We start from the raw sequence: 288358 nt of genomic DNA on the forward strand, positions 1-288358 counted from the left end.
CAGTCAGTAGAGCAGTGAGTAGGCCTATGTGAATCACGGAAGGTCAAAACAAAACAAAAAAAAACAGGAAATATTAACTCATTTGTCATTTTTACCTGCCAAAAATCTCATATTTAAACCACGATACTTACATTCACGAAACAAGCATATTTTTTTGGACATTATTTTACGTCTTATGTTAACATCTGCATATCGATGTTGAACTGAAAATATAAACTTTTGTTATAATTATTTAAATTTTTTACAGCGAAAATTTCGGACTATACTATTTTATAGTAAACATTTCATGTTTTTGATTTTTTCCCTCGCTTTCCATAGTTCGCGGTATTATGCAATATTCGGAGACGGTATACGTTCGTTTCGGTATTTAGTTCTAGTTTTTAAACTATCCTTGTGTTGAGGCGCGCAAGGTTCTCGTTTGGGATACGTGGTCTCGGGCGTAAGCGGTCACTGTTGAGATTCTGTAGTTTCATTCTAGCATGCGAATACAGAAATGAGGTTCAAGTTGTAGTCGCATGGATATACAATTGTAGACATGTCAGGTCAAACACCAGGAGACGAGAAGGCCGTTGAAGACATCGTATACAAGTTAAAATCACAGGGATTATTCGATCAACTGAGAAAAGAGTGCCTAAATGATGTTGATACCAAGGTAAGAACACTACAACAACAACAACAGTTTTAACAAAGTTTGGACGGCCTACACAACACATAGTGACATTGTGCACGCAAACACTCCTCATTTATCGTGTTCATTGATCTGCAATAGGAACAAATGAAATGGCTCTTAAAGTGTAGACTGTCGTGTGAATTATCATGCAGTGTAACTTTTCTGTGTATATTCACGTATGAACGGAGTCTACCCGACTATGACATGACGAGGCCTACTGTACCGGTATGACACCTTCCTGTCAAAATAAGCAACATCAGTTGCATAGGAGGAACTGGAAGTGCTGCTACAAAGCTTTGGTATATATGGGAGATGCTGTGTGCTAAATGATACAACGTCTGACCCAAAAGCCCTAAAGTGGGAAGGTCTGTCAGCCACCTGCGGATAGTCGTGTGTTTCCCCTGGGCTCGGCCCGGTTTCCTCCCACCATAATGCTGGCTGCCGTTGTATAAATAAAATATTTATAAAACACCAATCAAATTAATAAATAAATAAAATAACCAAAAAGGCGCGGTGTTTTCCTGTCAGTTTGAGCCACTGTTGTGTTTCAGCAATCCCTAGCTGGAGGAATTACACATTTATTGGACCACAATCAGCTCTGGTTACGAGCATATCAACCATTTCAAGTCCACCATGATGTTGTCAAACTTTAAATAATAAATAGAATATTGCGCAGTAGATAGGTATTACAGCAAAATAATTAAATCCTCCTCTCCATGTCTAGATTTAATTCCTGCCATTTTTTCCTTAGTTGGGAGGTGTAGTCAGTGATGGTCCATAAACTCAAAAACTCATGCAGTGAACACTAAAGAAACACTGTACATACACTGATATCCATGGCTGTTGAACTAGGGAGCCCTTGCCTTCGAAAGTAAACTGTCAAAGTGAAGTGTTAAGCATCACCTGTTTCCTGATTTGTGCAGAAAACAAAGGAACATAATCAAGTCGAGGGGCCATGCATATGTCACCAAAAATAGAATAATCTCCATTATACTTACAGCGGTAAAATAACAGCAAAAGACAAACAGCAGTAGGAATATGTGACCCCTAGAATAGTTCGCCATCTTTGATTCTGGCATGTCCACATTTCTGAACCAAGGGCCAGAAAAAAAAAGGGGGGGGGGGGGGGGGTAAGACAGGTCTTCTAACTGTCCAATTTTATTCTATTTTCACATATATTTATTACTGTAAAAAATGTATATAAAAGCATGTCACATGAAATTCCGTATCTTTATACACGGGTAGAGGATCCCGACTTTCAATTTTGGATTGGCAAGAAGTGCCCTAAGCATTCATTCTGACTTTCGATGATGCGCTGTAAGGATCTGTAATGCCTACAATAAAGGATGAATACCACAGATATTTCTCCTGCAAAAGGTGGAAATATAATCCAGTCTACTCTAAGCGTCTTGTGGGTTATTTCCACTCCTCACTCAAAACATAGTTATACTATTCATCTTTTACTGCGCAGTATTCTCTGTTTACTGCACTTTACCAACATTGTGGGTTGAAACAGGGAAATTATTTGAACCGAGTACTGTACGTTATTTCATTCTATTTTCATCTTCAGCCAGCATACCAGAATCTTCGTCAAAGGGTAGAGTCTTATGTGGCAAGGTTTCTTTCACAACAAACATGGAGCCCAGAGTTAAACAAGAATCAGTTGCGAGACAGCTTACGTCGACAGATAAACCAGTAAGTGATAGATTTGACAGTGGTTTCAGGTACTTTGTGATGTACAGCTTTCCTGCTATTCTGGTAAATAAAGGCAGGCTAATATAGAACAGAAACCACTCTTCCGTTCTGTCTTGTTTTTTCTTTCTGGGAATAAAATCTACTGGCATATGTGTGATATATTTCAGAAGGAATTATTTGATTTTATGGTTGGTTCATTACTTGTTTTAGATCGGGAATGCTGTCAAGTGGGGTGGAAAGAATCATAGAACAAGTTGTGAATCCAAAGATATTTACAATCATCAAACCTAAAATTGATGAAATTGTCTGTAAGCATCTTGGTATTGATCCAGAAGAAAGACAGAGACAACAAGAGGAGCGGAAATCTCGTCAACAGCAGATTCAAAAACAACAATTTCAGCAGCAACAGCAGCAAAGACAGCAGCAGGCCCCAAATGTCAGTGAGCCACAGCCTCTGATGAGTTTGTCAACCTCAGTCACAGGTTTGTTCATTGGATTTCTTATTTGTTTTTTAGGTGACCTGAGCCTCTAGTCTTAGCCAGCAAAGCATTTTCCATTTCTCTTCATCTACACTTTTGCTATAAAAGAATAACAATACGTTTCATTTCCAATTAAATTTACCTGCTTATTTTAGTATTAATATATGTACATGTACAATATTTTTGAGAAGGCACCCAGACATTCCCAAAGTTACTTTGTTCAAAACTTTTAAGGCAACACTTTGAATGCATTGAATACAGTAATAACTGAGAATTGGTGTTGTTTCTGCTCATGTTTAATCAGGCCCAGTCCCTGGATACGACAGCTTGCCTGGAGTAGGAAGCAACATGTATACAGCTTATAGCCCCAGTGCTAACTGGCACAGACCCTTTGGTACCATGCTCAATCCTCATTTAAATTCTAACTATCAGGTAAACCCTCTCTATCCCCAAGGCTATGGCTCTTATGGCATGGCCTCGCCTATGTACCCCTATATCCAACAGGGCTGGGCCATTCCTCCTTTCCCGGGGATGCCTCCAATGTTTCCCCAGCAACCACCTCCCCCTATTCCTCCAGGGACAGGTTCCGAAGGAGTTCCTGCAGTTCCCGCCCCTCAGTTTACAGAACCACCTCCGCCACTACCGACTGAGCCATACTCAGCGGTTGAGCAAATGGAAACGGTTCCTGCCCCACCCCCAGAACCTGAGCCCTCGACCAATGATTTGACACCCCCTGGCATGACCCCAGTCACCTTACCCGTAGCACCCTCAAAGCCTGAAAAAGCAGAAAAGCCTACAACAGAAAAAGTTGACAGTTCAAAGGCAGCAGAGGTGAAAAAAGAGAAGGAGAAACCCAAGAAAACCGAAGCTAAGAGCAAATCTGAAAGTAAGCCAGCAGACGGTACGTACAACATTCTTAAAGATATTCCATTGCCAATCCCTCTTCCTGGGCGGAGTGAATCTGGATATCAACCTGGAAAAGAATCCAAGAAGAAAGCTAATGGAGGAAATGGTACTAGGGCGAAGGACAAACTTGCGTCTGTTTCTCAGGATAAAGGGAAGGAAAAAACAAAGGATTCTGGTGCACAGAAGGACACCAAAGACACTGAGAATAAAACTGAATCTGATAAAAAGGTTACTGAAAAATCAAAAAGTTCCACTTCTGATAGTGTTTCTAAAGGCAAAAATGGTGGCTCTGCCAAAGTTTCCAGACATTCAGGGGAGAAGCATCAAGTGTCACAAACATCAAAACCAACACCTCAACACATTAAACAGTCAAAGGAACAGGATAGACAGAAGGACAGTAAGGACAGTGCAACAAAGGCTGTAGAAAAACCTTCAGGTAAAGATTCTGAGTCAAAAGAAGAGGATTCCAGGAAGGTAGATGTTGTAAAAAGTAGTTTGACTGCTGAAAACCTGGAGAAGCTGTCGGCGACTCAGCAGACCAAACAGTACACGTTCTCGTGGACAAAGGGCGATGAGGTGTCGAGTATCACAGTCAGCTCTGTCCACACCAGTGACTTGTCCTCGTTTGAAGACGACGCAGCTGTGGACTCAGACATGGACAGTGAGGATGTCCTGAGTGATGAGAAGGAGATGTCCGCAGAGAAACCAGAAGATAATGCAGGTATAAAAAGCTGCCTTTAATCACATTTACAGTAGTGTGTGCAGGGTGGTTAGCCTGAAGTTGTTATTTAGTGGTATTAGCTGTGATTTTTCTTAGAGTGTTCTTGTGATGTATTAAAGTGAAGTCTGTTGTAAAGTCGTATTACTCTAATCCTCAACCTTTTTGAATATGAAAGAGCAAATTTCAGTGCAATTTATGCACATTTTTAATATGATTTTGGAGACAAAACTAAATTGATTAAATTGGCCAATATCAGCGCTTCACAAAAAGTATAATTTTTGCAGTCCCACAGTATAATGCCTTCAGGACATGCTTAAATAAGCACCCTGCAAAAATGCGAAAGGGTTGAAGAATTACAGTATCATTTGCTTCATGTTACATCAGGTCAGAGCAATATGAATTTGACACGTTATCCAAGTAAGTCTTTGACTGTACTTTCAACCAAATTTGATAAGATTTCATTACTGCTGAATTGGTTCAAGTCACCTAAATGCATCCTTTATATCTGCCTCCATTATGTTCATTTCATTTGCTCAGTTTATGGGCTTAGTTTATATGAGGGTTGGTGACACAGCTTACTGCGAAAGTTGAATCTGAAAGATGTCTGGATTTCAGTAGAGCTCTCATGATATTATTTAGACATAGTTAGTTTTGGAAGGCTTCATACCATTTACACTGTGTTGTAGATATGATATTTTTAAGGAACACTGCACTGGATGTTCTGTTTTAGTTTCCACAGGAGAGAGTGCTGATGTGAGTGGCAGCCAGTCAGAGTCTGTGGAAGTCACCAGTCCCATGAAGCCGGCCGATGCTCCTGCTCCTGTGGATGTTCAGATTACTACACCCAGACCAAAGAAACTCATCTCACTGATGTATAACTACAGTGATAGTGATGACGATGAAACCAGGGAGGAAAGGAAGGCCAGAATTGTGAGTTCACCCTGGACAGGGAATTTGTGGATTCCCTGCCCTCACTGTCCTTGGAAGCTTCGTGACAGTATGTGGTCAGTGTGCCATTTGCACTCCCTAACACTGATATTAGACCACTCGTCTTCAACCAGTAAGGTGTGCTCACATGGGAAAGTTTGTCAGTGACTTGCCAAAAGCCAGTTGTTTAACCAGTGTTTTCTTCTCGGTTTTTCTCCACCATGAAAATTGACTGTGATAGTGAAAAAGGTATCTTTTTTTTTTGTTTGGCAAAAAAAAAAAATCAGATAGAAGTAATTTTAAAATGTGATTTTATGAAATTTTCTTTTTTATACATTCTATGTACAGGTTAAGTTTTTTTCAGTAAATATTTTCAAGTCATTTGTCCTCAGGCCCGTGAGAAAGAAGAGAGATATGCCAAACGTTTGCAGAGACGAGCAGAACTGGATGCTAAACGGAAAGAGAGAGAAGAGGAGAAAGTGAGAATAAGAGAGGAAAAGAGGAAAGGGAGGCTTTCTGAGTCTGACAAGAAAACTCAATCTGAAGGTAATCCCAGCTGAGGTTCAGTCAACCAATGAACTTCTTGCTCCTTTCTGATTATCATGTGTCTGAAGTTGATTAGTACCGAAGCTTATTTTTGGCAAGCCTTGTTATTTGAAGCTAAATCGAACTGTAATATGCTTTATCCTATGTAGCCCTCAAAATTGCTCAAACTGTATTTCACCAGAAGTTTATCATTTTCCAAGTCACAGTTTGGCTTGATTAAGATTTAGTCATCCATGTTATAGAGTTTGTTGTGAAGTTTAGTTAAAGGAGAAGAAAACTTAAAAACATGACACTATAGGTTGAAAAGAGCACATTTTTGTCTGTGGTGGTGCCTACTGCATAATTTTGCGATTTTTCCTCGCCATACGCGGTAAGCCAGAATACGGCAAAGCTGGCATAAGTCGCTGTCCATCACGTCCTCCATCTTCAACACCCTGTAATTTATGCTGGGGTGTGTTGTCTCTCAGCCAGTGACAAGCTTTAAAACTGCCTGCTTGTTTGTGTAAACTCTGAACCTATGGGCAGCATTCTAGTTTCCCAATAGTCATACGGAAAACAAACTGTACTGTTCGCTACCTTCAGGGAAGAAGAGTTTTACCGGAAATGTACGAACTGCACTTCAGCGGTTTCCAACAGCAATTCACCTCCTAACACAGAAGACTTCAGTACTAGTTCTTAGGCAAAATCGAGTCAGATTTTGACGCTGACTTTATTTGTAATTTATCAACTTGAGGTACATTTTTTGAGAAACTTGAGAATTTTTTTTATGGCATGCACCTGTGAGGAAATGCATACACTTGTCAATGGTATTTCATTGATATTTAAATTTTATTCTCCTTTAATATTGTTATCAGAAAAAATTTAACTGTTGGCATCGATAGTGTCATTTTAAGACTTATAGATGCTTCTGACTGTGCATTTTTACATTCCAAACTTTAGGTGAGATAAAATAATGAAATAGTGTAGTACAAACCCAGTGGCCTGGATTCATACATTCATCATTCTTAAAACTGTCTCCAGTGTGCAGGAAAAATTCAGTACCACGTGTTCTGAAGTTATGAATAGCTAAAACAGCAAGTCAGAGCTGTTTTGTGAATAGAAAGCTACATGTGAAAATGAATATGCCTGTGAAAAGGGTAGTAAAATATATAAAAAAAGCCTAAATTCAGGTTAAAGAAAAAAGTTCCAAAAAAAAATACCATGAAAATTTTTTGAGGCGTAGAAGAATTTTGGACTTCTATGAATTCTGTCACTGTAATGTGCTTGTCCATATTCAGAATCTGAAGGAGCCAAGAATGCCAGCTCTTCTACTGAGCCTCAGAAATCAGAGGAGTCAGAAGACAAACCTGCTGCAACTCCCGCTTCTCCAAAGAAGAAGACCAAGAGGGAGCTCAAGGAGCAACTGAGAGAGCAGAAGGTCATGGAGAAGAAGTTAGCTCTGAGGCGTCAGAGAACCCGTAACCGACGCTATACCTCGGAGGAATTCACGTCCATATTCACAGAGAAACAGCAGCCGTTCTCAAGTCAGAGTTATGCGAATGTCAAGGAGCAGAACGTGGAAGACACCAGTGTGGTGGAGGATGCTGTAGTGGTGGAAGAAACAGTTGTGGTAGAAGAAACCGTTGTGGTGGAGGAGGCAGCTGTAGTGGAGGATGAAGCTCTCGTGGAGGACACAGCAGTTGAGGAGAAGTCGCATGTTGTAGAGAATATAGGTGTGGTACAGGAGACCAGTGTACCCGAGAGCACTGACAAACCAACTGGTGATGTCACCCCTGGGAAAAGCCCCCAGTCCCCCAAGTCCCCAGCCACACCCACGCAGGATGAACCATGTGTGTACCCCGTCCCCGAGAGCACCAGCTCCCTCCCCACAGGAATACCTGTGTACGAAATCACAGCAGCCCCTACAACAACACTCACCATAGGTCAGGTCATTCACGAGACACGTTCTCGAACACGGAAGTTAAGTGATGAGCGGAAGAGTAATGAGACCCATTCCACAGGGAGGCCCGGATCCCCTTTTAGTGACATATCAGAGACTTCCAAACCAGAGTCAGTCGGAGACTCGCAGGAGAGGCGACCAAAGCGCCGGCGGATGGACAGTATCAGCCCAGGGAGTGCAGAGGGCACAACCAGCCGTACCAGAAGGAGCAGTGGTGTTAGTCCATCAGACAGTCACAAGTATGTTCTTATTCTGTTTTATTTGAAGATCTTTGAAAGCACAGCAAACATAGTGTCTTAATATAGGATACAGTTGAGGTGATGCCAAATCACGTTTCCAACGTGACTTTTCTTCAAAAGGATACTATCTAGCCAAAAATATGCAAATCTTGCTCTTAAGTTTGATTTCATGAATTTCATGCCACACTGAATGTAATATGTGTGCAGTGCTACTCATAGGTTAAAATGAAAATAATTGCTCTTCATGAAGGGCCTAATTTTATATGAATTGTATTTAGTGTAAAATCTGATTTTATTGACCATTGCATGTGCAGATCATGCCCTATGGGTTGTTCGTTGGCTACTACTCTGGGGTCAGATTTTTTAACAGTGGGGGATTTAGCAGTCAAGTATCACATGACTTGAACATTATGCAGTTTTACAAAGTGCTCAATCAGGCGAGCTACTGGTATTCTTCGAATGCCTTGTTTATTCTGGCCTACTGAAACTTACAAAGATGATTTAGAAAGCTTTAAATTTGAAGGTTTATTTATTTTTTTCTGGCTATATCCTTGTGCTTAGCCGATGTGTGAACTAAGGGGCAGCCAAAGGGATTAACTCCAGTAAAGATTTCTAAAACTGATATGTGTTTATCTTTACATACATAAAAAAATTAATGAAAAGTGTGGAGTGAAATATTGAGAATAAAAACTCACAAAACTGTGTCTAAATTTAGGAACAAATTGACATGATATGCTTATACAAGTGTTACTGATTCAGAATATATAGTCCTATATATGTTTAACAGTAAGAGACTGGTAATAATTGGTAGAAGTTATGGATGTCACTTTTTTCACCAGGACTAGGTTTAGAGTCCTTAAAAGCTCAGTTTAACTCATTTAATGTGGAACAGGGATAGAAGGATTCAAAATTATTTCAGATGATTAAGAATTAAAACCTCAACTGTAGATAACTACATGTGTATGTCGTCTAAGATCAGCATGGAATCCTCTGTTCCTTGACTGAGGAAAATGTTTGCCTTTTACAACATGTTGAATGGCAGTGTTGTAAATAGTAATTGTTAGTAGTCACTACACAATTCATGTGTATTCCCAAATTGTATCCCACTTGTAGAGGTGCTACAGAAGGGCCTGATGTGCGCACAAGAGGGAAGAGGTATAGTGTTGATGACCTTTACAAACCACGCACCATCCATCGCAGGTCACTGTCACCTCCCCCGTCTCCACCCGCCACTCCTAAGACGCCCACTTCCAGGTATAGTGTTATGCCATCAGCATTTCTTCCGATTGTGTACAGGTATGTGCATGCAAATGTACACATGTACACATCTGTTTAAAAGTGTTTCGTACTGTAATTCTTTTATGTTGTACCGTGTGTATGCCTAACTTCAGATTGATCTGTTGCTGTAGATTTTCTGTCAAACTTTTAATTGATGAAATTTTCAAAAGATGAATATTCAGACTTTTCTTTCCTGAACTGGCTTTCTTTGCCGGAATGACCATTGTCTGTCAGTGAAAAAAAAAAAGAAAAAATTGTTTTGCATGAATAAAATGCTGACCAAAACAAATTGGCATGATTTATAGCCTGCTGTTCTTTTACACAATTTATTATCTCACTGTGTCCTTCAGTTAAAATGATATTGATTTATGTAGTTCTCTTTGTTTCCTTTCATCTGTCTTTATCTGACTGGGTATGTATGTTACTATTGTTGACAGTGGATTTACTCTATTCAGTTCCATTCCATAGGTCATGGCCCCATTTCTTTCCAAACTTCCACTCCTCTTGTGTATCAGTTATCTCCCTTGGTCACAGTTACCTCCTTTCGTGATGCTTAGACCTGTGAAAGGGTGTACTTCGTCACAGACATTACTTAGATCCTTGTATACTGCTTTTCCTATCGATTAGTTTTTAGCTTATTTCTTGGTTGTTCAGACACTGTATAAGAAAGTTCCTCTTGGTACTGTAATTTGTGATAAATTCCTGTCAACTCCAAGCAACTGGTATTATTACAACAAGTGATATACAATAACAAGACCTGACAATTACTTCAACATACACAGCTTCTAAGGTGAAATCTGGACAGAACATTTACATGACATTATACACATTTTTAAAAATTATTGAACTTATCCATCTTTAGTGATCAAGGGAAATGTTAATATGGGTGAAGGATGGTTATTGATGCAGCTACACATATGTTTGTATACATGTACATGCTTGTCCACAAATACACGGCAGCTTTTCAATATTGTGATCTGTTTCATTATCTTACCATGACATCTTTCTTATGAACACTCTGCAGTATACTGTACTTAATAGCATCTTTACAATCTGAAAGAGCTACTGTGCTTCAAATATATACTGCCATGCAAGTCATTGATTATTTGTGGGTAGAGTTTAGTTACTCTCAGAGATTATAGAGGGCATCCGCAGGTATGCTGAGAAGGACAGAGGCTTTTTCTCTGAGACATACTAAATATTGTGTTTGATTTTAACGTTACGACACCAGAATGATTTCCCTTGTAAAGATGTGTGGCGGTTTAGACTTTGGTATGATTTGCCTCAGAGTTGAAACTAATACTGTTTGTGAGGCAGCCATGTTTCTCACCTCTTGGACACAACATTGCAGTCTAGAGATAAATGAGTTTTTATGAAACTACGCAGGGGTTGACTCATTCAGCTTTATAAACTGTGGCTTAATATCAGGAGGTTTGACAGGTTGTTGACAAAGGATGGAGGCTTTCTGGAAGCCCTTCTGATTCCTCCAACCATAAACAATACCATCATTGCGTAGGTCAAAAATTCTGAAGTCCAACGTTGTACACTAATCAAATAAAGAAATAAATTCACTACCAGGGTATATCAGTGTCACTTTTATTCATGTGCACCAATTTTCAGCTTTTTTTGTTTTCTGTTGCTTTTTTCATCTGCTGTAATTATATCAAATTACATATATTTGATATATCTGTCTGATATACCTATGCCTTGCAGTGTGAGAGCTGAACAATGCAATATTGCCAACCAGAAGCTTAAAGGCATAACTACAACAGTCAAATATACTTGAATATAGCCATTCCATTTCCCTTATCCTTTGTTCTATGTCTTTTGACATACCATGTATGCTATCAACCTGGTGGACAAGGTTTGATTTTGCACTTGTTTGTTGTGTAGAGATCTGGGCCTTCATCCCACAGCATTTTGTCTCACTTTCTCTTCCTATCCCCCTAAGGTTTTAATCAAATGTCTGTAACTTACTATGACCCCGTCTGTTTAAGCAGTACTCATCGCCGTTCTCCCCTGTCAGCAGAAAGTTCCGCCTCAGGTCCTGAGAGAAGACTTCACCCCCCGTCCCCACCCCCATTGTCAGCCCCCAACACCTCCAAACGGTAAGCATTTTGAACATACCTACATGTGTTTGATAGTGTTACCTATATAGGTTCATGTAGTAACTTCAGGGAAGGCCAACCTTCTTTCTCCATTATACATAAATAATCCTTTGCAAGGTACATAGTATGTAGTATTTGCACCTTTAGATTGTCCAGACTTGTTGTATTTCACCTAAAGTTTAGCATTTTTCAAGTGACACATTTTGCTTGATTTGGATAGATTCATCCCTCTTATAGGGGCATTTATAAGTTTTTTATTTGATTTTTGATTAATTTCTTATCCGGACATTTAAGTGTTGGCATGAGAAATGTCAGTTTGTGGTTAGCCATAAGCGATACCATTTTGGAAAAGTTCATGCGGAATATTGTGTACTCTATTTGCTGCATTGAATGAGTCTTTAGACGAATTCATTGGAGGCAAGTGGTTGAGGTAATATTTAGAGATACCAACCAATGTTGTAATAGGCTGTTCCGTTTGTATCAACAGTGAGTCTAAACTTTGGGATTCTGTCAAAGACTTTATGAGTTTTGGATAGTCCGTGAGCTCGTCCAGGTTGGGCAGCATGAGGTCTTAATAAATTGAAATCTTCGTCGGTAAGCTCGCTTCTGTTCTTCAAGGCCCTGAGAAAAGCTTGAATGGTATTCAGTTGGGTTAAGGTTGGATTAGGCTGTAGTTGTTTGAATTTGGTCTTGTCAGAAGATAAAGATATGCTGCTTTCATAGTTAGGCTTCATTATTACAGTGCCATTTCCTTTGTCAGGCTTCATTATTACAATGCCATTTCCTTTGTCAGGCTTCATTATTACAATGCCATTTCCTTTGTCAGGTTTCAAAATTCTGTCTTCTGTCATCAATGTCCAAAATATTGTATACAAGGCATTGAGGAGAAAGTGTTACCTTTTCTCTGGGATCTGGGTAGAAGATCTTGTCGCTTAAGTTGTTCCCAGGTGGAGAATTCAACAAAAACAATTTCGTCAGATTCCTTAGGGGTAGTTGCTGGCCCGTCAGATTCCTTAGGGGTAGTTGCTGGCCCGTCAGATTCCTTAGGGGTAGTTGCTAGCCAGTCAGAATTCTTAGTGGTAGTTGCTGGTCTGTGTTTAAGTCCGTACTTCAATATGGCAGTTTCTTCACTGGAACGTTCTTCCCCTGTTAGACTGGTAATGATGTTGTTAGGGTTACGTTTCGCTCCTCGAATACGCCAGTGTTCACAAAGGAGCAGTACTTGTTTATTTTGTTTGTTTAGGTACGATGCTGAGGACCTGTACAAGCCACGACAACCATCGTCACGCTCCTCCAGGTATTTACAGAGGCAAGGGCCCTCCACAGCCCACGAGGAGGTCACGAAGCGTGGCAGGCACACAGGCAAAAAGGGTGACAACTTTGCAAAGGAAGGTGGTAAGAGAGAGCTACCATTTGCCGCTAAGGAGCTGAGTGATGAAGAGTTGGTGGAAGAAGGGCAGGAGAGTGGCGCTGAGGTGGAACGAAAGCGACACAAAAGGCCCATTGCTCTGGTGGACTTCGGTGAGGCAGCTCGCAGAACAGACCGTGGCCCACCTCAGGGGGAGAAATTCAGGGGGCATACATGGTAATCCTGAGGCTCTGTATTGACTCTTTCTTTTTCCACCTCAAAATTTCACTGTACTTTTACTAAAATATATAGAAGGAAATTAACAGAAAATAAAATTGTTTCTGGCTAATAAACAGAATGTACCCCATCTAAAATCATGAACCTATGTCATTATTTGTCTTGATTGCCAAATTTTTTGTCAGTGTTAGTGCAGGCAATCTGACAGGTGAATTTATCCAAAATACGCAGTACTCTCCATGTTTGGTTGAAACAATACACACATTTGTTCTTCAAAATGTTAGCATGGTTTGCTGTTGTTTAAGTAATGAGATCATCTGAGATTGTATTTTCTCTCCTGTGTGTGTAGGGGTAAGGGCCGGCCTAGGATGGACAGGAAAGGCCAGAGGAAGTACTTTGATGCAGGTTGGTCTCTGTCAGATGTGGAGAAAACTGGGTCCAAGTCTCCAGCCTCCAGTCACAGTAGTGGCAGTGGGGGTCATTACTCCTCACGATCAGGCTGGAAGGACTCCTACGACAGTGAACCAGGTCTGCTGCACCGCAGTGGCAGCCACTCACCATCAAAACTTCCACGTAGTTCCATGGATATGGTTGACCGACCACTGTCTCCCAGTGGTCGAGGTACGTCTTCCCCACCTTCTCCAGGAATGAGACGGATGCCCTCTCCTGGGTTGCGACGACCTCCGTCACCAGGTTCACTTCGACCGCCCTCTCCACTGTCTCCAGGTCGAGGAACCCGGCGACCACCATCTCCAACGTGCCAAGGAATGAGGCGACCACCTTCCCCGCCTTCTCCAGGCATAAGACGCCCCCCTTCTCCACCATCACCAGGTGTAAGACGGCCACCTTCACCGCCTTCTCCTGGAGTAAGAAGACCCCCTTCTCCACCCTCACCTAGTATGCGGCGACCACCATCCCCTCCCTCACCAGGCTTAAGACGCTCTGCCTCCCCAGCCTCAGATTTAGGGCCCAGGACGCGAAGACACCGACCTGTTTCCCCTGACTTTGGTCGCAGCCGAAGACCACCCAGCCCCCCACCCGCTCCTCCACCCAGGCGCACCACTAGGAATTCGCTGTACCACCCAGTCATGACAAGCCCCACTAAGGGACGAGGATGGGGGAGCAAGGAGAGGGGCTGGGGGGGTAGGCACCCTCAGACGTCTTCACAGGGAGGCCGCTATTTGAGGAGTCGCTCTCCAACTGGAAGTATCAGGAGGCAGCCCCCAGGACCCCACTCCTCAGGTAGAGGAGGGAAGAGCAGGAGAGACCCCAGTCCCCCACCAGCTAAGCGTCCAAAGCGATGAGTCCATATCACATACAACAAGCCTTGCATGGCTATTCGTAACTGTCCTGTCCAAACAATCCTAATGTTCTGCCTTGTGAAGACTGAGCAATAATTTGTACCATTGAAAGCTTTGAGTTCTCCTTAAGGTATTAAGACTGTTAATGTATAACACATGTTTGGCAAGTCCCACCTTTACAGATCAGGCAACACCAATTTTATTCTTTGTTTTACAGATAAACAAACCAAAAATGGAACCAAAATATGATAAAATTAACTACTTGTTTTGTCTGATCTTGATGTTTTTATACTTTCTTGATTTCCAAGGCCTTCCAATTCATTAATTTCTCACAGATTGTATGGTTTTTCAGTTTTATTTTTATACAGTCCTCCAACATTAAAAAAAAAAAGATTTGATTCTGCACGTAAAACATTAATTTCAATTGGTGTGGCCTGTATGATGACAGCACTTGTGACAGGTCCTGAGGGTGATTTATCATGTTTATTGCATATAACTCTCTTGTTACTGTCATTAACTTGCCAGTATTATCTTGCATTTGCTTGTTAGTTATTGTTTATTTGAGTGTGTAACATGCAGTTTACATATGTTTTATATGTAATGTTCATTCTAAGATGTTTGTGTTTTTTGCAGGCATTACTTTGGCTGTTGATTCCTTGTAAATACATCATTAAATATATAAACTTATAAATGTTGTCAAACATATTAAACTTTCTTCAGTTAAGAACTATGATTTTTTTCAAAACTTTAATTCATTAGTGTTTAATACCAGATTATGGTCTGTTTTATGCAAGGAGGAAAGCAGGGTAAACAGTATATTTTTGACAGTAGATCTGAGATCTGTTTTATTCTTCCCAACTTAGCTTTTAAAAATACAGTGTTAATGGGGAAACTAAGCCGGAAACATAGCCAACTGATCTGAGAGCTGCCTTAGCCCTTAGCTTATGATATGCACACTATATTGGTGGAAGACAAGTTGTCTGCGATGACTGTTAGTTTGAACTTTGTCAGCTGCTTATATGTCACGAAACCTCTGAAACGATGAGGAGAGGGCAACTGAGAAATTCCTTGTCCTGGACCGGGTTTGAACCTGCACTTCTTATTCCTTTAACCATTTGTCCCAAGGCCTGCTCTTGCCAGGTGGTCCTGTGATCAGGGATATCTAAAATACGTATTTATTTGACTGGTGTTTCACACCTCCTATGTCCATGTCCAGGTTTAAGGATGGATGAAACTAGTCAGAGCTTATGGGAAACCATGTTACCTTGCTTCTGAAAAACCTGCCTTTACTTCTTTATTTGATTGGTCTTTTACACTGAACTCAAGAATTATTTATACCACGGCGGCCTACATTGTGGAAAACACCCACGACCATCCACAGACTGCTGGCAGACCTTTCCACCTTCCACTGCAGAGGAAACCAGCATGAGCTTGACTTAAACTCACATCAGCTGCATTGGTGAGGGTCTCCTGGGTGACTGGCATGCATCTACTGATTAAAGACCACAGCCCAAGCCAGTGGGAACTGGATTCCTAAATACGGACAATGATCCAAGCTAGTGATAGATTTACTTATTTCCGTTGGCTCATTGGTCACAAGTGTTGTTCTTGGTGCAGTCATTCAACCTTCTGGCCGTTAACATCACATGCTTGAATCCAGCATCCACTCCTTAACCACTTCACATATGAAGAGAGGGACTTTCAGTGTGAATCCAGCATCCTGGAATCTCTCATTTCTCAACCATTTCACATATGAAGAGAGGGACTTTCAGTGTGAATCCAGCATCCTGGAATCTCTTATTTCTCAACCATTTCACATACAAAGAGAGGGACTGTGTGAATCCAGCATCCTGGAATCTCTCATTTCTCAACCATTTCACATATGAAGAGAGGGACTTTGTGTGAATCCAGCATCCTGGAATCTCTCATTCCTCAACCCTTTCACATATGAAGAGAGGGACTTTGTGTGAATCCAGCATCCTGGAATCTCTCATATCTCCACCATTTCACATATGAAGAGAGGGACTTTCTGTGTGAATCCAACATCCTGGAATCTCTCATTTCTCAACCACTTCGCATATGAAGAGAGGGACTTTCAGTGTGATTTACAAAGCTTTTTAATTAGATTTTGGAGATAAAACTATACTGTTTGGCTTGGCCAATTTCAGGGCTTCACCCAAAGTGTAATTTTATCAGTGTTACATGCAGTCACTGTGAGTTCAAGTCCAACTCATGCTGGCTTCCTCTCCAGCCGTGAGTGGGAAGGTCTGCCAGCAACCCCAGGCTCTGCCCGGTTTCCTCCCACCATAATGCAGGCTGCCGTCGTATAAGTGAAATATTCATGAAAACACAGAATATGCCTGGATAAACATGTTGCAAACTTGTGAAAAGGTTGAAGAATTACAGTAGGCCGGAAATGTTGTTCATTGACTGAAATACACTGGATGAAACTACAGTAAGGAACTGTGTTGATGGATGGCTTGAGTGTAGAATTAACTATCTGGCTTTGACTTGACCAATAACAAACAAAGATAATAGTCTATCCACTTCTTTAATATTGTACTTCATTTGGTCTCCAAAATCACAAACATAATAACAGACACCAGAATAATACTGGTTAATTTGTCATCCAAAACAGCAGCACACACAAATTTCGGTGTTTTGAATAGTTTTTTTTTTTTTTTTACAGCTTTCCATGATGGTAAACACTAGACATTTGACATGGCATTTCTCATGTTTCAAACAATTTCTGGATCTGTGCAACTTCTGTACAATAGCTGTAAGCTCACAGTTCGTTAAAAGGTGTACACAATTCTTTGATTGGGTTACTCAGTTCTTTAAAGGATGTACACTGCTCCTCAATTGACTTACACAGTTCCTTATAGGCTGTATGCAGTTCTATAACTGGTGTAAGTAGTTCTGTAAAGGGACAATGGGCCCTTGAATACTATTTCATTCTCACACTTTTTTTTTTTTTTTTACATTACAAGGGTTTTACGTTCATGTTTTACCTCTGCAAATGTCTCACTTCCTCCGGATTCTGTATTTAGCTGTGCCTTTTTCCCGCTTTCCCCTCAGGTTGACAGCTTTGGGAAGTAAAGATGGGCTATGTATTCGGCAGCCCTGTCCACCAGGAGTATATGCTCTTAGCACTACAGTGAGGCCCTGACCCACTGTCACACTCACAAAGCCTGTGCAAAATAGAAGAACATAATGTGTAAATGAGTTAAAAACAGACACACTCAACAAATGTATCTTGATTTCCTGCAGTATGTATAATATTGACTTAACAGTGAACTCTTATCACAGTAGGACTTATCTATTTATTTATTTGATTGACGTTTAACACCGTGCTCAGAATGTTTCGCTTGTATTATCAAGGCAGTCAGGTTCCTGTTTGAGGAAATGAGTTCAAAACTACCCTTTGCCAGATACATGCACCGGACAAAACTCTTCACTTGGAAAGAAGAAAGACAACACAGAACAAAAACAGCCATAATTTGCTAAATAAGGACAGAATAGCATGAAACGCAAACCTGATCTGTAAATTGTAATGGTGCAGCCACACACTGATTTTCAATTTAATTGACAAACAAATTCAGAAAAAAAGTTTTCAAAAATGTCAACATCCAAAACCTGATAACAACAGCCAGAATATATTTTTTTCCAGTCAAAAATTGGCCAGGCTGACAAACTAAAACTTACTCTGTAACTTGTCATTGTGAAGACATGAACTAAGTTTCAATTCAATTTGAATTTTCAATAAAAAAACTTTAGGACAGGTTCTCTTTTGGAGGGTTGGCCTTGGCTTCAAGGATTTAATAAAACAGCAGTGTTTACCAATGGAGGACAGAATAACATCTGCGGCACTTTCCTTCCAGCCTTGACCCGTCACTTCATATTCCTGACCAATCAGTGATGGGATGCTCATAAGGCCGTCAGCATTTCTCAAAGGGACCTACAATAAGGAAGATTTTCAGCACCCATCAAAAACTTATATGTCTACAGCAAACGCAAGAAATTCAATCCTTTCTGCATAGAACTAATTTATTAAGTTAACGGGGGTTTAAGAACATACTCATGGATATTTCCTTTATATAATGTCAGTCAGGTTTAATCTCATGATGCTATGACACGGACTTTTAAATTAATATTCTGAAGCACGAAATCTGCATATTATTAAGGATAGATAAACACATGATATCCTCTTGGTTGTTGGGTTGAACGGTGCAAATAAATCATAAATCATAAATAAACATACTTTTTTATTTATTTGACTGGTGTTTTACGCCGTACTGGAGTATATTTCACCTATACGATGGCGGCCAGTATTATGGTGGTTGTAAACCGGGCAGAGCTCAGGGGAAACCCAAAACCATCTGCAGATCCGCTGACAGACCTTCCCACGTATGGCCAGAGAGGAAGCCAGTATGAGCTGGACTTGAATTCACACTTACTGCATTGGTGAGAGGCGCCTGGGTCATTACGCTGCGCTGGCGCACTAACCAACTGAGAAATCACCATGTATGTACTTACCCCTAACTGCTTAGTGCCCAAAGCCTGATTGTAGAACTGGTCCGGGTCTTCTGTGTTTGGGTCTATCACATGGACTGGCACACGCTTAGCAGCCAGCACAGTCAAGTAGATCGACTTTAACCCCTGTGTTCAAATAAATACATCAACGGTAATCATCACAATGTCGACTGAGTGTGATATTGTGTACTGACATTTTCTACAGTGTACTAACCACTTCATCATTTGAGAAGTAAATGACAAACATGTGATGCATAAGTCACCACCCACAAAGAGAGCGACCAGGTAGGCCCCAAGAGAAAAAATAACAATTGTGGTGTGGAATTTTGGAGGATCAAACTTCTGAAGCTGTGTTTCCTAGGAACTCGGAGATCTTAGCCAGCTGGTCCATGAACCGAGCAGTATACATTAGATACATGATAATTCATGAATACAGATGTATACCTATATTTATTTATTTATTTCATCGTTGTTTTATCCACTCACATTATGCTGTCAGTTTTATTGACGTGGCAAAAACCAAAGTGCCTGAAGTAGCTTAACTATTGAACTTTTAGCAAGGTTCAGACAAATCTTACTTCTTAAGAAATCAAAACAAGCATGCCATATATCACTCTTCAATGAAAGTTAGGCTGCCAAAATTCTATATGCAGCCTAACGCGTCCAGTTACAAATGCCTCAATAAGAGCAGACGAACCTACCCTATCCAATTATTCATAATAATTGTAACATCCCACAAAAATCTGATGTCAAAATCAAATGGTCCATGTTAAAATATAGGATATGACAAACTGACAGAGGAACTCTAATGTGGAGCTGATTGTCAGAGCTAAAATTTCACTTCTTGACTGAGTAACATACATGTGACTTAATGTTCATTAGTGTTATAACCCATGAGAGGTAACCCTGACACAAATGCTTACCTGTGCATAGTCTATCCTGCTTAATCCAGACACAAACATCACTTGGCCTGGTTTTAACACATATGATCGGGGCTGAAGTCTTGTGGCAGGTAACACTATTGACAGTTCTTCAGGCGTCAAGCGATTAATCACCTAAATCAAATGAGAATGCCATCATTACATGTAGTTAAGTGAGGTGAACATCTGATGAGAAAATGTCATCATTACATGTAATTAAGTGACCTGAATATCTGATGAGAAAATGTCATCATTACATGTAATTAAGTGACCTGAATATCTGATGAGAAAATGTCATCATTACATGAAGTTAAGAGACGTGAACATCTGATAAATATAAAAGTGCAATTTTATATATAAATGTAGGTAAATTAAGGTCATAAAATTTTATTTTTGGTGCTTGCAACTTATATTTTTCCATAGCACCTGACCTTCCAAACAAAGCTCAAAACATTTTTCTTTCATCAATAGATCCCTCCTGATCAGCCAAAATGTGCAGCATTATCAAGGATGAAATTTTATGGAAAATAATTAAATAATTTGAGTGGATGTAGAAACGAATGTTGTTACCTATTTCCTGAAGTATTTGTGGAGTTCTGGCTCACTTGATTAGAGTACATCTATTTCCCTGTGTCATCTACTTTCCCGTTCTTTTATGTATTCCTAACCTTTTTCTAACTGCTTGGGCTTACATCACACTACATTCTATTACATGTGTCCCATACAATCTAACCACTGAGGTTTAGAGCAAAAGGTAAAGCTGGCTAGTTATATCATGGGTAACTCCAAAAACCTGACATCCACGGTCAAGTGCATCAAAAGTTCTATTTCAAATCAATGCAGTCCTTTAATCCAAAAACAACCACTGATCTCACTACAACACATTACAGAGAGCCAGAATAATACTGGATTTACCGGTTACTCTGACATTTTCTCATTCAAACTCTACAGAACTGAACCAGGCTCACCACTTTTTACATCCAACTACAGAGGCAAGTATGTTCAAAACTCAACGATCATCCATCCCTTTCAAAAGCTATTGACACACTCAAGAAAATTACCTACTTATTATATTTAGAACAAATTTTAGTAAAAGATAAAAATTACATTTCTCACCCATTTTTTTTTTTTTTTTTTTCGGAAAAGCAAAGATAGGTACATGCTGTTTATCACACAGTCTAACAAGGTGAGAAAAGAGAATGTGCCCATTCCTGTTACAACTACATGTGTACTGGCCAATAAGAGCAGATCAGATGTCCCAAAAAGTTGAAAAATTAGAACATGAATGAAAAACTTCGCCTCAATGCATGTAGTACTGAAGTCCTGAATTTGGTAATTTATTGTAATTAATATGCACACAGAACATCAGCGATAGAATATCCCGCTCGTGTTATTGTTCCTACACCTCAGCTCATTACATTTTAAGATACCACTCATAACATTTTGTTTAACATTGCTTTCCCTGGTACTGGATGCCAATGCCAACTCCAACGCTGTATAGGTGAGCTAACAAGGTTTACCTGATCAGAGCTAACAAGCCCAGGGGTATCAAACAGCCACCTGCTATTTGTTAATCTTTCCAGATCATCTTCCACGAGCTCCCTGGCTTTCCTCTCGGCTGCTGTCACTGTATACAGATCCTGTCTTGACAAACTTCCCACAGACACATCTCCCTCAGTGGTGAAAGTGTAACTGGGTGGGACGATCAGACACTGGTAATTCAACTCTTCTCCATCGTTCTCATTCTCTTCCTCAACTGGTTGTTCTTTGAAATTTGTCTGGCCTATGGTGCCTAGTGACAAGACATAATCACCAGGTTAAACAAATCAGCATAGTTAGACCTGATGATGACAAGTCACATTGCCCAACAATGAACACAGCATGTAGGTATGTATGCATGGGGTTCTAGGTCTGTGTACATACGAGGTGTCTTCTTGTGGCATGGCCATGCCATAACACGGAAGTATCATCACAAAGACACCAGACACCACACCCACTCCACTTAGTCACATTATACAGAGACCGCGTCAACCAGTCCTGTTTCCTTCCCCTGTCCTCTCAGTGCTGAGCGCCAAGCGAGGCAGCAACAAGTACAATGTACCACTTTCAAAGGCAATGATCATATGACCCGACCCGAGTTTGACATGAGGTCCTCCAAGCTCAAGGCAGATGCTCTAACCATTAGGCCACAGCAGCAGTTCCATGAGCATAGCTATGTGAACACTTCGTCATACTGAAGGTTACAGAGACATCAAAACACAAGAAAATTATACTTATGTGTGGAACAACCTGTCATAATCACAGCACCTCCCCACATTCCTGACATATCTTGTGACATAAAGCTGCAGCCAAGACCAGCAGGAACTGGATTCCAGTCTGGCTCATTGGCAAAGGGCTTGTAAAGTCCTCTTTCAGGGCGGCCTATAAAGCTAACTAACTGACTGACTGTTGTTTAAAGACCATACTGAAGAAGCTTTTGATTATATGTCTGCAGTCAGTTTCTCCTGTGTCATATTTGCACAGATATCCATGCCAAATTATGGTAAAAAATGCTCTTCAACAAATGTAATACAGCACTAACAGCTTTTTGGGGTATAGAGTTCCCACAAAGCAAGGAAATGTACAAATTCCCTGTCCAATGCCAGGGTTGAACTCACATCTTTTGTATTTCATTGAGTGCTATTTTTTGACGGAGCTACATCCCACTAACCACCCTATTAGAGGAATTGGCCAATGAGGGCCAGGTTGTAACAGTGAATGTAACACACTCCGATGATGAAACATTCCATTCTGAATTCTTACCTGTAAGTGGAGCATTTCTCACTATGTTTGGATTCTTTGAAGTGTTAATCAGCTCTCTCTCTTTCTTCCATTTCTCTTTTTTCTCCTTTATCAAGCGTTGTGTTCTCAAGTACAATCTTTCACGAGTTGGAGCTATTATGGGAAACTTTAATAAGTCTATGGTGGTTCCTGCATGAATGGAATTTATGTATACCTCAGTGGAAAAAGTAACAAAATGGGTCTTACTTTAAAAAATCTTATATATCAGCAGTACAAGACTCGTTATTATAGGAGACACATGTGTATTGTATGTTTGCTGTGACTTTGAATGCATCTGCAAATAATGAGCAGCCAAAATACTGTATAGTCAGCTAAATGCATATACATACTTCATCTTTTAATCATGAATAAAATGTATTTTTGAGGCAAATTTAAATTTAACAGGACTGTAGTTAAGTATCAAGAGTCTTTCATCTACATGTACATGTACCTGGTTAAGCTACCATTATTACTTCACAGTTAAATATCCCAGACAATTTCCACCTATCATTGTATTCTTTATATTAACCCAAAGGCAATTTGATATAAATTTGCCACCAAAAATCTTTATAGATGAACATAAACAGTGAAACAAATATTAAGAAAATTACATATTGAAAGTATTAAAAATGCACTATGTTGTTTACCTGGCCATCTGGACACAGTGGCTCTATGAATTACATCTCTCACATGATATTTGCAGTAGTCTGATGAAAGTAGTGCATTGAAAAGTGTGGACTTCCCAGAATTAGTGGATCCCAACAGAAAAACATCTCCTGTAATAAAAAAAAAACAAAAAAAACCATAAAGATCTGTCATCTTTTGATCTTATTTATTTAAGATATACTAAAATCTGACTGATGTTTAATTGCTGTTTTTTATGAATTTTTAACATACTGTTTTTAGCATACATGATTAAATAAATTGTAAACACAAAAGAAAAAATGTTTCTTGGTTACCTTCAGCTGCATGATTAAATTTTTTCAGAAGTTTGTTGACTAACTCCTCAATACCATAGCCAGTTTTAGCACTGACCAGGCTGACATGTTCGATGGTAGAGCCATGGCTACCCAGACCACTCTTCAAACACAAGTCCATCAGAAGCTTATGACAGCGGTGAAGATTTTCACTGGGTACACCAGGCAGAAGATCAACCTTGGTTCCAACAACAAAATACTTTCTCCCCTCCCCAATCAGCTGGGGCAAGCATTTAATCATGCTGTTGGTTATGTCTGTTGTGTCGACTACTAAGACAATTAAGCCTTTCCTGTATCTCAGGCCCGCTATTAACTGAGCATACTCATCTGGAGATGCCCGTACATTTAGACAAAAGTTGTTGTGAGTCATCAGAAAGCATTTCTGACAAAGCATTCGTTTCAACTCTCGCTGTGTTAACGACAAAAATTTTTCCTTGGGCATGTACCCGGGGATGGCAGTGTTTTGACAGTGAAGAGCAGCACCGCATCCAGCACAAGGTATTTCACTGAAGGGAATACTTGGGTCTGCACTTCCATATATACTGTGAACACCCTTCACTTTTCTCATCTTAGACACAACTTTTTTATGGTCATCTAGAGTCAAATCTTCCACAAAGTAACTAGAGTTTGATGGTTCACTTTGAAGCTCCTCTTCATCATCATATCCAGCACTTTCCACAGACTGTTTCGAATAAAAGTCGCTCAGGTCTTTCTTAACATTGTCGTATGCCTCCGACAATGACAGCAACGACTTGTCATTGTTCCCGTCTCTGTTGTTTTTGGGTTTTCCCTCTAAACTATATATATCTTCATGGCCTATTTGCTTTTGGGCAATTATCCTTGCAATTAACGAGGTATTCGCCTCTTGATTGTGTGGAGTATCATGAGTTTCTACATCAGTAACCTTTCTAGTTTTGTAGTGATGATGCTGTCCGTTGTTCCATTTGGGATGATTTTGCCAACAGGCAAGAAATTGTTCAGTGCTGGAAGAATTTCCATGTATCAGGCACCTATAATTCCGTTCAGCTCTGTGAAATACGTCAGAAAATTGTGTTGTTTTGGGGAAATGTCTGAAGACGGTAGCTTTGATACCATTTGATAACAGCATGTTGAATTAAAACCTTGTTGTCAGAAAGCCGTATTCAGAGGTGTCCAAATCACCATCACTGTTTTCGTTTTACGTCGTCTGCCATGTGCACGGAAGTACATAAGTGCGCATCTGCGCTTAGGTCTAACTTCCGCAAACAAACGTCTGATTTTCGTTCTTACTTCAGGATAATTTACCATCATTTCCTGTCCATGGAATGTCCGTCAAAAGATCTAAGGGTAAATAAGTTAAGTACCAGCGGTAGCTGTGGGTGTTTAGTGTGGAAAAGAGATTTGCCTCCAGGACCTTTGTGAATTCTCCACTCTGTTCTTCCGCTAAGCTTGTGAGGCATTAATGAGGGTCTAAATATCGTTAGTTAGATCGGATTTCTGTTTCCCTGCCTCTGTTTTATCTGTAGCATGAGTAAAAAGGGAAATCAAACATGGGTCTTTCACTGTTAGTTTAAGCTAATAAGTTTTCCAATATTGTTCTTCAGCTTAGATTTGGGAAAAATATCTGATTAACAAGTGATATCAAAGGGGGATTTATGCCACTAGTCACAGTGAAAAACAAGTTCTTGTTTTTATTCCCAGTGTGTTTCCTTGTAACCCATGTGATTATGCCTGAACTGTCACTCAAATAGCCCAAATTTAACATACTTATGTAATGCTCAACTTCTATGTAACCCAGATTCACGAGAACAGTTTAGTTAAAATAAAAGCTCGAACACAAATGTAGATTTGGTAGGCACCTAAATAAGATTCCCTAAAACACTCTAAATATAAATATGTCAAGTAGGCAGCGGTAAACCATTATCTTTAAGAATTGCATGTACTCAGACTGTAAAGAGAACATTGGCAAACACCCTTCTGGATGTTCGAATTTCAAATGTGGCTGACACTGGTTTGATCTCGGATTAAGGCAGACTTCTATCTTGATCCCAGGTTCAAAGTTTAAATGGTTGGATTAGTGTTGAAAGATGGTTTACCAGTGCTGGCTTTGACATATGTACATTTCAGGTGTTATAGGAAATCACAATGCTAGTGATGAACAAACGACAAAAACACTTCGTACATAATGGCTTATTCATAAACTTATTAAAGAGAATTCTCCCATCATCAAATGTAGTGGCAAACTGAATGCTAGTGATGAACAAATTGATAAAAAAACCCTTTGTTCACATGCTTATGGAAAAGACTTTTGCCACTACACCTAATGATGGTTTAAGTCTCTTCTTTGTCAAACATAGCCATACTCATATCTTCTTGTAGGAAATCGGTGCATACTAAATGTAAGGTAGGGTTCAACCTTTTACTTTAGTGAATTTGTCCTTGTGGTTAAATAGAACCTGGGCGTTACATAAGTGCGTCCAGCTTAACTTTGGGCTGTATGTTGGTAGTTCTTGTTTTTATTCCCAGTGTGTTTCCTTTTGACCAATGTGACCCATGTGATTATGCCTTTCTGAACTATCACTCAAAGCACATGTTTCATGAATCATACTGACATTGGGTTGGAAATTTGAAACACGTTTTGCACACAATTTGACCCTAGGGCCACTTTGAGACAAATTTATCAAAAAATATATCTCTAGCTGTGTTATAGTATGATGTGCTTCTTGAATTGTGTGGAAGTTGTTCCATTATGTTTTCTGTATGATTCTTTCTAAGGACATCACATATCTCTTTAGAGGACTTGATCTTTAGAGGGCTTGCACAAGATCTACACAATGTCTTTCCAAGTGAATCAACCACCCTCTGTGGTGGCCAAGGTGGCCAAATCAGAAGAGGTGGACACGGGGGGTGGGAAGAAGCAGTCACGAGAAGACTGGAAGAAGATGAAGGAGTTAGAGGAGGCAAGGAAGGCAGGTACTGCCCCAGCCATGCAAGATGAGGAGGGAAAGTAAGTTGTCTTGAGACCTAATCTGTTATTTATCATGAGACCTTGTAAATAAAAATTCGTCTTGATAGTTTCCATTATGGCACAAGTCCATGAACTAAATATGTGCAACTGTCAATAATCGCAGTTAAATAAGATTATGGGGTGGAATCTCTCCGATCAGATCTGTCATGATGGATAATGCATAAAGAGCACACATAGTAATGAGTGATGTATGATGGAGAACTTTTTTCTGTGATGACAGGAATCTTTAAAGTTGTCAAATACATGATGAAAACTGAAGCATTATTTTGTTTGTTACATGTGAAGAGCTCATGTGCACATCTATATTTTATTATTAATGCTTAACATGTCATTGCCATGGATTCTACAGCAACCAAGCAGAAAATGTGACAAACAAAAATGTAAACATTTCTGAAAACTGTAGCAATTCATCTGTTCATTATGTATTTCATCATTAAGTGCATTTGATGGATTTTAATTCTTGTGAACATGGTATTTGCTTTTCTAGAGATATCAACCCCCATATACCTCAGTACATCATGCAGGCTCCGTGGTACTTTGGAGCTTCAGCCCCTACTCTCCGCCATCAGCGACAGCAAGCAGAAAACCTCAAGACATTCACACAGATGGGGGAATGGTACAAGAGAGGTGTGAGGGAGGTGGGCTTATTTCTGTTTACTTCTCGTCGGAGGCCTGTTTTGAGGAGCACTCCTAATTTGTACCTGTAGTGATTGAACAAGCCCCAGATATATTTATCTTAAATAAGATCCATTATTGTATAATAAAGTTGTGCTAAAATGATGTTTTTTGCACTGTAAGGAATAAATGCTGTTATGGCAACAAATAACATGCAGAAACATGTTTGGAGGTCTGTATGTAGAATTCCTAAATTCTTGAATATTGATTTAAACACCAGTTAAACTGTGAGTAAAGAAATATAGTGTTGTCTTAATTCAGTGTTAAGCTGTTTATGTGAGTAGAGAAATAAGTGTTATAAATGATAATCTCATTGTTAATGTTAAAGTTGCTGCAAAGCACCTTAGAATTTCTCACCCAGGCTAGGCTTTGTAATAAATGAATCCATCAATCAATTAATCAGATTCCCATGATGATCCAATGGCCATCCATGAACGAAATCAAGAACAAGTTCAGTTGAAGTTCAAATATATATTGAAGGAAACATTAAATCTTTATACAAGGTGATTTAGGTGCATTGGTACTATGAGATGAATGGCTTAGTTAACCCACAGTTGAGCCATGGGGAGATAGCACACAGAAATTCAGGTATCCTTGTTTAAGGTGTATACATACAATTGCATTCTACTGTAATTCTGTATACATGTAAATGTGGTACTGTATATACAATAATATATATCCCAGGTAAAGTCCAATATAGCATATACAATGTAAGCACCTTTATTGTTATTCTGAGATGTTAATGGGAAGCCATTCTGATTCTATCTGACAAATATACATCTCGGCCAGTATTTATAGGCGTGCAAGGCAAGTTACGTGACAGCGGTCAACCAATGAAGGTTTGGTGCAATCATGACGAACTTGGCAATGCAAGAACTACTTATGTAAACACTGACGAATTTTGGGAATATGAGAAGACATCGGGTGCATCTTCGTGTGGTGCAAAGGGATTTTTTATACTAGGATCAAAGTATCCTGATAACATAGGGTTGCACTTTTTGATTAGCTTCATATTTCCACTCAATAGTACATCAATCCATAGCCACAGAACAGTGTAGTGCTATCAGATACTCTGAGCATCTAATGACACTTCAGTAATTAATACAAGGTTAAATAGTAACTTTGGTTAATATGATGCACACACAGTCAAAAAAGTATTTCAGTGCTGTTGTACACATTAATAAACCTACTTTGATAGGAAGCACTTTATGACCTGTTTAAATGTTCCTGCTATTCGAAGGACCGCGCAACTTTCAAAAGTAGTGTTCCTAAGCAAAGTTATACAAGTAGTACCTAGCTTTATCTGCATGAAATACAATGAAATATGTGCAGACACTAACAACCAAAATTACATTTTATTATTGAGCATAAACAAGAACATTACAACACAGCAAAATGTTAAAAGATGGTTAAAATACTTTATAAGTCTAGTCACATGACTAGCCGGGTTGCCGAAGGCAAACATGTCCACCGCAACATTTACAAAAGGTTTTATATGGATTACTGGTACACAGGGGCAAATCCAGGGGTTAATATGTGTGTCACAGCATTATTTGGATTTCACGTAAGTTCAGTAAGTTATACAGTAAATTCCTTGGCGATATAGGAGTCTATACCTTGCAGCAAAAGGTAAGGAAAAGCACATCATAATAAACACATGTTCAGTACAGGTGATGTCAACATGGGCAGTGAAATAGCTATGCCTGCATGCATTTAGCTACATTTAGCTACATTTGTGGTTCACAACGGCAATATAAAAATACATTTCACCATCCCATCCCAACCTAGAATTATACTTTAGTGTCTTGCGGCCAGTTTATGTTGTTCATCACTGCCTGATGAAGTCTGATTTAATGTTCATTTATAAATTTATTAGTACTCGAGAATATTACGAAGGCGGGCTGCATTATGATAGGAGGAAACCAGACCGACCCCGTATGAAATCCACAGCCTTCCGCAGGTTGCTGGTAAAATTGTACTTAACGTACAGCCACCAAATTCATGAGAGACTCCTAAGTATTGTGCTGCGCTAGCGTGCTAATCACTCCACCACAGATGCCCCTCTCCCCCCCCCCCCCATGAATTAATACATTGCTGAATTTCCTTGAGCATACATGTACATGCATGCACTCATTCTTAAATTCACATGAAGTTGGATCTGTTTTATAATAGCTGATTTTCATGGCTATCTGCCTTTTGGTTTCTAGGGTCAAATTGCTACAAAATACAGAAAGGGTGCCTGTGAAAACTGTGGGTCATTAACACACAAGAAAAAGGACTGTGTGGAGGTAAGTCAAATGTGGAAAACAGGTTGTATATGTGAATTATTTTGATATATAGTAACGTGTGTATGACAATCACTGAGTTTCATAAGTGCAAAAAAAATAAACTTCCGTAACAAGCAATGGAGTGAAGTCCTTACCTTACAATTACCGACCAACATACATGTAAATACAAGTCTGACAGACACGGATGTCAAGGGTTTCTGGATCTTAGTTGTTGATGCTGTGATGCAGTATATACTAAAGTTATACCCATCGCTCAAAATGAAAAGAATAAATGTGACATAATGTTGATAATGAGTAGCATTCATTAATGTTAGCCCCCTTAGCCTCTTCTTTATGTTGTGACTGCTACAGTGGACTCATGGTTAGAGCATCTGCCTTGAAGTCAGGAAACCTGGTATCAAACCTGGGTTGGGTCATAGCAAAGACTTAAAAAGTATTGCTGCCTCGCTTGGTGCACACCACTGAAAGGTTAGAGGATTGGAACAGGACTGGTTGACTGGTGTTAGCATATATACATCAGTGGTGGCAGCACTTTAGCAGCATGGACTTGCCTTCCCACAAGAAGACACAGCGTGTGATATGTGCACACACTTAATGGCTCCTCATTATCATAAGTACGATGTAGAACCCCAAGCATACATACTGTATATGCATTCTCTATTTTGATTTTGATTGGCGTTCTTTGCAGTACTCACTATATTTCACTTATACACTTGCAACCAGCATCATGATGGCAGAGACTCGGGGAAACACACAACCATCTGCGGTTGCTGGCAGACCTTCCCATGTATGACCAGAGGGTAATCCAATATGAGCTGGATTTGAACTCAAAGCGATCACATTGGTGAGAGGCTCCTGGGTCATTGTGCTGCACAAGCAGGTTAACCATTAGGTCACGGAGGTCCCTCTATTCTGCCCCCAATAGCTATTATACTATACATTTGATACATTTCTGGTAGAACCAGATAACTTGAACTAGGGCAAGTGTATTTCATTTACATATCTTTGCAGTTTAAACAATCCTATTATTATTTTTTTTTCTGAATTCTAGCGGCCCAGGAAAGTCGGTGCTAAATACACAGGTGAAAACATTGCCCCCGATGAGTTTCTTCAGCCTAAGTTGGACTTTGATTTTGATGGAAAAAGGGATAGATGGAACGGATATGATCCAGAGCAACATCAAAAAATTATTGAGGACTATGCCAAAATTGAGGAGGTGAGTAAATGCTGTGGTATAATTTGTTGTGCATAGGTGTTTGGTGATAAAGTAATTTGTCTTTTGCTTCCTTCATTTAAGTGGGCCAATATTCGTCTGTCATTTTGTAATGTACAGTGGCATATTTAATAATTATAAGAAATCTTCTGATTTAAAACTGTGGTTGAACCAGGCGAACTCAGCAGACAGTGTTTCGTCATTGGGTAACACCTACAAAGTAAAAGTTTTATGGCATGGCACTTTCCATCTACTACAGGGCAAAGAGCAGATATATTCCTGCATGGTACATTACAGAACTGTACTGCACGGTACCACATTGTTTTCAGTGTGGTCATGGTGTTACTGCACAGCACTGTCTAGCATACAACTTCATTGTACATGTATAGTGCATCCATAGTCTGTATGGTACTAGTGTACTGGCCAAGCAGTACTCAGCAGCCGTCATGCTGTTCTACCGAGTTTTTGGAGCCTTTCTCAGTTCAGAGCTGTCTAGTACCATGAAGTCGCAGCGTATTTTTTAATATGTCAATCTTTCTTCCAGGCTAAGCAGGTACTTAAAGCCCAGAAACTTGAAGAATCCTTCACAGGAGAAACGGACAAAGTAGAAGAGGTATGTGGTAAATCGCGTGTCATGGTTCATTTGGAACCTGTTTATGCCATTCTGAAGCATCTGGTTAATTACCAGGTATGAAAGTGTCTGTATGTTTTAAATGTTAATTGTAATACAAGGTCTGACTTGTGTTCTGTGTTATTCTGTGATGCTGCTTTTGCTGTAAGTATTTTATTTATTAACTCACATTAATTCATCACAGTTTATGTTCTGCATCGTTTTTTACAGTGTTGAGTTTGTGAAAAGTCTTTTGTATTTCTAACACAGAAGCAGACGGGTAAGGACAGTGATGATGAAGATAAATATGCAGAAGATGCTGACATGCCGGGTCAGAAGTTTGAGACCAAACAGAGAATTACGGTGCGAAATTTGAGGATCCGAGAAGATACTGCCAAGGTAATAAAAACATGTGTGCTGTCACAGTTAAGCTTAACTCCGGGATCGTATTAATGTGTATAAATATTTTTACACCATGGAATATAAACATACACCATAGATATATGTAGATGCTGCATTCCTAAGTGATGAAGGTGCTGGATTTATTTCTGCACCAAATTGAGAGAAACTGATAGGAAAAACCCCACATGCATGTGTCTCAAAATAAACTAGATTGTCACCTAAATGAATTGGGGAAGTAAGGAAAGTATCTATTTTAGAATCAAAAGCAGCAATATAGTGATAGTTGTTTATGCTTATAGAGCTCTCATCCCATGGTAATGTGCTACCCTGCCATGACAACTGTGGGGTCTTGTGACATTAAATCTCTGACGGACATTTTTCAAGCACACTGATTGGTGTTTATTTTATATGTTTATATGTATATATATGTATAAGAGTACTATATATTGCAATATATCAACATTTTGCTTCTTTTGACAGTACTTGTACAACTTGGACTTGAACTCAGCTTACTATGACCCAAAGACACGATCAATGAGAGAGAATCCCTTCAGGAATTCAGGGCAGCCTGACAAAGAGTGAGTCACATCTATACTTTCTTAACTTTTCACATCTCAAAATTTATCTGTAAATGCAACATAGATCATGTAATGTTTAATATATTCTGGGATGTTACATAAAATAAATAAATGTAGCCTATAGATTTATGATAGACTGACGAGGTGTAAAGATGTATTATCTTCACTCTTTTCTCTGGAAATGGATTCAAAGATATTAAGTATTTGTTTTGAAAGCATTTTTGTGTTGTTTGTTGCAGATTGGAGTATGCTGGAGATAATTTTGTTCGATCTTCAGGAGATGCAAATAATTTTGCTTTGAGGCAGTGTAAGTTTTAGAACATATTGTTATCTTTGCTGCTGTCAGATGATGTTTCAAAAACATTTTGAAACAATAAAAGAAAAGCATGATGATGGAAATTAACATTAAAATGTTACCATGCCACTGACTTGCTTGAGATTCTAACTCAGTAAGGTTCCAGGGAAGATACAGTGGTTTCCTCTGGGCTCATGAGTAGTTTCCTGCCTATGAAGCATACCTTTGTCATATAAATGAAATATTCATCTGGTGTCTTAAATACTAATCAAGTAAATATATACTATAAAAAAAATGTTATCACTGATCTAAACCGCTGAGGTAAAATGCTAATAAATTCTTATTACTCAATACTGTAATGAAGTAACACACAGCGCTGAGTAATATGAAATATCATAAAACATATCAAACATATGATAATGTTCAAAGTACAGAGGGGGCGAAGGACAGACATCCAGTTACAGGCTGACCCCACCAAAACTGAGCTGCTCTGTCAGGTGTAACAGAGTTTTTTAGGTGTTTGCTAATATCAGTTTTATGTGGTACATGTTGGCAGTGTTTGCCTGGAAGGCGTACAAGAGAGGGACAGACATCCAGTTACAGACTGACCCCACCAAAACTGAGCTGCTCTGTTAGGTGTAACAGAGTTTTTTAGGCGTTTGTTAATATCAATGTTATGTGGTACATGTTGGCATTGTTTGCCTGGGAGGCGTATGAGCAAGGGACAGACATCCAGTTACAGACTGACCCCACCAAATCTGAGCTGCTCTGTCGGGTGTAACAGAGTTTTTTAGGTGTTGGTTAATATCATTGTTATGTGGTACATGTTGGCATTGTTTGTCTGGGAGGCGTATGAGCAAGGGACAGACATCCAGTTACAGGTTGACCCCACCAAAACTGAGCTGCTCTGTCGGGTGTAACAGAGTTTTATAGGTGTTGGTTAATATCATTGTTATGTGGTACATGTTGGCATTGTTTGCCTGGGAGGCGTATGAGCAAGGGACAGACATCCAGTTACAGGTTGACCCCACCAAAACTGAGCTGCTCTGTCGGGTGTAACAGAGTTTTATAGGTGTTGGTTAATATCATTGTTATGTGGTACATGTTGGCATTGTTTGCCTGGGAGGCGTATGAGCAAGGGACAGAAATCCAGTTACAGACTGACCCCACCAAAACTGAGCTGCTCTGTCGGGTGTAACAGAGTTTTATAGGTGTTGGTTAATATCATTGTTATGTGGTACATGTTGGCATTGTTTGCCTGGGAGGCGTATGAGCAAGGGACAGAAATCCAGTTACAGACTGACCCCACCAAAACTGAGCTGCTCTATCGGGTGTAACAGAGTTTTTTAGGTGTTGGTTAATATCAATGTTATGTGGTACATGTTGGCAGTGTTTGCCTGGGAGGCGTACGAGCGAGGGACAGACATCCAGTTACAGGCTGACCCCACCAAAACTGAGTTGCTCTATCAGGAGGTGGAGGACAGGAAAACGACCCAGAAAACCAGTCAGAAGATGGGAATCCTGGACAAGTATGGGGGACAGGAACATCTGGAGGCCCCTCCCAAGGAACTGCTGTTATCCCAAACAGTAAGATTTTATACTTTATCAGTTATATAGTTGAGAAAAGCTTAACTTTAAGTGAAATACAGTAACTCAAGTATTTTGTCTTAGTCTCTTTATGATAAGAGGCTGACTCTACTAGTATCTGTTTTCTTGAGATAAACATTTGCAAATTCACAAATTCCCTCTGCGTAAGGTTCATTTTGTAGCTCTTTCATGGGGTTTGTGAGGTAGGTACCTAACAAAGATTACTCTGAACGCTCCAGTTTCCCCTGAGCACTGGTTTCCTCCACCTTTGCTAAACAGGTTTAGTGGTCGAGGAAACCAGATAAACATGCTTGTGACTGACAAAATGTGTATGTTGCAGGAAGATTATGTGGAGTATTCAAGACATGGTACACTTTTGAAAGGCCAGGAAAAGCCAGTGATTCGCTCCAAATATGAAGAGGATACCTACATCAACAACCACACAGTAATTACCATGGTTACACAACCTCAACTTTGTACCATATTTCTCTTAAGTACAATTAAAGTTCAATTTGTCTAATTTAAACAATCACTTTTAATACCATATCTGTATACTTGTAATACCCATTTGTCAGAAGTTTAAATGTAGACTGCAAGTGTTGTGAAAATCAGAATATTTCGTTATTCAGGGTCAAAGAGAAAAAAAAATTCTGGGTTACCCCATCCAAATGTTTTGTAATGATGGCCTCATAGATTGCATTTCATGTTTGTTTCATTTCATGTTTATTACATTTCATGTTTATTACATATACCAATGAGTATGTCTTGTTTCAGACTGTGTGGGGGTCCTACTGGAAGGATGGGGTCTGGGGATACAAGTGTTGTTACTCCTGTGTGAAGGAGTCCTATTGTACAGGAGAGGCCGGCAAGGAAGCTGCTGAGGTACATGTAGACTGTTAACTGATTTTCTCTGTGACACAGGAAGAAACAGTGTTCTGTGACTCTCATGCTTGTTTATATTATTTGACATTTATCACTCAGTGTGTTGTTTTAAGAGGAAACCAGGTTACGGATGATATTTGATAAAAGCTTCTGTTGCCAAAAGTGAGAAAGGCCAATCATAAGTATCTTCTTGTTAATCTGTCCACAAAGATGGCTTGCACTGCAAGAGGTAGCCACTGGTTAACAATTTGAGTCAAACGAAAAGTGCATCATTGGTTTCACTGTTAAAATATTTGTGAAAAAAACTGGTTTAGTTTTCTGCAAAACAATGCAAATAGTCTAATTTGACTACCTCTGCCCGTGTGTTTGAGTAAATTCCTTTTATATCCTTCGTCTTTGATTGTCCTCAGGCAGGTGTGTTAGCTATTATGAGAGGATCGGGCAGGGAGGAAGATGCTGGGGAGGAGGAACCTGTCAAGTCACTGGTTGAGGTGAGCTCGAGTAAAACCCGTTACTTGATTAATCTGTAAAATGAATAACAAACTAGCTTTTCTAATCCCAGTTTTATGTAGATATTGTTTAAAATATGTAAATTATTAAAATCTTTAGTTAAAATGCCGTAACAAGTTGGTGTTCTGCAAGGAATTTACCCAAATATATTGGTTTGACTATATATATATATATATTTATAACTTGAGTTTTACATTGTGTTGAATTTGATGTCTTTCCCTGTTTGGTGTCATCATTTCATTCATCTGCTTTACTGATTTGAAGAGTGACAATATTCTGGGCTTTCAGTGGCAAATTTGATGAAAAGTCTTTAAACTCCATGGGAAAACAGTTAATACTGCCTGTGTCAGACACATCGTGGCCTGAATTTTGCTGTTGATTTTTCTTTTAATAGAGTAAGTTTCATAAAGTTATACAATTTTTGAAAGTATAAATCTAACTGTTTTTATGGGGCTTACATTTCATTTGTGGTGGATTTATTTATTATTTAGCAACATAAAGAGAAGCTGGAAAAAAAGAAGAAGAAAAAGAAGAAGCACAAGAAAAAGCACAGGAAGTCTGACAGTGATAGTGATTCTGAGGATGAAGATGCGAAGAAGAAAAAGAAGATGAAAGAGGTAAGATTGCTAGTCATCTGATCATATCCCCTGATTATGTGTAACAAATGTGGAGCAAATACTCCTACGAGCCAGACACATCAGTCTGCACCAGTATATACATTGTGAAAAAGGAGTTTAGAAATGGATATAATTCTTCATTCTTTTGTTTGGCTGTCCTTACGAAGACATACAACTATCAAATATGCTGCTCAGAACCTTATATTTCAAATTGTCTCACTTGGAGATTGCTTTAAACAACAATCAAACCAAGTAATTAAAATCTCACGTTGTAGGCTTTGCGCAAAGAAGTAGAAAGTCAGAGACAAGCAGATGAACTGTTGGCAATAGATGAGAGAAAGCGGCCATATAACAGCATGTTTGAGGCCAAGGCTCCTACAGAAGAGGAAATGGAGGCTTTCAGGATGAAGAGGTTGAGGACAGAGGACCCCATGTCTCATTTCTGAGGACAGAAGACCCCATGGCTCATTGCTAAGGACAGAAAACCCCATGGCTCATTTCTGAGGACATGGCCTTGTGTCCTTTTACGGTTACTAATTACAGTCAGTCAGTACATTATTTCTACAGCCTTGATTTGTCTGCTGTCATGCCTTTTGACAACATGCATTATGACTACACTACAGCAGTGACTACTCTGATGCTACAGCCAGCCAGTGACTACTCCAATGCTACAGCCATTGACTACTGTGATCCCACAGCCAGTTGTCGTAGAATAGAGCTGTTGATTTCTTATTTGATGACAAGTCTTATAATAATGTATGGTTTGATGTTACATCTAGTCCTGTTTCTCATGCTGTAGCTAGCGACTGGTCTTGGTGACCTGTCTGAGGTCAATACACTGAAGATACAGATATTGGTCTTTCTGATGTTACATTTACAAGCACACATATCGACTCATTCACGTGAAACAGTGTGAATTCCTTTGAAGTATCTACATGTACATACTGGGTAATTTAGAACATTAAGCTGCCATTTACTATGGTATAACTTGATGGCTATGTTGATGTCACGCAGACACCTCGACATGCTAAAAGAACATAAAATGTATGGTAATTGCAGCTCAAGTGCTGAACGCAATATTTAAATAAGGGGCATTCATCAGTGGTGTGGACAACAAGCCCACTGTGTGGAAGTAATTGGAGGTTGTTCGAAAAATTGCAGTTTTGGAACACTCATTGTGAGGAGTGTGGAAGTGTGGCTGAAAATTACTTTGGTTGAAACCTGGATAGGAGAATGTAGAAGTGGATGTAAAGTGGAACCGTAATAGACCAGAATCTGTATAGATCGTCCTGTCACCAGTGTGAGCGGTTTTCTGAGGAAATATTAGCACATTACAGCATCCTGTAAATATTTGGTCTGTACACTCCACTTGTCAAGTTGAAATCTGATTGTTTGCAAACCATTATGGTAACAATTGTCGAACCTACAACCAGAACCAAACCTATGCTGTGGACAAGAATTAGGAGGGCTTGTCAGGTGAGAAGGCTGACTGCGTAAAGCTCTGTCTATATGAAACATCGAAGGTAAGATACAATGTATATACATTTCCAGAACATGTTATCAGCATAAGAAATCACCTTGATCAATTGTTGTCTATCTGGAATTTTCTGTAGTTGTAACTAGTTTAGGCAAACTGCACGACATTTGTGTACAAAGTAGATGGATTGCCGACGTTTGTGTTTCTTGTGATAAAGTGATAAAATGATTTATACAGATGTAAATAAGTTGTAAATAAACTTTTATGAATATAAAGTAACTTCCATATGTAGCAGGCGTCTCCATCTTCTAATTTGTTTGTGTGGCGAGTGGGCTTTACTAGTGCTCAGTGAGGCACGCTTCCTGTATCGATACTAGGGTGATAGGGCTATTTTGATAATATCCCAAGTTAGCTATGGGAATTCACAAACCAGATAAACTGTATGCTTCCCGGACTTTATTTACCACTAGGGAGGGGGCATGTTGTCGAGTGTTTAAGACTCTTGCTTTTCTATCGTTAGGCCAGAGGTTTATTACAGTTATTGGACAGGGTTTAAAATTTCTTTGCTTCCATCTGGCTTGAAGCATTAGTGACAGCAAGGTTTAAGCTGTTGAGCTGTTAAGTGCTTTCTTTTGCAGTGTTTCTTATTTTGTGTTTTACTCTGTACTCACGAATATTTCACTTAAACGGCGATTGTGGAAGCAAAAAGCCCAGGGGAAACCCGTAGGTTGTTGTCAGCCCTTCCCACTTACAGCTTGAGAGGAAGCCAGTGTGAGCTGGACTTGAACTCACAGCAGCCACATTGGTACAAGGCTCCTGGGTCATTGCGCCATGCTGGCATGCAATCCGCTTCAGCCACGGAGGCCCGTGGTGTTCCATGGAGACATCTTCTGATAATGTTGCAGATGGTCATACATGGATTAGATAACTAGCCTAGATCGGTGGTTTCCACGTTGTACAGACAACAATCACTCCAAACTTAGATCATTGCCTAGCTCCATTAGTGAAGCAGAGTGCAGATTTAGCAATGCACTACCTCATCCGTCTAGTCAGTACTGCTTGGCACATCACTTCATCATAGATCAGTGGAGAAACATGTCATTGGCTGAAGCTGAAATCCAACTGAGAATTAGGAGCTCTCACTGAATCAGATTTCTTTGTCAGATTATATAGATTTGCCGTGTTCAGTTTCATACACTGACCCTTGTTTTAATGATAAACTGGATTTACGTCATAATGAGCATGTGTGCCTCATTACTTGAGGTTAGAGCCCAAATAGTGAGGAGGATAGGCAAGTTCAATCCTCAGCCTAGTCATCAACCCCTTAGGCTTTCTGGTGGGAACCTGTCAAGCGCCTGGCAGGACATAGATACCATGGTACTGATGTCAAACATCGGTTACAGTTTTACATTACATGTAGCACCACCTAATGGATTAGAAAATATGCCATCTCCTCGTTTTCAAATTTAACAGGCAGCAGATACACTACTCTGACCAAAGCTGTAGTAAAATCTGTTGCTTCCTGGTTTTATACGTTGCAACTTTTTGTGTAAGTGTGCTTATAAAGGTGTGATCTCTTACACCAGCATTCTGATTGCGGTCAAGCTAAATAAAGTAGTGTGTTTTGGTCAGACTGCAAACTGAGCTCCGATTCCGCAATACCAGTTTCTAGTCTAGTAAAAAAAATTCCCATTCCAGAGCTTAACTCATCCTAAACCCTGCGATCACAATCAAGGAAAGACCTGACCATTGTACAACATAAATTTGAGAGTATATATGGTTATTTTATTTTCCATATCAAAATAAAGGATACAGATTTGTTGCCATAAATGTTGATAAATACAACACGAAAAAAAAAAAAAGAGGCATCTTATTCTGAAATGTATTCATACTTAATTATTTCATTAATTGAATTTCATCTGAAAAATTAAGCATTGCGTCCGTGTGATGAATCATTTTGTGTGTACCAAATCAACAAGTCATTGGGAAAAAATTTAAAACAAGAAAACAGAAAGATCTTGATCATCAGGTTTCCTTTAACATGACAATGGACTTTAAACAGAACTAGAGAAGTGGATACAGCATAACCCTTGCTGAAACAGCATTCCAACAAACAAGTTTTCATCAAGAGCAATGTATTCAAATGTTAAGATGCGAGACAACAAAAATGCTCTGTTAGACCACCATTGATAGACAAATGCAATAACAAAAAGCAAACCTTGATGTGTATGCAACATGCACCATTGATAATACTTAACTTAAGCATTCAGATTTTCATGTTTCATCAAAATCAAGTCCTTGGCCTTTCAAACTGAATCCATTAATTCAACTTCACCCATAACAAAGGAAATAAAACACAAAACAAAACAAAACCAAAAACAAATACAATTCTAGCTTGTAAATAACCCAATGTGGTAGAAGTCGAAGCTATTTCTTCAATTTCCGCCTTGCTTCATTAAGAAGTTGATCGAAGTCCAGCACAGCAGGTTTTCTCATCATGGAGAAGCTCTCCTCTTCCTCCTCTGCTTGACCATCTGCCAATATACACACAAGATCAGTTACCACAGCAACACACAAGATCAGTTTCCACAGCAACCCTAAAGCTATCATTGCTACAGCCACAGGATATTACAGAGTGTGACTTCAATTACATAATCACAATACAGTATTTGTAGTTGAATTAATGAATCTACCCTAAACCCTCCACTGGGTTGTCACCTGATCTGGATAGGTAATTTAATAATTTTGTTTAGTTTGGATTTTTTTTGATTGGTGCTTAATGGTGTACAAGAATTTTTCACTTATGCGATGGTGGCTGGTAAGTTTGTAAGTGTAGTTACCTAAACACATTTTACTCTTATGAATTTTACTGGTAAATGACATCAAAGTTATACTTTACTGGTTGAATTAGTTGATACTTCAACCATATTCTCTTTGTTTAAAGAACTAACCATTATACTGTGTTCTCAGCTGTTACACATGAACAGACAAGGAAATACACCATGGTTTTCCTATGCATAATAGCAACTCTGATAAAGCATTCTCATAATTTACAGCAAACAAGGGAATGAACTGACCCAGATCAGCATAATCTGTAGAACAAAATTCGCGTCGTCCCCCAAAACACAGGTCAAATGGCTGCTCTCCAGCGATCTTGTTACCATCTAAAAACATAAACAAATCATGTAAACAAACATTTCCAGCTCTTTGTGTCTGCCTGACTCATCTTGGGTCCATACCTATAATCATGTAGCCATGGCACTCCACTATTTTCAATACATGTATCAGACAAAATAGCAGACAGAAACACACGTCATGGCATAAAGCTGCACTGCTTTCACAACACGTTTTTCAAGACTGTTGGTTTAGGACAGTTCCCTAATATGAAGTTAATTTTACTGTTTTACGCATTAGCCAACACTACAAAATGGAATTTTGAAATTTAGAAGTACACATTTTCCATGATTTTAAAATTTTGGGTCAGGCATGTACCGTTGTGAACTCAAATGTGTCTTTCACATAAATATTTCCTCCAATGAAATTCAACTTACTTTCAATAGCAGCATAGGCATCACAAGTGTATGCGTATGTCACAAACCCGTAGTTATCCCTGCAATAAAGTAAACACCAGTCAACAAAATTCCTTTTTTTTTTCTTTTTACAACTGAAAATGAAAGTGCTGTAATTTGTGCATAACTAAATGAATACTGATTTTGACTGATGGACTAACCTGAACTCTTGTCAGCAATACGTGTCTAAAAACTGTACATTTCTTTGAAATCTATCAAAATAAACAAAGCAACAGGCTGGAAAGTTGGAAACGTGGTATAATAACTGCTTCAGAGAACAGATTAAGAGATGGCATAAATATTGGATATTGGTGATAAGATGTTGCAAAAGTATCTTTTATTGAAGTACACATATTTATGGTCTACATCTGGATTTTTTTCTTGAAATGCTCACCCATTCTCCCTGAAATGCACACTGGTTTCTTCAATTTCTCCAAACCTGTCAAATCTGGCTCGTAATTGTTTTCTGGTGAATGTGTCTGGAATCTTGCCTACGTACACAATCCTACGTTCCTCCTATAAACAGACATGAACATAATACATGTGTATGTGCTTGCGTCAAGTTAGGGATCAGGGTCCATTTGTTCAAAAATGTCTTAAGACTTAATACCAGATTTAAATTTAAGCAGAGTCTTCAATTTTGTACTTCGCCCCAAAGTAAGTCCACAACAATATACAAACTATAAACTAAATTTCTGCTGTTATACTTTGACTCTGGACAACTGTATTGGCTGATGAATTTGGCTAAAATTCAAAATATACATACAACTTCATACCAGTATTAGCTTATACAATTTCGAACATTTGTACCCTTACTATTCATTACTTTATGCTGTACTTAATATTTCACTACTAGGGCAGGGTCCAGAATTACAGTGGTAGGAAATCGAGCAGAGCCCAAGGGAGACCCACAACCGTTCACAGGTTGCTGGCAGACCTACCCACGTATGACCAGAGAGATAATGGATGCTAACTGAACACTCACTATCTGTCTCTTTTTCTCCTCTTCTCTCAACTTCTGTCGCTCTTCTTTACGCCTTTCATAAGATGCGTTTCTTCTGTCATGAAAGATTATAAACAGCATTCAGTATTAAGAAACTTTGTTACAGCAGCAACTGTAATAAGCAACAAGTAACACATGTATCACTGACTTGATAGCATTCAATCCTATCTGCAAGGAATCTGCACAACGCTACACATGGGATCCGTAGAAAAACAGGGTGTGTAGCAATAAAACCTGCACAACTGTATGAAACTGTTGCCAGCTAACGTCTTATTCATCTAGTATGCTGTTAATTTTAGGCCGAGTGGTTAGGTTTATGGGTGGAGGAAATAACAATGCTGGTGAGTAGATCAGCACCCTTCACCGGGTACCTGACAATCATCCCGATTTAAAGCTGCAGCTGAACTGATCGTCTATGTTGATCAGGGCCAGACTGGCTATGGCAAGAACCAGCAAAGAGCCTCAGCAAATATACGGCCACAAAGACAATTTAAATACTGTAATTCTCCAACCTTTTCAGATGTTTGCAAGGTGTTTATTCAGAAACACTGTGAGAATACTATCCCAAGTAGACAAAATTATTTTTGTAATGAAGTCCCACAAGTGACTTCCAGTCATGACGATAAGGAGTCATCAGGTATGCATATTAATAGTGTTTTTGTGTGGCAGGGCGATTCATGCCACCCAGGTAAAAAAAAATTGACTTTCCAACATGCAAATATTCACAAATCCAGACACATAAATGATTGTTGCAATTTATCCACTTCCTTGTTCTTTTGTAATTATAAATGGAATCTAATACAGTCAACACATTGGATGCCCTTTTTGTCGTTTTGTCGAGATCACACCGAAGAGCTCAAAATATCAAACATTTGGACACCTGAAAGGGTGTACCACTTTTCCGAAACAGAAGCACAGATGCACTTCAGTACCATCCATATGTTTCTCACTGACCTGGATTTATGCCTGTGTCTGGATGGTGACCTTGAATGGGAGCGTGATGACCCTCTGGAGTACGAGCGAGAATAGTAGCGATCTCGTGAACAACTGCGCGACCTGTCAAGACAATCAAAAAAATGAAAGCAATTGCTTAGTGTTAACAAAACACCAGTTATTCATCCATACTGCATCTTGGGCACATTACATCATGCAATAATCTCAAGGTGTAGCAGGGCAGCAATGCAGTATGTAGAAAATAATTAAAGGCTCTGATTCCAAGCTTCCAAGGCAATATTGTGACTGTGCATTAAGACTAAAATACAACTGAAAATAAAGCTTTCTGGTAGCTTTTACGTGTGTAAAGGAAAGAAAACTGAAAACTAAAATTTAATTAGTAACCCATCAGAATTTTCTGGTTAGCTTTAACACAGCCTGACCAGTTTGGGCACCCAATGTTTTTCGGAACATAAAACAACTCCAGATTTGGCTCTGGGCAGGTACTCTTAATTGTTCCCACACTACAATTCAGAAGGTTGACAGGTGTTATTTTTTCTTGTGCCAACATTTGGACGAGCAGAATTTGGGAATAGGGATTAACATAGATCGTGCCCTGATTACATTATCAGCTTTACCTGGAGCAGTAGGACCAGTCCGAGTCAGAACTAACACTGGAGTACGAGGAGTAAGAGTGGCCACGTTCACGTCTCCTCGGGCGCCTCCTGCTACGTCGGCTCCTACCACGAGAACGTGACCTGTCAAAGGAATTTGGAGAAGATGGATTGGACAATACATTCAGTATGTATATGACGAAGCTTACATGTACTAGGGGCCATTCCAGCTATGGCAATATCCATCAGTAGCTTGTGTTTGATGTGCTGAATCAGCAGTTCAGGGGTCTAGCGAGTTCACGCAATTTTAGGTGAGACAAGGTGGCTCTCTCATTCAGTTTGTGCAAAGTAACAAAGGTAAAAGGCATGATTTTATGTTAGTTGCTAGATTGAATATACATCTTGTATAGTTTTTACTGCTGAATCAGAAGCGCTGTTGGTACCTACCATAAAATCATGTCTTAACCGCGGTACTTTGCACCAGTCCCCACATTATCTCGCCTAAACCTGCATGAACTAGCTAAACTCCTGAAATGACAATTTCGCTTAGAGGATTTGGCTTATATATAAAACTACTGGACCATTATCAAGTTTTGGACAACTATACTGAAAGGTTTTGAAAGGAAGTTATAATTCAATTATACTGCCCATAAGTTCAACATTTATACTACTAATGATCTCCGTATGCCCGTAAGTTCAACATTTATACTACGATTCCTATCAGGCATTATCTCCATATGCCCATAAGTTCAACATTTATACTACCATTGCTATCTGGCATTATCTCCATAGGCCCATAAGTTCTAATGATCTCCGTATGCCCGTAAGTTCAACATTTATACTACGATTCCTATCAGGCATTATCTCCATATGCCCATAAGTTCAACATTTATACTACCATTGCTATCTGGCATTATCTCCATAGGCCCATAAGTTCAACATTTATACTACCATTGCTATCTGGCATTATCTCCATATGCCCATAAGTTTTTTCTTTATGGCACCCTACACTACAACCCTCTTCAAAGTTTGTGACAGTACCACCCTAGGTCTGCCAACCTGTGGACTGTCGTAGGTTTCACCGCTGGCTCTGCCTGGTTTCCTCCCACCATAATGTTGGCCGCCGTCGTTTAAGTGAAGTATTACAGAGTACAGCATAAAACACTAATCAAACAAATAAAGTATCCTGCATAAAGCTTAAACAGCATAACTTTTGGGGCAGGGGGGATGTTGCATAATCAAGACTTTCTTTTAAACAAAGTGCACATTCCAACTGACAATCCTCTGGCTGGAGGTTTTTTAAGATGCATCACATTTTGGAAGCATAATGTTGTATACCCACAGAGTTTGCCACGCAGGAATGCAGATGCATTTTGAGCTATTTTCTCAAATCACTCACTAGCCACTGTAACCGGACAGATGGGATATCTATGTTATCCCACAATAATCAAAATTGTCCACGTTGAGCACCCAACTGTCAATTTTTGGCTAACAGTACGTTTACCTAATCTACAACTAGCTAGACTCTAACAGCAGCTTTCCCTAAGTAAGACAAACCCAACAACTAACCGATATATGCCTATTCAACATCCCTCTATTATTCAACTGTGAAGAAAGTGGTGAACAAAAATGAATTTCAATAAACCAGAGGTAAATATTGTCAGTTATTCTACAAATTGTCCAGGCAGTTCATGAGGTGAGGGTGAATCACTCACCTTGACCTTGAGCTGTGTGACGAGGGGGAGCGAGTGCTACATGCACTCCTTGACCTTGATGAGTGCCGTGAACTGGAGCGTGACCGCGAGATCTCCCGGGACTTGGACTCGTACCTGCTCTCCAGCATCAGCAGTGGGGACTGACTACGACTGCCGGGATTCTCACGGTTCAGATTGTCTCGCAAGCGATCCCACGGGTATTTGGCATTCTCTAGCTTCACAGCCTCCACCATAGACAAGGAGTTAGAGGCAGAGGAACTGTCGTATTTAGTACTATTGATGAAACAATTGTGATAGGCTGGTAATTTGTTGTACACTTCTGAGTGGCTGTGCACAGAAGGTGAAATCTCGCGCTGAATGAAGTCTGTCACTTTCATGCCACAACTTGGTTGATCTTTGTCGTTTTTCTGATCTTTCTTCGGTGGTTTTGTCGGGCGAGACAGATTGCTGATGTAGGAAGGTATCTTGTCGAAGAACTGGCCACTATCCTCTGGGAACTCCACTCTTTCCTCTTTCTTTCGGTAGTTACGATGTCTATGTTTGTATTCTTTATGCGTGATTTTGTGTTTGAGGTTTGTGAACTTTTCCTTGAGCACACCTTTGTTATCTGCTGAACACTTTTTGAATGTCACACTGAACACAGAAGATTCTGGATCGTGCAGCTGAAGAACCTGCTGACTACTGGTGTCAGGAACACTGGATGAAAGCACTACATTTCTGGGAGGATTAACCTCGTTTTCAATTTTCTTTTCTGAGGTATTTGGTGGAGCTGCAGAATGTGGGAAGTTCTGACAATAATCATGGTCTGATATGTCATCATAATAGGAACTACTGACTTCACCATCTGACGAGGAACTGGTTGGTGGCGAGCTTGCCTTCACAGCTGTATCGCTTGGAGGTTGCTGTTCTGCTAAGCTGGACGTTTTGTGGAGTATTTTTTGTAGTTTAGGAGAAGAGCAGTGAACAGGTATGGCTGCAGACTGCCTGCTGCCCCTTCCACATGGAACCCCCATGGGCAGTAATATAGCACCTTTCCTCTTTGTCCCACATTTTAACTTTTCAGAGACGTAGTTTGTAGCTCGAACTAAAACATAAAACAAATTAAATTATTTCTCCAATAGAAATTTTTTTTTTTTTTTGATTGGGGTTTTACGCCGTACTCAAGAATATTTCACTTATACAACGGCGGCCAGCATTATGGTGGGTGGAAACCGGGCAAAGCCCGGGGAAAACCCACGACCATCCGCAGGTTGCTGACAGACCTTCCCAGGTACGGCCGGAGAGGAAGCCAGCATGAGCTGGTCTTGAACTCACAGCGACCGCATTGGTGAGAGGCTTCTGGGTCACTACGCTGTGCTAGCGCGCTAACCGACTGAGCCACGGAGGCCCCCAAAAGAAATTTACACTTTAATGTAACTTGCAATTTCATCCCGTTTGTATGCAACATTTAGATTTTCCCCTCAGGAATTACGGATGACAAAATGATGGAACTATTACATAGCTGTGGATGCATAACAAATTCAAAATGAAAAACCTGATTGCGTTTTAACACCTTACTCCCCTTTTTATTACTGTCAGTTAAGAGTTTTATGGATGGAGAAAACCTGGTTACATAAAACCTCTTCACTTGATAGCTGAAGTAAAGCCACAGCCTTCAAAGCTGAGAGATACATGGTACAAATCTTGAAATACTTACCCTTATGAATCGGGGCAGCTTCCCTCACCGCAGCTTTCCTAAAATCAATAAATGATATTAAAACCAAATATTTTGCCAAGGTGGGGTCCTGCAGTTTTCTGACTAAATTCTGGAACTATTTAGAATATAGTATACACAAATGACACCACAGTCACTATCTCAAAACATTAACAGTAATATACTTGAAATTCCCGTCCCAAAAAAGTGCACTTTAGAAGTAAATAAATGCTACATGTATAAAATATAACTCGTAGTGCTCAAACTCATATTTTCCAGTTGGATATTACCCTACCTGCCACCCGAACTCAAAGTACCTTTTCATCATCAGTAGAACTCTCATAATCGGGTAAATGATTACCTTAGTCATGAGTAAATGATTACTTTAGTCATGAGTAAAGGATTACCTTAGTCATGAGTCAAATTTTATGTCATTTACAGCAATAGATACGCACCTCTCTGGGATCCTTGTAAAGGTGTTTGTCGCACTTGGCTGACTACTGTCTTCTGATGACTGAGAGGCTGGAATGTTAAAATGCTTAGCTAAATTAACATAACAAGTAGACAATTAATTCACGATGCTGGGATACACATGTACAAATTTTAGCTGAACTTTCTTGGCTCTAAACAAGCATATGTGTCTTGCTCTCATGCTCCCTGCTCTGTTAATGGCCCATTCCAAAAGGTGGGATGTCAGAAATTTGACTAACCAAAAAACCAACTTATAATGCCACTTATCATAGGTAATAATGCATGTTTTTGACATAGTGCAAAGAAACATCTGCATTTATGACGGCCTGAACTGTTAGATGTGTTCAGGTTTTCTTACCTTCCTCAAACTGTTCCAGCAGACTACCGACATCATGAGCTTCAATCCCTACAAGATATGCAAATTGATATGAAGCCGATACCATTCAAATGGGAGCACAAAATTATGATCTCTTCACATCCTCTCAGAATAATCATGCCATATTGAGGCCTAATTTGTGAAAGACAGGAATAAGTCTGTAACAGTAGTCTTACAGTTATGTGCAATGTAACCATTAATAAAAAATAGGTCTTTCCCCTCACCCCCCCCCCCCTCATATCTTGCCGTTACATTAAGCAGTGGAATTCAATTGAACAATTACAATCAACTGTAGTTACTGAATATTTTTGTAGGCTTAACTTTTCTATAATACTGTACTTCACTTTTTCAAATGACACATTTTACTCAATTCTGAAGGATCCATTTACCTATTAAGCCACTTTGATAGAGTGAAAATTTGATTAATTTCTTTTCAGAAAAATTTGGCATCAAAAGTATCACTTTAAGAACTGTCATTTTCTGTGCTTCAGAAAGCTTATTTTTACAGGCCAGCTTTTTGGTGAAATATGGTATTCTGTGACTATTCCATGTATAAACATTTTCTTTGATTAAGACAATTTAGCCGCTGTAGTTTTACCCCCATATTACTCAAATGTCATTCCAGGTTTCTTACCAGCAAATTCTAAACTTTCAGTTCCAGTGAGCCTGGATTCAGCATTCTTCAAACCAACATCCATTTCCATGCTAGAACATTTCCAAACTACAATCGAAGAAAACAATGTTCAATTTCTCTGCTTTCCAAATCATTTCAGATGTTAATTCCACATAACAGGGCACATCTAACATCAAGGTCAATTCTTACATTAACTTATAGCATCGGCTTAACTATCAACAGGGACAAAAGCCTGTTTTCCTCCCATGGTAATGTTGACCACTGTTGCGTAAGTGAAATATTCTTAAATGCGGCGTAAAGCACCAATGAAATGAATAAATCGACAGGATCAAGTGCATTACAATGAAACATTATCTCAAGAAAATGCCTACAACACATGGCAGATATACAAGTACATCTATGTTTCTGGTCTTGAGGTACATGTAGCCAAGTCTGGTACAATGTTATAGAGCTAATAAGTGAAAGCTCACCAAGAACAAGAATTAAACAGTTTAAGACTTAAAAGGCATTTCTGTTGAAAACAAGTATGTCCCATAACATGCTTTGAATCAAAATCATATACCTTGACTGGAGGTTTATTTGTATCAATGTCTCTAAAAAAATGGCATGTTCAAGACGCATACACAGCACAAAAATATAAGGATATACCAGTATTAATGTTACAAGCAGGTGAGAGCAGATGTCAAAGCCAAACAATGTTCTCTGGCTTGCAGCAATAATTGCTGTAGCATACTGGAGTGACTAATTTACATATCAATACATACTACCAGGTCATTTACACATATATCAATACATACTACCAGGTCCCTTGATATTAACTGGACATATATACGAAATACAAAACCTGAATTCATATTTGATCCCAAGGAAAATTCTACAGAGACCGTCACATGGTGCTTCAAATAAATGGATTTATTATCAACATTTCATTAATGCAAACCCATGCAAGGGGTTATAAAAATGTTTTAGTACTGAGACTCGTGTGCAAGACCAGGATGGGTAGACCAGTTAAACATCGGTAAATGCAGGGAAATGTCTGAAGTGACAGACTTCGCTGACCTTCCCCAGCCTTGGCTGCCATAGGTCTCTTGTGCTATGAATAACCGTGCCATTTCTAATTCTTCAACCATTTCAACCGCCTCTGCAAGCATTGGGATGTAGACAACTTGCATTGTCTTATAAATCTTGTATCTTTAATGTCACAAAAAAAATCATAGTGTTATTTTAATAAAAATATGCATAAATTCCACTGGAAACAGTGCTTCATGGGGTTGAAAACGAAGATTTACAGTAAGTGTGCAGTAGAGCCAGAAATGCTGTTTAATGATCCTTACACTTTGTCTTATTTTTCACAGCTTTTCTCAAAATGTTATGTTGTTTGTAACTCCATACCGTATAAAGAAAAAGCAGGATTTTAATACAATTATTTTAATTATTTGATTGGTGTAAAATGCCATACTCATATTTTACTAATATGACGGCAGCAAGCATTATGGTAGGAGAAAACTTAGAAGGGCTTGAAAAGTTACCCGTCTGCCTGTGGAGAAATCAAAATTTACCAGTCAGTTGTGACAGGTGAGTACAGGGTTACAAGTGAAATGTCTATTCTTAATTTGGTTCAAGTTTAATGGCAACTTGCTCAGACTTTGTAACAACATGTCAAGTGACTTCACTGCAGAAGGCTAAAACTATTTGCAGCAAAAGTTTGTATCAATACTGTTGTCCTCAAGGTCCACAAAAATGTTAATCAGGTATTTATTGCTAAATCGGAAACACCCAGGGGAGTCAGAACCATGGCTTGCATTCATAGCTGGCTCACTGTTTGTTTTGTCAACTGTTTTAAACTAACAGTACATTAAATTATAAGCACATCTTGAATATGGAGTCAAACAATAAAATAAACATAAACATTCATATCCTGTAATGCATGCATGTTAGATGAATACATTTTTTCTATCTCTATCCCATGCATTCTGGAAATCAGGATAATTCTTTGGATTTTTCTTGATGGCCTCCAATTCCTTAAATTGGTTGGAATTTTGACTTAGAATAGTTTCAATGATTTCTGTGCAAATGGTTGCTGTATTTAGCAAGAAAACTCAAGGGAGATAAATCTAGGCAGTATTAATCATCTAAATTAGACTTGCCTCCCTTGGAATATTTAATCTTTCCCTTTACTCCAATTTTTGTGAGTAAATTTGATTATTAATCTGATTGGTGTTTTAGGCTGTAACTCAAGAATATTTCACTTGCACGACAGCTGCTTGCAATATGGTGGGAGGAAACCAAGCTGAGCCCGGTGGAAAACCACGACCATCTGCGGTTTGCCAACAGACCTTCCGACGTATTCCTGGAGAGGAAGCCAGGATGGGATAAACACACAGCGATCACATTGGTGAGAGGCTCCAGAGATGTGTGCTGGCACACTAACGACCTCAGTCACAGCAGTCCCTTAAACGCAATCCAATAAGGACAGCACCTTCTATGGATTAATAAGTCAGTAGATAGTTTGGTTACTCCACTCAAACATGTATATACTGTGTTACTCCAAGATTTCAAGCAGGTGTGTTGATTTACATCTGAACACTGGATTTATCACGAATAGCAGTCCAAATTTTCCCACTAGAATTTGCAACAGATACTGTGGTAAGCCTGATGGCATAATGCAGTTCTCATCAGAAGTCGCTCCAAGTTCTAGTCAGAAAATCCAGACCACACGAGTAACTGTTCCGGGATGATGGCTTTAGCTGGCTCACCATGATATTTGGGGAGAAGACCCTGGGATTTGAAGAAATAGCCTGGACGACCCTTTTTACTTTTTTATATTTGGAGTTTGGGATAATGCCCAGTGTGAATTGGAATGTAATGGCAGCCTAATTTTTAAGTACGTACGGGTAAGCGGCGTGTACACCGTTAAGGTACTTCCACTTGATACACCGTGAATTACCATTCCACTACAGCAATAACCAGAAGGATAACAGTTATCAGGAACCACATTAATTATCAAAACATCTTCAACCGTTCAACATGTGAGGTACTGATGTTGAGTGAACTTTATCACACACCACGTGCCCACGTGGTCAACACGCCACACACCAAACACGATAAATATCACTTGTAACAGCTTTAACACAACGTAAAGGAAACACATACACACACAATCTAAATCCGTCCAGTCGACAGAAAGACGAAATAACCCATTTGGCAAACTGATAAGAACAAATTCCTTACCATAAGTTCAACTCCTTCTAGAGACAGTGTCTCAGTGATAAGGATGAGTGCTCGTTGACGTCAGCGTGGAATATCGCAAAATCTCGTCAAATGTCGTTCATGTTCCCATGGCAACCGCATCACGAAAGATAGCGAATAAATTAATACGCCGATTGGAACTCTTCCATCTTTAAGGCCTTTATCGCTCACATGTTTCTCTGTTAGATCCATTGGCGCAAGATTGTTGTATTTAGTATTTTTTCTCGAAACGGTTGTAACAGAGGCTTATAATGAGTTACTATATTTCTATGCGAAGTCCATATCCGGTTGGGAAACATGAGTGCTGTTCGGTTGTAAACATTGTCCACTCCTAGGCTTAGAATTTTGTGCAGGGGGAAGTCAAAGGACGCTAATTTGGTCATTGTTTGTATCACGGACCTGATTGTAGTTCACACAGAAGCACCTCAAGGCGATGATGTTGCGCATTTTTATGAATTGCCACAGGCACTTTTGAATGCGAATGTGTGAAGACTACCAGGCGTCAATGTAGTGAGAAGTGTGCATGCTTTCCTAACAGTTAATGTCTAACTCATAGACGTCAAGTTGTATACTTTGCATGTAATCCAGATCGACACACTTCAGCTTAACATGTCACAGCCAATTTCATTAACCTTACCAGCGTTGCCTAGGTATTCTGGTGTTCCGAAACGCTATGAGGAAACAAGGCCAGTCCTTATTCAAGATTTCTCACACAAAAGAATATTAGGTAGGTCTTTCGTGGTTCATCATTGAGATTTATATCTTTAAAGAGCCTTTGTCACTGCACCTATGCCTGGTACCATTTCTAATTTAGGTACAAAGATTTTTACATCCTGAATCCTTTTGCCAAATCAGCTTTTTTCTGAAATTGTAATGTAATTAAACCCATTATGTCTATTGAAGTTTACGCATGCTGTTTCTCTCACCTCTGCTAACAGTTATCACGCTATGATAAATATGTATTAGTCCTTCCAGCATGCTGAAGCCATACCCAAATTAGAAGTTGGAATTAGTTATTTTTTGTTTGTCAAACTAGGCCCTTGGTCATGAAATCCATCGTAAGCTCCATGAAGAAGCAGAAGAAGAAAAGCAAAAAGCAATTCGTACCACAGAGGAGATGGTGTGGCTGGAAGCCAAGGCTGTGGCTGAACAGGACTTACAGCGAGTCCTGGAAGAGGCCAAATTAGAACAGGATCGCGTGGTAAAAAAAATCCATGAAAGCGCAAGGTCATGCAATCAAGGTTTGGTGTATTACTTTAGTTGTAGAGTGTGAAATTACACCCAAATTTTGGAAAATACCTTAGCGTATATAAAAAAGGTTACCTAGTTATAGCACAAAATTCCAAATAGTTTTTGAAATGTGGCCTTATTAACATGGTGCTTGTGTACAGCCTTCCTCACATTTTACACAAAAAAATATACTTTAAATTAGGCATTGCAGCAAAATATTTAAACCCACCTCTTGGTGCCTTTCACCAATGCGGTCGCTGTGAGTTCAAGTCCAGCTCATGCTGGCTTCCTCTCCGGCCGTACGTGGGAAGGTCTTTCAGCAACCTGCCGTTGGTCGTGGGTTTCCCCTGGGCTCTGCCCGGTTTCCACCCGGGCTGGCTGCCGTCGTATAAGTGAAATGTTCTTGAGTACGGCGTAGAACACCAATCAAATAAATAAATAAATCTTGGTGCCTTGATTTAGTTCCTGCCGTTTCTTACTTTGATGGAACATGTAGTGTAGTAAGTGTATGTGCCATAAACTCAAAAGCATGCACTAAACACTAAAGAAACGCTAAACACACAGTGACATCCTTGGTTGTTGAACTAGGGAACACTTCCCTTAGATATTAAACTGTCAAACTGTAGTGTAAAATGACAGAAAAACACAGGGCATAATGGAAATAGAAAAATCAATCGAGGTACAGTGCATATTTTACCAAAAGTGGAATAATCTCCATGACACTTATAACTGTAAATTAAAGACAAGCACCGGTAAGAATATATAACCCCTAAAATTGTTTGCTATCATTGATTCTGGCATACTCTCATGCATATTGCTAAACCAGGAGCTGGAGAAGAAGATGCTGTAAGACAGCTGTTCTAAATGTCCAATTTCATTCTAGTTTCACATACACTTATTACTGTAAACATGTATATAAGATCATGTCACATGAAATTCTGTATCTTTATGCCCGGTTAAAGACTTTCAATTTCGGATTGGCTGGAAGTGCCCTAAACGTTCATTCTGAATTTCGGCGATGCGTGGTAATGATCTGTAATGTCTACTGTAATGTTGTAAGTAACTGACTCACATCGTGTGTCCAATAATGCTGTTCATGTTACATTGTATAACCTTTTAAACACACACACACACACACACACACACACACACACATATATATATATATATATATATATATATATAATGCACATAAATTATCATAAAATGTATGTCATGTATGTATGGCTTTTTCAAAAATTTATTTACAATATGAGTGGAGAACAACTCTGTAATTTCTTTCCTAGTTGGCAAAGATATGTAACTTGATGTGAGAAAACTTTCAAAAGCTGCCTGTGAACAGTTATTGTATAAAAAGGGCAAATTAGGTAGTTTTTTTGACCTGGAGCATAATCAAACACCAAGTACATCCAAAATAAAGCTTTAAAGTGGCCATTCCATATTGTATATGTATGAATGACCTTGTACCTGTATGTAAGTAATGATATTCAGGTAGCAAAGATCTCCTTTATATTTCACCTGACCCGTAGCAGTTCATTGAAAATACAAAATTTAATGAAAACATTAGGCAAAGTGTTAGTATCTCAAAAAGTATTGAGTGTATTACTTTTCTAAGGCCACATTCTGAAAACCTGGATAGGAAAACCTCAGTAGGTGGAATTAGAACAGACCTTTGCTGTGAATGGGAAATTGTAACCATCTTAAATTGACTCCATGACCAAGACATTTCAAGCATTTCAGGATCACTGCAAAAAAAAAAAAAAACATTGTTTTTGGATGATTGAACATGGAATGACCCTGTATGTGTACTTTAAATAGTTTGGTACTTTTTTGTGTTTAAAGCCAGTATCTCAAAGTGAAGCAATCAGCTAAGTGTTACAAGCTGTAGCTATGTGAAACACCAGGTGGTCACACAGAAAATGTGAAAAATGCTGTTTATGTCATTAAAATATAGACTATTAAGTTAAAATGCTTCATACTTACTATTTAAACAGAGGTTGATTTATCTAAGCATAGCACAAAATTGTGCAAAAATAGTGTATAGCAGTCATGTGGGTGTTGCTGTTGCGTTGACTAGTAGTTGTTCTCAATTGATAGCTTTTGACTTCATTATTATTGTTGATTATTTAGATATATTCTCTACATATATTTTCATCGCGACAAACAAAATACTGCCATTAAAACTACACCCCACCGACGTTGCTAACTTGTAAGTTTCTGTATTATCTTTATCTATCACCAAATCCTTGTTATTCTCACATAACCAGTAAGTCAGTTAATGTGAGTTTTGAAATTAATCTTTCTTCATATAGCTGTAATGTAAAAAAAGAATTCTAAAGATACAAGTATTTATTTAATAATATTTATTTCTTATTTTCTTCATTGTAGTATGCCTAAATCATGGTGATTAATCAATTAATACAGAAGAATTTTATTCATGTGTATTCAAATAGTGCTGCATTTTGTAGTAACTGGGAATGTACGCACATACATACATCATTATAACTGAAACAAAGACAGGTTTATTGCTACCTGTGTTTTATGATTGAGATGTTTTGTTGCTCCCTGTATTTCACAATTATAACAATTTAACAAAACAGCAAGAAGCATTGCGTGTGGAGATGGCCATGCAGAAGTCAGCCCTAGAACAGGTGCGCATAGAGCGCGAGGAAGGTGCGAGGAGGATGAAGGAAGTTCTAGCACAAATGGAAGCTGAAATTGTGCAGAAGCGGGAAGAGGCAGTAAAGGCTGCCAGGGAGGAAGAACAGAGGATTGCAGCAAGGGAAATAGCCAGAATCACAAGGTAATCTATTATTTGGTATAAAGGAAGAAATGAAAAACTCATTATGGCTTAAAGCTATTTTGGCAATATTACAGCCATATATTGTGGGGAGATCATCTAAAAAAAAAAGAAGGAATGAATGAAAGAAAAATTATGTACTAATATCACATTGGTAATATTGCAGATATATTATTGGATGAACATCTGTTACTTGGAATTACAGATACTTCACAGGATAGCTATCAAAAGTGCTTCACAGCACTTATAGTACTACACAGCACTTATAGTACTACATCTATTAGTTACAGAAATGAATATCATTTCTTCACATCTTTTGGAGAAAATACCCCTTCAACAGATTTGATCAGTAAAGAAGTGAATATCCTTTCTTCACATGTATAAGAGAAAATATCTCAAATTTTCAACTAATTTGGACCAGTGAACTATTACTTTAGATACAGTTTGTAAACATGATTGACACACAATTTTGAAGACTTATGATGTATAGTTCAAGTGCACATAAATTATAAAAAAAAAAACTTGTGCAGATTAGTTAACATTCTTCAAATATCCCAAGGCATACAATATGTCATTGGTTGCATTTGTTGAAGATTTGCAGTATTTATATATCAATGATATCAGTGGGTGTTATTTCTCCTTTCTAGAATTCACAATGAAGAACTGAAAAGGGTAAAAGACGAGGCGGAGGCAGTCTTAAAGGAGACAAAAGAGGAAATTTCTGAAGTCCAAGAGAAAGCTGTTAAAGAAGCTGTTCAGGAGACAATAAAGCAAGAGAATTTGAAACACACGGCTGATTTGGCTTCTGCTATCGTCAGCTACGATATAGAATTGGCCAAAATGAGAATTGAACTGGACATACAGCTGAATGAGATCAACAGGTTACTGGCAAGAGTGGAGGATAGAGAACGCGCCAAAGAACGAATAAAGGAGGAACTGAAAAGAACCAGACAATCGTTCCAGGATTACATCACACGTGTGGGAAAGTTTACAGAGGGCCACGCTGCCTTTATGCTCAATCCAATGGTCGAAAGTGTTGTGGACTTGTCAGAGTCATAAAAATAGAAAATAACAACCATTGCCAAACACAATTCCAGATAATGCCAACATGAATAGATCTGTGGATCTCATTCAGCTACATATCCAATGAGTGACGTATGTTTGTATGTCTGTCTTAAGTATTTATGTTCAAAAGATTTTATAACTTGTATTTATGTTTGCAAATAGTTTCAAGGAAGAAGAATTTGGAGGGGGGCGGGGAACAGCAGTAAGAGGGTGGGGAGACGTGGGGGAGAGTAGGGACACTGTTTGGGTTAAAGAAAGACCGTCAATCAGAAATAGTGTTAGCTATTAGTGTTCTGATTTAGACAGTCTCAGATAAGTAGATAATACCAGGTTATGTTTTTTTGTAAATTACTTCATGGTTCAGTCATTTTGTTTGTTTTGTATTTGTTTGTCCCATATGTACCATCAGAACATTTTGATACGGAACAGTTTACATTTAGACAACAGTTGGATTGATTTTCCCCACATCCTTTTGTCACTGGTCTTGCCACCTGGAATAATGAATTTTCTATTTTTTTAATCTTGATCAAATTCTACCATATTTTCATATACATGTCCATGTATCCTCTTTTTGATACATGTTATATTGTGATAGTACTAATGATTTTATTATGTTTAGTGTGAGTACCATTAAAAAAAATCATGTATATTAACACTGAAAAACTGTTCTTAGTGCTTTGTTTCCTTTACAGTAATATTTACTGTAATATATTGACTTCATTTAATTCACAGGCTTAAATAGACAAAGGATGCTGTTATAAATATTTATTACCATTGCAAATGTAAATGTTTTAATATTTTGTATCCCACATTTCAGTGAAAGCAAGAGAATAATTCTGGTCTATCTGCAACAGCTGGGTTTCTGTGCAAATTACGTTGTCAAATATTGTTTAGTGGTGATTAAATTCTGCCAGCATATCAATTTTTGGAACCTCAAATCTAGTTATTAAACCAGCTTGCTCCAATCATAAGTTTTGCATGTTGACATGTTTTCACTAGATTTAAATTAGCTTAATTTGCTTGCTTTTCTTTATCTTAGTGGTAATTATAATGACAGGTGCACCTATGCTGTGGACCTTTCCGTGTAGGTATGGCCAATAAGATCAGAAGAAAAGTCACAAAAATTGTTGCATAAAGTTTTGTGAAGGTGGTCTTCTATGCTTTCATACGTGTAATAATATTCTCTTCCGGAACACGAGGAGACCTTGACCAATGAAATCGCCTGTGCAAGTTACTGCTCCTGCCTATTCGGCTTTGGGTGCGAGTCGAAAAGTTTGTGCCAGTTGCCTTGTGAAACTCCAAAATTCTTCCATTAAGGTCAGACCATAACCAAGGTGATCATGTAGTCAATTCCAGCTCAGCTGGATTCCAGTCACAAGATTTTGTCAATTTACTGGTTAAATTCCCTTAGGCTCTCTCTGGTTTTCTCCAATAAATCTGACATAAGTCAGATATGTCAGATACTCATTAGTGCAATGAAAACACCAATCAGATAAATATATGTCCATAACAAGCCGATTAAACACGGTGTAAATGATGGGGAAGGATTGAAAGGACATTACTTTTATAATATTACTACCTATCACAACCAGTTGAGTCACGTCTCAGCCTCTTGTGTAGGCTGAACTTTAAGGTGCCGTATGGATATGCATCATCTGGCCAATTCCTTTCTCATGAAAGGTTTGATTAAGTGAGAAGGTATGAAATTAGGTGACACTTCAAGAGCCCAAACCCCAATTGCAAAGAGACAATACTCTGTATTTGTACATGTCACAATTGGTAGAACGTTTGCTTTGGGAGCAATAGATCCAGGGTCAATCCTAAGTCGAGTCACACCTAAGACCTTAAAAGAAGAAGTTGTAACTTCCTCGCTTGGCATTCAGGGGATAGTGCAACGATTGGTTGACCCATATCAGTATAATGGCTCAGGTGGGCGGCTTACTTGCCTTTGGTAAGGCATCTCAGTGAAGCAGCAGTAGATAAAAGAGCAGTGGAAATCCGTCCTACAACAAGAAGGCACATTACAAGCATTCTAAGGATTCCTTCACTGTCATATGACTGAAAAATTGTTAAGTACAAGGTTAAACCTCAAGCACTCACTCTCTCAATGGTGAAGAATCATTAAAAATTTCCCGGACCTGAATTCAGATGAAAATCGCCACCAAAATTTAACGTATGGCCTAGGAAAACCCATACCTGCATTGCGAAATGGCGTCCATGGCTCAGTGGTGACATACAATGTCAAGGTTTGTCAGGTATTGATGGCTGTTCATTAGGATCATTCAGATTTCCTACTCAGTCAAAATTCTCAATTACAGCTTTAAGCACCAATCAAATGAATAAATACATTAGTTCAAAACCTTGCGAAACACTATATCTGTGACAAAAATGAAACCATTTGCTTTGGTGGACAGATAAAAAGACTTTATTTCTAAAATTATTAAAAAAAATATATATATATATAAACATTAAATTCCTTGCATGAAGAAACAATAACACTGATCACGTGTCATCTGATGTTATGAATTTAGGCTGCACTTTTGCAACTTTTCTGTACTCCTTTGCAAACGTTTTTGGACACTGCATTTCACACCAGCTGATAGGAACCATGGGTGCACCTTTAAAATAAGACAACCAGTCAGAAAAGTAAATATACATGTACATACAAACAAGTAGTGAAAACTGACAGATAATGTACACTTTAACCGTCTCAGAAAATAAATCATACCATATACAGTGTACATACTGGATTAACAATATTTAGTCTCTCTTTTTCACAGTAGGTAACTGTCAGCAGTTCTATCAGGTACCTCACAAACGTCCATAGTTTAATGCAATCATTCTGGTTTCCTCCACCCATAAAATCTGTGTATGGCGTTAAACACCAATCACAACCATACAATCCAGGCATCTGACTGCATTTTATGTTTTCTTGCAAGAGTACTGTTTACACTTACCTGCTTCACTAGTTGCCACGACAACCCCCAGCTCATTCTCAGCTGTGCTCAGAAGGTAAGAGTAAGCATCTCCTAATGACAACTACGAAAGATTAAGGAACCAATTCATAAGCACTGTGACAAATTTAACATTTAACATACCTGTAGACAGATAGGGAATAGTAACATCATAAGACAGTAAGACTTTAATTATACTCATTATTTCAGGAACATTTTTGATGATTGATGGATAATGTCAATATAGTACTTGATATTTAATAGTTGTTGCTGCAGTTTCAAGAGATCTGGTTTCTTTTGAGTACTATTTTTCAGTATGAACGTAGATTATTATAGTCATTTGCTGTTTAAAAACTAATAATTGGTGACATTTTATACAGTAACATCTGTCGTCTATGACAGCTGCAGTTCCCAAGTGCAAATCCACTAGCATCCACGGATAATACGTGGATGGAATCAGCCTGTGTAGAATCTCTAGTGGAATTTCGGCAGTGTTCAACATTAGTGTGGATAGAGCCTCTGTAGATACTATAGTCTATTTCTTTTACTGAGTTGCGTATATTCAGCTGTTTGTATAGTCAGTCATAGCTGCTACCAAAATTCTCTTATTCAGTGTCACGTAACAAGCCAAGCTCTACACGCTGATATGTTGAACATCCATATTATTACAAAGAAATTCAGTATGAGAAGTATCAGAGTGTAGAAGCACTAGGATCCACGGGGAATAAGCCAGTGTAGAATTTTTTTCAAGGAAGTTTCTGCGGAGTTTTGTTTTATCGTTAGTGTGGAAACAGCCTCTGTAGATACTAGGTAGAAGTATCATGAACCGAGGAGCCTCTGGGGTAATAGGTACACCATAATGATATATAGTGCTGTGTTTTGATGAATTAGAAACACCAACACATCTCTATCATCAGCGTCCTTGGACATAGGGGAAATAAAAATTGTTGTCCATTGCTGAACTGAATATTCTGTCTGGACTTTAATCAATTCATATTTATTTTTCACTAGAATTCATGCTTTTTCTTCAGTCTTGAATTTGGAAGCCAGATTATTTAATCTACTTCAAAAATTATGTAGGGGTGCCTCCACAAGTTTGGTGTAAATATTTACATCACTCCACGGTTTGTACCAAAATTCACAAGGCACTATCAAAAGGTGATTGAGTTCATGAGAACTGGTACTCACCATAGACTTTCAAAGTAAAAAGGAAATATAATCACTCTACACTTGAACAGTGGCAACGATTGGAAGAAATTCCCGCTGCAGTACTTGAATGTTTTATACCATGAACAGAGATTAACATTTCTTCTAGTACACAAAAACAAACTAAGTAAATCAAACATACTTCCATGAGTATCATGTGCATCTTCAAGACACATAATCTACACTGGTTTTATCTGCTAAAGACTTAGCTCAGTTAACACTAAACATGATAAATGTCTTAACTCCTGCCATCCCATCACTCTCACTCCCCTGCTGAAACATTGGTAGCGCTTTGTGTTAAAATACCCTGAAACTTGACCAAATAAACTGCTCATCCTACGACACCAAAGGATACAACTCGACTGATAATAACATCTCCTGGTCTGAAACACTTGTACAGTTCCACCTGAAACAGAGACATAAAGTATTACAAACTAGAACATTATAATACTGACACACTACTGGACTGGTACATTTGTGGGCTGTTAAACTGGTTGACTTTGACAGTTGTACCTTCACACCTATGGACTGTCATACATGTACTTGCACACTGTCATACTGCTGGGCTGTCAAACGACATACTGGTGGACGGTCGTACTGGCACACTGCAAACTGGCACAGGTAGGCTATCTTACTGGAAGACTCATAGTAACAGTGGACTGTGAACTCCATATACAGAAATTGTGCATCACAATTTGGGTGCTCAAACAAGGAAATTTGATGACAATCATAACAAGAGATGATCAATCAAATATAATTGGTTTGTTTTGTATTAAAATTGTTCCAGAAAGGCTATCCTGGCTTGTTTATGTAACAATTCTGTTCTATTTTGCCTACACCATACATTATGTGTGTCAAACCACTTGAGTGCTAAAATGTATTGTATGATCACCAAAGCCTTTATACTGGGTGAGACCCTGGGTGAGATGTTGGGAGAGATCCTAGGTGAGACCCAGGGTGACACAGGTGAGATCCTGGGTAGGCTCTCAAACTTGTCCCACTGACAGATAAGGAAAGCAAATATGTGTACTTGTATATTTATACCAATCCAGGCATATACTGTACTGTATATGGTATTAATCCAAATAACTAGCTGTAATTATCAGTCATCTCTTTGTTGAATGAGAAACTATAAACCCATTTTAGAGGAGTTTGATGTAGTATTCCTTTTGACACAATCATTGCAAAATTGTGTGTGTGTTTAGATGACAGATGCAGCTCTAAGAGCACCACAAGAATCTGCTACAACCCTTATTAAACATCGACTTTATACAGGATGACAAATAATAATGTTTTACCTTGTCCTTTTCTGTGGCACGCACATCCTCCTTCCTGTAACAAACACAGAACAATTTAAACTCTCAATCCAAACAATAATGCCCAGCAACTGAGTTAGTAATGCACATGTTTATGTTTCTATATTATAATGGGTAATTACACTGGTGAGCTAAAAAGCTTAGAGGAAACCACTTGTGGGGCAGAAATAGGTACTTAGGCTACTAGACAAGATACATGTAAATATTACAAAAAAGTGAAAATGTTACAAAACATTATCTCCTGTCCTCAAACAAATTTCATGTTCAGTTTACAGTTAGAACTGTCAAAGTGATGTGCTGCCAAAATCTCCCAGTGACCATAAGGTTATGGTATAAAATACAAACCTGAGAATTCCACGGAATGGTTCTCGTAATGTGGTCCTCTCCACTGCTATAATCAAGCATTTACAGAAACGAGGATTGACACCTGTGACCTAAAACAAACAGGGTAAGTGAAAGTCTTGCAATCAAAGCTTCTGTACCACTCAATGTCCCTGCGTTTAAACTCGAGTTTTAGATGTGAAAAGAAATCACATCTAAACACCCAGGATAAAGCACCAACCTCTGGCAAGTTACAGACAAACAATCCCATTTGTGATGTACAGGTTTGGGGTCAAGTGGTGTTCAATGAAGCAAAGACTGCACTATGCTCATGAGCATGTTTGACTGCTCAATGTCATCAAAGCTTCACAAAGAGAAAAAGCTGTGAAATTCCTGTCTAATGTTTAACGCTGAACCAGCACCTAATGTGCTCTAGTGATCAGAGATAAGCATCTTAATCATGCAAACAAAAAAAAAGAAAAGAAAAAAAACTTGATAACAGAATCAAATCAAAAGTAGGTTCTGATCATTCAGGTCCTTATATACATGCAGACGTACAGTATATCACACAACCAAGAGAGTCATTAGAAGAAACTTAGATAAATCACAATATAGATTGTTACTAACCCTTGCTGTAACAACACTGTCTACTGAAGGTACGATGCTGTTATCAGCGCTCGTCCGCACTTCAATGACTTTCTGAAAAGATAAATTAGGACGTACATATACATGAATACAAACAGTGCAGCCAAAGTTCCCCCAAAACATTTCCATACTTAAACATCCCACGATATTTTCTCAATAAGAGACGAAGTAACTATGCTGACACTGTATCATATAACCACAATGAGCTTGCATCATGTTGATAAGGCGTGTGATCTGATTATGAAGCATAACAAAGAACTCATCTCACATCAACTGGACTCCATGTTAACTCAAGTACTAACCTTTCCATCTCTGCTGTCTGTATTTAGCTGGCCAGCCAGGCTTGAAAATATGAAACCATTTCTCTCATAAGTACCATGTCCGCCTATGTGTCCTTCATCTGATCGGCAAATTCTCTGACCTGTCCAAAGCAAACAGATATCACTATTACCCTGTTACAATCTATCTGCTGAAAATTTTTCACTTATATAACGGTGGTCAGGTTTACGGGTGGAGGAAACCGATGGTTAGTCATTAGTCTAACTAGACGGAACTGGCATGATGTAATAAAAATACAAGACAGTGACATTTATTTCAATGATACGATGGAGTCTGATCTATTTGTATGGTGTTACCTAGTCCATCTGGATGGACTTGGTGTGTTATTTTAAAGTTGTGACATTCATCATAACATGGAGTCCATCATTCTCTCTAGAAACAAAAATCAATGAACTGGTCTCCACAAGGTCCACACTTATGGTACCGAAATTTACCTATAGTCATAAGAACAAATTCTTTTTTATGTCCTTCTCTACTGGATTATAAAGACTAATAGATGCGAGATCCCGTGTTAAAGAATTATTGAAATGCCAGTTTTCGTCAAGCTACAGCTACACATTTTGATATTATGCATCATAATTCCTCTTTGACGTCACGCGCCCGTCTTGGGATCTACAAAAATGTTAGAATGAACTTTCAAAAGAAACAAAAGAAATGATTTGATGACAGTTTGTTGATTACACCAGAAACTTCCAACCTGGTATGCATATAATGGGCGCCGCCATTTTATTTCCAGCGGGCTGTGTCCATAAACAAGAGTGGGTGATTGCCGCATTTAAAAAATGCATTTTTACATTGATTTTTTCCTTATAAAGAGTTTTGTGTTTGTTGGTATCAATAATAAAGGTATCAAATAAAATACATTAAAAGTGACGCAAACACAACTGCCTACTGAAGTGTTTTACGTCTTCTATTTTTACGAACACCTCCATTTCGCACTACATTAATCGACTAATCCAATCTACTTCCTGTTTTGTTTCCCAACGATGGCCAACAGAATAGATTTAGTGGAGGCAAGTTAAACATGTGCACAGTCTTTTGATATGTCACATACATGTCACATGTATACGTTGGCTTGCTGAATACCTCGTACATCACTGGGAATTAACTGGAGATACTTATATCGCTTAAATATATGGAGATTACCGAAGAAACAGGTCCCCTTAACTTCTAAGTTGTTTTCCATATCTATCAAGTCAGTGGTGATCTGCTCTCATCAACTCTTTCACCAGCTTTCCGAACACCTAGTGTACACAGATCACAATAGATATCTACAGGTGTATTGACAAATTACAATGTGCCCGAAAGGACGAATTATCAGGTTAAACGGGCCACTTGAACATGTTTCTTATGATCAGAGACTGAGACAAACTCTGTGGGCTTATCAGTTGGTGTGCTGGGTTGCCAATCTCAAGCACATTAATACAGTGTGTCAACATGTACGCCACCACAACAGAAAAAGCCGTAAACAGCAAACATAGTACAAATAAAAAATCCATTCATGTTTATATCACTACCAGTAGGCAAGGTTTAATTGCAAATGACATCAGCTGAATAATAAGTGGGGGGTGGGGATTATCATGGAATAGTATGGCTGCCATAAAGAAGGTCATGATGACGTCTGTTCTCGCGATACATACAATCCACATGAAACATCGGAAATATACAGACTTAAACATAGCACTTAACTCACGAATGTAAGATTTGAAGTCACAACTCATATGGTGGCAATATTTTATTTTCTAATGCCATGGTTTTTTAAACAGTGCCAAAATTTCAAATTAAAGTTAACAGTATTTCATAGATTTACTACATAGATGTAGTCAATTAGTACTGAACAAGACGTATGCTTGTAATATGTGTAACTTTTTTTATTATCTGGTGCCACTCTTTCAGATACACGCAGGTGGGAGCTATGGATCAGAATTTGAAACAGACAGCGAAAATGAAAGACAGAGGTACATCCAAATGGCTGATCTGATTCAGAATGTCAAGTTGATATTTTGTTCCTTTGAATCATCATGTCTTCAATACAAGCTTTTTTCAGTTCATGCATAAACGGTACTGTTGTTTTGTTTTCATTAAATGAAATAAACGGTTGCAGATTCCCTCTATTTATGACTTCCTTGTAAGTGATTACTTTATTTATCAAAACCTGTTCAATTTTAAGTGCCATGTTTGCTTCTCATAGGTCAAAGAAGGAATCACTGAAGGGTCTTGTATCAAAAAAGAAGAAGACTACAGATGGCGTTGTCAGTAAACATGAACTGGAGAAGGAATACAGCAAGTAAGGCAGTACTGTGCATTTCTTTAGTCAAATAAATTAAGCTGTTGACTGATGATGGTATAGTTTAACTGTAAAACAGTCTCACTTAGTGAAAACCTATGCATGTAGGCTCAATACTATAATGCATTTGAATGAAAACCCATAGTTTGTTATATGCTTGTCATAAGTCAAATTTGAGAATACTTATAATTGCCATTGAATTTTTCAGGGAGGAAGGTAGAACTCACAGGTTCAAGATTTTAAGTCTGGATGCAGTATCCTTTGTTGATGATGGCTCATGCCTCAGTGAAATAACCAGTGCAAATTTGCATAAAGTAAACATCACCTTGTTCTCAGCCTCTTTGTGATTTGACATACATAAGATGTCTAAAATTTAACTGAATAACTGACCAGTTGACAGAATGATAGACAGACAGAGTGATTTCTAGAATGCTTGTTTCATCTCAAAAGCATTTTGCTACTATCCCAAAAGTGTTACAACACAACAGCCCATTCCAATGGGAAACACTTTTCCTGCCACTGCCTGTTATCCTTTTTAACTTTATAGCTTCTGGAAAAATTCCCTTGATAGGAGTATTAGGATCAACTTGATGGCACCTGATGGTGAACATGGATCATGCCCAATTGACATGGGTTTTGCCATGATTTACTTAATGGCCTGTGTCACTCATGTTATTGTTTATGCTTAAGTCAAAGCCTATTAGATAGCGTTAAACACTCAGCTGTATTAATTTGGGAAAATCATATGAAAGCTTATCTGGTTGACAGTAATTCACTCATAACTCATTAGCTAATTACACTTCTGTAATGCAAGATGATTAGTTGATAAAAAATTCCATCTTAAAAGTGTCATTTAGATCAGTTAGATCATTTACTGTCACTTGGTTTGTTTTTCTCTCAAATTACATTATGGCACTTAAGTCCTGAGTAAAATATGAAGTATAATATGGGAAACTTCCACCTTTTGTTTTATTTCAGAGGCAAACAGGCTATATGCTATAAATCGCATACTTACCACCATGTACCAGTATTTCTCTATCCTGCCATGCTTTGTGGAAATCAGCATTTTCTGTGCATCTAAAATTGATATGTAAGCTAGCATGATATACTTGCCAGGGGAGATAACTTATTTTACATCTTGAATGCCTAATATGTTAAAAAATGCCATGCTTAATGAGGTGTGATGGTTAAAGCTGTGCTGAAGTGACTGAACAAACAACTGTTTCCATTTTTTTTTAATTCATTGGGATCTCAATTGTACTTGTGTTGCATATTTAATTCAATTTAAAATACAGAAGATGGTTTCTAGGCACACTTAGGGGGAGATAACTCAAATACCGCTTTCATTACTTTCCATCTATCAATGGTTTTGCTTTACTACCAGGTACATAATTAGCCAAACTGACTACAGCATTGTGTATTGTGCAAGCTGCATTAGAATTAACTATTTTTAATCACTATATGTAAATGTCAATAATCCCATGTAATCCCATTACATTTCAATAATTGAGTTTTTTATAGACCAAATAGAATGTCATATTGCTGTTGAAATATATTTGTTCAAATAACTGCCATTGAGTTTGTTTTCTAGATCAAGACATTTATAGTGTTTTTAATTGAGTCAGTACTTGCTGCATATATTAGAATATATGTTTATATGCTCATAGAATGCAACATGGTTTGTCTTATTCCTTACCTTGTAACAGTTTTCCAGACATAAACAGTTTGTCAACAACTATTTGCTATATTATGGAGGTTCGAGAGAGGACTTCAGAAGAGATAGGTGAGACATTAACATAATATAGCCTCTTCTCTTTGGGCACATGACAAGCACTTTCAACACTAGAACCGGTGCTATATCTCAAATAGGTTGTAATACTGTTAATTAAAATCCACTTTCGAAATGACCTCTACTAGTCTCGCCACACAAAGACATCTACACTTGTTGACAAACTTCTAACAGCAAACATAATTTGGGTGCCACGTGGCCTAGTGGATAGCGTGCAAGTCCGGCCAAATGACACGGGAGCCTCTCACCAATGTGTTCACTATGCGGTTAAGTCCAGTACATGCTGGATTTCTGTGCGGTCATACATAAGAATGTCCTACAGCAACCGGCAGATGGTCGTGGGTTTCCACTGCTCGGTTTTCTCCCACAATAATGCTGGCTGCTATCATATAATTGAAATATTCTTGAATATTGCGTAAAACAATCAAATAAATAAATTAATAAAAAAATAAATCTAGATACAATCAGGATAATTTGATCTATCTTTGTTGGGTTTAGCCGGTAATTGTTTAATTGCCCAACTTCTGACCAGCACATATACTATCCGCGGATTTGGCAGACCAATTTCTTCCTGCTCAGTCTCTATATTTGACTTTTGCTTAACACTACATTCAAGAAGTTTTCATTTTCACGATCCAAGTCAGCTTTATGGGTGGAGGGAACCAATCCACTGGGTAAACCGCCCACGCGTGTGAAGTTACTGTAGAACTTTCTGATGTGTGACGCACAGATGTGCATGCTTTATTGGTGGAAGACAGCTCGTCCTCAACTAACGTATTTGTAATTCTGTGCTAATGGTTCTATAAGTTCAATTATTGTCTTCAATTCCTCATGAACAGAGAGAGTAAGTGAACTAAATGTTCATTGTCCGAGGCAGGGGTTGAACCTGCAGCTCATGTGTTTCATGGTTGATGTCCTGCATGTATGTCCGTGGATGCTTCCATTGGCCCATGCCCAAAGAAAGGCCTTAGAAATCAGCCCGTCACTTGGTGGGTTTAGATGGAGAGAGAGAAAAATTCCTCAGTACGGCTTTAAACCCAAGTGAAATAAATCATTAAATACACTCATCGTCACCAGTGCTGATTGTTATTTTGATGCGCTACCTCTGAATTCTTACTATTCACTTGACTTTCATTTTCCTGACTTGTGATCTCTGTGCTTATATAATGTCAGAAAGAGGATGTTATTACTGGTATAGATAAAACACATGAAACATTATAACCATGGTATATTTTTTTTTGTCTGTAGTTCGGGTGATAAAACAGATTTCGATGTGATACGTGAGAATCATCGTTTTCTTTGGAATGAGGAAGAGGATTCAGAAGACAGTTGGTAAAAACATAAAGTGACAAAGAAATGCTTTATATTAAAGGCTGAGTGATTGAAATTGGAAAATAAGATATGGTAGTGTTGGCCGTCACCACACTGATAGTGGCCGTGTTTGTAATAGGGTCGGTTTTAGCAGGTGAAAGTCATACTGCAAACAAATGACAATTCTCTTCAGTTATTTCTATGTCACGGATACATGCTCTAGCTAAATGTTGTCATGGTTACCTTTACTCAAACACCTTTGTCCTATTCATATTGTCATGTTAGTCTACACTTTAACAAAAAGAATCTTCAACAATAGATGGAGAAACCATAGTGATTTTGTAATGAAATAAAATGAAACTTCATTAAATAGAATAAAAAAAAATTAAAAAAAAAAAAAACGCTTGCGGGATCTTGATTTTTTCCTGACAAGCATTTGGTAGCCAAGTTCTTAAAACTTCAGAAATCAGTTTCCTGTTGACTTTTCATTAAAATTACATTCTGTACATAATGATTGTGTTTTTCTGTAGGGAGAAACGACTGGCAAAGAAGTACTATGATAAATTATTTAAGGAGTATTGCATAGCTGACCTTAGCAGGTATAAAGAAAACAAGGTGAGGCATAGATTAATGTTTGTATGTAATTATGTATTGTTGATGATTTCATAGGTATGTGTCAGAGCAGTGCTCTAACTAGAGGTAATTTGTAACTAAAAAACTAATGCACATGTATTGATGGTGATGTCCAAATTTTGTGTCTGACAAAACCCCATATAGAGTAGGAGCCATGTGTCTGTCATTGAATTCACACTTATTATGATGTAACTATAAATGTAACAATGTTTTAGGTTGGCATGAGATGGAGGACAGAAAAGGAAGTGGTGGACGGAAAAGGTTAGTCTGCTTGACTTTGCAATACAAAGATTGCATCTTAGTATATTTAAGTATCATTCTTTTAGAGAATGAATAAGTGATTGATATGCAGTCAATACCTGCGATGCGCGCTCCTTTCATAAATGCATCCCATGTTCAGCGAGTGAAAGAAGGTCATCTCCAACAAGAAGAACCACAACTCCTCCCTACCAAAACGCTGCTAGGCCCATTTAAATACAGTGAATTGAGCACTTACAACCTGCAGATTACCCCAAATTAAATTTGAATCATTAAGGTGAGTTTTAAAAAAAATACTGTGAATGAAATTGAGTAATAAAATTTGTCTTTTTCAAAATGTGGTGTCTAGATTCTGTTAGATTATGAGTAAGAATTCTGTTAGACCGTGGGTTATAGATCAACACCCAGGCTTCACAGATCTGCTTCACGTGATCATCTGATTTCAGGCCAATTCATCTGTGGTAACAAGAAGTGTTTAGAAACCAGCAGCTTGAGAACGTGGGAGGTCAACTTTGGCTATGTGGAAAATCAGGAGAAGAAAAATGCCCTTGTAAAATTACGTGAGTTAAAAGTAGGCATAGCCACTGTGAGATGTCATAATATCCGGTGTCTCCAGCATGATGCCAGTATTGAAAATATGCTGACTCTGAGGCAAGCCTTCTGTAAGGAGATTGTTGTATATGACCAAATAATGTTACAAGCAATGTTAAACCCCAAACAAACAACAATAAAAATTATTTCAGAACAGAAAATGGTCTCTTAATTCAGCTACATTATGTTTGAAACCATCTTTAAAGTAAAAGAAAGCTAAAATATGAAGATATTATATATATATATATATATATATATATATATATATATATATATAATATATATATATATATACTTTCATTTATTTTTTACATTTTTGTGAAGAGAGTTAAAGCTGTTTAAACCTTTGAATTCTAAGGTGGGCCTTATGGACCATACTATCAGAGTTTAGGAGCTCTGTAGTCACAAGAAGTTTTTCCAACTTTAATCACGACACTGAATGTTGTGATAACTTTTTTAACTGATGAGTGAAAGATTACTGAAATAATGTTCTAAAAAATTCCTCCCTTCTGGTGAACATCAGGAAAAAAGGTGATGTGACGTCAGTTCCTAAATACCGTCAGTATGGCCCATAAAGCCCACCATAGAATTCAAATAAAACACTCTGCGTTTAAACACTCCGAAATAAATCTAAAATAATAAATGAAAGTATTTTTACAGTTTTCACTTGTCTGTATGATGAACCTTACTTCATATTTTAGCTTTTTTTTTTACTTTGAAATTTTTGGCACCTTACTGATGAATTAATAAATAAATGTAGGTAGCAGGATGTGGGTCAGTGGTAAAGTTCACACTTTCTATGAGGTGGCACATGAATTGCTGATTCAATCCCGACCTTGGGCTGAATATTTCTAGATTGCCATTCTCTCATCACAGAGCACTGGTTTTCTCCACACATAAAACTGACTGCCATCATACAGTTAAAAAATTCATAAAGGATTGAGCAAATAATGAAAGAACTCTAAAAGTACTAAGTATTTGCGTATTTTTTCCAGGTCTGTGTCCTGATTGCTCATATAAACTGAACTACCATCACAGGTAAGCAGCGAGTGGTGTGTCCTTTAGCCTCGAGTAACTATCTTTCTTCAGCATTGTTAGAGTTTCAGTGTAAAATTTAGTGAAGTCTTATCAGACCGTTATGGTTTTATCACATTCCATAGTGAATCACACCATTGTAATTCCATTAACTAGAACTAACTTATATCGTAAAATATCTTTATCTTGTATATCAAAATAAAATCCATGTTTGTGAGATGGACTGACCTGAGCGAGTGAGAGGGCAAGTAAAATGGAGAAAGGGACATTATTTTTAGGCAATAAACTGTACTAGAAAAACCAATTTATTGTCATTACTTATGGGACGATTTAAGTGCAAGACTGATTGTCTTATTGTCTTCGTAGAATGATTGATTGATTGACTGAATGTTGTTAAAAAACACACTCTGGAATTGTTCACATTTCACAAGACCAACTTGGCAACTTGTTGATGAACATGCATAATATACAGATTTGTGTGCCATGTTGGTGGATCACAGATCCAGATCTATACCTCTCCTGCTGATAAACTGATGGACCGTTAGCTACTGAGTTAGAGATAGCAGAATTGTCCAGCTTCTCCAGCAGCCAAAATGAAGCAGTGTGGCAGATTTCAGTTGGACAGTTTGAGTGGGAGCACCTGGCATGGAGCATAAATAGCAGTAGCATAAATAAGCAGTGATAGATAACATGTATACCTTGAAAAGCTTCACAAAACATGGTTTTATTGAAAACAGGTGTTGTTATTGAATGGTAAGCCCTGACTTTTTCTCTACAATGTTCGCTGAGGATCTGTGGCTGAACAGTGAAGTTACCTGCGTAATTTCACTCCTTAGCTCTCTATTTATCAGCATGCATCAGTAGGTGGGCTCCAGTACTGTATCTAGTGGAACAAAAGTGGTCTTCAATAGATGTAATACTGTGCAAGTGCAGGAAATAAATAGCGTTTTGTAGTTTTATCTTTGATTTTACTCTTTGACAAGAAAAATGAGAAGAGGCTGTGAAGAAGTGCTTATAATGTTGAAAACCTGCATACATTGAATGGTGTTTTGTTTGAATGCATGAAGTTTTATCATTACTTTGTAGACGAAAAGAGGTAACAAAACAGCCAAAGACAAAGAGAAAATTAGAAGGGGATTCGGAAAAATACTTTAAAAAACCAAGATCAGGTTGGTGAAGTAAATCTGTTTAGTTTGTTGACTGTAACTTAGGATCTGGGTGTGACATTAAAGGTATGAAACTTAGGCTTGGATTCTTTATTATAGGCCATATCATGGCTTGTTTTATTGTGTGGCTTTGTCCATATGCCTGTCTGAACTTTTGGGTATTATCTATATTTGCAGAACCACTTCACTTATGGTCAGAAAAATTTGTTCACTTTTTGTCCGAGCCACTATCACAGAAGCTTATTAAAAAAGGGAAAAACAAATCACACAGCTTTAAAATTTAGCTCTGAGTTATTCCCCTTTTTGTGATACAGCGGTTGTTCATGCTAATGCTGTATGGGAAGACCTTCTTTACTTGAAATAGGACGATCATCAACAAGTCTGGTGTTTGTTTTCTGGTATTATTTCTTTGTTCACTCTGCCATGATGGCTGTATCTTCCATAACTCTTGTTATGTTAAAGGGTGCAAATGTGATTCTAAGAGCTTAAACATTGCAGGAGCAGTGGCTTGTATTTTGAACAGCATCAAGAAGACATCTGAATTACTGGCATTGTTTTGTCAGTGTGAAGACAAGAACACCTGGCTAGTTTTGGTTTGGCAAATCTCTTCATCTGTTATTTGATATTATTTGGGCTCCAACTCGATCATCTTTTTTTGTGGTTTGACACAATGTGGTATCCACTAAATGAGTGAGATACAAAGAGTTTCAGCATTAGAGTGACTTGGATCTGTCATATGAATGTTTTTCTATTGGCAAATGCTTAATGGTTTTTTGGCTTATCAAGCTTCACTTTTATTATTTGTCCAGACATTAATACTGATTACTGCATGCAGTGTCTGTTCTTGTTTCTTTATCAGGCGAGACATTTTAAGCTGACATACTTGTAATACCAGTAAGAAGAAATGCTCTCACAAAAATTCTGCTCTTTGGTATCTTATGGCATTAGGGTGCGTGACTAAATATACCATGTGGCCATGAAAAAAGGCATTCATTTTAGAGATACGTCCAAGGGTCACCGTGGCCCTTGGAATCATTGAAATTCCTTTCATTTGTTGAAAGATTTCCAAGACGATAGTCTTTGAATGTAGATTTACTTGATTTTTTAATATTTCAAAGTACACCAGCCACTAAAATACATGTAGTATACATAAAGTATGTAGAATAAACATGAAGGATTTGTACTAAACTTGAGTGGTCCTTGGAAGCGCTATAAAGTCCTTAAAAGATGTTTTCTTTCATATGTGGTAACCCTATATGTAATATACTAGTATTGTGGGTCCATCTTGCAGAGAGTTCCGGCAGGGAAGAGGATGCTGCTTCCTCATCCACACCTGATGCGAGAGACGCAGGCGAAGCCAGCAGGACACAGCCACAGCAGGATGAAGCCAACATATGGAAAGGGCCAGCTAAAATACAGGAGGACAAATCAAGGTAGGTTTTATCTCAAATCATGTAAATATCATCGCATATGGATTTTTTGTCTCCATGGTCACTATCACAAGCTCCTGTGGCTAATACCTGTCTAAAGTTGAAAAGTTTCATTGCATGAAAGAGGTGTTTCTGTGCTTGTACAGGCATTGAAATACCATGTTTATGTCTTATAGATTGATGTATGTTTACTGATTATAAAGATTATGGTGTAATGATGTGTTTAAATATACCTTGAAATTGTAATGAACCCATCAAAGTCTTGTTGAGTTAATGTTGACTTCCATAAAATAAAGTCTTCATTTGCAAGTTGAAATTTCAATCCAGTCAATAAATTAATTGGTTGTAAATTCCGATGGGTTTAGAGTGGTAAGGTTTTGATGAACGTGATAAAGATACATGTATGGATGGAATTTCCTGATCAATATCTTTGAAATGTTTTGTGTGAATATTACGTTCTGGTAACTTATGCTTGTGTGTTCTGTATTTGTAGAGATGAAGAGTTTGAAGACTATTTTGAGGGTATGTTCTTATAGCTAATGAGCAGACTGATTTTTCCTGGAATCTGTGCTGGCGAGATGTACATTCCCACAACGACAGATTCTTAACTGTGCTGCAGTCCTGCGGAGGTCAGCCGGTAAATTCTTGTATCAAATGGACTATAGGGCGCTTGCTGTGGCCAAGTTGTTAATGTGTTATCCTTTAATTTACTTGGTCATTGAAGAGGTGGGTTCAGGATCATTCTCTGATACAGAACTGTGTTCTCTCCACATTCCGATGTCTTCTTAAAATTTGCAATGATGCCTCCTACATAGCCCATTTCAAAAAACGACTTACAGTAGTACTCTGTGGTCAAATCCCACTACTCCAGAGCATAGCCTGCAACTCTTTGTGGGTAAGGAGTCAGGAGAAAAACATTTATACATGTACATAGAAAAATCCACAGCCTTACAACAAAATACGCATGTTAGATGTTAGACTGCACAAGGCTCATCAACCACATATTGTCGACAAGGCCACAAGGGAGTACTGGTACAATAAATAAGCTGCCAAAGGTCAAGTGGGAACCTGCACTTTGTGTTTCATCATAATAACAGTGCAGTTTGATGTACAGACCAAAAGTTCTCAGGAGAAACCTTCTTTAAGCAGTTGTGAGTCTAGTTGTTCAATACTGTTTTAAGATGTCATACCTGGAATTGATTCCACAAAGACATTTCAGTCAAAATTTTATATACAATCTTAAAGCCTATTTTACTGTTTTTTGAAGCAAAATTTTGTCCAACTCATGGAGTGTTATGCTTAGTGAAATGTATCCAAATTTGAACTTTCAGTTCCAATAACTGAGCGATTGTGAAGATTTAAAATGTTGACTTAGGTCAGAAATGGCTTTATGGAATCAGTCCCAGATTTTGACTTATTTGTACTTAGCCACAAACCATTTGTGTAACTGTGTATTAAAGATTTACCAAATCTGCTGCTGTTATTACCTGCTGGATTTTGATGAAATCTTAAATACATAATCTGAAGTAATACTGGTATTAAACATGTGTTTTAAAAGCAAGGTTAAGTGACAAGGATAGAGATAGTAGGAATTGCTTTCTTAAATTATTAAAAAAATGAATTGTATTAAAGCCGCTGTTGTTACTTCTGGAGGATATTACGGAAACAGAAGTTCTCTGTCGATTCCCATTTTGCCTGGTGTGACGTCTTGCAAGAACACTTGACGTCACCCATCACTGACGTATAGCAACAAATGACGGTGTACTTTCAAACGCGCCTTACTCAGTCATATCAGCTTCATTCATTATCACATACGGAATATTACCACTTCACACCAGGAAAATTTTACGAGAAACTGCCCAAGATTTTGTTTTTGAGGACTGTTCACTTACAGGGGTTATAAATAGCCTTATTCATCGTGAATGATTTGAACCGTGGTTGCTAGCTATATTCCATAGGGTATCCTTCATATCAGTTTAATATTTCCACCTGGCCTCTCTTGGCACTAAAGTAGCACTGTAAAAGATTAAACTACTTACACTAAAAAACTAAAGAACGACAGAGCTGAACAAGGTAAGTTTGAAGTCAAAATGATTTATTACAGGACTTGAAAGGCAGTTCTGATACAGCATTGACTTGAAGAACAATTATGCGTGTAAATATCTGACGTTTTAAATGCACATTGAAAATTAACAGGAAAAATCTCCTAGTGACTTCTGATACCCCTGCCGAGTCAGAGCACTAAATATCAAAACAATTTATCTGTTTACTAATATCACACATACTTGCTTTTTGTGATGATTCTGAAGTAAAAGTATAGAGAAAAAACAATGAACAATAAAATATGTATCAAATGGACAACCATTGAAACTGTAACAGCAGTGGTTAGTTAAAGTTTCCCAGCCTTTGATGATGCTGTTGGTACATTAATACAGTATACTTGATACATGTACACGTTTGATATTCAAATCCGCAGAGCTTCCTTCTGATGAATGGACTATGATAGCTGAGCAACAATCACATTAAAACACCTTTTGGTCCCACCAGTAACATTTACTGCATATACTCTTGAATTCTCTGACTTATATCTACTATGGTATGTTACATTACAATGGAAGTCTCTCCAACTGTATAACTTAAGCCATGACAGGTCAATGCAAATCATTCCCGGCTGTTCAGGAGAAATATATGTGCTGAAGTTGGTACTATACAGGAACAAAGATTCAGAATGCACAAACTGTCACAGAAAAGGACCTGTTTACCCAACATGAAATGAGTAATCTAAAATACCTACTTATTCACAAAAATAATACAAATTTTTGTACAACATACAGATGTGTCTGCCTGCTGAATTTGATAACATCAGTAATAATTTGCCAAATCTGGGAGACTGAACATATTCCAAGCAAATGAAATTTTCCCAGGAAAAGGTTGAAAAGTTTCAGATGATATTCATGTAGCTCAAGAAGAAAATATTTTTTGGAATTCCAGAGCTATATTATTGTAACAGTTTTACCATTTTAAAATACTAATCTGACAACATGATGTAGTAGCAGCAGGATTAGTTCTCTTGTTAGAGTGAATAGTGGTCAAATGGCTTTACATAAAACTGCATCATCCCATATAACCAGTGTCAAAAAATATTGATGTGTATTTGACCCAGGTGTCTCATATATGTATACTACTGAAACGTGCATTTTGTTTTTCATAAGACAAAACTCTGTAAGCAATATGCATCTTGTCAGAACGTACAATATGATTCAGAAATGTCATTTCTGCCTCTTTCTTTGGAAAATAACAGAAAAATTCTTTGTGAATGTGCCAATGCAAGTTTTATCAAGCATTGTTTCTGAACAAATTGCACTGATCTTATATGCTTTCACCATTACTGCAGAAATGACCATTTAATCCACCATCACCGTTTATGCATTATTTATATTTGTCCAAGCATTAACATGCTATATCACTTCTTTTTAAATGCAGGTCTGTTTCACAGATTGTATCGCAAGTACATGTAGATAACAGAAGTGTGTAATACAAACTTCATGTAAACTGTCATCATTCAGGATCTCGTGAAGATCACAAAACTGAGCAGAAGTTACTTGTTGCTTTAACTTTTTCCTCTGACTTTTGTGAAGTTTCTGGTGGCCTCTTATTTTTTGTTGATCGATCCGACTTCTGAAATGGAAAAACAATATCTCATCAATGTGAGGTCTAGTACATGGCTCAGCCAACATTATGTCGCCCCATCGCCATACTTTACTCAATCACCCACTGATAAATATAGCTTGGTTCTCCTTTGCAGGCCTACTTAGGGAATTCCTCACTACATAAATTCTTGAAGCCTGGTTCTCATCCACCATACATCTCATAACGGATGCCAGGCAGTGAATGGTTGAATGTGGTGGGACCAGCAGTTTGGGTGTCCTCATGACTTTGATTCACTGGTGAACCTCTTAAGATGAACCAAGCAGCAAGCAACTAACTCACAGATGGTTTGTCTGTGGTATGACCAAGGGAATACATGTACTTGAATTTCTAAGAAAAGGGATCATTTTTTTTTAGACCATATAGCACTAGCACTAATCTGAGCTGTAAAAAAACATTAATTATTAGAGTATTTTGTCCTGCTTGTTACTGATTATTATCTGCCTTGTACAAACTTGTTATGGTGCCAAATGGGGTTCACAAATCTGATTTGACATAAAAACACGTCACAAAACTAATACAAGCAAATGTTGGACAATATTTTGTGCCACAAAAAGAAGTTTCAGGCTGTTATACCCGCAAGCAATGATGTCATGAGAAGATGGTCATCTTTAGCCAGTGATACACTAATACTGATGGCATTGCAGGAGCATTTGTATACATCTGTGGCATCATAGGAATAATAAAACATTCTATTTATACGGGTTCATGTAAGGCAGGCAATAATTAATAATCAATGGGTAAGACAGACTGGTGGTGGTATGTAACTGGCACATGGATAATGATGCAGAAGTTTGAACTTCTCTCACTTATGATAGGAGTTTGTAACAGCAATAACAGTTAGTGCAATGCACCATATATATAGCACAGCAAAACATGTATGCACCCAACAAACAATGTTCAGGTTTTTCAGGCCTTACAAAGAGAAAAAAAGAACACACACAAGAAAAACATTTATGTGTACCTGATCATTTTTGTCTGTTTTTCCATTCTGTTTTAAGGACTGCCTACGTGTTACTTCTGCCTGTTCATAGTCTGTTGAAACATTTACATTCTCATTATAATAAAAAATGCACCAGTATAAATCTTGCGCAACTCAGATATTTAGATGTGACTTTAATACGTCTGCATTTCAATGAATTCCTTTATATTTAATCTTAAAAACACACCCACAGGCTTTAAAACATATTATAAATAGATATCTTTCTTAGATTGCCTTTTTCATTACACTTACTGCATGAAGGTGCTCAGTTTAAGTGAAGAAAATAGTAGCAAATATATAATTATAAAATAAATGTAACTTCACAAAAAAAAAAGCCAAACTAAAAACACAAGTTAGTTCAAGAGACAATTTATTGAAACAAAACAACTCAATTAGAATGAATGGTTTTAAAGTCATCTGCAATCTGTCATTATTGATACCCAAATAAATGCACAAAAACTTGAGCATGTATTAAATTAGTATATATTAGCATGCGATAGCTTGCTTGTACATGAAAATAAAAACACCTGCTTGTTAGTATAACATTTTGAACGCCCTTTTTTTTGCCTGCCGTATTGTTTAATGGGTGCATGTGAAGTAATATTCCATTATAACCCATACACCTAGAGAATGAGACTAAAATGAATGCATTAAATAAAAATTTATTAAAACTGAACTGATAATATTGGCCAGCAAGAATGAATGTCACAGGGAGGCATAATAAAAAAGAAACTTTATAACATTTTAAGAAAGACTTCTGCTGCGCAACATTTGCAAATTGTCGACTGCTCATAGAATTACCACGAGATCTGTAGTATGGACTAGAAGCAGGCAGCCACACATTTTGAGTAAGATGTTGTGAAATGGAGAACATGCTAATTGTATGAACCAGGGCCCGGTTTCACAAAGCATTCTTAACACTGTGTTCATTTAACTACCTTGGCAACCAATACTGTAGGCATTACGTCGTCATGGCAGTTCGTAACATTAAGAGAGCTTCGTGAAGCTGGGCACAGATATTTACTACAAATCACAGTGTATAAAAACTCAATTTCTGGACACTTCCATGTATATTGAAAAAAGTTAGTTCCCTGGTATTATAATAAGATAACATAAACAGTACAGTCTGACACTTAATGGAATAAACATTTCAGGAAAAGAAACTGTTCTGAATGTGACAGTTGTACCTTAAACTTTTCTCAGTTAATGGTAAATGACTTAAAATATTGTCCATCTCTGTCATTCACTTAGCCTGTTCCTGATAATTCTACAGACATTAGTAAAAGGTATTTTAATGTTTGTTTTGAAGTTAGGATTATATTTCCTACTAGGAAAATATGAATTTCAGCACCAAATGTAACATTCTGACATTCATTTGCCTCTAAATGCACTTTATGAAGGTGAAATTTTAGGTCATTTACCACACTACATTAATTTCCTTAAAAGAAATTTCACTTTATTTCTCAAAGGTGTTGTGTCACCTATATGTTTTTTGTAAATACTAAAGGTCTTCAAGATCACAAGAAAATAACAGTAAAAACATAATTCTAAGACGGTGAACTTTAAAGGAATAAACTGTGCATTTTACTTCATTTCAGTGGGCATTGTTCAGAGTCGTCACATACCCTGTGTGCTCTGTAAAAGCTTTCGTTCATGTTCATCAGCCAATTTTTGCCAATTTGTTCTATTATCACTGCATCCATCATACAATGGTTTTAAATTTTCTGATACCACGGAAAACATCTGTTCCAACAGAGATAAAGAATATAAAAATACATACAAGTCAAGTAAATATCTGCATTATTGCACAATATCCCACTGTTTCATCCACTGGCAGGATGGCTGATGACAGTAAACAACAAGAACTATAAAGAACAGACAACAGCAATGCATTAGTAATAAATCAACAAGCGTAACTGCAGAACACAAAATTATTTAGAACACTCAACCCTTTTCAACTTTATCAGCCAATTCTTGCCAGCATCTCCTGTTGTATAGTACACCATCATATAATGGTTTAAGCCCTGGCCATAAGTCTGCAAACATCTGGTAAATAAAACAACAATAAATGTTCATTGTAAATTAAATTTCTTTTGTTCATTTATGTGATTAGTATTTACTGCGTTGTGCTAAGAATTTTCACTCATATGATGAAAGTCAAGTTTCATAAATTTCCATTCATAAACTTCCTCTTCATACAAGTTACACAGTGATCATCTTGGCACCCGTACGGGACCCAATGATCATCTTGTCAAGTGTTCACCAATTTCCTTAAACAAGGTTCATCATGCTGTTTTCTTCTCTGGCTCTTTGTGGAAAGATTTGCCAGTAACCTGCAGATGATTGTGAGTTTTCCCGGGGCTTGGCGTGGTGTCCTCCCACTACAATGCTGGCCGCCTTCATGTAAGTGAAATTAGGCTATAAAATATGCAAATTAATGTGAGGATAGAGGGGGCCCCCCATAGCCGAGTTGGTTAGCATATCAGCGATGGTGCATTGATCCAGGAGCCTCTCACCAAGTCCTAGGCCCACTTTCACAAAACTTTGTGAATCAATTTTTTTGTAGCTTTTCTCATAAATGATTAATGTTACCTTATGGCACTATAACCTAGACAGCGTCTTTTGAAAGTGGGTTAGGTTATACCGATCCTCTCCAGCCCTACATGGAAAGTTCTGCAAGCAACCTATGAATGGCCACTGGTTTTTCCGCCCGCCATCGTATTAGTGAAATATTCTTAAGAAAGGCTTAAAACATCGAGCAAATAAATGAATAAATGTAAGGATAGACCTGATTGAATAACTCTGCAAAAGTTCAGGAATTTCCTGTGAATAAGCTCAGGGATATAGTTTTCACAAATTGTTGAACAAATTAAACAAATCAATATACTATTCAAGGCAAAATATGCTAATTCATGCAAGAAGAGACCTATATGATTCTCCAGATAATGCCAGCAAATGATCAGGAATTGTGAATAGGTTATATTTAAAATCTCTGATCAATCCATCAAGTTTCAGTTGAGATATCACGTGGAAATATTTCAACAAATGCCTGTTTTACAAAGTAGTCGTATTCTTTGCCTTGAGTAACTTCACTGACAGTATATCTTGAGATATGTCATCATGATAAATGCATTTGATATGGTGTTGTGACAGCCTTGTAAAACTGGTCCCTGGATAAAAACAAATCCCAAGCAAGGTGTATCATGACGAGAAGATTTCATGATGAAATGAAAACTTTCAATAGCTGCACAATCATACCAGGCAAATGAGCCAACAGACAAAAAAGTTGCATTCAGGCAGGGAAGAAACAGTCCGAAGCAAAGTTTCATGACAAGATACCCATGTGCCAACTTTGGAGCCAAACTTCATGAGGAACCCAAACATCAAATGGAGAGTCAAACAAGCTAAAAACAGTATACCCCAGTAATAAATAAAAAAACTACCAGTACTGATCGACCTCCCAAGAAAATCTCAGAAAAATTGTGTAAACAAGGATGGAATATGCTAATATGAGTTTGGGGTTCCTTCGTGGCCGAGGCAGTTAGCGTGCCAGCACACTGACACAGGAGCATCTCACCAATGCGGATATTGTGAAATCATGCTGGCTTCCTCCCACCACAATATTGGTTGCCGTTGTGTAAGTGAAATATTCTTGAGTATGGCATAAAACACTAATCAAATAAATAAATAATAATTTGGATTTGTGTATAACTTACTGCACAGGGCATGACAAATACACATAGTTACTAGTACCTGATAAACTGGAATACAGATGGCATCTATGAAGCCAACCTGCATTTTCGGTAATTCATCTTTTTTATTCCTGTCCATCATTGCCTGAAAGAGAATATAAATTGACTGACATCATTCTGATACAAGAAAAGAACTTCCCATAAAGATTTCAGAAGGCAATTATCTTGTAACTCTTATGTGTATATAACATGTTTGGTAAAATGTTTTATAAGCGACCACACAAACAGATTTGTCTGTTGTCTGCTGTTCAGAAACACTAATTTCTCAAGACAATTCACCATTAGAATGAGGAGAGGTTTGTAATATATTAGTGTTTAAATTCAATCAAAAATTGTGAGAAATTGTATATAACTTAACCAAGGACTCTTTCTCTATCTTAGCAAAATGTTGCTCTGATGATGTTAATTAGGAACTGTGAGGTGTCTTTCTACAGTATAGCATCAACATTTTTCAAGATTCAGTTGAAGAAATGAGTGTTTTTATATAGATAGAAAACTGGAGAAGGATTATCTTTATGGTTAAACATAGTGCTAGGATTAGTGCACATTAGGGTTGTACTGTAGTGTACTACGCTGTACATGTATCAGTATGCCTCAATGTTCTGTAATATGCACAGTGGTATGTATAATTAGGTCTGCAAGCTGATGTACAGACTAATGAAAGCTGAAGGGGGCTGATTACTTTCTCCTGACGTCTTTTGTGCAGGCAAACGTTTCCAAAACATGCACTATCAAATGGCACCTATGGTATTAAACACATTGCAGAACAAATTCCTCATGATATTACTGTTATGTAAGAGCCTTCAATGAAATATTTAACTTGAGATGATCATTTAACAGTACAAATTAACTCACAATTGGCTGCTGCTTCAGCTTCTCCTTTTCGATGTCACCTTGTTCAAAGAATTCCCCTGCGACCAGGTGTGCAATTTTCTTTTGAATTTCCCAAGGTTTACAGATAGCAGCAACATCACATGCTGTCATCATCATAGCCCTGAAAAATGCAAATTTATACATATAAATACTGCTTGTCCGTCATCCCTTAAACCACATGACTGGAATGAATGTGAGTATTTCAAAGTGCAGCATTTGCAGAATTTGGTTTCAGTATATGACACGACATGACATAACACAATGTAATGATGTTCTACTGGTGCAGGTTGTTCTAAATACTTGTAATCACCAAAAGCAGGGGATCGGCCCCAGAGAAGTACAATAAGAAAGTGCCAATTTCAGAATCCAAGCCCAACTCTGTAAATTTCCAAATTAAAGCATCAACCAAAATTACATGGCCACAGAACAGATGCTTGCTTAGTAATAACTGGCCAAAAATGCACTCTCAATCAAAACGCCTATTTTTTGTAGAAATGAGGCACTGGTTTTTTAATTTACTGGATGTATGAAGATTGCCATCAACCAGAAAAATATTTTACTGAAAGTTTCACACATGTATTTTTACGTGCTGTCAAAGGCCCTTTTTGGTTAATGTTTGTCTTTATATGCAAGATATAAACTTTATAATGTGGTTAGTTTTGTTATATTTTGGCAAGATTAAAATCTGTACTTCTGCCCAAGTCGAGAAGGCAACCTCCATAGTGTAGTGAATAATTTAAATGATTGTGGAGAAAAAGCAGTATTGTGTGAAACAGTTCAAATTATGGTGGCTGCATCATTTTTTTTCTTTGGAAACATATTTTTGAGTGAGTAAAAATACAGGCCAAATTGTAATATAGAAGTGTTGCCATGAATTAAATCGAGAATTTTCATGCTACTACGTAACATGCAGCAACTATTAACTTGTGACACTTACGTATAATATAATTCAGCCTGAAAGTTGCATTTGCTATATATATTTTTTTGACTGCACAATGCTCAAGAATTTTTCACCAAGTTACACTTGTGTATCTGATGTGGACAAGTTATTGTATAATTTCTTTCAAGTTCATATGTGCCCCTACCTTAACATTACACTTCAGTCTTCAAAACCTTAATATTGAACTTAAAAAATAATTCATAAGTTGTAGTTTACTTGTCAAATTTGTTGAGGATTCATGATATGCATGGATGGTACTAAGGCATTTATTAGTTTTTAGAAAATTACCATTATCTTATACACTGATCCATGTTACATTTCACGGACTGGTAAAGCAATAGGTAAACACAAAGGTAAATCACTCTGTTGGAGTGGAGAAAGTCATAAATGAAAACCACATGCAGCTGTGGAGTAATATCTGAAATTAGTCAATATCCTGTGTAACAAAGACTGTACGTATTGTCATATTATCCAAATAACTGCAGGTCAGGTTTATCATATTAACTGTTCGGAAGAAAATAAAATCACACAAAAGCCCTGAAGATCAGAAATTTATTATTTAGTAAATATTATTAATGGCTATATATGCCAGGTAAAAGTTCCCTTCAGTCATAATGCAAAATATAACCCATGACCCATGATTCAAATGTACCAAGCATGTAGCATGTACCTATTAACTCTTGTGTGATTGAAGTTCATACTATCTTCAGTTCTCTTTTGCACATACTTACTTCAATAGATCCTTGTGCTCAGTATTTTTGAAGTCTGTTTCACCCTTATCTATGAGTTGTTTAAAGCTGCCTCTTTTCCTGTGAAGTATCATGTAAAAGAACAACACCTACAGAACCTTGTAAAATGCACGCATTAATGTACTACACTTATGAATGAATATTTGAGCAACATCTTTAAAACAGTTACATGTACTAAATTATTAAATGATGTGTCAAAATAAAGCACAAATTAAACATCGACCAGAAGAAATACCATTATCCAAGATAAAAAAGCTTTCTGGAAGTACTGTGACACAATACCCTACTAGTTAAGGCAGTCAAAATAATAGCTGTAAATGTCAAACCCCTCACAAAACCAAAAAGGCCATAATTTGTTTGAAAAGGGATGAAACTTTTAAAATTTGAACATGGTCTGTAAACTGTGATAATGAAGATAAGTATCAAGTTTCATTTCAATGTGATGAACCATTCTGAGAAAAAGTCCACAAAAGTGATTCATGACAGACTGACAGACCATGAGATGTAAATCTACATTCCTTTCCCAAGAAGACTAACAAGTAGATAGAGTGCTCCAAACACAATTGGCCATTTGAAAATGTGTTACATTACTCTTTGGCTATATGAAGTCATACATTTTTCTCTTACTTGAAGTATAGTGCAAGATCTGTAGACAAAATGGCATGCTCTAACATCTGAATGACTTTGCGATAGTCTTCAGGACCCAGTGAGGCAAAGATGTTATTGCCCTGAAATTAAAGAAAATATATTTTGATTTAAGTCATAAGTACTCCCTGCAGGCAATTTTTTCTTTAATAATACCTATAACAACAAAATCTGCCAGTGGTTTCTTTAAAGTTTCAGGCATATCCCTGAAGATGACTTGATTAATTTGAATTTCAGAAAACTAGTTTTCAACACTGGAGAATGTGAATCAGCTTTATTTACCAGTGCCAATTATCTCATTGATATATATTCACCAGTCACACACATGTACCTTACAAGTACAGCCATTACTATTTCACATCTCTGGCCATAAATACCTTAAGTCACAGTGATCTGTTGCCATATCATTAGTAAACAAGAGTTCCGGTGAACACAATGTACTCCTCAACAAATCCATTTGTTTGAAATGTATAAAAGAATATCAACAGCCTTGTGGTGAGTATAACCCCTGAGGGGAATCTTCATGGGTGTTGATGATGGGTGTGGACAAATGTGTCCACCACAAAAGAAAACTTTATATGGAAAACAGTTGCAGCCAGGACACAAAATCATTTCTTTTTATATAGTATACATAGAGAAATCTGGTAGCCATGACTACAGTGGAAATGGACAAATGTGAGTCACGACACACTGTCATTTGTGTATGTATTTATCCTCCAAAAATCAAAACTCTACACAGAAAACAGTTGGATTTATAGCCCATACATGATATCATATGTATCTCTAAAGTATATATAACGCAAAATAGCTACCTGGTAAGCATGGCAACTGTGCAAATGTACAAATGTGAGTCTTAGCATATTGTCTTCTGTGTATGTATGTATCCACCAAAAATTAAAACACACAGAGAACTGTTGGAGTTATAGCCCAGACACGAATATGGACGGACAGACAGATGGACAAAATCACTATAACATAATATACTCCGCCTATTGGCACATAAAAATGGGACACCTATAATCCAACATTGAAATCACATAGAATATGACTGTTTATCAAGATTGTCACACATGTGATGTGCCTTAAAATTTGCAAAAGCAACTCTGTAGAGGAGAACTGACATTTAATATATTGTTGTTGCTATAATGCAGATTAGCATTATAGATACCTAGATGTATAAGCAGTTATTACTTACACAAGACATGTCACGATTCATAAATGTTTAAAACTGACCTTCTGAACATACTGTGCATTTATAAGACTTAGTTTCAAGGCATAAACATATAATGCAAGGGACTGAAAATTCAACTGGATTGTTTCTTTGCAACTAATTTCTGCTTGAATATGCTGACCTCACTGTTCAGGATCATAATGCAATGGTCAAAGTGATGGTGCTCCATTGTGGATGTTCCGTACAACATAGCCAGAGGGGAATCACTCCTGAAAAACACATAGGAATTCTTCTCGTCAGATATTTACAGCTACATTTATGTTATGTTAAATCAACATGAAGTCAGCCACACATATCACATAAAAATTATTTTAAATTTCAGTTAGGTTTTGACAACTGAGATGATGGAATTCAACAATGACAATCATTATGGTACTGGTGGTCAATTTACAATGTAGAAACTCTTATGACTTTGGAAATCACTGGCACTGAAAGCATTACATGATACTTTGGCTGTGACATCTACTGATTCATGAGTTCTTGATTGTAAATTGGACATTTTATGATGGATACACGTAAGACAATGATGCAATACATCAGATTTTGAGCCTATTTTAAGCGTTAAACTGAAGAATTTTGGTCAAAGTAAATAATAATACGTTTATGTGGAAATAAGAGTAACAGAGATTCATAAAGCAAATTTCTTCTCAACATCAGCAGGAAAGAACGTGCTCCAAATGAAAATGCCCTTTTTCTGTTTGGTACATTTCTTGATGTCTACAGCCAACTAATGTTGAACCTCCTAAAGATAACACTGTGCCCACAAAGAAACTTTGAAAACAAAAATAACTGTAGGAAAAACAATAGGCTTTGGTTTGATAACGGTGCAACATACTTTAAGACTCCAGGGCATAGGCCTTTTGGGTAACATTTATTAAGGAATGTGAATGTGTAGATGTATGCCTAGACTGTCTGATCAAAAAAAAAAACAAGAATTCAGTGATAATAAAGTATTTACTAACGCATATGGTTTGTTGGATAGGACAACTAAACACAAACATTTTCTTTGGATTAATAGTCATTTGTACATTTAGTCATCATAGAGTTTTTGTCACTTCAGAATTAATCTTTTAAACTGAAAAGGCTATGCTCTATCAGAATTATACAAATCTTTTATTAATAAAGTAGCTTTGCATGCTGTAGGCATAAATATAAATATCTGAACATGAATAAGGTTAGAAAATCGAGTCTATTCTGCTTTACAATAATGTGAAGCCATCAGCACTCAAAACTAATACACCGTTTTAACACTCACGCATAAGATCAATCACAATAGGCTTTGCTGCACATTGTGTGTTCTACAGATTAGTTATCTATGATCAATATTTCTGTGATGTCACAAGTGATGATATGAATGCTTTCACTGAAAACAGAATAAAGAGGATGCATCCATTTTGTACAAACTTGCATACATAGCAATGCTCATCAATTGTCATGCATATGGGTTGAACTGGAACTTTTCTCTGTTCATTTTCTCAAGCTGCTTTTCTGCTATTAGAGGAAAGGTACAGAATGTCCATTCTGAACTGAAACCTTATGATTATTATCCAGTATAATTTCTTTAAATTATTAGTGATTATGGCACATCTTCTGCTCATGTTCAGAAAAATAAATGATTACTTTGTTTGGAATGCGTTGTTCGTTCCTCTGTGATCCAAGTCATGACAGAGGCAGGCAACCAACAAAGTAAATGTTTCCAGACGGTCCATTAGTTTAACTATTCCCCCGACCTGGAAGAAAAGTTGAATTATATCTTGACTGGAAAATATTACTTTCATTTAAAATCCATGTTTTCAAAAAGCATTCAACGTAAAATCCAGCACATTTTGTAAGTTTCTGAATATAATCTACAGATAGCCACACACTAGTGTTTTCTGTTTGCCAGTTCAGAAAGACTGCAAGAAGTTTATTTTTTCAAATATAGTTTCAGAAGTAAGAATGAGTTTCACTCAAAATCGTGTATCAGTGTATGACCTGAAATATCTCGTGCTGATGTTCTAATTTGATAAGCTTTATTATATAGTCAGGGCAATACATGGACTGGTATGATCATTGTGTTATTGTAAACACAACATGCTACTGAGCTAGATTGCCTTAGTTTTGACCTCAGTCACCTGTGCCTTTAACTATAATCTGGTTGTGTTTTAAAAAGATCTCTTCCTGATTAAACTAACGCCTTACGCACATGTACCTAACGAGGTGCGATGGCTCATCTAAGTTTTGCCAGATTTCCTCCATCAATAAAGTTGGTTGCATTATATACATGTGCTGCAGAAATTTTTCTGATGAATCAAACAAGTAATTAATTCAAAGTGTAGAATACACTGTTGCCGACCCATTTATGTGTACTTACCAACAACATACAGAACATTGTTTGTGTCACATTGAACGCATGTCGCCAGTTGTGGTATGTCACAGGGCGGTAGTTCTTTTTAACACTACATATCCACCTGACCAATACCTGAGGAGAAGAAAGATATGTTAACCCATAGTTTTTATATATTACAGTATAGCAATTCACATGGCCAAAGTCACATATTTCTTTTTTTACCTTGTGTGAGTACTCACTATAATATAGTTAACTTAACATTTTCCTGCAACCCAGGAAATCGAAGCAGTTCAGTCAACCAAGGAACAATGATTTATTTATTTGACTGGTGTTTTACACCATAACCAAGAATATTTCACTTACGACTGATGACAGAGGCAAGCATTAATGTGGGAAATTGATAAACAATTAAATGACCCTACTGGGACAATAATTCTTTGTCAAGTGTACATTTAAGCTTTAGCACACGGTATGTTACCTTCCAAATTTAATGAAACAAGTGTCCTCAAAAACAGCATGTGCTGGGTAATTTATAGTAGCTTTGGGATATTAAACTCTGGTTTGTAAAGTTAACTTAAACTAAAAATTAAGAGACTGAAGATTTCCTTTCCTAATTTTTAAATGTTTCAAATTTGATGATACATGTATAACATTACTACGTGTAGTATTCAAGTAAGGATAATAATATTCTCATTTGTTCTAGTGGTTTTAAATGTGTGTTTGTTGCCATGTCCAGAATCCTTTCAATGAAGCCATAGATCATAAACCCACAATATTAATGTACCGTAGGGTTACTAATCCATTAAAGGTACTTACATTTGTGGGAACTCTGAATTCTGATATCACACCAGAGTCCATAAACATTCTCATTGTTGCTTTAATGGTGTCATCATCAGACAGGGGAAAGTCGTCAAATGAGTACTCCAAAAGATGATAATCCTTTGATGACGGTATGGAGGATGACTGTCAAAAATTGTGAGTGGGAAAGAATGTAAATGTCCATTTGTGCTCTATAGGTCAAGGCTTTAAGTTTTAGTCACCTGTATGGTGCAGTTGTCATCATTGAAGATCATGATCTACATGTACATAGCTCTACCTTTGATAACACCTTGGTACTATTTAATTAATCTGCGCGCTACAATTTCCGCAGCCTAATCTTTATTCCTTATCAGCCTTCGTTTTGAAGTCCACATGTCACAAGAGAATAAAATGGCTGTAACTTAGACCTGGGACTAATATGTATATAACAGTCCGAGCTTAGACAGACAGCCCAAAACCCTTTAGGCAAATATGTGATCTTACTGTTCAGATAACAGCAAACTTCAACACCGTGAGTAAATTTATCAACTTTGTACATTTGCAAGTTAAATGAATGGAAAATTGAAGTTTTGAAACCGTGTCATTTTTGACATGGGGTAACTGAGATGTGCCCACCCTAATTCCTCAACTTTTAGCACATGAAAGAGCAATTTTCAGTACAATTTATGCACATTTTTGCTTTGACTTTGAAGACCAAATGACATCCCAGTTTCCGGGCTTCACAAAAAGTATATTTTTTTCAGTCAACACAGAATAATGCCTTCACAATATGAAGAAACACCTTGCAAACAGGCGAAAAGGCTGTAGAATTACAATAAACTAGAATCTGCTACCACCAGTCATCCACCTTCGTTTCAAATGTCTATTCAGAGTGATCATTTGTAGCATCATAACAATGCAATAAAACAGCACTGTGTGAAAAAAAAAAAATACAACAGATTCTGTATATACAGTTGACTATGAAAAGTAGTGCATTTTTCCATATATGCATGTAATCCAATGAAACCAGCCTTACCACAAATTTTCCAATATTCTCATTTTGAGCTGAAGCATGGAATGACAACACTTCCAAAGCCACCTTCTGTTTTGCCATCAGTTTACATGCATTTTCATACATGGTACAGTTATGAATACCCAAGCCACAGAAAATAGAGAATGCCTGTGGATAAAAAAACAAGATTTTATCAGCTAAAGTTACCAATATAGCTTATCCAATTCTGCAAATATAATACTTGTTTTTTTCTCTACAATCTTTGTGAGCTCACCGATTTTCAAGAGTTTCTCCATATTCTTTGTGACATATATACATATATACACATTTGAATACCACAGTCAAGTGTAAATAGGTACAGTAAATAAAAAAATTAACTTGTGAAACTTCTTCTTGCATGTAACAAACTGTTCCGAGGATATACCTTTTGTTCTTTCCTTTATTATGTTGCCATTATCAGCTTGAGTGTGTGCTCATAGAACTAATTAGTACACAAGCACTAGAGCATTACAGAAGATAATGGTGCTCTACTGGACTCAAAGTGTAGCCTGCTCGAGAGTTCCACATTAAAAACTGTCCAAGAAAATAGTCTGATTCATTTTTTTTTCAAAAGTTAAGAGTATTTAAAATATTTCATCATAATGTGGCCTGTTTATCCATACTACGGTCTAGTGACGTCACAAGGCATTTTTGTTTTCTAATTTTACACAGTTTGTGACGTTGATCAGCACCGTTCAGAATTCATGTTACTACATATACATGTATTTAAAATGTACAAATCAGTTAATGACATGACATTCTACCTATTACATGACAACCATTTGTATTTAAATATAAAAGGAAAATGTACGACATTATAGAGGCATATTCCCTAGATCACTGGGAGACACTGCACAGTAACAATATAGATTTGTTCATATTCTTTGTAATTTATTTATTTGATTGGTGTTTTACGCCCTACTCAAGAATATTTCACTTGTACCACGGTGGACAGCATTATGGTGGGAGGAAGCTGGGCAGAGCCCGGGACGAACCCATGACCATCCGCAGGCTGCTGACAGACCAACAGAGAAGAAACCAGCATGAGCTGGACTGGAACTCACAGTGACTGCAAGGGTGAGAGGCTCATAGGTCATTGCACCGCGTTGGCGTGTTAACCACCTCGGCCAAAGAGGCCCCTGTTTGTAATGACCAGATGTATACAACACACTACATGTATTTTGCTACAACAACTTTTCATTAAAGAGCTACTTTGGTGTCAAAACATCTGTGTCTTAAAAGCAAGGTGAATTGATAGAGACTGGGATAGTCTGAATTGCTTTCCTAAATTGTGAAAATACTGCAGTAAAATTAAAACCGATAGTGTATGTTTCGTCAGAGTATACGGAAACAAAATATTTTGTTCCCGTATACTTTGTCCCTTCCACTTTGCCTGGTGTGTACGTCACCCACGAACACATGGCATCATCAATGCTGATGTATAATCCACAAATGACGCTGCCCTTTGAAACGCTTTTGACGTCATCCCAGAATAAATGCCTTACTCAACGTCACATCTGCCTGATTCGACGTCGTACAGGGAATATTATCATGTCACATCAGTAAAAATTTTACACACACTGCCGAAGATTTTGTTTTTCAAGGAATCATCACTTATATGGGTTAAATAGTGTTATTCATCAAAATCCTATTGAACCATAGTGTTATGCTTACTCCGTAGGATTTCTTTCATATCACTGTAATATTTCTACGCAATTTGTATTGTAACCAGAGTAGCACTTTAAGTTATCAATTATTCAGACACCATTTTCATACAACAAATCATGATCCAACTAACAAAGAGTTTGATCAATACCTCAATGATATTAACATCATTTTCATTAAATGGTGTTCCATTCTGCTTGTTGATCAGTTGCGTCACTCCTATAATCCTTTTCTCACTGTTAAAAATGGGTGTGCACAAAATACTTCGGGTTTGGAATCCACTTTCTTCAACAAACTGAAAGGAGAAACACACTGGAAGTTGAAATACCATTTTGTTTTTGTGACAAAAAGACGTATGGAGTAGCTCATATTACATAAATCATGAAGTGGCAGTTTTAGAGTAACCGCTGCCACTTTTTATCTCACCCTGCCTTCTTACCCATATAAAGAAATTTACTACACTTCAAACAATTCTATGAACAATTCTAACGCTGGTGAATAATTCTCTGACAGTACAATATGACATACATGCAATATTTATGAACTGATCCAGAGGGCACACAGCATTTATAACTTTGCAACACCTTGTAAATAATGTTGGCACAGCTTGTTATAAGCTCGCACTGTAAACTGTCAAAGTCATGTACCAGAAGTATTTGCATTTAGTATTTGTTATTAAAAAGAAAGTTACATATCGATACGTTCATAACTGCTGTATTTTCAGTACAGTTGTATTTTTAAATGTTTTCTATTTACTGAAACAATACAGCTTTAACCGATATGTAATGTATATAATGAGTTCAAGATAATGGGGTACCAGCAGATTTTCCTCTCACAAAAGGTGGCGCTAGTGTGAATTATGATATGCACGTCACAAGTCTATTGCTGAGCAACGTAAAACATGTTATGACCTGCGTTTTGTTATGTGATGTATTTGCTCTACCCATTGTGACATCGCGCTGTTGATGCTGCAGTGGAATGTCCAGCATCATTGAAATGACATAATATGTCCCACTTCAAACTGCTACCGGTATCCCATTCGCTGGGCACATAAGTGCTCATGCAGTTAGTATAAAGGTAATTGTGAGCTGCTCCAAGACTGGAGATTATACAAATTATTTTTCTAGCTTAAAGTGGATGAATATTGGTTTACAAAACTTATCTTTCCTTGTCTGATATGATGATCACGCATGTAATGATTAAGGTCTAGTCTTACACAGCAGCTGTACTATACAAATGCTGTAAAAACATATGTATTAACAAACATATACATGCATGCCCTTTTCCAAACCTGTCATCAGATTCCAACGTAGCAGTTGTAATTTACAATTTATTTATTTATTTATTTGATTGGTGTTTTACGCCGTACTCAAGAATATTTCACTTATACCACAGCGGCCAGCATTATGGTGGGAGGAAACTGAGCAGAGCCCGATGGAAACCCACGACCATCTGCAGGTTGTTGGCAAACCTTCCCACTTACGACCGGAGAGGAAGCCAGCATGAGCTTGTAATTTACAACAAATATTAAAGACATACATGTTTGTATTAACAAACATTATACTCACAGGTCCTTTTCCAAACCTATCATCGGATTCTAAGTCTTCAATGTTTACAAACTGAAATTGAAAGTAGAAAAGGCAGTGACAACGATTGCATTTTCACATAATTCAAAAGAGATTCTACGAGAGAGGGATCAGATGCTGTTGGTGTTGGTGTCACGACTGGTTAAAGTTTTTGGACAATCACAGGGTTGAAGTGGCCACCCATAGTGCACAGATACTTGCCAATCATGAGTAGCCATTTGCATATTAAAGACCAAGGAAGCTTTTACCTCATAGCTCAACATTTTGCTCAGCTACTCAGAGGGTTGCAATTGACTCTCATAGCACAAGGATGGTCCTTATTGACTTAATGGCAATATCTTACAACTATATAATTACAGGATAATATTTGTGTATGACAGAGTCAATCATTCTACATTTTTTAGGGCTTAGATTTATTAAATCTATTTATTTGATTGGTGTTCTATGCCATACTCAAGAATATTTCACTTATACGATGGCGACCAGCCTTATGGCGAGAGGAAACTGGGCAGAGCCTGAGGGAAACCCACGACCATCCACAGGTTGCTGGTAGACCTTCCCGCATACAGCTGGAGAAGACGCTAGCATGAGCTGGACTTGAACTCACAGCAACCACATTGTTGAGAGGCTCCTGGGTCATTACGGTGCGCTAGCGCACTAACCATCTGAGCCACTGAGTACCCTTTTGGTTGCAAGGTTAATATTTGAATGTATCACATGACTTGAACATTATGTAGTATTACAAACTGCTCAATCAGGCGAACTATCGGTATTCTCCGAATGCCTTCTTTCAAGTTATAACACACTAACAGATTGGATCCCGCCAGTGCTATATGCCAACAGCTTAAGTTTTCACTGATGTTATAATGACTGCAAAAACAAATGCTTAGGCTATCACTGTATTTTTTTAATAACATGAACCTTCATTTGTAATCGTACTACATATAGAGGCTTACTGTTCCTTTGCGGACCACAAACTTAGCAATCTCCACATTTTTGGCCTTTGCTATCTCTGCAGAGCTGAAAGGTAAACAGGCCATCTATTAAAAAATTTATACAATGTTTGAGGCTGATAAACGGTAAAATGCCTAATTACTTAACTTCAACACTTTCAGATTTGGAGTTGGACGGGGAGAAACACCAGGAATCTCCATAGTAAATGTAAAACATTGGATCTGTAAAGCAATGGGTCTAACTAATCAGAAGTAAAAAAACAAGTTCAATTTTGACACAACTGCATCATAAAGAGAGACCTGGGTTCCATCCCACAACGAAGAAACCTTGATATTCACAAACACAATATATTTATTAGCCTGATTGCTGCATAACACTACACTCACAAATTTGTCGCTAATATAATGATGGTCAGTTTTATGGGTGGAAGAAACCAGTGTTCAGGGTGAACCACCCACCTTGGACAAGATTCTGACAAACCATCCCTCACGTACATACATGCACACCATACTGGTGGAAGACCATTGGTCTTAAATAAGCATGAAGTGAAGAGATGTCCATACAAGCATTGTTGGCTACTTATTGTTGCACGCAAGGCCTCAAAATTAGTGAGAGAGAGAGGAATGTACAAATTCCCAAGGCTGAATTTGACCTCGTGGGTCATGTCTATTGAAAATGCACTTGTATAACCACTAGACCACGGCCTGCTCCCCACGGCTGATGTTTTATGTATTAATAATATCACTAGTACCCTTACCTTTGTACGTGAATGCTGCCTTTTTCCTTAGCAAAGAGATCAAAACCCTTCACAAAGCACACTTCCTGTGAATTGAAATCGAGGTAAAATGGTAAGATGCATATATATGTTTGTTATGGTTGACTGGAAGTCACTTTGAGTTACAATCTGCAACAATCTGAAATAAAACAGCACCACAGGTTCCTACCTGGTCAACCTAAAATTTTCAAATCGGTAGCCTACAGGTACTACCTAGCTTAGCACTGAGCATAAGAGGAATATACCTGTATGTGAGCCGAGAACAAGGCGGCCCTATATAATATGTATAATATGACCAAATGAGATGTCATGTCTGGTATCTTAGGCATGGTATTCCAGTGAAGAAGCACTATAAATATACACCCATGGGGTTCAACCTGCTAAAAGGAGAAACCATTGTGATATGACCGAAACATTACTGACAGCAATGTAACCCAATTAAACAAATCTAACAATGAAAGAACATTAAACTTTAACACATGAGTGCAGACGGTGGATTCTATGACTAGTGACATTTCTGAGTAATGTTATGGATACTGATCAGAACAATAACAAGATCCTGGATGTTACAATAGAATTATTTACTATTTAGTACAGGTGTAGTGAATTATAGTGTATCATAATGTACTACACCCACATACAGCATCAGTTTTTAAAGGATTTCACTGACTCATATAAATGTACAACCAAAAATGTGTATTAATCACCTTTTCAATTTCTCTGTTTTCTTGATGTTCTTTCTCTGGTGTTTCAATCTGTAAAAGAATATCAGATAAGTAATTATCACCTCTTGCTTTACAATGGATTATTAGTAGAAAACTAAAGGCAAAGAAAACATCAACATGAAGTATGGGTCAGGTGAAAGAGCACAAAACATTGTCTATTGAAATAGTTTGATTTAATTTCAAATGCACTTGACACTTTAGATTCTTCTTTGATAGCCCCAGCCTATCCGGATAACATTTGCATGGTCTATCATGCCCAGCAAGACGTGATTTTTAACGAGACCTCCGGTCCCACCACCTGGCAGGCCACGAGTTACTATATAACCCCTCACCACCCCACAGTTCTTGTCCTTTTATTCTCTATCATGCAGAGGTTGAGACAACGTGTGATGGATAAGAATAAAGTAAGAGATGCATGCCAAAATCATGGAGCAAATGAAACATGTATGAGTCAATGCGCTCGGGACACGTGGTCTTTGTCACAGGACACACAGAAGACAGATCAAGTGGTCTTCTCAGATGTGTCAGATTCTAAAGGATCATATCCCCAGTTCGAAGGGTTTCACGCTGATGGGGTGCCTATCATGTCCATACCTTTGCACAGTGATGATACGCCCAAACATGATAACGGAACCGCTGCGACGAACAAAACTAAAAATAAGCAAAAGTTGCTTACAGGCAAGTCCGGTTTTTGGCTCGCAAGTAAAACAAAGATGAAGGGACCCGAGCTTTGTGTCTTCGGGATAAACTTGTCTTGCTTTTATGATCTGACTCACTCAATGAAAAGATTGACAAATTGCTTGAAGGTGGTGGATTTCCAGCCAGACATGGAGTCCAGGCACCACCGCCACTGGCGGGTATGATCAGTAGGCCAGTCACTGGTAACCCTGGACCTGTGAACCGAGTCGGGGCTTGGCAAACATGCAGAAGTCAAAGGGAATGATTTTTCGCTTGACTTTGACCTAGGCTTTCCTCAGTCGGGGACGGAAGTCGTCCCGTATCAGCGTGAAGACGAACTAATGGATTTTAGTCCACCCGACATTTTTGTCACCAGCAAGGCTAGTGGGCTGCCATTTTCAAACTGTCTAAATTTATAAATGAAGCTAGTTCATGGAAAACGGATGTAACCAGTGTACTAGACGAGTTTCCAGTCCCTTCAAACTGTGAACAGTTTCTTCCACCATAGGTCAATCCAGACATCTAGAATTCACTGGGCTCCATGGTAAAACCAAGAGCCTTATATTTTCAGAAACTCAGGACTAACTCAGCCACATAATAGCTGCAGTACTGAAACTCGCAGAGGAAATGTGCCATTCAAGACCCTCCGTCAATGTGAGGAAGGGTCGTGAGGTTACTTCTGACGCGCTGTCCTTATTATGCCATGTGAACTTCCAAATTTCAGTCTCTCGTAGACAAGCAATTAAACCATACCTGTCCAAAAAATAAGAGTCACTCCTCTCTATTTGACGATAACTTCAAACACCGAGTATCAGAGATAGATAACATTGCCAGAACAAGCAAATGCTTAGAGCTTTACCTATGGCCTCATCAAGGGTAGCAAAGCGGCAGGGTCAGATGGGGCTACAGGCCATACCCTGCAAGGTACAGCGCAGGTCGCCAGTACACAAACGGGACTCACACAGCGATGTACTCAGAGTAAAGCCATGTTGCACGGAAGCAGAGGTAAGACAGTATAGAGCTGCTTCACTGCTCTTTCATTTATCTGTATGGGAAAAGGTTACGAGTAATCCTTGAGTCCTGCAAAATTTCGTGGGTCACTTGACTGAGTTACAAGCACGCCTATATCAGAGCAAGGAGCCAAAACAATTACATTTTCAGTCAAAGGAAAAGATGGCCGAAGATTTCAGGCCTTCTTGATAAAGGCATCATAGAGATGTGCACCTCGTCGCCTGACCAGTTTCTACTATTTTCTTCAGACTGAAAAAGAATGGTAAATTAAGAACTATATTGAATTTAAAGTCATTTAATAAGTTTGTACAATATTTTTACTTCAAAGAGGAAACTTCTGAGGTGACATTAGAACAGCATCGCCATTTCCAGTGCCCTGCAGGGTTTTCACTAAATCCCTTAAACCAGTGTATTCTGCAGTTTGCTCTAATGGTATCCGTTGCGGGTAATAAGGTCATGGCTATAAAGGTTTCCAGGGACTATAATGCGATAATGGACCTGTCAGAGCCAGCCATCCAGGACATTGGTTGGTGGACGACCAACATGACGAGAAATAATAGTACACTTATTCAGAGACCCCCTTGTCGCTGCTAGCTGGGGTGGCTGGTCCGGCAACATGCGACTTAAAGGCCGATGGTCAGTGATGGAATCATCCAAGCCACATAAACAAACTTGAGTTATTAGCCGTTCTGTTTGTACTCGAAGCACTGGGTTCAGAAGAATTTAAGGGTAAACATATCCAAGTAGCTTCTGATAGTATGACCACGTTATATAAATCGCCCGGGTGATACTCAAGCTAACTTTTGCCAGTTACAAATTGGTGTCTTTACTAGCTTTGATCTATGCTCAGCGTGTACAACGCTCAAAGCTCTCAGCCTGTCAGGGATGCACATATCTGCTGATCAGATCTTTTTGATTGATAAGTCGTTAAAAACAATGACTCAAAGGCACCCACCAGGTTTTTTTTAACATTTGCAAGTTTCGAGAGAGAAGCATTTGTGTTGTTCATACACTGCTAATTTATTTACAGCGTACTAATGCCAAATGGAAATGTGACCAGTCGCTACTTTCATTTAAGACTCTACGATCAGTGTCAACGGAAACTATTTCTAAGTGGCTATGTGAAGTCCTTAGGTTATCAGATATTGACACTGATATAGGACGGAAATATGTTGAAGCCATGTTGCAGTAAATATTCATTTAGGGTTTTCCTGAAGCTGAGCTAGTTAATACCAAATTTCCAGCTATGTAACGGTTTTAGATATATGTATTTCCACTGGCTGTTGGGAAAGTAGAGAGCACAATATAACAAAAAGTCTGATAAATGTTGTCGGTTGTCAGTTTGTTAAAGATGCAAATGTTATCCCGATAGGCTGAGGCTATCCAAAAAGAGTTCCCCCTCTCATCCCAGCATCTTGGAAAGATCTGCAGGATGGGAGGGATTCTACGAGATACCGGCCGAAGCCTGGAGAGATAATACCCACCCTATCTAATGTAACGTCAGCCTAGTATCTCCTCACCCATCAGGCTGCAGGTACTGCCAACCGATTTGTGCTGTCGGTTTAAAAAGATAGGAACTGAAGGGTGGCCAAGGGTTTATATAGTACCTGGTGGCCTTGCACCTAGTGGGACCGGAAGTCTCGTTAAAGACTATGGGCATGACAGGCCATGCAAATGTTATCCCTCAAGGCTTCGGCCTGTATCTCGAAGAATCCCTCTCATCCTGCACATCTTTCCAAGATGCTGTGAGGAGAGGGGAATTCTAGGGTGACCTTTTTCTGACTATATTTGGACGAGTGACGTCACATTAGGCTTTTTCACATAACACACACAGACTGTCTAGTTTTCGTCATCAAAAATGCATACACATAAATATCTATGACTATATTCACTGAATGTAACTTGAATGGAACTAGTTGGTTAGCGCGCTAGCGGAATGACCCAGGAGTCTCTCACCAATGTGGTCGCTGTGAGTTCAAGTCCAGCTCATGCTGGCTTCCTCTCCGGCCATACGTGGGAAGGTCTGCCAGCAACCTGCCGATGAACATGGGTTTCCCCCGGGCTCTGCCCGGTTTCTACCCATAATGCTGGCCGCCGTCATAAGAGTGAAATATTCTTGAGTATGGTGTAAAACATCAATCAAATAAACAAATAAATGAATGGAACTATTTCAAGCAAACAATAAGGATGTGACATCACTAATACCCTTTGGGTCATTACAGACCACTGTGAAATTTGATGCTTTAAAACCATTTTACTTGGTTTGAAAAATTCTTAAAAAATAAATCGAACTGTCTTTCATCTGATATACATGTATACTTCATTTTAGTGTTTTTTTTGCTGTTAACTTGTACAATTGTAAACTTTCAAACATACATTTCTTATGAGTAGGTCATGCTGTGGGAAAGAAATGGTTCAAGTCCTATTATATATTATAAAGTAAGATACTAAGCCAGTGTACATGGAGTGTAGTCGGTCATGCTGGGGGAAAGAAATGGTTGAAGTCCCATTATTTATTATAAAGTAAGATACTAAGTGTGCATCACAGCCAGTGTACATGGAGTGTAGTAAGTCATGCTGTGGGAAAGAAATGGTTTAAGTCCTATTATATATTATAAAGTAAAATACTAAGTGTGCATCACAGTCAGTGTACATGGAGTGTAGTAGGTCATGCTGTGGGAAAGAAATGGTTTAAGTCCTATTATATATTTATTTGATTTATTTATTTGATTGGTGTTTTACGCTATACTCAAGAGTATTTCACTTATACGACGGCGGCTAGCATTATGGTGGGTGGAAACCGGGCAAACCCCGGGGGAAACCCACGACCATCCACAGGTTGCTGACAGACCTTCCCACTTACGGCCGGAAAGGAAGACAGCATGAGCTGGACTTGAACTCACAGCGACCACATTGGTGAAAGACTCCTGGGTCATTACGCTGCGCTAGCACGCTAACCAACTGAGCCATGGAGGCCCCTATTATATATTAGTAGGATACTAAGTGTGCATCACAGCCAGTGTACATGAAGACACGCTGAAGGAAGCTGCATCAATATCTAGATAAATGTACATACATGTAAATGACCTGAAAATAGACACACTTTGGACATCGGCAACTTTAAAAAATAGGCACGTGTACACCTCTGCTTAACACAGCCTGGTATAACAAAACTTACTCAGTATTTTCTGCATCTACCATGCTCAAGTAGCCTAGTCTTTATCTTGAGAAACTTTCCACAGTTAATTTAATGAACTTGGCAGGAAAAGTTATGCAGGAGAGATGCTGTCACCACATGATATGCAGGCATGAAGATTTCAGAATTACTGAGAAACGCTTATTCCGTTCTGTGTACTTTTGATCTAGGAAATGGTGGGAAACGTTTTTGCCGTTCCCAACAATTGCTCCTTTGGGAACTGATTTACCTGTAACAATTAATTTAATATTAATGGTTTTTCTTCAAATAAATTTTGATGTCTGGTGTTTTGTGAAGATCATTTACTTTTGTAAAGTAAAACTTAACCCCTCAACCTTTATGTTTAAAATGTGCGAACCGTCACTAGGTGATTGAGGTATCTGGAAGAACGGAGGAGGGCAACTTCCACAGCAGCCTTACACCCGAACGGATGTCAGAAAAATAATTTCATATGAAACAAAATTTTCGGTCAAATACCTTGATTGGCTGATACTTTACCCCTGTCTAGCATGTAATTCTCATTGGCTTGAATGTAGAGGTACACACATGTATTTGTCCTGCAGGTATGACTAATAACCAACAACTTAATAAACAACAGAATAAATCATTTAATACCTTTTGTGTTTCTTTCTTCACTTCTGCTTCCTCATCTTGAAATTTCATCTGTAAATACAAATTTAAAGACATACTGCCCTGAATATGTACAAAAAGAATGTCTAAAGCATTACTGTTTAGCTGTTTAATGATGAGGATGTATTCCTGGATATGCTTCCGCTGATGAGGTATGATTGGACTATGTTTCTTGACAGAGCCAAGCTTAAAAATTAATGAATTAACTGGCCGATTCAAATTGTCTTTCACAGTTGCAGATGACAGACTTTGGTTGCCAAGTGTAATGGTAAAGATCAACATGATTCTCATTCCCTCTATTTCCATGGCTAATTCAGCTGTATTTGTTTCTTGCTAGTGTGCCTTCAACTGTGCACCTGCTGCAATTACACAATCTCTTGTAACTATACCAACTTCTTCCTTCTTGACACAGACAGTGATAAGATTACATCGCTTCACCCTTTGGCGAATAAGACTGCCTTCCAATGAGGTGACCACTTTTACAGCATGTTATTTATTTATTTATTTATTTGATTGGTGTTTTACACCGTACTCAAGAATATTTCACTTATACGACGGCGGCCAGCATTATGGTGGGAGGAAACCAGGCAGAATCTGGGGGAAACCCACGACCATCTGCAGGTTGCTGACAGACCATTCCACTTACGGCAAGAGAGAAAGCCAGCATGAGCTTGACTTGAACTCACAGTGACTGCATTGGTGAGAGGGTCGTTATGCTGCGCTAGCGCGCTAACCAACTAAGCCACGGAGGTCCCTTCAGCATGTTATCAATGTCTTCACACATATCATACACAGACACAGACTCTTAATGGGACTTTATTGTGTACTTTGTTGATGGTACTAGTGTGAAGCACGACTGAACCGTTACGTCAAAAATGAATTATAAAGTGCAACGTCCACAATGTGGATTTTAGGCCAATATCTACAATTTTACAAGGTATGCAGTTTCTACTAATACATCACACAGTCTTTTGTGTGAAAACAGTCATGAAGAGCAGGGGTCGGAACATTTGCCGTCAATAAACTGACATCAAGGTCCTTTTGCCAAGTGATTGACAGGTCCCCAATGTTGTTTTTATCATTTTATCAGGGATCTTGATGTGGTTGTAGAAGATTTCCCACTTCTTTCCCATTTGTTGGATAAAGCCATACTGCTGTTGATTTGGGGAGGATTGAAGTAGTTTATCCTCTCCTTCTAGGAAAGTGTGATTTGCCACAGGTATATGAAAGCTCTCCTATAATTTTTGGATCACATTATTATGATCGCACTTTAAGTCACTATCATTCAGTTTTATTGCATTCGAATGGGAACCACAAATTAAGTGATATATTCACTGTCATTAATTTTTGTTGCAAAGCTTATACTTACATTAAACTTTCACACCTGTGGCTTTGTCTGACATATTTCCATAAGTTGTTTCCCTTTATTCTTCACATATATTATACATAGACATGGACTTTTAATGGGAAGGTGCCATATTGTTTAATTTAAGGGTGGTATTAGTGTGAAGCATGACTGAACGGTCACGTCAAAAATGGATTGTATAGTGCGACGTCAGCAATCTGGATTGTAGCACAATATCTACAATGTTACAAGGTATGCAGTTTGTACTAAAGTGTCACACAGTCTTTTATGTGATGATCAGCAGGGTTATCTCCGTTTATTCCTACCATTATTCTACAGGCTCTAGTGGAGATTGTTTTCTGTCTAGCTTAACATGAATTCCAGAGTCAAAAAACAGAAGCAAGTGTTTTAAATAAATGGAGCCGACCTAGATAAACAAATCAAGCAAGGTTATCTCCGTTTATTCGTACCATTATTCAACAGGCTCTAGTGAAGATTGTTTTCAGTCTATCTTAACATGAATTCCAGAGTCAAAAAACAGAAGCAAGTGTTTTAAATAAATGGAGCCGGCATAGATAAACAAATCAAGTTTAATGTTAGTGGCTGTTTTGCATTCAAGCATGTTATCAATAGTCTTTCTTGCTTATTCACCTAAAGAATACATAATCATGTTGCTTCACTTAGCCTCATACCTATTTACATTAATTTATAGGTTATGTGACCAGTTCTGATCATTCATTAATGTGTTTAAATTTTTACGTATGTTACATCAAATTATATTCTCAGGGTAAATTTGAAAAATGTCCAATAAACAAACCTCTTGCTTTTCATCAGTTAGGAATACAGTACAGCGTTCACATTTGAGTAAGTCTTGTGCTTCAATCATAATCTTCTGGACCAAATTTTCCAAGTTTGCTTGTTCTTCAAAGATACCTCTTGCCAAAGTCAGTAGCATCTGCAAATCACATAAATAAAAAGAATACAAGTAAACATAGAATACATACTGTTACAAACTTTTTACACGTCTCTGTGTGTCGCATTACACTTTAACTCATCAGAATATTGTCAATGGGTGTAAAATTAGTTATGAATGAATAATAGAGCCTGTAAGTCCCACCAAAATTCTGAATGCTACCAGATAGTAATCGGATGAGTAACTTGTTCCAGAGTGATGATTAGTACTCATGATTTAATAGGTCACCATTTATAATGGCCATCAATAAAAGTAAGAAAAAACAAGGGTTCAGGTGAAAACAACATACGCCCCAACAAATGCATTCGTTTGAAATGTATAAAACAATACCAGCAGCATTGTGGTGAGTATAACCCCTGAGAGGATTTTCACAGCAAGTGGACACAGGTGTGCACCTCAAATCCAAACTTTATGCAGAAAACAGCTGGAGTTGTAGCCATGAAAATCAAAGCTATTATAATATATATATATATGGAAAATGGCTATCTGGTCGCCACTACAACTTCGAAAATGGGCAAGTGTAAGTCGTGATACATCGTTATCTATTTATTTATGTATACACCAAAATACACAAAATTAAAACTCTATGTGGAAAACTGTTGGAGTTATAGCCTGGACACAAAATCATATCTATCTATACAGTACACATAGGGATATGGCAATCTGGTAATGATGACAACTGTGGAAACGCACAAATGTGAGTCGCAACACATCTTCATCTGTGTATGTACATGTATGTATCCACCACAAATTAAAACTCTATGCAGAAAACTGTTGGAGTTATAGCCCAGACACGAATACAGACAGACGGACAAAATCGCTGTAACATAATAATAATAAAAATAAAAATGAAGCTTCAATAACTAAAACCTTATGGCTCTTCACAATTAAGAGTGTCCACTCTGTATAAGTACTGTATACATTACTGCCCAGCATACTGTTTTGGGCACACTGTGTTCACAATTCAGAGCTAATTATGTGAACTTAGGAAAGTCTGATCAGGTACAGTGTTACAGGTGTGTGTGTTGAAGATGGGAATGAGGTTACAGCATGACTTCTGTCCTGCTCACCACAATGGAACAAGGTTCCAAGCTTCTATTTATGAAGTTTCTCTTGAATATAAAACTACACAATCAAATAAATAAATAAATAAAATGTATGAAGTTTCATTGAATATTGCTCAGTAATTTTGGCAACCTATCATTGCAAGTGAAAAGTGATTAACACAAGAAAGTAGGTCAAGGGTAATTTGTGCTCATTGCACTCCACAATCTTCTCCATGACCATGCAATGATTCCCTGTACAGTGATTCATTTTATCCAGCTAATTATAACAAGTACTTTTGGAGATTACAAGTGATATATAAACCCTTGAACTGAGAAAGAAGGTCAAGGTCATTTGCAATGAACATAATCTGATATGTTTTAGCACATACCTCTTGGCAGTCTTAGCAATTCAAACAGCCAGAGTGGCCTGCTGAGAATGTCTATGTCCTATATCACATAGAGCCCTTAATTCTATGTGTATTTCATTGTACTGACGTTTGACACAAATCCGTTCAATTGTAGGTGTGTGCCGAGTTAGACCATGTTTGACAAGGTATCCTCAATACCATAGACGGAATGAGGTTGAGCACGTTTACTACGATTTTCTCACATCAGGCTAAACCATCAAGAGCGTATAAATTTTTTCAGTCTTGAAATGCCCTAATCACTTAATTTACATTGACAGTTGCTAAACAGATAGTTAAACAGATAGCAATGATTACATGTAATTTTCAATATGTGTTGCTAAAAGTAATGTCATTTTATTTTTTTGTCTACTAACCTGATTCCTTTGAAATTCTTGAACAGACATTTCAAACAGCTGTGCATTTGTAATTCCGATTCCACAAAATGTCAAGTACTGACTAAACACCTGAGAAAAAAAACAAACCAAAAAGTTTATTACTGCAGTTTTTTCATTTCATTCAACGGGAGACACAAAAGATTCAATATGCACTAGAACACATCGTTTTCTTCACAGATACTTGTGACATAATAAAAGAAAGAACAAAAGTTCACAGTTTAGGACCTTTTTGTAATAAGGTCCAGAGGTACCAATATGTGATTCGGTGGGAAGGAGTTTTACAAGTTCACCCATAAATATATGCATTGGACAGTCACACCACATGAAGAGAAATCACCTGTTCAGTTTTTAACAAAAGTGATATTTTTCTTTTTCCATTTCAGTGTCTTTAAAGTGACCTACCTTCATACTAAAGTGCAAGGATGACAGCTTTAAATGCTTCTAATGTTCTGTACAAAATCTGGTACAGGATAAATTGTTACAAAATTTTAATTCAGCATACTGTACAAAGTTTTTTAATCTATATGCATATGTCTGAAGTAACATAACTAAAGTTTCAAATACATTTATCATTTCCAGGGTGTACACAAACCCACGTACTAAATTATACAGATTAGTACATAAAAAAGATTCATCTTGGATTTAGGGGTAAAAAAAATGCATGAATACAATACCTGTTCATCATTTGTAGTGAATTCATGGTCACCTGTAACCTTGTTGATGATCTGGGCAACACCAATTACCTCTCCCTCATAATTACATATTGGCATGCTCAAGATACTGTGTGTCCTGTAGCCAGTTTTCTTATCAACATCTTTGTTAAATCTAGGGTCCTGTTGTAGAAAAAGCAAATAAATTTACATGCAGACAGTATGCCTTTACTAAATTAAACAGATGAATTAAATTTGTTTCTTACTTATATACAGGTGAAAGGATTTGTTAACAGGTGTTTCCTTCACAGATAATGATATTTCACTTAGTAAGCTATTACTTATTACACTTTGATATTTCACACTCAGATGCCATTACATTGAAAAAGAAACATGTTTCATGATTTTCCAATCTAAGCTCAGTGAGTTGACGTCATACTACATCTTCAGTTAATTTTTACATCCTACGTCACCACTTAAGCAACGAGACACGACATTTCAAGTACGTCACGCAGCCTGTCTGTGTAGCCCGTACTGTTATGCAGCTAAAAATATTGCATAATTGTTCAGATAGACAAAGTCATGAAATTGTCAAAATATAAATAATAAACGGAATATTGCACAGTGAAAGTTGAATACCATAAATATTTTTCTCGTGAAAGATGGAAGTGATAACCACCTCTTACTCGAAAAATATTTATCGCATTCAACCTTCACTGTGCAATATCCTCTGTTTAAACTGTATACACAAAAAGCTCATGATATTATTTGGGGGCTATAGTTGGGAGAAGAGGTAATACAAGGGAGGCTACAACGAAAACCATACTCTACTGTAACAAGAATATACAGGTTCTCTTTCTCACACTGTCCATCTACTGAACAACTTTATCCTTATCTGTATTTTTTAGTATGTTTTTTAGCTTTCAGCACTATTATCTGTCCTAAAAATAAGAATGACACGCTTTGGCATCCAACTACAAGGATAAGTTATGAATTTCTGCCTAGTTCCCTCCACCCATAAACTTGACTGCTTCCGTATAAGCCATAAGCTCCAAAAAAAGAAAGACATATAATGTCAACAACCATTTTCTTGAAAGTTGATCCAGATGAACACAATGTGCTATCTTTTAAAAAAAGGGATATTCTCAGCAACCTTGTGGATTTTCTTGTAAACATCCATAGGCCTACATGTTAGTCCAAGTTGCACGTGTGCTATCTTAAAATTCTGACAGTCTGACATCATAACGTAGTTAAAACAGCACACTTAGTCCATCAAGTTGTACTAGGCTGAATGGTTGTTATTTACAAGGTAAATATTCAAATTATGATAAGTATGAAAAGATTCACCGTCTGCAACATCACAGAGTGAACAAAGTTAACCCATAGATTAAGTAAGTAGTTAAAAGACAAAATGACTTTCAAATACCAGATAAAAAAACAGACCAAATGATCTAACAAAACAACTTACATCATAAGCTTCTTTGATGTTTACGGTTTCTTTTGTTTGGGCCACATGTCCAACAATTCCTCTCCCAAAAGGCACTTTTATTTCTGTTCCCTCTGCCACCACTGATTCCTCTAGAGTTGAAGTCCGTGTTACATCAAAGAGCTTGGAGACCAAGTAACGATTGTCCTTGGTACCGCGTGACAAGAAGAGACTACCTCTGTCGCACTTCGTGAGTGTGCTTACGTTTTGAAGAATTTTGTGGCACAGAACATTAACATCTAATTCACTAGCAATGTCTCTGATGAGTTCCATAAACAACTCTTTTTCTTCCATCTGTAGAATATTTGGCCGTCTAATTGTACGCACTTTTTTAAATCCCTCCACGTAAGTTTTGAATATATTTTTTGTCCTCGCATCTGAAGCGGGCTCTGACGTTGCTGGCTTTGCGCCGCATGGTTCCACGCCTTTACCATGTTTGCTCAACCACTCCTTAACAAACTTTGGATTGTTCAAAAGATACTGCTCAACATCTTTCTCTGCGAGTTCCTTCATTTTGAAGTGAACAAGCCAAACGTAAGTATCGTCTTGGTATTTAAGCTTACCGACGTATGCACTGAACAACGTTTAATTTAAACTCGAAAACAACTTCTCAGTTGTGGTGACGCTAAACAGAAATCTATTTGATGTCACTCTTATCTCTTTCTCTCGTGATGACCAATACCTTGTCTTAGCTAGTTCAATGACCTTTTACTTGACTTCCTCTTCACCGGTTACTATATACTTCAGGATGGTCGATGCACATTGTCGTGGATGCTGACAACTTTCAAAACAAGATATGTTCAGCCATTATAGAAAAGCGCCATTTCCAACTGTACAAACAGACGCCACGAATTCATGCTATGACGTCATGATGTTCTCCGACCATGTGACGAAATCCCAAAGGGGCGCAATCCAACCCCGTTCAACTGTAAAGAGAAACAAAATAATCTGTTTTAAAGTACCGGTACTCTTTGTGTCGAAAGCTTTGGCTGTCTTGTTTCTCGTGTAACAATGTATAACCTGTTCGCATGGATGGATCTACTGCACAATACTCTTATAGATGAGATATTTTTGAAACTGCACGCGCCAAAGCCAGACGACACAGAACTACCTCAACAGGGAGAATGTCAAACCATGCATGGTCAGTAGGAGAGAACCAATGGGTTAGGAGTTCAGAATTTTCTTCTCTGCCTCTCTCTTTCTAAACGCTGGGCTGAGACATCTTTTCCTTTTTGTCCCATCTTTTCCTTTTTTTGCAACTGAAAAATGTTTATTAACAATTAAATGAAACAGGCCCCGTAGTTATATTTATCAATGAAAACATCAATGAAATAAATAAATAAATAAATAAATAAATAAATAACAATTTATTAACAACGATTGTGTTCCTTAAACGCCTACAGATTGTTGTAGGACAGTTCCTTGCGTTCAAGGACACAGTTGTGCTCCTCTGATAATAATAATATGACTGGAATCAAATCCCATTCGGAACTTTTTTCATGGAATTTATCTTAAAATTTAAGTTTTGGATACAATAAATGTATATAGGCATATACCTGTGGAGACAAATCACTGTAACACTGCAACTGTATTCACAACTTAAGCTATACGGAACAGTTTTTTTTATTTGATTGTGTAACGCCATGCTCACTGAAGATGGTTTGAAAATGAACCATACTCAACAGAAATTATGTAATGAGTGTATCAAATGACCAAGGCCTGGAAAGGACAAAAACGGTAAAGAGAATTCGCACACCGAACAAAAATTAACAGACGTTAACAGAAATATAATGAATCGAAATCAGCACATAAAGGCAGGATGGGAAGTCACAGGTGTGGCAGGTATTGATTCACAGAAAAACCTATAGAAATCCTCTGAAGGACAAGGTAGACACGTCGGGATCTGTATATAGGTAGTCACAATGGCAACATTGCACTTTGAGTACATTAACTTCAGTGCTTGGGTGAATAAATTTCCTACAATATGCGCAGGTATCGATCTTAATGATACTGAAGATCAAAATGACGCCTATAAATAAAAATAAGTCTGGCAGAAGGCACCCCGAAAGCTTATAACTCTACCATGCACTGACAATGTTAAGCATTCATGTCGTATTCGTAATGATGAAGAATTATCTGAAATATCCATCCAGATGGATCTTGATCTGCACAAAAATGTAATGGGGCGGTGCTTGTACCAAGGCCAAATTGTGAATAAAGCTTCATCAAAATCCGCGCTTGGCGTTCAGCATGAAGGGGATAGTGTAACAACTGGTTGACCCGTATCAGTATAATGGCTCGGGCGGGGCAGCTTACTTGCCTTCGGTAAGCCGTCTCAGTGAAGCAGCACTAGATAAAGGAGCGGTAGAAATCCGTCCTGTTACAAGGAGTGAGTGAGTGAGTGCTTGGGGTTTAACGTCGTACTCAACAATTTTTCGGTCATATGACGACGAAGGAATCCTTAGGGTGCATGTACGTGTAATGTGCCTCCTTGTTGCAGGACGGATTTCCACCGCTCTTTTATCTAGTGCTGCTTCACTGAGACCACTTACCGAAGGCAAGTAAGTTGTCCCGCCCGAGCCATTATACTGATACGGGTCAACCAGTGGTTGCACTATCCCCTTCATGCTGAACGCCAAGCGAGGAAGTTACAACTTCCTCTTTTAAAGTCTTAGGTGTGACTCGATCAAGGATTGATCCTGGATCTACCGGTCCCGAAGCAGACGCTCTACCAACTGTGCTATCCGGGCCGGTCCTCCTGTTACAAGGAGGCACATTACACGTACATGCACCCTAAGGTTTCCTTCGTCGTCATATGACTGAAAAATTGTTGAGTACGACGTTAAACCCCAAGCACTCACTCACTCAAAATCCGTGCATAGGGTTTCCGTCAACTTGCTGACAGATATTTGACAATGATGAATTGTTTCAGCATCTCCTGAATCCGAATAAAAATTTGGGTCACCAAGCCCGGGGTCTAGAATTGAACCAGATTTCATCCAAATCCTTCCACATAACTTTTCTTCGTAAAGTTGCCGAAAAAACACAGACATATATAGGATCTACAAGTAAACGTCGGCAAACACATATCCTCCTGTGGCGAAGTTTAGCAAAGGAGAAGATTGAACAATGAAGAAGAATTGTAGTTGTCAAAAACAGACATTCGTATATACCAAAATGGACGTTCCAGGTCAGTGATTGCAACACCAATTTCCAAAACAACGTTTAACGAAAATCATCAAGGAACTAAGAAAATATGTTAAGTACTGAAATTAAAACAGATTCATGCAAAGACAAGTATGCAGTGAACAGTTTTCAGTGGTGAAGGAAAGACGCAAGAAATGCAAATGTATTAAATCAGAATTTAAATCCTGTGCCATGCTAGTATGTCTGTTTTCGATAATAATATAATGTATCTCCGTTGCATTATGATTGTAACTGTTCATATATCCAACGTAGCGATATAATTCAATACGATGAATTACTGCCCCTGGCCCCGAATTCGTGCGTGTACATGTGTATGAATGCCTAGGGTTTTACACCGACCCGTTTCCTTGCTCTAACCTCTGAGCGCTAAGCAAGGTAACAATCAGTAACATGTTTAAAGTCTTTGGTATGGCCTATCATCGTACTCGTCAGTTTTTCAGTCATATGAGTATTAAGAGTGCATGTAGTGTGCCTCCTTGTTGCAGGACGGACTTCTCCCGCTCTTTTGTCTAGTGCTGCTTCACTGAAACGACTTATCAAAGGCAAGTAAGCCGCCCTACCCGAGCCATTATACTGATATGGGTCAATCAGTCGTTATACTATATATCCTTAATGCTGAATGCTAAGCAAGGAAGCCAACTCTTCCTCTTATAGATCCGACTTTGAAGTGGAAACTATCACCATCAGGCCACCCATGTGGTCTGTAAAAGCTCATGCAGGCTTTCTCTCTGCATGTACGTGGAGAGATGCTTGTGTGTCCTCCAATGGCAATGCTGTCAGCCGTCGTGTAGGTGACGTATTATTGAGTACGGCGTAAAGCACCAATGAAACAAATAAATGAAATTGAAGAAAGGTTGAAGACGTTTGATGGAATATCCTTGACACACTATACGGTAGTTTTTCAATAATAATTTGTGACGATGACTGAAACTAAGTAATTCGATATAAGGCCATATCCCTTCCATATATTTCTGTCCAAGTAAGGATAATTTACAATATCAAAATTTGACCAATCCCCGTCGACATCGACTGAAATGATGCTTAGGCAATATGAAGTTTCAGGGTGCATGAGAGGTTTGATCGGACGGACGATGTTATAATATTGGCGTCAAGACAGACATATGTATACAGGCCATCCAGACGTCAACCAAAATGGACGCTCCAGGTCAATAATCGCAATATAATTACAGCATAGAATCAAAGTAAAACCATAGTAGCGCCGACAGTGTGATGGTCCCATGACAAGTATGACAAAAAAATAACATAAAATGAATTAAAGGTCGAAGGTCATTACGAAAGTCAGTAAAGCATTAGTCAGTAAATAAAAAGTGTTGTCACAAAAGAAAAGATGTAAGCCAAATCATGAAAAGAACAGCAGAGATTATGGTGTTGTGTCATTGTCAGGGTGACATTTCATATACGTGGTATGGAGACGAAGAAATATTACACAACTAGGAAAAGACCAGCAGAGACAAGGAAGTTTCAGAGTCTTGGTGAGGGTGGCATACAAGACACATGTGGTATGGATACTTGCAAAAGAAAGGATGTAAAAGATAAAGAGAAAAATAAACACCATGAAAGGTAATGGAAAGAATGTTGACCTTTGATCAGTCACCGTATGAACCTATAATTGCGCTGTTAGTAGAATTGACTTTTTCAATGTTCAGGTGTAGCTGTCACGAAAAAAAAATTGGTGAAATGATTGTTTTCATTGTTTTCGTAGGTGTATAAGAAGGAAAAATGACAATTTAAAAATAGAACGGTTTACAAGAGTATAAGAAAGAATGATATGTGAACTCGGGATGTGATTATGATGACGCTGTAAACCTTCCTAATCAGTTATGCTTGGGCATATATGGGAACTGCCTTTCGTAATTGTCATGGCAACCTGCCGTAATCCCGTGGAATAATTCCCCCGAGTAACTTTAGTCAATTTCTATAACCTCTCTAAAATCCACGCATTTAGCATTTTGTACAAAAGTATTATTTGACTTACACTTCTGAGTTCGCAGATTTGCGTTCATTTTCGTTCTGACAGTGTTTGAGTTGCTATGGAGATGATCATTCTTGACCTGATGAAAGGCGCGTGTAAAACTGTGTGTTTCAAGGAGTATTGGAAAATACATTCATTTCACTCCTTATAGAAGCATCTCCTGGGGCATGTTTTGTGGTGCCACTTGCAGATAACATTTTGTCTGCTGATTGCACATTGAATGGTACCATACACCCACGAACCACCGCCATTCACCTGGAGCTGTTTCCACTGACAGATAATAAAATCGATTGCACAGGCTTTTTTTCACCATGTATACATGTGTTTACCGTGAAAAACTATTTCTTCTCGTTTGTTAGTAGAGATATGTTTTTTACATATACAATTACTCGACATGGCAACTTAGATAGGAGGATGAAGTAACGAAGGTCATCCATTCCTGCTGATATCTGCAGTTAATCTCGTCATAATGGAATTTCCGTGTCATCGTTCGTGTAGCATTACAAAATACAGCAATGTTAAAGAATCCGATGACGTCCGATTTCGGGTTTTACAGCAATATGGATATTCTATATAAAGCTACGTGCCTGGATATACATGTAACCCCTGAAACAGCGTTTGCGTGGCTTGTACCTATATACATCAGTCACGGGAGAAGCTATTAGAGCCTAACGGCTGCTCATCAATGTTGGATGCGATCTTATCAATGGTCGAATGCGACTCCATCCACCTGGTGGAGCTTTTATTCCAATGACACACCTTTGGACAAGTGCTGTTCATACTTCAGGGGCTAGAGCCGTTGGCATGCACTGATCTACTGTTAGGAACAGATCTATACTACAGAGAATGCTAGTGTGGATTCAACAAATCACACTCGGTGAAAAGCTATACAAGAATACGTACAATGTTCATGAACTGACTTTAAGGCTACTTAGTGTACAACAAGTATGAAGACAGAGACATGTCCCTCCACAGATGACTGGAAGTGACTGGAAGCTGCATGGTATAGCGCCAAATGATCTTTCGAAATGTCACATGACATGGTACGTTGTACGGAAATATTACATCTAATCATAGCCTGAATAGATATTTACCTCTATACCTATCTATTTATCTGGAGCTGTAAGAATGTTGTCCCTATACACAGTTGTCCAAACATTTAATTAGGGAAGGGAATTGAGTGTATTTCTAACCCATTTTGACAATTTTGTTTTACGTACCATGATCACATAATGTATATACACGAGTATACAGTGCATTCAAATCTGTGCTGTCATTGGCCTGTACATTCTAAACTTAAAGCAAAAATATTATGTCTTATACATGGAAACGCAACTTACCTATTAATAGCGAGGGTGCCACGTTAGCGAAGATAGTCTTTACGACTTGTAAATGAGCTCAACATATGGTAAATGCTTGGTCCTGTGGTATCATATGCCCTGTTGTAACTAAATTATGCCCTAAATGTCTCACTGTGCTCTGTCCTGGCTGCACATTCATGACTCTCTGGAGACCCAGAGCGACACGCGGGCTGGTCGGGCTAATGCGCCTCTGCCGTCCTGATATTATTGACTACTATGATCGGCACCGCCCCCTCTCCCGCTTTGATTTGATCTATTGAGATATACCGCTGATGGGCCAAACAAAAAGGGATAATCCGTGCAATCCATCATTGCAAGACCACCCTAATCTTTAAGACCTTGGGTGCTTTGATAGAAACTGACGTGTTACGGGGCCCTTTTCTATATTGTCCAGAGTGTCGAACCGTGCTTTTGCGTGAGACCTGGCACTATCCTTATCACTAACGCGCGCTTCAGTGTGTCTGAAAAGTCAGTGTGGAAACATTGCGGCGTTATATAATTACGTAACATTTATACTGATGCTTCATTACCACGAGAATTTCCAGCCTCAATTCATCAAGGCCTTCCTCAGAGTGCTGGCAAGCCTCCCCACTTACGGCCGGAGAGGAAGACAGCATGAGCTGGACTTGAACTCACATCGACCGCATTGGTGAGAGGCCTCAGGGTCAGTACGCTGAGCTAGCGCGCTAACCAAATGAGCCACGGAACCAAAGTAGCAAGTTAAACACTCCCACTCACCATGACCAAGGAAGTAAACATTTACTAAACACACGATTTAACGTTAAATGGTTCTATGCATCGAAACAGACAATTTTATAGATACCGCCGTAAATATGGTCAAACCCTACAAAAACATCAAAGGTCAAAATGCCCAGTGATATTATACATAAAGCAAAAATTAGCATAACTGATCGGTTTACTTGGGGTCAAAACACTGGTTCTCTAAACTTACCCTTTAATTTTCTACGACATTTTCTCATCTTAAGTGTTTGTCTACCAGTTTTAGCACAAGTATATTTACTTTGTCCACACAGTACATGCTATTCGAAGAGAAAATCTGAATGGATGGGCTCAAGCCGGTTTGTTCGTGCCGCACTATGTCTCTTCTACTGACTCCATTAGGAAAATATGGGTCATAAACACAAAGAGTTCACAACAGGCGGAATCATGTGAGAGAAGCTTAAGCCAATCTGATATGTTTGTCAATCGATAGATTAAGCCGCTGCGAAGGAACGTGCAAAAAACCTTTTCAGATAAGTTAAGGAATCCGTGACAAGAAAATCAGCCTGCACAAATTAATGTCCCAGCAAATGTTTTACCTCAGTGTGTATACTGTTATATACAACAAATTCATTTTAATGGCGTTTTATCCTGTCAACTACTATGTTTAAGTGTAATCCAGAACATATAAATATTTGAGAGGATCTGTTTCTGTTTGACACAAATTCATGAGACACGCGCTGTTAAGTGCATCCCCGAGGTCTGGTCCCTTTTACATTGTTCCAATGTGATTACATATCTAATGCGAGGACAATATAGCATTTTGTGTAATTCTACACCAATAACGTCTAATAAATTGCAACTAACGCCACTGCATTTATTTTTACCTAATTCTGTTTAACCATGGTGCTAGGGGTGTACACGTTGCTATTTTGAAGTATTTACATGGCCAGCGGGAAGAAACTCTGACTGAGGTAAATTAACAAGAGGCCGGAGTTCACCAGTAGCCTGCGTAACCATTTGACAAGAATCACACGGTCATTACTGCTCTGGTTTAGCTCTCTACGCTGTAGTCTTTTATACTGAATGCAATAAAAAAGCAAGATACATAACACATCTTAGTATCTATATCAAAGAACTAAGACAATTTTATTTGGATGCCATGGCTCTATAAAATATCGACTGTAGTCCGGTCATCACTGAAAAAACTGCTTCTTTCTTTTTTTTACATATTTCTGCAAAGAACTGCAAGGTAATGTAGGTATGGACTGGTTCATATATGGGCCTTGCTAGTCTTGCATTGGAACGCCTCGTCATGATTTACAAGTCGGACTTGAAGCTTAGATTTCTAATCAAGGGGTAATTATAACCTTTTTGATTCGAGGTATGATTCCATGGACGGAGATAATTGACACATTGTGCGGATATACCGCAATGAGTAGCCTTGCATCGTGGCAGTGTGCATGATCATGGCCAAGGACAATTTCTCCGTCCAGACTGACCGAGCTGTGGTGGTGGCGAGGGGTGAGATTGACACATTATACAAATTACAGAGATCGAGAAATCTAAAAGACTAGAGCTTAGATAGTAAAGCCGGAGAAAGGACGACAGGTTGATGTAGTTGGAAAATTGTTACACATAACCGGTGAAATCCTGATCATTTTGTCATCTTAAGTGTAATTTTTACTGAGTACCATAATTTACAGGTAATGATACAGTGAAGTGAGCAGGGCTAAATCTGCACTTCCCTGTTGCTTTGAGACGGCGATCACGCACTGGCGGGTTACCAGTGGAGCCACTACAGACGCACAACAGTTCCTTGAAGGAGGAGTGCGTACGTCACGGTGGTACCGTCCTTTGGAATAAATGAAAGATGAATGACGTTCTGTACAACGTTCATATATTTATGATGTTTCTATATGCTTGATTTTCCTATCTGTATTGTGTTTCTATCTGCATTGTCTGATATGGAAAATGAACACACCCTGGTTTTTCTGTAATCTCTCTAACTGCAAGGATAGGCCATTCTGCGTGTATAGGGTGTATGGATGGGTATATATAATGTATGTGTATATTGGTAGGGTATCTTCCTGTCAAGTTTCTAAACTGACATTAAGTCAACAAAATTTCTAACGGACATTTTTGTAGTCAGAGGTATAGTTACAAACTGATAACTCGTAAAAGCTTTCCTGACGTCAACGGGTAAGTTTGGTGGTTCAGTAAGGACTATATATCATTTCAACCAGGTTCAGCTGCACTGTCACATGTTTTCAGTTCGAAAAGTCGTGGAACAAAGCACGTGATGGCAAAGGCCTACTATCTCGCATTATCTGCCATCGATGCCATAAAGGTTAAATTACATCAACACAATCTCCCCGAAACTGCTGTTATATCGGTCATGTGGTGTAAAGCCACTATCACTGAGAATGATAGTCGATGACGTGAGGAATTTCTACTACTTTCTTGTACGTGAAACTGCTTACGCTGTATAGCAGGAACATCTGGGATCTAGTCAACTGGCTGCAAGCCAATTATGCAGTACCACCGACGTCATAGCTTGAAAAATTGAGTCTTGTGGTATTTTTAACTATTACGCAAAATTTTAAAAACTGGGTGGTGCCTATACATTCTTCTTGAAATAGACAGTCAGATGATGTCACACAGCAGTTTTGATATTTCACAGATAAATTGCCTGTGGTGCTTGGATTTGCGTATAGGCCTATACATATACCTTCGAGGAATTACCTCACAATGCATTGCGCCTTAGTCTTATGAGTCATTTTCCCTTTAGTAAGGTTGATACTTGCTATATGCTTCGATGATGTCGCTGGCTTGATTATATAAAGATGCTTATAAGTGTCAGCTTATGTTATAGAGCAGATTTGCTCCCAAAGTTAGACTGGTCCTGAGTTCAGGAAAGGATTTGGATGTCCAAAAACCAAACAAGGTTTTTGCGATGGAGTTTAGATTTGGACGTAGTCGTAGAACCTCTTGTGGAAGCATTTATCTGGGTTCATATGCTTGGGGATAATTATACCTGGTCTGGATGGTCTGGATTTAAGAAGATATACATACTGCTGGTATCAATTTGAATTCCACCCATAGATGATAAGTCAACCGTCTTCTAGAAACCATCCGGAAATCGATTTACCTGCAAATCTTCTGGGAGAATTTATCTTGCAAATACTTGCCAGGGGAAAATGATGGTCAGTATAAAATAACATGGATTTGGTGATTAAATATGCCCTTTGGCTTCGACTAAGCTCTCATCGTTATTTAATGCCTCTTTGAATCAATCTTGGTTATATATATATATATATATATATATATATATATATATATATATATATATATATATATATATATATATATAGTTATAGACATAGAATCCTCCTCCAGTTCCTCCAGCATAAAACTGACATGAGCTTTCTTGTCATAGATAAGGAGGGTGGCAATCTGCTGAGCAAATTCGTAAAAGGTAAAAGTTGAACGATCCAGTGAGAAAAGCCCAAGAATCTTCAAGAAAAGAGAACAAGCCTCTAGGATTTATTTATTTTATTTATTTGATCGATGTTTTACGCCGTAGTCAAGACTATTTCACTTATACGACGGCGGCCAGCATTATGGTGAGAGCCCGGAGGAAACTCACGACCATCCACATGTTGCGGCCAGATCAGAGCCTCTAGGATTGAATTCGCAAGCTGAGTCACACATCCAGGAATTCAATATGGTATTCACAATGGGCACAAAGCTTGACTTATCCCTTTAACACAGTATAGCAAAATTTTCTATTTTCTGCATGTTGACGTTTATATGAATCGGGTTATGCATTAAATTCTGAAAACATAATCCTGATTGCTCGTTCAGCTCAATACTTTGTTATTCAGCGCACAATTATTGATTATATACCTTAATGGTGTTCAGTAAACGACAAGGAACACAGGCAGAACATTTCAGTGTGGCTCGTAGTCGCCTCAGAGCATTTTTCTCATTTTGTTGTCCCAGTGTTTTGCGCATGCCCCTCCCCCCTCCCCCCCTCCCCAGCTGCTGTTAGTTCAGTCTACATGATTCCCAATGCACCATAATCAATCTGCAAGTTTCAACTAATCCAATGAGCTTTGCATGGAAATCAATACACAATTCGGTAAACCTGCCATGTACTTAGCTTCGTGTATTGTAGTGGACGGAAAATACAAGCTGATTGTCTGTTCCTAGTGAAACTTCTTTCGACATGGCAACCTGTGATAAGAACACTCAGTGTTCACCGCTGGAAATCTTACCCACGCTATCTTTTGCCTCACTTCAATTTTGTATTTTTTGTATTTATGAGAATGCATTGCATTCTTTAAGGTACCGGTTTCTCGCGGCTGGAAACCTCGATCACGTTATATATTGCTTCATTTCATCCATATGTCTGAGAATCCAGCCAGAGTCTGCAGTAACATTTCTCACGGCTGGAAATCTCGGTCATGCTATATTGCTTCATTTCATCCATACGTCTGAGAATCCAGCCATAGTGTGCAGTAACACATTTCTCACGGCTAGAAATCTCGGTCATTCTATGTTGCTTCTTTTCATTCATATGTCCGAGAATCTGGCCATGGTCTTCGGTAAGGAATTCCCCACGGCTGGAAATCTCGATGAAGGTATATTTTTTCATTTCAATTCTGTATGTTTGCGAATGTAGTGATTGCATTAGGGGGCCTACATGGCTCAGTTTGTTAGCGCGCCGGCGCAGCGTGATGACCCAGAAGCCTCTCACCAATGTGGTCGCTGTGAGTTCAAGTTCAGCTCATGCTGGCTTCCTCTCCGGCCGTAAGTGGGAAGGTCTGCTAACAACCTGCGGGTGGTCGTGGGTTTCCCCCGGGCTCTGCCCGGTTACCTTCCACCATAATGTTGGCCGCCGTCGTATAAGTGAAATATTCTTGAGTACGGCATAAAACACCAATCAAATAAATAAATAAATAAATCATTGCATTCTTTAAGGGACTAATTTATCACGGCTAGAAATCTCTATCACGTTAGTAAATGTACATGCTGTATTTGAACTGGAACCAATGAACGGTTATGTTGTCTATTCTTTCAAAATAGTAGACATAAAAGTTAAACAGTGACGATGGTATTTCTTAAATAAGAGCGTCGTCTCGGGAAATCCTGCTGTAGGAAGTCTGATCTGCAGGGACAAAGGAAAAGAAAGCACTTAAAGGGAACAATGTGAACCACTCAGCTCGGATGTAGATGGAACTGCAGTTCAATCAATATAACTGTCAGAAACTTCTGATGTCACGCTCCTCACTATAATTTTTTGTATGACAAGTATATGACACTTTTGTCATCTCCCGCGCATAGAATTGATGTTTCCATGGAAACAGGAAGAAAACATCACGTAATATTAGAGACTGGGTTTATGGTGGCCGATTGTTCTGGCATGCGTCTCACCAACTACAGTCGTCAACCGGCACAGTTTGGCTTTTCGTCTGATGATACTCGGACGTATACTTACGTCACAATATACAGATTTATTCTCGATAGTTCAGACGCTGACAAAAGGAATCTTTAGTCACCAAAAGCGTAAAACAGTAGAGTGATACATATGTATAGTGATTTATAACAACTAGTAATAACATATTGATTTGAAAAGGGACACTTCACCACGTTACATGTTTACTTACATGTATCTCTTGATAGCAAATGCAATCTCTGTCAATCTTTATCCTTCAGGAATCAATATCATAAAGAAAACCTGACTCAGTAGTGTCATAAAACATATCTCATGTTGAATGACTTTACCTTTTCGTTATATTGCGGATATAAACAAAATCCTCTGAGCCTACATACAACCATTTGCATGTACATGTTCCCCAGCGAGATATAAAACCAGTAAGCTATGCGTTTCTTCATTTTGTCTGTCAGCCAAAGGATGAGAAAAAAGATATACCAAAACGCATTTATACAGTTGCCAGTAAAAAGAATACTCACTTTGCCTAAGTTATATTTATAATTAAAGAGATGGAGAAATCACCCTAAAGCTTACTATTGAGTCTAATTGCAGTAAATATGGCGTCACAAAAGTAACACGAAGTAATTTTTGACCTAACTCAAGACTATAAAGTGCAATATTAGGCGTGTGGCGTATGGCACAAATAACTGAAATTCACACAGCTTTATATGAAAGGTGTAAAATACGATTTCATATTTGTCTTAAGTTAAAAGCAGCATTTCGCTTATAACCGGCCACTGAAAGAAAAGTAAGAAAATAAATATTTCAGTGACTTTAAGGAAGTTTCAGTGTCTGTGTCCGCTTAAACAGTTGTAAGCCCACTAAGTATCTTTTATATATATATGCATCTTCCTGTCTTAACGATTGCTTACTTCATTTCTGCAGGTGGTGAGGTATATGGTTGCGCAGAGGCAAATGTCCTTTCCCTCTGCTTTGTGTAAGTCAAATGTCCTCAACCATTTGACTTACACAAAGCAGCGGAAAGCTTGAATAACCTGTTGAAACGACGTGACATTTCTTCACAGTCAATTAAGGAGCTTTCATGCAATGGTATTGAAAAGAGATAATCGAAGATGTATACGTCTTTCTTGGTGTAGTTTTACGTAGTTGTGAAATTAAATCTGCATGAAAGCAGTGCTGGTGTATGTATGACCCGTTTCAAAAACTACCAGTTCTCAAAGGAATATGAAAAGAAAAAAAGTATACACTCAAAAATTAATCTGTTAATTTGAACAGAAGATCTGTTGTCTGAGTGATGCTAGAATGTATTCTGCTATTTCAAGGCATGGGCCTAATTCTGTTAAATATAACACACATATTCTATTAATTCAATATAGAGATTCCATTAGACTAACAGGATATTATGTTGGTTATGACAGTATTATACTACAATAACAGAACACGTTCTAGCATCACTTAACAGATTTTCTGTTAAAATTAACAGATTAATTTTTTAGTGTAAATAATAAATAAAGCTGGTAACATGTAAGAGAGAGACAGTCATCTTGTCGAATACAAATCTAGATATCTCGGTCGCGCTTTGATTGCAACTGTTAAACTAAGCACCATGCATTGCAGCATGTTAATGCAATACACATATTTGCCTATACTGTCACAATCCCCGGCTGAAGCGGAATTTGATACAAGTATGACGCAGATCCTGAACTCTCTGTCCATATTTGCCAATAAGGGTGTTAGACATATGCACTTGTAAATTTATGACACTTGGAGTGAAGATGTTTTATGGAGCATCCTTGACATTCTAGTTTTTGAGTCAGTTAATTGTAATATAGTTTAATAATATAGAGTCCAACAAATGCTACAAGGCGCGAAAAGTAGACTCCCCTATGGGCCCTATGCAGGACCCAACGATACATGTTAGACCGATACGTTCCACATAAGGGAATATGACAGTTCTGCCTAGCAAGCAGTTCGCATGGCTATCAGGGAGGCATATAGGTCTACAGATAGAGATACCATTTCTTGTAGACAAACACAGTCGGTAATAACCACCCACAACATAATATGTAACAGGGTCTATTACCTGAACAATGGCCCATATTTTACTCTTTGATAGTCTGCAATCAAGCCCCATCCCTTATATAAGATCTCCAGAAGGTAACCACACATTCCTGTATCTTCTTATCTCACCTTGTCACATTTCTCATACATTTAAAATGGGCATTTGAAAATTTATACCAGAGTTTTATACCACCATTATTGACTCAGGCAACTGTCATTTTCAGTTATCATCTTTGCTACATGACCGCACACTAAAGGACTGCATGAATGGACATAACAATGAAAGTGAGACGAGCCCCTACATTACTAACATCATAAATGTCCAATTAACTCGCTACTAAGATCTACAGGGATTCTATCCAGAGGAAGTAATCGTTAAGAGAGTGTGAATGATTTGCTTTTAACAGTACAAGTAAACCGTAAATGGTTTGTCCTACACAGATATCACAAGCGGTACAAGCGTTTGGGTGCCTTGTATTCTTACCTTTCAGTCGCCTTAAAGCGTCACTTTTGCTGGTACATGCGTCTACCCGTCCTGGCCTCGCTGCTGTTGACAAGCCCTATAGTATGATCCGTTGTACCGGCCTGAGGATGTTGCACCTTGTGTCCACAGGCAACTCCTCTGACAATTTAACCTGCCAGCACCGAGGACTGAACAGAACACATATGGTCACCTTATTTTAAGATCGCCTTGTAACTGAAGTACACTCGAAATGCATGTACTGTCAGTTTAACTCAAGCTCTTGTCATGGGGTGGAAGCGGTCGTGTAGACTTGTCAGCGCCTGAGGCCGTGGCATTGCTGGGTCGGTTGGCCAAATACCCACTTCAAGCCTAATCACGCCAATTTATAATCCAAAGCAAAAATCAATTCCGTGATTAGATGTCGCATCTATATGGGAGATTTCATACCCATTTGCGGAGAGGCGAGCAAACGTTTACTATTTGGTTACATGTATAGGTATATAGATTTATGTCACAGATGGCTTTATTATTCATTATTAACAAGAAAATGTCGTTTTTGAAACATGCACAACTGAAGAAAGGGGAAACCAGTAGGCTTATGTTAAAAAGATATATAAACCAGTGAGTTAAGTTGTCTGTGTACTACAGATGACTTTGTCTGCATATGAGGTGTGCGAACATTGTGTTAGTGTGTGTACTAACTGATGTGGCGTATGGACTTTGTGCAAGTGTCTGAACGGACTAAGAACATTGTGTTAGTGTTAGTACGGACTGATGTGGTGTATGGAAATTGACTTAGTGTCAGTACGGAATGGTGTGGCGTATGAACATTGTGCTAGTGTCTGTGCGGACTGATGTGGCGTATGCACATTGGCCGGCAGTGGTCCCCTCAGGGACAGGAGAGTCGCATTACGTTACTGAAATAAACCGATCACACACAGAATATTCATGTAACTGCATTGTGAGTGTGAGTTTTAATTTTTTTCAGATAATGTTCTTTTGATACCGTGTTTTCGGTTGTTGTTGTTGCTCAAATCGGTCGTAACGTGGAATCGGTCGCAAGTAGAAAGGCGGCATGTATATCGTCAGTATGCGGCGTCATGGCTATTAGGCCGACATAACATTACAATTAATCCCTCGAGAAACGCTGAAAGCGTCACGTGGTAATTGGCTGCACGTCAAAAAACCTATTAACTCTCAATTTTCAGTGTTTTTTTCTTAGAGTGGATAGGCAGATATCGATGCAATAAATTGGATTTTACCGTTAGTTTAAGTGTTAAACTGGTGCATTCTTGACCACACATTTATGAACAGGGAATTGAGAGCGGCTGCCCGTGTCACAATGCTTACATGTTTGGCAGGAGTGAGATACCAAGAAAACCGTCTCGGGTGAGTCATTGTTTGAAGAAAAATATTGTGACTGCATTAGTTTCCTTAGCAAAGTCAGAATTAGTACGAAAATATCTTCCTAAAATTTGAATGAAAGAACCCGTTATAATCATGCTATGTTCGGTAAATTCCCTGATGTCGGTACAGCCAGCTAGGCCTAATGCTTACGCCCATGCACCACGAGAAGTAGGACTGCTAAAGCATCACGCTTGTGTCCACAAACATCGCCCTGACCGAGCGCCAAACCAAAAGAAAGACAGGCCCTTTGAACATGGAACAGAGCTGATACTCTATGGTTGGGTATCAGGCGTTTTTGCCTGTATTTTCTTATTGCCAAATTGTTTAATACCCATGGTACCTAAGAGCTCCTAGGTTTTGTGATGTTACTCTAGATGGCTATAACATGGCAAAAAGGCGTCACCAAATGAGAGGATAGGTAATGACGATTCTTTGCTATTTATTGTGCTGATAAGCGGTGTACAATATTTTAAATATTTTTAGAACATTTCTGAAATACTACTTTATTAATTAATTCAGATTTAGTGGGTGACTTCATGTTCACTTTAGGGTGTAAATGCTAAATCAATGGGTATATAATGTGACTGATCCTCGGTTTAGCTGATGATCCAATCCAGCACGTCAGTTTCCTTACCCTTGGAGAGGTGTTATAGTATGGTCGGCTTTATTGCTATACACATAAACTGCCCATTTATCTACCCACATCTGCACCTACCTTTCCAGTTTGTAGAGATACGTCTTAGCCAACGGCCACAGTTTGAATGCATTTATCCACCGAGTAGAGTTTCGTCTGTGTCACGAGCTTAGCAAAATACATAAATCGTCGTGGTCAGAATAGATTAAATATTCCCGAATCTGCTATCAGTTTTCCTAAATATACATTTCCGTCTTCATAACCAGCTAACCCAAATATTTTTAATTCTGTATATACCTAAATCCATCTTTGACAGCTTTGTAACATGGACAGCTTTGTAACAACGCAATTTTTAATAAAAACGTCATTTGTAATGATTATTACAAAAAGTCACTCCCAGAATGTTTTTTTGTAATAATTATTACAAACTGTCACTCCTGGGGTGTTTTTTGTAATAAATTATTACAAATTGCAGCGCCCAGTGTGGCGTTTTAAAATAACTTTTTCGTTTCAAGAAGACACTGGAAAATTTTATCTGAAGATAACCAAGCCTGACGTGACATGTCATGAATGAGAATAATGACGATAACGTCCTTTAAAAATATATTTGTTAAATATTGCGTTCATACAAATTGCGTTCCACACGGTAACGCAATTTGTAACACAAAGGAATTTGTAATAGTTATTAAAAATTGTAACTCCCAGACAGGTTTTTTGTAATAAAGTATTACAAATTGCAACTCAACGGTGTCTTCTTGTTATAATTTATTTCATTCAAGAAGACACTTGAAAATTTCATCTAATGGTGAACAAGCCTAACCTGACAGATGTAATGAATGAGAAGAATGACGATAACTTTCATTAAAAACATATTATTACAAACTGCGTTATTAGAAATTGTCCCAATTGCGTCAGCGCAATTTATATTAACACAATTTGTGAAAATTTTACCAATACGATCATTTATAACAAGTTTTTTTTTATCTTTATACTGTGAGAGCGACTGGTGGTTGTTATGGAGGTTTTTGACATCTTCCGTTAGACTTTTGATGGTTACTGCCAGGGAGTACGATGTTAACTGTAAGGGTTTTTAATATTTACAGCGGGGGTTTGTCTGTGGTGTCGGCTATCAGGGTTGTTCATGTTTACTGGGGCGTTTTCGATGTTACATTTACGCAACTTGTAATAATTATTAGAAAAAGCCACTCCCAGAGTGTAAGAACGCAATTTGCAATAAAATTTACAATTGGTAAAATAATTATTACAAAAAGCCACTCTAAGAGTGGCAATTTGTAATAATTATTGCAAATTTTGTTTTTATTACAAATTTCGTTGTTACACAGCTTACTCAGCACAACTACTTCCCTATCCAGTGTGCGTGGGAAGGTCTTTCAGCAACCTGTCCATGCTCGTGGGTTTAACCCGGGTTCTGCACCGCCGCCGTTGGATAAGTAAGATATTATTGAGCAAGGCGCAAAATACCAGTCAAAGGGAATCTACAATTTCGCTGCCCAAAATGAAAGTTGAACACCTTGTCTGATAACGGTGATAATAATCCTTATTGATATTAAAGTACTATTTTGCACTTCCGCACAGTTTATGTCTTGGTTATGCGCTAAACACGTGCGCATACTAAATACAGACATCCAACAAAATATCGTCACGATATGGCTACAATATTGCATCACTGATATCATTCATCCCTAAAAATACGTAATAAATAGTGAAATTAATTCACTTAATTAGAGGGTTTGAAACTAATGTTTAGCTCACTCATGGCTACTTAATTATCACTGTTGAGATATTTTAAATTCTGTTCATATCAGTAGCAGTGAAAGATTCCGATTTGTATTTGTTTTCATCTTTTGTTGAGAACGGCTATAAATTCTTAACTTTTATGCAAGCTTTTGCTTTCACCCGGTGCTGTTCATACATATTGTGTAAGATTAACTTTTCATGTGCTGATTAATACAGGCTGACGAAGATCTCATTTTAACGGCTACACTCACTGCGACTATCAGGTTTTTGATCAATGTGGTCACGTATTCGAATTCAGCTGTCGCTTTTTCGGCAACCTACACTATAAGTTAAGAGGTTAGTCAGGTACCTGACAAAAGTCGGTGGTTTGATCTGAGCACTCCGCTTTCCTCCACCCGCCCGGCTTCATATACAGGCAGTTGTTTCACAGACGTTAACGTTAAAACAATTTGCTGCACTTGAATACTGAGATGCCATAAAACATTTATACTATACACTAACATTTGATGACAAAACTGACAACTGATGTTTGAACGCGGATGTAATTTCAGGAAGAATGTCACATGTTGGGATTACATATGTTTTACAGGTGCGTAATCTGGCTCGTAATCCTCGTAATTCTACTGAAGGAGGGTTTAGAGGTTAAGCTCCTGTAACGCGAGTGAGATACAGAGTATAAATCCAGCAGACCTGATTCAGCGTCAGTTATGTTGTATTCCTGCATAATCAAGGATTCTGCTGGTTGACTAAGTATCCCGAATCTTCGTCCCTTAGTATTATTTTAATGTGATTGCATGTTAAATGTGATGACAACAAAGCATTTTGAGTAGTTCTACGCCAGTGGCGTCTAATACACTGCAAGTAACATCACTGCATTATAAATTGCTACTATTTATGCATTTACATGAACAGTTAGAATAAAACCCTGACTGAGATAACTTGACAAGAGATCGTATTTCACCGTTTACGTGTGACCATTTGCCAGCTATCACGCTGTCGTCGCTCCTCTGGTTTTACTCTCCATGGTGTAGTCTTTAATTAAATATCTCTGTTCTATACATATTTTCTTTTTCCTGTGCTGCCTTTCACTGTTGTGTACGGTATCTTTCTCACATATAGTGTACTCTAAACGTTCCCCCCCCTCTTTTGTGAGACGTTTTTCTCCAGTGATATCGTTTAACACCGTGTTCTCTTTTGCTTTGTCAGGTTTTCTTTCTCACTTGCTGTAAACCATTCATTTATATCATTTGGCGTGATTGTTTCCCCTTTTGTATTTCAGCTTGTAGAATGACAAGAAACTTTAATTGTAATAGCAAATCTTGTTTGTAGCCGAACACAACATAAGACGTACAACAATACATACGTACATGTAGATGTCTATTAAAAGCCTATCTAAAAAATGAATTTCTTTCATTTCCATACACACCTCTTGCTAAAAGGTTAAAATGTTTGACTACACCCAACCCAGCATATGCCGAATCCTAGCCAATAACCCCAATGATTCATTTTCTCTCTATTGTTGTAGTGTCTGTGAATGTGGAAATTCTGCACGTTCTAAATGATAGTAGTGATATCGGTGCCCTTTTAACTTTCAGTACATGTTCTTATGACAGTTTCAAACAGTGTTAATCCTTCACGTGCTAAGTGCTAGGGCTCTAGGGGCAATGTATTCATCGCGTTAAATTACATCGCCATTTTGAATATATGAAGTTACAATCAAAGCGCAACTGAGATACATGTTTTGTTATCTACAGCTGATATTCTAGCATGATACATGATTTAAATAGGGATTTCACTCACTCCTAGAATATACCTTGCGTCTTTCCAACATCAACTGTTGACTGCTTCTCTTTGCATGATTCCGTCCTATTTTGGTACTTTATATACTTTTTAAATTCTTTGGTGGTTAGTGTTACACGTCGTTTTGGGAATTGGCATTGCGATTATTAACCTGGAACATCTTTATTGGTTGACGACTGGTATACGAATGCTTGTTTCGAGGCATTGATTCTAATGCTTTGTTCCTTTCCATTGAAGTACCCAGTAATATTCTCACATACTTGGCGATGTGACACACTGTTTTTCAACTTCAGAAGCGTGAGTCGTTTTCATCCGTGGCAAGATAATTTCTGCTCCTATTGGTGGCAAAATACTATTAGGGGGCCGATTCCAAATAGCCATTTCTGACAAAAGTCAAAATTTAAAACCTCTTAACAATGCTTATAGTTTTGGTAGTGGAAGTTGATATTTAGAGACATTTGTCTCAAGATAATACTGTTGAGGTGGATAAAATTTAATTTCTAAAACCGAAAATGAGCTTTAAGATCGCATTTCAAATTTTATTGTAAGTCAGAAATGGCTTTGAGAAATGGCCCCTGGTCTCTTCTGTTACCATGTATATAATGCTCAATTATCAACTGTTTTGGTAGGTTTATTTATTGCTATATAATATTCAGTTTTCAACTATTGCAGTATAGAAAGTATGTTCTGAACTGTTCCAAAGCGATGCTGAATGTCAACTGCTTGTTAAAGTAGAAAGTCTGTTCTCATCGGTTGCCATTGTAATGGCCAGAAGTAAACTCTGGTCATAGAAAGTCTGTTCATGTAATGGTCAGTAGTGATCTCTTTCAGTAGAAATTCTGTTCTTGTTTGTCACCACGTGAAAGTAGAAAGTCTGCTCTCATCGGTTGCCATGTAATGGTTAGTAGTCATCTCTTGCAGGTGAAATTGTGTTCTCATCAGTAGTCATCTCTTGTAGGGGGAAATTCTGTTCTCATCATGTAATGGTCAGTAGTCATCTCTTTCCGTAGAAATTCTTTTCTCGTTTATCACCACGTAATGGTCAGTAGTCAACCCTTGCCGTCACATTTGTTGCCATGAGGTTTTCATTTGCCAACTGGCGCAGTAGAAGTTCTGTCGTTGCACGTTGTCATGTGATGTTAAATTTCCACTTAATTGTTACAATAAACATTATGTTCAGATCTGATGCCTGGTATAATGTCCAGTACAGATTCTGTTCTCTGTATGCAGTGGTAGAACTATCATTCATCTTGGTGATTAGGTCATGTTCTCATTTGTTCTTGCGTTTCAAGACTCATCAATCTTTGCAGGCGACAGGACCACAGAGAACACCGCGTTCAGTAACTACCGGCAACCAGATCAGAAAGCAAAGCCTGATCATGTGCTCTCAGCGTGTTGCCGGCAAGTGTCAAGACCATCACAGGGTAGACAACATTATCTCTTCCGGCTAAAGGCTCGGGTAAAACAAGAGACTTTTGGTCACCAATGGCAACGCCCGCTCCTCCTGAACGCCAGCGGATTGACAGAGCCATTGGCGACAGTAGTATATGGCCACACGCCCCAGTTCGTGGTCACCGAGTACTTCGACGCAGCTCTATAGTAAAGATCTCTACTAATTAATCAACAGGGTTCTCCAAAGCTTACGAGCGAGATTAACGCAAGCGACCCCTTACGGCTAAAGTACTGTAACACATGGTATACACTTCACCGGAAATTGAAAAAATCATGAAAGTCCTAAAGTTTGTTACATTTGACTTCATTTGCGGAGGTGTTGATGGAAAAAGAAGATAACAAGCCCACGGCCGTAAGTGGGAAGGTCTCCAGCAACCTGCGGATGGTCGTGGGTTTCCCCTGGGCTCTGCCTGGTTTCCTCCCACCATAATGCTGGCCGCCGTCGTATAAGTGAAATATTCTTGAGTACGGCGTAAAACACCAATCAAATAAATAAATAACAAGCCGAAGGCAACATAAAATGATACCTTTTCACTTCTTGTATTCATTTATACAAATGTGTATTTATTTCCTTGGTCTTTAGATCGGAATGCCCTATAAGTAAACCACCCTACAGTATATTCTTCGCCACGAACTTCATTTGAAGCCGCGGTCCAAGCAACTGAAGGTGGATTCGATCATTGCACGCGACCTCACTGGACAACGGTCGGAGGGTCACATCGAGTCAGCGCTTTAACCTTCAGAGCCACCGAGAACTCTCTCATATATCATTCCATACTACCAAAGAACAAGATGCGTACTCATTATCTGACACGATTTTCGCAAGTTTTAATTATGTCAAATTATACTCTTTCAACAGTTAAGATATATCTTACAATAAAACACTTCATCTCACATATACCAGCGTATCCTCAGTCTTTTTCCCCTTGTCATGTACATATTTGCGTAAGTAAGCTTTTACCTGCAATGCCTGTCGTAAAGGAACGTGTTTGGTTTTGGAGTATCATTGTCTATTTCTTTTTTTTTTTTTTTGCAGTTACTGTGTGAACACAATCTAAAATCAAGATGCATGAAAAAAATTGTGCATACAATTACTAGAACAATACTAGTTTTGCACGATTAAAAATGAGCAGCCTTTATGCACTGCCTTACAACTTATTTTAAGTTGAGTAGAAAATCAGTAAAATATTCGTGTAAATATTTTTGTTTTTAAGACAGAATTCTCATCATTGCAGAAATGCTACACCGGAACCATGCGCTCCTTCATTTCTCATGTGGGAGTAAATGTCGTGGTATATGTCGTGGTCAAAGGTGCTTTCCTTTGGATTCTGGGGCCAAATGGCGCTTGTTCAAATTCGTCCTTGATCAGGGAATTTGTAGATTACCCCGTTTTCACAGCTTGTGGAGCTTTAATGGCAATAAGTGGTTGGCGCTGACGCAGCGGTTTGCGCAGTCCGGCATTCCTTGAAGATCTCTTGTGTTAACCAATATGGTTACGTCACATGTGGTAACCTTCCTCAGTAACTTACATTCCGGAGGCCGGTGGTTTACCCTGGGCACTCCGATTTAATCATTATATAATATGGACCTCCATCATACAAATGGAAAATTCTTAAGTATAACGTTAAACAACAATCAAATCAAAACCATTATTTATTGTCTTAAATAATGTGCTTTGTTTTATTCCAGTTTCATTTAACGAGCTAACATGTACACATAACACGAATGCAGGCCAAACCAGACAATGTACTAGTTTACACTGCAGATATAGGCTGGTTACAGACGGGAATGGGCCATTGACGTGCCATTTTCTGAATTCACGTATTAAGTTTTCCAAAGACTGCACATATATACGACTTCTTCTACGCCTAAGTATAAATCACAAGGAAAGACTGTGGGCACTTACATGGTACGCACTGCTGAGAGAAATATGTGAAGGATCAGTGTTTCAGTGCATGTACCGGGTATATATAATATCCATAACGGTGGTTTTGTCGCATTGCCTGTTCTTGAACTTGATAATAGTATCTACAAATATGTTTTGTTGTAGACCATATGGTTATATTTTCATAAAACATTAAGTATACAAAAATGTAAAAATCAATCCAAAACACGTCGTTAGAGAAATTCACCTTAAGGTTTGTGAATGGTGATAGGAGGATTACAAATGTCGCCACAATATGCTTTAGTGACTATAATATACGTCATGGCGCAACCAGAGAACGTTTCACTTCTGGAACGGGTTGAAAACATTAATTTCTGTCATTGAGTCATTTATAGGCAAAAGAACCAATCAGCGCAACGGGCTCACTTTGTTTCCCGGTTCCAGTATAGCACTGTAGCGCACAAACACGCTGGTGTGTTTCTGACAGATGTCACCGTTGAGTATCAGTCAATGTTCCAGAACATCCCCAACCATCTCGCACAGCTCTGGCTGCTTCCTCAAAAACCAATTTCCATAATGTTCTCCGAAAATAGACTTGGTAACGGCGCGTATAGGTTATTGAATCAGATAAAGATTTCAAGCAGCACCTAGCTGCAAGACATGTTTAAGTCAGTGATTCAATGTCCTTCTGAGAGCGAAAAAGACAGCTCTTCTATGTAGGCCTGCTTACTACATCCCACAATGAATAAACATAAAACACTGTCAGTACAAACACCGGTAATTCATAAACTTTTCCCCAACGAAAATACACGATGTTTCATGATTAAAGTATTTTGTGCAAAAAAAAAAAAAAAAAAAAAATGATCTCGGTCAAATAAGTCAATTTTTTTCTTTCGAAAATGCATGGCTTTACTTTACCCGCTCTTTGTCCGGTTTCGTCACCCCATAATGCTGGCCGCGATCGTATTTATCAGTGAAATACTCTTGAGTGCGTCGTAAAACACCAGTCAAATAAATAGGTAAATCGAATATGACCTTAAACACTAATCAAATTAATATTGTATAGATTCTGATTTCCCAATGAAGATTCTGAATGCTTATCATGAAGGACATTAGGTATGTATATAGGCTTTCCACTCCATTTCAAAATTCTGGCATGTATTAACCTTTAACAAGCGCGTTTATACCTTAATGTACACAGACGTGAATCTTGATTTTTGTATAACGTTATGAATACACATATATAGCCGTAAGTTGAGAGTAGGACACGTGGATCATTTCTTGGAATGTGTATATACTAGACGCATAACTATTCCACCAGATCCACTCACGCAAGCCTACAATCCTACTTAATTGAATACATTAGAAGATGCATGATTTACAGTATTTCGTCACATTTTGGGTCTTTCACTAACTTGAGTTCTTTGTTTTGGTACCCTGCCCATTTGGTCGTGTTAGTACAGTGTCAACCAAGGTAGGAATCTGGAAATAGAATAAATGTTCTTGATATGTCGACCTACGACCGTATGGGAGATTCATATAGATTTTAGCGTCTTTTCCACAGCTCAGTTCTTGGTTTTTGAACACTGGTCCCTCTCCGCCTTAAGTGTTCCTCGAGCTTAAGAATCCGCATACAGCAATGCAAACCCTTCCGACAGTGTTATGTCATTCCGTTTATTTCCACTCCGCCATTGGGTAAGTGATATCGATTATATATACATATATATAACAACGGCAAGGATTGATTTGATTGATTGGTGTTTGGCTCCGTACTCAAGAATATTTCACCTGATTATACACGTTGGCGGTCATTGGTCGGGGGAAAACACAGTGCTCGGAGCGAACTACAGCCCTTCAGCATCAGGTCAAAGCCGTAACTGAAACACCCCGTATAAGCCCAGTATACAAATGAGTCGCCAAAGAAAATAAAAACTTTTCAAAAAAGTAAACTGTTACACCTATTCGAGGCCCTATAATCCAATTATACCTCACTTCCCTATCTGTGCAGTGCCCATTGGAAATAGTTCATACCCGCTGTCACACCCGAGGCACATGGTCTGCATGTACTTCGTGTAGAACTCAGTCCACAGCTACAGCAACATTCACTAAGCCCGTTGGAGATCTAAGGCCAGCATGTCCAAGGCAGTCCCTGGAACGATGTGTGATGTCATCATTGCTAGATTGACATACGGATTGTTCCGCTACTCGACAATGCACTGCCTTAAGTACTCAACAATACACCCAGAAATTGAATTAAGCGAATCTGATGAACGGCCTCCGAGAAAACAAAACAAACATAAATAGAGATATTTTTTCCTTCATAGCTAGATACTTTTACCAAAACCGTAGAGCACCTTACCATACCAGGAAAACCCGCGTACTATTCCATAAGACAATAACAAAACAATATTCAAAACATAAATAGCTTTATTTAGACTTTCCATTGTTCCCTGCTAGGGAAAAGAACAAAGTACTTATGACAGTAGGATATGACATCTGAGAGATTTGACCCTAGATCCTGTCACATAAGTCAACAGTGAAATTAATTCATAGCCCATCAGCAGCAGGCTGATTGCATAGATAGGAGATATCACATTGACATCTTAGTGAGCAAACATAATACCAGTCATCTGAATCCACAGTTTGAAGCCAGACACCAGGACGTATACATATCCATATCATCTGGATTATCTGACACATTCATATGGCATACTTTAGGCAATATCTCTTCATCTAAGACATCATAACTTCCAAGCTTCACCCAAGAGAGCCACAGTCCAAGAGGTGAGGAAATTTCAGACTGACATGCCAAATATCGAGTGTCTTTCATAATCTGCCAATAATAATTTGTTACACTACAATACAGCATCAGAACCAATGGGACGCTTTTTCTTCAGCAATGGCGGCTTAGGTCCAAGCTGGATTGACAATTCTTCCCTTGTAATACAGTAGTATTATATAACCAGCTTGCCCACAAACCGTCTAAGCAAAGGCAGGAATGAACTTAAAAGAATTGCACCTGAATTACTTTAGGGGGGAAAGGTTCCCCATTTAATAGGCAGAACAGGTAATAAAATTCATTCCAGCTAAAATATAAATATCTATCCATTTTTAATATAAGTACCTACAAACATTACCTTTTACCACAGCTAATTAGTGTGTTTCATTTTTTACACACTTTTGCCGGAACAAAGTAACAAACCACCCCCACCTGAACATACAGAGTTGATGGGCATTTCAACAGACAATTAATTATCAGAAATTAATCTTGAAACAATTAATGTCTTTTTCTGGCCAGATTTGGTTCTTCATCTCTCTAGTTTGTTGTTAAATTACAATCTGAAGTGATTCATGATTTATATGCCTTGCATATAATTTGAGAAATATTTTAACCCTCATTCTATTGAATACATACTAAAGTGTGTGAAGTATATATATATATGTTAAAGAAACTTGAAATCTGGTACAAACTCCATGAAATACCAGTCTTCAAATAGAGGAATGAAGATCCTGTTTTCAAATCATATGCATGATTTCTAATAATCCCTCCACTAGCACACTGGTCTGTGTTTGGAGGGTCTCGGTTATGCTACAGGAAACTGATAAGACAATATACATCACTAAAGAAAATATTGTTATCTGGCTAATGTGAGTAAAAAACTCCTGCAGAGTATACAGATAAGATTGACTCAGAAAACAAGCCATTTCTTCCACAATGCCTCCAAACATGGTAAAGGCCAAAGACATCATAAACACAGGAAAGTCACTTTGGCATACAATATCATATTCTTGTCTAATCACATATTGCACAAAAATAAAACTGAAAAAAAACCCCCAGGAACTACAAATAAATATCTGCCTGCAGAATCTATGATAAACATGGAATGAATATTTTTTTAAATTTTCTCTCTTGCCAATGGTCTGAAATCTGTACAGGGCTTTACAGGCCCTATAAATTTTAAATATAGCACATGGGACTTAAACTGGTAATAATATATTTATGTCCCAAAAACGATGGATGAATACATGTACTAGCTTTTGGTACTTAATCCTCATGTGCAAACTTCCTAATAGACATCACAATAGCCAAACCATTAAATGTTTGGAATCTGAACAATTCTGCAAATGCACTAAATATAACAGCTGACCATGTTAAAACCTTGAAGCTTTGGTAATTCTTTGAAATAAGGACAGCTCCTCACTAGCCTCTTATTCTGTCCTGTGTCATTTTATGAGTATGATTTCTCTAACAGACAGAACAACAGTCAGGGAATATTTCTTTCCATGATCACTACTATTCACAAGGAAGTCTTGAAGTTAAACTTGGCTATATAAAGTCTTAAAAGGCCTCATACTTAAAGACTTCTAATCATAAATATACATGTAAAAACAAATTAATATACAAGATATCTTTTAGGAAATGAGACCACAGACAAAAATAAAAAGCAAGTCATAATCCATGACTAAAACTCACAGTTTCCGAGTAATCATATCAAGCCTAAGAAAGAGTCCAATAATGATAAAATCTCACAGTACACTTTATGCTGACAAAATGTGAAAATTAAGAGAAATAAATGTAGTCTAGAAGTCAAAAATACATTTTTTCCTTGCATATACCGTGACATTGTAAGTTGAATTACAAACAGTTCAAGAGCTGCATCTCACATTCACCTTAAAAAAACACCAGCCAGTGTGTGTATACATGTATGTCAGGAGGAACAACATGGTAATACACACATATTATATACATACATATAAGACAATGTTTTGGTTAGTTTCAGAAAAATAAATATACATGTACATGCTTCAACATGGGCCATTTTACAAAGAATACTGACATTCAAAAATCTGTTCCACATTCAACTGGGTGAAAATATCCAAATATGTTCAGTTCATACAGAGATGCTAGAACCATAAATAATAGATAGACCACCATCAGCAGTACACCGTACGACTTGTTTAGCTTCCAGCCATTGAGATGAGTGGCTATGATGAGGAAGGCCACTGTGGACAACAGTGTGATAGATGAGTATGTCAGGCCTGAAACAGAACATATGCAGAGCATGAGAAACTCCCATGTCGCTCAACTAAATTACTCAGGCTATGAAATGGTAGGTGGGATATTAGTTACTCATGTTATGACTAGCTGATAACAAAGATATCAACTTTTAATCTATACAAACAGCTGGGCACACGGCTGTATTCATAGTGCGGGTTGGATTTTACAAGTCTATAACCCAGCATGCATTGTATGCATAAAACTGTGTGGCAGTGCCTGATTTATTCCCAGCAGTGTATTTACATGTAAAGTATAGCAGGTATGGCACATGCCCTGGGCACCGTATGTAAACAAACAGTGCCACTGAGCTGACAAACCACCTCAGAGTGGAGAAAAAATTGTCTTTACATGCATGATCTGACTTTGATTATGGTGAGAGACGAGCACTGGGAATGGTAGATTGCTACTAAACCTCTGGTAAGTGCAAATTCAAATTAAGACTATTATCCCAGGCAACTTAGCGAGGGCTATCTAGAGTTTTGTGCAAAACCTTCCAAATATAACCATTTCCTTCTTTCAGAGCATTGTATAGGAAGGCTCTGAAAAGTATCTTCAAAAAGGAGAGTGAATAATTTTCACATAATTCAAGATCTGATGCAGTTACCTAAAACTAAAAGAAAGGTGTCAGATGCTTGAGCAATTTCAGTGCTTGGAACATACAAACTATTTTTCTGCAGTTTCCGCATTCCACTGTTCTGTCCTCTAGTGTACACTCTCATGTTGGCTTTAATGCATACTACATGACGTGATTATCTTCATGTTGATATCATTCACAATTTACGAAAACCACCATAAACTCCTAACATTTATTAAAATTGTACACATTTTAATAACTTAGCAACAATTAAATTATTTATGCAGCTGATATACGTACCTTGACTATATACCTGTACAGTACTACCTGGGTTATGGACAGTTGTCTCCAGTAACCAGGGTATCCCCAGGCACACCAAGATGTCAAATATATTACTGCCTACTGCATTGGACACACCCATGTCCCCATACCCTGTAACCAGAACACAGGTTTTCACGTCATCTAGAATACTGATTCCAATTCGCAAAAAAATATTTCAGACCAGATATGTTATCATTCTAGAATTCTGATCCTGACTCACACAGTCATCTTTATGAGAACACCCACTTAATATTTATTCTTTAAAATACTGAAAAAATCTCATTGTTAGACGACCATAAAGCAAAAGGTGTTCTTTAAAACACCGACACAAACTCACTTCCACCGACAACCAATAAACAAGGTATGTCCTCCATAATATTCACACAAACTTTCACAGACTACCATCAAAGGAGAGGTGCTATTTAAAATACTGATGCCATATTGTACATGAATATGTAATACGTGTACAATATAATACAATATACAGGAAATGCGATTTGGGCCATGATTCTAGTATTTATATTGATTACACTGGGAAATTCATATTGAAAATTAACCCACTGATAATCATACAGGACCTAATTTTGACCTCACCTTCACGGACAACTATCAGACTGGAAATGGCATCGGGGACACTGACACCAAAGGCAATGAATGTCAGACCCATAACTGTGTCTGGTATACCCAAAGTGTGGCCTGTGGGAAATCAAACAAAACAGTCATTTTGAAATGACACATGTACATGTAGCTGCAAAAACCAAAGTGCTTCGAAGTTCTTCAGTTATAGTTTCTTCAATTATTATTAGTGTCTTCATTACATATCCTCAACATCAGTGCTGTAATTCTTCAACCTTTTTGCATGTTTACATGGTGTTTCTTCAAGCATTATCTGAAGGCATTATTCTGTGTAGAATGTTAAAATTTTTCTGAAGCCCTGAAATTGGCCATTCCAACCAATGTAGTTTAAAAATGTGGGTAAATTGCTGTTTAAAACCATGGTCAAGAATATTTCACTTATCTGACAGTGGTGAAGGTTTATGGGAAGAAGAAACATGGATTGCTCATAGCACATGACTGACCTCAACAAACCCTGTGACTAAAGCCCAGAGCCAAAATAACGATAGATGTACATGTGCACCTTTACACTATAATTTATGCACTTATAATATCATTATCATATGATGACAGACAAATGAGATACAAGCCAAACAGCTATACCTATAATGGTGATCATCCAGATCATGAGATAGGAGAAAACGGACAGCCAAACTAGAGACATGATGAAGGTCATGGTGAACCACTTCCTGCAGGCCGTTCTGCGACAGTCTGGTATTGTCAGGAACAGCAGCAGGGTGATAGGTAGAGAGATCACCCACAGGGCACGCCTACAGCACCCCTCTGGCAACGAGAGTGGGGACACAAACTGTGACTCTTCCCTCGGCATCTCCTTCTTAGACTGGCCATCTGAGGTTAAAACAACACATTTTGTAACACATCAGGTGCAAACTGTGACATCAAACTTTTTGGAATTCATGTCATATTTAGGCCCATATTAAAAGACAGGTGGCCAATGTTAAAAATTTGACCTACCAACTATATGATTAACTTATTGAGTTCTTATAGACTTGCAACTTGAACCGTTAAATGAAATTTTTGTTCAGCTTTCTCTCCAAGGGTATTCTTGGATATTACAACAAGACCTTTCATAAAACTACATGTACATCATATATCTTACCTGTTTTTATTTCTTCTCAAGACTAGCTGTATTTTGAACATTTCTTGGTTTGTCTACTCAAATATGTGATTCTTGGTACTGTTGGTTCATTGACAACAGATATGAGTGAGAAACATACGCCAAAAACTTTTTAATATTGTCCTGTATCATGGACACAGTGCCTCTCACAATTCTACTCACATTTACTTACAGTGTGATACCTACATGTACTGAGCCCTTGAAAGCTTCCACAGTAAAATCAATATCTAAATAATAAAGCAGTGATGTAACCATTCTGTTTATGTACGTGCACATGTCTTCTGAGTATATGACATAGGTGTAGCTTATATCGATATTCTCAGTCCCCTGTGATATGAAAATAATAACCCTCTTTTTCAATGCATACTTAAAATAGCCCTAATGGCACTGCGCTAATGTCACATCAAAAACGCGTATACAGAACTAAGAAACCACGAGATGGAAAAGTATTGATGTGTCAGATCATGTACATGAAGGTAAATAAGTTTGATGAGCGTGTCAATCTATACATTAGATTTACCCTGCCACACCATCATGCTGCTTCAAACTGGATAAATACAAGAGACAGTTTAAAGTGACGAGACAGCTACAGCACATCTCACAGCACAGGTGATATTTCTGCTGTACGATCAACTTTAAAAAAACCTGTACATCAAACATTTCCACACATCAACAAGACTTACTGGCAAGGATGAAACTTTGTTCACTTCTGAGAGAAAAGCTATGACATCTCCATGATGAACATAGAATTAGTGGTCAGTCATGTTGAAATACTAATTGTTGTATTTCAACTTAAGTTTAGTACGAAAATATGCATTTTCAGAAACTTATACGGGCCTTAAAATGATACTTTCGAAGCCAACACTTAATTTTTCTGATCAGAAATTAATCAAACTGCATAACAAACTCTAAAATAGCCCTACTAAGTTGGTGAACCAATCAGAATCAAGCAAAAATAATCACTTAAAAAATGAACTTTACATGTAGCTGAAATATACTAAAAATTGTAAAACGTCTTATTTTAAAGGACATGCTGGACTAGACATCCAATAGATAGTACTGTTTAAACATGTTCTCACCATGATATAACTACAATATTGCCATTCATCAGTCATTCAATCATCTAATTACATTTTCAACAGAATGAAGTCCACGTTCATTCCCGTAGATAATGAGCTAGTCTGATGGTACAGCATTCAAGTCCTAAAATATGTGAGGAAGAATTCCTATAACCTAGCTCACACGTGCTATTAGGCCTTGCATTAAAGCAAAGCCAATGTCAGATATATTATTCATGTAAAAGCAGACAGTTTCACAGGATTCGCCTGAAGAAAATTATGCGCTGACAGAATAAAAGTTGCCATCTCAGGCAAGTTTTTAATATGTCCAAGTGGCCATGCATGTCAGGACTTACGCTCTCATTTTATAAAGAACTCAAATTTTAATCAAGATAAACCTCAGCAAGACAAGGTTTGAAAGTCAAATCAGCCTGGTTTATTGTCAGTTTCTGGGTAAACAAGAGGATATTCACAATAGCTATGATGTCCTACAAAATATACAATTTTGATGTTGACTTGCACACTCACACAACATTAAGTGGATGACCCAATTTTAAAAGACCTCAAAAATCTGACTGACCAAACTGAAGACCCACAAAAAGACAAACAGAATGACAGCAAAGTTATAGAGTTATAGAGCTGTTTGTTACAGCTGAAAATAGAATGTACCACTCTGTAGGTTATGACTGTTCAAAAACAAACATACAGAATTATATATACAGGTAAGTTATGTCCTTCCCCACATGTCCCTGGAGAAATTCTGCTCTATTTTCAAAAGGTAACTTAAAGTGGAATTGATTGATGAGGATCAAATAGTAAGCAGGTGTGATGTGGCTGCCAGACCGCCCTAACCGTGGCACAGGCCAGGGACGAGCTGAGGATAGGCAGGTACATGGGTCATATGCCCTACACCTCCAGTCCTGGCATACCAAGGTCAACAGCTGACTAGTGTGTCAGTCTCTGAAAGCACTCATCACTGTTTGGTTTTCATTTTACAACAAGATGAAGTGGATGCTAGCACACTGTTACCTTCATGGTTTTATTCATCCCATCTATACAGGTACAACCACCATGCCTTATCATCTAATCTCACTTGTCAATATCGCAAACAATTACCTTGGCGACCAGCAGATATGTACAGAGGCAAGCAAAAAGACAATCAATAATCCCAGTGAGTTCTGCAATACTCGGTACACAAGCTCTGACAAGTCTACATCTGGATATTTACATCAAAACAATATCATATGACTATTATGAACTTTTCAGTCTTCTTCTCTTTGTTGTTGTTGTTTATTTACATTTGCAACTTTGTCCAGGACAAGTGTAAGCAAGGTTCTACCAAATTGGTAAAAGACAATGAAAAAACATTATAACAATTTCAAACATAACCATGAAACTACATGTACACAACACTATTGTACTAGCAATACTACATTTATAAAGATCACAACACAAAAGAACAATTCCAGAAACAGCCTGTAAATCTGTACATACCACAGGTGAAACGGGCTCAGAATTTTCAATCACTATAGAACATATTGTTGCTAAAACCTTCCCCCCCCCCCCAAAACAAATGAGCAAAAGATGGCCAAAAAAGAACTATATGGATTAATCAAAAGCAGAGAGAGCATAAAAAACAACAAGCAAGCGAAAGTCAAACGCATGCATTAAGAATTTCCTTTTTCAGAAAACTAATCTACTACAGCTATTAAAGACAGAATAAATCAAGTAATTGTCACATCATTCTGTGGGGAGGGAATCATGGATTAACAGTAGTAATCCATTATTTATCAGCTTAACATGTTTGGAGTCTAAAGGATTACACCTATATAACAAGTCAGTTCAAACTCCACTTCTGTGAAGATTATACTTTAACCTTTTATAACTATTTAGCCGAGACACTAACAAAAGCACCTTAGTAACGATGAAAGGATACAATGTGTTCTTTTAGTGATGCATATAGAATGATTTCTAACAGTCTTTGTTCGTGTAATTTTGCATATATTTATGGATCATGTACACAGAACTCTAAGGAGTCAAATACCCTTTTCCACATAAATCAGTGGCTTCACCTTGCACTATCTGCTGTTTACAGATAATTTAAGCAAAAAGACGTCATATCTGCTGCACTGTTGTCAAGGTGATAGGCAAGGAACTATCCCACATCAATTAAGAACGGGCAGTCTAGATATGCCTCCTATAAATGTGCCATTATAACCACAGGACTAACTATTTATATGTTCTTAAAAAGACATATTTGTGACAAGAAAGAAGATTTGAAATCTTCATAAACTTGGAGCCTATTTTCAGACTTGACATTTCAGATAACGAGGTTCCATCAGTTGCCGTAAAAAGCTGTGTTATATCTGTAGAAACAGGTAATCAATATGTCTTTGGTAATTTTTAATGGACGCTGCTCACTAACTTATACACTATGGTAGAATATTACACAAGGGGCCGGGTTATGATAAGATCAAGGCAACATATAACGTAATACATGTTTTGGAACCTTACATTGTCTAGTTGTATCTCAACAGTATAAATATGGCAAGGACACATACAATACATGAACAATCTGTCAACCTTTTTTTTTTTTTTTGATCTTTTCAGAATTATATCAAAATGTTCATCACATATACAAAGCGTAATTAAAAGCTCATAACACAATTTGACAGACAGCTTCTTCAGTGGACCATGAAAAACTTTGTATAATAAGTTTGTTGGTATTCATGCAATTTGGAAGATCAACTATTGGGCAGTTAACCCCAGGGGTCAAGCAGTGCTACATATAATTTTCAAAGGCAGTGCGGTACTCCCTACTTTTATAAGAAAGTGAAAATTCTGGAGTACAGAAACAAAACATCAGTCAAATTAGTAAACTTCACGCTACTGGCCTTTTAATACATATGTAAGAAATACATGACCCAAATACCAGCAGTATTTTCTTTGAAACTACCCTTCAAATTTACCTTCACTTGTGAATTTTATAACTTACGATACAGTAACTAATATGCACTTAGAACTTTAACATCTCCCTCACATATATTGCTTTCCCCGTTTAATGGAGTCGGGTGGTCGGGTATGACATAAGTTATGCCTGTACTTTGTACAAGCGAGCTAATAAATGGGATCCTCACCTCACTGACATACACATGTACATGTAACCCAAGCTGTCAGAGACTGCTGAAAAGGACCGTATGGACTTTAACAGTAAGGAGACCTGAGATTTACCCAGTAGAATTGTTCTTGTGTCCTGATGATCGTCGTCGTCTGAATCTTCTCCAGAATCCACCACCTTCAGGTTGTTATTTCTACCATTGGCTGCCTCCAGACAGGCACCCCTATCTTTAACAGAACAAAACATGGCAACAAAACATGAGAAAAATAAAACCCTCGAACTCCGGCACCAAGATAAGCATATATAACACTATTGAGTCATGCTGGATGGTGTAAATAAACGTTTTCATGCACTAAAGGACGAAGAAATTAGAAATGACTACAAATACGTGGGATTTTTGTGAAGTTATCTCCAAAATTGTTACCAACCTCTCTCCCTACCAATGGAAGCATGTTGTTGACCGTTGTATTAATATATATGTATAGCACAAAAAAAAAACAGACTGGTGAAATCTGGCCTTCTGTCAGTTTACCTCATGGATTTAGTGCACAGTTCATGTAGAGGATTTTAATGTAGCAACTTCATGCTCCTCTAGCACCATAGCTTAAGCAGAATTAGGTACAGCAAAAATTTAGTTGACGTCACTGTTCTAGAATTACTCAAAATGCTGCGTTGTCATCACATATAATAAACATTTATCGATACATGAAAACAAGGTAAAGGAATCAGGCCTTGGGACTATTGGTCCACCAGTTCTGATTTATGCTCATATACATGTATTATACTACAGACTATGCATCATAAAGGGTAAAACCAGAGCAGTGGCGACAGTGCGATACCTGGCAAATGGTCACATGTGACCAATGAAATCCGGCCTTTTGTTAATTTACCTCACAAGCCCACTAACACCATGTCTAAGGAGAATTAGGTTTAAAAAAATGATCATGTGAAGTGCAATGAATAGCTTTCTCCATCTTCAGAGCACCTGACGTTACTTTGATGCCAAAATCCATGAACTTGAATGATCGCGTCCGCTGATTCTAATAAATTAAGTCAACTAAGACAAATTTTCTTCTCCCCATGAGCTGATCGTTAACCTTATAATAATGCAACAATCAATGCAGGATCAGAAAGGTAACCATTCATCTAGATATCCAATAATTTCCTTTCCATGACAAATCTTCAACCTTTTCAATCTCTAAAGCACTTTTTCAGAGGAATTTATACAAACAATTATTATAAAAAGATGCTAAAAGGATTTGTTTTTCTCAACAATCTTCATATTAAAAACTGTGCAAATGATTTCTTTACACATCATAGTTCTCCCAGAATGTTTCAAAATGTTAGCTGTAGATTTGTTTGGAAAGGTCGATGCATTATGGCACATGTGGGTATGCATACAACTGCATCTGCATTTCATCTGGTGTTCCATTTCTTTAAATGGCTTTAACATAAATTATTCTAAATGCCCTGCATGTGTGCTAAATGAAATGTACTCATGTATATATGCTGACTAGTGATGGCATGACATATTTTTTAGCATACAAAATTTTTCTTTATTTAAAATTCTTTTCTTTACGAATTAATCTTCAATGTCATCAATCGGCATTAAGACGTTCACTTCGTGCACCAACATGGGAGCTATTTCTTGAAAAATAATCAATCATTTTTCAGAAAAAATGTAAAGTATTAAAGAAAATTACTCGCTTTGTCATTCATTTTATACGCCGTAAAAACATATTTTATAATGCAGTGAGCTAATCAAATCTGTTTCAGGAAGCTGTCATGTTAGCCATAACCTAATGACATACTTTTTCCTGTCATGTGATTCCTTCAAGCTGGGAATGAAAATCTCATTGAACTACCCCAAAACATCCGCTGCAGTGCTGAAACTTACACATTTTCCAGTAGGGGATCATCATACCTTTCAAACATAGGTAATAGCCTTTCTAAGATCAATTAATAGAATTCAACAAAATGTGCAACTTTAATGGTTGTGAGAGAAACTTTAGGTCATTTACCGTGTATATGTATATCATGAAAACAACATTGCCTCCATCAACAACACCCTGAATTGATGTCACTTTGTCTTGCACATGAAATTTATATCCTATCACTAAATGAAATGGTGTACTTAGTAATATTCAAGATGATATTTTGGGACTGCTGTAAAATGGTCCATTCCATTGCCTTGTCAGAAATTACAGCTGTTGATTTATAAAGCTGATCTAAAGAGTGACCAAGCATGACAGAAAAAAAAACTATTTCTATTTCCACCCCTCTTCCGAAATAGAAACTAATGTTATATTATTTCTTGCCTTTTCCTTTAAGACAGCAATAATTATACCCAATCTATTAAATAAAGTGGCAGTGCAATTCTTTCTATGTGTATCTGTGAAGAATGATCTGTTCTGTGATCATAAATTAAACTTAACCTTCAAAAGTCCTGTATTAAATTATTTAGACCACCTGAGCCCCAATATCCCAGAGGCACTCTCATGGCATTTACCTGGTGTACAGTACGAACGTCTGGGGTTAGACAATGCCACAGTCATTAATGCTGAAACTATATCAGATCAGACAAATAAAAGTCAAAATACATTCATCTTTTATATTGAACCCATGGGTTTCTAAACAGAGACGGATTTTAAGGAGTTGCAGAGTCTGCTTCGGTTAGATGGTGACCTTTAGGAATCCACTGGAGACAATGGTTTATTTATTAAGCAGTGACCATTACCTAGCTACAGCATCTGGCAGAAAGTCATTTGGGAACAGACTGTAAATTCCGAGGACAATAACTACAGGTCAATGATGGAAAGGAGTGCCTGGCTTAGTGATCATCTGAAACAATGGACACTTTTTCAAACTCCCAGACAGGAAAGGAGACGTCTTGTAACTCTGAGATGTCAACTGTGGTTGAGAGTGCATCGGTCTTCTTCAAACCGTGGTAAAAGTCAATATGGTATCCGCTGAACGTGACTGTACATACACAGAAGACACTGTGATCAATACAAGAAACCAGCACAGAGGAAGAAACACTTCTAGACACAATCACAAACTATCTTTTGTTTGTCCAAGCGCAGTTCTTCAGGTCTTTTTCTTTCTTCTTCCGAGATATACATGAACCAAAAATGTATGTGGACTCTTTTGGGTATTACCTCAAACCACACAAATCGTAGATAAGACTCTCTGGTGATTACTCAAAGGTTGGGTAAAGCTTTCAGTGGACTGTTGAAACTTATTACTGAGTGGAACAACAAGTGATGAATTGATTATGCGAAAGGGAACAAAGACGAATATTTCATAATTATACATGCATATGAATAAGGCAGGTTTACACATGTAGGGCCTACATATTTAATCTATCCTGTCATCTTTTAGGGAAGATGATCAATATATTAATAATAATATTATACTTCACTGCATTTCATTGTGCTCACCACCTTTCTCTGAACGCAGCAGTAAGGGGTGCTGTTCTTTGGTTCCATATTTTGTCCTCATAATAAATTCATAAGCAAACTTATTCATAAATCAATACTTTGAGTTTCACATGAAAAGATTTTGTTGTTCATCAAATAGTCCTTGAGTAAATAACAACATATCTGTACCTTCAATCATGTGAATAAAGGGGCAGTACACTGATTCACCAAAACAATAATATATTCCAGTGCAGCAAAATGCTTCTAGTGAATATAATGGTGTGAAGCTTTATTTTGTTGAAAGATGTGTATTATCATATAGAAGGATTTTTCAGATCATCTGACCCACATGCACTTTGGAACACTTATTACTTGTCAAAACAATATGTACATGGGAATCACACTCCTTGTTCAACAAATTTTGTACCTCATGGTAAGAGCGGCACATCTTACCATGGAGCCACGTCCTGCTTCTAGCGGCGAAATGTTTGGTAGTGAAATAGTGGTGTGAAATAAAGTAGGTCATGATGGTGAAAATGCGTGAGGAAATGGTTGTCCAAAAGTTGGCTGGAAGAATACAGTTGGTGGTGAAAATATATGTAGCTTGTAGTAAAAAAATGCTGATGGTGAAATACCTGTGGGAAATAAAGTAGGTCATTGTGGTGAAAATAATAATTGTGCAAATGTCGGCTAGAAGGATGTAGTTGATGGCAAAAATATATGCAACCTCTGGTAAAAATGTTAGTGCATTGAGCAGACAAGTTGTGGGAGAAACATGGGAACCAGTTGCTTGTGGATTCAGTTTGGTTATTTACAGCAGAACACCACTAGCGGCTTCATAATGTTAACAATAAGCTAATGCAGTTATGTGCAAGTATTATAAGCTACTAATATGTGTAAAACTGGAGCCACTCCCTCGTCAATTAAATTCTCAAAATTCTCACAAGGCAACATATGATTTATATGAAAATGTTCTGAAAAAATAATTTCACTTTTCGCAAGTGAACCTGACCATGAAGTTCTCCATCCTAATTGCATGCAATTTAAAAGTTCAACATTTCACAAGCTTTGTATAACAAGGTATTGCTCCTTTTAACCTGAAACTTCATACTTAACTGTCAGGACTTCAGTTCTGAATTTGAGCATGGTTTAAAATGGTTGTGTAACAATAAGGTTCTCCGGCCATCTAACAAATGGAAGCAAATCTTGTAACTTGTAAAACAGCGGAACCCTGTATCTATTTGAATAACTTTGCCAGCTATGATTATTTATGATGCCGTGTGATGTTATTGGTTAATTCACTTATTTGACTGGAGAATTACATATACATACTGTATGTACCGGGTACTGAGTAATATCTCACTTGTTTGTTGGTCGCTAGCATTATGGTGGCAAGAAACAGACCATGGCATGAGAGGCTGACAGACCTTGTTATGTTACTGAAATCACTGGTATTGTTATTCATATACGCACATGAGTCGTAAGATTTGCTCCTCTCTATAGAGGGCTGGAGAACCCTATTATTACAATACTCATGCAGGGGTTCATAGAGAACCCTATTATTACAATACTCATGCAGGGGTTCATGGGGGTCGACCATAACTACCCTTTAACGGTAGTTAAGAGATTGAAAATACCGGATAAGGAGTTTAAAAAACTCAAAAGTATGCTGTAAGATAGAGAAAAAGTGAATATACATGTATTTCAGTAAAACTCAATTCTGAAAAAGACACTTCTTGTGAATTATGTGAAGCGCAGGACATCTTCATCAGTTCTCTCTGATAGTTTTGACTATGTATTCATGCTTCCCACCTTTTAGACAATTATCCCAAAATATTCTCTGCTGCCCGTCGTACATGAACTTTCTTGTCTGTAAATGGGGAACATGCATTTGGAATGGTGTATGGGAACTCCAAACCCATACATCAACATCACAATCTGATTACAGAGTATACTACCACATTGCTTTACTCTCTGTTTCATATATTCACAATCTGTGTACAGATAGAGGGCTCTAACAATTTACAAGCTATATCTTTTCTTTGTTTCAAAAGCACCAGGTTTTATCTCATTTGAAGGAAAAATATGTACAGAGAGTTTTCATACATATGTACTGATTTTCATAATAAGGTTTGACTGAGGTGTGGACATGAGCTTTTATTTGGAATTATGAAACAAGACATTTCACTGGTCATGTCATTTTCATTGAGCCAATCACAGGTCACATTAAATAATATTCTACGCTCACTGATGCAAGCAACCATTTTCACGTTAGTTACCGATGTCGATGGTCAGTTACTTTCTGTTTAAACTGGAATAAAGATCCAACGGATTTTCTTGTAATTAAACAATCAATAGGCGATCGACCTGTTAGAATGGATGTATGGGATATTTTCAATCTGATATTTCAGAATCTGAAAAACATAGAAATTAACATTACTTTGTCTTATTAATTCTGTAGGGTAGTTAGATATTTCAACAAAATCAATATGGCTCTATTACAGGGCAGTTAGATCTAAAAAAAAATCAATATTTCTTATAGGGTTGTTAACATTTTGACGCCTATGAACCCGTCATGGCCACCTTCCACAGAAAATTGCATACCTGGCCCCTCGCCACTGGAGGTACCCACTGTCGTCAATGATATGGCTCCACTACTTGGTTTGGTCGAGATTTTTTCATAAACTGTGATTTCTTCTTCAAGGACGGCGCCACATTTAAGTTTTGAATGAGCCCAGGCCTCTAGTTGTGGGTTGTAGCACATCAGCAGTATATACAGAATGTAGAGCAGTATAAGTGCCAGGGCCTCATACCTGGGGGATCAAGATATCACATGTTTGTGTCACTCGAAAAAATTTCCTTTCACCAAATTCATTTTTTATTGCCACAACAAACCTACAATCTCAAAAGCACCCTGCACTTTCTACATCCTCATCAAAGATAATGCTATCAAAATTAATATTTATTTATTTATTTGATTGGTGTTTTATGCCATATTTATGGAATATTGCACTACAACGCAGGCCAGCATTATGGTGGGAGGAAACCCACAACCGTTCGCAGGCTGCTGTCAGACCTTCTCACGTACAGCCGGACAGGAAGCCAGCATGAGCTGGACTTGAACTCACAGCATCAAAATTAATAGTATGTGCATATATATACTTATGCATATGTACTTAACAATTTTTCAGTGATATGATGATGAGGAATCATTAGATGTGCGTAGTCAAAAAAACAGTGTATATTCTCTAGGAGTCCCATATGTTCACATGTTTATTTTTTACAGCATATGATTGAATATAGATAATAAAACTAATAAAATTTGCTCCAGCAACAAGATACTTTGGGGTGAAGAGTAATTTCATCATTACAGTTGTACAGAGTACAACATCAGTAATCAACTGAGAACCTACCTGTTTTGAAATGAAGTAACGTTCAGAACATTATTTAAACATGATATCAAGCTAGTGGGCATCATCAATAGTTAAGCAGTCTGTTACTGAAATCAATACATGTGTGTCAACATCAGCCTGTCAAATCCATCAAAGTCTGTGTCACTCACCAGCACACCGTCTCGTCCAATATGATCAACACAAGGGAGATAACACTGAGAGCATAGAAAGCACAATCTCTCACCAAAGGCCACCAGTTTAAATGGAGAACCTGGGAAGTCAATAAATGATTTTCAAATACGCGAGCAATAATACTGGCATATTTCTATTGGTAAAATATAGGTGATTCCTATTAAGATGCATCACAGAAATTATCAACTTTATTATACATGTATCTACCTATTAAAACAATTTGTCAAGTTTAGTTTAGTTTAAGCACTGCTTTACTCCCATGGACCTGCAGAGCCAACTTACAGAAAGTATAATACAACAATCAACAACATGTTTAAGTACAATACAAAACAATCTACCTTGTAAATATGTGCAGTGTACTGTCTGGTGTTTAAATTACATGTAGTATACAATGACATAATTTATGGGCACGATGTAACGGTGCATGTAGATAAATCTTACAAACTCTGAGCAGCCACCAACATTGTTCATAGTCAACTTTGAAACAAGGATAGTCAGCAATAGCTGAAAATATTTAGTTGGAATACACACTGTATGGGTAAATATCTCCTGCAAATATGTCAAACTTTATATAAATATCTACACAATACCTCACTTGAAAAAATAAATAAATATAAAAATGAAGTACTTGCACTGGTTTTAGAATCTAAACCTTGTGTAGGTATTAAATACAATGGCATATCCTGAAAACATACAAACTCCCTCCGTTTGTCTCCGGAGAGGCGCAGACAAAAAGCCTATCTCTGTATGACATCTACAGGACGAACCCAGCTATTATATGTGTAACAACATTCTTCCTTACATAACATGTACATGTAACTAGTCTAATGGTCATGCCAAAACATATCAAACCAGGTGTGCAGAAAAAGTGGTATCAAAAACCACTTAAACACAAAAACATTATTGCTTGAGAGAAAAATGAGAAAATTTTCCAGCTAGTGTACCAGGTAACTGGAGTTTGGAAACAATTTTTTTTTCTCTTCCTTCCTTTTCAACTATGCCCTTGTATGCAAACTTACCATACCAGCAAAGAGAGCGCAGACACCAATAACAAATGTCACATTGTACACCGCTGAACCAACAACTGTTCCCAAACCTATATCATCCTGAGAAAGAAAAAAAACATAACATTGTCAACTTTTAAGGGAGTTTTCAAAAACTTTTAATATCACAGTATATCCTGATATTTCATACAAACAAAGTCTATGCAACATCACAAGGCCTAACTACTGTAAAACAGCTGAGCAAGGTGTAGCACATGAGACAGAACAATTATAACACGGCTGAGTTATTACTACGTAATCAGATGTACAAGTGTTGATATGTTACTTCTGAAATTACTAATTTTTTCCTCGGGATACATGTAAGTACACATATCATTTATACTATTACATATCAAAGAAATCATTTGTTTTTATACTTAAAGATGTTACAAATACATCTAAAGAAGACCGGAAATTCACCATGTTTAACTTTGCCACTGGAGGAAAATTTTGAATGAGAACATACTGGGCATAGAAGAAAGATGGAATGCACAGGTAAAAATGAATACTTAGGACTGATATGTGTAACTTTATCTATTTATATGTTTTGGTATTAAACACTTAAAAGGCGTTTTCCTGACAGGCAAATTTTAGAGATCATTGCATGGTATCAGAGTCCTAATACAATTATGCATGTATAACACCTATTATGATTTTAACAAACATTTCTATCTAAAATCCAGTGTATGATGTGAAGATACAAAATGCATGTTGACACTAATATCATTTATTCTTTGACTGCTTAAAACTATGGCAATGGCATTAAAAATTCGCCTGAAAGAAGTGCACTTTTCCAAAATATATTACTTTTTGTGCTGAAACTATTTTGCCACTAGGACATCCTCATGAAAACAAACCAAAACACATCTCTATATGGTCAACTGAACTCATTCAGAATAAGTCACACAGTCACTGACGAAATTTTAGACCATATACAAGTATATACGAGTCTATGCAGTACCAGGTATTAATTATCTCCCGTCTCAATGGCTACGATGAACAGCTTCACAGATGCTGACCAAATCTGATATAAGTCATCATGTAAAACGAGAAATTAAAACTGATACACTAAAAGCAAATGAACACATGCAAAATAAAAATCAACAATTCTGAAAAATATCTCCAAACTTTCTTTTAATACAGTTTAAATAATCTCCTTTGTGAATTTAATTTTACATGTAAACTACAAATGTAAATGCCATGCCCGCACCAGTATATTGTGCGTACATGCCCCAGCACTAACAGATTTGCCCTAATTCGTACCATTTCTATTTTATCTTTTAAATATTGTCTATTTCCTGTACTTTAATGAAAATGTGGTTCTACAAGCTGCCATTTAATTATACATGTAAAAATGTAGCTCCACTTGGCAATGACAATCACATGCACTGGGCACTAATGTGACACCTTACTCTTGGTGTGGGCTTAACATTTAAATCCAACACAAAAGCTCACTCTTCATATGCAAATAAGTCAATAGTGCAAAAACAAATTTAATATGTGCACCACCTGTACGTGTATCTTTATGTTTTACAACGTACTTCCGGGTGTTCCTTTCCTAGAGAGGCCATAAACTGATCTCTCACTATGGAGGATTTTAGTCTACACAAGTGGTTTTGATACTGTGCACATGACCGTTAAGAGAAGAAAATTTAAATATCAAACAAATACCATTGAAAAGAGTATGCATTTCCTCGCAGGTGCATGCCATAAATAAATTGTAATATGTACCTCAAGTTGATAAATTATAACTAAGGTCAGCGCCAAAATCTGCTAATCCCTTTCGCCTAAGAACTAGCCCTGAAGTCTTCTGTGTTAGCAGAATTGACGTAGAAAACCGCCGAAGTGCAGTTTGTAGATTTCCAGAGGAACTCTTCTTCCCAGAAGATAGTGAACAGTACAGTTCGTTTCCCACTTGACGATCAGGAAACTGGAATATTGGATGAAGGTTCCGAGTATACATGAACAAGCTCGCAGTTTTAACGGCTCTCAATGGCTGAGAGGCAACACATACCCAGCATAAATTATAGGGTGTTACAGATAGAGGACGTGATGGACAGCCATTTATGCCAGCTTTGCCGTTTTCAGGCTTTACGTGTATGGTGAGGAAAAAATCGCAAAATTATGCTGCAGGCACCACCAGATAGACAAAAAAATGTGCTCCTTTCAGCCTACATTGTCATTTTTAAAAGTTTTCTTCTCCTATAAGATCTGTAGTATCACTGAGTGGCAATATATTCTGCTGGTTCAGCTGGCATCAGTAATTCTAGTTAAAAGCTACAAAAAAAAATTGAAACAAAAACTGAAGCCTCCTGTACAATGTTTCCATAACAGTTTAGCTTTAACCATGGAAGTTATCTGTCTTCGAGTTCCACAAAATGTAATTATTTTATCTCACAAGAATATTTATGTGACTGTTGTCTAATATCATACTCAAGAATGTTTCACTTATACAATGGCAGTTAATTTTGGAAGGAGAAAATTGGGTGTTAACCTTTCAGGTGTTAACCTTTTGCAAATTAGTGAGGATGTTTCCCATGGGTACTCAGCGTATGGCCACACAGTGAAAAACAAGCCTCTTCAGTGAATGTTGAAACAGTCACATGAGTTTCAGTAGCCTCTTTATTAATCTCACCAAGACCCCACAAACACTAAGATCGAGTGAATCTACAAAATTCCCTGTCAAAGGTTAGGTTTGAACCCCCGCCTCGTGTATTCTGTAATGATATGAAGGCCAGCACCATAGCCACTTAGCTGCAAGATCACCCAAACAAATCTTCTTTATCTAGGATAAAAATATCACCATGGTCACGGCCATGGGAGGAAAACAGATTAATATAAAGACCTTTGCAGTTCACATCATATCAAACCAGTCACAACTACAAACATACAGAGCGAAATGTCATCCACATTATAAAATATCATCCAGAACTGATTGCTTACAAAGATTTCTCACAGTAAAAATATACATGGTTGAGTATATGATGGCTACTTCACTGGCAAAAGGGTAAACCGAACTCAGTTAAAAGGTCAGACTAATAAATTAATTTCTGAGAGTGTGGTCTCATTTCAGACACACACAGCAGATGTGTCTCCATGTATAGGATTCCCTCACGCTACATGAACAGGAATAGTGAATGCACAGCTTGCTGCCAATAACCTTAGAGATCAATTAATCCAGAACTGGTTCGTGTCCAGACAGACACAGATAACATACGCCGTTTGACAACTGTTGCCAGGATGCACGTCAATATTTCTCAAAAGATCAAGTGCACATTATTTCATCCACAGGAATAGTGTTGTGTTAAAACCTGCAGGCCTTTTCCCATCTGATGACACATGGGCTTTCACCACAGAGCATTTAACTTCATGTACAGTAATTCTTCAACCTTTTCACGTGTTTCCAAATTGTTTATTCAAGCATACTATGAAAACATTATTCTCTGTTGACTGATAAAATTATACCTTTTGTCAAACCCTGAAACTGGTCAATCCAACCAATGTCATTTTTTTTATGGAACTAGTAAATGTAATGTTTTTCTAACATGGCATTAATATTGTGTCTATGGACATTTAACATGAAAATACACACTCTTCTTTTATTCATTTCAAATTGTGTGTCAGACTAGGTGCTGGACCAGCCTTCTCACTTACCAACAGCCAGCGGGCAGAATAATGACTTCCACACTGCTACATCAGGCCACACCAATTAAAATTTGCGTTTTACAAGCAGAACAAATCTATCTGCCTATTGTCAAAAGAGATTATAAAAACAAAACTGAAAAATCATCCAATTTGTGGAAAATGTGGACTGCCCCAGCAACTGTCCCTGTTAAAACATATTTACCTGACTAGAAAGCCTTGACAACCAGGAAAATCGTAAAAAGCATATGTGGCAAAAAAAATGAGGCAAACTAAAAAGATGGATTTTCAATTTTATTTTCATTCCATTTTTGGGTATTTTGTGTTAGCTCGCTTGTAAAACACAAAATAAAATTGGTGTCGCCTAATACAGAGATTGATTTTCAGTGTGATACAGAAGAAAAAACTGTACGTATGTGCATATAAATGCATTCAACTTCATACATCGGCTCCATGTGTTATTCCAACTGTAATAACCTAAAGAAGTGGACAGATACAAACAAAAAAAACACGGGAAAAAACTCTACCTCAATCTCCTCCATGACAACAATCTGAATATTACAGTATGTGATATGTTGAAGCAGCACGTGGCAACTCTAGCTGCATATACATCAATTTAATCACCTTTATAATAGCTGGAGATGGATCTCAGCTAGATCTAGCAAGGCCCAGCTTAATGTAACACACACAACGTTCGTTTCATGCAGTGTCATCTAATAATGAAGCACTGCATGCACATTTAGTTATGCCAAAATATTATTTTTAACAAAGCAATATTTTATTGTGCACTTTGCAATCATATGTATGTATTTATTTGACTGATACTGAATCTTTTCTTGTCTTCCATTTTTCTTTCAACGAAAGAAAATTTTTGGTCGTACATCGACTTGTTCATGTTGTGAAAGCAGCGAGTGGGTGGTGCCATTACACCTTGCTGGTGATTTTCACTCAACTGTAAATGTAGTTCACATGAATTCTTAACTTACACAATGGCAGTCAGGTTAATACTGGTGGAGGAGTTTCAGTCACCCTACAGTGGGTGTGCATCGCTTTCCTGTGGTTATCAAAGCTACCTGCCGATCAGGACGCTGCTTGGTTTGAGTGAGCAAACAACCATTCTTGTTCTGTCTGATATGTTCACCTGTACAAGGATATGGACAATTTTCAATTTAGGAAGTCTTCTCCGGACTTGAGGAATAGTTTGTAATTGACTCACCTGCGCAATAAACACTGCTATGATGGCCGTGGCAAGTTCTGGGGCCGAACTGCCAGCTGCCATAAATGTCGCTCCAGCAACATCCGTCTGCAAATTCAGAACTGTTGGGAAAAAAAAAAAAAGAAAAAAATGATACAAATATGCAACAAATAATACAGTAAACCTGCATATACCAATTGTGCATTCCTCCCAATCTGTAATTTTAATATTTCCTGTGCCACTCCGCACACAACATGTATCCCCAAGAACTGTTCACTTATACAATAGCTGTCAGTTTTATGCTCATGCTGGGTTAAGGAATATAACAACTACTGTAAAGTGAAAAAAAAAAAAGAAAGAAAAAAAAAAAGGGTAAAACTGAACTAGTGTACTAGCAAACGAGAATAAGCGACAGGGGGAAACAAATCTGAAAACTCCTAAAACAGCATTGTCTCCTACCTACTTGAATAACAATATGAGCAATTTCAGTACCAACACAAGTGACCATGAATAATCATTCAGGAAGATTAACATCTAAATCCTGTGGCCGTGTTAAAGAAAAACTGATTACAGCCAGGCAAAACATTTCTGAATTACATATATTCTGATTTCCATCCCTGTTGACATGTACCATGCATTTCATTTTATTAATGTTTGTTTTTTAAATGCCTTATTTAATCATTACTTATATTATAAAAGGGCAACATTTAAATGCTTAATTGTAGAAATGATCGCAAGAATTCACGCAATATATCCTCTCCTTGAATTTTCTTTCAAGAAACACATGCACTAATAAACTAATGCATAAAAAGAAATCAAGCTCTTTAGCCATGCAGCCGTATTTAAAAAGCACTTGACACAGGACAGGTGAAAGAGAATACTTATCAAAAAACATTTTGACATGTGTCAAACGATTACAAAAATACATTTTCTCATAATAGAGCAGAGTTGTACATGACACTACAGGAAACAGGACTTGCTGAAACCAGATTAGCAGTCAGTTGCTGTGGTGATATGAACTTATTGATTAGAAAACACTGGCTCGATCAAAACACTGGCTCATAAGAACAAAACTCCATGACAGCTAGACAAATGAAAGAATCCATAAAAAAATGAAGCAAATTTTCAAAGAAATTCATTAAAGGAAACCCTGTCAGTGATAAGTACATGTATGCGCCAAAATAAACTGCTTATCACAGGCAGCATTTATAGCTTTAAAAGAAATGTAAATCGAGAAATTAGAACTTATGCCCTAAAAGCAAACGAACACATGCAAAATAAAAATCAACAATTCTGAAAAATATCTCCACACTTTCTTTTAATACAGTTTAAATAATCTCCTTTGTGAATTTAATTTTACATGTAAACTACAAATGTAAATGCCATGCCCGCACCAGTATATTGTGCGTACATGCCCCAGCACTAACAGATTTGCCCTAATTCGTACCATTTCTATTTTATCTTTTAAATATTGTCTATTTCCTGTACTTTAATGAAAATGTGGTTATACAAGCTGCCATTTAATTATATATGTAAAAATGTAGCTCCACTTGGCAATGACAATCACATGCACTGGGCACTAATGTGACACCTTACTCTTGGTGTGGGCTTAACATTTAAATCCAACACAAAAGCTCACTCTTCATATGCAAATATGTCAATAGTGCAAAAACGAAGTTAATATATGCACCACCTGTACGTGTATCTTCATGTTTTACAACGTACTTCCGGGTGTTCCTTTCCTAGAGAGGCCATCAACTGATCTCTTAACTATGGAGGATTTTAGTCTACACAAGTGATTTTGATACTGTGCACATGAACATTAAAAGACAAACCAAAATTTTTTAGGTATGTGTAGACAGCATTTATAGCTTTAAAAGAAAAAAAAAACTCCACACGTCTTGATCCTATTCAATGATGAGGAGTGATCTTCATTATCCTCAAATTCATATTTATTTACTTTACTTGAATTGATTGGTAGTTTAAGTCAAACTTTGAATTATTTTATTTGTAGAATGGCTGTGAGGCTTATGAGTGCATGCAACAGAAATAGATTGGAAAACATCACTGAGTCCCATTTTTAAAATGCGCTAATACTGTAAATGACATACAATTTCATACCAAAAAGTGCAATTTTATAGGCAAAAATTAATGCAATAATTTAAAAAAACTACTTCTTGTGCTAAAACTTTTTTAAATCAGGATATGATCCCACACATACCTGAAAAAAACTTTTGAAGATCAAGAGAACTCGTAAAATCAGACAATATGAGCAAACAGTACTAGATGAAATTTTCCATCCTCTACAGTGCCTTTTCTCACACATACATCATAATGCCATACATATGCAGTTGATGCACCAAGAGATGAATTCAAACATCCAGCCTCATTGCTACAGGGTTAGTGCTCTCAAAATTCCCATTCTGGACTGCACAGCATTCAGTGAAAACTACACACTGACACAAATAAGACATATCACATCTGTTATTAAAGTAAGTTAGTACTATAAGTACAAACATGTTAACAGGTGTTTTATTCTCATAAACACTGATGTAATATGGATTGCTATACCGTATATGGTAGCCATCTTAAATTACAGGATTTGTTTATCGATGGGAATCAGTTCTGAAATGCAAACACTGTAAACGTATTTGCAAGCTTCCTTTTAGAAACATCACTCATAATAGTCATGTAAGATCTATGTCTTCTTAAAATCAATCAAAACTGCTGCCAGGCTAATAATTTTAACATTATCCATTATATACATCTTTTTGATATCAATTATCTTTTCAAAAAAAAACACTGATCTAATAATGTAAGAGTTTCAATGACTTGAGGGTTTCAGAATTTTCATTTGAAGATATCTTCCAAAATAAGAAAATAACTGACAGATCGCATTCATTCATAAATGTATGATATAATGTGACCCTGAGGACTTGTCTGTAACACTGGTTACAATAGTAAATTCACTTACTATCACAGATAGCCTCTAGAGAAGGCACAAAATAATCATCACAGGCTATAGCCAGGGCAAGGAACATGTAGGCAGCGATCAGTATGTGTGTGACAAGGAAACCACTGCGGCGCTGTTCAGGGCTGAACAGATCTCTGGGGAACTGCTCGATCGCGGGAGGGGTGCAGTTTGGCAACACAGACTGCAGCCGGCGAGACTTTCCTGCAACAACACACACAAGAGATCATGTATTAATGTCGCACATGCATGTTTTAAATATAAAAAAAAAACCCTCAGTGCATGTGTAAGTACATGTAACAGATATGTAACATTCAGTAAGTTTCAAAATCTATTAGTAGGTCTCAAAATCATTCAGTAGGTTTCCAACAAAATTATGAGCTTTTGTCTACCATGTTGTAATTGAATAAAGTGCGTGATAGAAAGTTTGATAGCTACTTATAGCCTGTGACATATGGCTTTACTCTCTGTGCTGAAAGTCTTTTATATTTTATATATTATCCAAGAAAGAAGACAGTGTTATACTGGATGTTCACTGTAAGCCACACATTACATAGCACAGTTTTCACTGAATAATTATATGCCAACTAAGCCTCTGAATGCATAGAAATTACAAAATCTGAAGGTCTTCTTTTCTAAACATTTGAAAGTATGTACATGCAGATCTATCCAGATGTAAACACAACTTAGAAATCTGGTGGACACTTATGACCATGTTATGCTGAAGCTTCACCCAGGTCCAGATGGAGATGTACAAATGGACACCTCTTTCCTTCACGGAATTAATCTTAAGTTCACCAATTTTCAGTTCCTTACTTGTCTCTATCATTCATCTCCTCTAATTACTTTTTGTGAAACTCTATTTTCAGACATCCATGTTATTGTAGATGTGATCAAAAATAGCTACCTAATATTTTCACATGATACAGCAGGGTTTTTTATGTTTAGAGATAAAAGTGTTTCTTTATAGAAACTACTATGCATTCAAGGTGATTGGTTATAAAAATCAGTAAGGTCAGGAGTCTACCTGAGAATAAAATTAAAACAAGACAGTTTGTTTTTTGGGACGAAGAGTATGTGACAGGCAATTTCTGTTTACAAGAATGGGGAAATACACTGGGCTAATCTTCTACACAGTACACTACAATGTTAGCACTGCAGGGGAAACTGTCTGACATTAACTTTGTCAATTCTGGGATTGGTAAATAAATCCAGGCTATCTGTGACCTTACATACACCATCCTGACAACCACAAATGTGTTAATCTATGTATGAGTGTAAGACAACATCAATGTGTTATTTAAATGTGCTGAACAAATGCTCTGTACAAAAACGTGACACACTGGATGGCTGCGCTTGTTCACAATGTGCCACTGTTTGATACATGGGATACTGTATGAGTACAGACAACCCAATCATAAACCACAGTTTTAATCTCTCGGGTGCATGCTTAAGGTGCACTGATACACGTGGAAACATGTGTCCATAGATTTTCTTTTTCTTTTTTCTTTTACACCAACAAATAATCTTGTCTTCAGACAATGTAGCCATTAAGCTTCAGGCTAAATCAAATATTAGAGTATTGTGTTATGTTTAAGCGCAGCGAAGGGACAAAAGAAAAACTGCAAATAATCAAATAATATTATACAAGCGTATCGACTTAAACAGTCTTAACAAACAGTGCTTTTAGAAGAATTTAAAAATCAATATGTAGACCATAATACTGAGAAAAGGAAAATAACTACATCACATACATAGAGATGTATATGTACATAAATATGCAGACAACACAATTAATGTTAGACATTATATTAGTTCAAAAATGATAAGCATGTGTGCTACAGCAGAGCAAACTGCCATTTTCAAATATATCTAAATCTGCATATACATGTATGCTTATTTACACAGATTTATTTATTTATTTGATTGGTGTTTTACGCAGTACTCAAGAATATTTCACTTATACGGCTGCCAGCATTATGGTATGAGGAAACTGGGCAGAGCCTGGGACGAACCCATGACCACCCGCATGTTCCTGACAGACCTTCCCACATATGGCCAAAGAGGAAGCCAGCATGAGCTGGACTTGTACTTACATAGAAAAGTGACATTCAGAATAATGTACGCATATGCATAAGGGAATAATTTTTTCAAAACTATATATGAATATCAGACAATCTGCTCATATCTAACTATTTAAATGCATAGAAAAGTTTAACAAAGTGATCCTTTATGATGCACTACTACAAAGTGCATTACTATCGTAAAATATCTCCTCATCTTTTTTTTTAACACATTTATCCTGCACAAAATTAAATGCTTTCATGTACATTTATAATAGTATTCTCACCCAGGGTCTCCCAAGCTGGTGCCTTAAATGCAGATCCAGCATGGCTGTCATCACCGGCAGAGGCAAAACTTGTCCAGAGCACAAGAAGTAGCAAGCCGCACGTCAGAAGCAGACACTTGCACCAGCGCCGGTGGTAGGAGCGAGTACCCAGCAGAAACGCCATGTCTTAAGTGTCATAACTCTGTCATCTGGTTTCTGTGGACAGGACAGAGCAGAGCAGGTGTTAAAACAGGCCATGCAAACACACACACTCACCTTCCCTGAATGATCACATGCTCAATACAATATTGCAAGGCCTCAACAAAAGATAGTCCCAGAGTTCATTGACATATGTTAGTCTACAGGACACTGATAATGAATTATTTGTTTCTTATGACTGTCCTTCGTGTATCTTTCAGTATGTCAAAAATATTGGTGTTAACTATTCACCATTTTAGTCACCAAAAAAATAGATGCATATAATTTGTCTTATCCACAGCATTACAGCTCAGGTAAGTAAAATGAACCTCACATTTATAGGTATAGAACATTTTGACATTTTTGTATTAACTGACATGGTGTTCCAGATTCCAAGTTTACAAAATAATAAAAAAAAAATATTTTTGGCAAGAAATAGTTGCTACAAGCCATAATTTGGTCACGAGAAACAAACAATCAATTACCAGTGGCCTTAATATCATTCTTAAGAAAAACAAGGCTATATCCTCGGTAAGCTATCAGCTCTATGTCCTTGCCACCAAATCTTATCTTTATTCTCATGCATATCAATTCCTTACCAGTAACCTACACAAAAACTGGAAAGCTTTATTCAGCATAAAATGTAATTCTTGAAAAAATGCCAGCAAGTAAATGTAGTTCAGATCGGAATGCTCTTTTCAACTCCTATCTATTGAAGATTCTCCGAGTCTTTTTAACTTTGACTGGAGATGAAAAACCCTGTATTCATGAACATACTGTATACTACATATATGTAGGTCTAGTACTTCTACACACAGCCCCTCCCCTTCCCCACCCAGCTGTCACCAGATTAATACCAGAAATCAGATACCTTGGCAAAGCAAACTGTCTGAAGTGAACAGTGCTGAGCAATTCCTGTTGTAACATATGCCTTCTCATGCCATATATTATGTCTTTATACCAAACTATAAACTGGTGTCAGGTACTTAAATCAAATTAAAACTTTTTGCAAAAAACTTGGAGACACTAGTCCTAATTCACATGTATAAATGTAAGAATTATATTTTTTAACACAAGGACAAAAACAATGGGATGTGGATGAGATTTTGAAGTGATCGACCTGTATGGTTTTCGTGCGATGAAGTTAACACACATTACATTTAACTTAGAATCACCTATGCTTTCAGTGTCAGCCAATCACTTCAAATACACTCTGAATGCTAAATCGTTTCAACATGCGCAAGAACAACTTTTCATCGATACAGAAACGACCATTTCACTAATCAACAGCAAGCTCTGAACATTGCTATTAAAACACATACATTGTACATTTTATGTTTGTCTTCATTCACAACTTCAGTTTATTTATTTATTACTTGAATGGTGTTCACTGCCTTATTTGACAACAGTTCAGTGTTATACTGGTCAGTGTTATAGTGGAAGGAAAACCTGCTGAGCCCAGGGGAATCCCACAACCATCCCCAGGTTTCTAGCAGACCTTCCCACATATGAGTTATAATGTTCAATGGCTGTGATATCATGTGCATGTATAATTTAAGAGAATGTATTAAAATGCCCATTTATCAGTCAATTTTCCTCACAGCTGCCTGATTCCAATCTTTCTCCATTTCCATCATTTCATATAAAGCTGCTACTAACAATTAATGCCTCCTGAACTTTTAAGAGGCTATGAAATCCATATTCCCTATAAATTAATTTTCTGTATTTACAAATAGCTCAAAGAACAGCTCAAATTACAGCCTTTCACTCAATAGCAGAGCCGTACCTGTGACATTTATAGTGTTGAAATGATTTTGAATTTCGATAAGCTTACAGTTCTTTTTAAGCTTTATAAGTTCTTTTCTACCAGTTTTGAATGGTAACATGTGCACAGGCGAGGCTGATATTTTCTAACACGCAATTTAATTACATTCACTCATTGTAATTTTTTGTAATGTCATAATGGTGCTGAATTCTTACCAGAACACAATCTGTTATAATCGTGCAATGCCTTGTTCAAGACTATTTTACCTATACTTATATATTACATGTTAGTCAGGTTTACTGGTGGAGGAAACTGATATTAAAAGCACCTTGGCTGAAACCACTGCATCTTGCTAGTTATCTGTACATAAGCCTGGCAAACCTATACGCCACTGCATCTTGCCAGTTACCTGTACATAATCTATATGGCAAATCTATAGGCCACTGCATCTTGCCAGTTACCTATACATGTGCCTGGCAAACCTATGGGCCACTGCATCTTGCCAGTTACCTGTACGTAAGCCTGGCAAACCTATAGGCCACTGCATCTTGCCAGTTACCTGTACATGTGCCTGGCAAACCTATAAGTCACTGCATCTTGCCAGCTACCTGTACATGTGCCTGGCAAACCTATGGGCCACTGTATCTTGCCAGTTACCTGTACATGTGCCTGGCAAACCTATAGGCCACTGTCTCTTGCCAGTTACCTGTACATGTGCCTGGCAAACCTATGGGTCACTGCATCTTGCCAGTTACCTGTACGTGTGCCTTTCAAATCTATAGGTCACTGCATCTTGCCAGTTACCTGTACATGTGCCTGGCAAACCAATAGGCCACTGCACCTTGCCAGTTATCAGTACATGTTCCTGGCAAACCTGTAGGCCACTGCATCTTGCCAGTTACCTGTACATGTGCCTGGCAAACCAACAGGCCACTGCATCTTGCCAGTTACCTGTACATGTGCCTGGCAAATGCCTACAGGGTCCATATTTATCAAGCTTCTTAAGACAAAAGTCAAAAAATTCATACACAGCTACAATTAAAATGTTTTGCTCAAGGAAGACAATTTGTACATTGATCCTTTATTGCAAAAAAAGTACCAACCACAATTTGAGTGGCCATTTATGACATATATCTATATATCTTAATATCTATAAGTTTCTTGATAAATACGATCCCTAATATATAAAGGTAGCCACTGGGGCTTAAATCAAGCCTGCAACATCTCATTGGTCAACGAATAGAAATGTGGTGTAAAATCCATTTAGTTTGGGTTTTTCCACTCCACTGCCAGGATGGCAGTACAACTGACATTTTTGTTGTGCACTATTCCATACTGTGGTTTCACTATACCACTATATGGGTAGATCAAAAGTATACCCTGCCATATTATCAGAAAAAAAAACACCTGTAGCTAAATGTTTGAGCGTTCTTTGTTTGAAGTTACAATATAGGTGTGTGGGAGCTTGGGGGGTGTGCTTCCAAGCCATTCTTCCCACGCTTTCAATGGTTATTACCATATACATACATACCAGTTTAGCACCACAGAAACTTCAATCGCAGACTTCTCAATAGCCATGTTTGACACAGCTGTCAGTATGTGAATGTAGCTTAATTTACAGCATAAGCCAATGGCCCATCTCTGAACTCATACATGCTGATATATCATGTACAAGTAAATATATATATATATATATGTATAAAGAACCTGATCTCTAACCCTGTGCTTTCTACATCTACATGTATACATGCTTGTACTTCTCAAAATCGGAGGAGGGCCTCCGTGGCTCAGTTGGTTAGCGTGCTAGCACAGCGTAATGACCCAGGCATCTCTCACCAATGCAGTCGCTGTGAGTTCAAATCATGCTGGCTCCCTCTCCGGCCGTAAGTGGGAAGGTCTGTCAGCAACCTGCGATTGGTTGTGGGTTTCCCCCGGGCTCTGCCCGGTTTCCTCCCACCATAATGCTGGCTGCCGTTGTATAAGTGAAATATTATTGAGTGCGGCGTAAAACACCAATCAAATAATTAAATAAATAAATCAAAATCGGAGCAAATTACACATGTCCTCTGTGAAACTCAGACATAAATTATGGAGACGTGTTAAATGTTGATATTTAAAATGATCTTCCAAAGCATACTACATCTTGCATAACACATATGTCATGGTCATTCAAATATTTTTATAGAACTGTTATTAATAACCAAAATTTAAGCTTAAATGATATTACAAGGGCACAATGAAAATTAAATACAACACATTGTACACTATTTACAAAGTAATAGCTTATTAAACGTATTTCAAAAGCGTAATGACACGTCTAATCTTGTACATGTAATTGACTATTTCTGAAATCAGCACAGCCAACCATGCTGGTATGGAATCTAACCTGATGAAAACTGGTCACAATTAAGTAGTCACTATAAATGACATATTTTATATCAAAATGAACGTGGTTTGAGTGCAAGCGTTTAAAACACAAAGTACTTCGGAGTGCTGAAATAAAGTCCCATTAACACTACAGTATCTGGTCCAACCGGAGGAAATTGACATTTGAATAAAAAAAATATCTGCATAAAAGTCACAATACAAAAGTCACAAACACTTTTACTTCACGAGACACACATAAGATGATTTGACATCTTCCTTCAGGGGACATCCATCATGTAATAGAGAACTAAGTAATTGACTTTTCTTGTCCACATTTGCATTGGAACAGTGCAATCAACTTTTAACAGCCTCTGTTTTGTCAAAGTCAAGTTTACATGTGGCTTACTATATCTCACTATAGCAAAGCACATGTCAGAAAGTGTCTTGAAACATGCATGCAAGTGGGTAAATCCTGACTGATGTCTGATGATAAAAGCTTGTACAAATAGACAAACAGATTTAATAATGACCTGAGTAATGAAGCTACAAGAATATGTAATCTGACGGCATTATCTGTATTTTTGTATTTGATTTTCAGCGTGGCTTGTAAAACTGGTCAATACCGATGGAAATATGAACATTTTTTGGGTTGCATGATGCTAATTAAATTGACGAGTTTTTACATGCACATGTACGTCGATCGGTTGATGTGTAAAATACACACACATACCTTATGATTCTTTGATAGTACTATGAGGGATAATGCCTGGCAGCTACTAGTAAACTGTCTATGCTGCCAAAGCTGAAAAGGTCATGTAAAGTGACCTCTTTCAACAAAGTATGCATGCATAAACGTGTGCTGGCAAAATGGCACTGTCATATTTGTTTATTTATTTGACTGGTGTTTTACGCCATACTCAAAAAAAGAAAGATTTCTCACTCTGCAAACTGAATGTTGTCATTACAAGGTGTAACAGTGTCTAGTGAGTGAGTGAGTGCTTGGGGTTTAACGTCGTACTCAACAATCAGTGTCTGGTGAACATTTTCACACAGCAAAATGCCATTGATGCCAAGAAAAATTGAAAAAGTCTTCTTTTTGATAATGTGATATTTACCAGCCCATGTAGGTAGATCTAGCTTTTTCGCACAGTTTTAGTCAATGAGGTGGACAAAATCCCTATATTTGGGTTTAAACTTAATTATTGGCAAAAAATAATAATAATAATAATATTAAAAAATTAAAAAAAAAAACAGTTAAATAGCACAGGTATACTTTCATAACTCAGAAGACCTCCAGGAAAACTGAGTGTATCGGTATGATATCTACACTACACGTGCAACCTGGGACAACTGACAATGTAACTACACTCACAACAATAACTAGCACGGACTAAAATATGTTTTCCATTCTATAAGTATAATTTTCCAGTGACTTTTATCAAAATACTGAAGAATACACTAGGCGAATCATGATAAAAGCTGCTTGTTAACAAGAGAAAATTTTTTTAAGCCACAACAAAGTACATGTATACTCAATGAAACAACAACAACAACAGCAGCAGCAAAAGATGGGGGGCAGTTGGAAAATGACTGAGCTTGAATGAGACTGCTTTGAAAAAACGTTAATCATAATCAGATGAGAAAGTCGCTGATAATTTAAATGTAAAGTACCTATAATTCACTTACGTTAGATCGACAGTCTCATACACTGTATACGGACTGAGATACGCTGTGTTTCTCGCGGAGTTCGCCGCACTTCGCCTGCTCTCCTGTTGACACACGTCTCACCACGCTTCGATTTTGACACATCCACAAATACACACCCAGCAGCGAGATCTCATGATCCAAAACTTTAACAAGCACCAAGTGCCTCTTGACTCGTACCTTGTGACTGCATTTAGGCAACAGCTGGAGGCAAGCTGCACATGCATGTAAATACAATAGGCCTAAATGGAGTTTTGAATCACTTGCAGACTTGTTTTCATGATATTGTCGTGATGTCACCTACTTAGGCTATTGAAGCGATTCAAAGGCAAGAAATCCAGGCACAATTTATAAACCAACCACCCCGATGAATACTTTCCAACCCCAACCATACACTGGACGGAGGGCACCCTCTGAATTAGGGCCTATAAGAGAACTGTAGGGCCTATGTACATCTATCAGGCCTATATGCCTATAACTACTTATAGCTGGGGTTAAGTTTATAATGACATAATGATGCTGATTAAATGTCAGAGACATGGGTTCATATCAATTGAGGTTGGGACTGCTATAACAGTTATTGTTATTATTAATGTTACGTTAGTCCCATGCATATTGAAGGCAATGTCATGGTAGTCCCTGACAAATATCTAACTGTTTCACAGTATGTTAGACTGAGATTGATTCAAGCTGTACACACATACACAGCCTGGATATACGTACAGCTTGAACGTACATATTATACAGCTTTAACAAAAAAAAAAAAAACTGTAGCAGAGAATGAGACAGCGTTTAGGCCTATGTGATGAATACCGGTATAGTTGTAGGTGGGCACTAAAAACATTCGTTAGTAACATATGCATCGTGCTGCTTTGATACGTGTGTAGCTTCTGACGTCATTGCCAACCAATTTTCCAGGCGTATGCGTGTGAGTGTACATCTTTAATTGCACACCATCCAATGATAGTATTTCAGTTCTATATAATCTGCATGCGTGGCCGACTTGACATTTCGCATTAGGCGTGTACTGCAGGGATTCCACCGACTGCCCGGAAGGATTTCTAAACTCTGTAAAAGGCCGTTAATCGCCACGGCTTCAGATCAATAAGCTGTATAAGCTGTGCTTTATCATTTGTGATATTCATTTCCCCACAAACAGATCCTGTTGAAAAATCATTATCTGAGTGTATTTGAGAACGTGTACCGGAGGTCTATTCCAATTCCAACGCAAAATGCATGGTACTATAATAGAGTAATTCATATACGGCTATAAAATATAGTTCTGAGATCGGTGCCTCCTCTTCAAAGTTTCGTTTCTACATGTAACTAAATAAAGCTTGAAGTGTTACGCGTATGTATATGTGTCCTTCGATTTTCTCAGGGTGTAAAACTGAAGATTCAAGAATTAAAAGTGCAGGGTTGTCAGTATTCAGATAATATTTTGCAAATTAGGCAATCAGATGAATATTATATACGAAGTAGAGGCATGAGATGTGTCATGCAGATATTAACCCAGTTTAATGCCATTTTTGCCAAAAGCCAAGCTGGGAAGAATGAAACAGATAAATATATCAGGTGTGGGCTATAATGTGACCTGCATGTATAATCAAATATGAAGGTAATTTATAATATGAAATACATAAAATGTGAACGTATAGTTCAGTTTTGAAAAGGTGGTAGGTGGGTTGATCCATTTGCAGTAGAGTATCCCGGATGCATATTATAGTGAAGGTCCATACAGGGCTGCCTGAGTTCATGTATCACCCAACAGGGATGTGGATGATCCCTATCATCCACATCCCTATGCATTATGCTGCGTCAAGGGAGCAATTGCTCTTTCTTCTAGTAAGGTAATCCTCAGAGAAAATAACGCAAGAATAAAAATACTGTTATGTTCGAGTTACACGAATGACCCCAAAACAAACAATACCAAAAAATAAAAAAATAAAAACCTTAAAAACAAAGCAACAACAACAACAAAATACAAATTAACAAACAAAAGAAAAAAAAAAGAAAAAAAAGAACAAACAAACAAACGAACAAACAAAAACGACAAGAAGCGTTTCTAGGGAAATGGTCACGCCACAATCGATCTCTTCTTAATAGGTTGCTACAGAACACGGCAAGCTGCACTTGTCATTTGTCATTAAATTGAATTAGTTGATAATATATATATATATATATATATATATATATATATATATATATATATATATATATATATATATATATATATATATATATATATATAGGCCTATTTGATATATGAAACGCTTGTGCTTTGTACCAGCTGGACCAGCAATTTTCTATCTAACAGTAACTGCTGTGTGTCAGACTATACTAGTATTTCTAATAGCTGCATGCATGCAGCTTTCAGCTTTAGTTATGCGAATGAAAGTTGATTAGAACACAAAATCAAAACCCTTGATATAATTGTTGTTTAATGTAACATTCAAGTATCACTTATACAATATGGCGGTCAGTTTTATGAGTAACCGCCGTTGTAAACTGACGACCTTTCCACGCATGGAGACTTGCACACCGCATTGGTGCGTGGAACACAAGTGCATGGGCTTGAGAGATCGAACGTCATGAGCCGTTTCTCGCTACCGGTACCGAGGCACCTGGAACACTAAGACTGGGGAATCTAGTCCTATAGCTGTACATCGCAAGGATTATACCCGTGTCTAGCTAAAGTGCCCAGTGGTTGAGATAGCTATCTCATCATACCAAAGAGGTACGTACACCCCTCTGCACTATCAGATTCCGATAAAATAAAGGACAACTGCACGGGACATCTAATGTACGTGGCACTGTGTTATCTGTCTGCCGGATGGATGACGGATGTGTAAATTGCAGCTATCTCACTATAGCGTATCCCCAAGCCTTAAGCGCGTTTTAATCTATATATAGTCGACTTGCCGATTAATTATGCAGTTACTGCGATTGTAGACCACATGCATAGATATAAACGAATGCTTATCCCGTGTAGGCTACATGTGGTCAGATTGTGATGCTCAATTTCCCAAGTAGACTAATATTAGCCCAGTACCTTGTTACCTCCCCTGTTCTACATGTCAAGCGGGTAAAGGGTCTGGACTGGACGAATACAGCACTAATGTACATCGGAAGGTATACACTGGCATGCTTGGAGAAGTCATTCGCAACATGCAATTGTCCCAGTTTTACCCTACAGGAAAAACTGTGACGCAACAACTCAGTCTAAAAATCCATGAATCTCTCTCTTTTTTTTATAATTGTAACCATTGACACTATATATCGAGATAATATATGACAATATATGACAGATTATCCAAGTGTTTTATAGGCATATATATATATATATATATATATATATATATATATATATATATATATATATATATATATATATATATATATATATGGAATATTTATGCTCCACACAGAACTTATTCTGTGTTATTTAGTATTTATTAGAATAATAACCTATGTGACGACCATCTGCATGTTGCTGGAACTTATCCTGTTAGTCTAACACAATGTTTATTCAGTGGAATGTTTGTGCTATATTTAACAGAATAATCTGTCACAAAACATTCTAGCATCACTTCAACAACCGACTCTCTGAACTTTAAAAAAATATGTTTTTGAGTGTACTCGAGAATTTCACCTTTACGACGGCGGCCAGCATATATGGTGGGAGGAAACCGGCCGGAACCCTGTGAAAATCCTCATTGTGGCACACTCATAAGATAACAAAAAATAAAACCCTTTCTACTTAATTCAGACGACTTTATTCTGACGATAACCTCATTCCATTGATATTCGGAGTTTTCATTTCAGATACATAATTTTTAACACAGTATACCATCTGTGCCTGGGCGACAATGATTATGAATCCTTTTATTTATTTGATTGTGATATAAAGCCATCTTCAGTAATTCACTGCCGGTGGAAACCGATGCCCGGAATAAACCACCGATCACTGTCATCTTACTGCATGGCGATGCTGGCAATTAACTCACAACTTTCTATTCCATGAAACAGAGGCAAAGCAAATAGCCGGCAAGCAGTAAATTCCTACAAGACAAGTTCCACACTCTCACTGTTAATGAAGCATTTGCGACAACACGTAGTCAACGACACTCATGTGGCCGATTGTATCGTCTGCATACCCTTAATTCGTTAGTGGCCACCAGCCTTTCACTAACACAGTATGCATACCTGAACGTCAATAAAATTAACTGTCCAAAAGTCGGTGTTTAATCCCGGCACGCCGGCTTTTTCCACCCGTAAAACTAACCTCCATCGTACAGATGTGAAGAATTGTTGAGCGAGGTGTTAAACAATAAACCAATACAAAGCATTCAGAATTCCATCTTTGAAATTAAACGGCGATTAACCATTATTGGAAGGAATGATTACGCATGGCTTAATGGATGCCACTTTAGCAGCATTGCACCCGTATCGTGGAGAATAATTATTGGAAGAACTCTTTATAAGGCTAAGGGGTTGTTAGCATACATATATGCTTTATGTTATGTGCTGACTACCCCCCCCCCCCCCCCCAACACCTGTCAAGTGGATAATAAAGAGCTTAAATTGTTTGTTTAGCGAATAGCAAAGATAAAAAAATGAAGATGAAATGAAAAGACAGAATCTTTATATAGGCTTGAGATCTCGATGTAATAAACCAAGGAAAGGAACTGGGGTTAAGTTGGCTTAGCTAAGTGCACTTTATATCTCTACAACGTACGTTGTCACGGTAGTATACTTTGGGCTTACTTTGCTAAGTGAGCTTCATAAGTGAGTGAGTTATCGTCGTAGGTAACAATTTTTCAGTCATGTGCCTCCTTGTTGAAGGACAGATTTCCACCGCTTTTTTTATCTAGTGCTGCTTCACTGAGACAACTTACCGAAGGCAAGTAAGTCGCCCCACTCATTAAACTTCCCCTTAATGCTGAACGCCAAGCGAGGAAGATATAACTTTTAGGGTTTTAGGTGTGACCCGACCCAGGATTGCCCTGGATATACCGCCCCCGAAGCGGGCGCTCTACCAACTGAGCCATCGGGGCCGGTATGAGCTTCTTGAAACTGGCCACAGGCCATGGCGTGGTATATGTTCGATCCACCTTCTACCAGGATTTTTCTCCAAATCCAGCTACATTAAATTATCCGACTAAATATAAACTCAAAATCCAGAGATACTACAGTGTATGCTCTAGGCCGACTGTGAAGTAAGCTATCCAGAATTTGATATGTATCGATGTAGGTTGGTAATCAGTTCTTGGACAGTATCTCTTTGATAAATATTGAAAGAGCTTGCATATTCCATGAGTGAATCACTTTGAAACAATTTGTTTGGAAGCAACTGATAAAAAGGCCTGAACATGTAACAAACTTGACCTATTGTTGAATTCAAACAACTGGAATTCCACATCATGAACAGTAGTTATCTTTTCGATTATTAATATATTATATCATCGATCCCACAAGGCTCCTTTTTAAACTTTGATGATAGCATGCATGCCCTTCTGGAAAGCTCTGCAGATCTCTCCTGTCAGATATTTCTTTTAGAGTATCGATATCTATGAAGCTACACATTTAATTCCCTTCTGCGTAAGTGACTTGCAAATTGTTGTGGGTCGCGGTGGATGGTGGTTGTGCGGGTGGGTGGTGTGTGGGAGGAGCAGATATAGGGATGGTGGGTGGTGATGAAATCCTGTAGGTGATAGGTCTCTTGATATAGCATACAACTCAACTGATTGTTCATTTACTTTATCGTTGTTTTACGCTGTACTCAAGAAAATTTCACTTATACGACGGTGGCCAGCATTGTGGTGGGAGGAAACCGGGGGAAACACTTGGCCACCCGCAGACTGGTGCAGACCTTCCCACGTACAGCCGGTACGACGTTAAACCTCAAGCACCCACTCACGTGTTGCCGGAGACGAAGCCAGTAAGACCTGGACTTGAACTCATAGCGGCCGCATAGGTGAGGGGCTCCTGTGTCTTTGGGTCGCGCTGTGCTAACCACCTTGGCCACGGAGGCCACCGACTCGTCAATATAAATACACCATCAAGTCACATAAGTCATCCCGAATGTTCTGTCTTGATACAGTTTTATTCAGCTTACCAGTTATTTATCACAGTTGGAACTTCAGAGATAGTGAACCCCTTTATAGTTTAGCAAAACAAACATTAACAATCTATGACCTCAAATACATCTAATAACCTTCCTTTTTTTTTTTTTTTGGCTTCTCCCATCCATAAAATTGGTAGCCTTCATATCTAAATGAAAAGTTGTGAGGATCGCGATGAAATGTACGTTCATAATGTAAATACGTTCAGAGTAAAATTAAAAACATTTGATAAAATGATTTCAGTGTGCCGGGGGCCTAATAGCAGATAATTATCACAAGTCAAATGATGGTGTCAAATGAAACGGAATGGCCTAATTGTGAATTGGAATGCATGGTTTTGTGGTCGGCGAGGACGACTTTGTACTGTTATACAAAGCACATTTGTACAGATAATTTATATAACAAATGTTGGGATAATTACTTGACTCTACCTAGAGGCGAAATGATGGTGGTTAATTGCTGCGTGTAAACTCTAGTCATCAGAAGTGTCATTTAATCAGTGACATGTTCTTGACACTTGAGGTCGAGCGTTCGCTAGTTTGTTTGCGGTTGTATATACGTGTCCTGAGATATATATCATTCACCGACATATATTTTGAAGGTATTTAAATGAATTTTTATGCTAAAACCCCGAACAATATGAACCTTAGTATTAAATCAGGCGGCTTATGATAAACTGCTGTTCCAGGAAAAAAGGCATATTGGCAGATGAAAACTGTCGATATATATGACCCCTTGTTCTCTTAGAAGAAAATTGTAATCTATTTTAGCTCTTCTAGTCAGCACAGTATGCCACCATAATCAAACTGTAAATTTAGAATATATGGTAGATTTCTCTCACCAATGTGCAGTGAGTCAAGCCTATGCATGTGGCTTTCTCTCCTGTCGTAAGCGTGGGCAGGTTTGCCAGCAGTTTGCCGAAGGTCGTGGGTTTCCTCCACTAGCTGCTCGGTTTCTCCCAAGCATAATTCTGGCCTGCGCTGTATAAGTGATAGCGCGGCATGAAACACCAATGAAATAAATATAAATAAATTAATAAATAAAGAAATATCAGTAAATGAATAATCCAAATTTCTGACTGATGCACAAGCTGTTATACACAAACAGCGAAAGTCTGCGAAAGATAATTCAACAGTGGTTAAAAACCAGTCACAGGCCAGTCGTCTGAAGTCATTGGCATGAAGTCCATGCAACATAGGGCCTATTAACATGGGTACCCAGGATTTATCAGAGTATGTCATTTTGAAACAACCGTTAGATACTTCATTTTGAAAAAAAGACAGCTGATGGGGTTAAGCAATGATTCCCTTACAATGTTATTTATTTCATAACTCAGACCTCTGGCAATGTTTTGTGTTCAGTTGCAGCAATTTCAAGTAGCCCGGACATTGGAGCTTTAAATTGTTTTCTAGTAAGGGAAATTACCATGACACCCGAATATACGTTTAGAGTGTCAACCTACATTATTTGGGTTGTCTCCCCTGAAATCTGGCTGTATTGTTAACCTATACTTGTGAAGACGTGGCACTTTAAGAATTTCCGTTTATACACATAATATACTCTACTATACATACTATATATACTATACATATTTTAAATCTTGGCACTCCTCCTGTTTATGCAAATGTACATATTTATATTTTTGCCTTATTTCGCACTCTCTTATAACTTTACGCACATGCACCTTCTTTTGATCTTTGGATATACACTGAGCGTACACGTTCACGTTTTGGTCTTGGTTTGCTCAGTGAAGATTTCATGCCCTTTCCTCTTCTAACTCAAATACGTTTGATATCTATTCTGTTGCTTGCTGCATCAGTCCAATTACACACCGATTTGAAACCCGAAACACCATGGGACATTTTTACACTCAGTTATAAGCCCAGGTTGGTATAAATATGCTGGCCCAAGTATTTGCGTATAAATTTATATACAGCATCCGATAAAGCTTCTGTTCTTACAATGAATGGAGAAATATTACACAAAGACGGAAAGCAGATTGTACAATTTATTTTAATAAGGTTATGAGGTGAAAGCAACATGAGGGGGCCTCCGTGGCTCAGTTGGTTAGGGCGCTAACGCAGCGTAATGACTTAGGAGTCTCTCACCAATACGGTCGCTGTGAGTCCCAGTTCATGCTGTCTTACTCTCCCGCCGCACGTGGGAAGGTCTTCCAGCAACCTGCAGATGGGTTTTTCCCCGGGCAGTGCCCGTTTTCCTCCCACCATAATGCTGTCCGCCGTCGTATAAGTGAAATATTCTTGAGTACGGCCTAAAACACCAATCAAATAAATAAATAAATAAATATAATCATAAGGGGGGAAGAAAATACCACAGCTGTCAAAAGTGTTTTGCAAGTATAGTCATATAGGCACAGATACAAAAACAAAACAGATTATGACAAAATGCTTTTGCCAGTGACAATTTTTGTTATATTCTGTTTTTAAGAAAATGCCGAGGGTTAATATCTTCATCTTTTGTCGTGACATCTATTCGAATTGTGTATTGGTGGTCGTAAAATGTTTCATCAAATGTTTCGTTTTCAAAAGAATGGCCACAACCCAGGCACTCCTAAGAAAAAAGAATACAGACGTATTTATACAAAAATCTAGTGATTGAAAATATCTGGCCCAGGGATCACGAAGTCCAATTTCAAATCTCAAAAGAGCTTTAAAACTGTTATTTCTTACGTATCAAGGTTAAAATGTTGCTTGACAACGTAAATTCTGGGTAAGTTATTGTAAAACAAATGTCAGCTGAAATTAAGGAAAGGACCATACCAAGCTGAGTGACTGAAATTTTGACGTAAGTGTAAGATCGCTTCGTGATCCTCGGGCTTGGTTTAAATTTACATTCTAAGCGAACTTAATTCCTCCACATATACCTGTACCCCGCGAATAATTCTAGAGAACGGCCCTTTACACCAAATAAAAAATAAAAAAATAAATAATTAAAAAAATAAAACTTACCAGATGCTCATTATTGCCATCGAAATTGCTGGTTTTTTGTTCCGTACCAGCCCTAGAAAAACAGGGGCATCAAAACAATATCAAACACCTGAGGTCTCCAAAAAGGTATTCGACATTCAGTCCTTATATAAAACCATCGTCACCATGAAATATGACTTTTAAAAGGCAACAGGGATAGAGCTGGTTTCAAAAAGCCACGCAAACTTATCCAGACTGCTCAAAGGTAGATTTTGTAAACCGAAAATAGTTCCTCGTTGGCAGGAAAAGGTTACATTTGAGGGTATTCTACTCTATACTGATCTGTCCAATATAAGTGCAACACATCAAGTATGGTGATAAATGCCCCCCAAAATCATTTTTGGTCATTGATTTTCTGATGAAAGTAAAGAATCATTGTTATAAATTAGTGGGCTACAAAATCCACCCGTGAAAACGGTGACAGGATTTGAACTTGGAACCTTATTTGCCCAAGAGCTTGTTATATAAATTACAAAAAGAGACGCCTTACCTCACTGAGTCTAGAAGCTAAGACCTTTCGTATATATTGACCGACTGATTGATCGTTACTTATTAATAACGTCATACTCAAAAAATTCTTTCAAGTAATACACTGTATATTTTTCTAAAACATCGAATAACTATTCATCAACAGTCTACACATGTGGACGTAAGGAAAAAAGCTTGGATTGTAGCATAGTTGTAATACTTTCGATAAAAATTACCCAGGGAAAAATACCCATCGAATTACTTATACACTGATTTGTTAGTTTGTAAACACTTCGGCATTTAGCTAGCTTTCCTCGTTATTTTATCATATCATGAACGACGATTTCAATGCCAATGCTTCCGAAGACACCAAAAACGACATCACATCAAACCAGAGTGTCTTGTCACAACACGGTATCGACTAGATCCTCCAAATCTGACTGATAATGGTAATTGTGAGTTTTTGGCTTGGCAAAGGCTTGTGCGAATCCTGTCTGAAGACTGAACGCGGGCGAACACGGTAGCATCTAAAGTTATCATTCGGCAAGTCAACTTGCATTTGGGATACATTTTCCCGTAAGGCCATCTCCTGTTGTAATACGGCATGGTATCGTATCAGGTTTTGTTCAGTTTCTGTGCTTCTTTGAACACACTCTTTTGGCGAGCAATCTTGTGCATCTTATCCATCCTCTGGAAGCTTTCTATCAAATTCTGAAGAACGAAAACTGCCTTTCTGTCAAGGAACCTCTGTCTGACGGTTAGATAAAAAAACTAATAAGAAAATTATATGCTTACCATAAACAATTTCATTTCAACATATCTTTTTTAAGATATTAAGAAATGAAAAAAGGGAAATATTCGTCATTGCAGTTACCTTTCTGTATTTGTTCAGTTTGTTGATGGTTTCTAATTTCGATTTTATCAACTTGATCAGTGTTCTTTGCAAACTTTTGACTGCCGATTGTCAATTCGCAGTCAATTCACTCAAGGGCACTCTAAATACATGCTCTTTATAGAAAGGAGAGGGAGTTGTTAAATATACATATGCAAGTGAAACGATGTAGTTTAACATTTATATTGGTAGTTCAAGAGGATCTTAAATATGCAAACTTTTGCTAACTGACAAAGTTTTCAGCAATATTGGATCCAGCTGGAAGGTATTTGAAAACAATGCTTACTGGACATCACTCCTAGTTTTCTTTAACCACATGTTTCATACAGTTTAAGGGCAAACTAAACTGATTTTGGGTTGGTCACCCATGTATGGCCACGTGACCTGCTGTCCTGGAATTTGAGTTGGTATCCACTAACTATCACTTCTCGGATTAAGTTCAGCTCACTGCTGAATGGGCGATTTCACCGTCTGAAATACGAAGACATCAGAACATGTAAATGTTTGCAGAGCGAAGCGGGCCTGTATCAGCACCCTTAATGAAATTTTTGAATAATTCTACATACTACATAAAGTAACTAAGACTAATAGAGGTAAGAGCTGACAGCACGTTTATCACCGAGTAAGTGATATATATATATATATATATATATATATATATATATATATATATATATATATATATATATATATATATATATATATATATATATATATATATATATATATATATATATATATATATATATATATATATATATATATATACAAAAAGCTAAAAGCCTTTTCTATCTTACATGGATTTGCTCCATAAAATTGACAGATACATATATAGACGAGCATAAGACCATTTATAATCTGCCAAATGACAGATTAAGCACCTACCAAATATGACATGTTCCGGCTTACCAGAGTCAGTATCTTGGAACTTGCTCACGAGCACATCGGGGTCAATGACCACACTACACCATTTCATCAGGTCACAGAGGTAACCTTTTTCTAAATCAAACCTATAAGAAGATAACAATATAGAAATTGTTATAATAAACTGCCTTGATTCTAAATATATGTGAAGGCCTATTTTAATAATGAAAAAGTCAACAATGATGTAACCTACATATGGTCAAAATATATCTATCTGTAGCATTTACTGTTGCTTCTACAATTAAATGAACATTGCTTGTAGGTAGACAGCAAAGTAATGTGTAAATTTGTATGCACGTAGAATCAGTAAACACTTTCATTTGTAATACATGTACATGTATGTTAACTGGAATCATGCCTTTAGCAGAAGACAATGTATCCAGAATGTAAAACATGTTGCTTATCAATACTTACTGCATCTTAGATACGTTTTGTCTGTGTCGTAAACTGAAGAAAAAGAGACACTTCAATTGGTCTGCAGAATTTCTTCTACTGTTTACGGCAACATGGGAACAATCGCATGACGTCATTACGCTGTCGACTAGGAGCTGACGTCACACACGTCACAACGAATAGAACGCCAATGACGTGAGTAAAATCAATTATACCCTATGTCATCACCTAGACGACAGCGTAATGACGCCATGCGATTGTTCCCATGTTGCCGTAAACAAATGGGAGGAGAAGAAATCCTACAGGCCCTTGGAATGTCTCCTTCTGTTTGCTTTACGACAAAGACAGTATCTACGATAAACGTACTGGGCTCGAACCTAAGATGCAGTAAGTATTGATGAACAACATGTGATAAATGCTGGGTCCATTGTTAGTTAACATATTGCAAATGATAGTATATACTGATCGTATTTGCTTACAAATTTAGATGCTACTTTGTTGTCTACCTACATGAAATGCTTACGACAAATTCGGTCACATCATAATAACACTTATAAGAGGATTTAGTCAAATATAGTTTGTCTTTGTCATATGATTGTAGAGACAATGCTAAAGGCTACTTAAATAATTTGACCATATTAAATGAATGGTAGCTTATTCATTATTGATATAGGAATCGAGGTTTAAAAGCAGTTGACAAGTAGATTGTTAAAAGAGATTCCAAGAGATGTGTCAGTGGGTTTATCAGCTAGCTTCATTTGCGATCTTAAATTTAAATTGTTTCTTCTTCTGAGTTCCTCATTTGAAAGACCTTCTTCAAATTTCATGCTATCTCTGTATTGTTATCTTCTTTCAGGTTTGGTTTTGAAAAAAGTGACCTCTGCTGAGATCTAGTAATGTGGTCATTGACCCCGATATGCTCAAAAGCAAGTTCCATGACATGGACTGGGGTAAGCCAGTACATGTCAAATTTGGTAGTTTTAGATGCGTAGTATGTCCCTTGTAGGCCCATGAATGGCCGTGTATAGGTCATACCTATATACAATACCAAAGGCTATTAGCGTTTTGCTTGAGATGCCATATATATATTATAATCATTAACGGATTTGATGCAGACATCGGTTAACTCAAAACAGATTTAAACCTTTCTTCTCATGGTTTCGTATTTCAGACGGCGAGGTCGCCTATTCGACTTGAAGTCAGCTGAACACAATCCTAATGGACACCGATTTAGTCCAAGAAGGAGTAGTTTGTGGACACCAAAGCAAACCCAAGAACGTCACGTGGCCATACATGGGAGATCAACATTTCTTTTAGAAGTATGTTAGACATAGGGTTGCAAAAACGTGGAATGATGCCCAGTAAGCATTGCTTTCAAAATACCTTCTGGCTTCTTCATAAATATTTCTTGAAAGCAAAAAAACTGCATATTTAAAAATTCTCTTCAGCTATTAGTATAAATGTTTCACTTGCATGGTTTCACGTGCATATGTGTATTAAACAACTACATTTCATTTCTAGATAGCGGATGTATTTGGAGTGGCCTTGAATTAACAATCGGTAGTCCAAAAACGAGAAAATGATTAAGTTGATAAAATCGGAATTAGAAACCATCAACAAACTGAACAAATACCGGAAAGTAACTATGATGACTAATATTTCTTTTCTGATATTTACGTAAAATTTTAACATTAAAAGATAAATTAAAACATCTCTAGTTAAAGTGAACAAAAATTTTGCCACTATATATACATAAAAATGTTATAGGACACAGCTTTCAGAGAAAAATATGTAAAAAATTCTATAAAGATTTGAAAGCTGAGAAGATGAAATTCAGCATTGAGGATATGGCACTGACGGACGTGTTGTAGAAGCCCTTATGAACTTGGTTTCTTATGGTGGACAGACAGATATCGATGTAATGAAATGGATTTCACGATTAGCTTTGGCATTGGATTTTCGTTCTTGATAGGACGAAAATAACAACGAAAGCTCTCTGAATGCCTGGGTGTACATTTCTATGGTTAAATTTTATCGAGAGTATTTAGAGTTTTTCTCTCATGTAATATATTGAATTTCCAGCAGTTTTGAGCTCGGCATTAAACAATCAGTCAGACAATATGTATACAAACAAGAAGCTCTTGGGCATTTGAAGTTTCTATGCAGTTCTATTCCTGTTACCGTTGTCTCGCGTGAAGTTTGTAATCCACTGACTTGTAACAATGCTCTCTTTGTTTATATCAGAAAAGGCTCTACGATGACCAAAAACGACTATTTCAGGCATTTGTCACCGAACTTCGGGTATTCGTTACACTTATATCAGACAGGTAAGTGTAAATCAAAATACTCTTCAATGTAACCATTTTCTGCCAAAGGGTACCACTTTCCGCTGCCAAAGCCTAACTGGAAGTATAAAAGTTATACGTTGAAACGTATTGCATCAGTTTTGTCTGTCAACAGCCTTATCTTATCTACGTATGTTTTTGTATCGTAATTAATTGCGGGGTGTTAATGGCTCTTTATAAGAAATGAATGGCAGACATATATCTTTTTGTGGATCACAGATGTTTGATGTGTTTTGATGCATCTATTTTCTAAGAACGGAACAAAAAGGCAGAGATTTTAGTGGCAATAATGACCAAGTATTAAGTTCTATTTATTTATTTTTTCCATTTTTTGTGATCGGTCTTAAGCACCGGTCTCTAGAATTATTCACGCGTGTCCTACTAGGAGTCGGGTGTATGTGGAGGAATTAAGTTTTGTTAGAATCCGTATCAATAAAACTTAGCTTAAACTGAAGGTTTTAATGCTCTGTCAAATTGTAATTCATCTTTGCTTATCGTAGAGTCTTTGCTTTGGGAAATAAGCTTTTGTATTTTCAATCAGTAGATTTTGATTGTTTTTGATCTGTATTATTTCTGCCTCAGGAGTTCCTGGACTTCTTTTGAAAACGAGACAGTTGATGGGGTGAACATTTTGAGGGGCGACACACAATTCGCACAGATGTCACCACAGACACTCAAGATATATGACCCGCAGCATATAACAATAATAACAAAAAAAGCTCAAGTATTGCCATAAACTGCTTTGTTATCGTGTCTGTCCCAATATGACCACCTGCAAATTTACACCTTGAACATTTTGACTGGTTTATAATTCCTATCCATCATAACTGTATATTTGTACGACATTTTAAAATAAATTTGTTACAATAAAAATCTTTATCCTGGTGTAATATTTCTTCAGTTATGGTAAGAACAGTTTCGCGTTATGGGATGCAAATATACAACTATAGCTGCGTGTAGAAATGTCCGGGTTTCTCGGGGTTTCATATCGCTAAGCTGTATAATTTTCGAACATAATACAGTTAGAGTGGGGTTTAACGTCGTGCTCAACAATTTTTCAGTCATATGACGACGAAGGAATCCTTAAGGTGTATGTCATGTACCTCCTTGTTTCAGGACGGATTTCCACCGCTCTTTTATCTAGTGCTGCTTCACTGAAACTACTTAACAAAGGCAAGTAAGCTGACTCGCCTGAGCCATTACCAATCGTCGTTGCACTATCGCCTTCGTGCTGAAGGCCAAACGAGGAAGTAGGTGTGACTCGACCCAGGATTGGTCCTGGATCTACCGCTCCCGAATCGGACGCTCTACCGTGCTATCCGGGCGGGTTTACTAGGGTTAGACGAGGGAATGTCTGAAATCCTAGAAATCCCATGGAGGTACCACAAAAAAAGAAAATACTGGTTTACACTTTGTGATTCCGTTTACTGACGATGTTTTTGGCTGAATATCCCCAAGGCCAAAAGGATGTGGACGTGTGTGTCAAGAAAAGTGCAATGTCTCCTGAAGTACAGCAAAGGTATAAATATGTATACCTGCATATCTACATAAATACGATGAATGCCAAGTGTAAAAACATGTGTACGTGTATATACGGGAAGCCTTGTAGACCGACGTATATGTTACTAATACAACCATGCTTGCATAATTGTATGAAATAGGACTACAAAGAGTATAAAATTCCTATCTCCAAGGGTAGAACAATGGTGACCACTGATACTACTCTAATTGCAGTTCTTCACACGCAAATGAGAAGTCATACAGCATATGAGAAGGTTACAGGAATTTTGCAGTATTTTGTATTCAGACTTAGAGATTCTTGCCTTGTTATAAATGCCATATTTAATTAAAAAAAAAACCATATAAACTGAAACAGGATTATAACATAAATATGTATAAATGGTAACACTTCGTTCACAAGTTCAGCACACTTGTCGCTTTCCTGGGAATTGGGAAGAATCGATGCATCGGAACAGACATCGCAAGGTCAATTCCCAAAACGACGTCAAACACAAAAATCAAAGAACCAAGAAAATATACAAAGTAAGAAATAAGGACGGAATCATGAAAAGAGAAGCAGTCAACAGTTTTCAATTTTGTTGGAATTGCACAAGGTATCTTCTAGGCGAATGAGCCAAATTAGTGAAATCTTTTGGCCTTTAATCTAGTGATATTGTAAAGGAACATACTGAAAATTCGTCCACCTGACTACAACATGCCAACATTCAACGAGTGGGACAGGTGGGAGCCATATATCAAAATCATTCCACCCATGACTGGTATTTTGTATCGAATACCAAAGCAGAGAAAATGTGTTCATTTCTTCTCATGAAAAATAACTGTCACTGAAGTAAGAAAGGCAGTACAAGATTTATTACTGAATTGATGAATATATAAATTTTGCTACTATAATATTCTTTGCTGCAGAATTGATAGCTCCAAAATTTATTTAATAGAAGATATGTTTTCCATCCAGGATTTATATTTCCCCTCCATGATTTACATTATCAGTTTAAGATTCACGTGACCAGGGAATGGCAGCCAGAAGAATTATGTAAAAATAAACCACAAATTAATGGTAAATATGTATATAGTACGTGCTAGGATAAAGATATTAAAGCGTAAGAGGCCTGTGTGTTTTCAAACGTTATGAAGTGTATAGGATTGTTTACTTTGGCTATTTAGAACATGAACATGAGGTTATGTATAAGTAAATATACTTGTGTAATAAAGACGTTACACAGAGTATTGCAGACAGTATACACAATATCATGCAAGATGGACAAAGCAAAATATGTGTAAATACATGCAGGATTATTAGAAATAGAGTCCTACTCATTAGTAAAATGTTCGTATTGAATTAATATAGAAAATTGAAAAGAACACATAAACATCATTTAGGAAATGTAAGACACAAGCACACCCTAATCTCTCCTTGTTCGGAAAACAAATGGGATTGACAAACTGTTATATGGGCATGTATCACAAGGCAAGAATCTCTTAGTTTGAAATACTATATATATAGGAAAATTCCTAACCCATCCTTCTCATATGCTGTATGGCTTGTCAAAAACTGTAATTACAAGAAACATAAACTGGAAAGAGCTCACTTGGATTTAGGTTTAGTGGTAAAGGAAATTATCCCCTTCAGATATCAGGCTTATATGCATGCCTTACACGAATTGCTGCTTTCTTGAAATTGTAGACGTGTTGTTCTTTGTTTATATCGGCTGTGTCCATTCTGAAAAAAACGCATCGGAAATTGGAAAGACTTACGGGCATTATAATCCTAAGGTTAAAAACTTTTAAGTTTCGTGTAATATGTTGAAAGCTAAGTCAGTGCAAAAAATACTATTAATTATGAGCGAATATGTTTTAGATAAAAACGGCTAATATAAGTTTGGCTGTCGGATAAATAAGTGCGCATACATTTACGGCGGGTTAATGCACGGAAGGTTGGCTTTACAGGTCTGCAATGTACGCGCTGATTAAAATTCACAATTGGGGACTTCAAACACACAGTTCCGGTTTCCTTTCTACAGCTTGAATATTAAATAAAGACGATCTACTGACATCTCCACGTAAAAATATTTACTATGTTGAGGCTTCAATCTTCATGCCGAGGCCTCTCTCAAGCGAAGCACATTTAAGAAAACATTTTTACGTGAGCATTGCTCAGAATGTCTCTCGGCAATCTATTCGACATAAGCTGGGATAGAATATATAATATTGTATTCCAGATATAATACACATATGAGTCTCAAACAACATATTGTTTGAACATAGTCATGCGATATAGATCGCTCTTATTGCTAAGTGAATCCGTTATGTATACTCGTCCTTCAGATTTTCTGATACATATAGTATATGCACTAGATCTTGCAATGTCATTTTTGCTTAAGCTTTTGCAAGACATATATTTTTGTATACTCTTGGGGTGGAAACACTAATATTCTGGTTTACGTTGTTCTAAGAATTGTTTTTTTAATCTCCTACTGGCATAGGAGTTCAGTTTGCGTATAACCAGAACTAACGATTCAATGTATAAATGTATTTGATGATGCGGCGTTATCAAATGGTACTGAAGAAAACTGGCGAAGAAATTTGTTGTTAGATGTCTTTGACACCCCGACCGATCTAAATCACAGTTGAGTTTGGCCTATTGTGTACAACCGACGTGGGGAGTAGGTGGTGGCCGAGTGCTTAAGACGTTTATCTTCCAATTGTTGGGATACACGGTGCGGTTCAATCCTGGCCTGGGACAGGAAAATTTGTGGATTCTCTTCATTCACTGTTCGTGGGACGTGGGTGCCAAAAAGCCCTCGACGACGCTTGTGTGGCCATTTGCGTTATATCTGTAATCGCATTTGGGAATGTTCGCTTGTAATTTAACAAAGATCTGTGGTTTTCCTCGAGTACGCTGGTGCCACCACCTACACCAAACTGACCGCCATTGTATAAAAGTGGAAAGTTCTTTAATATGGGGTTAAAAATAATCAAATTACTAAATGTGTGTCAGCATGGTCTCCCACAGTCTGCAAAAATACAAACTTTCTCCACAGCCTGCCAAAATACTTGGGCAAAAAAGAGTCTTATCTATAACGTTGTTCATCAATTCATTTAAGAGAAAATTTCAATGGAGTTTTTTACAGAATTATTTCAACATCATTTGGAACCGCACAGCATCCCTTCTAGAGAGTACAACTTTGAATGTTTCTTCAGATAAAAGATCTGATTGTTTTTGATACACTTAGCTGTGCATGGTGACTTTCCTTGTTTCAGATTTTCGCTGTATAAAGTCAATTACTCTCTTGACATTTCTACTTGAAGCCTATAACAACCCCAATGAGTTGCATGCTTTTAAATTATTTTACACCAAAAAAATGGAATCTTGCAATACCCCAAGTAACCAGCAGAAGAGAAAGCACAAAAACCTGAAAATTGAAATGCTATTTATTTCCATGAAAGGATGCAAATATAGTTATATACCCTGCGAGTAAGAGCTATATATGAAGCTTTGAAAAAAAAAGGACAGGATTGGTTAGCAAAGTTATATCCTCACAGGAAAACAACCAGACTACTTCCTTGATGCACAAAACTTTATTGCCAGTGGATAAAACAATTCATACTGTTATTGTATTGATTGGTTTGATCCCTGATTTGGTATGTAATATTGTGGTGTACGTTTTTATATAACTACACATATATGAACTCACTTTCTCTCTCCAGCATTTAATTAGACGATAGATTTAGCAGTTCCCACCATGACTTTTTCAATATGTAACGTTGCTTTTGCACTTATATATGCAGGCGATGTGTTTATTCTAAAGAGGCTCTCAGATGGTTGGTATTGTACCTCATTCTCATGTTTGCAATGTCCCAAAGTGTAACATGAGAAAAACAAGTTTAGAAAGTGTAATCACATCGTGACAATTAAACATAAAGCTGTAACATGCAACATTGCACAATCTCGGCCAAGCCGTATTCACATACATGTCCATATATTTACATAAAATATTCCATTTTACATGCTCAACTCGATGTGCTTATGCGTATATATATATATATATATATATATATATATATATATATATATATATATATATATATATATATATATATATATATATGTACTATAAAATACATGAGTCATATCACCAGATGTACGGCTGTTTTGCGTATGCATTACACTGCAAGGACTTACACTACATAACCCTTAATTCCCGCCGGATGTATAGTATATAAATACATTCGCGCTGCCTTATAACACCGGGTCATACAGGATGGGATCGCGAATATGTTTTTCTAGTGGCTGCATTGCACTGAAATCACCATTCTAGCCGCAGAAGATCGTCCCCTCAACGCCATGATGCAGGTCGTCTTTTCAAACCCCCAATGTGAATTTAACGAACATTAAAATGAGGAAAGCACCAGTAACAGGTCCATTCAAAAATGTACCTGAAACTACCTTCAGATATTCAGATTTTTCACTGAATCAAATGTTGTCAGATGTTTCGATTGTAAGGTGGGCTTAATGGGCCATATTGATAAAGTATGTCCCAAATGACGTCCCACCAAATTGTCTATATCTCTAAAGCTGGTATTTAATGCCCTGTCCCCGTACATAGTGCGCAAGGAGTTTTCCATTGTCCAAATTCAAAATTTAAATTTCCTGTATATTTCGCATTTGTTGAGCAATTTCTTACAGAACAAAAAATGCTTTGAACTTAAAGGAAAATAACCCTAAGCAAAGGAATATTGTAATAATGCATTAATGAACTCCAACAGTATTTGTATATTTCCTGTGTGTCTATATGACCAAAGAGTGTATAGTTCTGAGTGAATAAACTGATTTTGACAACATATGATACAAACAAAAAATTCACCTTTTTTTGGATTCCTACTAAATTAAGATTTTGATGACAAGTGTGATGAAGATAACAAGCTTTAACCATATTATTATTTAATAATAACAAAGTACCGATATTCCCCAAAAAACACACGCACACCATGCGGATTTTTACAAACTTAAACAAACACTATTATTTCTGTAATATCAACAAGCCTAACAAGCCAATTAATAGTATATAACTTTTGGACTAGCTAATTGTGAAAAATACAAATAATTCTTCACCGGAAACTCAGATGCCACGTTTGCGCATGTACATGTTATGTACTTGATTTATAACAATTAAATATGCATTCATGCAGCGCGGTTTGCACATATATATTCTTATATTTGACTAAAATCAAATGTACAAAGCATTATCACAAATGATACATATCACAATAAAAGCGACTTGCAATAGTATGTGTCTTAAAACTGTATGTTTGTACATGTGAAGAAAGACAATTGTTGATTGATCATGTCAACTGACGTAACATTTATATAAGATTGTAAATATTTATATATATGCATGCAGGCCATTTTGGTGTCTGTACTGTAACAGGTGATATTATCATAATGTAGACGTGTGTTTGATATTTATATACATTTTAACATCGGAGAAAACAAAATCAACGAAGAACCATGATTCAATTTTCGTGTTTTTGTTTTTTTTTTGTTTTTTTTGGTATAGCTACATAGTCACGTAACATAGTACTGACAAGTTTCGCAACCAGTTACGATGGTAAACTTGAAAGAACCATTCATATATACCCCATGTATATATTGCTGATGAAGAAGTATTTGGTGTTTTGATTAAGTCGCAATATTGAGGATTTCATACCAACAGCGTATACAGAAAGGAACAAGCACACTATAACATAGATGTGGGCTGGTCAAACTGTTGCGCATGCAGATGCGTCTTCAAATACCTCATATACATTAACTAAAAGTAGACTGAGGACTGCCCCAACAGCGGATCCTGCCTGGGTCATGAAGCCGTACCAGAAGAGGCCCCTACCCCCATGAAGCTTGAGTATTAAGGCGCAGCACACCCGGGCGTATGTCAAGATCAGGATCACGACCACCCAGGAAGCTACCTGAAAACAAAAATACAACATGGCTGATCATAGCTGTCGGAATAAAAGAAGCTCTATTTTTATTATTTCTGTAAAAATTCTGACTTCTATACACCTGTCACAAATTTTAATCAACCATGAACCCGTTAACGTTTTTTTTTTTTATTTATATTTACTTTTATCATAAAGAGAAGCTTTCAAAAATGCGGAAATCAAGACAATCTAAACCACTTTTCGTATCAACGAAGAGGATTATAGCCCGCTTAAAGTCAGTCGAAACAAGCTGTGTAGATACGCTTTTGTTCTCTTTTCTGCAACTCGTTACTGTTTGTGTATGGTACTGCCAGTAAAGAATATTGGTAGTTCGCAAGCACAGCCTAGTATAGCAGAAAGTGTTATTTTTCAACACAGCTTGTGTAACCGGCTTGCGTTGGTGGGAAATCTTGAGCAATCCTGTCCTTTAATTAACACTTACCGACAGAGCCGCTCCCATCATACTGTCTTTGAGGAAAGGGTTTGGGCTAAGGAAAGCTAGCACCACTATGTAGACCCCGACTAAAGTCCCCAGTCCTGTCAAGGCGCCCATCATTGGGCGTGACTTCAAGGGAAGGAAGAGCGCCAGCACACAAGCTGCCGGATTGGCAATGGTAGCCAGCGTTACAGCGAGATGGTACGCTTCGCTCCCGTAAGGCAAAACTGAATAGGATTGCACTGACAATAAGAAACTATTGGCAAGGAATGTTGTCCAACCAATGAGTAACAATAAGTAAGCATATTGTCCCCGGGTTACTTTCCGTCTGCTCTTGTCGCTGCCTCCACTATTTTTCCGTTCTATTTTCATTTCTTTACTGTGGTACCCAGTTTTGTACTTCACTTCATCAAAGGCACTGGGGTCGTCTTTCGTACACTCGTCAACTTTTGCAATGCTCATGTTGTTGTTGTCTGTTTGTTCTGGTTTATCATTATCAGGTGGAGCTATTTCCTCCTCCCCCGTAAAAGGACGTATATGTTCTCTCTTACACGCTGGGAAATACATGAGCATTGTATAGGCTCCTGCTGATATTACCTGCATCGACCCAAGAAAGATGAAGAAATACATGACAGAGAATCTGGGTTCTCGAAACGTTGGCTCGAAGGCGAAACTTGTTGAGTTGTACCAAGAACCGTTATCAAAGTCGCTGATCTCTATGCTTTTGTTTGTACAGTAGATATCCCCTACGCCCTGAGCCAATGCCACTAGGCCAGGCAGTAACCCGCTCATCCCTTCCCCCAGAAAATAGGTGGTCATATACGGTTCCTGGAAGACGCCCATTGCCGTGATGAAAAACAATGGAGGAGGTGCAGTCCATGATAGACAGACAGAAGTGGAGGGGAGAACAGCGCTGTGCTGTGAAGCGAGCCGAAAACTATGGACGTCATGTCCCAGAGGTACGCCAACAAGAAACTCGCGGCGGTTCCCAGAAAAGCGATAAAGTAGATGGCCGGTTTCTCTGTAACTTTCTTGGGACACAGGATGTTCCCGGCAGTGTAGAGGAGGGGTGCGATGTTGGCCAGCTGAAGGATGATCGTCATGTAGGAGCCTAGGGACCAGCCCTCGGGTAGAAAGAAAACTAAGATAGGCAGCTCCACCCAAATCCCGTTCACGGCCAGATTCGAACCCATGCCGAACAGAGCGGCGAGCACGTGAATGAAAGGCCTGGTGTCGCCGCACCCCTTACAAACGTCCAACTGCATCTTGTCCGATGATTCGGCCTGTAGCAAATCAAAATAAAAACGTCTGTTTAAAATGTGCACATATGTGTATTTAATGATTGATAGATTTCTCATAGGCAAAGAAACCCCTATTCTGTTGTGAAAGTCAGAGGAAAGATCATTAAGCAATACCAATGCAGGAAAATACTTCGTTTTTTTTAAAGACTTTTTCAAAGAGTCTAAAATGCATATATATATATATATATATATATATATATATATATATATATATATATATATATATATATATATATATATATATATATATATATATATATATCAAGTGAATGTATTCCAAACGTATGCGTAGGTGAGGTCAACTTAATACCAACTTGTTCCCAGGTTATTACCAATGTTTCTGTTCCGTGAAAAACGTAATTTTGGAAAAATTATATGAAGAAAACATATTTGCTTTACAGGACAGTGTCTAAAGATCTTTCATCATATATCTTCATTTTCGAGTTTGTTAATTTTCGTTTCTTATTCATTTAACTATAGAGATCTCCATTTAGCAAACCTTTGGCGATTAAGGTGGTTACTAAAATTAAGTAAACTCCTAGGCAAATCAATATAGATATTTCAAAAGATTTAAACAGAACGAACGGCACATGTAAAAGTCCAAATTAATAACCATCTCTTCCAAACGCCACGAATTTCCCAGACAATAGGTTAATTTAGATGTACAGAAAGTACAACATGGACAAACGTGCTGATGAAGTGGATTAATATGCATATTGTTGCATAATTCTATTGGATAGAACTAAAGAGGCCTAACGGCACATGCAGATGTCCATATTCTGAGATATACCGTTCACAAAGATGGGGACAGACACAGGTATGTATAACAATACTCCTGAGCCCTAAGGGCTCTTGGAGAAAACCCTTCCCCCCAACACGTAAATAAATAAATAAATAAACAGACTAACGCTGCGTCCCTTCTCACTCCTAGTTATACCTTCTTCAAAATAAAATATAGTTTGGACGCGCTCTTCAAGGTGTAGCTTTGTATGCTCTAGTATGAATTGAAAAATATTGGCCTTTATTATACAACAGGGCATTTTTCAGTTGTACCGTGGGGAGAATATGTTAAATGTTTATATGACCATCTTTCATCACATAAATTATACAAAGGCACTGGATTAGTTGTTTCTTTTCGATGCCGAAGATATGTTGGATTTGAAGTCCGTTTTTCGGTTTTGTTATTCCAACGTCACTTACTCTACCGATAGGTGTCGCCACAGTTTGTATCCACAGTGACCGATGATACAATCTCAGATGGCGGGTAGAAAATTTAAGTTAATTATTAGTAAATACTGATGTAAAAAAAAAACTACCCAGAAAGGTAATGTTAAGCTCTTTCTTCAAAACATGACTTTGTAAAAGTTACCACTAAGACTTCGTCCCACTGACATGTGTTTTATGCCGTTCTGAGGTTTAGAGTTGTGGTGTGGTATTGTTGTTGTTGTTATACTTATGTGACGATGGCACTGGTGCACTAACATCGGTAGCAAAGTTCAGGCAATTCAGCTGTGGCAGAGATGGGTAAAAAAAAAACCATAAATATTTTATAAACGCGACCAGGAGCATTTAAAGCTGTTCAAACATGCATGAAAACTTAATTTACTTACGTGTGAAAAAGCATGACAGAATGAGTGTTCTGCAGCGCGTACGTACGCGGGTTTCAAAATGACAGAAATAGAAAGGGTAAATGACAAATCACCCAGTGCGAGGGATTAAGGCAGACAACACTTTGATGAAGAAGGTGAATCAGATATATCAGATGGTTGATGTAATGCGAGGCATGAAGATTGAATGGTTCTGAATCGTTTTGACTTGACCTGTGTTACTTGTGATTAGAGGCCTACCAAACTCTGACATTTCTGTTTCGAAACCTAGAGTGGTTTCAGTTAGTTTTTAGCAACAGATTCTGTGCTATATCCAGAAAGTGCAGATCCAAAATAATGATAAATAATAAAAGAGTGTGTTTCACTTGACATGCAGCAATATTTCAGACTACAAAGATACATGTATTTAATGTGTTCCTTATTTGTGTGATATCATTAACATGGTGCTATATGCAGTTTTTTAGTGTCAGAGTGACAGCGACATCCCAGTGCTAAATAGTGTCACCACATTATGGCATGATGGTTAGGGTGTGTGCGTCTCTTTTAACAGATGGCAGTATTCATGTTTAGGTTAAATGACCACCAGAAAATCATTAGTTTTGTAACATTTGACTACAAAACCCTTCGACAGAAATTATTAAAAATGTTACCCAATAACATTGTTATTCTTACTAGTCTGCTTTTTTCTTTACCTGGCGTCAAATCTTAGAATATTTACTGGTCAGTCATATTGACCTCTTTTGTTTCTGATGAAGGTCATATGCTGATATCAACTTTATTATATTGGTCCTTCTACCTCCATGGGCAGAATTCATGTACATTGATGTTGAATCAACTTAAAACTTACAACAACAGAGTCAAACTACAAATTAAAATACAGCTTCTGTAAGCATACTAGTTTATGGATCATTTGGGCTGATTTTTATTCAGGATACAGCACTCTGGGTTGTCAGTAATTTAATGTTGCATTTTTTTTGTTACTATGGCCATGTAATAAAAAAATTTATATCCAAAACTTGGAAATGTCAAATTTGAAATATTTAATGAATCATCAGTCAATTCTGATGACATGAAAGTTTTTATAGTAATTACATGTTCATATGGATGTATTTCAGGACCAGAAACAATGTAATGTGATATCATTTCAGTTGTCTCCATTCTTACATGCCAATATTTGACAACTCCAAGCTTTGTTTAGGGAAGATGCAGGCAATTATTACACTAGAGCTGCAGACAGCAGCTGATGGACTGGATGTTTTTCTCTGAGATTACATGTCTAAGGGGTGAACGTTCATAATAATGTGGACCGATTGGTTTTTATCATGTAAACTCTGCTTTATCTAAAGTTTGGTATGTAAATCTTAATGATGCAAGATAAGGCCTTAAAAAGATACTTTAATGTCAACACTCAAGTTTTTCTGATCAGAAATTAATTAAACTTCACAAAAAACAACTTGATCTCGTTGGAATCAAGCAAAATGTGCTCACTCAAAAATTTGAAACATTAGGTGAAATATAGTACATGTCTATAGTGGCAAAAAACAGTCGAGCCACATGTTCGGATGTAAAACTGTAATACTGACACTGGCTCAAAATCCCAACACAAATAGTAGTTTTAATAATTATACAAGTTTGTACAAACTTGAAGAGACATGATAGTATCCAAGTTGGTTAACTGAGGTAAAATAATCTAATATATATGAAAGAACAGTGATTGTTGGAAATAACCCAATTTTCTTCCAAAACGGGACTGATTACAGTTATAGCACATAGAAAATTATGCGGCAGAACAAATTAAAAGTACAGTCTGAATCCAAGTCCATTCTGCTCAAAAACTTTCTATATTAAATGATTTTTGTTTTTAAGATTCAGCTGATTGACCAAAAAATACCAATAAACACCTTGATGTGCAAGAAATTCCAACTATTTAAATGGTGCAGTGATAGATCTGTATGGTTTTTAAATAGTGTATCCAAGACTTATTACAATGTGTAGTTTAGTGTCCTGTAATATTTTACAAGATATTAGATCAACTTTACCTCTCTGTTACAGTCTATCCTTAGAAATTCAGTGGTTGAGTGAAGAGTAACTCTTACAGGCTTTTGATTTGGTGAAATATCCAGTTTCTGTGCGTACTGCCTTTCGTGGACACGTGTAACAAAAACTGTGTTTAGGTACACATCCCCGATAGCTAATACATGTAACTTTGCATGACCATGCAACTGAGATATGAACAGGCTAAATTTCCTCATGCCTTGAGGTTACCAATGTTCCCACCAGCCATGTTGCATCCTGATTTGTAGCTGCCTTTTGTTGCACAGATTACCATGTGATCGGGTTTCTTTAAAGAACCTCATCATATGACTGGGTCAGATAGTTTAATTGACAGTCATATGATTGACCCATGTTAAGTTGTGTGTATAGAGTTTGCTACTAACTGTTAATCAATATATGTTTTTGTATATCATTTGCATGATTTGTTCAGAATAGGTTTTATTAAAAGACTGCTCATAGTTATTGACCTGGGAATTATCTGAATTGTATAGATAAATTTTACTAATTACATTAATTTATTTTATACATATGGAAATTATCTGCCCTGCCTTTAGTCTTCCAGATTAAAATAACTTGTATTGGTTGGGCATGGACACTTGATACATACATGTATACAAAACGCATTAGTTTTTTGAGAATTAGTGCAGTAAAATGTCTCATACATGTATGGACATGTGCATGTAAGAGTATTATTAAACTTGCAAAAAGAATGGAAAATAACTGTAAATAATGGAAATTCTCATGTGTTTTTGACTGCCCTTGTGACAATACCTTTTGTAAGACAAGAAAATTATGGTAGATAGAATGGGATTTTTTTCGTTTTAACAAAATGATGCATTTAAAGATAAAATACATTCAAAATTAAAAAATTAAAATATTTTCTGGAGACAAGCTCAATGAAAGCATTTCTTTTTGAGTTACAAATGCACTCTTGAACACATGAACAACTTTGTCATTATCTCTGTCTTGTCTCTTAACTGTTACTCCTTAATTGACACTATTTTCCCCCTGTTTTCAGATCCAGAACCTGCACAGTTATGTCCAAAACTTCCAACAAGATGAATCTTCCTACCCTTTTTCCTTGTGGGTCCAAAGTGAATGTCCCACAAATGGGTTCCGATGAGGGACTCAACCTTGTGAAGCCCAAGACTCTCCCTCCCTTTCTAAATACGCTGGGAAATAAAAGTGGTCCAGTTAGCAGGAATTACATTAAGAAGATCAGCACTGACATTGTCTTCAGTGAAGATGTTGTCAGGGACAGATGTTTTCACATGTTGCCTTACGATGAAAAATACTTTTATGAAGCCCTTGATCTTAGTACTCTTATATCTGTACCTAATAAAAGTCATATTCCACTAAGCCGTCACAACAGCCGATTGCCCTTGTCCAGACATATGCCATGCCATCTGACGAAAACTCCAACCCATCTAAAACCTATGTCCCATAAAAAGTGTTTGAAAATTGACGACACTGAGAGTAAACTGTCGGAGGGGAGATCCACAAAACTGGGTGGGGGGAAAGACACGCCCCAGAGGTCCCCAGTCTTCATGACGGAGAGTGAGGGCAGCGGGGATGAGGACAAAGACGCCAAATCAACCACCAAACCTGACACTGACAGTAAGCATGGGTGGGATGCCTATCTGATGTCAATGCTAAGTTCTAGTACTGCCCACTGGATTGTGCACAAGAGGATGTCCCCGTGTGAGGAGCAAAGCACTCTGAACAGCTTACTGCTGAAGTGGCATGGACAGCCAGAGCACACAGACCTGATCAGGGAGGACATGAGTGAGGAGTTTGACCTTGCTAGCCCACATGATAAAATACAGAAAAAACCCTGGAAAAAAAGTGAAGCCAAGTAAGCAACACTCTTATTCTGAACCATTTCTTCTAAAAGTTAAAAAAAAGAAAAATTGTCTTTCAGAAACAAGCTATCATGCAATATGTTCTGCACCCTGAAATTGATTTCATTAAGAAGTCGTTTCAGAAAATTCAAATGATACTTTTTATGGCAACACTTTAATTTTACTGATGGGAAATAAATTAACTTCACTAAAAACTCTCAAGTGGCCCAATAAGTCTTGTGAATCAGTCAGAATCAGGCAAACTGTCTCTTGCAAAAAGCTTAACGTAGTGGAATTCAGTGCATATGTTTACAAAAAATGTTTATATTCCTATTTGAAATCATTGCATTGGCAGCATAAGAGAACAAAGTACTTCTAGTGTGTTTTGATGATTTTGAGAAAAAAAATATTAATGACTCGACAAGAAATTCCAGATACACATGTAATATATGCTGATACAACTCGTAATATAAGGATACAATTATTTTGAGACAAAAGCTCTTAAGTCACACTAAAATATGTGTGTAACTATATACCATTAACATTCATACATAGGCCATGACAAAGAGAACTTTTTGTCCATACTACGTGTATAATTGTAACTGAAGCCAGAAATTGTTGGACTACTGCAACTGATGAAGTTTCCTTGTCCCGTACAAACGTGTTCATAAATAACAATGTTAAAGATATTAGTACCATATGGACTTTTGTGCCAGAGTTTTGATTTGTTATCAGTTTAACCTACCTTATAACTGACTTGTCTTGATGCTCCGCAGTGTCTGACAAGTCTTAACCGAGAGACCACAAGTCAGTTTTTGAGGTCTACCTGGTCTCATGGATAATTAAAACCTATCCTCCACACGATTGTTGCAGTTCAGAATCTATAATAAGACTGATGATTGGCTTATGCATGAATTTCATTTCATGCTTGACTGTCCTCATAATGGCTGGCCTTTAATTACGCCGTCTTCTTGCGTGGTGTGCAATATTTGCAAATTCAGAATAATCACGCATTTTTATTATGGACAGGAAGAGCGAGGGGGAGAGAATAATACATTGGATCCTGCTGTTATTTTGATGTCAATTTAGTACCACTTCACATTTAAAATTTCATTGCTCATGTTTTTACCTATGACGACAATGCTACCTGTAGTCAAACATCACTTTTATTGTCTACCACATTCAGCACTTACAAAAGTAGCTGATGATTGAGATCGTTCATGCACATTTATACATGATAGTTAATCTGCTTGCTTCTTGAGATTTCATGTGTAGGCACATGTTGGTTAACCCGTTAGCTGTCCAGTAGCAGACACTGTGGTTAAGCAGTCTTAAATGACACACAGAGAAGATTAGATATCATCTCTAACTTTACAAAATGTCATAATTCTTCTATTCAGCACAACAGGGAATGTAAATCTGTTTCATATAGCAAATCATTTTTTTAATGCGTACCAGTACAGTACATGCAAATTATTGGGCACTTTGTTCTCTAACTACAACCTTTTTTTTCACCATATTCCAATGCAATTTTTACCACAACGCCTTATTCCACCTTGCTAACATTGAAACAGTGGTTTATGGTTAGGTAGAACTTGTGTGATTAGTCGCAACTACTTCTGGTACAATTTTTTTACTTTGTTCTAAGGTTTGTCACAAGTCCATTGCCTTTTATGTATTAATTGCCTTACTCTAGACGATCATTAAGAATACATGTATAATCGTTGGGCATATTTGAACCAATCCTCAGAAAAGGTCACTTCCCTAACAATGTTAATTTCTTTGAAATTCCTATCTTTCTTTCATTAAGCCACACCAATTAAAGTGTTTGTATTATGGCAAGAATGACTCTTTTCTGAATGTTGGAGGAGGGTATAAAAATAAAATAAAACAGAAAAATCACCTAATTTGTGGGAAATCTGGCTGTCCCAATAATGTTCCTGTTATTACATGTGATTGGATAACCTTGAAAAACCAAAAAATCACACACTCACCCACCCAAAAAAAAAAAAAGAAAAAAAACAAAAAAAAATATTACCTGGCAAAATATAAAGGTAGATTTTCGATTAAATTTTGGTTCCAATTTTTGGTTCCAGAATACAAAAAAAAAATTCCGGCTGACTTACACCATTTTGTTTTATATTTCGCCCCAAGAAGAATTTTTTAGGATGGCCCTATATGATTACTTTGTCAAATCTAGCAGTGTCATTACTTTTTGTCAAGATATTCTACATGTCCATATCTGAATTAGTTTTGCTTAATTTGGTGCTCCCAAGGAAATCAGCTTTCCTACGCACGTACTTCCCCCGTAGTGTATTCTAGATTCATGCCGGTTATGCTTGTATTAATCCTTTCCCGTGTTCCTCAGAGGCTAATAAGAATGTGGACCTGGGTAATGTTGATTCCACAATTTATTGTTGGATATGAATTGCATATTTTGTTGTGTTATACCTTTAATGATAAAGTTGTGGCACGTAAAACGCATGGGCTTTGTTAAGACAAATCTGTTACACTCTTACCTTTTGAGATCATAATCTATCTAACCTTTTAAAGATTGAAATAAGGAAAAAAACAATAAATAAAACTAAAAATGTTTTGGCAATCTCTGCAAGTGCTTTATAGAAAGCCATTTAAAACATGTACATGCATATATCAGTTTATACACCAGCATTGAACCTTCCCATGTTAACAATTTTTCCATACATGGAAGAAGGCTCTGCTCAGGTGCTATATATAAATGTACCTGGGAGTTTAATAAATATGGGCTTGTAGAGGGTCAAGTACATGTACTAACTTCATGGATCACTGCCTGAATATATGTACATGTAATTGTATCCTTTGGTGCATGTACATGGATTTAATTGACTCTTCATGTACATGTACACCTGGCTACATGAACATTTAGATCTACATTTCAGTCTGTAAGACAGAAAGACAGACAGACAGACAGACACAGTCTAAATCAAAGTCTCCTTGGTTTAGGTAATAATCAACAGTGAGTTTGTTGCCAGTCATGTATACTGTCATCACAAAACCAGGCCTAGATTCTTCCTCCATGGTCATGTGACTCATTTGCAATGTGGCGTATCGTCTATGATTCTACTATTATCCTCTTAAAGGGTCGATGGTGCCAAATAGTTTGGGCACCCATTTGCAAAGCTGTCAGCCATTTTCATATGATTAAATAACACAAAGTATGAAAATTTTATCAATTAGGACCCCAAACTTCTGATCCCCAAATTCTTTTGATGGGCTCAAAAATTCTATGGATGAGGCCCTGCTCTTAGTATACAAACAATTATCTCTGTTATCTCAGCTCACTGAATCATCAGACCTGTGCTGTCATTCTCAATACGAAAATGTTTTCTCACCACTATCTCAACCCAACTATAATACAGGAACAGTGAGTCGTCTATGGTTCTGTTTCTGCCGATGTGCATGTACATTAACATACAATAAAACTCAGCTCGAATGCATTCTGACAACACAGTCATCTACAGTTTTGTGATCATTTTGTCACATTTTAGTGCATAGACTCTTGTGTACTTAAATACTGTGGAATTGCATGACCTCCTTTGTAAATTCCATTTATTAACAGTGCAAACACTTGTTTAAAAAACTTAAAACTAACGATAACAAACCTCACCCGTAATTTCTTTGGTAACAATGAGTCATCTGTCATTCTGTGATCCAACCTTCACACTTTGATCATCCAGACATCAAAGTCCTTCTTGTTGTTGCAGTTTCTGTGGTGTCAAGGATGCCTCTGAAAATGTATAATCCCAACAGTTAGTTCAGATCCTGTATCTTTACTAGATGTACCAGAAATAAAAATGCTGGCATACCATCATGAGGCATTCAGACATAATACTTGTGGTATTATGTTACACTGCAATATTCACACAACAAAGCCTGTGTTCTGCCCTGTCAATCGTTCTAGTCTTTCTTTACATGCTGTATCTAGTGAATTATTTAATTGCTCATATGTGTTGTCTTTTTGTCAGTTTGCTGGACAAAGTATATGGGGAGCCTAAACCAGAGGCCAAACGCTTCAGTCTGGTATCCTCCAGTGACCTGAACATCGCGCCTGAAGGTAGGAGGAAAGAGTCCATGGGACAAACGGATATGACCGTGCCAAGCAAAGGGGTAGACCCTTACTCTGAGGATAATGCTGCACCGTTTTACAGACAACCTGCAGGTGTCCGACGACAGAAGAAACATCAGGACAGAGAAAATGCTGGTACGAATCCTATTGCCCATGAATCAAATGCTCCATACACATATGTTAATAACTCAATATGTTATTGTGGTGTTACCTATTATTAAAAATATAAATATTACTTCAACCAGTATAAAATATCAACATTGCCATCTCTGTCTGTGTAAAAAATATGGTATTTTCCCTAAAAATTTGCCAGAAAAAATCCTATTTCAGAGGCAAATAAAAGCCTAAAATATCCCTTTATTAGTTTTTTTTCGAACAGTGAATATTTTATTTGCCAACTCCATATGTCCTGTAAAGAACGTATAATTTCATGAAATTTTTTACCAACTTGTGTTGTATTGCTTATGTATAAAAGTGCACTATAGTTAATTATAATTATCTAGTTCACCTCGATCAGATTTAATGTAGTCCAGAATTAAAAACAGTGCATGCTCTTCCTGTTGCACCTGTGGCGATGGTCCCATGCTGTTTTAATCAGGGAATTATGCGATGTCAATTTAATACCAATCACAGCTGATACAACGTCAATGTATACATGAGCAGTTGATGTATTTTGTGACAAAGTTGTTCAATCTCTATCATTTTCACACCTCCGTGGCTCAAATTATATACATTATTCAATTGTACTTGAATAATGCATATTCATTGCCTAAGTGGCCATTGTACTAGTGTACTATTATGTATTCTGGTGTGGCTGTGAAATGCTAAGGCAATTAATTTAATCTCCTTGATGTACCTATGCTTCACACACCTCCCGCTGTGTGAAGATAAATTCTGTTTCTACATGTACATATGTTTGGCTACATGTGTATGTAGTTTACAAGCTCACTGTTACAGGTATCTGCATACACCTTCAGTAATCTGCCAGTGGTGAATCTGCCTTGAGGCATTTGGCTCCTGGATAGCATGATGCATGTAGTATTCACATGTAGTTCATCTACACAGAATTATGAAATCGTCCCTGTTTTTATAGCCTTTTTTAAATTAAAGATTGTGACATACGTACATGATCTATCTGAATAATCAAATCCATTGTTATTCTTAAATACCCAGTTCATATATAATTGGGAGACGTGCAATATGGGATTTAATTATGTTTCAAGCCTTTGTTGCATTTTTTTATGTTTTGAAACCATACACACTTAAATACCTGCAATATTCCATAATTCTCTGTATAATTAAAATAACTTCCTGCACAGTACCTTGACTGTGCTAAGTTTATAAGTTCACTTAATACAGTTAATCTTATAATTTTGTTCTAATGAAGCATAACATTTTTATTTTATTAGAGCATAGATGCTATTCTGATATCCCGTGTTGTTTAAACTATTGTCTTTTAGTCTTACAGTACATGTGTGTGTTATCTTAAATACATGTATATGATTTTGTGATAAAGTGCAAAACACAAGTTAGAATAGGCATGGGTTCAATCCCAGCCTTGGAATGAATGAATGAATGGTTATGGCTTAATGCCACATTGGCAGCCTGGCCTTGGACAGGGAATTTTACATGCTGGAAAGTGGGTGTTTTTGCCTTGGCTCTCCTGTTCCTTCCCACCATAAACTGACAGCTGTCATAGATATATGTAAATGAAAATTTTTTTATTTGATTTGATTACTGTTTTACACCATACTTAAGAATGTTCAGATACATAAATGCTGTTGTTGGCATTAGCCAGCTGATCATATACATGTAATTTGTGTAGTTCTTTCAGGTAGAGTCATTGGAAATACGTTTTAATACTATGTTGTAGTTGGCATTAACTCTACTGCTCGTGATATAGAGGTGACAAGTTTTAAGCCACCCTCACCAGTGACCCTTAGGGATGTCATCCACCCTAAAGTCACAAGCAACACTCTCTATGAGACAGACAACCTCTTCCAGCAGGAATGGCTGACAGGTGATCACTCTTTTTTTCAGGGTGGGGAGTTTTTTTATCTTTAAATCCATTCATAAGACCCTTAAGAGTTCAGTGAATGAATGAATCTTGACTATGACATAACACCACTTTGGCTGTATTGGTGAACAAGTAGGTCAATTAAGTGACTCCATCTAACACTGGCTAATGGCCGAGTCACAGAAAGTTTGTCAGTTGCTAAGGAGAAGTGGTGGGCTTTCATGCTTCCTCTACCCATTAGCCATATTATTATGAAAAGAAATATTCTGTTGAATACTATGCAAACATTAGTGAGACCAGTTTATCCATTATTCTGCAGGAAGTCTGCCATACTGCTACATCCATGTATATATGAAATTAAGAAATATTGTATTTACTTTGCTTTATATCATCCAAAATTCCACAAAACTTCAATGTCTTTGTGTCACCCTATTCTGACAAAATTAACATGGAAGAGATAGGGGAAAATAGGAGAAAACTGGAAATGAGATGGCCTGAAGTTAAATTCTGTCCAAACCTATGCTCAACAATGAACGTGGACTTACATAAATTGTTATTTTTATGCATTAATCATTGCCAGGTGTTCAGCAGATTTCCTGTAAATCAGGGCCAAGTAAAACAAAGATCATGATGGCCAGTGACAACATGTATGAGAAGAAACTGCAGACTACTTTTCCACGGGACCCTGAATCCTGGTATCCTGACAAACATGAGGAAAAAGGCAGGAAAAAACTGGCGCCTCAAAGGGTACCAAGGAAGGAAAAGGGCATGCACAAGTGGAAAGCCCTGCCAGAGCCCATTGATGTGAGTCATAAAGCATTTAAGGCTTGATAATATGAACCCTCATGAAACCATTCTAAACATGTTTAAGAGCTAAATTCATTATTAAGATATTGGGTACTGAGTACATGTACATGCCATGAGTGTGATATTTTTGGATGTGATTCATTATTAAATATTATGAAATAACTTGTGTAAATAAATGTTGATTGACTGACAAAACATGAAATGCTACAAAGAAAATATAATCCCTGTGATTACCTCACCTGTAATGAGTTTGGTTGAACTTTGATGTTATTTATAGTTATGATTTGTTTTTTAAATCAGGACACAGCCGACGTCATTAAGATTATCTCCCCTGATTATGACCCGGACTTGAGAGGTTCTCCAGACCCTATCGCCAGAAAAAACACAAAACAAAACATGTCTATGCTCAAAATATGTTAGTATCGCCTTCATGAACAGAAGACTTTGTTGAAGTATGTCTTCTTTTCTAGCAAAATTTTGAAGATACTTGTTTCCTTGGGTCTGCAGTTTTATACCATTTATGAGTTTAATTAAAGATATATATACATATCAAAACTTGCCCAGGAAATTTTTTCTGTTCAATTATAAAAAAATTAGTTGGATTGACCCAATCTAGCAAAACCAACTTGAAAAATGACTCTTACAATGTGAAGCAGACGACATATCTCACATCATTATGACATCATTTTAGAAGGGATTATTTCGTAGCTTCTTATAAAAATGTTGTGAATAGACTTTCTTTGCAAGTTATCATCTTTTTAATGTTTCTATAAGTGTAACTGTTGTTCAAAGATGTTATCGTATCTTGGGCAGCACCAGAAAGGATGGTAACCTTATTCAGTTAAATTCGCAAGTATTCAAAATGTTTTAAATAGAAGACTGATATTTTACACAAATCATTTGATTGAAAATTTTGTTTGTTTTGGTGAAATAATTTTAAAATGTTGAAAACATGAAAATGTCGTCAGACACAGGAATAAGGTATACGGTACCACATTCTTGATGCCTCTCTGTCTGATGTAAATTTCAGTCTTTCGATATTAAATTTGTTGCTGTTTTAATACTATTTTACCTGTGATGCTGAAATTTTTGTGAAAGGTGTCTAATATCTATTAAATAATGGATATGATATATCATAAATGTTACATTAAAATATTTTGAGTAATTTAGAATTTTTCTCTGGCCCTAAATAATATGCCTACAAATAAATAAGCCATGTTTCTAATTGTTAATGAATGTTTGTTTACTGCAAACTAGTGGATGAGTGGCAATCTCAGTGGCACTTGGCTGGGCAGTACGCTGACAGTACCCCAGATGATCTGATACACGACATGGCTGACATTCAGCCTCATGTACGCCTCAAGGCTGTGGCCACTGTCACCAAAGCCGTGACCTATCGACCCCCACAGGAGCCGGGGATTCAGATAGAGGCTGAGAGAGGCAAGCTGGACCCTGTATCTGAACTGCCTATAAAGATCTTCAAAGCTTTAGAATACCTGCTGGATGATAAACACAGGCAGGTGAAGAGGGCTGCAGCCATAGCTCTCTTCTCCCTGAATAAACCTAATCCTCAGGTAAGACAGTCAGCAGAAAAAACACAAACTGGAAATCTTACACTCTACAATATTTAACCTCAAAATGCACAGGGTGTGGCAAGGTTCCAACCTATGTAAAATCTGCTGTGTTGGTCAGTTGGCAAGTTGCCCAGAATCTAGAAGACTAGAAGATAAATTAATCTTTATTTTGATAGCTTTGATGTGTTAGAAAATGTAATTTAATATTCAACAAAGTAGCAATATTTTTTTTTGCAAAATTTGATTTTGTTAGAATAGAAATAAAGGTTTGTTTTTGCAGTGCAATGCAGAAATAAGGCAAAAATCAAACCTTTATGCTCAGTTTGCCCTCATTTGTGGTTTGCAGGTCACATTTGCTTATTGTAGGGAAATAACTAAATATACACCTGTTCAGGCAGCTTGAAGTCCCAGGTACAAGTCTGGAAAGCACATGTACATGTAGTGTTGCACACAAATGATATAAAGTAGGAGACGTTCATAAAACAGTCCTGGAATTTTGTTGTTATTCCAGGAGTTTCATGATCCCTTATCATGGTTCCAAATTCTCTATTCAGTTTATAGCAAACAAATTTCTAATGTTGTTGCAGTAGCATGTAGAATTGAATTGATCTGTGGAAATGCTTTATATATTCATAGTTGCTATGTTCAATGATTGCTGTATATCACAATGTGCACAAAACACTCTCAGTTTTACCATGACGACCAGCACTAAAGGCTTTACTTTGCCATGGCCATACATGTAGGTGCTTGTAATATTAAGGGGACTTTGTTTAAGTGGAAAACTTTTCTCTGGGTTTCCAGTTATGGTGTTTTCAAATAATTATGTAACTGACTTCCCTAAAATTCTAACATTTTTTCTAAAAACATGAGAGGAAATGCTCAGATGCTGTAGTTCATAAATGCACACCAGGCATACACCAGTCACAGTGTACAATACACCTTGTACTTTGGCTGTTCCCTTGTTCTGAACATCAAAACAATGCCAGTTTTAAAGCCTTGTGTTTGACCAGACTTAAGTTGGAATCTGGGTAACTTGCTGATAAGACAGATGCTTTAACCCCTCGGCGACTGGATTGTTGTCATGATCATTCCCCTCCCCCCCCCCTCAAAAAAAGAACTCAAAAGAGAAAAAATAAAAGTGAAAACTTTAACTTACATGAGTGTGTTGGCTGGCCAGTGTTGTGTTCATTGACAGTATCCCAGGGTGTAGTGTGGTAGAAACGAGGGGGAGGTCAGCTGGAGACTGATTGATTTTACCTTTCTGTACTTCCCTCTATTGTCAAGACGTGTACCTATTGTCTGTAGGTGGCAGCTGCCTCTCATTTAGCTCTTCCTCGACTGTCACCAACCCGAGACAGGTTTACTTAGATACCATCTCTAAGAATGCTGCTTACACTCATTATTAATGTTGGGATGTAAAATCAATAGTTGTCATATTGTTCTCATTGTCAAGACTATAGTACCCATAGATCAGTTTGGTCGAAGACTTCTTAAAATTTGAGCCTCCTCCGAGGTCATTGCTCACAGCAGTTTTACGTCACAGTCACTGGGCGATATAGAGGCTGTATTCTTGTGCATGGTGTTGGTGTTTATATAATTGTGATATTGATTTTTTTGAAGGCTTGCTAGAAAAGACTTAGCACTACTGGCTGTTTTTGAGGAATTGTAAGTCAGAAACTCCAGTTAGAAGGTTCCAACTTTTGTGGAAGAAGTGTTTAAGAGTAGAATGAGCCATTTTTTGCATACATGTTTATACTAAAGGACAAGTTGTACCAGTTTTTATTGCTTTACATTTGAGATGAGCTACTTTTGTTATTTTATACAATGACAGTTTTTAAGGAAAGTGATGTTTTTATGTGGTGCAAGTTTTACTGGGTGACTTCCCAGATCAAATGATTCATTCAATATGGTTTTTACCCCACAATACCAAAAGTAGTTGGGTGATAATACTGGTTTATGACTCTATAGCCTGTTTAAGAAACAGACTGCATCCAGCGGGCCTTTTGTGTGTCATGTAAGTGACAGTTGATGCCCCTGCCCACTAAAGGTTAAAGGATGAATTGTTTGGGTTTATTGCACTGTGGGAAATGGGCTAATGATGTGCACAGTTCAGGCGTGTCGTTATAGACTTCCCTACCTATATAGCTACAGAACTGTCATGTATGGTATGACCTTACAGGTTTGGATTGTGGGTCTTGGGTTTCTGCTGTTAGCCAGTATTGTGGCTGTCGTCAGGGTTATAAAGACATCAACGACCATAAGTATGAATGGCTTTCAGATAATTAGCTAAGAGCCAAGATATGCATTTAATATCTGTTCTCTGCCATGTGCATGTCAGAGCATGCAAATATAAATAGCTTTTTCAATAACCATTATTTCCATACAGATTGATAGTTCATTTACGTTTTTTTTTTGGTAAAATCGTCAGCTTTTATACATGTATACATGTAAGTGAAATTATCTTGTATGAAGCAATATAAAATGGTGACCAAATATAAAAGTGTCACTTGGAAACGAAGAATTGTTTCATGTGAGATACATACAGTTACATGTACATGTACATGTTAGCAACCACGCTACGTTTTCACCTCAATCTGTCAATATGTATTACAAGTGTCAGTTCATCATTAATCATTTCCTCCAGGTAATGTATTAAAATTAACCATAATTCACTTTACTATAGGTTTATCCTTTTATTTTGACTATGTAAGTATGTGTTATTGAGTCAGTCCTTAACTTCAGTCACGCATTGAAATCCATGCGACTTTAACAAGGGCTCTATGATGTATTGCCAAAAGTCTATTAGCAACATCTGTCAGTTTATATACATGTACTGTCTACTTTATAAATCCACATGTACATTGATATATTCTTGATAGGTTATAAGTACATCTTTATCTTTAAGTGTAAGCTTGAGCCTGGGCAGATATCCCACTTCTTACAGTTGTGTGTGAATGAACAGTGTTTATTGAGATTGTTTTGCGTTGCTTTCTGCCTTTGTCAGGATGGAGGAAATGATGTATGAAATGAAAGTGTCAGAACAAACTGAGAATCAGAGTGTGTTCTGCATTTGTCACTGGATAATATATTTGCGGAGAAGCTTTGAATACTTTTTATGATTTTTTGGGCCTTTTTTTGTGGTCCAGATGGTTACTGTCAAATGAAATCTTCTGCTGTCTGCTTGATTGTCTGTTTGTGCACAACAATGTGTTATCTAGTCTGAGCCATATCTAAGAAACAATTTCTGGCTTAAGGTTTTGTGAGCAACTGTTCTTAGCCAAATCTCACAAATGATTCTGGTCACTGGTTTATGCAGACAATCTTGTCTATAAAGCCATATCTCAGAAATGATTGCTAATTCACACGGGAAGTCTCCTTTAAGCAATATCATGAAAACAATTGCTGTTATGCTGTAATGAGGTTATGTTGCCCCAGTCTCAAAAATCTCAAAATGCATGACTGATTCATCCAGGTACAGGTATGTTGTCTAAATTAATCTTGTCTAAGCCTATCTCAAAAATTATTTCTGGTCCATGAGCCCTGGTGATATCTCAGAATAGGTTGCCCCTTCATCTTGTCTGAACTATATCTTAAAATGATTTGTCCTCCACCACTGTGGACGGTCTTATTCTGTCCATCTCTCTTTGTAGTTGCGAGTAAAAGTCTTTATTTCTTTTGCTGTGACCTTCATATGTATTGTATGTACACAATGTAGGCCTGTCCACCTGTGTATGTATTTGTAACATGACTACTTTTAGGGAATCTTACTTTTATTTTGTTATCTTGATTAGAATCCTGAAAGCACCAGGCAATAGCAGGTGTTTTGTGTGGTAGAAATGGGTGAAAGCTCTTGACAAAGTCAGCGTATGATCTATCTGTTGTGAAATGAAAAATGACAAATAAGTTGTGAAATTTAGGAAAAGCGAAAAAAATTCAAATTCAAGATTATTATTATTATACAGTAAATTACTTTTTGTTTGCACTTGAGACTGAAAAGAGACAAAAAAAAAGCAAACAAAAAAAAAACAAAATAAAGAAGATTAGTATGTCGAAACTAGATTTATAGATATTTGTTTCAAGAGTATTTTTTGTTGAAAATTACTTGCACATTTTTCTCCTCAATTATCTGTAAAAGATGCCTAGTTGACTGATGTTTGTTTTTTTGTATTTGTTTTCAAGGCTGAAGAGATCATGAGAGAAGCGTTAAAGGGGGACAACTCCGTTGACCGTTGGGCTGCAGCTCAATGCCTTGCCCACTATGGTGTGTGTGATCCTGTTGTAGTAGGGGAGTTAATCCAGCAGCTGCTCGCCACTGAGGATTCCATCAAACATGAACGGGCAATAGGGCTTCTGGCAAAAGTCAGCTCAGATTCTGTAAGCTACAAAATATAGTAACTTGTTCATATTTTATCTGTTTTTGTAACACTTCCAAACCATAAATATTTTGATAATCCTCATCATTGCATACCTTCAATGACAGGTTCTATGTTTGTCAAAACTTATGCTATCATTCAGATGATGGATAAGGCAAATAATGTATAATCTGGAAAGATAAATATATTTATGAAAAAATGTCTAAAAATGCAGAAGTCAGAAGAGTTATCTCGAGCAGACATCTGTTTTTCAGACTTGATTTGTAGTCAGTAGTAAGACTGGCAAGAATGTTATCGGAGGCCTCAGATTTGAACCATGTGTTGAGATGCTGGCATGTGATTGTCATGTTTCTAACTTTAGCTCCCCTTCACTATTTTAGTGGCTGGTTATGTTTTCCAGCTGATTTTTTGTCCACAGTGACAATTCCTAAATGTTAGTGGAGGCATTGTTGACCCATGAGTTTCAGTCTCCAGTGGCTGTGTGAGACAAGCTGTGGAAAGGTGAAAGATACTTGCCTGGATAAAGACAGTTATATCAATAGTTGGTTGACTCTGGTTTGATGGTTGGGGATAGAGTTAGACTGAGGTGCTATATGGATCTATTAACAGAGACCACATGTAGGAAAGGTTGGCACCCTGCACAGTTACTGCCCCTTTGTTTTCACAGATGCTGGTTCACTCTATGGTGGCAGAACATCTCAACAGTAGCAGCTGGAGACATAAAGTCATTGCCTGCAAGGTCTTTCCCACCCTACACTCCAACATCAACAAGGTATTTAGCCTGTCATAATTTGTTTCACACTTTTAAAACTGTAGTTTAAAGTAATCTGTGTATGCCAGCCCTTGGCTAAAAAAAAAAAAATAAAAAAAATTAAATTAAAATAATAATAATAAGTAAGGAAGTAAATAAAAGAAAAAAATGTACTGCCCATTGGATAGTTATTATCAGAACTCCCCTCTTTCGCATTTATTTGTTCCAACTGATTGTTGCTCTTTTTTAACAATTTTTTTTTTTGTAAATTGCACTAGTTTAGTGGTAACACAGTTGGGGCTTTGTACATTAATAAAATGTCCTATGTGATCAATCTTTTATATTTTTTTTTCTCTTTCTTAAACTTTTTTCCCCATAGACTACATGTAAGATTTGATTTGGGTCCACAGTTAGTACCTTGGAATTTGATGAATTGGATAGAAGTCATTTTTTTATAACCTTTGCTTTTGGTCATAACTGTAGCGTATGGTAACTTTCTAGTGCTGTAAGGTGTAGCTTAAAATACTTGTGTTTGTGTACATATGTTTCCTAGAGACCAACATTAATCAGTTGCCACATGAGAAGGCCCCCTAATTCATCTGTAAACAATCTGTCACACGGCTTATTGCCTACTTTTATTTGTCTTGTGATACGCTCAGCCACAAACCTTGATCCTGATTCATCTACCTCATGGGGCCACTATGAGTTTTTATGTGAAGTTTAATTGTTTTTTTTTTGTTTTTTTTTTTGAACAACTTAAGTATTCATTTTACAGTTTACTTACCAAACTTGCTGTAAAGTGAAATGCAGTAATTACAAAAAGCGAGGTGAAACCTTGTCATAGTGGCTAACGGTATATGATAAAGGGAGGTAAATAGTGATGAATGATATGGTGGCTATGTCATCGATGACAGCTGAGTATTGTATGGAGACGAGTGTAGCTCAGCCTCCTGACGTAAGACTGGCATCTTGTCCAGTGTCTGTCATGGAGACAAATGGCATAGTCTGCTGCTGGAGGGCCTTCGCTTAACATTTGCCAGTTGAGCTTATTTTCAGTGTTGCTTTTCTAATTACACAGCACTGTTACTAAGATGGGTTTTCACATCTGACAAACGTGTTGATAGATGTTTTACAGGTGTGGGTTCTTACCTCCTGTGAATGACTTTGTCAGAACAGGTGATCCAAAGAAATAATGACACTTTTGTAAGATGTAAAACATTCTCAGCTTCTCTGTTAAAAAACTAATCACTTTTTATTGCTTGAGAAATATATAAATGCTGTCAAGCGATTTCCCATTGTAGACTTAACTGTGCAGGAGTTCATTTATTTTTCTAATTTTGAAGAAAAAAGGAAAAAAATAATTGTCACAGAAATACTTTTTTCTTGCTTTAAATTATTCCCTTTAAAGTGGCTTTTTCACGTCTGTGATTAAAACACGATGGCAGTCTTATCAAATAATAATCGATGTTAAACTTTTTGTCATCTGTTTTGCATGATGTCGCAGACCAGTGTTTTGTATTTTATAGCCCGATGGCTAGAGTACTGCCTGTGGGTTGGATGTTACACTACAGCATAAAAAGCCTTCAATGCCAATTGTAATAGTTGGAGATTGAATTCTGGCTGCTACGCCCGCATTGGTTATTACATTATAATAGGAGATGGATTTTCTTATAAGAGCCATCTCCCCGTGTTAATGGGTGGAGAATGGAAAAGGCAGCAGACCTAAAACTATGGTATTATTTGCCAAGCTGCACATCAACATTAATTGAACAAAAGGATGACAGGCTCGTTATAACATGGCCGGGGGGGGGGGGGGGAGGGGGGGAAACATTGTGCCAGTCTGTTGTCTTGTCATGTTGTAATGAGGGTGCTGTCAGGCTGTCATAGCCAGGCTTAGGACTGCAGTCTCACCCCATCTCTCCTCCCCCTCTCCGCACCTTCCCTATTGGCCCTTCCAGCCACCGGGCTCTGTTTAACTCACAGACGGTTAGCCTCCTTACTTTTCCTGGGGAGGATAATTATATTTTTCTTGTCTCAGAATTGCACCAAATTTTGTAATAGATTGATTCAAAGACAGTAATATTATATGTTTATTCAGCATTGCTTATCAATTTAAACTTGCTACACTCCTCTCATATTTCCTTTAAATAAGTAAAATTTACTTGTAAACTTCTAAAGCTTTAAGGAAGTTTGTTTATATTGCTTGTGTCCCAAACACCTCTCCTCAGGCTTCTGCTGTACTTAGCTGTGTTCTACTTTACTTCATAGCTGTACTTGTGACACTCATGCTGGCTTCCTCTCTGGTTGTAAGAATTACGGTGTGTCAGCAACCTGCAGATGGTCGTGGATTTTCTTTAGTATGGCTAAAAAAAACAATCAAATAAAAACTTGTAAATAAATAAATAAAGATACCAGTGACATGAGTAGTGTATCAATAAGGTGTGACATGTAATTGTGGTAATTTCATTATCAGTGTGCATATTCTTCGCCTCCCTTCTAAACACACTCACACAACGCTAACAACGCTAACCATGACAGCTGGATTGTATCTACATGATCTTTATACCTAGTCTCGGAAAAATTAACAGTGGTAATTTCATCTGGTTTAGGATTTAGGACATTTTCATTGTGGCAGTTCTCTTGTGTGAGTCAGCAGCACACATGTTCCCCACAGTGGCACACTGACGGCTCTACAAGCCTTTTGCCTGATGTACAATCCACCTGAGAGCAAATCTCACACACTTTCATCTCGGAACTTAGGCCCTGAAGTAAGACCTAAGGCTTTGGTCTGTTGTACAGATGCTTTAAGCAGTACAAATTCTCCAGATACTTATGCCCACATCACTCTCATCCCTGACTCCTACATTGAGTTTGGGCTGCAGCCAGCTGTACACCAGCCCTCCTCATAGCATGAGTTATTATGGCTAAAGACATGGTTTATGATGTAACTGTTATATCATTTCTGCCAGCCTTTTACAATCCTCCCAGGCACTTAAATGTATTTAAGGTGGTAAACAGTGGGTAATTAATCTCCATCGTCTCAGTTGTATTTTTCAGCTGAGTGTTCTATCTATCAACTAATAAACCCACTGCTCCGGGTTTAAATAATAAAGAAAACAATTTTAGAGTTAATAAAAATTTTCTGAGAAATTCTTTCGATGTAAATGTATAATTGATCGAGATGTTTCCAATTTTTTAAAAATTTATTGATTTTTTTGAGTGGGAAGTATTTTGTCCATTATTTAATAGTTCTTCTACTTTACAGACAATTATGAGAGAAGTTTATAGTTAACTATTTTATTTGACATTATATGATGGTCTTTTGATTCTTTAATCGATTACATGTCTTAATGAAGACATATGTCTCAATTTTCAATACCCATGTGATGTTCCTATGACTACAAGTGTTAATATCTACGAACAAGTCAGTATACAGGGAATAAATATCATATTATGCAGACTGCACAAGAATAAATGTTTATCGTCTTCAGTTGATGTATTATAATTTGATAGCATAATGTACATGCTTGTTGATAGACGTCAAGAATGCCAGAGTGTGTTAGCGTCTTATTGTATATATTCTGTTTCTGTGCAATCCAGCTGGGATAACATGTATGTGCTGGAATAGTTATTAAACCATTTCTGTCTCTCACTGCTTATTTGGGGGTTTATAGTTTCACAATATGACCCAAACCCTCTTAATGTGGGTAATAAGTTTAATATTTTTTCTTCGAAGGAGATAACTTTTGGGTGCACATCTTGTTGTACAGCTCTGAAATATCCCCTCATTATAGTGTGTGTTCTGTGTGTCAGGACATATCCCAGAAATTGGCCAACCTGATGTGGAATGACTGGAATAAGGAAGTGAGATCAGCAGCTGCTCAGGCCCTGGGGAAGACAGGTCATGGTAAGATTGTGCACGATCACCTCTGTGAGAAGATACTTCACGGGCCAGAGAGGATGAGGGTGGAAGCCATTGCACGTGTGGGACAGTTGGGTGAGAAAGATGTTGTACTATACAGCTGGTTAAATACTATGACAAGTGCTATAACACCTGATATTAATTAGTGCGCGAAAGGTTAATTTCCTGTTGAAGAGATTTTATGCAATAAAACATTTATAAAAACTTGGTGTAATAGTAGGATTTTAATATCTAAATCCAAAGGGGGAATTTTTGTTTTTTTGACCTTTCCGTTTAATTTTTATGTACATATGAGTTAGTGAAGTATGGTGTGAGATTTTTTTTTTTTTAACCATGAAACGAAAGAAAAAGAATATGAATGCACACTATTATCAGTTGTCCTAATAATGATATTAAAGTGACCCAAGTACCAGCATTTAAACCTGAAACCTACAATGTACATGTAACTGGCATGGCTAGGGTTAAAAGAAAAATCACTCATTTGGGGATTGTCATTAGGTGCTTGGCACAATATAGTATATACTGTATGGAAAACAGTGTTGACGGACTGAGAGAGTATGTCTAGCTGCATGGCCCTTCAGTGAAAACTGTCATGTGAACACATGGTTTGCTGTATGCATGTTGGTTAGGTGTAATATCCTGATAATCAATGATTCCAATAACAACAATATAATCTGCAAACAATCTGCAAATGGTTACATTGAACAACGGTTAACTTATCTCTCAGTTTAAATAAGTAGTGAGGTGATTAGAATAGCTGTTACGCTGGTTTCATAACAAAGGGTTTTGAATATACAAAAAAAAAAAAAAAAACAGTTATAACCATGCATATACCATTCTGGAGACAATAAAAACACAATGTTAGTAAATGGACCTCTAAATTTGACTTAATACTGATGTTCTGTTTAACAAATGGCAACAAATCAATATGAAAAGAATCTTTGGCTTTTAAAAAGAAAGGAAATTTGAATTTCTAGAAGTAATGTCAAACTAAATGTTAACAGTGCCACCTTGTGTAAAGAAATGTAAAACCTAATGTTAATCGTGAGTTTTAGGACTGTTGTATGACAATGATTTCCTGACAATAGATCAGATCGGCTGTCACTTGTGTTGAGTGTTGTTGGCTATGCAGATTTAATTAAGAAACTTACAAGCTGACTGAGAAAACAACTCTTCACAGATCTGTTTAAACATCTGGAGTTTAATCAGTTCTGTCTTATTCATGGCAAATGTGTGCGGTCATACTAAGCCAAAAAAAACAAAGAAACAAAATCATTACAGTTACAGCTACAACTGTTGACAGTAGTGACAAACACTATTTACACCTTTGAAGTATCATATCTCTTTCTGTTGCCAGGCATCATGACAGCTCGTCTGTTGCAACCTTTTCTCCAGTGTTTTGATGACCCTTACATATCTGTGAGGTCTGAGGCATGTGTGACAGCAGGACAAATACAGATCAAAGAACCCGCTGTCATCAAGAAGCTGATCTACCGAGCTACCTATGACACGACATGGAAGGTCAAGGCAATGGCTGTGCACAGTAAGCCTTGATACATATCTCATTCCGATTTACAACTACAACAGGAAAAAACTTCAAGTGACTTTTAAAATATATACCTATTTTGGATTTAGATTGTTTCTTTATTTGAAACTTGCAAAGTTTTTCCATTTTAATACACATCTATTAGTATGAATAGCTTTATACAGTGTTTAGTTGAAGTTTTCTCACGTTTCTAGAGTCAAGTAAACCATGTTCATTTTGAAAAGATTGCTTCCTTTGTCATTCCTCACATACAAAATCAAATCTCTTGAAATTCCAATTTACATACATGTTAATTTGTTCCTTGAGGTTGGACATGCTCTACACCATATATAGGAACTGATGAAAAGTACAGAACAAGCTTTCTAATGAAGGCAGTTATTTTCACTCAAAGGTTCTTAGAAATTTCAGTATAAAGATTAGGCCTAAAGTACATACTTTTAATGATGGTCTGGTCAGTTATGTTGACTGTGTTCCTGCAGCTCTGGGCAGGATAGGCGTGGCTTCCCCTGAGGTTAAGGCTTGTCTGTTGTGGGCACTAAGATATGAGGAGAAGGAGGGTGTGAGAGCTGAGGCTTGTCACTCTCTAATTGTCCTTGGGGCGGAGGCAGTTGACAGCGATGATGTAATTGATGCTCTTCAGGAGAGGCTGCTGGTGGAAACCAGTGAACTGGTCAGGCAGTAAGTAGCTTATGACAACTGGCAAATAAAACATTAATAAGGAAAATTTGCTGTGTATGAAATGAAACACTAATGCATTGAATATGCCCGTGGATTTGGTTTTGATTTAAGTTTTGCAAAGCTTTGATATCTGCAAGTCATGACACAAGACTTTTTTGATTTTTTTCAAAATCATTTTCTCACAGTGTTACATCTCTCGATTTGAACAGGTGTAGTTTAAACTTCTATGAGGCATAAGCCTTCCAGATGATTTGGACATAAAATATTCACCGTGTACTTAAAATTAAATTACCCAGCCCAATTTCTGTCTTTGCATTCATAGGCAAATCACAGATGCCTTGAAGATGGTTGGTATCAATGCCTTGGATGATGTGGACATGGTGGCAGACATCAAAGATGCCGTCAGGAAGCTGTGTACCTGTTCTAACATTGCGGCACAGATAGCTGGGTATGAAGCTGAGGAAGACAAGGCCCGTAACAAATCACGGATGATCCAGTTGCCTAAAGAAATACCTGGATCACAAGAAGACACTAACGTAAGCTTTTCTTAGATTCTCTTTACAATATCTTGATTGTTCCATTGTCCAACCAAGAAGTCAGACATACAATGTACCTGTACCACAGGAATTGCTTCAGGTAAGCTTCTCATAGATTCTCTTTATGTTTATTGATTCATTTTTCAGCCAATGGGGACAAAGTCATGGTGTCACTCAAAGCATCATTGTGTCATTTATTGTTACATTCCTAGCTTGCCTTCTCTGGTTTGTTCACTATGAAGTATGTGCTAATAATTACTAGAATATCCGGTGTACTCACAGCTATATACACATAAGGTCTGAAGGTGAACATGTCTGGTCCTAACCACATTAGGCATCGAAGTTAATACGTTATCTCGTTCCATTTGAAATGGCTTTCATTGCTCAAATTGATGACCTAGGTGTCAAGGGTGCCTAAGTTCAGATCATTTTGTCAGCTAAACCAAAAGAATCCCTTCCTCTCTGAATTGTCTGTGAGCTGACATAAGGGGGTTTGTCAGGCCCCAAGGAAAGGTGAGCCACCTCATGTCCTCCACCCACGGACTGTCCCATGAACAAAGAACTCACATATTAATGAAATACTTGTATTCTTGAGAATGTCCTAAAAGACAAATCAAAAATTAATTATAATTCATTGTAACAACATGTAACTTGATTGTTTTACAGGAGCTGGAAAAATCGAGAGCATCTCCACCAGATAAGATTTGGAAGCGGTTGAAAAAGCGTGCATCTACCCCGATACCAGTACCTCCATCTCGTCCAGTCAGTCAGGGCAACAGAAGCTCAAAGGCTTCCACCCCCCGAGGTCTCCCGTGAGAACACCATGGGTACCCCAATTGTGGACCAAGGAACTGCAAGATGTGGCTGATGAAGGATGACAGGATTGTGTCCACGCCTGACACAGGCTTTGGCCCCCAATCCTCACCAGGCACCAAGACAGGACAACCAGGGTCGCCAGTGGCCTGTCTACAGAAGGCACGCAGACTTCAATGAGTCTCTCCGGGAGGCTGCTCAAAAGTGCAGACCTCATAGAGTGTGTTGATAATCTGAACAGAGACCAGGTCCAAGGGGATTATGCCGAGGAGATGGATCACCCCTAAAGTGGCTGAGGAACTGGATTGTCCTGAAAGGGCTGTAAAGATGCCATTATCTGTGTACATGGAAGATGGTGCTACATTGGGGCAGAGTCACAAGAGGAACATGTCCCGAAGCCAGGTGTATCCTTCCAGACAGAGGGAGTCAGTCACAGTGATCCCTCTGCCTGTGAAGTGGCAGAAGTCATGCACAGAACTCCATCCACACACGCCTCACAAGTACCAGTACAAGCTGGCTAAACTTGCTTCTGGTACTCCAAAAGGGACAGATGAAGTACCCAGCCGCTCCTCCAGTCGCCGCAAATTGGTCAGCAGGGAGGTCCAAAGGGAGAGAGACAGGGTGCAGATGGGGGCTCAGCACAGTTACAATGGTCTTGATGTCCGCTACAGCATCCTGGTTGGTCACCTGGACAATGTGGACAATGCTTACCAGGGCCCTGTCATACAGCAGGCGGTGCTTAGCAAGAGCACAGGGTTTGAGGTGTCTCCGGTGGACATGAAGTCAGTATCCACTGCTGGAGAAATGCTGGCGGATGGATCACACACAAACACAGAGTAGCTGCAAGTAAACCGATATGTGCTGAGAACAAAGTGATGTAATGCTTCTGTGGATTTTTTGGTTTTTTTTTATTAAATTAATTATTAGGTAAAAATTATAAAATAATTAAGGTTTGCTTCTTTATAAAAGGAAACATTGTATGTATCTATACAGCTAACTGTATCTGCTCAGTGGCACTGAAACAGAATAATATAAGAAATAACTTATTTATAAAATTTATAAAGGATATTTTGATATTTTTAAACTATACTTGGTTTGGCTGCTTACATGATAATAATATACTAAAGCACAATCTGTGATAGTTATTGTTTGTACCCATTTCCATTTGTTAAATTATATAACATTTTATCTAATGTCAGTGTTTGGTTGGTTTCTTTGTATAAGTGATTAAACATTAGTGCTTTATTGTACATTTTCCCTTTTCCACTTTGAAAAAGTACGTTTCTGCGTGCTATAGCAGTATACTGTGCCACCTTTGTTACCATTGCCTATTGCTACTTTTTTCTCTGCTCACTGCCAGCTTTCAACGAACAAATTCGCATCCACATCAATGTAAGTATTAAATATATGGACCATGCAGCTGTTTCCTCTCCTCTGGGCACCTTTAACGAACAAATTTCGACTCCACTTCCGTTTAACTATTTTCTCAGTTCATTTTTAAACGAACAACTTTCAACTTTCAATTAGCAACTTTCTTATTCACTTTGTTTCAATTTATGTTATATTAGGTATCTGCAATTGTAATTGTCGGAAATACCCCGGCTTGTTTGTATAGTAAAATCGGTTTTTGGGAGGCGCATTCGACATTTTTGACGAATGCCCCCTGTTCAGCCTTGTTTCAGCTGAAAGAAGCCCCTTTAATCACAAGAATCTCTGATACTTTGGTGTTGATAAACTAGTTCAAGTTGCGGCCAATGATGCCAACGATGTAGGGAGTTTTGCGTTAGTGTATCGGTGCATGTTTCGTTTTCTTTTTGTGTTGTTAAAAAAAAAAAAAAAAAAGACGAAGGATTTTTCAAGTGAAACGTCAGTCCATGCGTTGCACGTTTATCTTTATGGCACTTCTGAAAAACAAAGGCCATTTGTTTGGTGTGGTTGTTGTTTGTTATAGTAATGGTGTTTGTCTGAGGGCGATATATATAGTCTGAATCGTCATGTCATCACGGTGGGTAATGAGGAATAATGGCACCTACCCGTGTGTGGTATGGAGGCAGACTCGTTTTAACTACTGAAGTATACCTACAGGCCTTCTTGGTTAACTGTTCAGCTTCAATTGTGTTGTCTCCCACTTCTCAAAAGAAACAGTACAGTGCTTTCCACAGCTCTGGAGCACAATGCTGCACATTTCGCAGACGCGCAGATGCTAACTTTGGCTATTACCATCCATCCGCGAGGCCAATCTTCTCACACATTCCTGTCCACGCACGATCTGTCATCTTGGTTAGGCCCTGCTACCCCATTATTATTAAACCCATCGATCATAAACACCCATCCGTCTTTTGTACGAACAAGAATTTGAATACTAATTCCAAAAACACTGAGTAAATCAGGACCAATGGCTCAGATACACATTTAATCGAAAGTACAGTGTACCACTGGCGATGCACATTTGGTTTAAACCAGTATGTAGGATACAGAGTTTAACTTGTGGAATATACCTAAGGGTGGACTGTTAATGGCTTCTGTCTGCCATCCAATAACCATTGGATCGCAGGGTTCGAATCCGGCTATGGCTGTTTCGCCCGCAGCTTATGTCAAGAAATTTTTCACATTCGGGACGAGATGTGGTGGTTTCTCATGGGCTGTTTCCCGATTCCTCCATCAGTACAAGAGGGCGTAAGAGAAAGCAAGTCAGTAAAAATATGTACATGTACATATGTGAGGAATATGTACATGTATATAACAATTGAGGGTAACGGAGTTCGTGTTGGGATAATTAAATGACTTATTTAGTGTGGACATTTTTGTACAATTTGAACAACACTAATTAGAGTCCCTGACGGTAGTCTTACTGTTTTAGGCTTGCCCGTGTCGTTATTGTGGACACGGGCAAGCCTTGACCAACTGGGTTGGTCAAGGGATGATCAGGATTAAACCACAGGAGACGAGTGAACCTTTAGCAGATAAACACTACGTGTATAATGTTCGACAAAAGAAAGAATGGCGCGTTTCGGTTTGAAACAATGGAGTTTCTATGAACACTGTTTGAGCAACATAGGTAAGCTGTGGTGTTACTGGAGAGAAATTATGCCAATCGGTTGTAATGGATTCATTTGGTACGGGAGACAATTTTCTTTGAATCCTTCGAGGGGCTACCCAGTAGAATGGTCTTTTTGTTCAGACTTTGACGTGCATGATGTTTTCTGGTCAGTTGGGTTTATCCAAAGCTACAATGAATGTTACCATACGCTGAAATTAAAGCTATGTGTGAGATGCGCTTTATTATCACGCGCCAAAGCAAGATACCTAGGTCGTTGTGAGACTAAGATTTGTCTAAATAATAAACCAGTCATAATTGTGATGAGGACTAATTACGTCTGTTGGCAAAGTCGGATATATGTTTTGGATGGTAATTACTTGCACACAACCCCTCGTCCCGTGCTGTATGAGGAAGAATGTTCGAAAGTACGTCACTGGGCGAAGCTTTGCTAACAGATGTGGCATCCAGACCAACCCTGACAGCACATGTCAAATGACCGGAATGCTCAGACAACTCAACAGCCTTGTTAACGATCTGTACTTCACTAATGCAAGAAGCAATGAACGTTTCAGGGGCCCGGTAACAAAAGTATTGAGGCGGCGATGAACAGCTCGCACCGTAAGAGATGATACAAAGACTGACGTGAAGAGGCAGTCAGTGGGAAAACGAAAGTGACTTTGTAACCAGGCTATCTGCGTGTCTTGATTACTGGGAAGAAAGTTAGTTGTAAAACCAGTTATAGACTACATCTAATGTGCGAAAAAAACACGAATAAGAGAAAAATTCACAGATATTCTACAGGCCTATATACTGTGAAAGGTTTGTTCGTGAGGTAATTGTCTGACTGACTCAGAGCGTTTTAAAAGAGGCAAAACAGAACAGTAATAATTGTTTCGCCGCATCATTCACAATATTGGCTGCTGTAATTCTGGGCCCGCTTTCACAAACTTCGTAAGTCATATGTCTCGAGAAAACTTGTCCAGGAATTATTGCATCATAATTTTAAAGAAATTTTGAGTTAGGCCTACGACGTTTTACTTCTGGGCAGCAATATTGTGTAGAGAAGAGCACCCGCTCTTGCGCGGTTCACTTTTCCCCCCACTATTTCGCTTCGGCTAAATTTTGCAAACCTTTATAGGTTACCTCTTTATACATCCAAATTTCTACAGTTTTCATCGGAAAGTTCATGGAGGAACGATTTAGATTGCAGATTTTGTATGCTAGAGATATTATTTGGAGTAAAATGAGTAAAGTATCATGAGATTTAAAGCTGATATGATGAGCATATATAATTCCAGTAAGATTGCTTTGTTTTTGCTATTTACCATTTGAATTTACTCTCCAAAAATGCGTTAAATTTAACAGAAAGTCTGCTTTCTGGAGTGATACTAGAACATATATTCTGTTCTTCTGTGAAAGGTTTATTCGTGAGGTAATTGTCTGACTGACTCAGAGAGGTTTAAAAGAGTAAAAGGATTTTGGATTTATCAAGAGATATTTTCGTTCCAGCTTTGTACAACTGTAAATACAGTAATTTCGGACAAACTACCGTACTCCTTAGAGTGGATGTGTTGTCAAAATTATTGATGAATGGCACTTGTTAATTGGCTGAATATAAAGAAAATAGTTGTAATGTAGTTTAACACGCTTTAAAAGTGATGTCTCTTACACTTACCCAACCTGTTTTGCAGCAGCAAGGTATGATGGAAGAACGACCAAAATGCTATTTCGCTCCCAAAATTCTGATTAAGTCTCAGGTCCTGCGGTTCAAACTTCGTTTAGTAAATCGACTGACCCCTGATGATGATCTGGTGGTGTTCCAGGTTTGGACAAATATTCTGATTGGTCAGTTGTGCTTTGTTGATGTCCAGGATTGGACAACGCTGTAGCAGGTCAGTTGTGCTCTGTTGATGTCCAGATTAGGATAATGCTGTAGATGGTCAGTTGTGCTCTGTTGATTTTCCAGGCTTGGAGAATGTTGTAACTGGTCAGTTGTTGTTGATAATGTGTCATACGAGACTGGCATTGTTCTGCATACAGAGAGCGTGGTTAGCGGGGTATCGCATCACGCACGTACACCCATTTTATACCATAAGATTGATTCAGAATTCTGTACTTTTTTGAGTGGTAAATTACCACAAAATGGTGGTCTAAATATTGACCCCAGTGGCATCCATGCTCTCCACGAGTAGATCAGCCGATCTGCTCTCTGTAAGCAATGTATGCAAATCAATCGGATGTTTTACCTGCTGTGACAGAATAATAACCCAAATAGCTTGGTCTTGCAATGTAGCAGCGTTTAGCATTCACCTGGCTTATATGTAGACGAATACAAACTGTTGTCCACGATGATGTTCTGTTTGTGCAAAGTTTGTTCAGGTGGTTGACTGATTCACGTTCAGACACACCAAGGCTTGACTAGATAAATAGGTAAATGTATACAGAAAACTTTTTTTGCCCAGTATTTCTTTTGGGATATTATATAATGCATTGAAAAACAGGGCTCTGTATCAACACAGTATAGTGGTGTTGGTGACAGATCACCATCACTGTGTGAAACTGAAAGAAAATAAAACAGATAATTTAATGTGAGTTACTTCCGAAGGGGGGACTGCTTTGGGGACCTAATGGTGAGAGCGTCCGCCTCGAAGTCGGAGACCTGAGATCAAACCCGGGCGAGGTCATATGTACCAAAGACTTTAAAAGTGGTACCTGTTGCTGCCTCGCATGGCTCCCATCATTGAGAAGCCAGGGAAACAGGAGTGGTTGGCTTGGTGTCTTGTCTGGTGTCTTAATCATGGTATTTCAGTGGCGGCAGAAGGATAAGACATACACCTACTGATTCCTCGTCGTTATATAACTTAAAAATGTTGAGTACAACGTAAAGCCCTAAATATACGTACATAGATGTATACATTTCGAAAGAGAGGTTGGAACAGACCTAAACGGCCACATTTTCTCTTCTGGCTTGCTTGGTAGCGCTGTAAAAAAACTTTTAATCGGGTATTCTTACGAGATAAATGAATGCGCAATTTTGGGATGACTTTATCGATGCCGCATATATAAATTTGGTCTAGTGTTCTCTTTTCTTTTAATAACGTTTTATGGATATGTATTCGTTTATAAGATTTATGGTTTACCTTGTTACAGAAAACTGAGGAAAGGTACGTATATATATAACACTGTTCTTAACCCTGTCTTAAAGCCGACTCAACTGTGTGAATATGACCTCCCACGCAGTAGGCTATATTGTTTGAGGACGAACAAATTTTCTCTTATCCAGATTACACCACGTTACTTTGACAAGTTCCCACCGTTTGATATTTTATAATTGGCCACTTTTTCAATGAATAACTTCAAAGGGTACATTTCGTTTTAAAATGTGACAGAAATTATGCATAAAAAAGGCTGTGAAGCCATGTGTAGGTGATGATAAATGCTAATGCTTGTCTGGATGGGTATATCACAGGCCGCGATAGTCCGGCATATACCGTCCATTTCTGCCATATGCAATATTTCCCACACTTCTCAGTGTGAAAAGTTCATGTACATGTTGAAAGATCGCCGATCTCATGAATGCTTTCTCCACGTGGTGCACGCATGCGTGTTGTTGACAGGAGATCACATCAAATTGACTACTTCAAACGATTCCGTGTCCCTAAGGGTGATGTGATGACAAGTTACTGTGAGTCCGGGAATGAAATGAGGACAAAAAACAAAAATAAACAACAAAACAAAATGTTTTACGTTGGTTTACAAAAAACGTTCAGCAAATATGACACAAGGATGTATTCTAAGGGGACAAAACTGAAGGCTGTGTGAGCTGATGAGCCTACATTGTTATATATGACAGGTCTTAGCCGGAGGCAAAACAGGACAGTAATAATTGTTTCGCCGCATCATTCACAATATTGGCAGCTGTCATTCAGCTTCCGAAATTATACACGGGCTATATCGGTTTTTCAACTTGTATTTTATCATACATGTACAATGATCGTTGTTAAAGGGATATGACTAGGGAATTCAAGGTACACTGGGCCCGCTTTTACAAAACTTCGTAAGTTATATGTCTCGTGAAAACTTGTCCAGGAATTATTGCACCATAATTTTAAAGAAATTTTGAGTCAGGCCTATGACGTTTTACTCCTGGGCAGCAATATTCTGTAGAGAAGAGCACCCGCTCTTGCGCGGTCCACTTTCCCCCCCACTCTTTCGCCTCGACTAAATTTTGCAAACCCTTATAGGTTCATGGGAAAATTCATGGAGGAACGATTTAGATTGCAGATTTTGTATGCTAGAGATATTATTTGGAGTAAAATGAGTAAAGTATCATGAGATTTAAAGCTGATATGATGAGCATATATAATTCCAGTAAGAAAGCATTGTTTTTGCTACTTACCATTTGAATTTACTCCAAAAATGCGTTAAATTTAACAGAAAGTCTGTTTTCTGGAGTGATACTAGAACATATATTCTGTTGTTGCAGCAGATTATTCTGTGAAATATAGCACATATTCTATTAATTCAACATGAAGATTGTATTAGACTAACAGGACATTGTCTGGACTTTGATTGAGTGTTATGTTTTAATAACAGAATACATTCTAGCCTGAGAAACTCACACAGCATACAGACTATATGTTAAAATTAACAACTTGTAACTTTTTGGGGCGTACTTTTTATGCACGTAAAGCTATCTCGACAGTCGTAAATATTTGTTAAATAGGCCTATTTGCATATTGTTTGTTATTGTGAATTCATTTCCTAGATAAGTTTTGAATGTATTTTCAGCTGTGAGTACATCTGGCAATGCCCCTTCTTTAATTACCGGTCTTCTATATTATTATCTAGAGCGCCAAATGTTCACATTGTATAGACCCATCTATGTTAGAATCGATCACAACTGGACTAATTCGTGCAAATTCCAGGCTTGAATATTTCAGCTTTATTAGAGGGAAAATTGTCCCGAATTGAATACAAATGCATTTATTTCTTCAGACATCATTACGCAATGGAACCTTTAACAGGCGAAGAATCGATAAGTGGTAGGAGAGCGTATGTGGAATTTGGCTGGAAAGGCTATATGTTGACAACAAACGCGACCCTAACTCCAGGCTGGACTCCTCAATCATGTGGAACTGCTACATCAGGAGCCATCCAGGAGGATATAATGAGAGCTGGCTGATATTATAACAGGCCCAGCTCTGACAGTCAGATAAACTTCGTGGCACACTTGCTGTTTTCAATCAGATCAATAATAGTTTGTTGTTAGCAGGGCTCTATCACATTTTCTGCCTCAGCGCTTCATATTCGGAGCGCCGTGTATACAGTGACGAGCATGCCGCGCTAATTCAGCAGCAATCTATGCTGTGTCACTGACTGCTTGAAACGGGACCACTTCACATGAAAATAAAACTCATTCAGAATGTGAGGAAATTTGACCGTTTTTTTCCCCACTTACATATCGATCAGCAAAAGGGTCAACGGTTTATCCAGCCATATGTCGAATCGCATTAAGGCAGTAATGGGTACGCGTTATTTGAGTGAAGTAGGAAATGTAATTTGTAAAATTGCAGATAATCCGTTGGTCTATATATCCATCTAAATGACTTGCTACTATTTCTATCCCAGACTCCTGACCTTTACCATTAGAATGCGTGTTTATAGACGGCCGAGCGAAACCTAAGTTGTCAAATCTACACGGTTAGGTGGTCAGTTGACGGCAACAATTGGCCTCTCTGTAGCTGATATCGCTGATAATTCATCTCGCAGTCCACGACCACGGCTGATATACTCATAATGCTATCCAAGCAGGCACCGTCACCCTGAGAACGCTAGCTTGGTATGTCAGCCCCGGCCAGCTTCAACTCTATATACATCTTTTGGACATTTTGAAAATGTGTACGTCACTATAGTATACGTCTAAAGGGCATAGAAAGGAACAATGTTAATGCAACTTGATTAGTTGCCAGTTGGTTTAATAATAATTTTGTTATCTTCCAAAAACCTGCGTTCTGAATATCATTTGAACACCATGGAAATTCCTTAATTTTACCTTTTTTTTCTTTTGAAAAAGTATGGTGTTGAACATCACACGAGGTACCGGTATCACTCGAGGACATTTCTGTCAGTGCGACATTTCAACCATTGCGACATTTCGGCATACAGTAGAAACATTACGTTTTAGCACACGCCATTTCTGTACATGATGTTATTAATAGTACGGAATGCGGCTTCTCTTCTACATAATATACATGCAACCTCCATCTTGCCATCTTGTCCCTTCTTGGCACTGGATTGGTTTAGATGTGTTTTTACTTCATGTTTTTTTTATCTAAGATTTTGCATTGCTAAACCCTAGTAATTTAGTTTTGTTATAAAAATTTGGTGTTAAAACTGTGGTTATACTGTATTGAACTGCGAGATAAGATGCTTACACGCAGATTCGTGATGTATGACCTCGATACATGCGCTAGTTACATGTTGTATATTGATACTTGCCTCACGGCGTATGCACAAGACTTCTTCACTTACAAAATAGCGGTCACTTTTATAAGTGGAAGAAAGAGGAGTACTGAGAGTAAATTATTGACTTATATGTGACTCGCTTAAGCTCTTACGCATACTAAATTTTCGTTAATTAGTTTTGATATATAAAATTTTTCAAAGAAATAAACATTATGCTGACAAGATCATGCACATATAATGGGGATAATTCCTGTATTTAATTACCAACGTATACATAACCTTATATAGAGGGGTTGCACGTGATATCATCATCCTCACAGAACCATAGCCAATCACCCATAGTCCTGTTTACATGGACTGTCCACGGTACTCCAATATGGCTGCCGGAAATTGGTCATGCAACTTTCTAAAAGTGCTGAAATATTTTAGTGGCTTAACTTTTGGCACCAAGCACCCCCCGTCCCTGGTCATACATGGCAGAATTCATGTCTCGTGTTAACGTGTTTTAATGAAGTGTCATATTCTTGACTAAGCATCTACATGCAAAGTGTTGACAAACAAATTGAATGCTGAGAAACTTACTACAAACAGTTCGTGATCATCATGACTGATCAAATATATTATATCCGCACGGTAAATTATTATGTGCAGCCCCGAATGTAAACTTTTAATCACGATCAGCTGAAATTATTAGTTAGTGTGCCCTTGAAGTAACGAGGTGAATGGTTTGGCATCAGAAATACAAACATCTGTTTTCAAACAAAACCGTCAAATACTCTTGCTAATTCACTTATTTCCCCTTACCTTGTATTTGGTTGGATCAAGTCAATTATTTGTCCATTTATAAACTGCGAACTGGATGGCTAATTGGTTTGTCTTATTGAGATAGCTCCATGTCTCTGTCCCCCGCTGTATGTCACGGCAGCCCAGCAGACACGGGCACCGGTTGTTATCGATCCTGGGAAACTAACAACAGGCAATTCAGCCCAAGAGCACATCACATGATGTAACTAATAACGATGGAGTACACAGGAAATCAATTCGAGACTGGATTTCCAGAATCGTGCATTAAGCAATGAAACATTTAAACCGGTGAAGTTGATAAACACGCAAACAGCCAGTTATGTGTATCAAGTTCTGTTCAATACGCGTGTCTCCTATATCCCGGCTTTCCAAGGAATGCTACCTAAACCTGGGACGTGCAGCTTTGAATCTGGCATTTCTTGTGTCACATTGGGCAAAGCCAAACTAATGATTGTGGGACATCAATGTCCCTCCTTTTAGTATCGACTTTGTCTCCCATGTTGTCCCTTTTCCTTCTTTTTTTTTTTTATTGATGTCCTGTCCGGGGTTCAACAACGGCAATTTAAGACCACAATTGCGTACTCCTCATAGCGCAGGTTTTTAACGACTGCAATTGTGACCCTACTCTTGCCCAGCGAAACTGCCTGTCAGCGGGATCACCACCGAGCGATGAAACAGATGTTCATCGTGAAACTCGAGACTGGAAACATTAAGCCATTTGACTCAATGAAGCCCATTGTGAAGCGAAACAGTGGTGGCATATAAAACTAAACCAAACTGGCTCACTGGTGAATTTTACTCGTTTTAACCTTAACTTATTTATACCACACTGAGAACTTAATTACAACTTCGCCATTTGAAGTTGTTATCCAGCCTTGTTCGCCATCTCATTTTTTAGTTTGTCTTGTTCAGAGAATTTAAAATTTGCACGCGGGATTATCCAAAAGGGCTTTGAAATCATTTCCAGTGAGTATGCCATTATAGTCCAAAAACTAACCAGTTCAACTGACGGAATCCTGTATTTTCTGAGTGATGGCAAAATAGATGATGTTATTGCCACAGACTATTATGTTAAAGGTGGAGAAAACATAAAAATTACATTAAGTTCAGATGAAAGAGTGTGAAAATTTAGGCGCAAATGTGGTCTTCAGAATTTTTTTTAGATTTTTCTTTAAAGACAAAAAGTTAGTTGAAAATAATTTTTTGTACGGTGGGTATTTAGGACCACCCTTTCGTATATATAGTCTTCGTGTTAAAATGTTATAAATAAGAATGTAACACATGTTTAATAAATACATCTGCACTAGAATTTGGTCTTTTCAGCTAACAAATGTGTACAACCTGGATTTTGATCATATTTATAATTTTAATATATTCATAAATATTATCACAATTCACATTAAATGCATATGTTTGTATATAAACAACAAATTTACATTCAAATAAATTTATTAGACATGCATCACATCCTTATTTAGAACATTATTATGCAACGTCGATAAGTACCAAAGGTGATCTCAAATACCCATTATACAAAAATATTTTCAAATACCCTTTTCTCCAGAAAAAAATGGAAAAAATAAGTTCATATTTGCACATAAGTTTGACGCTCTTTCTTCTGGTTTTGACATCATTTTTATGTTTTCTTCTCCTTTAATATGACAGATTTGCTCCGTTATTTCAGCAGAATAGATTACGTATGTTGCAGTAGAATGATATCTATTCTACATGACATGTTAAATTTAGCAGATAAGTTTTTAGAGTGTACATGCTTGGTGTGGCTGAATGATACGGATTATCCTTCAGCTTGTTTAATTTGATCACAGTTCATAAAGACTTTACAAGTGCCACTGGAGATCAGTTGTACAGAGTTGTGTCACTGGTGAATGATTGAATGATTACAAAACTGGTACCTTCGATGACCCTGTAAAACCTGTTACCATATTCAGTAGCACTTAAAAACACTGCTAAGGTGCTGAAAGTTCTATACGTAAATTGCCTTTCTGAATAGAGGAGTTAAACAGGCTTTCACTGTGACTCTAATAGAAGCTCTGCTAAAGTATTGATAATGGTTGACTTATTTTCTACGTAATTCCAAATATGTGCAATCGATTTTACACCATTAAGAAGCGTTGACATGCAGGCCAAAAATCATGTATTCTGTATGATTAATATTGATCGGTGCTGCCTGTTTCCTATAAATTAGCTTTGTTACTGGCTTGTTTGGGCGTTCTTTTCAGTGCATTTCGAGGTAATGTTATTGCTTTGCTTAACCTTTTCCTGTTCATATCTTCTGGGAACGATTAAATTCAGCTTTATAGCAAACCAATAATATAGGCGTGTACACACGTACGAGAAAACCGACGAGCGTGGAACGTAAAAGTCATAAGCTGAAAATCTCATCGTATAACTTGATGATGACTCGAACACCCAGGTTGTTTGAGAGTAGCTGAACCGTACCGTGTGCTCTCTAAAAATGTCTATTTGCAAACACACACAATAATATTTGTATCAGCGGTAAACAAATTTCACTACAGCTGCATGGTAAATAAAATTATGTGGATGTGTTTTTTGTAACAATACCCGTAACCACTCGTAACCAGCATTTTTAGAGAGGACATCTTAGTTTTACCAAGTGTTTAACTTTGAAAAGTTTAATGTTAAAATTTGGGCCAATTAACCGACAGGCGCCACTGCGAAAAACGATTATTTAACGATTGAATTAAAAAAATGTTTAAGGATTAAATATTATGTACGTGTCGGTTGTTGAAAGTTATCACACATGTTGATGTCAGCATTAATCATCATATATATATATATACTCTGATTTTGATACTAAAGTGACTGGCACTTATAGTCTACACTAAAGTTCATACCGGGCTAAGCTGTCAGTACACTATTGTACTACTGGCCCCAGACTGCTGTCTTTGTGGCCGAAGTATTAGAGACATTACTCTTCGTCGTAACGAGACATGTGGGACTAATTGTTTAGATAGGCTATCCGTGTGTATTCCATGTTGGGCTGACACATCATGTGGACGCCTCTTAATGTAGAGAACTAGAGGATCAGTATGTACCGATGTTGCAAGATGAAAAGATGCGGAGACCGAATGCATGTTTCCTGCTGACGCAACTACTATAATGTAACCCAGATGGGAGGCCGCGAACAAAGTTCGAACTTAATGCCGCATTACATATAAATAAGCGGTTTACTGTTACAGCTCTGTACATGCATGTACCGGTATATAAAGGGTGTAAGCATCCATTTTAAGACCTTAGCACTGTAAAGACGGTTTTACTTTATTTTGCTTACCAGCTATGAAAGAATGCTGAATACTGTGAAAATTACTGTAATTTCTTGAAAATTACATAATAAAGTTTAACATCGAAAGTAGTATAATTTCCCAGTATAAATGTGCCCATTTCCTATATAACTGTATTCCATGGGTATGTTTCTCGTTTATGTCGCTCAACGGCTTATAACTTACTTTTACATTCCTCATAATTATTCCCCTTCAGTATTTTCCTTCAGTGGGCCTTCACTTTTCGGATTTCCCTTCAGTATTTTGCCTGAATGTATCATACCTTTCCGGATTCAACTTCATTAGTCTCTTCAGTGTATTCTAACCTTCCAGATTTAAGGATTTCTCTCCAGTTTGTCTCATCAGTGGATTTTAACTTTAAGGATTTAACTCCAGTTTGTCTCTTCAGTGGATCTTAACTTTAAGGATTTGTCTCAAGTTTTTCTCTTCTGATCAGTGGATCTTAACTTTAAGGTTTTCTCTCCAGTTTGTCTCTTCAGTGAATCTTAACTTTAAGGATTTCTCTCCAGTTTGTCTCTTCAGTGAATCTTAACTTTAAGGATTTCTCTCCAGTTTTGCCTTTATTATGTCTCATCAGTATACCCCGTAAAACCCCACACAGACACAGCATGGTATAACATCAATTGTCTGTGTCGCCTTGTCACTCATGATACAGATAATGGCTATATGTAATACAGAGGTTATGATCCGTGAAGAAAAACATTCCTCGCTATCTAATTAGTGTCATCTTCTCGAATATTTACGTGCTCTGATAACAAGAGGGGTTATCCCGTGTAAATTGCTGTTTATCAGCGGCATGCTGTAGCTTCACATCTTGTGGATGCAGTCTGTGCAGCCAAGCAAAGCGTAATAAACGCAGGAAGAGCAAAAATAACCCGATTTACCAGAAGAAGTTTGCCATTTCACGCTGTGATGATTGGCATAACGACCCAGTTATCTCCCTTAGCAACATGGAATTGACACCTCAGTATATCAGCGAAAATAGTGTGATTTTTCTTGGATTCTCTGGGGAACATGTATGCATATATATTTATACATGTACAACGGTAGCTGCACTTAGTTACACCCTAATCACTGAACACTTTTTGTCAGCTGTTTACTGAGTACACTTTCAGTTTTGTTGCCCGCAGTTCACCCGATGTCGATTTATAAGCATACATTCTAAGGTCACGTGAGGCTGTGCCGGTACCATGCACGTAAACTTTTGCTGGAGATCCCGTTCACATTGCCGATGACTTCACGCCTCTACACCTGGATGATTCATCACCTCTGTCCGTGACAGCTCACATAATATAACTGCTTATCTTATAACCGTCATCAGAGATCTCTGAATAAAATACTAATTTACTTTCTTATTGGACACGTGAAGAAACCCGGTAGGTGTACATGAAAGGGACTTACAGGTTACAGGTGTCACCTTAGTACTCTGCTAGATCGCTTTTCGTTTACTTGTTGTCCAATATTTGTATTATTGTTTGTTCTGTGATGTGTGGTTGTACATGTACAGTCTGTCACATGTGGCATAAATAGTACAATGAAATAATATTGAATTTCTATTCTACTCTTGGACCATTCCATTCATTGTTTTGCTTGGTCATATCGCAAATGCATCAAGTTTTTCGGTGGAACGTCCTCTGACGTTGGTTTGGGGAAATTCTGGGCCGAATAAAATTTTACTAGACCTAACGTCAAAGCAATCCCGGATTAGGTCACAGTCAATTCGGTTTCATTACAGCCAATGACCATAAACCGTATTCACACTTCTCCTCGCGATTCTGTCCCGTCCGGGAATTCGTAACGCATCGTTTTGGATTCCTCCGGTTTAATGGCACAACATCGTGAACTGTATTTAAATGTTGCCAGGCCAATTCGTGCAAAAAGCAATCGACAAATGGTTTTAATAATATCGAAGTAATAAAAACTGACTGCCCGAATGAGTCATGGTCTCTTTTAACGATGGCCATTTTTGTTTTCCTTTAAAAATTAGCTTTTCACCGATGGCATTTAAAATGTATGCCATTATTTTAATGAATGTCGTGGTGATTCACAATGGTATCTGAATTCCACAAAATTCCCATGACGTCAAACGCGAGACTTTTAAACTGACAGAGACTGAATTTATCATGACGTCTCATTGTCACCACTAAAATAAACACCTAGACACGCTATCATTCTGGCGTCTGCTCAGGGTTAGAGGTTGATTAAAATGCGTACCCTTAGCGTATACATCATGCTAAACCATTACCCCCCGGATTGTTCAAACGTCGTTACGAATGAATGATCTAATTACCATCGACTTAATGAAATACAGAACGAAGATGCTGCTTTGTATGCACGCTATGTTCCCATATTGCATGTCACTTATGCAGGTGATGTATTTGTATGCATAAATCCTCACCCCCACCTGGTCTAGCTAGACATGGACGAAAGGACAAGACCTCGAAGAAAAATATTATACAGATCTGATCATAGGAGTTAGTCAGGGTCGGCCCAGGTTGACTGTCAAAGGTATTTCCCAGGAGACACCAGGAGACAAAGCGGAAGCAAAGTGTATTACGACCCCAACATCCCCACCCAAACAAAGCGGCATGTCTAACCACCCGACTCGTGACTCATGAATGGGAGTTCCCTAGACTTTTCCCAACCCTAACTTTTTTGACACACATTTCCACATTTTTTCGTTATAGCTATGTTTGATAAGATGTTCGATCTGTTTTTCTTATCGTTGCGCCTCATATAGTTACATATGTACACAGGCGAGATTTTTTCGGTGCTTATAGAATTCCCCGCTCCTTTTCTGTATTACACGGTTGCTAAAACGGATCTCCTGATCAAAGCTTACGAGTTAAATCTTGTTTCTTTATATACCTCAGAACAGCATTTTCCGGTACAAATGCCAGGCTCGCTAATTAGGATCGCAAAACAAGATTTGGCAAGGAGGACGAATCGATGACATTTCATATCTGATCGAGACATAATCTGTACATTTGTCGTAAGACATCGATGGTAATGAAATAGTCTTATATAACATCAAAATTTTACTGTGTTCTTTCATGATCTAGCAACGATCAATTGCGGGCTCACAAACTGGTTACCATATATAAATCACAAAGAAGAAAACCCAAACCTGTCTTTTCTGCTGTATTATATTCTTAAAGCGATAGATCAGTCATTCTGGGAGGACTAATGTATGAGATGGCTCTAATTTACTCAAAAAAGAAGAATGATATTCACATTAACAGAAAAATTATAGTCAATTTAGATTGGCTGAAATTTATATTATTTCTACCTTACACCAAACTTGCCATAAGAGTCCATAAAATCTTGCCGGTCAGTGAATTACTTAACTCATGCTAGGGCAGCACACATTGCGTGTTTCCTTATACTGCAGACTGAAGAAACACTTATCAACATTTTTTTGTAATAGAAGATGCGTATGTTTTTCATTAATCATGCAATCTCTTCCCTGTATATCTGAATGTCTGACTATCCTCTGGCTATCTCTAGCCCCCGTGTAGGTGGAGTTAAAAAGGCAGCAACAAGGCAAGTGCTTGACCTAATTACCTAATTGTCAATTAACGTCTTGACACCTAGAGATCGAAATCCTTCAGTGTGGAAACGTTTTTATTTTCATCACGTTAAGTAAAACATTTATTTTAACGACGTTTTTTTTAAAGATTGTGAGATGAATCAGCTTTGACCTTCACAATACAATAAGCAAAAAAAATTGCTTTATGAAAACAAGAGCGGGTATGGTGTTCTTACAGCCCTGTCTGTCACGCCACGAGAAGGCTTCATGACACTGATAATGTGTTTTTACGCTTAATAACGCTAAACACATAATTAATAACCGTTTAAGCACTTGTGTTATCTGGTCGAATCTGTTTGCCTACCTGTTGGCTATATCTCATTCATTATGAATTGTGAGCGAAGATTACCACTGATAACTACAATATAAACACGTACCTCGCCAGTAATTAATTTTTATCTGTATTTAAGTATATATTGACATCTGTTTATGGAAGTGCAAAAACAAACTGCCATTGCCTGATTTATCACACAAAGCTGCGTGCAGTCAAACATGCCACACAAAGCTGCGTGCAGTCAAACATGCCATTTTGAACAACGACATGTTTTTAGATATACTCTGCATCATCATCGGAGAGATCGTGTACATGACAAAGTAGAAAAACACCCATAGGAATGATCTTGTACGAAAACAGTCGGTTGTTGCCTTTTACATGAATCTGGCAAAAAGAAACTCCTTAACAATCGTAGATAAGTTGTTCCCTTCTATTTCTATGGCAAAAATAACTCATTATCAACTAGGGATTACGTACAGGGCAAAAATAATTCAACGACCAGGCTTGCGTTGTTTTTGTTATTCATATGACAACAAATGACTGTATTAGTCAGGCACGATGTGTTTTTATTTATATGGCAAAGATTAACCCCTTTACATTCAGTAAGGTGAGTTATTTTTTATTTATCTATCTGTTTCATCGATGTTTTTGCACGGTATACTCAAGAATATGTCACTTATACAACGGCGGCAAGCATCATAATGGTGGGAGGAAACCAGACAGAGCTCGGAGAGCCTTTTTTTGTATGGCAAGAATTAATCCCTAATAACCTGGGATCAGTTGTTGTCTTTCATTTTTTGTTGTTGTTTTTTGTTTAAATGACGAAAAATAGCTCTGTGACAACGAGAGAGGAGCATAATACTCAGAATATGGTTTCAAAGTTGACCATCATACGGGCATATAGTAACAAACTATAATCTATTGTTCCCAAACGAACAAAGTATCTCGCATCATCACACGTATTTAGGGAACAGTTGTCCGCATCACTGATAGCATTGTAAGCCTATGCATGGTTGACCATTGAGACAGAGACGTTATCTGATAAGACTGATCAGTCACAATGGTGTGTCGACCAAGTATCAGCCTATATCCAGGAAGGGATTGGGGGTACCTAAATCGTTGGCTTCATGGGTGATTGACCCCTTTCCCCAGCCCCTGGGAACCCCATCCAAGCGAAAGGGGGCGAGAGTGATCAGTTTTAGAAGTCAAATGTTTAGAATTAAGAGTGCATGTTAGTTAAGTGATCTGTGTTTGTTCATTGGCACAGCATGCGGGCTTAGGAAGCTATACCTGACACTGACCATGGTCCACTTGAGACAACATCAGGGTATTGTTATCATAAAGCACCATCTGTAGCTGACGCCAGCCGTGGTCAAGGTTTGCATGGTGGACCCTCATTGAGGACCGTCTCTAGCACACCACGTTTGTATTCTGATCACCTCTTGACCACATCGACTGGACCACCTTGGTATCCCTGAATCTGACACTTCTGCGTATGGAAGCCCGTTAAGGACATCAACATGGCGCGAAGTGAATGAACGATGGAGAGAAGCTGTATGGTCATCACTTCATTTTATCGTGCGTTCGTTTCATCGCTTCGTATTTTCACGTCATCGCTTCGCATCATCGTACCCTCATCTTCGAGCGATACGACGATGGAACGATGGTATAGGACGATGGCCTTTAACGTCTTCCATAGCCAAGCGATCCGGCCATAATGGCATGCTCAGTCTGTGGACATAACAGTTGCTTGTTGTAAGGTTTCCAACTCGATGCTCTCTCTTCCATGGTTTCCCCTATTGTCTCTGTGTGTTGACTTGTGAGCTTTATTCCACTGGCGTCTCTATGGCTTGCTTTTATGGGTATGGAGTCTGAGCCAGGATTTGCCTTGGTCTCGATGCTCTGTGGGAGCCAAATTACAGCCATTGCTCCTTTCTGCTTGACTTCCGGTATTGCTATATTTACATCGTAATTAGCTGCGAGACTCCTTAGTCTGGCGATTCGAGGAAAGGACAAAGGGATGCAATTAAATCCATATAGAGCTAACTCATCCACATCAACGGGGATACCTTACATTTCCAGATGTTACACATAGAATAGGACGGCTCTGTTGTACTACCATGCAATGGTTCGGCATCAAGAAGCTGTTTTAGACTTAAGTCAGTCTTATAGTCTTAACTTGTGACATTATTCCTGAACTTACATGTCAATTTTAAAGCTAATTTTCAATTTGGTTATAAACCTTCACGGACTTGTCTAAGTTTTATCATAAATTTCTGTAAGGTAAGTCACAATTTTAGCGCTGTAAAATGTTTTAAGGTTAGGGTCAGGCCTGACTTAAGTCTAAAAGACAGCTGCTTGATCCTTGGACCTGATCTCCGTACAGCGCGGACAAATTTGCTGTAAAACTGACCCATGCATGTAGAACGTGTAACCTTGAATATGTTAAACAAATGAGAGTTTATTTTGAGATCATTAGGTTCGGATACAATCGCTGAAAATGTCAACATCTAGGTTTTGCTGAACGACTTAATTCCACAAAAGCAATCTTTTTATCCTCATGGATCAGTAGCGCTTTATACATCTCTTTGTACACAAAGGAGAAACTTGATGTTTTAATTCTGATGTTAGGTTGCTCACTCCACAAAATGGGAGACACAGGGTAAAGCCCATATACCGAATTTAATGACAGTTTTATAAAAGGGATGACCAGCTCGCTTTTGTGTAGATTACAAGGTTCAATGAAATGCTATCCGGGTGATATTGACCATATTGGCATCACTCGGTCGGTCCCGTCCTTCCTCATGGGAATGATCCTGTGAAAGTATAAGATATGCCAAAGTGATTGAAGGCTAGTGAGATAAAGCCATTAAAGCTATAATAGAGCTGTCCCCTGCGCTCTGCTATCTGGCTATTCCGGGCTGTCAGGCCTGACGTACACCATGGTTACAAATAGACAAATGGTAGGTTTTACATGTCCAGCTATCCAGGCCATGCAAATCCGGACAACCTTGTATCTTAATTTCTGACACCCTCGGGTAATCCCATGAGAGTTTCAGACCTCGTGCTGAATATAGCCTGTGCAATTCTGTAAGTTTATTATAACACTGGATGCATGGGCGTACTGGGAGTATGGCTGCATGGATTGATTGTCACATCTGGGTTGTGACATAAAACCATGTAATCTGATACCTTTATTAGGCCCAAGTTTATCCGTTTCCATTAGTAACGGCCTCGCACTTTACCCTAATTACGTTTCCGCCGGGCTAATGTTAAATTTTGCGATTCTGGTGTGTATGGTGTGTACTTGCACCGCAATTCACTGGTTATTACCAAACTCTGGTCGGCAAATCAACTGTGCAACTATCTACTTAAACTATCTGTATTTTTACAATCAGAATGTATCTATGTCAGTAATCCCACTAACCTTTCATCATCCAGAGATGAAATTACTCTCGTTAATCATATCATCATTACATCTTTTTACAGGCTTTGCTAGCTACGTGTTACGAATAGGAATCTGGTGATTCATTTCAAAAACGCGATCATGCCAGATGGTGGTAAGCTAGATACCATCATACAGTTCACACAAAAACAACATTAAGTATTAATATTAGACGAGATTCTACAGTATAGAAAGCGATGACACCTCATTCTTGATAGCCCTATCCTTGCTGCCAAAATACTTTACGCTTTTGACTTTCGCTCAATATGGCGGAAAGCGAGTTTTCATAGAGCCATTCAAATAATTTTCCGACTTTATTTATTATAATTAAATACAAAACAATATGTTGTCGTTTACGTGTAGTGCAACGCATTAATTTGCAGCAAAATATCACACTCACTTCAGTTTTAAACACTACAATCACCTCGGTTCTAAAATACACTCGCTTTGGTTCAAAACACTACACTCGCTTCGGTCCTAACCACTACACTCACTTCAGTCCTAACCACTACACTCGCTTCGGTTCGAAACACTACACTCACTTCGGTCCTAACCACTACACTCACTTCGGTCCTAACCACTACACTCGCTTCGGTCCGAAACACCACACTCACTTCGGTTCGACCTTTATCTGGCCTCCTTCCTCAAATTCTATCCACAATAACGATGTTTGATCTCTTGCGGAGGAGATTTCAATGTATACTTGCTAATTACGCTCACGACAGATAAACGACTCAACAATTCTTTTTGCTTTACTGAAAAAGACTCAGTTTAATGGAGCGGTTCAAGAGCAGCATATATATATATATATATATATATATATATATATATATATATATATATATATATATATATATATATATATATATATATATATATATATATATATATATATGATGTTTTATAAATTGCATCTAGTCATAAATACGCCGTCGTATTTGTAGCATTTGGGCGTATTACACGTCGTCTGTCAATCATTTGGCAGTGGTAAATTATCAGAATTAAATTCTTCCTACTTTAAACAGGATTCGATTTCTTTGAAAGAAGAAACCTATGTGATGTATACAGCGAAAGGCCAGTACCGGCAGTTATAATACATTTTTCGTTATACTATGAATATTTATAGGGACATTAAGGTGTATATAGTTTAGTGTATAGTCTGACAGCCCCAGAGTGACCATCCACTGCACTGGAGGATTTCGCTAAAAGTTTAGACGACCAGATATATCTTTTCTAGTGGAGAGACACTTTAGCTGACCAGAACTCATGGGAGAGTTGGTCATTTTCTGAGAAATTACTCTATATAGATATCAGACTCATGTGTTTCAGCAAGATGGTACACCTTTATAAACCCGTTTGCATTTATTTCGACATGTGTAATGCAGGACACTTGATATTACCCGTGCCACTGGAGGTCTTGTCCTTTTCTCTCTTTATATAGAGGCAGTATGCTCATATAATTAAACAGTGTGTACGTTCTTATCACTTTGTATCTTCTATAATCTCTTGACACTGATTAATTATGTTGACAAATGTGCTATTGTTATATTAAGACAAACGTATATTGTAAATTCCGCACGCGCTGAGACCAGACTACACGCTGGTACATCATGTCATTAAATCATTATCTCGGGTCCGATGAGAGCACAAAACAATGAACTGTCGTTTATTTTTGATTAGTTTTCGTTCACGATGACAAATGACAACGGAGATAAGTGTCAATTGCTGCTTATCTATCGTCTTCACCCACAGCAGAAACAACCTGTCAAACTTTATCAAGAAAGATAAAGTATTAAGGTGATTACAAGATACCATCTTCAGCAGGCTAATACATTTACCGCAAATTTTCAATGAATATAAAATGTTATCGGTAAGTATCTATCGTCCCATTTTCTGGCTGATCTCTCATACCTATGGCGTCAAACTTCCCCTTTTACACCCTATCAACATCGATTTCCAGAAAAGAATACCCCCAAATAACCAGCCCGTGACCCTTTGTAGAGGGCACATCCCTAATGGTCTTGTAGTTTTTGTACCGGTATGTCAATGTTTACTTTGGAATTTCAGTCACTGAAATTACCCAAGATGTTTGCCATATCTGTGGGCAGACTAAATTACTATTACCTTCCCGTGTGCATTAGTACAATGGACTTGGTGAACACTTTAACCATGGAGTCATAAGTATTAACAGAATATCCTTCGCTCAACAATGAACTTGGTGGTAATGGAGATGTTGAACATATAGTTGAACAATCGGATCGTGGGATTAACGTAGCCAGTGACCAGGAGCTCCCCCAGTGTCCTGCCTTGAAATGAAAGTAAACAGAAGAGAGGGTCCTGGTACGTGACTGCCAATACGATTCATCGTCTCTCGGTAACACAGAAGAAATCCCGGGGCATGCTAACAGACCCCAAACAAACGGATAATGGGAGAATGAAAGGTAATGATAGCCTAGCAAAGGTGTGAAGTACCGACTTTTCCCTTTTAATGCAGTCCACGGGAATTTAAAGCCCGAGTAAGCGGTGGTCATCTTTAACTTTAATCCTGCGTGGCAATAACAATAGGGCTGCTGGACTGTTGGGAGTGGACATATGGGGCGTATTGATGTGCATCGTTCACACCAACACTCTTTATAAGCTTCTTCAAACGCAGACAACATTAAAATGAAGTATGTGTGAGATGAAAAACCATTAAGTACTGGTTTAAAAAATAGATTTTTTTTTACAAGTTTTCAACGGAGTAAACTGCATTTGAAACACTGGATTCTAGATATGGTGATTTAACACATGCGCATTTTTTTGAAATAGTTCATGAGTTTGAACGCAGAAATGTGAACGCAGTCTAAGTGTTGAGTGGAAATAATTACCTGCAAGGGGTAACGTCAGTGGTCACAATATGGCATGAAAATTCCACTGTAGAACATAACGTCGCATTAAATGCATTTTACTAGGTTGGAAACATTAAAAAGACTAGCCTTTTCACTGGTTACCTTTAATGACTTTTCCTCTGCATGGCTGATACTTTATATTTGTGTATGTTTTGCTTTTAAAAGTTTCTAACTCTCAATAGCCATGGTTTTACCACACACTCAGGTAGCCGTTCGATCTATACCTTTTTATAGTATTTTTATAACCCTCGCTCAGCCCTGAACGGTTTTGCCAACCCCATACGTGATAGAATCATGGCCTCGCCTACTCAGGATCCAATAGCCATCTTTAGCAGATAATCTTAGTTTATACAAAGATAAACGTGTTATTTATATAAGTATTTTCTGAGGGATTTTATTCCATCATATTTTGCCTGTGTCAAACGTGAGAGAATCTGAGAAGCGTCTAAGCAGACATTTGAATACCAGCCGTCAACCAAAATGGACGTTCCAGGTCAAAAATCGCAAAGCCCAAAACGTTTAGCACAAACCATCATGCTAAGAACCAAGAAAGTATATAATGTACGAAATCTAGACGGAATCGTGTAAAGAGAATAAGTCAACAGTTTTCAATGACGCTGAAAAGACGCAAGAAATGTTCTAGGCGGATGAATGAAGTCAATATTCAAATCGTGTACCATTCTAATGTATAGGTTGTCAATAATCAAAATACGTATCTCAGTTGCACTTTGATTGCAACTGTTCATATATCTGACGCGGCGATCTATTTCAATACGATTAAGATACCGCCCCTAACACCGGGTTAAACGGAAGTTTAGATAAAATTATCAAACAGAGGGTCAGAGGTTATGGACGCCCTGGGTTTCAGCAGCCGAGGAGAAGATCCTATCAAACTAGAAAGCGTTATCTTCGTATTATATTTGGCAAGGTTATTTACATTTCACACAGGTATACACATAACAATGACAAAGCAGCAGTTCGCTTATATATGCACATATGTTTACTAAAACCAGAACTTATGCCTAACCTTGAATCAAAGTTCAGGAATAAATTTCCATTTCGGATGTGAGTATCCAGATCAAATTGCACACCTGCTGTAGCCTGGATGTCTAACAGAAATGAATATAGACCTACCAAGTCCTTTTTTCTATTGAAGCTTATGTATATATGTGGGACATGCATATAATCTCCTATTACTTCTATTCCAACTTCCTATATACATATATAGTGGTTATAGCAGGCTAGCTAGCTTAGCAGAATAACCTACGTGTCTCTCACCTATCTATTTGGTGTGAGTCCAGCTGTTGTTGGCTTCCTCTCCAGCCGTACGTGGAAAGGTCTGGCAGAAACATGCGGATGACCGCAGCGGTTTTGTCCGGGCTCTACCCGGTTCTCTCCAACCACAGTGCTCACGGGCTTGGTATAAGTGAAATATTCTTGAGAACGGCGTATCACTGCAATCAAATAAATACATAAATCCTATACATATATGTTAATGAAAACTGACCCATGCATTTAGACGGATGTTGGGGTTTATGTGAAAAAGTCAGCTATAGACACTGAGAGAATTAGCCAACATACTTCATACATGCTCAGTTACTTGTCCTTCTGATTCCACCTAAATCAAAAAGTCCAATTACATATGGGTGGCCTCTTTGAAGTCTCTTGCGCTCCACTTCATACTTGTGTCCATAATTCTTTTAGAGGGTTGCCTATATTCAGCTGTCTGTAGAATCCGTCATACCCGCTACCAAAATTGCCTTTACCCAGTGTCACGTAACAACCCAGGCTCTACACATTGATATTTTAGACGTCCATGTTATATGTAATAAATTGCAGTTAGAATACTCTTTCTAATTCATAATGTTAAAATCTATAAGCTTAGTTTCGACACCAAGAACTCATTGCCTCGGGTGACGTCATGATTATCCAAAAACAAGTTGCATGCTGGACATTGGACGTGGAAAGTAATTTGTTTTACAATGGCTGCATCAACAAGCGGGTAGAACAAACTCCATGCAATAACAAAGCCTAAACTACTGTCTCTGAGAATAACTAGATCGCTTTAATTTCCTAATATCCATCTCTACAACTGTACTGAGATCATATACCACAAGAGAAAAAGTAAAATTCATTTATTAAGTTTATATTATATTAAAACGTGCGCACGATTTTAAATATGGCGATGTCAGGAACAGAGTTTCTGGAATGGAGGGGGGTAAATATGCATGGTGTTGAATGTAAAATCGCCACGTTGGATATATGAACAGTAGCAATCAAAGCATAACTGAAATACATATTTATGATCAACAACAACTAACATAGTCACGATTTAGATAAATTTATGAGCCCAGGACATTTCTTTTTTTTTTTTCGCCGAACGTTCCATTTTGGTGGAGGGATTCATAAGACAAATATCTGTTAAGACGTCTACACCGAGAAAAAAAGTTTGGGTCAAATGACTTAAAAATTTGAGTTATACAATTGAGTTAATTCAACTCACAAAACTGGGCCATATGAACAGATCAGCTGAGTTATGAAACTCATCTGGTTATATTATTGACTCATTTCATTAGTCGGAAAACGCATAGGAGTCTTTCATGACTCAGTGGATCTGGTCATCAGCCCAATTGTATAACTCTGATTTATAAAACTCTAATTTTTGAGTCAGTTAACCCAAAACTTTTCTCTCATTGTAGAGAATGCATCATTATGCAATGCAGGACGTTCCCAAATTACCAGACATATGAGCCTATATAACGTGTAGGGATTTATTCGGAACAGCCATTGCATTATCACACATATCTTACAAATCAGTCTGTTCTCTGCGTGTGTAAATGTGTAGGCAACCCGAGGCCGTGATTTACAATTCATTGGTGTAAATGACATGGATATGTTACTGCACGGAATGAAGAACTTATTCACGATTTTCACATATACGTCTATCTTATACAATCTACCACCGCATTTATATTAATGAATGGGTACATTATTGCTGTCTGTTTTTGAAAGCTTACTTTTATTTAAGGCTCACTTAGAGAACTAAGAAAGAGCATGTATAAGAAGAAATTAGGACGGATTCATGTAAAGAAAAGTAGTCAGCGGTTTTCAATGATTCATGCTGGAAAGAAGCAAAGAATGTTATAGGCATCTGAATTACGTCAGTAGGCCTATCCAAAGAAGTAAAAAAAAAATAGAAAAATTGTATCTCAGATGTGCTTTGATTGCAACTTGATCATATAATCAACGCGGTGATTTCATTCATGTGAATGAATATGTGGCCCCCTATATCCCCAGGATACCAGGAATTACACACGATTATAAAGCAAGTCATTGTGTCACACATTCTGATTGAATGATTGTTGTTTAATGCCACACTCAAGCATATTTGACTTATAATTACGGTGGCCTTATGGGAGACCGGAGTTCCCAGAGGAGACCGGGGATTTGGCAACTTGTATATGAAATATATAGGCCTACATATATGAAAGCCCATAACTGTGTATATATACAGATTCACAGTCCATGTTGGTAGAAAAGGGGAGTAAAACTGTGCCTACGACCCAACGGACACTGTTAACTGTTAAATATCACCAAGGCCCATAGGAGCAGTAATAGTGTGGATATCTACAAATTCTCTAAGACCGACATTGAACCCGCGCTTCGTGTATCTAGCCGTTGGTTAGGAATCGGGTACTTTATACTCAGTTTATAGCTTCATCCCACTCCCTTCACATACCGTGTTGTTGTGCTAATCACAAAACTTGGCCGTGAGCTTCACAAAAACAGTAAATTATCTCCTGGTGCTTGAGGCATTCTTGTCTATTCTCCTTGATTCCTCCGCCTTGGGCCTTCCTGAATACTCAGTTCCTGCCATCGAGAAGCTCGAGCCAGGATAGGTACTTGACGGCGGTGTAGAGGAATAAATCCGCCGGCTTCCCAGAAACGCCATGAGCCACGTCTGGAAAATTCTGCTACACACAAACCACATGGTGCTGACACGAAATGGCTCAGGGATATTTACTCCTGTCGTTCGGCTTACGTCCTTATGAACCTCTTCAAACAAACAGTTTATATAAAAGAAGCAGTCACGGCAGTCTGTAGTCGCAATGAGCACGTGTCCATGTGAAAGCTGAAGGAGATTGTGGTTACAGATAATGGCCTGTGTTTTGTACACCCTGACAACATGTAGGCAACATGTAGGTTAATAAAACAGCACGACATATAATTCATGTACACGTATTAACATCGTTGTAATTGAGTTAAAAAATATACCAAATAAAATGCGATGTGTAGCAATGAATTGTCCTGGGCAACAGCTAAAATATGGTCACGAAGGCCCTTGCAGCGGAGTTGTCTTGAAAAAATTATGTATTGACTTGGTCATGCTTTTTGCTGTTCAAGACAGACTCTCATGTAACATGTCAAAATGATTTATATCACAATTTTTTATTTTGTATGCAAGATTGTACAATGAAAAGCACATGTTATATTCAAAGGGCTAATAAAATCCAGATATTCCAGGGACTGATCTCTTCGCTTTTCTTTATACCAAACCACGAATCGGAGGTGGTTCTTTGTAGTCTCTGACTGTACAGGTGTGATCAATCTTATGATCAATATATATCGGGTAGACTACACAAAGTAGCTTGTCTTTACGTGACCCTCGAATTAATGCTAACCTACAGTGCCCGAGCGCTACCATAATGAGCTCCCGTGCCGTGAGGCCAATGGCCATACCACCCAGTCCACTCATGTAATATTCATGTACACCTGTCACCTATGATTCATTTACCACATCAAAGACTCTGATTGTAGGCCGCCAAAACGTATGCTTTATATCACCGTGTTTTTGTGCACTCATGAAGCTTACTTCATGAGTGCGTTAATTATATTCCGTTACACACTCGACTTTGTTAATTTCAATTAGCATACATATTTCTCAAACGATTGAGTTAACAGGTGAATTAAGTGATCCGTTAACCTGTTGTATACGTGTACGTTGTGGCTTCTTCACTTGGATGCCTGCGAATCGCTTTCACAAAGCACGCTTTTGTTTCGGTCTCTATTCTTTACGCATCTGCAGATTCAGTCATGCGCTTATAATCCAGGCTGACATGCAGGCTGCTGTCAATCAGTTAATGATCATCGGCTCCTCACTTCCGGAACTTGTTAAACATATTCAAAACATGATTTTAAGACGACCCTTACAAGTTGATTATTCCTGACCTGGGGGAAAACAAGCTGTCCTTGACTTAAACCAGACTTAGTTGAATATCTTACATTGCTCTAAAATTAGGAAACCACAGGTTAAAACTAAGTCTGAATTAAGTCTGGATTTGCTTGATCCTCGGGCCTGTTATAAAGCTGTTCATAGCTTTCTGTATGTGTGCGCTACATTGACACGTCGTTAACCATGATCGGTGCTGCCCGTCGTTGTTGTTTCCATTATAACAGCTTTAGTATCAGCACTGTCGCAATTGCAATATATATAAGCGTCATGTCCGACATTCATATACCATTCGTAGTCCGTAAAGGGCGTTCCAAGTCGATAATCGCAAGATCCATTTCCAAAACAATGTTTAACACTAGCTCCCAAAGACAAAGGTATGTAAGAAATTATACAAATAAGAAATAAAGCCGGTAACACACCCGAGAGAAGCGGCCATCAGTTTTCAATGATGCCGGGCAGACAGTGGATATATACCATGCCTCGGATTCAGTACGGAGATGAGTCATACGTCAGTTTTAAATCACCGTAGCAATGGCCTCATCATAATGATTCACACTACCAACAGCTATATACTGACCTTCGCGTAGGCCACACTTCTTTATTAAAACCATGTAAAGATAGGCCGTGGCATCGTATGCATGGCGATGTGAGAGACTTTAACCTGTAAGCCACTTCCCAGATGGTTTCCCAATCTGCTTACCTAAACCCTTGTGTCGCGAAAGCATCGCTGTTTATTGTAGTTTTTGTCTGTTGATGGGAAATTCTGTAAAAAGCTTCATTAAAAATTTACCACTTTCCTAAGCTCTCCAGAATATCGGAGTTTTATGGTATCGAATTGTAAGACGAACGCCACATTACCTGTTCCGTTATGGTACCATGTTAAGAGTATATAATCCAATTTAAAACCGGTCCTCTTCCATTTTCCCGTCCACAGAATGAATTTATGGCGCAAATGAAAATTTGTGCTCAGTGTAATAGCAGATAAAAGGTTTGTTCCTTGTCATGTTGTCATTCCCATGCAAAATATGTCTGAAATACCTCCGATGCGATGCTAATACGCCCCTACCGTCCTTCCATTATGATATTGTCCCTTTCTGCAAGATATTCAAGCAGTCTGTCAGCAAGCAGATACGATGCAGCATTGTTACATCTGAATAAGATCATGATCTACAGAAACCGTCAATCTTTGATTTTAAAGAGGCTCTATACCGGAGAAAATCCATATTTGCTAAGGAAATCAAATTTTCCCTATTTACCGAGAATAGCTTAAATTATTGCCTTTCAGAAAATATCAGACTCATAAATGGGGACCCGAATTATAGATCTACGAACCTAATTACCGATTTTAAATAGACGGAAATTTTGTGAAAGGTAATTATTTGACCTATTCTAAAATCACAGCAAAAAAATTCGATTAGATATGCCCTCATCGATTTTTTGCCAAAATACTCCAGCATAGTCCCATTTAACCGTTATAAATTATTATAGCGGAGTAATTTCCATTGTCACAGCGCATTATTTATAACTCCTGGAATTTGGTTTTGTTTTTGCTGACGACCCAATATGAATAATTTTGATTATTTCTGGTTTGGTTATTAAATTAACACTTGTTGCTTTACGGTGAAGGTAATATAGCGAAGTTTTCTCATTGTAGAGTTGCCATACTACTACAACCCTACCGTTATGACTGTATATTATCGACTTAACCATTTAGAGTTAACAATAAAAGCGCAAAATAAATAGTCAGACAGCACGACAGAGCCCACCTCATGGAAAAAGATCCATCTAATTCTGTTCCTTGATTTTGCTCATTTTTTTACACGTTCTCTTGAATCAGTCTGTTATAAAAATGCCACAGTTGTCTCTGGAATAGGAATTTTCTTCAGTGGGGAAGTGTTTATTTTGAAAAGAAGATGACCCACAATAGAACAACGTGAGGAGAGACATCACTGAATTCACCAGCGGAATTCCGATAACAAAAATAAACGATCGTGAGGACGAGAGACGGGATGAAAAGGAACCGAACTCCGCCTCGAGGATAACAATGTGGACATGATACCTCTGATTACGGCCTGGCTTTGCGTCACCATAAAGACACACTTACTTGCAACGGCGAAAACAAATAAACTTATGCCAGCACCTAACCATGCTAGTCTTTGACAGAAACATGCATTTTAGGTACCAGTAAATCTGCATATGTTACTTTTGCCTTCGCACTCAATGTTTCTGCTCACCCTCACTATCATTCTGTCACATGTACATATACCTCGGTAGTTTCACCTGATATGCGAGGATACAATGCACCTTTTCTCGTAGAATCTCGCATGTCTCATGTTACATAGCGTCCTAAAATAGGATTGACTCTATCGCTAACGCCGAGATGGCTGCCCTGGCATTCTACATGAACATCTTGTTTTTACCGTCATATGCTGAATAACCTCAAATTTGAACCCTGCTTTTGATTTGTCAGATGGAAAGGCGGATATGGACGTTTTTGTTTGAAATTGTGATCTACAAATGAAAAAACATCTACTTGTTTGAGTTTGTGGGCTTACGACCAACAACGTGAGGACCATTTTGTCATCAGGTCATCTGTAGCCTTTAGCGATCTCTTCACCTGACTCGGATTCCAGGCACAGAGCATTGTCACAGATGTCCAGTAGTGGATAGTTGAAAAGATTGACAAATTACAACTGTTAAAACTTCAGAACTCTATTGGAGACGATTTGATTACTAGTTTACGTACGTGAGCCCTTTTACATTGTAGGGCGGGAAATCGATTGGACACGATTTGAACCTTACTGCGGATAACCAATCAGAGTATACCAACGTCATGTATTGCTGTATTGTAACGTTGTGGATGCTCCTCTACACGACTAAGCACTCGACAGTAACACAGGAGACAGCCTGAGGTTTTGTTAGGCTAAATGGACAGAGAACATTTATAAACAACATACACTTAACTTAAAAGTGGCAGATGGGGATATCGGTAGAGCTGCACTGTGTTGCTTGTCATCTTTGTGAGATTTTCCACAAAGTTGAGGTACGAGTGACACGATATCATGTTTCCGCCCGCCGCCGTATAAGTGAGATATTCTTGAGTACCACGAAAAAGGCTAATCAAGTAAAAAATAAATAAATCATGTTTCCGCTTTCTTTAACATGGTGTGTCGGCTTTTACTGGTTAAAAGTTGATTTATAGTAGAGTTATCAAGCACGTCAGGACAAAATGGTTGTTACTGTTAAGATCTGTTTGCATCCATCTACCAAAATTAAGTTCGAATTATTTGCTGTCTTCTTGTACATAAATTGAATATAAAATAAAGAAAAATGACAAGAAAAAAGAAAAAAATTTATTTTTACTGTATGCTTATCTCTAAAAATATATTTACAGTGCTTGCGCGCCTGGCAAGGTTAGGAATGTTGTTTCGAAATCTTCCGGCTGACTCCGGGGACGAACATAAGGTTGGTTTTCCTCAGTCCAATACTGAGTCTGGAAAGTTTTCCAGGCTTTGCCTCCCAGCGTCTTCTGTGAGTCTGTCTCTTCTTTATCTTTTGGAAATCGGATTCCAATTTAAGCCGACTCCTCACTGCTAACGTCTCCGTTTCCGTGAAGGTCGCCGAGGGTTATCTTAGGACTGCCACTTCCTCCGTAATTTCATCGTAATGTTAACCTGTGCGTAACGAGTTTCCAGGGTTACTGCCATTTCAGTGAAATGAAACGGAACGACAAAAGCGCCTGATCTGGCCAAATGGAACTCCGCAGGGCTCTATTTATACCTACTCAGTAATGGACCCTGACATTAGCGCTGTATCCAGGGATAGAGACATACAGGAGACCCCATGCTGACGCTCTGGGTGAAAAAGAGCATTACACCACTAGACTCTTCCCCCATGGAGATTGTCCCTGACTCCATGACGCTATGGGTGACGGAGATTGATAATTGGATACGTATACAAACGGTCGTCAAAACCTGATTTACTTATCTCAGTCCCAATTTGCCTATTTTACTATCCTATGTCGACTCGCCTCACTATTAGATCCTAGTAAGTGAAGAGCGGGCCTGTGTAAAACAATGTTGATAACTGAGTCCGGCAACTATTTGGAAATCTCAAGATAGGGAAAAACGCTTCTCCGTTGTTTCCCACAACCGCTTAATTCATTGACCAGAAATCGATTTGATTGTTTTATCTGACATCTGGCATTGGTTTGGAAATTCCATCTGGTCCCATGGCTGTTTACTCTATATGTCATTTACAAGATGTGGGTGATAATGTCGTCTACAGGGGAGACTGACCATGGTAAATACTAGCAGAGCGGGTATCCCCCTAAGAGCATAGTATTACTAAACCCACTAAAAGCTGGATTACAGATGATAGTACCAAGGCGTACATCGAAAATGCTCAGGTTAAAACCTTAAACCATATATTTTATCTATACTGGCATATATAATTGAATTGTGCGTGGTGTTTTTGTTGCTTGCTTTGTTTGCTATGGGCAACAGAATAAAATCAATCATATTCATGATATGTGAAAGGGTTGTTTGAACATTGACTTCTCGTTTTACACCTTGGACTCCTTAAAAATGTTCATAGCGATAGTCACAACTACACTGATTCTTCGTCATTCTAACTATACTGCCTTGTGCTTGTTGCGTCTCATTTGGCTTGTGTACTTATATTTTACTTATGTATGTAAGCATTAATTTTGGGGAACGTCTTCTTCGTCTTCCTGTTCCGTAATGGGTGGTACCTTATATCAGGAATCATCAGACCGACATCTATACTCGCATCTGACGAGCTGTAGATACGAAGTCTTTTCCCGGAGATAGAGTAAAAAAACCTTCTGGTCCAATAGCCTTTGCCGAGTGAGTTCTGTATCTTCATCCGAGTTGTCAGCTAACATGACAGGCAGCTCGTTGATTATCTTTAGTCGTGAGTTGTGATGTATAGGTGAAGTGTACCTAGAGGCGCTGTACACAAACGCCTGACCTGCGTATCTGGCCCGCCTCGGGCTGTATGTAGAGAACTGAGTTTCATTCGTAACAAAAGTCAACATATACACAACGCATATAGATATACTAGTAATCCTAACTCTGTTTAACTAATAGTAACAGAAAAGAACTGCCCGAAATGCACTGAAAACCAGTGTTTGTTATTGATTTTTTTATTGATTGATTGGATTAATGTTCCACAACATATACTCTAGAATTTTTAGAATGACACGTACGTCTTCGGTCAGGTTTATTGGTGGTGGAAACCGAAGTTTAGGGTAAATCCCTGTTCTTCCTGACCTAAAGCCACGACCAAACCAAAAAGAGCCGAATTCGATTCCGTGACCATATAGGGGAAAATAAATATATTAGCGTCAAATCCGACAATCGTGTACCAGTGGTAAACAATGAAGGGAAGGCCCCCCTTCCAAAAGCAACCCAAAGACGCGCCAGTTTCCAAAGGAATGTGTAAGAAATGTCATCTAAATGTTCTTTTAGAGTAAATAAAGCTGGTAACATGTAAGTCATCAGTATTCAATGAGTGGTCGGTCTGCTGCTCGTCCAGAAACGTGCTTTTTATCGACGAGCCAACGAGTGCCCCCAAATGGTTTTAAATAATTATCTCTTAATTCATTACTTTGTAAATATATTTCTTTAAGAACTATAAAATCGTTTCGGGCTCTATAACGTCTTTGCTTTGATCAACCCAAGGGGTGGCAAATCAACACGTACTCTCAATGGATTTTTCTGTAACATGACAAACCAAGCGAACTTTCCTATACTTTTTTCACTTTCCATTTAGCCTGAAGGTGATTTATGTCGCTGTTTTTCCTTTAGAGCCACTTTAACTGTGGTTCATTCATCACGCTTGTACCTTGATTTTTTTTTAGCTTTGTTCGCCGGAAACATTGTATCTCAAGCACTCGCCATCTCAATTTCCTGTTCTTAGCTTCAGCGCTTGTCTTGTTGAATACCTGGGCCCTTACTGGCCGAGTAGTCTAGACTATCAAGAGTAGATTCACGCCAAGACTGCGCGTTCGAATCCAGCCTGCACATAGATTGACCTGGCGATTCCTCCATGATCTGCACCGTTTCCTGCAGGCATAAACCTAACTGTGGACATGTAAGTGAAATATTCTTGAATATATAGTGCGAAATCCCAATCAAATAAATATTTATAAACCCAATTTACCAAATGCGATTGTTCATACGGACCCAAGTAACTCCCATACAGCACATCCGTCAACACAAAATATGTGGCTCAACTATCAGGTACAAGAAACCCTTTTTTGCCTAAAAAACTACAGTATCCTTTCATGTTGTAACGGTATATAGCGCACATCTGATACATCCGCAAGCACGCTGCATTCATTGAAAAAAAATATGCATTGCATGCATCTTTAGTAATAGGCGAACGTACGCTAAACGGCAGAAACAATACCATATTGTGTGAGATAGATTTACTACCATCGTGTAGTTTTTCTTGGTTTGTATAGCCGTGTACTTTTTAAAACATGCGTATATATGATTAAAGACGAACGGCATAGTGTGTCAAACCATGCAGAGCAGCGACCTCAAAATTTACCTCGGTTTTAATCTAACTGTTCGTGTAAATGATTAAATGGTATACCCCATAGCACCATGTTGTATGGTGAATTAGGTAAAAAAAAATGCAGTGATATTAATTGTAATTTAGACGTCACTAGTGTAGAATTACTCAGAACTGTGTTGTGTTTTGTCAGCAGCCATCACATTTAACAGACAAGATCATTAACAGAACTTTGGTTTGGACATTGGCGTGGCCATTCGCATGTATGTCAGGCCTACACATCTTCAAAAAGCTGCCTGAATCAGTTTTGGTTTCGGTGCCGTTCTTAATTCCTTGAGTTCATGTCCCTGTATTTTGCCGGCTGTCAGTATACCCATACTGTATATACTCTCAGTATAAATTCCTGGAGGCAGGAGGATTATTATTAAAGCTCGTTTGGCGGGCTTGGAGTGGTAGGCCAGCTGTTGGTGTCACTTCTCATGCAGAGGAGGATATAAGCTGTTTTAAACACTATCGCCTTCGTCTACAAAGTCACGCAAGAGCGGAATAGTTATAAGCGCTCATGACATGAAGCGTTTCGAATATCGCATTATATACGGTAGGCCATTTGCGTCATTTCGATAATTAGAGTGTTATAATAATCCTTTTCTCCTGGACAATCATGATTCTTTTTAGCACACCAGTTAGTATAATGTATAGGCATGTAAGATGTCCATATCTATGTAACAAATCAGCAGTTTGTGGAATATGAACGTCCTGCAATGTCTTCATGGCGGACCGTTATACTAATTAGAGGACGGCATGTTGGATGGTTTACAATCTTTGAGTTTATTGCTTCAAAGGGCTGAAAGGAGATTAATAGAGAGAGAGTTTTGCCGTTTGAAAGCAAACCCGTAAATTATCCACCGCGGGGCTGATAACCATCTCTTCTGTCTGCTATCATCACAGGCTGATGCGGCGGAGGACGGATTCCCACAAACCCCACATCGGTATGTTTTTTAAACGCTCTATCGTTGTATAACAGCGGCAGCTATTTGTCGTCACCAATATCATATCTCCTCGTCTAACAAACGGCCTGTTAGATGTCAATCACGCAGCGCCATCTATCCTATGTAGAAAAGAAACGCGGACGTAGACTTCAAACGCTGAAGGAAATAAGAGGACTGTAGGGGAGGTAGCCTTATTAACCGTCCTTGATGAACAACACTACCCGCTAATTCGTCCGGGCACCGCCATTTTCCACCAGCACCTTGGTGATTGTTAACGCAGAAGGGCGTCTGGCGTTCCACCCACAAGTATATATACACAGTACAGCTGATAAAAGCCTACACTAGATAAAGCATATAGAAGATATCCAATTCATCAGGGTCACATGAAGATGACAAAAAACAAAACTTTCTTGAAATACTGAAACATGAACAATGCGTCCTCTCAGTTTATTCGGACTATCTACATGCTTTCCACATTATGTTCGGTCAACAATATCCACTTTAGAACTGAGCCTAAATTCAGGATCCAGATAACATCCAAAAATTTGACCAGACAACAGATTGATGCCCAGTGTAGTCTGTAGATCAGATCTTTAAAGAAACTTGCGCGAATGTTGATTAACAACCATTCATGTCAACCCTTATCCATAATGTCAAAAGATATACCTCCGGGTTATTACAGAAGTTCGTGATTCATCTAATTCTTGCAGATCCGTTTTTCAATGGCCCAAGATCCTATAGATCCCGTGTTCCATCCACATGATCAAGTGTAGGAACATTTCTCATCTGTTATCGCAGCAAACAACACCTCTCCATGTCATTAAACTGCCAAGACCTAAGAGCTGTATTAGATCCTGGATCGGCACATCATTCATGTTAACAGACAGTGTAGTATATAAAAAGTGCTACCACTATTCTACCTCAGCTCAGAGGTGGGTCTGAACTGAAAAGCCAGTATTACACCGTTGTTTGTGTGAAAATTACATGTTTTATGTCAAGCTGAAAGATCGGCCAATAACCTTTTGATATTTCGATGTAAAACTAGTATTAGGATATATTTGTGATAACGAGATGTTAAATTGTACAAGCGTTATCTTATGGTCATATATTGACTGACACCGACAAGCGTCTTGTGATCAAGTGACCGGCCTTTGATGGATCGCAAGCCTCATCTTTGGACGTTGTTATACTATTACCCACGTCTCCGGCGTATAAACTACATGGTATTTTAAGCCCTGTTAAATTAGCCCTGTCCGTGTCGTGATGGACGGCCAATCTTAACCCCTCGGGTGCTGAGGCAAGACGATGCGGCAGCAATTCCTGTCAGTGGAACCTCTAAAGCTGCCAGGGGGTGACTGCCTCCTACAAATGCTGCTTTTTTTGCAGATAGCATCTCATTTTCTGACTCTTTTATTAAAAGAGAACGGCTCGGGGCATTTTTCGCGCTTACCGAACGCTCGGGCTGTTCGTGAACGTTAATCAGAACTGACAGGTTCACAGCTCTTCTAACTGTTTTGGCCTCTGTGCTGAAGATGCGTGATCGTCTCTCCACTCCATGTAGTCGTGAATCCCAGAGTTCCAGGTCCATGGATTACTGGGAAGAGCCGACACAAAGCGGCACACACTATAGACAACGTGATGTAATGACACACTGAAACTAGAAATGAAATCGTACATATATGCTTTACTTTTTTAGATATAGAAAAGTGTTAAACAAACTTAACGCCATTAACGCTGTCAATATTGCCTGTAATTAAAATTTTAGAGTAAGTTCCATTAGAAAAAATATTACTGTATTCCAAAGTAAAGTACGTTCATCGCTACATAATGCAGGTTAACTTGCATAAAAGCTCAAAGTTTCAGCTTCTTCTATGACTCAGCCATATTTACAGCTTCTCAATTTACACACAAAAGTGTAAAAGTAAAAAAATAACTGAGTGTAGTTTTTGCTGTAAAATTACACCATCATTCATGACATTGTATGTGAATAACGTTAGAGGTTTTGTCGCTCCATTTGCGTTCCTTTGTAGATGGAATGTGAAGAAGTTCCTGAAGACTACCACGGTGTCATTTACTTATTACTAATAATACCTTAGCTCCCTGCTCCGTAGAGCGCTGTAAGTACAGGGTAATGGAACCCCATTAGGGTCATGACCATAGGAGGAATGCTAGCTACTCTAACCACAACACTAACTCTCCTCCCATACATCAAAACCGTCTTAAGTATTGTACCGCCTCTAATTGGATTAAATAAGTTCCGGTGGTTAGAGAGCCTGGTCTAACGAAACACAGAGTGGACAAACTTTCGATTGGCGACTTCCGCTTGGTATTTCAGTTATATACTGACCTGAGTTGTTGTGTCTATGGTCACAGCTCACCCATCTATCCTTCGAAAGACGAGAAACACACATATGGCAAAACTCCGAGATACCCAACACGACATGCATCTGCTTACAAGTTTCACTGACAAAATGTTAGTTCAAATGGTAGACATATGGGTGTATAGAAAGTTGGCATCACTGCTGTTTATTGTGATTTACACGTATAAAGTTCATTGTGGCATATGCGGAGAAAAGACAGGGTTGATATCAGGGCTGCACAGATGTCGTCTCAACAATACGTTGTATAACTGCTGACATAACTTATATTATTGACAACTGGACAACTACAGACAAAATCTATAATTCATGACATCCTCTTCCATCAGAAGACAGGTTTCGCTTTTTTAAACAAAACCCTATTACAACTACCTATTGGTGACATGTGTTTAAAGCAATCTTGTCATCTCTCCTCTAGAGGGTTTAACATAAGGAACAAGCTTATCTAAGTGGTTGATCGGTCTTTTGGGGTATGGATTTTCTATACATTGCTTTTGTTTGGTAGATATACGTCTTTTCAATAGACCTTTCTGGCCTTTAAGGGTTCCACTGACTGATTCCCTATCGGAACACGTGTCCTTTTCCTGTGATACCATCAACAAGCACACAGAAAAAATAGTTGTACATGACTAGCTTAAATATGTGGCGTTTGAGTACTAGATAGTTTGGAAGACTCGTTCCGGTCTAGAGACAAAGGAAGCACTTATATTAAATAAAGAGTATTAAACACTGTCCAGAAAAATAGTTTGACTGATTTTTTAAAAGAACTTTTCCAACAATGCAAAATGCCTTTGAAACATCGAATTCCACGATGGATGGTCGGAATCCAGTGGCCATCAATGACCTTATACGTCTATATTGTTTTGGTTGAAATAGTTCGTTTCAAGGCCCATTAACTGAATGTTTTCATATATAATCGCCTAAATATACCTGCAATTTGAATTCAGAATTCTAGTACATTGTATATGTTAGGTTACGAAAACCTCTGGTGTGACTTCAGTGACTACAGTATGCTCAGAAAGGCTAACATAGAGTCCAGTGTTTCAAATGTATTTTTCTCGGTTGAAAAACTTCTGAAACAATAATCAAAACATTTTTCCATTTAAATTTAATGGTCTGTCAACCGACACACTTCATCTTAAAGTGCTCTGGTTGCCTTTAATGCCATTATGCACACAAGTGGTATGCAGGTTTGACGTCAGGACTCCTTCACGTGTATATAGGCTGTAAAGGTGATTTGGTTTGCTGTGTAATGTCGATCACGTCATCATCATTGTGTAGTTATGACACAAGGTAAGCAGACGGACGTCAATGAGGGACAAGTTTAAACTCACATCAGACAAATGTATCATCTGTGAGAGGGATCGGAAAGCTGTGAACGCACAGTCTTAACGCCTCACTAAGTGACTTCAGAGACGCGGGGAGTGAAGCTGAAAGCTCAACACAGTTTACTGACGTGGAGCGAGACTGTATAAAGGTGTTATTGATTACGCGCGAATCTGTAACATCAGTCTACTGATACAGGCTCTACGGCTATACGTTGCCTGCCTGCAGCTGCCGCACGGAAATCATGAAGACTTTCACAGATGAATCTTGTGGATGCTGCAAATATCTCGCAAAGCAGCTTGGCCTAGGAACTCTGGCTGACTTGCTCAGTTGCACAGTTCTTCAATGTACCTATTCAAAATTCCCGGATGTACTATATTGGCGCGCTGATGTGAGATATTTATCAGGGGCGACGAGTTTTGTGAAAAACCCAGCTCTGATTGCAAAGCCATACACGTGCATGACGGGTTGCCGTGAGGACGGAGAGATAGTGATCCCTGGGTGTGCACATTGGTAGACTGAATGGCGGCTGTTTCACACATTATAGGCCCCTACGATTATTAAATTTAATAAAGCTAAAATAAAAGCAAACAGTAATATGTAGATTGGTAGCCAACCGTGAGATTAGGACGTTACTTCTGAGAGTCGTCTTAAGTCCTCAGACACAAACATTCCATTCATCGTTCATGGATCGTCGGATATGAAAAATAGCTTCTTTTGTGAAGGGCCAATTGAATCGCACTGGCAAGAGAACACGTTACATATAGAAGTGAGGCACCCCGTGGTATATATGACAGCAGTTCCTAACAAATACGATTTGCTAAATTCTGTTAAAGAATGCAACAGATACCCGGGATTGAATTTTGTTTGGCTTAACCTTCGAAGCTATTCACGCGCGTTCTTTAAATAATTTATATATACACTCGTTTTAATTTGATCCAGTCCAACGCTATGCATTACGGACGTATCCACTTGGACGTCAGCCCCTGGCAAAGAAAAACCCATGAGAAAAACACTTAAAAGTAAAATACTCTTATGTAGCTACAAAAGATTTATATCTCGGTTTCAGTGTATTTCAGTCACAGTGAACCCAATAACCTTGGAGTATATTGTTGCCACAGTTTAACCCCAGATGATGAGAACGCGCACAAGTTAGTCACCACTGAATATCATTTCGCCTTTCTTATACAGTGCCTTTGTGTTGGACAAGTAAAACAGATTAACCTCGCTGAGAAAAGTTTCATTGCTTACAACATGCCCGAACATTCCTGTTCCCAAACCGAGCATACCAGAGTGTACTGTGACACCTGGGTGACACGCAATCATCGGCAAGTTTGATCAGTCAGCGTATATGTAATACACCCACTTATCATACATCAACCACCCTGCGCATGGATACCCATTCACCGTGACAATAACAGTTACCATAGCGAGAAATTACTAAAGGTGTGCTGGTATTTATTAATTTTAGAGTCTATCATGACACATTAGTAAAGCAATTATCCCCCACCACGTCCCCATCATCCATCCCCCGCCATGCCTAAATATAATATTTTCAAACAATCACTTGGCAACATTTCACTCCTTTTTAATACATTTACAGCTGTAGTTACTTTACTCCAGTCAAAAATGATACTACATGTCGACAAAATAAATCCTATATTTACATATGTATGTACGTGTGCACCTCTATTATAACCATGCTCACATTTGACGAGGTCACGTGATAAAAATTTTACAAAGCCCCGCTAGATATACCTGTCAGTCAGTCACGTGAACTCCCTGCAATATACACTACTGCAGTTCACGATTCACGCTATATGGCTCCTATTCTTAGACAAACAGTCGATGCATAGCATTTTATTACATTCAAACTGTGAAAATATCAAGACGCCATAGTTCAGTACAGATGCGTATGTTCGTATGAGTCTATAACATTTGAGGAATACAGATTTTTCTGTTTCGCTTTGTTCAAATAAACGAGATGACAAAAAAATTATTTGGATGCGTTGATATAGTATAGCCGTGTAAAGAAATTAACGATACTGTTTAATACACAGTTGTACTCTGTTATTAGGCCAAAGCTTGATCTTTTATATCTATATAAGCAGTGAAAAGAAATAGTTGGCAGCTGTCAATTAACAATAAACATCGATATTAAAAGTGTATAAAATGTTAATTATTGCCTTGGTTGATTATGGACAGAATGATTGCTGTGTCTTCATTTATCAATTGCTAAAGCTGAAACGACCAAAACAATTTCTATGAGATTCCGGATTCAGAAAATATCACATCGTGTTTATTTATTGAAAGGTTCTCCGCGCCACATTATAAGTTAATGTGTGGGTTCCGTGTGTGTCATCGTATAATAGCAACAGCACGCACGCTACTTTATGCAAATAAAATCATCGCGATGCTACGCAAGCGCAGTTCATACACCATGTATGAACTTAGAAATGTGCTGAGGTCCTGCAGATCTACCCCACACTGACAGCAGCAGATGCAAGTTCTTTGTCAACTTAGACAAGGTTAGGTTGCCCTACAGTCTCTCTCTGTACGCTGTTTTGTGATTCAGCTCAAAGTAAACAGGCATTATAAAGTACTGCAACAGAAATGCATTATAAAGTCAATATATCAATACGCCGTGACGTCACCAAGCAGGTGATGCAAGTTGTCCCGCCTACCTTTATACAGGAGGCGGGTGCTAAATGAAATGTTAAGGCAGTCAACATTCTTCTTCGTCGTTAATATATGGCTTACTTCTGCCAGGAATCCGGCACCGTGAAGCCATAAAATATCTAAAAATGTCACTCAAGGAAGGCTACATAAATATGACCGAAAAAGCAAAACAAGTCAAAAATATCTTAGTTATGTTATGATAAAGACTTTATGTCGACTTTATGCCCTTTTAATGTACGCGTCAAGAAAACCCCGCATTACTTTATAAATTAACGACACTGATATTAATCTCCCATGACATTGTATTAAAATCCAGCGTAAAAAATTTAAATTGCTGACATCGTAAATGTGTTAAAGTCCCCGGGTGCTTGGGATATTTCGTGGGTAACATCACAGGGACCACCAAACAGAAACGCAAAACTCAGATGTTTACAGGTTTTGAACATATAACATGACCTCAAACCTGTATTGGTAGCCATGAACAATTCTGTCTCTGGCAAAAAGTTGATTTTGTAGCTACATCCACAATAGTGCCACAAGTAATGTTGGATGACTACGTTTTGATAGCATATCAATACGAAGAATCTGCTTTGGACGAATACGAAATGATAAGAGAGACAGTTGAACTATTTATTGACTTGGTTTGATGACCACCAGGATTCAGATGGCCACGGCTAAGCATCTTAAAACAAGGAGGGCTATTTATACCGCCTTCCTTGAGGTTGCGACGCGAACATTCCACATGGCAATCTTCTTTTCCCATATGAAGAATTCCAATGAAGATTTACCTCAGTTGTATCGCGCGATCCTTCATTTGGTTCGTCATATCTTGAACGATGACAGCTTATCTAATGAAATGGACGTTCTGCTTTCTTTCATATTATCGTGGATTTCTCCCTATCTGCAACAAGAGGAAATTTTTCTTTTGTGAAATCTAGCAAGTGAAAAGAATAATACTTGTATAGATTTACGGGCTTGATAATTCATACTACCAAAAGCATTCCGAAATTCTCGCCAAGATGACCACCAGAAGAGTACAAACCTAGCGACAGGCATGTATCTGAACCGGAAGTAGGCCGATTATGGTCATAAATAGCAAGCTTGAAGAGCTCTCGATCAGGCGACTCCATTGACCAAGGCCTGATGGGCTACACTAAGAGTCCAGACGCCACCAGATGCTTTTAAAGTTTTAAATGTTTGCGACCAGTGGTCAATTTATGCAACATATTAAACGTTGCAATACGGAAATAAAGTCTCTAAAGAGTCAATATCTCTCTATAAGGAGCAAATCTGCGGCTCTAATACTATAAGAACTCTCTAAGCACGAATCTCTGCCCTGTTTCTTCAGTGAACCGATAAACCACTGATGCGTGTGTTGAAAATTTATGAGGCAAACTACTGGTCCGTCACTAGAGATAAATTCTGGGGCAATTGGAAAGGTTGCTACAGCTTCTGTTTCAGCCTAAGCCCGTGCCTGACAATTTGAAGGCGTCCTAAAGCCGTACTTAGCCAAATGAGGGGCTGTTGATCGATGAAACCAGCGAAGAATGGTTAGATGTGTGCTTAAGTATCTATTAACTCATGGTAATGACTCTCCTAGTTTTTACCAAACGTGAATAGACGTTCGCCGGCTTACTGGTGGACTAGTGAATGTGTTCTGCTGGGTGTAGTTTAAGGGCAGCGTCGAGTTGTACCCGGCCGGCAATTCCCCATTGTTTGTATTGCTTAATAAGTGGCTTTTTTGGAGTGGAAAATTAGCTGGCTTGTTACGTCAGGCCTTTGCAAGGCACTTGCTCTTCATTCAGAATTTCTGTTGTGTGCTCAAATTAAACTTCCTCCCACTTGTAATCTGCTTACAGCGCGTGGCATGTAAAAAAATCAATTTCCCTTTGTGATTTATTTGAAATCTATATGTGATATGTGATAGTAACTACGTTTTCCATTAACTCTTGAATTGTTCCTGGCATATTCCGTTACTGTTCTATGAATAACCCACCAGATAAACCCAATAACATGTATGTAACTCCATAATCAAAACAGAACGTTATTTTGTTTTATACACTGGATGAACTCTAAAGATAAGCACGCGTAATTGCGATAAGAGGAATTACATCCTTTAGCTGGTTAGACTATGCGTTGAGTTTTCATGTTACAGGATTTCATGTTTCTGCGTCATAACCTTCCATTAGAACAGGGTGCGGCCAACAGAGTGTGTTTTCCTGGCCAAAGGGGGGGTGGGGGTGGGGGGTTATACGTCGGAACGTAAAACCTATCTCGATTGACCGTAGGAGAAATCTGCATGAATTTACCTCACCTGCATGAATAATGACTCACCTGAATTACTTCAAAGAGCCACCGCCTTTATATACCTTCTGGTAGATATTCCGCCCCCTTTACCTGTATAATGCACGCGTGCTACACACGGAGTACTACTTTATTTACTCTGACTATACATCTAACTGAATACAATATCTTGATATTTTCATATCCACGTTTTCTTAGGCACATTGTCAACACAAAAATAAAAATCCAAACATTAAGTGAATCACTTATGACACTGCATTATACACCATTAGATATTGAACATGAAAGTGGAAGTAAACCGTCGGTGAACGTCAAAAAGGTGTATAGAATTTTATACAAGCCTTCCCGTCCAGACGACGGCCGTGATAACAAAATGCAAAAGGCCACAACCGAAAATTTCACATGGCGATTTTCTTTCGAAAAGAGCTAAGGAGAAGGAAGAAAAGGGTATTTTCCACTGCGCTGCCTCTTGGAATACAAAATGATACGTGCGACTGTAGGGCGCCTATTACTGTGTGGGTGAATGCTTTTAAAACTATACACAGTCGTGGACCATAATTCTCCCTCCTGAATATTCTCAGGATTTGGACATTGCGGTATTGGTTCCCAGTTGATGGCGCCACAGATTGCTAAGTTAATAGATCTCGTGTTCTCATGTAAAGAACGGTATATCCTAAAGGCTCTCTTTGTCTCTGACCCCGGACGTTGTTAACATGTTAGACCCTTAAGCCGGATGACCCTTCTTGTACCGTCTAGCTCAGCTTCCGCAGTGGTAAGGTCAAGCACATCTATGCTGCATACCCACATATAGTTATTGGTTTGGAATATTCCTGAGTATGGCGTAAAACACCAATCAAATAAATAAATAAGTATCTGCTTCGAATACACCCAAGGCTGAAAATGTAAATCACAGGATCAAGGATAGGTCACTAATGAAAGGAAAAATGAAACAATTATATCATTAATCAAGTTTCGGTTAAAGTGGAAAGGATGTACAAGCCACTACTACTTACAGATATGTATGAACAGCTTCAATGAAACCATAACGGAAGCAAATTGCCAAGAAGTTGGATTTCACCAGTAAGACGTACGTTTGTCAACTATCACGCTGTGTTCGCTGCTCTGACTTTCCTCTATCGTGTAGTCTTATATTATTATACCATAGTTTCACCAACCACTTTATGTATGTTTTCCCCTGTCCCAAGCCGTTTTCGACTTCCCACGGCCACGGCCTTTTCCTTTCTGTGTTCGTGCAAAGCGCTATCTTGATACAATGACCTATATCTGTATACAACGTTATAGTTTTTATACTGGTCGGATTCACCAGCTGTGACTATGTGTCAAACCACTGACGGACCATATGTGTAAATTTATGTACATATACTTTCTGAGTTAGCTGATACAGTTATCTCTGCGGATAATAAGCCAATTGGCCAGTCGTGACTGTTAGTATCCTTGTTCACATATAATGCGCTTCATTACAATATTGCCAAACCCCAGGGCTGTGGGTTTCTCAGCTCATAACGTATTCTGCTCTCCTGTGAATAGCTTCAGATATTACGTAACCAGCGAGAGGGGATTGACGAGTTTCAAATGTAGGTCAAGGTCACGGTTCTGGCCCTCAATTAAGAGCACATGATGTAATACACATACATGACATTAACTATATAAGACTTCTCATATTAGTGAAAAATTGATTAGTACAATTTATTTGTTTATTTATTTGATTGGTGTTTTACGCCGTACTCAGTAATATTTCACTTATACGGTGACGGCCAGAATTATGGCGGGACGAAACCGGGCAGAGCCTGGGGGAATTTAAGTAACTTAAAACCCAAGAATACATGTATACATACATACATACATATATATATATATACAGACATACATATATATACATACAAACATACATATATACATACAGACAGACATACACACATACATACATACATACATACATACATACATACATACATACATACATACATACATACATACAGACATACAGACATACATATATATACATACAGACATACATATATATATACATGCTTACATACATACACACAGACATCACATGTCCTGCTGAATAATACAGCATAGTTTGCAGTTACTGGATAAGAAATCAGAAAATCACACTATATTTTGACTATTAATGAACACAGTTGTATGTAAATAAGCGACTTTTGCATGCGCACTAAACTGTGTGTTGTGAGTTACATAAATAGCATGCTGCGCGATTCCATCATCAGAAGATAACAGATATGTCGAGATAACGGATCTTCGATTACACGCCCATACATGTATGCACATTACATATATATGTATGTGTGTGCACGAAGGAAGTATTCCTACTATAGTCTGTCCTCACTAAAATGATTACACGTAAATGTACCATTCACGCAGACGGAAAAACACCAAAACTGTTTACACTTGGCATACATAGGCCATTTCCACTAACATTGATTAGCTTAATTATGAGTGTTAATCATATAATGACTTTATTACAAGTAATAAGTTTACACAGCACGTGATGGTATATACAGCATGTGTAACGACACTTAGCCGAGTGTAAGATATTAGCCACTTAAGTACACACAACACTTCCACCTAGAAAATAAATAGTCCGCGCACGCGCTGTCAGTTGACCCTTAACTACGCGGATTAGACAAGTCACCTGTTTGGCCGATTCCGCGGGTTAGCTGAGACAGGTAAACACAAATTACACCTGTTTGTGACAATTACCGGGGCAGAGTATGTTAATGAAGTGATGGGTAAACATGGCTATAACGTGACTAGGGTGGCTGAAACTGAGTTACGCTTTTGTTTCTCCACGGTACGATATTATCCATGTTATTAACGTAGTATCTCAAGCGAAATGCGCGAGTCGATGCAAATCACCGCATCCACCATAGTGATGATAACCTGTGTGAACGTATATATATATATATATATATATATATATATATATATATATATATATATATGTATATATATATATATATATATATATATATATATATGTGTGTGTGTGTGTGTGTGTGTATACACAGTACAGGTTGCCATATTCTCACAACCTTCAGTCAATAAAACCGCCCCTGGCCGTTCTATAAGCTTGCCATGCAGACTGGAAGTCACCTGTACCATGACGTAGTCGTTGACCTTGGTGAAAACTTGGTGGAATAAGGTATCCAGGCGGGGTGTCCTTGGCATCGAGTTATAGGTTTATTTCACAGTTCCGTACAAACGCTTTTAATGTAATCTTGCAAGCGATGAAAAGGAGCTTGATTCCAGTTAGCATTGTAATCTCCTTTGGGATAAATCACTCACGTAAATGTATAGTTAATGAGGATAGAAAAGTGAATCTGCCTTGTACATTGGCGTGTATTATAAGCCATGAACTAGGAGTACGTTTACACTCTTGCTCCCGTTGGTACATTAAATAAGATGAAAAAATATAATAACATGAACTCACATTACAAAAGAGATTTCGTCTGCAGCACAACCCCCTGAAATAGTTGTCACTATCAATATTTCACAACTATATATATTTCCCAGGCATGATATTGCCTGAAGTAAAAACCGTTTGCTTCAGGCTGGTTGAACACACGTCAAGCCTCAGATGACTGCATCTGTCAACACAATTACACACTTCGGCTTACCAGTGTATGCTACACTTGATTATGTAGCAACGTGATTACGCGCCACGGATTCTTAAGCTTGGTTACTGTTGCACGGTTCTGACAATATGATTACACTATATATGTACAGAATCTCGACCTAGCTTATAGGCCTGCTTGTTTCTTGGCTAGAATAACACTGCATGCTCCAGCGGCTTCAAGGCGATTACACAAAACACATATCCGAACATCCCACACCGCTTGCATAACGCCTAAGCTATTTAGGTTACTTTTTAACCGAATTACGTGCCGATATTTATTTAACATCCGCACAAAAAATAAAAGATTTCTTCACGGTTTACTGGATTAATACACGAACGAGAAGACATGTTCCGCTGTGAGAAGATTTAGCGAGACTTAAATGTATATAAAGCCCTGCGATTTAACCCTGCCTAAGACTATAGCCGTCATACACATGTACTTGGGGGTAAACCACTTCCAGTACAGTGACATTGTATATCTTTATAAATCCACAAAAAAGAGAGAAAAACTAAACATTCTACTCTACGATTTAAGTGCAGAAGTGGATGGGACTAATTGTTTTTATCCGTTTGATGTTTAAAGAGTATATTTCGATGTATTAGATAAAGAAGTTTTAAATTAAAGCAACACTCGATGACAACGAAGCTCGTGAAGTCAGGTGCTGTTGACCTGGAAAAGAGCCTGGCCCTAACTGATTTGTTAGTTGTGATGGCTGAAGGCGAGGTTACGCTTAATTAGCGAAGTGTTAATGGTAATTAGGAACAGATTTGGGTTTCTTATTGGAGACAGACGTCCACAACTGTTCCCGTTTATTCTCGTATAATCACGCGCTGGCACTAGACGTTCATACACGCCGTTTTCACGTCTGCTCGCGACTCAAATTTCATATAAGCAGGCGAGCAACAGCTTGTATACTGTCACAATGATCACGAAAAGAGGAAAAACGTGCCGATTTGTAGACCTACACATGCATGTTCTAGAAATAACACCCATACGTAGTGGAAAAAAAGTGTACTGTTGTAAAACAAGCCAGTTGGGGGTTGCAATAATACGTCTGCACCGCCATGCATAAAGAAGGCTTTTGCCAAGAGACATATGCACTCCATATCTCTGGGATAATCTGTTATAATCGTCCCGAACTGATATTAAATAGGGAATCTTTCCCATCTTAAGTGATGTGGGTCTAAGTTATATAGTCTGTTGATTATTTCTGCCTTTGAGATGACGTTTTGTGGGCAAAGTAGTCACGTATTACTTATTCACTGGAAGAGAACAATGATGTATTCAGCTTGGACCCGAGTCGCCAGTGCTCGGAAAAAGTATGCCACTGAGACGTAGGAAAGTCACATGAATGTAAATGAACTGATAGGCCCACGTTAAAATAGTATGAAATGGTCACTGTTGTGAAACATAAAGGGCCTATTTTTGCAAGTTTGAATCAAGCTTCTTATCTCCCCCAAAACACATGTTCATTTACTTTCACTGGTACATATCTCACTGTCTGGACCTTTGATTTTAAGCCTTCTATTTTTTGTTTTGTGCAGTCAAGCTCTTTGTGCATCAATGGCACCGCTAAGAAGCTGTCAAGTAGGGGGTCTAAGTAGCTGACGGGATTCCATATCTTCCGTCTAGACCCGCTGATGCAATAATGCCCCCTTCAGTTTATCGTTCTTTACGATTAGCGAGAGCAGAGTTAAGTAGCAAACACCCAGCCTCCGTGTAACAGGGCCTGTTTTATTTGCTGTCATATCAGATACAGTTTCCAGGCCGTCCAGCTTCGCTCCTTGAAATGCCAGGGACACCTGTCAAAGGTCAGATCCTATCCTCTAGCTGAATAGTGACCAGTACTCTAATTGTGATCTCTGCATGGCCTGCACCTGATAAGATCCCATACCATGTGGGAAGTGCCTATCGCGCCGAGAGACACCGCTTGAAACAAGTGTGTTACACAGATCCTGCGCTCTGTCAGATAACTTCTATCATATACACCGATAGCGCCGTGTTTGCATTCATATTAAGTACAGGGTGTAAGTGAGTCAAGTTGGCAGTTACAAAGATTTCACCTTTAGTAAGGTTACACCATAACGTATTGTACCAAAATTAAATGATTGACGCTTAGGAATGTGGCTTTAAACCCTAATCAGTCATTTTTTCGAAGCTGAGGAGGGCCTATTAGATGGCGATTGTTGTATAATACCCAGTCTGCTGAAAAGTAACCAGTGCGCTTAATGCATTTTTAATATTATACCGCCTCGACATATGTCGCTTTGCAGAACCAATCTGTCATCTCGAGTCGCTCCACAGCTATAGAAGTGGAACAGACTTATCAGCCATTGTGAAACTCCGCTGAAAATAGCAGTAATCTTGGACGCCGAATTTGAGAGAATATGTGCTGTTTTTTGTTGTTGTTGTTTATTTCTTTTATTTTTTTTTAAATGTATAGATTATAGAGGTAAAAAAGGCGAAATATTTCAGATTTTATCTGGAGTTTTTCTCGTTAATGAATACTAAATCATAGTTTGGTTTGTACGAACACGTGAGTATGTATTTGAGTGGTATGAACATTCCTTTATTTCTGAAATTCTAAACTGACTCGTCACAAAGTTCATTTCTATCCTTGTATAAGTGTGGAAAAAAACACAGTAAAGAAGTAAATGAAAAGTAAAAATCCTAATTTTAAAATCAATCAGAACTTCGAATTTCTGCACTGGAAAGACAAGAGTACCCTAAAGTCATATGGGACATTGTCCTTGTGTATACGAAGGGGTTATTCAACGATACCGTAATATATAATCAGATGAACACAAAATAAAAAAGAATCTGTCAGAATATAAAAGACTACAGCATTAGAGCTTCTGTTTAAGTTAATCTGTACACGGAGGGCAAGATAGTTAACATCTGGCAGATAGGGCAACGTATTGACATAAATATTTATACACCAGTGTTTTCCTACAGTTCTTTATCAGCTGTAGGGAAACGCGTGGTTTTCGTCTGGCTAAGGATGTGTGAAAAGGGCCAAGTGCTCGCTACGACTGTATCCACATATCCAGTTTTTACGCGGCTCCCCTGCCCTCTTCTTCTTGTCCAGCCACGGGCTCCCTTGTGGTATATACACAGGTTTGTCAAGAGAAATCCAAAGCTGGCGGGATCGCATTCACACAACGCCGCCAAGGAAGAATTTCTATAAGCACCTACAGGCCTACATTTTCCCATTCATGAGGCAGTACAAAAGAGACAAATTACAACGCTAGGGCGAGGCCGAAGCGGTCACGGGGCTTTTATAGCGGTCAGGTGTGAGGGAATAATTTGGCTTTGAGCCGTCATTTAGCGTCTTGACACCAGGAGTTAGCACGTCTGGTTGACGAAGTCTATACCAGGCCACAAACAGTGCAAGCTCTCCGATATCACGGTGAGGTGGGAAGTGACAAGACTTGGATAACAATGTAACACTCCTCGCACATCCTGGCACTAAACTGTTCAGTTTTACACATGGTTTTCTCAACAGTTTTGTGGGACAATCAGGACTGTCCAATATAGTTTATGGTGTGTAAATTCTTTAACACGTAATTAGGCCTTATAGGAATCCACCCACGCCATTGGTATGCCACAGATTAAACTATTTTCTTATGCGATGTGATTGACATAGTGTGGAGTCCGATCCGTTATCAGACGAAAAAGATTTCACCCGGCCTCTTATTTATGACGTACGCCCAAATATTACAAGTCGTGTCTTGTGTTGTAGTAAAATAAACCTGTCAACTGGGGATGGAACAGAACTGGCATAACGACGTAACGTCACATTTTGAAGAAGATAACGTGACCGGATCCCTGTGACTTGCAGATTTGTACTTGTATTTTATCTGTCTGTCATTGTTTCATTTTCATATCATTTCATGGTTGCCTTATTGCCGAAATGTCGTTAAAGCACAATCATTCATCCATTTGGTGGATTCTTTACGTTTTTGTTGATACTTGCACCGAATGTGACGCCACAATATGTGTGCTTCAAAGAAAAAATATACACAACAGGGTGTAAAGATTTACACATAAGGGTGGTGTATTTTTCGCGACAGACTTAAAAGTATGAATGTTGGCGACAAAAGGTCGACCAACCAAAGACTTGCATCCTTGGGTATATCATGTGTTAAATATTTCAGTACAGTCAGTACAGTGAAAATCGACTGCATACGCAGAATAAAAGTTTCGACATGTTATAGAGGCAACCTTTTTGTCTTTTTATTGTTTGGTTCTACGCCTAGTACACCAGTTGTAACATAAAAAAACACGAGCGCCTGGCAACTTCAAGTCCACATGAGCAGTAGTCAAACATTGATCAGCTACACATATACTGGCGGTGTTTCTTTGCCTGACCCAGCAATTCATTCAAGGCCAGAGGAGAAATCGTTTATATCTGAAATCATTTAGGGTTTAATCTGGCTTAGTTATGATCGATTGGCTACACTGGTTCTACACAGATTCCCAGAACAACACAGATCACGTGACATCTCGCGAGGTAATTATGTTCACTGGCTTTAATAATGTCTCAGCTTGACCTGGTTTTTCAGTTGAGGCTGGCGTTGACTGGAGACCATGTCTTTACACATTAAAGCAAGAGTCTCAAAATTAGTTGACAAAAAATTTAAAAAAATCAAAGAACATCTGAACGGCCTGTGAAAAATAATTGCATCTTGGTTCTTGGACCAGCTTTTTGCCTTTTATATTTGAACGACGGTAAATCTTGTTAGAAATTTAGATTTGATAGGAATAGGTCTTTTTTATGAGGCATTGGAAATTAGCAATAAAGCTCATATTATCGATCTGACAATCAACCAGTGCACCTCCATCAAGACAAACGTGGTTGTTGGCGACTTAAGGCTATTGATTAGGAAGAAATGGGAAATTAGCGGCGCTCCGTATCTCAGTCACGGGTAAGGGAAGCCCCCACTAGCCAATATCACAAGCCCAGAGCGTAACTCGCTGTTATACATGGACGCTCATATTGCACTCGATCATGCTGCATGTATTATTCGGGCAGTCTGTAAACCATGTCGGGTTCTGCCAACGCCGTAACATTGGCACGCAACTCTAATCTCTATAAAGTCTGATAGACGTGCTTGGTTTATCCAGCTACCAGAAATAAACAGAGTTACCGCAAGAGCACTTTCATACAATTGATCGGCTGTGGATTGACGGAGGCGGATACAATCTGGTAAAAAAGCTGATACTTGGAATAAAGCTCTCTCTCTCGGCCTGGAAACACAAAAGCTTTCTCATGTTACCGCCAACTGTTGTGCGCTCGCCAGATATGAAAGTGTCGTGTTCCGCATAGATATGAATTGACCACACGGTGTCAACACAAACAATTACACACAAAGTCACAGGCTGTTTGAGGACAGGGTCCTAACGGTTTCCAAGGTTACCGTCGTCAAATCATCGATACTTCACTGGAGGTCGGATGAATTAAGAAGAGGGGAAGGATGATGGGAGGGACGGAGGGGAGTGGGTGGATCCAATGAGTCACGCGATTTTAATTTTAGCTGATGAAGCTTTTTATGCAGGTTTTTGGGTTTTATTTGATTTGTGTCGCGTCGTATATTATGTAAGCCGCCACGGCTGCGCAAGTCTTGACAGCCGGTATGATAGTATCTGCACAGTGACACTTAATACACCGCAGGCCAGTCAATACCTCACCTGATGATGTTCACACCGTCTCGCTGACTAACTCTACTGACATCGTCTTACCCCATGTGACACCAACACCCCATTCAGCTGGTTACAAACAATTACGGAACAGTGCTGACTACGAGACCTTAAGAACAGCGCAGCTCATGTTTCATTTCTTACTCTTTACTTCGACGGTATTTCTTTTGTTATACATGGTACTCGTATATGACAAGTCAGAACTCGGTTGCGTTCACGCTCTAACCTGGATTATGGTTTTTGAAATGACGCTTTAGCAGACGGCTTTTTCAGACAGTCCGTGTTTCAAGCAGATATATATTAACCAACCTTTTACAAGAGTGTTGGATTACGAGGTATGATAACAGACCGTTCCAATCCATCAGAGCGAGCAATGGTCGAAGAGAGCGGTATTATCTCTGTAGTTATATAGACAATGTCAGTGGATGACACTGTCAACTGCGTATAGATGTGTATGGGGCCACACCCTGAACAAGCGTCATGAAAGCAGTGTGAAATCACGCGTACCATTCAGGTACACAAATAAAGCATGAAAATCCGTTTTCTTCATTTAAAGAACATACGTGTACCAGTATATGCAATGTTTTACTCGTCTCAAGTTTCATTATATAAGCAAAAAGGCAAATTGTGAAAAAGCAAATGTTCCGGATTTTGACAATTAAAAAAGTACAAACTAATGGATCAAGCATACAAAACCTATCGATCACTGTTAATCATTGTCAACTGAACTGATAGAAAGAATCGTGGGCGACGTTTATATTTCCTCCACCTGCATGTGATGGTCAGTGCGCTTGTTACATTTCTTCTCATATCCGCCTGACATGGCATCCTATACATGGGCAAGACGATCCGAGAACAGGATGCCCACTGGGAAAGAGTACCAAAGATCCGCCGGCTACTTCAGACAGAAAGCTCTCTCTCAACCTAGCGGTGACACTTATCCCTTCCACAGTTGTTGCTCGCCGGAAGGACACGTCGCACAGAACGCTGCGGGCAACTGGGATCATTAGCGAAAAGCAACTAGCAACAGAATTAAAAGCTGACAGGCCCAAGAAAACCTTGCCCCCGATCTCCTCAATTCTGCAGGCTGATTAATCGATAATAAGACGAACAGGTCATTTCTCATTTTTTTTCCTTCTAAATTTATGACAGCAATCCGCCGAGGACCAACAACATAAAGAGGTCTTCCCATGACGGGAAGAGAAAGTGCACTGTCTGAGAAGTCTCTGTGGTACAGCCTTATGTGAAGCAACATATGGAAGGTATACCTTTGTGGACACGAGAGGATATGGAGAAATTCAGATATTCCCTTTCCCACGTCAAAACAACAAATCAACCTGTAATTTCCCACCGTTATGCAGACAATTTAGAAGTCAGGCTGATATAACTATATACCTCAAAGGTTGAGACAAAATACAACCCCTCAAAGTCGCCCTTTTGCAATAAATTCTTCATTAACTTTCCAGGGTTAGCATAGTATAGATAAACGCTAAAAACTGCGAAACATACAAAGCTCTTCCCTTGGGACAAAGCTGAAGTCTACAAATAATTTATTGGTGTTACAAACAGTTTTACTTTAATCAACCAGGGTGAACATTGCAAATTGGAACTGACAAAGAGGTAGCCACCCAAACCGAATGTCTGATAGCAAAGACATGCAACTCTACGTGATAGATGAACTAAAATGAACTGAGATTAGATTGTTTGAAATGCCCTAAGATGCAGGGGAGAGACAAAACCATGCTAAGACAAAGTCGACAAGCTATTGTTCTAGCAAAACTGTCATTGTCTCGGACTGCGATCTGTTAATTAATTAAACATGTCCCCCTGAGCTCTTAGTATTTAGCGTCCGTCAAAAAGATTCGGGCAAAGATCGATCGGGTACCATGGTGGTTAAGCTTATATGTGAGAGTATACCACTCGCTCCTTGTTTATTGGCATAAAGTGGAATCGATACCAATAGATATGACAATAAATATAGTACCAGGTCCTAGATACAGAACAAATGAGCTGACGAGGATGTGTGTGCGCGAAACCCCGCCTACCAACCGTCAATCCGTGTGTAGCATTGTTCCATTATAGTGGAGGAGACTGGAGACGACCCTCATTCGATACAATCTCAACTCATTACCTCACGTTATAAGGGGGAAATGAGCGACTGGGTAGAGATGGCCCTTAAAATTACAAACGTCCACAGAAAATGGCCCCTGCTTTATCTTCGTTCTTTGTCTTCAGCATTGAGTTTGCAGCGCACATATAGAAAGCGTGATTTGATCCCTCTTCATTTCAGCGACCTGTGAGCCGTGGGTATTTAAATTACCATAATACACGCAGCATATGAACAGTCCAGCATCAGTGCGGCCCGAGATTAAGTTACAATCTCAAAATTTCATTTGAGGATTGAGGTTTCTTCAGGATTAATGTTAAGTGTGTTATAATAAGGTTACTGCGACAACAACGAACACATGAAGTCCTCGCTAACAATCACTGAGAATAAAGCTGATATGTACAAATCGAAACTATATAATGTCCATCATTTTGTATGAATAATCAATAATCACAATATATAACGTTTGATAATAGTTTTAAGCAACAAAGCATTAGTCAGTGATCAACAGCTTGGGAAAATTTACGGATAAAAAAAACACCTAATTAAGATTGTTAACAGCAGGAAAAAATGTTTTCGTACAAGATCACGCCACTAAATCGTTTGAACAATGCGAAAATAAAAAGTTGCACGAACAGACATTTTTTATTTTCGGTTCATTGAGCACTCGGTGAAATGTGAAGGTGGCAGATACAAAATGAAGGTGTTATCTATGTGTGTAGTATTCTATAGCTCTGTTTAACATCACTGTAGTGATTAATAATATTGCCTGGGAAACGATTTTACTGGACCAACACTCCAACAACATCTGTAACAGACTGCCTGAATAAGCGAACTTGACACGTTAAACAAAAGTTACAGCTGGCCACAACACGAGGGCTTGCTTGGAGAACGACATCATGAGTTGAAGAAGGTCATGGTCATTACTCACAAAACAGAAACACTGTCCCCCTCTAAACAGTTTTTATGATAATACTTTCACGAATATGTATAAAGTCCCTACACTTGGTCACCTCGGTAGTATGCATTCCATGTGTATAACGTACACTTCAGTGCTGTCAAAACACTGTGGGTAGACCAAACATGCTTCGGGTTAGTGTTTGTTCTCAACGTTGAACACAAATATGAAATGTCACGTGTAAAGACTCAATATAAAAGGTATGCTATCTGTGTTTTGTACGTAGATAGAAAAAATTATTTTTCACTTTAATATCTCAACTGTATGTATAATAGATATGTCTGCATATAACTGTCACCACACAAAAACTAAAACTTTCAACTAATATATCAACACTGTCACCAAACGCTTTATGATTTACATAAAATACAGAGATAGTAAAAGTTTGCCGCAATACAATTGAAAGAGGAAGAGGTCAAAACAGAGGACTGTTTAGATCTTTAAATGCATCTATTTTTCATGGTTAAATACCATCACTTACCAAGCTAATTATATCATACTAACTGCTCATATAGGTTGCCTCTGTAGTTCACATACTCATCACGTGTTTATCACATAGAATACTTATCACAGGACGTTGACAGTTGCATGTACACAAATAAGTGTTATACATACTGGCAACCACACAGTGGAATAGAAAATTGGTATGTCCGAAACTACTGAGGAGTCTAATAATGGGAAAGGATATATAAACGTATTATTATTACTTGTCCTTTACTACTCACCCATTACCAGATAATATATCACGTTTATTTCCATCACTTTAATACCGATATTTTATGAACTCAGTTGTTTTTACCGATACTATGCACATGTGCACGTATGGGTCAGTACGTTGGGCCTTTAGATTTGCCTTACATTTCACATTTCCCGGAAGAAAATTAGTATAAAGGAAAGTAATTTAATAATTGCCACGTATATAATAAATAACTTTTGCATTATCATAGGTTTGGTCAGGAAGAATGGGAGCTTTGTTATCTATTAAATTATATCCGGGTTGCAAAAGTGACATGGCGATGGAAAATGTCCTTCCCAATATCGATCCAATATCACCCTTCCCAATAAATACTGTCCGGGGAGAATACTTAATTAGACAGATGGGATGGGGGTATCTCAGACCGAGGTCCAAACGGTCAAACCTTCCGCTAGCTGACCAACCGGGATCGGCTTGCCAGGGACACCGAGCTGTTTGTACCTCCCGACCCTAGAGAGCTGGACATCCTCGTTGAAGCTCACTGATGTGACTTGAACGCGGGATATAAAGATTCCGACAAAATATTCTCATGTCCCTGTATTTACTAATATATCAGCCATACAACCTTAATGTAAAATCTAATTATGAAAAAGAAATTAATATCAGATATATCCAGGTTTCTGTGCAGTTTTATCACTGCATGTAACTAACACACTCAACAATTCTAGACTTTGTTTCTAAAACTTCAAAAGCATGCAGACCACCTTGATCATGAGGTTCAAGTTCTGAGCATTTTGAAGTGGTACATCGTCTAACAAATTATGCAAGGCCATTATTTTCATGGCTTTATACACGTAGTTTGGATAGAGTGATAAATTGTTACAGATATAAACATTGCGAAGTTCTCTGTCGATTTGACCCAAGTTTGGACATTTTTAACAATCTGTACATTGTTTTTCACATCATAAATGTTCAAGGATAAACTGAATGGTGACATTTATTTAGACCATTGTGGAATTATGCCAAAATTTTTTGATTTCCCACTGCTATTTTGTTGTATGCATCAAAGAAATATTGCTATCAGAATACTGGGTTAAAGAGAGGTTAGGGAATCGATGGACGGAAGCTTTGAAGAAAGGTTCGAAAAAATTTTTGTCATGATAAGTGTAGACAAAAATATATAACATATTTCCTGTGTGACAGTTTTTAATTTTGTGCTCGTTTGGATATGCTACAACAATTCCACCAAAAAGCGGGGCAATAAATACGTGTGGCTGAGCCATATATTACAACTCGACCTGCGGACGGCTGATAAAAATCGCTGCATAATAGATACGAGGTAGATAAATTAAGTCGTGATTACAAACAAAACATCGAGGAAGATAGAAAAAATATACAAAATAAAAAGGCAATTATTTTGGTGCACGGGCCTAATTAGTGTTGTTATGGTCCATTGTCACATAAGGCATAGACAAACAAACACTGATGCAGTAAATTATAGGAGAATCCTTCTCGGTATATATGCCCCTAACCACATAACTGTACTGTCTGTGCTCTCCTATCTACCATCTAGAACCATTAAGCGAACAAGGAAGACACCCTAAATCTGAATTCCTCTCTTCTGAACCAATTAGGGCTGTGCTCGCTGACTGTATGGCCCCGGGCACCGCTACAAACAGTGTTTGTTTAGCCAGCTACTAGAAGTGGGCACATGCAAACTGCTGCATTGTGTGCCGCCTCTCTGGACTCCTCACAACCACTCAAATCTGCCCTACTCCAAACTAATTCCCAATTACTGGATTCACATCCCATCTCTCCAATAGAAGCAGCCGGATGGTAACTGAATAGACGACAAATAGTACCTGAAACAGGAACATTTCTGCACACATAAAGGCAATACAAATCGGGGTTTTCCAATATCTGGGATCTAGTCAACACATGTCACTAATTCTATACCAAATTATAATACAACAGATGTTTTTTTCCTTTCAATATAAACATAAATGTTAACTTTAATAAATATGCAGATTTCAGCAACTTTCGTCATCTTAGAGAATCATAATGTATACGTGTTAGTCAGTGCATGTAGCACATAAAACATAGGTAGGAATGGCCAAGTCAGCCGTGCAGGCCATAGCATGTGAAGTGGCTCTGCTATACAGTTGTAAAAGGTCACAGTTATGACTTTTAATATGCTATTGGTCACGTTCCCATAATCCATACAGCGTCGAGTTTCCTGGCATAAACTGATGGGTGCAGGGAACAAGTAGGCATATACCGCCGGCGTATAAGTACGGTCACCATTAAATCCGCTCTTCTGAGGGATCTGATCCGTAACAACAGCCTGGACGTTGGTATGACACACAATGGCCGTGCATATACCGGGCGCAGGGATACATGACCGACAGACAGGCAGAGTGACTGGTAAATCCATGAAGGCGTGCTGTGTACCACAACCACCGCGCGGCTTGCCGATCGATTCTACAGCTGCCTATTGTGTGCTAGGGGAAAGGCGGGTTGACGGCAGCGGTTGAGACTCGCGCTTTTAAGTGACTAAACGAGAAAACATGAACCACCTTCAAAACGCATCACACAGTACTTATACGAAAACCATGGCGAATGTTGGATTTTATTTTTCTCTGGGTTGGTTATCCCCAATGAGGACAATTAGTATATTCAATTAAAATGTTTCCTATAGCGAAAACAATTAATGTTACCATCAAACTCAGAAAATAAAGTGAATACTTGGTCATCAGATCTGGACAATAGGTTCTTCTATCAATAAAGCGTAGTTTAAACTCTGCAACATAAAATGTAGCACAAACTGTTATACCAATCTTAAGTTTTGATTTGAGGACCGCTTCTCTCTTGTCTTTGCACTGACTTCCTTTGTGAAGTGGCTCACTGTCAGAAGTCGACAGTATGTCTGGTCAAATCTTTACGCCTTTCGCTTTTACAGTTCGTCCGACAGTGAACTTCAAGGCAAGGCCGCCCTAAATTATTACGGTCTGTGAACAGATAAAATTTTACACTCACACACAGATCGACACGAAAAAATGCCCCACGGCTAGCACAGTACATTAGCTCCAATTTGATTTGTAACGGTCCAAATGACGAATAGCCTGTCTGGCCGGCATGAAGACCTCCCAACACTGAGAAATTTGACATGAGGGTGTGTGTGTAACAAGAGAGAAGCCAGTCCACTGCTGTGAAAAGACTGAATGAGTAAGCAAAATACGTCACACCTGTAATCAATGGCGACAGGTAAAATATTACGAGCATATGTCCAGTTCCTCCAGTTAACAATGTGTGTCTTTCACGAGTACTTATAAATTGATTTCTGTTAACACTAAACTGTCTCACATTTACACAAGGCCGAGCAGGAATGACGAGTGTATAGAGCACACCGCCAACTGGTGTAATGTATACCCAGATACACAGCGGTATTTGTACAAGGTATAATAATGCCACGTCGGTATATTACATAGCCGTGACAGAACCTTTCTCGTTGACGTCGTCTAGGTAACAAGCAGTGCAGGCCGGAGCATCGCGAGATCTCCGACAAAAGGGTTACACATTACATATAGAACTCCGATCATAATCTCTAATAAATATATCCATAATTTACATAATTACACATTATTTTAGTCGCTGTATATAAAGTCTCTTAGAGAACATATTTTGACATTAAACGTCTACAGCATATGTACACCTCCTTCAAGTATGTCGTCCTCCACATTCGTCAATGAAAAAAAAAGAACTCCAACACTCCACCGGTGATGAAGGACGAACTACTCCTGATCTGACACGTTACCTAGTCACCGTTATAAACATTGCACATCAAAACACACACGCAATTAGCACATCAATGACGTTAGTACAGAAAAAATCTCCATACGGTATATGAAAGTTGGGGTGGATGGGAGTGAGGGGTATATCACCACCCCTTCCCGTCCCACGTGTTTACATCAGGACGACCCCCCCCCCCCCCCCCACACACACACACGATGGGCTGTGAAGTTGGGCGGGGATTGAGTATTTTAATATGACAATATTTTTCACGACAGCCGGGAGGTGAGAGGACAACAGAAATGAAAATGATGTCATGGAAATGTCTGTTTGTATCGAATACTGAGCTCTTTTTGGGATATATATATACTTCCAACGGCCCTACTATCTCAATGGTGAGGGGTCAGGCGGTATACCGCCCTGGGTATATCGGCACATCCCCACAGCTTGTCAGCTGTGTCGCCCATCGGGGTGAAGGGCGTGTAGGGTGGTAGGGGAGGTGGTGTTCAGCTCGGGGTTTCCTGAGGTTCGTAGGTTTCACCCGGTGTGGCGTAGTGATGGTGATGATGATGGTTGATCATCTTTATAGCCTGTTCACCGTCCAAATCGGACGTAATATACACATTGTCCGGGGTCTTTTCTCTCTCTTTACTCTCGCGGAATATGACATCGGCCTGATGTTTGTAATACAGATGAAACAGAATGATGCACAAAAGTAGACTTAACAGGAATGTGCCGACGATAGCACAGACAAGCTGCACCACGGTAAAACTTTTCTCTTCCTCTTCCTTGGCTGGGGTGGCGTTGATGGCGGACGTGTCCCCCATTTGGCTCGGCTCGTACCCCTCCCATTTTTCGTACGGAGGTTTGCCTCCTCCTTCCTCTTGCTTATCAACGCTGATCACTTCGGGTTGGGGGATCAAGGGCCAGCTGACCAGCACGTTTACCCTGACATCTCCTGCAGGGTTCTCAGCAATGCAGGTGTACTTCTCCTTGTCTGTCCCCTCTCCTCGGGTAATCCCCAACACAGCTGTGGTCACATGAATACTCTCATTTTGTGATGGTCCATAAGTTACTTTCTTCCCCGAGGGTTTGATCCACACGAGGGTGGGGGTGGGATCTCCGTTGGCCTCACACAGCAACTCTCCATCGTCTAATTCCAGCGTTATGTCTACCTCGCTGAACACAGGAAGCTGGCAACTGAATTCATCTCTGCTCATCTCATTAAAAAATTTTCCTTTGAGTCTAGGCGGTGTTTCGCATGACGGGGGAATGGCGTTTGAAAACACTGAACTATTGGTTAGGTAAAAATCCCTCAGCCAGGTAATTTCACAGTTACAATGAAAAGGATTATGTCCGAGTCGTAAATGACTCAATGTGCGAAACACGTACAACCATTCTATACTAAATTTCTCAAAGTTGTTTTCGTCCAGCCATAATGCCCGAACAGTTCCATTGAGAGGTTTAAATATGTCCAGGGTAAAGTTACTTATTCTTGAGCTGTGAAGATACAGACCTGTCGTCCGCAGACCCTGGAAGGCATTAGGAGAGAAACTCAGCCCGTCATTGTCACTCAAAAACAAATTGTCCAGATTTAAGCCACGAAATGTGAAATCCTGTATTCGGACAAGCTTGTTGTTCGTGAGGTCCAGCCATTTCAGATTCCGTAAATCCGCAAAGGTGTCCGCTTCAATTTCCTGTATGCCACAATCACTTAGATACAAATGTACCAGGAATTTAAACGCAGTAAAATTGGCTCTTTCGAGCTTTGGATTTTCAAAGTTGTTGTTGTTCAAATTGATCTGGCTCGTTGAAGCGGGTATTCCTTCGGGGATGAAAGGTAGGTTTTTCCTAGAGCAGTAGGCGATGCTTGTTACGGGATTACAGAAGCAGACGGAGGGGCAGGCGAGCGTACGACCCAGGCAGAAGACCAGGGCTAGCACGGCGTGCAGCACCACAACACTGGCCCTCACTCCGCCTAAGTAACACATGGCTGAGCCGTACCCCGACAGTCATAACTTCCCTGCTCTGCCTTACGCACAGAGCAGACAGAAAAACACAACTTCCCAGTCAGATTCATCGTGAAAATTACCCAACACAAGCATTACATCTCCATGTTTATCTACTGGCCCTGTGCCTTCCGCAGTGAGCAGGCTGGCTAGTGACGGTACCTCCCTCTAGTGGCGGGCAGCTGGTCATACATAATAACTCCATGCTGGCAAAGCTTGGCGCTGGTTGGCTGACGACGCCAGCCGATTGCTGAACCGTTGTCGTGAATGACCTCACGCGTAAATGCGATTCAGTCTGACCTAGTTCATGCACAAAGCCGGTCACATTCATATTTTATACAGAACTCAGTTAAAATCGAAGGACTTGCCATTTGAGAAATATTATTTGGTTAATGAGTTAAATTTCTTTATTTTCTTCAGTAAAGAAAATAAAAACAAATAAAAAGTATAAATTAACGAAAATATATATATAATGAAACACGAAAAAAGAAAATATAACCACGTATCATAAATGTGTTGACTTGACTTAAATTTAAGACCGATATAAACATGAATGTCATTTATTTCACGTAATATTACATCAATAAATTATGTACGAGCCCTTTTTCAGAAGACCCTACATACCTCCGAGAGTCCGTAGTAGTCTTTGATCCAGATTCTTTGTGTGTATCCATGATGGAATGTTAAAATATTGATTACATTGCGGACAAGTCTATTGTATGCCTACAAGCTACGTGTGAGTATTTTGCGATTTGCATCAACGGCAAACCAGAAAAAGCAGCGAGTCAATTAACACTGTCCTATGTTAGACCTAGAGTGTAAGGGTATACCGTGTAAACAGTGGTCGGTTTGTATCCTGGGCTACAGGTTGTGAATGATCCATGTTTATTACATTAACATGCTTCTTTTATGAACAGTTGAAATCTAAGCCCGACTGAGATACCTACATTTGATTTCGATCTGGAAATTATCTACGGACTACGAGTTCTGTGATCCTCTGATCACAGATCACGATCCTGTGTCAAATGTTGTGATTCAGTCTAGTTCATTAGTCTTCAATTAAAACACTAGTGTGTCAAGGATACCCCCATCTAACGCCTTCACTCAAAGTAGCCGTCACATATAGTTAGGCACATACACGTATTTAAACCCGATTATCCCAGCAATATGGTGGGTGTATAAGCATTTATGTTTGTTACAGTGTTTCTTTGTGATAATTCCACTTTACGCCACAAGTTGTTCATTAAAAAACTATTCTGTCAAGGATAAGCCATCAAACATCTTCACTCTGAGTTTGTAAAATTTTGCAAGCAGAGTAAAACTCTTTTTGGCAAATATGTACACAGCGTTCAAAATGTCTGACCACCTCTGTCATAATTGTATCTAATTTCGCTTAAATCAGGGCAATTATATTAGGGATGTATACGTAGTCATGTTTGTTACATTGACATTATGCTTTGTGAACAATTGAAGGACGACTAAAAAACCTAAGATCGTATTAGACTAAGAAATTATTTTGGGATTACGAGATTGACTTTTGAATTGAATTTCATGCCTAGAAAATCGAAAAATCTTCTTTCCATTTAGTTGAAAACTGAAATTTACTTGTTTACTTGCAATTCTTATATTATTTCTTATATGTTCCTTTGTGTCTCGTTTTATGTTCACACATTTATGTTACTCCGGCAAATTCTTCATCACAAGTTACACATTAAGTCGTTTACTCTGGTCTTTACTTCGTCTCCACGCACTGTCTGTTCGTCGGTTAAAAATTACTCTGGCAAATGCTTCATCACACGTTCACATTAAGTCGTTTACTCTGGTCTTTACTTCTTCTCCACGCACTCTCTGCACGTCGGTTACCCCAGCCTATAGATACCTTCCTTTTCACATATTTATTACGTCCGCTATACCCCAGCTTGTATAGCCCTTCCCAACACTCTCATTATGCCGGTTACCAAGGTCTTTACCTCTTTGTTCTAACTCTACTCCAGAATAAAGACGGAACGTCGAACTATCCTGATGGTTAGCGCGTCCTCCTTGGTGTCGGGAGACTCCACAATCAAACCCTGGTCACCTAATGACGCGTCGTCGTCACGTGACTTCCAAGCATTCATTCATTTATTCATTCATTCATTCATTCATTCGAATCATCTACCTTATATATACTTTCACGTTAGGTATACCACCTTCACTTTGTAGGTTTTATAAGTATCCATATTCATTATATCAGCACTGTGCTCACAAGCACTGGTAAGTAAATCGACACTTAAACGCATTGATTCTGTTCCTTTTTATAACTCTTAATTATTAAGCCTTTATGTCTAGATTATTGAATGTCTTCACGACAGAACTGAAAAATACAACACCTGTTTCCATCTTTAACATGACAGCAGTCTTTTCCATTCATTAGTTGATTTTACATTTCCTTTGGGAGTTGCTCTTAGCGTTGCCGTGTGGAAGAGGCTATCCATAGGATTGTCAACTTGAGACGGCCTCTTATTGTTAGTCAGCGGTCTATAAATTTTTGCCAAAGGCGCTACGATTTACGGCATCAAAGTCTCTAGACACCGTATGGCGACGCCAGGAGCAGGACCAAACTGACACTGTGTTTACAGATTCTTCTCATTATTTTCGTAAATAAACACTTGAGAAGTACAAGCCCCTGACAACTCCACGTGTCACTGTGGGTACGGGACTCTAATTGGCAAGGCAGGCAGGGAGGATTTCAGTTGTCAGGCTTAAGTTCCGAAATGTGTTCAACATAAAATCGCACGTGTTGTACTCCACAACGCATTGCTATGCAAAGAACTGATCACAATAGCAAACGTGAGAACAACACAGGTAGTTTTGATCGTTTCCTCACAAATACAGGGTACACAATGGGAAGCTCACGAAAAAAGTTTAAAATTCATTAATTTATTCCTCTTGAGAAGTTTACTCAAGCCGTACCCGCGGGCAGATCAAAGTCAGAGCAACTTTCTTTAATGAACGGTCTCGGTAGTTTTAGTGATTTTTGGCACGGTCATTACAAGTTTGAAAAACGGAAAATTTACAGAGAAACATACAATTGCATATGACGTGTTTGTTATCTTCTCATTTTTTTTTAATTTCAATTTTAATTAACACGTGTCACCATTAATTAAGCTGCGGATAAGACAGTTTCCCTTTATATTTGGGCAGGTTAATTAACAAGACAAAAAGTAGACAATTTGTTTATTCCCGAAAACTCTTTTAAAAGTACAAAAGAACAATTTGTCAACGTGTAAAAGTCGTTTTGTAAAGGTATGAATGGGTAATAAAATGCAAGCTTTTATGGTGCGATCCAAATTTTTTTTAGAACCCCATCCACCTAAATTAAAAAAACTATTTTGATTGACACTACCATCATATTTCTGATCAACTCAGGAACAGAGTAATACCATCAAAAGTATACATGTACCTAAAATAAACATAACCAAATCTCAGCCTGAGACCGGATCATGTTTTTATAGAACAGCTTAAAACAATAACCATATCTACAAGGGCAGTAACCAGTTCCAGCAACAAGCTCAGCAGAGTTGTCCCCCTGGAAACTATTTTCAGATAACTGCCTTGAGACACATATACACAAAATTGGCATTTCTTTAGCTGCGGAATGAATACTTCACGAAATAGTGGTTCAGCCATTGACCACTTGTTGCAAATATGAATCATTTACAACGGGCATTGAACTAGCTGTTAGACTGAACTGAGTATTGGGATGAAGCTCCATTACACAAACAGAACAACTAAAGCCTTGCGTGTTTCCCATTGTAAATGGTTGGTGGGGATATTTTTACTTAGAAAATAAGTTAGGTTTTGCAACTTTGAAAACTGTCATATTCGAGGAAAATCCTCTATTTTACTGAACGGTAAAAATAAACCACTAAAAAAGCAACCTGTTCTTGTGACGTAGGCATATTATTGGGCGAAACAATATAATACTACTTGGATTTAAGCAGAACGCAAAGCGACAACAAGTTGCCATGTACGTGGCAAAAGTACTGACAGAGCATGCCGCCTCTTGTATGATATGTCTTTGTCTGATTCGTTACGTTGAAATTGTCTGCAATTTGGGTTTGGTTGATAGACCTGTGCGTTTCCTTTCGATCACTTTTCACCTGTTCGGCGATAGTATCATTTACAACATCGGGACGGGATGTACACTTATGTACATCAGTTAGTTTTCATTTGCTTACACGTTGGTAAACCCATATTCCAGTTCCCAATATAATTAAAAACAAACAACATGAAAAGTAAGACCAGAGCAGCGACGGCGGTGAGATAGCTGGTAAATGGTCACACGTAACTGGTGAAACACGGCCTCTTGTCAGTTTACCTCGGTCAGGGTAAATAGGCTGTCGGAGGGAAATATACCCACCTTCACTGTCTTTCTGTCCCTTCACAAGTACAATATTATTGGGATAATTTCATTTTCGACGTTGTTAATTATCCTTTGTTATATGCATTTCTCGCCTTATATATTTCAATATGTCATTAAATTTTTACTACAAAAGCCAATGTGTCAAGGATATTCCATCATACGTCTTAACTCTAAGATTCTTATATTTTGCAGTGACTAAAATTTCCCCGTGACCAAATTTGGACGTATTGTCCAGAATCTGTGGTGATCTGCTTTATCATTGCGTATTATTCAGCATAACCCAGGAGTAGAGGGCAGATTAGGCATCGTGTTTAATAAAGTCGTCATGCTGGATATATTGCCATGATTTTTGACATGAAAGCAGAACTGAAAGCGCAACTGAGATACAGATATATCTATGATTAAGGCCAAGATGTTAACTGGCATTGCACACGATTTGGATACTGATTCACGTTTTG

The 288358-nt window shown here is 38.1% G+C and overlaps 11 protein-coding genes and 1 pseudogene across 19 annotated transcripts; 5 read left to right on the forward strand and 7 right to left on the reverse strand.

The window, feature by feature from the left end:
• Positions 1–489: 489 nt before the first annotated feature.
• Positions 490–15186, forward strand: LOC135468569 (biorientation of chromosomes in cell division protein 1-like 1). Of its 3 annotated transcripts, none has more exons than XM_064746901.1 (11): positions 490–652; positions 2241–2365; positions 2576–2847; positions 3149–4471; positions 5202–5401; positions 5791–5944; positions 7222–8122; positions 9236–9376; positions 11398–11508; positions 12752–13093; positions 13443–15186. In XM_064746901.1, exons 1-11 carry the CDS (start codon positions 536–538, stop codon positions 14395–14397), a joined length of 4641 nt encoding a protein of 1546 aa, XP_064602971.1. In that variant the 5' UTR covers positions 490–535; the 3' UTR covers positions 14398–15186. The 3 variants fall into 3 exon arrangements, with proteins under 3 accessions (XP_064602971.1, XP_064602972.1, XP_064602973.1); XM_064746902.1 differs by having other exon boundaries at positions 11401–11508; XM_064746903.1 differs by lacking the exon at positions 11398–11508.
• Positions 15187–16944: 1758 nt separating this feature from the next.
• On the reverse strand, positions 16945–24820 carry LOC135467918 (nitric oxide-associated protein 1-like). 2 transcript variants are annotated; one of them, XM_064745844.1, is made up of 8 exons: positions 23627–24820; positions 23315–23443; positions 22650–22817; positions 21368–21639; positions 19851–19982; positions 18931–19053; positions 18235–18352; positions 16945–17585 (listed from the first exon to the last, which is right to left on the reverse strand). In XM_064745844.1, the coding sequence occupies exons 1-8, from the start codon at positions 24750–24752 to the stop codon at positions 17419–17421; spliced, it is 2235 nt and encodes a 744-aa protein (XP_064601914.1). In that variant the 5' UTR covers positions 24753–24820; the 3' UTR covers positions 16945–17418. The 2 variants fall into 2 exon arrangements, with proteins under 2 accessions (XP_064601914.1, XP_064601915.1); XM_064745845.1 differs by having other exon boundaries at positions 24091–24309.
• A 53-nt stretch (positions 24821–24873) lies between these two features.
• LOC135467919 (pre-mRNA-splicing factor SLU7-like) lies at positions 24874–38068 on the forward strand. Of its 2 annotated transcripts, none has more exons than XM_064745846.1 (15): positions 24874–24970; positions 26399–26630; positions 27139–27289; positions 29534–29614; positions 30666–30830; positions 31372–31440; positions 31708–31836; positions 32320–32417; positions 32657–32724; positions 34103–34299; positions 34640–34744; positions 35074–35181; positions 35592–35672; positions 36183–36308; positions 36584–38068. In XM_064745846.1, exons 2-15 carry the CDS (start codon positions 26458–26460, stop codon positions 36752–36754), a joined length of 1722 nt encoding a protein of 573 aa, XP_064601916.1. In that variant the 5' UTR covers positions 24874–24970; positions 26399–26457; the 3' UTR covers positions 36755–38068. The 2 variants fall into 2 exon arrangements, with proteins under 2 accessions (XP_064601916.1, XP_064601917.1); XM_064745847.1 differs by having other exon boundaries at positions 26419–26630.
• Positions 38069–39558: 1490 nt separating this feature from the next.
• Positions 39559–52085, reverse strand: LOC135467914 (uncharacterized). Of its 3 annotated transcripts, none has more exons than XM_064745839.1 (13): positions 52025–52085; positions 48794–48880; positions 48142–48189; positions 47768–47834; positions 47316–47353; positions 45620–46703; positions 43929–44048; positions 43312–43413; positions 42340–42412; positions 41749–41870; positions 41337–41395; positions 40863–40949; positions 39559–40319 (listed from the first exon to the last, which is right to left on the reverse strand). In XM_064745839.1, exons 2-13 carry the CDS (start codon positions 48861–48863, stop codon positions 40213–40215), a joined length of 1977 nt encoding a protein of 658 aa, XP_064601909.1. In that variant the 5' UTR covers positions 48864–48880; positions 52025–52085; the 3' UTR covers positions 39559–40212. The 3 variants fall into 3 exon arrangements, with proteins under 3 accessions (XP_064601909.1, XP_064601911.1, XP_064601910.1); XM_064745841.1 differs by lacking the exon at positions 52025–52085 and adding an exon at positions 51130–51950; XM_064745840.1 differs by lacking the exon at positions 52025–52085 and having other exon boundaries at positions 48794–48979.
• Positions 52086–52374: 289 nt separating this feature from the next.
• Positions 52375–58071, forward strand: LOC135467067 (uncharacterized). The gene is made up of 5 exons (XM_064744828.1): positions 52375–52780; positions 53079–53283; positions 54099–54118; positions 55873–56075; positions 56720–58071. The coding sequence occupies exons 1-5, from the start codon at positions 52652–52654 to the stop codon at positions 57129–57131; spliced, it is 969 nt and encodes a 322-aa protein (XP_064600898.1). The 5' UTR covers positions 52375–52651; the 3' UTR covers positions 57132–58071.
• Positions 58072–59618: 1547 nt separating this feature from the next.
• On the reverse strand, positions 59619–64646 carry LOC135468881 (exosome complex component CSL4-like). The gene is made up of 8 exons (XM_064747343.1): positions 64616–64646; positions 63882–64000; positions 63562–63633; positions 62959–63047; positions 62596–62629; positions 61653–61703; positions 60095–60176; positions 59619–59755 (listed from the first exon to the last, which is right to left on the reverse strand). The coding sequence occupies exons 1-8, from the start codon at positions 64641–64643 to the stop codon at positions 59640–59642; spliced, it is 591 nt and encodes a 196-aa protein (XP_064603413.1). The 5' UTR covers positions 64644–64646; the 3' UTR covers positions 59619–59639.
• A 258-nt stretch (positions 64647–64904) lies between these two features.
• On the forward strand, positions 64905–76239 carry LOC135468651 (protein FRA10AC1 homolog). The gene is made up of 13 exons (XM_064747019.1): positions 64905–64931; positions 65815–65876; positions 66110–66205; positions 66414–66459; positions 67912–67988; positions 69243–69326; positions 69836–69920; positions 70154–70199; positions 70643–70756; positions 71783–71825; positions 72909–72991; positions 74280–74421; positions 74912–76239. The coding sequence occupies exons 1-13, from the start codon at positions 64905–64907 to the stop codon at positions 74952–74954; spliced, it is 948 nt and encodes a 315-aa protein (XP_064603089.1). The 3' UTR covers positions 74955–76239.
• A 299-nt stretch (positions 76240–76538) lies between these two features.
• Positions 76539–124560, reverse strand: LOC135468650 (cGMP-specific 3',5'-cyclic phosphodiesterase-like). 2 transcript variants are annotated; one of them, XM_064747017.1, is made up of 23 exons: positions 124286–124560; positions 108981–109924; positions 107537–107695; positions 106842–106931; positions 104859–104996; positions 102682–102729; positions 97164–97211; positions 96439–96503; positions 95684–95747; positions 94710–94760; positions 93293–93436; positions 91462–91605; positions 90444–90590; positions 89652–89759; positions 88919–89028; positions 87420–87507; positions 86050–86150; positions 85405–85482; positions 83716–83854; positions 82862–82945; positions 80734–80851; positions 79091–79161; positions 76539–78096 (listed from the first exon to the last, which is right to left on the reverse strand). In XM_064747017.1, the coding sequence occupies exons 2-23, from the start codon at positions 109509–109511 to the stop codon at positions 77998–78000; spliced, it is 2625 nt and encodes an 874-aa protein (XP_064603087.1). In that variant the 5' UTR covers positions 109512–109924; positions 124286–124560; the 3' UTR covers positions 76539–77997. The 2 variants fall into 2 exon arrangements, with proteins under 2 accessions (XP_064603087.1, XP_064603088.1); XM_064747018.1 differs by lacking the exon at positions 80734–80851 and adding an exon at positions 81058–81154 and having other exon boundaries at positions 76541–78096; positions 124286–124559.
• Positions 124561–135629: 11069 nt separating this feature from the next.
• LOC135467874 (probable sodium/potassium/calcium exchanger CG1090) lies at positions 135630–169369 on the reverse strand. Of its 2 annotated transcripts, XM_064745775.1 has the most exons (12): positions 169283–169369; positions 163288–163482; positions 160941–161141; positions 157988–158088; positions 153106–153192; positions 152065–152165; positions 151107–151315; positions 145197–145310; positions 140373–140618; positions 139749–139850; positions 139134–139265; positions 135630–138240 (listed from the first exon to the last, which is right to left on the reverse strand). In XM_064745775.1, the coding sequence occupies exons 2-12, from the start codon at positions 163448–163450 to the stop codon at positions 138041–138043; spliced, it is 1656 nt and encodes a 551-aa protein (XP_064601845.1). In that variant the 5' UTR covers positions 163451–163482; positions 169283–169369; the 3' UTR covers positions 135630–138040. The 2 variants fall into 2 exon arrangements, with proteins under 2 accessions (XP_064601845.1, XP_064601846.1); XM_064745776.1 differs by lacking the exon at positions 145197–145310.
• A 21346-nt stretch (positions 169370–190715) lies between these two features.
• LOC135467068 (solute carrier family 52, riboflavin transporter, member 3-B-like) lies at positions 190716–192632 on the reverse strand (annotated as a pseudogene).
• A 1276-nt stretch (positions 192633–193908) lies between these two features.
• On the forward strand, positions 193909–220303 carry LOC135467069 (HEAT repeat-containing protein 4-like). The gene is made up of 15 exons (XM_064744829.1): positions 193909–193992; positions 197349–198185; positions 202176–202411; positions 204150–204296; positions 204874–205097; positions 205401–205515; positions 206358–206674; positions 210854–211048; positions 211715–211819; positions 215612–215795; positions 217078–217263; positions 217746–217944; positions 218267–218480; positions 219147–219292; positions 219530–220303. Exons 2-15 carry the CDS (start codon positions 197368–197370, stop codon positions 220131–220133), a joined length of 3690 nt encoding a protein of 1229 aa, XP_064600899.1. The 5' UTR covers positions 193909–193992; positions 197349–197367; the 3' UTR covers positions 220134–220303.
• Positions 220304–281695: 61392 nt separating this feature from the next.
• On the reverse strand, positions 281696–283628 carry LOC135468211 (immunoglobulin superfamily member 10-like). The gene has a single exon (XM_064746335.1). It carries the CDS (start codon positions 283475–283477, stop codon positions 281993–281995), a length of 1485 nt encoding a protein of 494 aa, XP_064602405.1. The 5' UTR covers positions 283478–283628; the 3' UTR covers positions 281696–281992.
• Positions 283629–288358: the final 4730 nt, after the last annotated feature.

This window comes from Liolophura sinensis, chromosome 6, assembly GCF_032854445.1.
Source record: "Liolophura sinensis isolate JHLJ2023 chromosome 6, CUHK_Ljap_v2, whole genome shotgun sequence".
NCBI lineage: Eukaryota > Metazoa > Mollusca > Polyplacophora > Chitonida > Chitonidae > Liolophura > Liolophura sinensis.

Bases quoted from the DNA above. Each gene is read 5' to 3' on its own strand.
- LOC135468211 (XM_064746335.1), bottom strand. From the start codon at position 283,477: ATGTGTTACTTAGGCGGAGTGAGGGCCAGTGTTGTGGTGCTGCACGCC.
- LOC135467914 (XM_064745839.1), bottom strand. From the start codon at position 48,863: ATGGAAATGGATGTTGGTTTGAAGAATGCTGAATCCAGGCTCACTGGA. The intron at 41,871-42,339 runs GTGAGTGTTCAG...GTCTGTTTATAG, and splicing joins AGGAGAAAAAGAGACAGATA to GAGGAACGTAGGATTGTGTA. The intron at 41,396-41,748 runs GTGAGCATTTCA...ACTTTATTGCAG, and splicing joins GTGCATTTCAGGGAGAATGG to GGATAACTACGGGTTTGTGA.
- LOC135468651 (XM_064747019.1), top strand. From the start codon at position 64,905: ATGGCCAACAGAATAGATTTAGTGGAG. The intron at 65,877-66,109 runs GTACATCCAAAT...TGCTTCTCATAG, and splicing joins AGCGAAAATGAAAGACAGAG to GTCAAAGAAGGAATCACTGA. The intron at 67,989-69,242 runs GTGAGACATTAA...TTTTGTCTGTAG, and splicing joins GAGGACTTCAGAAGAGATAG to TTCGGGTGATAAAACAGATT.
- LOC135468881 (XM_064747343.1), bottom strand. From the start codon at position 64,643: ATGGCGGCGCCCATTATATGCATACCAG. The intron at 62,630-62,958 runs GTTTGTATTTTA...TGTTTGTTACAG, and splicing joins CCATTCCGTGGAATTCTCAG to GAAGGAGGATGTGCGTGCCA. The intron at 59,756-60,094 runs GTAAGTGTAAAC...CTTATTTTAAAG, and splicing joins CGTGGCAACTAGTGAAGCAG to GTGCACCCATGGTTCCTATC.
- LOC135467067 (XM_064744828.1), top strand. From the start codon at position 52,652: ATGTCACAGCCAATTTCATTAACCTTACCAGCGTTGCCTAGGTATTCT. The intron at 53,284-54,098 runs GTTTGGTGTATT...TTGCTAAACCAG, and splicing joins CGCAAGGTCATGCAATCAAG to GAGCTGGAGAAGAAGATGCT. The intron at 56,076-56,719 runs GTAATCTATTAT...TCTCCTTTCTAG, and splicing joins GAAATAGCCAGAATCACAAG to AATTCACAATGAAGAACTGA.
- LOC135467069 (XM_064744829.1), top strand. From the start codon at position 197,368: ATGTCCAAAACTTCCAACAAGATGAATCTTCCTACCCTTTTTCCTTGT. The intron at 202,412-204,149 runs GTACGAATCCTA...ACTATGTTGTAG, and splicing joins TCAGGACAGAGAAAATGCTG to TTGGCATTAACTCTACTGCT. The intron at 204,297-204,873 runs GTGATCACTCTT...AATCATTGCCAG, and splicing joins CCAGCAGGAATGGCTGACAG to GTGTTCAGCAGATTTCCTGT.
- LOC135467874 (XM_064745775.1), bottom strand. From the start codon at position 163,450: ATGGCGTTTCTGCTGGGTACTCGCTCCTACCACCGGCGCTGGTGCAAG. The intron at 152,166-153,105 runs GTAAGTTTGCAT...TTGACTTCCCAG, and splicing joins GCGCTCTCTTTGCTGGTATG to GTTCTCCATTTAAACTGGTG. The intron at 139,266-139,748 runs GTGAGGTCAAAA...TTCTGGTTACAG, and splicing joins TCTGATAGTTGTCCGTGAAG to GGTATGGGGACATGGGTGTG.
- LOC135468650 (XM_064747017.1), bottom strand. From the start codon at position 109,511: ATGAAGGAACTCGCAGAGAAAGATGTTGAGCAGTATCTTTTGAACAAT. The intron at 91,606-93,292 runs GTATTGATCAAA...TTTTATCCACAG, and splicing joins ATGATGTTAATATCATTGAG to GCATTCTCTATTTTCTGTGG. The intron at 89,029-89,651 runs GTAAGTACACAT...CTTTTCTTCCAG, and splicing joins CAATGTTCTGTATGTTGTTG to GTCGGGGGAATAGTTAAACT.
- LOC135467919 (XM_064745846.1), top strand. From the start codon at position 26,458: ATGTCTTTCCAAGTGAATCAACCACCCTCTGTGGTGGCCAAGGTGGCC. The intron at 27,290-29,533 runs GTGGGCTTATTT...TTTGGTTTCTAG, and splicing joins ACAAGAGAGGTGTGAGGGAG to GGTCAAATTGCTACAAAATA. The intron at 32,418-32,656 runs GTGAGTCACATC...TGTTTGTTGCAG, and splicing joins TCAGGGCAGCCTGACAAAGA to ATTGGAGTATGCTGGAGATA.
- LOC135467918 (XM_064745844.1), bottom strand. From the start codon at position 24,752: ATGCTGTTATCAAATGGTATCAAAGCTACCGTCTTCAGACATTTCCCC. The intron at 21,640-22,649 runs GTAAGAATTCAG...TCTTGTCACTAG, and splicing joins GAGAAATGCTCCACTTACAG to GCACCATAGGCCAGACAAAT. The intron at 17,586-18,234 runs GTAAACACTGCT...TATTTTGCACAG, and splicing joins TGTTATTCTGTCCTCCATTG to GCTTTGTGAGTGTGACAGTG.
- LOC135468569 (XM_064746901.1), top strand. From the start codon at position 536: ATGTCAGGTCAAACACCAGGAGACGAGAAGGCCGTTGAAGACATCGTA. The intron at 653-2,240 runs GTAAGAACACTA...TTTCATCTTCAG, and splicing joins TAAATGATGTTGATACCAAG to CCAGCATACCAGAATCTTCG. The intron at 2,848-3,148 runs GTTTGTTCATTG...ATGTTTAATCAG, and splicing joins TTTGTCAACCTCAGTCACAG to GCCCAGTCCCTGGATACGAC.